Source organism: Haemaphysalis longicornis, unplaced genomic scaffold, assembly GCF_048455015.1.
Source record: "Haemaphysalis longicornis isolate Haplotype H1 unplaced genomic scaffold, Haemaphysalis longicornis Haplotype H1 scaffold_6, whole genome shotgun sequence".
In the NCBI taxonomy this organism is placed as follows: domain Eukaryota; kingdom Metazoa; phylum Arthropoda; class Arachnida; order Ixodida; family Ixodidae; genus Haemaphysalis; species Haemaphysalis longicornis.
The window spans coordinates 138414604-138702961 of NW_027526407.1; the positions used below are offsets into that span (position 1 = coordinate 138414604).

Genomic DNA, 288358 nt, shown 5'->3' on the forward strand with positions numbered 1-288358 from the left:
GCGACGGCAACTCGCCACTCATGACTGGTGAGCGGGGCTCACCGCGATCGGAACTCGCACTCGCGAGTGGTGAGTGGGGTTCACCGCGAGTGGAACTCGCACTCGCGAGTGGTGAGCGGGGCTCACCGTGAGTGGCGCTCGCCCTCACTCGCACTCGCACTCACCAGGTCAAAACGACGGTGAGTGCGAGTGCGTCAAAACGACCAGGTCAAAACGACCACTCACTCGTGAGTGGCGAGTGGGGGGGGGGGGGCGGTGTGAGTGCACTCACGAGTGAATTTGCCGACCTATGGGTAGGGACGACGTAAATGCAGAGATGATAGCGGCAGTAAGACGGTGGTAATGGTGGCCAGCACCCGCTGAATGTTTGTGGCTTCTGCCTGCCACAAATTCGTCAATCGACATCGAAGCATTACAAACCATCCCGCCGAAAATATCGCTTTGGCGCCCCTCATCAAAGCACGCCCCTTCTTTCACTCCGTGGCCTGAGAGTCAGCGCGTGTGCTCAGCCACAGCGCGTCTTCAACGAAGCTGATGACTGTCTCATTGGGCCCTTGAATTCTCGCATTAAGGAGCTCCTCAGCTTTCTGACGTCGGTGCTGGTTGGCGAAGGCTCGCAGGGGACCTTCCTTGAACAACTCCCAGGATGTGAGAGCAGCTTCATTGTTTAGAAACCAACTACGTGCGGTGTGCTCAAGCGAGAAGTACTGGTTTTTGCGGCGTTGTTCTTCTGTCCCCCCGTCGTAACGAGTGACTCGCTCGCACTGCTGCACCCAGTCCTCGACATCTTCGAAGGCTTCATCATGGAAGAGCGCAGGAAGACGGGGGGCAGTAGGCCAGTAAATGATACGCGACCCTAGGCCCTCAGTCTGCTGAGACTCGGACGACGTCATGGCGATTGACCCGATTCCCTGTGTCCTCTTCTGCTGCGGAGGCAGGAGCCCAAGCTCCGGTGAGTGGCCTTCTACTCGTCGGCTGGCATGCGCTTCGGATTCTTCGACAAAGACTCGCCTGCCCGGACTCGATTACAGTAGAATCTCGATAAACAGAAATCGCTTAAACGGAACAGTAGCCTGTAAGTTGGTTTGTTTTGTATTCAGATAACGTACAAAAATTAGCAGTGGCTTAGCTCGGCTATGCCAGGATATACGTAGCCTGAGATAAGGTTCAGCTGGTTATTCTCAGCTTTCCTGGTTGCCTAGGATTAGTGCGATTATCATGCTCACTGCTGCTTCAATGACACACACACAGTATTCGCATTCAGCGACACATGTATATTTATCGAGTGGCTCCGGCGCAGGGTCACCAATCGACCAAGAGCTCTGAGTTGGTTCCACAGGCGCGCGCTGGTGTTGCTGCGACGCACGAGCCATCGGTTCCACAGCCGGCCACCCCTCACATTATCATCAAGTGGACCGGGCCGCCACGTGCGGAACGGAGGTCGGCGAAGACGCTGGGCGCGTGGGGTGCGCGAAAGACGCCGGGCAGCGAGCAACGTTATGTGCGCCATGTGACGTCACTGCTCCTCGCGCATGCGCAACACGGCTCTCCAGGAGCCACGCGATACTGCTCAACCTCGGCCAGTGTAGCTGACGCTACAAAATTTCGGTAATCGTAACTAAAATGTTCGCGTCTCGGGTAAGCGGAACCGCAAATGGAACTTCTTGCCCGGCCCATTGCCAAAAGCATCAGCTTTTTCCGGTTCCGGCTGTGTCGTTTAAAGCAAAGCTAGCGTTTAAAGCAAAGCTTTCTAGCTATAGGCCTTATGCAAAATCTGCTGCCCTCTCGCGGCCACCGCGAGCGCGACCGCCATGTTCAAGGGCTCAACTGGAAAGCGGAGCATCGAACTGCAGCAAGTTCCCGGCGATCTATCGTTTCCTGTCGTCCAGGATGCCTACATACTGTTGTGTGCCATGCTGCACACAAAGTGGGAACAAGGATGCTCAAGGGGCAAAGGTAAGAATGCTAGAAGTCAAAGTATTAATGTTAATTGCGTGTCGCGCGCGCGTGCGTGTCGCGCGCGCAGCGAATCGTATCCGTGTAAAATTCGTTCATGTAACAATGACAACAACAAATTATGTCCGTGTGATATGAAAGGGGTTACCAAAGAACTGCCTGCTTGTCTCAATATGCCAGAATTACCTCGCGCTAACGCAGCGGCGATTGCGGACTACTACTTCGGTGATCGGCGCGAACGCGATCGAAGCTATAAAAAGAATTACAGCGAATGCTGAATGGAACGGCCAGCGCTCGTGCGTGTAATACTGATAAATAAGCGTTCGTGCTTGCTGGTCCGGTGTTTGAAATTATTTGATCCCTGGGAAGGCAGGAGTGTCAACTGGCTTGAACATAGAGGGTGCAACCGCTGTGCTTACATGCTTTGCGAATTCAAGGCAAACGTCGCTGCTACAGTTCATGTCCGGAAGTACTTTATGTACTGTTTGAAAGATTCCGTTTTTTTACATTCTCACAACGAAGAGAAGTTTGCACGCGATGTAAGCATTCTGCGTTCACACCAAATGCAGGGCAAATTGAGTTCGAGTGGTCGCGTGAACGAACTCCGTGCCGAACACGAACCATCGCTTGATCCGCGATTTTTCTTGCCATGAATGACGATTATCTGGCCAAAAGCACACGCAAAAAAAAAAACGCTGCGCAAAACAAGATGCCCTTCTAACAGAAAAAGATACATGGAAAAAGACGCAATTTAGGTACATTTATTGTATGCCTTAGTTCTACAATTAGCGCAATAAATAATTATTGAGCATTTTCAGTGCATAATTGAGGAGGTACAACGAAGGGGAGGAGGGGGTAGCTGCTTCGTAGACATTGTTCTCTGCGGTGTACCACCGTTGTACCCTCTCATTTTATCAAGTATTTCTTTGCTACCTTCCTTAGGTAAACCTGTCGTATCGTACTTGCGATTACAAGCTAGCACACACTTTCAGTACGGAAAACAAGCTAAAGAGGTTGTTTTTTCCCTCCATGGCAATCATCACATCATCTCATTTTTGCAGGTGTCATTCCACTGCATTCCTGGTGGTGAAGAAGCTCGCAAGGCATGGCTGATTGCCATGAAAAGGGACCCCTCATTCAATGCCAGGACTGCCAGAGTTTGTTCGCAGCACTTTACTCAAGATGATTTCTTGAAGAACATAGCAAGTGGTTCTGTTCTGTAGTTCTGTTGGAGCAAGCTCATCGGGTGGCTCCTTGTAGCCCAACTCTTGCAGAGCCACAACTGTCTTTAAGACTGCCATCAGGTGGTTACAATAAGCTGATACCCCAGCCGGACAACTGCACTTAGCTAGCTCCACTTCGCAGGCCATCGTGAAGGTTAGGTTGACAGTGTACGGGTCTGCATTCTTTTTCCGGCTCCGGTAGCAGGCACAACGCACAGCAACAGCAGGACCAGCGACACTGAAACCAAGCAACAGACCCGTGAAATTCAATACAGGCACAGAAACATTACCTGTTCAAAAACTAGACTAGTGCTTACAAATAAGAGAAGGGGAGAAAGCCGTCATTTAGACCTAAATTTGAATACGGTGTGACGTGGCCTTTAATGCAGACCCTTGGGAATAAATAGGACAGCTGGTAGTTGAAGCATTTATGACAATTATAAAAATAATGCAAGATGATTTACGTTGTGTGCAACTAGAGCACCATGGTCTTTGACCATGTTAGAGACTACAGTACCTGCTCTGCATAACAGGAGAGACCTTAAACACTCCATAAGTAGTATACGCGTAACAAGCGTGGGTAAAATAAATTAACAGAGTTCATGCTGAATTTTTCCGCAGCGTAAGACTAGGACAGATAGAACAAGGAACACGAAGACCAGCGCAGATCTATCTGCCCTAGTCTTACGCTGCGCAAAAATTCAGCATGAATTCTGAATACCAACTAGCCCGCCTGACGGTGTTATTACAATTAACAGAGTCTTCACACAGACAAAATAAATGAAACGAGCGCCACAAGCAAAGGTGACGAAAATATGACAGCCTTTTTAATGACCCTCGCACAAACAATGCGCTTGCGCATGATGCGTTCAGGTGTGCTTTCACGCCACAGAAAGCGCAACCCGCAGTCCATAGCGTTAGTCCTATAAAAATTAATCACCAACTGTGTTCGATCATTTGTAATCTGCACATTCATTATCGTGGCAAGAATTCCTTAGTATTTATTTTTCATTCAAAACGCTTCCATCAATCGAAAATTTACTCTGCACCGGGCTGCAGCATTGCAGTGCAATTTGATTTCTTAAAAACGGGATTTTCTTTTTTTGCGAGCGACCCAGGATTGCTGTTACAAAAAACAAGCGCAAAGTTGAATCGCGGAAGAGCGAGCATTCGTCAATGTTTTTTTCGCTTTCATCAGGACGATTTACCGCACTGTTTGTTGCAAAACACGATACCCCAGCGCTACTTGAACAAACAAGAGCCGTGAGCCAAATATTTATTGCATAAAATAAGAAACGCACAAGAAGTGGAACGGAACACGCGTGTTGCGGCTGCTCGAGCGACTGATTTTTCAAAACTTCGATTTGCGTGCGGCACCATTGATGGCTCGGTAAGCTTTAGAATGTAATTCATTCTAGGCACCATTAAAGAACGTCTGCGCAAACTTAAAATCACATACAAATAACAACAAACCAAGAGTACTTACCCGGCGCACCGTTTCGTCTTCATCGTCGGCAGGCAAACGTACGGTGGCGAACTTGTAACTGTGCTCCTGGTGCCGTTGCGATTGCGTTTTGGACCCGTAATCTGTCTGCGCGAAGCCGGACGGGAACTGGGGCAACGCAGACAAGTCCACACACCATTCATCAGTCATTACGTGCGACAACACAGCACGAGACGTGCAGCGAGTCACCAAGAAGCGATAACACGCACGCGCAGCACCTTGTAGCACACGTATTCCCGACCGGCGCTATCCTTAAAGGGACACTGAAGTGATATGTAAACATTGCGGGATTACTAGCGCAAATTGTAGTCCGGAGTCCCCAGGCCATGTTTCGACCACTCTAGGCGCGTTTACGCGATTTTATTTAGTAGAAAAACTAATTCGAAAACGCTGTTCTCCTCTCTTTACGCTCGCCCATTTTCTGTGGCGTTTTCGTGTGACGTCAGGAGGGGATGAGCTGGCAATTGGCTGCGCCACGGCTGCGCTACTGCACGGCTCCCCGGCCGACAGAGTCAGTCGGCCCAGCGTTTCGTCCGCCGGCCGCCGGCGGGTCGTCGCAATCAAGGAGGTTAAAAAGAAATTGCTTGGTCGCAATTCGTTCGCTTAGTTGAAACGAAGCAAGGACACGTTTGTGAATGGAAGAATGTGCCTTTTTTTACTTGGTTTGTTTGTACACTGTATTTAGCTCCAAGTCAAGGTCGCTTCACACAAGCGCTGCACATGCGACGCTTCGCTGACTGGTACGCCAGTAGGAAAATATAAGGCCTCTTGAAGGCGGGAAAAGAGTCAGCGAAGTCAATATAGGTACTAAGCAAATAAAATCAACTGATATTTTTACCGTACAGCGTAAAACTAGGGCGCGGGAAGCACTTTTTTGCGCTGGGCGAACAAGCACAGCGGTCAGCAGCACGACTACGCATCTGCGAACGCTTTTCCGTCTACGAAATGCAATTGCTAGACGTGAGCTACTGTGGAAACTCGGGCGACGCTTACTGCACGATCGCAGTACAACAAATAGTCACCTAAGCGGCTTGAAATGCCAAAACTAAATAAAAGTGTAAACCGGTTGTACAATATATACCCTATATTAGGAAGGCATCCCCGTCCCGCTCCGTGGCCTAGCAGTCTGGGGCGCTAGGAATTCACCTCTAATGTTTTGCGAGTCACGAGTTCGAATCCCCGCGGGTACGTGCTTTTTTTTTGTAAGTTAACTTTTTTGTTTTCCGCCGATGTTTTCTATATTGAGTTTACCTTTTTTGGGGCCGCAACGTTCATGGCTACACGAACTAGTTCACAAAACGCGCGCAGGCTGGCACTGGCGCGCTAGCAAGTTCTCGTTGGCGTGCTGTTGCCATAAGCACCGACTGCTTGCAGGCAGTGGGCACAGGTCAGAATGAACAGACCCTTGGCCTGGTGCGAACACGCTTTTTACGATACAGGCATGAGGGAGGCAAGCTCCAAATATGGGGGAAAAGCGCATGACATTTGGGCGTCTGCGGGTACGCGGAGGGCGTTCATGCACTGCGTAGGTCTCGGCTAGTGAATGCTACGACTACAAGCCGTCCTGGGAGGCTTATCTTGTGCATTTTACAGCCGACAACATGGCAGAAGCGCGGTACGATGATCACTGAGATATTGAGAATGCCCATCCAACAAAGCCATTGGTTATGTTTTACAGAACGGAAACCGAAACCGAAACTTGTGTGATTGCTAACCTTGGGCATCGTCCAATCACGGCGCCCCTCCTCTCAACGTCACAGCCTTAGTTGGTGCGGCCGCCGCAAACCGCGCATGGTAGTTTTTCTTCTTTCGCGCTTTGTAAAATAATTACCGATTTGTCAACCGGATAAACGATGAAAAGTGTGCTAATTTGAGCCAGTCTGCGCAGTGCAAGCAAAAACGGGAGCTTGACAAATTCACTTCAGTGTCCCTTTAAACATGGCGTCGAAGCGAGGGTTCGATTCGGCTGCGACAGAGGGCAGCACTTTTGCATAAGGCCTATATTAGCCAACGGTTCCTTTGTAGCGTGCGGGACAACAAACACCCAACGCGTCGGAGGCGGCGGCGGGGGGAGGGAGGGGGCACAAGGTTTTCACTCGCGGAGCACACTAGACATGGCGCTGCGAATTCACTTATGTTGAATTCCAATGGCAGATCCGGAGTGTCACCGTGCTCCACCGCGGAGCGCGCCGACTCTGCGAAGAGCGGGCACTCCGAAGCTGCCTTTGGAACGCAGCTACAGTTAACGCAGCCGCTCCCGCCGGAGCAAAGTGCCGAACCGTGACCGGAACAGGAAATCCCCAGCATTCTTTGCGTCGCGCAGACTGCGGGTGATCATGGCTGAAGCGAAACCTGCGGCTCGTTCCTCGACTCACCCGATCAACTACGACGATCGCTGAGCTGAATTTGTAGATTCCGCGCGTCGTTCGCAAGAAATGGATAAAGCAGGCAATCGTGAAGCGTTTTCTTCCTTCGGAAACAGTCCGCGCACACGCCGGCCGCGCCTGCCAGCTCGGAACACTCAGCTGCTCGAACCGGCGCTGACCACGGTAGCAACCGCTTGTCGCTGCTCTTCCGAATCAATCACACCGCTAAAAAGGAGTTCCACATGCGAGAAAGTAGATGTTAGTGTGATGAAAAACTGTGCTAGGGATTGTTGTCAGGGCTTATTTTAAAAGCGGCGATCAGATATCTGCCGCGATGCTAAGCCTACTCTGACCGGCCGCGGACGTCCGGCGATCCGACCGATCGCCGCGGCGTTGGCGGCGTGCCTCTCGCTGCGCGCCTAGGGTGCCTCCATGCGCGCCCGCTATGCGCGCCGGGACGCTCTGTCCGGCCATCAACAGATCGAGGTCGTGACGACACAGCCAAAAGTCACGTGATAAAGACATTTTCGTCACTTCCTGGGCCATGGACCTTTTTTTTTGTTGTTGTTTTTACTTTTATCACGAAGGCACTGCGCATCAACGTTACTGCGCACAGCACCGAGAAGGTATGCACTGCGGTAACGTGTTTTTTTATCACTATTGCGCAAGTGCGCCCTTCTGCAGCGGTGGGTTCGCTTTGGCGTTTTGTTTGATGCCCGAGTTCCTGTCAACATAGCCGCTGTGGACAGTGCTTACACGATTGTCAAGTGTTGCGTCGAGCTGGTGGTTGATGAATGCGTCGCGTATCTGCTGTAAGCGTGTTGCTCATGTTGCCTGTTCGGCAGTCACTGACTCCACCATAACATAACTCCGTTGTAGTACCAGCAGTACCAGTACCAGGCCCATAAAAAGTTTGGATGACCGATATCGTACTGCACCAAAACAAAAAAAAAGTGTCGCGGCAGCGCGGTGAACTCGAGCATAGATTCATCAGACCTTGGGTACAGTCTTTGCCAGTAACGTTGCGAGAGGGGGGTGGTTGTGGGTTCGAACCTCCTCCGAAAGTTTTCCGGGCAGCGCTTAAGCGAGAATTCGTGTTCCCTTGGGCAAAACTCCTGCCTTCCGATAGCCGCATAACCCCTTCTGAAAAAAAATTATGGCTACGGCCCTGGTCTTTGCTGATGCTTGCTTGCAACTGCGTGCTTTAATTTTGATTGGTCTAAACGAACAGGCACGTGCGGAAGCGAGCCAACCTTTACTTTCCACAGCACGAGGTCCTAGCTAGGCTAGGTGCAGTGAGGTGCCAAATACATTGTGGACACTGCGGACTAACGAAAAATGTTTTAATGTTGACTTCATGCTTTTCAGTACTTGGTTGAGGATTATGAGTGCTTCATTTTAAATCACTCTCTTCCGTTAAGATTGCTGTACTAGCATTCATGCCTAGCACTTGAACTGAATGTCTGCATTGGCGAGAAGGAGAGGGCATGAGCAAGCAATTTACTACACACGCGAGTGCTGAGTGGGTCACGTCTTACATATCTGTCATTGCAGCTATGTAGTTTTTTTCTGTTGTGTCCAACCAATGCACCCAAATAGCCAGTACATGGATTGTGTTTGGCGTCTGCATCCTACAAAACATTCCTCCATTCATGCATCGTATGTCATAAAATTCTTCCGTTAAATGCACACTCTACGGTGGCGGAGCTGCCCAAAAGCGGAGCAAACCGTTAGAAAGTTCACCTGGTGCCTTGCGAATTTCATCTGATTGATCGATTGTAGGGTTTAACGCGCCGACGCAACGCAGGCGATGAGGCGCGCTGTAGTGGAGGGCTCCGGATTATTTTGACCACCTGGGGATCTGTAACGTGGGCCGAAATCTCGTACCCACGGACGTTTTTGCTTTTCGCCTCCATCAGAAAAGCGGCCGCCGCGGTCGGGAATCGAACCCGTGACCTCGTGCTGAGCAGCGTAACTCCTTAGCCACTGAGCCACCGCGGCGGGTGCGAATTTCATCTGCGCCACTTGTGCGCATACTCATTCCTGAAAAGGGAGAATTATATCATAGCCATCAAGTTCTTTCCAAAGAGGATGTAGCTGCGAATTGCACCAGAACTTGCACTTTTCTTGAGCATGGTGTGGCATTGGACGAAGCTTATGCCTGAGGCCGTTCTCGCCTTTCACAAAGATTGAAATTGCTTCACGAATGTTCACACCTCTTAAGAGGAGGTTTGAACAAACAGGAGGAAGGAGCTGTAAAAATATGAGCTCTACAAGAACAACCGACGAGAAAGGCAAGCAGCTGGTGTATTTGTCGTCCGTTCTTTTCGTGCACTGTTCGTGTAGCGCTCATATTTTTTATTTATTTTGTCAATATCATAGACCAACTCAACCAAAAACGCGTTTTGAAGAGAATGGTGCTTTAGGAGGGTACTTTAACTTGAAAATATTTGTTTCTATAAAAGCTATTCCAATAAAACAGATTCAAAAGCAGAATTTCATATTCTCGCACCGCTGGTGTGGCTGGTCTCTACAAAAACTCCTATAAGAAATAAAACTAGGAGGGTTGTAGGCTTTTAGTTCAGGCATTTTGTTCCTACTTAAGACCGCATTTGTTTAGTGGTAGCAAATATGATTTCATTTCATACCGAGTGCCTATAGCATGGCAGAAAAAAAGGAAGCAGCAGCAGCAACTCGGACAAGCTGTTTTGATACCACAAAAGTGGCAGGCTTCATCCATCTTGCACAAGAACTGAACTGATGGCTGTTTAAAAAGTGGATGCCCTCCCCTGGTTTACTTGGCTTCCTTTGCATTCTGGCTGCCTGTTTGTGGAATTTATCTTTGCGTATTCTAATTCCTGTGTGGTGGTAGTGTTGTTCCTCACACAACAATATTAGTAATAATGTGCACTGTCTGACCTTTTGAATAAAGCGAAGGTGTAGGTTGCATACATAGTAGGGCTGGGCTTTGGTTAAAGTTTTAATCCGATTAACTGGCTAGCTTTAATCTTAATTAATCAATTAATTGGTAGCATTGGTTTTAAAAGAAAAATGACCAAAAATAATATTTTAATGATATCCATACAATAATAGTAGTAATAATAAAATGCTTCTCCGCCCTATCAGTTTTAATCGCTGTCATCTCTGAGCATACTTGCATTGTTTTCTGTTGTAACGTCAGGTGGGTTATTTTTAACACAAATATGGTCCTCAACATGCGGCACTCCTGTTTCGATTTGCTCACATGACTTCAACCGATTAAAAAATTAATCGCAACTGAAGCATATATCGGAAAGTTGGTCGATCAGTCGCCCACCCTTAATGCGTAGTCCATTCAAAAGCACCACATAACATTCAACGAGCCGCAATTTGTGCCTTTCGTAATTTGCACTGGGAACAAAAATTAAAATTTGCCACAATATGCTGCAAACACCTCAAACACAGGAATGTAAAAAAGATCACCAGCACTTTCCTTTCAGTGGGTGTTGATAATAGCTGAATTGTTTTTGAACCACCTTCACCAGTTATAAGGGGACAGTGCATTCCCATTAGGTGAAGCAAAAGTCACTGAATGAAGATATTTACTTCCTTTAAGGGCACTGCATGCAGTTTTTGTTTCTCTTCTAATAAAGCCTTTGCAATTTATTGAGTATAGAAGCCACACCTCTATGCATGATAGTTTTGATATAGATACAGTGCTGTTACCTAACTCTGTGCTTGTGATGTCGGCTCAGAAGAAACTTCACTGAAACAAACATTAAAGCCAATGTGTTCCGAGGCCCTGTTGCACCAAACACTGACTCCTTTCTTTTTCAGAATATTCGATTGCAATAAAAAGTTGTGCCCAAACAGCCTCGTATCTTTTCCAATTTCTTTTGTGCATTATACTACTCACTTTTTCTCTATAGATGTTAACTCTGGATGGCTAGTTGGTATCACTTGAAGCTTACAGCCTAATTATTAGGTGAAGCCATGCAGACTTTTAGTGCGTGGTGTTCTGGATCTCTCATGTAACTGACCGATGTGAACTTTTGGGCGACTTCACACGTGTAAAGTGCAAAATTTGGATGAGATTCAAAGAAGGATGACATGAACAAGTGCTATTTCCAACTAGGATTTATTGGTAAGATATATTCGCATATAGTCGAACACGGATATATCGAACACGGGTATATCGAATTATTGTCTATATCGAACTCATAAATTATCCCCTTGAAAATTCTGTGTAAAAGTATAGGAATTCGTACGTTTATATCGAACCGTATTTTTCCCGACATTGGGTATATCGAACGCCGCGCGAGCTGGAAGCTTGTGCTCTTCGGCGGTCGCTGCACCCCCGATTGAGGTTGAGGAGGATGTAGAGGAATTCGCGGGCATGGCGAAGACTAGAATTGTTACCTTCAAAGTTCTTGTGGTACGTGTGCGCTGTTCTTCTTTTGCGAGCGGGTTGTGAATGGTGTGCGAAGGCGCAGTGTACTGCTGGAATTTTCTAGTTGTGCAGCCTCGAGAAGATCGAGACCAGCGTCTTTAATTTCATTTCTAGGACGAAGAAGCAGGACAAGATCGGCGACTTTCTTTTCACGGAAATAAAGCGTCCTGTTGCGTCGTGAGTGCGGAATTAGTTGTCATTCTTGAATGCGACGATCGGTAAGTGATCGTCCGCCATAGGTGAAGTCTCAGAGCCCATATTTTTTATATCGAATTTTTTATATATCGAACTATTTCGCGATCCCCTTTGAGTTCTATATATCCGTGTTCGACGTATAGTAGAGCACTGCACGGGCCGGGCTCAGGCTCAACGCCACGGGCCAGGCTCGGGCTTGAATTCATAGGCCCGGCCGTTACATGAAGTGTAGAAAAGAGCATAAAATTGAATATTCTGAATATACTTTTACGCGCTTCTTGATGTTAGTTGTACACATTGTTTTAAAAACGTGTTTTGCTAGGGCTGATAGTCACTATACTCTAGCTTTAATGACATTTCATGTACTGCATCAAGATTTTATATTTTGGTGTATAGCATATCAAAGATACGGTTACAAGGAATGCCCTAGCGGGGAAGGAATTAATTAAGCCACCCTGTAGCTGTGCATCTATGTCTATGTACGTGTGTTTTAGATGTCGAACCAATCTAAATGCGGCTGCCGTGGCTGGAAATCAAACTCGCGTGCTAGAGAAGCGCCACCGCTTAACAACCACTCCAGGGAAAATATTTCAACGCACGCACATACTCATGGATTCAAATGGAGAGCAAGAAATTTCATTAATACCAACTTGTGACCGAAACAACCACATGAAGTTGCCAAGAGTCTGGTCATCAAAGGTGATGGTGTCTCTCGTGTAAGAATACGAGCTATTATTACGCCCATGTGGCGTGAACTGCAGGCGGTGTGAGCTAAACTACGTGTACTTTTAAAATCTTATTTTTTGCGTTACAATTCAGGGCGTGCTTGTACAGACTAGATGCTCTGTCTGATTTCCCGCTACGCAGACACTCGACCAAATATAATAAACCAATTTTCTTCAACGTCTAAGACCAGGCCTGGTCACACACACGCGGGCCCTCCCTAGGCACACACACACACACAAACACACAAAAAAGACCGTGCCCGGGCTGAGCAAGGGCTTGAGATGACGGGGCCAGGCCTGGGATTGAGACGACGGGCCCGGGCCGGGCCTGGGCTTGAAACGGGGCCCGGGCTAGCCTCACTTATGAATGCCCAGGCCCGGGCCCAGTGTTACGGTCCCAAGCTTCACAAAGCGGGCTTGGGCCTTAAAATCAGGCCCGTGCAGTGCTCTAATATACAGGCAAAATTTTGACACGAGGCAGAGGAGGATGACAGGAACAAGTGCAACAAAGTATTACTGCTAAAGTACAATCCTGTACATAGAAAAACCATGTGCACATCAGTAAAAAAAGCAAATTCCAGCACACAAAACAGTCATGCACAGGCACATAACATTTGTGACACAGCTCATGCCCTGATATACAAAATATAACTAGAGATCGAAACGTTAGGCAAAATGCCCATTTTTTTTCCTGGGGTTCCTGTAAAGTTTACTCAACAAATAAGCACAGACTACAGGAATTGAAATTTAATCAACTGTTTATTGTGCCTATAAGGGCTTATTTTTAGATTCGTGCCTATATTGGGTTTTTGTTGCCCTAAAAATGCTTTTTTAGGCTTGCCGAGTCCATTTTACGTAACGTGTTGCCCCAAAACATACCACTAGAGTCCACTCTTTAGAACCTATACCTGCTATCAATGTGCAAAGACATTATGAAAATTTATGACGTAGTGACTCATGTACGTGGATTTCAGTGGACAGAGTATTACATGTGTCCAGGTCAAAAAAGTGTGAGGGCCACTCCAACTAGATGCCTTTGGAGAGAGAGAGAGAACAACTTTATTTTGTGCCCAGTGGGAAAAGGAAGAGGGTGGAGATCCTCCACGGTCCTTGGTGAGAAACTTCTTCTCGGAAACAGTGCAAAGAAGGGAGCAGATGCATCGGCAACTTTAGGGGGAAAGATTTTTGAGTCTTAAGAAAGCAGAAGGACCTGAAGGCAGTAATTTGGCAAAGAGTCTGGTATGGCGAGGGGAAAATGTGGTTGGCAAAGTGGTTAGAAACATTCAGGCTGTGTCTTTGCAATCACCGGATGGAAATATTCAATAGTGACCATGAATATGCTGGAAGACTCGAAGCATCTTCCTGTCCAGTGCTTTACTGCGCTGATTGAGCTAGTGTACACATTTTCCTGCGTTGCGCATTTGCAGTTTTGACAGCACAACGCACAGTTGAGAGTTCAAAGGCAATTGGAGCGACGATAGCATGAGTGCAGGTGACTATTGACATATCGATGGGGAAGGCTCGCATAAATGACTCGTCCTTCTCTCAGTGGAATGGCTGCTTCTATGGGCAACCCAAAGTGGGTCTCAGAAATAGTATTCATGGGTGTAAAATGCCATTGGAAAAGGTGTTTTGGTCAGGGAAGGCTTGCCATAAAAATAAGAGTACAGCGCTATGACCACTCACAGCTGGATGAACTTAGCTTTGCTCTCATTTATAAAGTTTGTGACGATGCTGAGCTGGGTGTGTTCCTGCACTAAGGAAACAGAGAGACAATAAAATACCATGACACAACGCAAGGTACTAACCGCTATACGATCACGGCAGTCCTGGAGGACTTGAAGCCACTGGCCACAATACCTCGCAGCTGCCAGACATAGCCAACACATCAGAACCATGGACCACCCTATCATTAACGGATCCTAAACCCGATCCCCAACTACAAAACAGGCGGAAATCTGCAAAACAACACCAGACGCGGTCTTGCCACCCTAATACACTCAGCATCTACACTGACGCATCTAAAACAGAATCCAGCACAACTTCGGCGTGGCATATACCGGCATTTAACTTCAATAGCGGTCATTCCTTGCCACCAGATACCACCATTAAAGGGGCAGAACTAGAAAGTATCATCCTCTCACTTCGTCACATTGTTCATAACATATCATCTATTTCCATGTACAAACTCATACACATTCACATAGATAGTCGGGAAGCTTTCCTGGAATGTCGCCATCAACTATCATACAGCCTACGAGTTAAGAAGATCCAAGAACTCAAGAGCATCCTTCATCAACAGAACATCGACGTCACCATCACGTGGGTGCCCAGCCATGCCGGAATCCCCGGAAATGAGGTGGCCCATTTGGCGGCACGTGCATTGTTCACAACCGTACCCCAAGCCAGCTGGACGCCTTCGGACTGCGATTATGACCCTGGTGAGCACCGGACCGCCATCAAACAACAACGGAAAGACTTTCTCACCTCCCTGGTCAACCACACTCTCATTTGCAAGTCGTATTCTCGCTCTCAACAAGTCCGCCTCAGACAGCTAATGACAGTTACCAACCTTTCCCCTGCAAAACGACAACAGTTTTTTCATTCGTCACCTAATCAAGGCATGTGTATCCCCTGTGAAATTCCGGACACCACTGAACACATTATTCGGACATGCCCTCAATTTCAAACTGAAAGACAGGTTCTCCTAGACACCCTTCCCGCTAACTTCACCCGAATTCGTTAAATGATTTCCTGCGTCCATCCTACCTACCTAATTTAGCGAAGGCAGTGTGGGACACTCTCCTGCATTTCATATCCCGACCCACTATTTTTCTCTTGCTATTTCCCACCCATACCCGTCGTGAACCTTAACTTATCGCTACCCCTAAGGGGGTCTGATGCAGTAGCAAGAGACCCCTGGGTGTTTTTTCTACATTTCAATAAACGTTGGAAAAAAAACACGACACTGCAAATGGCTTATCTGTTAATATTCTCGTCCTGTACCGTCATTAGGTGCAATTAGGCCAGGTAGGGCAGTTACAGCTGCAGGAGGTGCATATAAGAAAGGCTGATCACCACTGGCTGCCTGCGAGGTGCAGTTATCAAACTTTACATGCCTTCAGCTTCCCACTGATTTACGATTTAAAGTTTGCTCTTTTCACCAGTTAGGCAATGTAAAATAATATGTGAGGCACTTGTATTTGGAAGCCCGCATCATACAGTTGCCTGCAAAAATTGCTGCCCGTGCAAGCATCGCACTCAGCCACCAAGAGCGCAGACATCAAGGGCGATAGCAAGCCAAGTGCAATGGCTTGGCTAATCTCACCTTTACCATAAAACAAATTGTCCGTTAGTGGGATTGACCTCTTCAGCTTCAGCTTTCATTAAAGGTTTTCTCTCTCTCTCTGTCACCGTGGAAATCGTAGATATACCAGAACACAGTGAACTCGACCACGTCTCATTTGCGCATTTACCTGTCCGCGAAATAACAAGCCGAATGTGGTACGTCCAGCTTGGCACCCCAATGCACACAATCATTTCCACATCACTGAATTCGCTGCATCACAGCACGGCATATCCTCGCTTGGTGCACTCTTTTGCTGCATGTTGTTGCTGACGGCAACGTGACTTGCATACTTGTAGGATATGGGCGCGCACAACTAGTGGTGTCACACTTCGTCCTAGATTCTTCAGGGAAAACATCGGTGTCGTCGTGTTGTCGCCGTTTCACCTGCGAGGGCTCAAGGTGACGGCTTCATTCGTGAGCTGGCTCAAAGAAGCAGAACACGACGCCGAGGGACATTTCGACGATACACTTCAACATATCACGCGGGTATCACATACGTTGAAAGAAACCAACTCGGGCACAGAACAAATTCCCAGGGGCAAAATGACGCAATAACAATAATAATAATAAAAAAAAAACGGCGAAGCGACCGTAGCGCACACACACAATGCCTTTGGCAATCGCCTTCGCATGCTTTGGCTGAAGCCTTGGGTGAAACTAAAGGAAGTGACGGCTACGTTGACAGAAACTCTATCATCAAACAAACGCCAAAACGAACCTACCGCTGCAGTTGGGCGTACTTGCGCAATAGTGATAAAAAACACCTTACCGCAGTGCATAGCTTTTTGATGCTACGCGATAAAAGTAAAAACAACAAAGAAGCCCACTGCTCAGGAAGTGACGAAAATGTCTTTATCACGTGACTTTTGGCTGTGACGTCACGACCTCAATCTGTTGATGGCCGGTCATAGCGTCCCATGCGCGCCTGGAGGAGGCAGAGGAGGCGAGCACTGGCCGGAAGCGCAGACGGCGGCGACGTTGGCGACGTCACGCGGCAAAAGTAAGCGCCCTAGTGAGTTCCGGCCGACTCCGCCGATTTCGGCGGAGCAAGTTTTCTTGCTCCGCGGAGTGATCTCGGCCGCGACGGCGCTCCCGATCTACCATTGGAACAGGATTTGGTTGCTCCCGATCTGCCATTGGAACGCGTCTGCTCCACACAGAGCAGAAAAGTTGCTCCGAAAGTGCTCCGGATCTGCCATTGGAATTCAACAATAACGTTCGCTGCGCGGAAGTGCCTGCTCGCTGGTGGGCGCGTCGGCGGTAGGGCTTTGTCGTCTGCTCTAGCGACGGTTGTTTTGGGCCGGTTTTGGTGCAGCTTCTCGTCTACTGCGCGGTGCCTCTGCAAGGCTTGATTAACTTGTTCGACAGCATCTCCAGGATAACCCGCACCCGACGTAAATATATGGTGGTACGGCAAACATACGTTAAGGATTGGTTTGCAGGGCGGGAAAACAAAATGTACAAACCACATGCAGACATCTGGCCGCTAGACAAACGCTACCTTTTGCGCACTGCTTGCCACGAATAGGACTTCGTTTTGTGAAGTTCTGATTACCAATTCGGTTGTGTTTTATGAGGTATTACAAAAAGCGAAAGTAGCAAGTCGTTCTAATAAATAGCGATTATAAAAGTTCCCTCAGCTTTCTCGCAATTCTCAAACTTACTAAACTAACTTGTTTAAATCGGTATAAATGGGAATCACCAAGCTCGCATGCCGAATTGTTTCGGTGTATGCGCTTGTGTCGGGCGGTGGTGTAGCCCCGAGCTCGCACATCAGGATGGCTATGTTCCGCTGTCTCACCCTTCTAAAGACGCTCCTCTCCGTTTTCTTTGTGCCGACGCACAACCGGGCTGCAGCGGCGGTGTCCGCCGCTCTAGCCTGGCCGTGGCCGACGCTGCAGCGTTCGGGATGCCGCCCCCGCGAATCGCCCCCGCCAGAATCTCTTGTTTCACTCTTTGTAGAGCCCCGTGTGTGAATTCATTTAACGCAGCATGGGCAATTGTTGTGGATGTCTTTTAAAGCTTTGCTTTCCAACGCCCTTCACAGCGTGGACTGGACCCATTTTTGTAACCTTGCTGGCCTCGTAAACCTCGTCTCGTTAGTAGTCAGCCGTGCTAGCGCGACGATCCAACATCGCAGTTCTTGTTCTCGTCGTTCGGTCTCGAATCAAGCCGCCGAGGTTACAGGGCTTCGCTGCTGCCGTCTGGTTTGTGTCATCGCGGTGCTATTCGCGCTCCATTACCACGTTGCCGTCTTCTAAGTTCCGTCGCTTGTCAGCACTCGTGAGTTGCGGCCTCTAGCCTCCGTTGTTTCAATGGCGGCACAGAAGCGTGCACACCATGCGCTTTCGTTAGAAAAAAAGATGGACATCATTCTTGACTTCGAAAGCAGCTCTTATACGAAGACGGCGCTGGCGACGAAGCGCGGTGTCCCCAAAAGTAGCTTAACGATGATCCCGCATGACACGGAGAAGCTACGGGATGCCTTCGAAACTACGCGATTCGGGACTCAAATAAAGCGTCTGCAAAGAGGAGGTGGACGAGGAAGATGAGCTGGAAGATGAATCCTAAGAGAGAGAGGTACCATGGAACATACTACACCTCAAGGAGCACAGTCAGCTGTGCAGTATCTAATATATTTTTTCTAGAATCTAGCACGGTTACTTCGAACTACGCTCCCCTGGTTTCCATCGCTCCTCGCAGAAGAAGACGGCCAAGAGGGACCAAAGAGTGTGTGGCAAATCCAAACCAAATCAAATTTACTAGAGATGCGAAACAACGAAACAGAAAAACAACCGCGTGGCGCGCGCGCTATGCTCCTGCAACAGCGCATTTCGCGTCTGTAACTTCGGCCGAATAAAGGTCTTTTCTCTCTCTCTCTCGCGTCTACAGAGGGCGCCGCGCCACCGGCGCTAGTGCTCCGAGGCATGCCATTCTTTTTTGCGAAACATTCTTTGCGAAACCACCTGCCGCAAACCTGTAGTAGCACCTAATTGACGATAACGAGTACAGAGGTGGCGTCTTTGTGTTCTGCCCGCGCAGTGTGGCGCGATTTCCATTCATTTTAGCGTCCGCCCGCTAATTCGAACTCCTTTCAATTCGAACAATTTTATGGTCCCCTTCGAGTTCGAATTAACGAGCTTTTACTGCATATACTTCGAACCAGTATCACCCGCAAGCCAATCAACAGCCGCATCACACCTTTCGGCGTGACCAAAGTCACATGTCAAACACAACCAACAGAACAAGTCGATAAAACGTGGTAAACAAAACAGCCCCAAATAACAGATTTAGCGGAGAGACTATCTAAAGTCAACACCTGTCATTCCTAATACCAGTGATTAAAAGCAGACCCGACAAGCCGTTACATCACCTAACTAAAATAATAACAAGGGGGGGGGGGGGACAATGAAGGCAGTTAACAAAAGCACAGGGTGTGTTTCCAAAAGGTTTACAAAAGCCTAGAATGACAAAAAAAAATATTTTTCTCCGAAAGTATAACGTATAACGTTCTTTTAAATGTAACCCTGTCAGAATGTTATTTATGTAGGTATCAGGCATACGGAAGCCGCGGTGACGCAACCTTCACCGTAGCCTCTATTATTGCAGGCTTCGATAATTTCTGTCTGTTTGATCTTTAGCACGTGCCAAGGATTAGGTATCTCCAAGCTTCGGAACATAGCTGCCTGTTTTGCAGTGCACATCCAGATGCTCCTCAGAGTCGTTTTTAACAGAAATATTATGCTCGCTATCAATAAAATATCTGTCGGTTTCACCAATGCATACCTTTACAGGTGAAATGAATCTTGCAAACTACACTGAAACGCACTTGCTGTTCTCGTGTCTTTTTTCGCGCGCATTTTTTTGTTGTTTAGATAGTAATGAGCGTGATTTTGATAAATTACACGGCGGTGAAAAAAACACCTTAATATTTCACCGGTTTGCTACATTTTAATGTTGTGCGAGACTCTGCGGATCTGCGGCATGACGTGCGGATCGCCAATTTTACTTTCCTGTAGTTCCTTTTTGTGAGATACTCGCTTGGGTTTCTGCAGCAACGATTCGCATACACCTCGTGCTTTGACCCTATCAACTTTCACGCAGTTTAATTCTCTCGTACGGCATAAGCGACTGGCGCTTCAGTACACGTTTCGCATGTCTTCCTCACCACGTCTTTCTGAAAAAAAAAATCACGCACCTCCCCGCAGGGAATTATGACGAATGGGCGAAGCACTGGGGATCGTTCTTACCGTAAATCACCCGGTTTAATTCCCCACTGCCGCATGTAAATGAGTGGCAACACGTGTGTACAGTATATACATTTCCAATCCAATCCAATTCGATACAAGTCAATTTAATCCAATCGAATCCAATCTAATCCACTCCCGCCCAATGCTCCTCGCGCATGCGCAACACTGTGCATCCGTACGCCAAGGGACAAGCCACGGACAAAGCGAGGTCCTGAGGTGCTTCGCCCCTTCAAAAATAAAAGAGAAGAAAGAGTGGAGGTGCGAGGTTGTTGGATGGGCTACGGACCAAGAGAGAGGGGCAATTGTATGATAGGACCAGACAACCTCTCAATGCCTGAACAGGCAGAAGCATTTTCTGTTGTTTTAGACATTCCGGAAAGGCGGAAAAACGAAATATTGCGCGTTTGTGTGGCGGCGGCCCAAGATGGGGTGCGCCAAGGCGGTAGGAAGTCGCAAACTTGTCCTTTGTAGACAAGGTCGCGGTACGTGAGCAAAGGTCGTGGGACTGGTGAGGAGGACCGGGGAGATGGAAAGGAAGAAGCATGGGAGGACTGCCTTTGAAATCTCCCCGAACGGAGCAGCTTAATAGGTAGAACCATGTTAAAGTATTGGCGTGTGTGTTGTATGTTCAGTTTATTTGGGTACGGTGATAATTTCAATGCGAAAAAACCAAGCAGCGCCAATATAAATACAGAGTAGCTGCAAGCAGGCGTTGTAATCCCCCATCGACAGCTTCGTTTCTTTGCGTTTTACTGATTCCCCCCTTCCTGCAACATTCTACTGCCGAGCTTTGGGAGAGCGATGCGAGCACCGGCCTGGACGACCAGCTTCGGCTGGCTCAAAGGGCTGTCGATTCTGTCCGCGCTCACTGCATCTTGGACTGAGGACGCCTACTTGAAGCTTCAGTGCAAGCCCCCCTGCTAATTTAAATAAACGTTTATTCTCTCTCTCTCTCTCTCTCTCTCTCTTTCTCTCTCTCTCTCTCTCTCTCTCTCTCTCTCTCTCTCTCTCTCTCTCTCTCTCTCTCTCTCTCTCTCTCTCCTCTCTCTCTCTGGCCGTGTTTTTAAGCATTGAAGGATTCTGGCAAATCATACAAATCATCCGTTCACTCAGTGTGGAACGCGGCTACTTCAAGACGAAGAGCACGCCGAGAGAGTGAGAAAGGCATTTTGCAGAGGGAGACACGACAGCTTCCAGTGGAGTGCCGTCATTTCCCTTCATACTTCCTCGTTCTTCAGCGCATTCCTCCCTTGAGCCTACCCCGGTCAAAGAAAAGAAAAATACGGCGGTGCCGGCGCCGCGCTGCAATTACTGCCCGCTGGCGTCGTGCTCACTCCGGCGACTTGGGCGGTATCGCAGAGCGACAGGCACATAACAGTCGGCGGCGGAGGCGCACATATCAAGCTGCCACTCACCCGGTTACGCAACTAGCGGCTAGTGGAGTTGCACGCCCCGTTTCCATCTGTCCTTCGTGGCTGACGCTCAGGTAAATCTTTGAGTTCTTTGGGGCCTTCGTTTCTTTCGTTCCACCAGGTTTCGATGTAATTGATGTCATTCTGGCTTCACGAAGTCGTAGCATGGTTTCTTGATGTTGACCGTCTTCCTGCGACTTCCTTCGCATATAGGCCTTGATTACATTCTCAAGAAGGCGCAATCCCTGTCGTTGAGGTGCAGATCAGAGTTACTCAATATAGTATATATGCAGCAACTCTGAATACAGATTACACCCACGCAGTTTCGATTCACTCCGCCTGTTTCAGCTGCTTCCAAGACAAGGCTAACAGAGTTGTCAGCGCTTTTGTAAAATAATTCACAGTAGGCATTGTTAACGTAGCTGTAGAAATTTTAGAGATCATTGTTTTTGAAGTCCGTCATCATGCGAGTAGCTCTTGCTCGAGCTGCTTCGTCTGTCTCATGTCGCCATCTTGGCATAGAACCACCGCCTTAACACCGGACGTCGCGCCCCTTGGTCCCTCCACTTATTTTGCAGTTGTATGTGCCGATTTGTCAATCATGCACCGAGAGGTTTGTATAACATAAACATCCCCACATGTCAGTGTAATGCGGCACAGGTCGCCTCCATGAAAATTCACAAAGTGTTGTCCGTGTTTTACGTGCGAGCACGTTTTTCGTGGACGAAGGGGGTAACTTTGTTGACAGACGATAGCCTTCATTTTATCCATTTATTTCGAGGCCAGGAAAAAAATACAGAGAAATGAAAAAAGAAAGCCAGAAACCGTGCCTACCCCTGTATAACTGGTAAACGTGATAGTCATTGCACATCGATTGATATAAAATATGTCTACAAAGCGTATGTGAATATAAAACTGAAAAAGCGAGTATAGTTTTACTTTCTTCGGTGTTCCCTGAATGCTAATTTTTTTGTATATCTGGATTTCTTTTTCTTTAGTGTTGTTTTTTGTTGTAACTTGGATGATGTCAACGAACTAATAAAAGTCCGCATTTTAGACCTGTTCACCGTTTATGCTCAGGACCTATTTAGACTTTATACCCATTTTTGTTTAGTGGCTTTATGGTTAGGCAACGTTATGTACTCTGTCTTGGGAACGTGATTCAGTAAAACCTGGATGTAACGAACCTCCATACAACGAATTCCTGGATTTAACGAAGGTTTTTAATTCCCCATTGCCATCCCCATTGAAGCCCATGTTTTTTTTACCTCTATTTAACGAAGGCATTGCGGTGGTTAGTCTTGATGTAACAAAGTCACTAAGCGGAGCACTCATTGTTGCTGCACTTTTACTGAAAAATTGACTGGAGAAATTCACAAATTTAGCGCATACCAGCCCTACTGCAAGGATCCAGCAGATACAAAAACGTCTAGAATCACCTAAAAACCAAATTTCTCATGATGATGATGATGATGATGATATACAGAATGGCTAGCACCACCCGTGGCTATTGTAGGAACGGTGTCTTGTTTTGCTTGTGTAACGTGAACACGACATCGGGTAGGAAGAGTAACTACACTTCACTTTTTTTTGTCACGCACATCACAAACTACCGTGTGTTTCTGTGTTTCCACGTGCGAGTGCGGTGCCGGTTCGAGACAAGTTTTGAAAAGCTAGGCCTGCCTGCCGCCATGTAGTCGCGCGTCTCTACTGCTATGTGTGGTATAAATTCGTGAGTGATGAGTTCTGCTGCCAGGAAACGAAATGTTCTGTCTTTCCAAGACAACCTCGCAATCTTGAATGCAATCTACACAGGGGAGAAAGAAGATTGTCGCCGCCCTGTACAGCATCACCCTCACAATTTTGAGTGCGAAAAAGAGCATGAAGTTCGCGAAAAGGCGTTTGGTTCTTAAATGAGCACGCTACCTTGGTTAGGACGACTGCTTCGGGCATACCAGGCTTTGCAAAAATTTACTTGAAGTCAGACAGTACTGCTTTTCCGGTCAGGCTCAGCCAACTCTTCATACCGCTTGTAGTAGTCGGTGGCGAATAGCCACCAAAGTCCTGAATGGAAAAAGAGGACCGTGCCGACTGGCTGCCAGGGCCTCCAAAAAAACTTAATCGACTGCAGTGGCATATTCCGGTGCTGGAAGAAAGTCCGGCAGCACGCACTTTATGAGGTTCTCAATGTCGCCATTAATCGTAGACCACCAGACGTCATTTTTGCTTAGCACGGCCTTGGTCGAAGTCAAAGTGGTCTATGCAACCCCGATTACATTGTGGCGATAATTTAAGCAAGCAGTGGTGCACTTATGCCTTTGAGAAGGGAGCTCCTTTCTTCGTTTTGTGTGTATACGCTAACGAAACAGTGTTTTGTTTCGCTCTTTTTCACTCCCCATTATGAGATTACCCACATTCCCAGCCGTAGCCCGTGTCGTAGTCAATGTGAGTACTACGTGCATTCAGTTTTTATTTTTTGTAGCGTGAGCTACACTGGCCGAGGTCGAGCAGTTTCGCGTGGCTCCGGGAGAGCCGTGCTGCGCATGCGCGAGGAGCAGTGACGTCGCACGGCGCACGGAACGTTGCTCGCTGCCCGGCGTCTCTCACACACCCCACACGCGCAGCGTCCTCGCCGACCTCCATTCCGCGCGTGGCGGCCAGGCAAACTTGATGATCATGTGAGGGGTGGTCGGGTGTGGAACCGATGGCTCGTGCGTAGCAGCAACACCAGCTCAGCTCTGGGGCGATTGGTGACCCTGCGCCGGATCCACTTGATAAATATACATGTGTCACATAATGCGAATACTGTGTGTGTGTGTCACTGAAGCAGCTGTAAGCATGATAATCAAGCTAATCCTATACAGCCAGGAAAGCTAAGAAATACCAACTGAACCTTATCTCACGCTACATATATCCTGGCATAGCCGAGCTAAGCCACTGCTAATATCTTTTGCGCGGCAAATGTCAACAGTAGGCAGCGCTGGGACACGCGTGCAGTGACCCGAGGACATCATATCTATCTTCGATTTGTCGCTCTCTCGGCCAGGTGTTCAGATAAGCCCCTCCTTTGCGAACTCCCATTCTCTCTACCGTCAGTGCCGTGTGAGGCGGTGTCCCACCAGTTTCCAGCACGTTCTGGCGAAGGATTGCCGTTTTGCGCCAACGAAAGTAAGCCTCATCTTTTCAACCACAGGTCGTACTTCACAGCTAAGGTGTATACCGCTACGGTTCTGTGTATTTTCTGGTCCCTCAACAAGAGCGGTGTGCGGCCTCCCTTCGAAGCAGAACTTGCGCCATAGACAGCCTTGGCTCCCTCGATTCTACTTTCTGACTGTAGAGATCTTCTGGGGTCGGCGTGATATTTAAAACGGCAAATGATTTCGATTGTGCCAGCGCAGTCCTAGCATGCTGGGATGTTCGTTTTCCTCGCGTAAAGACCTCGGGACTTGGGCCCCAGCAATGCACTCTCTCTGACCGCTAGTGGCAAGCAGTTCCTTGCACTAGCTTCAGTGGCAATCTCAAGAGCCTATCAGGAAAGCATTTTCATTCATGCTACTAAACTAACGTGATCAAGTCGTCTGTGCCCGCGACGAACTATGACCATAAATTCGGGTGCGGGTACAATACTGAACCAGTTTAATTAGCCCGTACACTGTTTTTTAGAGCGAAAGTTTCTATGGAACAGTTCCGTGCATTTTTTGTTCTACGTGTGCCAAAACGCTCCGCAGCAATCACAACATCCGTTAAGCAGAAAACAGCTGTAACTCTTGTTTTATCAAAACTTTCCGGAAGGATTTATGTGACAAATGGCCGCTAAGACGACGGTATTATTACGGTGTGCTTCATTTGCGTTGCATTATTTGGTCGTTCACACTAAAGCTGCAGAGTCTCTTACATTGGCTCCCACGGATTTTTAGAAAAGGGCAGCCCTATGTTTTCCTGGAAAATAAAGCTCTAGTGCTTGCAAGTTGCATTAATAATCGCAGGGCCACAATTAATATCCTTGCCAAAAAGTGTCAAAAATAGATAGGCGTGCATTTTTTAACCACGCATGTAATATGTATTTTGCACAGCTTCGCTGGTCAGCTAGTAATTGTTTCGTTAGGATACCATAACCCTGAAAGGCGGGCTAGTTGGTGACAATTCATAGCTGTAACTTGAACGCACAAAAAACCGACGACTGAACGAAGATAAGAAGACCAGCGCAGAATAACAACTGAAATTTTATTCACCACTCAAGACATATATACCCTCCTTGGCACACACCCGCGCATCATAACATGTGTACGTATCACGTCATACACACAAACACAAGAAAAAAAAAACACTTTACCTTTTGCATTATCTCATGTCGTCTAACAACTTAATTTCCTTATCGGACAGGGCTACTTAATTTCCTTATCGGAAAGGGAGCGTGCATAAGTAAACCGTCAGTAGCCCTGTCCGATAAGGAAATTAAGGTGTTAGACGACATGAGATAATGCAAAGGGTAAAGTGCTTTTTTGTTTTTTTTTCTTGTGTTTGTGTGTATGACGTGATACGTACACATGTGATCATGCGCGGGGGTTCGCAATGTGAATTTGGGGCATTTTCACGATGTAAGTTTTGGCACAGAAAATATGTTGGCGTTTGTCCTTTGGATTCGCTTTTTGTCGCTGAATTTCATTACTACGCGAAATTGTCAACAAAGCACTGGCTTTAAAGGGCCACGAAGAATGGTTTACGGTCAAATCACGTGAACCCTAAAAAAGAAACATCAGGGTATAAAAGCGCGTCATGTGATATAAGTTTGGTTACAATTATAATTTAATTAAGAGAATTGATGAGGTGTGAGGCTATATTAACCTAACTTCTTCCGCAGAAAATTCGAGCACATTTGCCCAGAGCCGTAGCCACTTTTTTTTTTGGGGGGGGGGGGGGGGTGGGGGTGTAATTGGAAGGGAGAAGATTTGCCGAAATAAGCCCTAAGTCTGGCTCCCATCGTCCCTGCACTCACCTATAGCTTTCTTTAAAAGACGACGCATATAAGGCGATAACATCACTTTGGCGTTCAAAATAAGTCCTTAATGCGGGTTTTCCGTGTGAAGAATATTCCGGCAATACGAGAATTCTTCGTACAAAATTCCCTATGACGAATTGGCATTCCTCACCAGTTTACGTGTGACGAGTGGACTTGTGACGAGTGGGCCTAGACCCCTTCCAGTGATGTCTTTGCAGCTCCAGCAAAGCTGTGCGGAACAAGTAAATGCATGTACGTTCCGACTACAAGCAGAAGCTTCGGGCCAGAATGTTCTGTAGCAGAACACATTTCACACGCCCCTTGAGTGGCTCCGCACCTAGTAGTAGGCAAGGAGGGTCGTTAAAAAAGAACCCAGGCATAGCTAATCCGTCGATGGACAAGCTAGGTCTCGAATTCGTTTAAAGAGCAAACTACGTTTTTCAGGGAAGATGCCAGGGATAGAATTTGAAGGGTAAAGGCTTCCAGGGGTGACTGACTTAGATCTTTCTTTGAGGTGTCCACGTGCGTTCGCGCTGAAGAAACCCCAACAGAATGACCCCCCGCTCCTTCTTGACGGCAAGGTTGCAATGGACATTCTGGAAAGTTTTGATGATCATGATTTTCAGAGAGAAAAATTAACCAAGCATGAATGATGCTACGGGGCGGAGGTAGGAAGAGCAGGAGGGGAGCAGGGGGAGGGGAGGGGGTAATGCTTGATGCTGCACCTTAGGAGGGGGGGGGGGGGTGCCCCTTTTGCACCCCCTGCCAACGCCCATGCAGTCGGAGGGGACGTTGGGCTAACAAAGCTTGCAGCCCTATTCCCGCAGCCCTTGAGGACTTTAATAGGGCCAAAGGCGTGAAAAAAGTAGAATATAGTTCTTCTAGATGAGAAAGATGATGCCAAGAGCTTAAACATCAGACAACCATCAGCTTGCTCTGGGTCACCTACAAATTATTTACAAAGGCAACTCTCAATCGCATAAGTGCGCCTTTAGATTTCCCACAGCCATGGGCTTTAGAAAAAGTTTTCCAACTTTACACCATATTCACGCTATCAACCTGGTAACCGAAAAATGTTCGGAATATAACACACCGTTGTACACGGCACTTAAAGATTATGAAAAAGCATTTGACTCAGTGCCCAATTCCGCAGTAATAAAGGCATTACGTGACCGACAGGCCATACATTCCGCTCTCTAGAGATATATACGACAGATGCACGGGAACGAAGCGGCTCCTTCAATGAACTTGCAATATTTCTATACAAAAGAGTGTCCGGCAAGGGACGCAATATCCCCGCAAATATTTACAGCATGTCTGGAAGGTGTGTACAGGAAGCTTAAGTGGAGAAAAACAAGGGTGCAAATCAATGGGGAATATTTTAGTCATATGAGGTTGGCAGACGACATTGTCTTGTTCAGTCAAAGCGGGCGGAAATTGCAGCGCATATGCTTTGCCAAAAGAACTTCTTGCTGGGGTAGCTGGTGAATAGTTGCCATGATTTGAAGCGCAACAAAAAACACGGACAAAAAAACAACGTAGACGAGGCAGGCCCTATTGCCTGTCTCGTCTACTTCGTCCGTGCTTTTTGTTGCGCTTGAAGTCATATTTTGCCAGTTCGTCCCAAAAATTATGACGTTACGCTTAAAATTAAACACGAAAAAATTGAAGGTCATCTTCAGTCCGCATGCCAAGAAACGTAACTTCAAGGTAGGTAACGAAGTCTTGAAAACAGAAAGCGGTTACGTCCATTTTGGGCAAGCCATAGCAGCTGATCCCAACCATAAAAAGGAAATTACAAGCAGAATAACCATAGGGCCGGATGATTTTGGTAAGAATTTTGATAATTTGACTAATAAGCTTCCTCTGTCACTCAAAAAGCTTGTATTAATTCAATGCATTCTTCCAGTAATGACGTATGGGCAGGTATTCGGGGTCTCACTAAGCGACGTGAAAGGAAACTGAGATCGGCCCAACGGGCTACGGAAAGGAGGATGCTGGGGGTGACGCTGAGGGATAGGAATACAGCCGCGTGGGGTAGGGAAGAGACTAGGGTGGGGGACATTCTAGCCCAAATTAGGCGAAGAAAATAGGCGTGGGCGGGTCACGCCATGCACATGAGAGACAGCAGGGGGACCATCCGTTTAACAGAGTAGCTGACCGTAAGCGCAATAGGGATCGGCCAAGGACTCGATGGAGAGATGAGCTTCGACAATTTGGGAGGAAACCATGGACTCAGCTGGCACTCCATAGTCGTGGCTGGAGATCTTTGGGAAAGGCTTTCGTCCTGCTATGGACACTACCAGACTAATGCTGACGACGACGGCGATTGTATATTATATATATAATCACTGCTATCAGTGCCTTCTCGCCCACTGCCTCTCCTTCACCAACTTCCCTTCTTGTTTTATTTCTCTACATGCTTTTCAGTTTTCTTTCCTTTAATTTTTTTTTATTTTATGTCGGTTTTAACACTTCCTGATCATACGTCTCATGTTTTTCAGTTTTTTTATTTATATTTCCCCCTAAACGCCTATTTTAATTCATTCCTTAAATGTGTTTCTTTAATTCATAATTTCTCTCTGTGAGCGCCTCTTTCCTGGCCAATTCCCCTGAGTGGGTATGAGCCACATCTTCTGGAACCACCACGACCATAATGACGTTAGTTGACGAGGTGGACGCAAGAAAACAACGTTGCCGGAACGTGTCTTTCCCACGCTCTAGGCTCGGTCAACCTTGCGTCGTCTTCTTCCGTCAAGCATCATTGGGGGTGCACTTACATGGCGATTTGCCCTATATATGCTGGATGCACATCGCCTGCATGTTTTATATGCACAAAATTTTCACTTCCCTTTCTCTCACGACGCTGCGTGAAAAACTATACAGTCGAGTCCACTTATAACGATACCGTTTATAACAATATATCGGATATAGCGATGAACCACTACGGCACCGTCCGCTTTTGTATGCCTTCTATGGGAAAATAAACCGCTTATTACAATGCTCCACTGCCGCGATATCGGATATAACGATTGAATCGGGTTACAGCAAGCATCGAAAATGCGAGCTGCCGCCGGCTCTCCACGCCAGCCACGCCGACACCATGCACGTCGATGTGCCTCGCATCCCGTCTACCCCTAGAGAGGAGGAGGGGAACACTTCTCCTTCCAAACACCCCTCCCGATGCCGCCGCTTTGGCTCCGTCCCCATGCCGGCTGCTTTGAATTTGACTGGGTGCGTCTTCAACTACCTCCGTGTTTCCGCGGATCAAACGCCAGGGCCGATGTTTTGGAAATGTCTGAGTGCCTCACTGAAGAGGTGATCGTTGCGCGGATACGTGCTGCGGACAGCGGTGGCAGGGACGACTCTGATCACGCGGTCGCACCGCCTACTCGGGTACCACCTTCGCAGGAGGCCCAACGCATGATAGTCTCTAAGGGACTAAGTGAAGCACCTATAGATGCTCTTGAAAAAGATGTGCGCCAGCTTCATGTGCAGCAAACAAAGCTGACCGAGTATGGCTTCTTTTCCACAAATAGGTAGCAGTACAACCTGGTTTGCCTGCAAATAAAATGTTTTGAGCTCTGCTCTGTCTTTTAATTTAGCAACCCGCATATAACAATCATCGGTTATAACGATGGGATTTTCTTGGCACTTGGATATTGTTATAAGTGGACTAGACTGTATCATAATTGACAAATCTTTTTTGTTGTTGCGCAGGAGCCCGCTATCAAGGACACTCTCAAGGATACAGAACAGACGAGCCCAAACAAAGACGTCCACGATGCCAGCGACCAACCAGTTTCAAAAGAAGTACTCGGAACGAGATGGCTCCTCCTGCTACATCGATCCTGATGCCTTGCAGCAAGCAAAGACGCCCGGATACCAACACAAGCTCGCTGCCCTAAGCCACGTCCACTTCAAAGTACCTGCGAGTGAGCGGAGCCAGTACCTAGACGTGGGCTGCGGTTCGGGCGGGTTCACAAAAGACGCCCTCCTCGACTACGTCCGTCCGTGCCGCCGAATCGTGGCCGTGGACAGATCGGAGACGCTAATCAAGTACGCTCAAGAGCACGCCAGTCATCCGGACATCAGCTACGAGCTCGCTGACATCGAGGTGGGCGATCCGCAGCCGCTGTTGGCCAAGTATGGAGCGTTCAGCCGCGTCTACTCTTTCCTCGCCCTACAATGCGTCCGTGACCTGAAGGCGGCTTACCGGAACATGTTCCACTTCCTGGAGGACGGCGGAGAGTGCGCCATCGTGTCCCTCACTGGATCCACGATCACGGACGTCATGTACCAGCTGGGCAATATGGAACAGTGGAGAGACTATGTCCCGGTGAGATTACTGCTTAATAACATCGTTCATCGCTATAGCACTGCAAAAAAAAAAAAAAACTATTTGAATGGTGGTCGGTAGGAGGAAAGAAAACTAACAAAAAATATGTTTCAATGTAGCAGTAATTAGTAGTAATAGAAAACTTTCACTGAGCCCTGGAGTAACAGTGATTCTAGTGCAGAAATACAAGCGATACCGCACGGCCCTATTCCTGGAGGCCAAAAGATCTGGACGTCTAAGTGGTCGCAGGTGACGACGCGTCCTCCCATAGCTTAGAAGAGGGATAGAATATTTTATGGTACGTTTGTATCGAGCGCAGTTACGTTTGTATCGTTTGTATCGATGGCGCTGGTTGAAAAAAAAAACTTCGTTTGAAGTTTCTGTTGTCATCAGGATCCTTAAAGGGACACTGCGACACTTTCGATGAACGCTTTCACTCTTTCCTTCGCGTCTGGAAGCACTGCGAAAGCTACAGTTATCGCCAGCACGGAGCGGCACTGCCTGATTCGCTCGCCGCACCAGATACGCCCTCCGTTCCTGCTTTGTTTTTGTTGCTTTATTTTTAAAGTTGCTATCGAAAAGTGTTCACTGCTGCAACTGAAGGAAAACCGGTCAACAGCCGCTACGTGGCCTCAGTGACGTCATTCGGGCCGTCAAGAATGTCAAAACCGGGAAAGAGAGAAAAATCTTTTGAGCGAGTTTACAAGTTATCTGATGGGCATAGAGCAGTAATTTATGGCTGTGGCATTTTGCGACCCCCCAATCTAAGTACCGGGTGTGTTGGGTGACTACGTTCTGCAAGCATTTAAGATTTCAAAAAAAGTTGAAAAAAGTGTTGCCGAGTCCCTCTAATCACTCTCGCAAAGCACACGGCCTCCCAGTCAATGATGCACAGGAGGTGCAGTGAACTATACTCATAATAAAACTACGAGTACAGTTGAGCGGTTATTATGACGTAGTGAACTCAAAAAGCTTGTGTGCAACTGCCGAAGAGATCTCTGGCACCGTCATGTTCCTGTACGCCAAGAGGCGCCCAAGCGGCTGCAGCGTCGGCAGTGAGTCGAAGGGTACACCGCACGGGGTGCCCTTGCTTGCTGGTATCTTTTATCATGTTCAAGCAAGCCACTACATGGCGGTGTTGCACACTTCTGGAACCTACCGTACCGCGAAATACCTTCCTCCCTGGTCGTAGGGTTTTGTTATAAGTCGTGTTACGGCCGCTTTAAAAGTAGTAGCGCCTTGGTTCATTTCCTAGTGGTCGACACTGGTATCGCCGAAGCTTAGGGGCCTTTGTCTATACGCCTCGTTGCACCAACCAATTCTGTACTAGAGTATAGTACCAGCATAAAAATATTGAAGCGCCCACCCGGAACCTCCCTCTCGGGTGGTTACGCTCAGCAAAGATGACAAATAAAGTTTTATCTCTCTCTCTCTCTCTCTCTCTCTCTCTCTCTCTCTCTCTCTCTCTGAAGCCTTACTTTGACAGCAGTCAAATCTTGATCCATGTATCAAGATTTGACTGGTGTCAAAGTAGGGCTTGACAAAAAACTGGGAGTGATACGAAATTCTCTCACGTGCTCAGTGCCGTCTCTCTTCGGCAGGCACGGTTCAGGATTGCTATTATCGAAAGATGTCTCTGAGCTAAAGTCTTTTTACGATTTCCAGCCTGCGCCACTTCGAAATCGGAATGCTCCCAAATAGCTAGATGACGCAAAAAGGTGTATGGCTAGGCCTTCAAAAGTTCGCAAGATTCATTTCGTCAGAAGCAAAACATTCAGGGATATAGTCCACGAGCCGGCAGTTGGCTGACGGAATTGATAAGCAGGGGTAGAAGCTACGCTCCGAGTGTTCAAATGACTGCCGATCTTGTTGTTGTTCCTTCGAGTGTGGCACATGCCCAATCAGAGGATCAGCCAATAATCAGTGGATAGAGAAAAATATCTTATCTAATTACAGAACACAAAAAAGAAAACTAAATTGAAGCCACAGTAATAAACACCACTTATAATGAGAATCTATTCGAATTTTCAATGAAGCGCCGGAGGGCAGAGCAACCATCCCTGCGACAGAACCTCGACACGGAAGCCCCGAATGATGGAGGAGCCGTCACTGATAAGGCTATCCCCAGACTGCGAAGCGGAACCTCAAGGAGCTGATGTTTCAGTCTTGAAAATCGTTGACGGGTTAAAAGGTAGTGCTGTTTTCACCAGACGAGACCTGCCGGGATACCTATCCATATAACTAGGGTTAAGCAGGTACAGCGAAGGCTCGTAATAACCTCTCAGTAATTACACTTGGGGGGCAAGCGTCACAGAAATGAAATCATCAATAGGCCTAGAACCTCTCAGGGAGCGACGTAGAAAGCATAGATTAAAACTCCTCTATTGCATATATAACAATTTAACAGGAATAATGAAGGAGAAATATTTGCAAACCCCCCACTATGTATCCCAAAGACGTGACCACATTAAAGGGACACTGAAGTGAATTTGTCAAGCTCCCGTTTTTGCTTGCACTGTGTAGACTGGCTCAAATTAACACACTATTCATCGTTTATCCGGTTGACAAATCGGTAATTATTTTACAAAGCGCGAAAGAAGAAAAACTACTATGCGCGGTTTGCGGCGGCCGCACCAACTAAAGGCTGTGACGTCAGGAGGGGGGGGGGCACAGTGATTGGACGATGCCCAAGGTTAGCAATCAAAAGTTTCGGTTTCGGTTTCGGTTCTATAAAACAACATGCTTGACATCTGATGGCGTTGTTGGATGGGCATTCTCGATTTCTCAATTATCGCCGTACCGCGCTTCTGCCATGTTGTCGGCTGTCAAATGTCTAAGATAAACCTCCCAGGGCGGCTTGGAATCGTAGAAATCACTAGACGAGGCCTACGCAGTGGATGAACGCCCTCCGCGTCACCGCAGACTCTCAAATGCCATGCGCTTTTCCCGCATATTCGAAGCTTGCCTCACTCATGCCTGTATCGTAAAAAGCGTGTTCGCACCAGGCCAAGGGTCTGTTCATTCGGGCCTGTGCCCACTGCCCGCAAGCAGTCGGTGCTTATGCCAACAGCACGCCAACGAGAACTCGCTAGCGCGTCATTGTCAGTATGCGCGCGTTCTGCGATCTCACTCGTGGAGCAGTGAACGTTACGGCCCAAAAATGGTGAACTCAGTTCAGAAAACATCGGCCGCATACGAAGAAATCAACTTACAAAAAAAAAATACATGTACCCGCGGGGATACGAACTTGCGACTTTTAAAACAAATTCCAGCGCCTCAGACCGCTAGGCCACGAGCCGGCGCTGGCCGGGTTAGGATATATAAGGTTTATAATGTATGTCCAGTTTACACTTTTATTTATTTTAAGCATTTTAAGTACTTTATGTGACTATTTGTTGTATATCACTCCTGCAGTAAGTGTCCCCCAAACTTCCACAATATCTCACGTCTAGAAATTGCATTTCTTTGACGGAAAAGCGTTCGCAGATGTGCGGTCGTGCTGCTGATCGCTGTGCTTGTTTACCCAGCGCAAAAAGTGCTTCGTGCTCCCTAGTTTTGCGCTATACGGTAAAAGTTTCAGGTGATTTTATTTTCTTAGTACCTATATTGACTTCGCTGACTCTTCTCCCGCCTTCAATTGGCCTTAGATTTTCCTACTAGCGTAAAGTCAGCGAAGCGTCGCATGTGCACTTGTGCAGCGCTTGTGTGGAGCGACCCGGACTCTGAGTTTGACACAGTGTACAAACTAACAAAGTAAGGAAAGGCACATTCTTTCATTCACAAAGGTGTTGTGGCTTAGTTTCAATTGAGCGAGCGAATAGCGACGACCCGTCGGCGGCCGGCGGACGAAACGCTGGGCCGACTGACTCGATCGGTAGGTCGGCTGGTCGGCGAATCGTGCAGTAGCGCAGCCATTTTCCAGCTCATCTCCTGCTGACGTCACACGAAAACGCCACAGAAAATGGGCGAGCGTAAAGAGAGGAGGACAGCATTTTCGAATTGATTTTTCTACTAAATAAATTCGCGTAAACGCGGCCAGAGTGGTCGAAACGATGCCTACGGACTCCGAACTACAATTTGCGCTAGTAATCCCGCAATGTTTACAAATCACTTCAGTGTCCCTTTAACAAAATACGAGAGATAAAATGCAGGACCAATTATAAAAAGTTTTCTTTTTTTCCTTTGACTATATCTCAGTGGAATGAATTGGCAGCCGACATCGCTTCGAATAGTGTTGAGACGTTCACTCGCGTGCTTAGTGAATTGTGATTCTTCAGTTGTATAAATATTATGCTGTTGTGTGCGCTCTTTTAGGTATTACACTGTTTACTCGCGTGCTTAGTTAAGTGCGATGCTGTCGTTGTATAAATAATATTTTGTTGTGTGTTCCATTTTAGTTATTATATATTGACAAACAGTGACTGTGCTAGTGACTTTATTGCCATTTGTACTATGAGACCCACTCCCCTGCTGTAATGCCTCGGCGCTGCAGGGTAATGTGTAAATAAATAAATAAATAGGCCACGTGAAGGGCGCCATTCAGAATTCAAAGAAAATTTTAGATGGTAGAAATCGCTAATTCGCGCCAAGCGCCTCCTGCCGCGCTTCTTCCGCTGTTACCAGCGTGCGCGCACGCCCATACACACAAAACACAAGTTAGCCTGAATGGGAGTTGCTTGGCTGGAATACGTCTTTTAAACTCCTCACGACAGACGGCCTGCTCCCACGTGTGGTAGTATGATGGTGGAAAAACTGCCAGTTTACACCGGGGGCCACAAGCCGTCGTAAATAAGCGCATTTACCACGGTTGTACCTCTTCACAAAACGCAGTATCGGGCTGTGATTACTGCGTTTGTCCTAATGGGAGTATTAAAAACTCCCACGCCACCTCCATTTCCTTCTCCTCCTCCTTCAACCCTTCCTCCTCTACGCGTCCTTACAAAATGGCTGCCAGTTGGTGTCGTGTGTCGTGTGAGCTCCAGCGTCCCCGAAAATTTATTGCCAGTGTGAACTTGCGGCCGGACGAACGGATGTGAAGTGCTTCCCAACAACCGAAGCTCGTTGCGAACATTGTGGAACCAGCCTGGACTGACGTGCGACGGACTGCAACGTCGCCTCCGTGTCACCGACCTTCGAGCCGACGGAATACGCCAGCGAGCCGACGCGAGGCCTAAATGCAGTGATCGCTGAGAGTGGCTCGTTAAAAACAACGCGGTTGTGCCTCTGCGAGGTGGTTGAAGGTAAGATTTTCACGTTTTTTATTGTACGCAACATTTTGGGAGACTTGTGCCCCTTCTAGCGTCAAATAAACTCAACGTGTTTCCCGCGCCACTGCACGGGCGATTCTCCGCCACTCGAGGTGAGCGTTGTGCTTGAAAGACGGCACCATGCCCGAAACGTCATTGGGGAGGCCGAACAGTGTGAAAGCAATGCGTATTTGCGCGGGTCTCGAGGAGAACACTCACTCATTCACACTCGCAAGCAGAATGAAAACTGCCCGAACTCTGGACGGCTGTTAGGTGTTTTTGTTAGGCTGTGTCTGTGGCTTACTGGCAAGCGAGGGTGAAGTTGGCCGGTCAAACGTCGCAGGGCTGCCGCTTTTCTTGAGAAATAGGTGTGGTGCCATCCGCGCCTGCTACGAGGAGGGTGACAGCCGCGTGCCGCCGGCGATTAATTGCTTTCACTGGAAAGGGAGAAGGTCGGGGCCCCGTAGGAGCTCTCCGTACGCTAGGAGCGTGTAACTATAACCAGCGAGCGCCATTCGAGGGAGCATTCTGTAGAGTCGACAGACGACTGCTTATTTTTTTTTTTTTTTTTGAAGGGGGGCACGCGCAGGCGTCACACCGACCGAAATTTTTCCGTAACTTTCGGTGAGGGGAGAGAGGGGCAGTGTGGGGGGGGGGTAAAACCTGAAGCTCGTTCCCAGAACACCACACGCAAGGAAAAGAGGGAAGGAAGCATTTTGAGAAGTTGGTCGCCACAAGGATCGCGCACCTTTTTGAACAGCAGAACACTTCGTTTTGACGAACTAGTGAGCGCAGGTGTCTCGGACAGAAGTGCAATTTTGCATAGCTTTAAACAAACATTCAGACATTACGGAAAGTTGGACACAAGAGTGACAAGTTCAGCGTCTTTACAGTGCTGTTTCTTTTCTTTTTTTCAGGTCAGATGCCCAATATGCTTATGTATTTGTTACCGCAGATTTAAAGCGTTTTGCTATTCCTCTAATGAATGTGCTTCTGTGGCTTCCAGGAAAACGTGCCAGGGGGTGCGGCAACGTTAGCGTTCGGGAGGCACGTGCAAGCAAACAGCGCACCGACGACATGCTGACTTCATTGTTTGCAAATATCTTAAGTTTTTTTTTGTTGAGGAGTGCTGTAGTAGATAAAGTTCTTACCAAGATACCTTGTGTTCTCGATGTAGGTGTTTTGTTGATTCAGTGTTTTTATTGGCTTATTAACGTGTTCACACGTATATCGTATTCCTGTAATTTTTATGCAATAAATTGACTGTGCAGAAAACAAATTTTTCACGTTTCGCCATTCAACGTTTGAAGCGGAAAAAGACTAGAAATTACGTGATCCCCAACAAAAAATAAAAATGCGGCCTGTGCCCTGATTAAGAACTCCCAAATGCAGTAATAAATTCCACTGCAGAGCATATATATGAAGCGCACAAAAACACACACACACAAAAAAAACCTCGAAAGCAGGTCAACACTGCTCCCAATGCGCCCCCTGAAAACTCCCAGTTGGAGGAAACAATACACTCCCAATGGTACCCCTGGAAACTCCCATTGTAGTGGCAGTAAAATGAAACTCCCATATGCTACTGAAAAAACTGCCGAGATAATGGGAGTAAGGTGAAACTCCCATTGGAAGGAGTTTTGAAAACTCCGAATTGGTACTGAGTTATGACACAAGCCATTTACTCCCATTCCGGCTTATTTGTGTTCTGTGTGTATATATGTCTGGATTGACATAATCATGTGGCACTGTTCCTGTGTGGCGCATACACCGATGGGATGGTGGCGCTATGGAAGCTGCTCATTAGTCTTGCTACAGTAGGTACGTTTTTACAGCAAAGCTGTATACCTATACACCCAACGGTTTCATTGCCGTGGGCAAAAGCGACCTTAGTGGGCAAAAGCGTCAAGGCATAAGACGCCGAGCGCGTGCGCCGGGAGAATCAGGCATACCGCATAGAGGTCAAAATTTTTTTAGGAAACCACAAAACAAGCATCGAAACCGCATTAAGGTGCCTGCGAACAATGGAACCCACCCCTACAGTGTTCCTGGTAAAGGTTATGTTTGCAGATTATCTTTCAAAGCTAGGCAGGACTAGTGTCACAAATTGAGTAGTCCTTGCCTAAGACGCCGAGCGCATGGGTCAGGCTAGGCAGGACGCAGCATTTGCCGCATCTTTGGACATACATGCTGAAATGCTGTTACATGCGTTATTTTCGATTCGCTTTCGGTACGACGTACAGGTGCCGTCAACAGTAATTGGAGCACGGGAGCTGTGGCCGGACCGCATAGGAGCGCCGTGTAGCTCCACCGACGGTAAACGAAAGGAGCAGAACACGCATGCGTGCCTGCAGACGCTGATAGCCCCTCTATACTTCACAATCCACTTCTTTAAACGTGGCTTCGAGAATTGTTCGCAGCATACTGGTATTGGCGATGGCGTTGATAGCGGACCCACCTAAAAATACTAGAAAAGAAAAATTGTCACTTCAGATCCCTTCGATTGCGACGCTTCTCCAGCAGCTCGCGTGCGCTGAAAGTGCGTGAGCGATGCTGCCAGATATCGGCTCTGCTATTAGCGCCATTGCTGAGATTAGTATGCAGCGAATAATGCTCGAAGCCGCGTTAAAAGAAGTGGGTTTAGAAGTATAGATGGGCTATCACCGTCGGCAGGCGCGCATGCGTGTTCTGCCCCTTTTGTTTACCGTCGGTGCAGCTACACGGCGCTCCTATGCGGTTCGGCCACAGCTCCCGTGCTCCAATTACTTTTGACGGCACCTGTACATCACGCGCAGCAGTAGAGCAGGGAGGACGAGCTAGGCCTACCAGAATGGACCGACTAAAACGCGTAAACAAAAAAATGGCGGCGCTTGTGAACCGTCGCAGTGTAAACGAATGTCCCGTAAGGCCAACTGACCACTGATCGGACCAATAGGAGAAAAGAGTGCCGATACTCTGTACCCTTATCTAGTAGCACTAGCCGAGCGCAACCGACACGCCCGCCGAGACGACGAGAAACGTTTCATACCCACTGAATAATTTGAGGCGCTAAACAACGGGGACCAGAATAAACACGTAGACACAGACAAGGCGCCACTTCCAACTAAACGTACGTGTTTCGTCTCGTCCCCGTTGTTTAGCGCCTCAAATTATTCAGTATGTTCAACCAACTAGGCTTTAGTTTCATACCCTCCTCCATCACCATTTGTATAGAGGTTTACAACAGCTTTGCTGGACATCCACTTTCGCAGGGCGGGATACGGCGACCAAAATTTTTTTTTTTGCCCTGTCATTAGAGACTATTTCAATACAAAAGAAGAAATGCGACACATTATCAGCCATAAGAAGGTCAACACTTTGTGCAGACTATGGTGAAAAAGTCGCCTCAAGGGTGCTTAAAGGCGCTATTTCTTGTAATAGACGATAGACATGGACTATTCACACTGACGCGCTATCGCCAAAGCGCGCGTCACCAAGCTATCACCGAAAAGCACCAAGTTATCAAAAATGTGTCTTATTTGCGTGTTAAATTAATGACGTTTTTCAGGATCCACGAGAGCTCTACTCGGAGCGCTTCCTCTTCTGCCAACCTGCCGTGCAAGAAAAGGTGATCAGCACTGAGAGAGATGCCGTTCTTGCTGCCGGACTTGAACTGGTGTCGTGCTCCGTGTACGACAGCATGTGGACGCTACCTAACATCGACGCCTGGATAGGTATACGTTCCCCAATTTTTTTGCCACTAGATTATTATCAGGTTCACGCACAAATATTTCAGCGTTTACCTTGTAAGTTAAGACACGAGTGACGGCTTTTATCACCAGGTAGCATGCCTTAAAGACCGATCGTTGCATATATCCTCATGCATCGGAAGTCTTGACTGGACGCGCTTTGTAAGTTGCTACCGATTTTGTCTAATATCTTTTTCGGTTGACGCATTTTTGGCCACAGAGACATGAAAACACCACCGCAACCAAAGAGCATCGGATGAGTGATTTGAACGTTTCTTAGGCCTCAAAGCAGCCCTACAGCAGATATTTGTGACCTTGGCCTCTTCGAAACTCAAAATACTCATTGCATGAAAAGTTTTTTATACTTCGCGAGTTCTCCGCAGGCGTCCTTTTTACCGATACAGAAATGAATGGCCCAGCCTTCTGTTTGCTTCCTCTCTGATCAGAAGTTCTCATTAAATGGATGACGAGCTCAAAACAACGACACACAAAGATAAGGTAACTGACACAGCGCTAATGCAGCGCTGTGTCTGTTGCCTTTTCATGTGTCGTCGTTTTGCGCTCGTCATCCCTTGAGTGATGTACCAACTCGCCCAATCTTCGTTAAAGAAGTTCTCAAACAAATTGCCCCAAATCTCTCGTTCAACTAGACATTAACATCAAGTTAATGTGGCTTAGCATCACGTGATGGGGCACAATAACATCGAGTTGTTAATGTGGCATTAGCATCCCATGATGTGGCACAGAACTGGCGATTATTTGGATATAATACGTGCTACGTGGAACGAATGGCTGACGTGAACTTCCCAGCTAGCTGCTGTGATGTCAACCGTCACGTGAGTTTTCATTTCACACGACGAAGGACTTAGTGAACTAAGCCTGTTGTAGCCGCCATTGTGATAGCGTTATTACCGGAACGAGACTGGGCTAACTTTACAAGACAGGAGATGTCAAAGAGCTAGGTAAATACCCATCAGTATGCTCTTTTTTGTATAAAAATTGTTTGCAAAGATACCGTTGTAGTGCAATTGGTGTCTTAGAGGTTGCTCATAAGAAGCATCCTCATTGCAAAGCGTGGGAATAATGAAGTTCCAAGCCGGACAAAGCAAATTGAAGTTGAATTAAGCATACGGGGTTAGCAACATTCGCACCAGCTACAACATGCCTGGTATAGACTCTGTGCCAAAAGGCGGGCGACACAGAACCCTCAGTGGTGGCAACACTGGCGGTTCGGTTAAACCGACGACGCCATGATAAAGGCCGGAAGCGTCGCGCAGGAACGCCGTTGCGGCTGCACGTTTTGGCCCATCGCTTCACCATTCGGCAGCCTCATAATGAAATTTTTAACACGACAGTGTTAACTTTACTGACTTCATATCCGTCACGGAACTGACATCACCAGAAGAAGCTTGATTGCCGCGGCGGCGCTAGGTTTCGAGCCCACGATCACTCTGGGCGCAACGGCAGGTGTGAAACGCTCTACCGACTGAGCCACGAAGTCATGCCCGTGTATATGAACGAACGCGCCTTATGTCCTTCCCTCTAACTTCTCCCATAGTATTTCTTCCTCTATGGCTGTGCCTATCCGTCCGCCGCCTATGTAGAACGCGCTCAGCTTGTGAAACACCGCCGCCGCGTTCCACAAGCTGAACTCGTCGCAACGCAAGCGTCTCGCGCAAACTCCATGGAGCAGGACCGTGCACGGTGCTCGCAATTTTGCCGAAGCAACCCGCCAGCAGCCGACCCGCCAATCATGCTCGTTTCGCTGTAGCGGACGGTGACTTCGCCAGACGATTCGCTGACAACCCGTTCGGTTTCGTTCGCACGGTTTGTGAGCGCCTGTGGTTTCAGACAGATTTACGCAATGCTCCGGCGCGTGTAATCCAGTGTCTAATGTTGATGCGTAAACGGTGCCATACCGACGAAATATAAATAGCGATGTGCAAGTTCATGTGGATGCGCAATAAACATTGAAATGCTCCTGCGAAGGCACATTTCACTTTCCTGTTTTCCCGATTCCCATGAAAGAAGAATCAACCACATTTTTTTGTTATTGCGTACACGCTGCTAGTGCTCTTGCACCATTATAAGGCACGATTCCCACGCACTGCTGCGCACCTCTTTGCAAGTCAGATACGTAAATGATGCCACGCAAAAAGTTCGTACGATGCACGTCTTTAGCGACCCCGATCTAGCAATACGTCATTTTTTATACGTTATCTAGAGAGCTGCGGTTCATGTGCCAGTCACGATTGACGCCGTTATTAGCGCCGATCCGATTCACTTTGGCAGCGGAGTTGTTTCGGTGAAGGCAAATTCGAGCTCGCATGCGTGCTTCGCTCTGCCCGCCCTGAGGGATGTTTGATGATTGTAGGGTTTAACGCGCCGACGCAACGCAGGCGATGAGGCGCGCCGTACGTAGTGGAGGGCTCCGGATTAATTTCGACCACCCGGGGATCTTAAAGGGACAGACAACCGATTTTTGTCGAGTATATATTCTCTATCCCAAATGAAAGGGCATCACTTAAAGCACCTTCACGAGAAGCGGTTTTGCTGATAACGCCCTAGAACTTTTTAAATCGAATTTTTTGATCTACGAGCCGTATGTGTCCCTCCCAAAAATGATGCTGGCAACCATGACATAGAGTAGCTCGGCAACATACTTTTGTCTGCATGGGAAATAAAAAACCATATTTCAAAACTTGTTACCAGCTAAAAAAGTTTGAATCGCAGGCTTTCCTGTTCCTTTATGTGTTTTTAATGCAACGGTCTATTTTGCACGAATGCGCCCTCTGTTGGGATAGACGATAGGTAGAATCTGGCTTCACGTTGTGGAGGCGGGAAGTTCGATTTTCCCCGGGGGCGACGTTTCTTTTTTTTTAAGCTGTCGTTGGCGTATTTGGAAACTGAAATCTAACATTTTGGCAGAACAAACGCCCCTGACTCAGGCAGAATCGTCAAAGCTCCTTCGCTGGGTCTGTTTACTGAACGCTGCCGTTGAATCTGGGCATGGAGGCTCAGTTAGCCACACTGAGAGGCATGCTGAGAGGCACCCAGCGACGGCGGGCGACGTGTCTCTAAAAATTTCAGAATAATGTTTAGAAATACATATGCAATTTAACCTTGTACAAATACTTGTGTTAAAAGGTTTTCAATACGTAAATAAACGTTTCAGCAGTTACAGTAGCTGCTAGGTTTGCAGGTCACGTGACAGGGACACATATTGTAGTGTCAAGTTTCGACACTACGAACCGCCACCCTTCCGATTTCAGGAAGTTTGCTGCCAAATTAAAATTATTTCCGCCAGTTTGTTTAGAAATTGCTTGTGGTTATCGGGCTATATAAAACGCTGGCTTTCATATGAGCTAGAGAACATATACGCGACAAAAATCTGTTGTCTGTCCCTTTAAAGGCCAAATGCACTCAAATTTTCGACAACGTAAAAATAATGTCAAGTAATAGTACACATAAAAAGGGTGCAAAATGCAAAATACTGTGCTTCAAACATGAACCCGCGCGACCCAAACGGCTCGCGACATTGGCGTTTTCGGAACCGAAACTGAATAGAAAAGGCGGCCATTGCCGGCGGCCGGACGTGACGTACTTGATGGAACGGAAGCGGCCGCGCTAGAACCGGCGGCCTGGCGGCCGCTCGGCGCCGCCTTCAAATGCGCGTGGTAGCTTCACGTTTCGCACTGTTATTTACACAGAATAACTTCCAGTAACGTTTGCCCAGGATACTGGAGTTAGCCGAATTGTAGTAGTAGTAGTAGAAACTTTATTATTAAGTCAGATTATTTAGCTCTCAGGGGGTGGTACCCTTAGTCCAGGGCCCCAGTTGCTGCTGCGATCCGTCTTGCCCGGTCGATCAGTCCGCGGTGGTTGTCCAAGGCTGAGCTAGGAAGAGAGGCTTCCCATTCGGACGGGGATGGGCTGGGTATAGGCAATTGGGTCTGGGGTTTGGGGCATTCCCATGTGGAGTGATACATGTTCGGGTGTCCTCCGCAGGATGGGCATCTGGATGGGTACATGGTAGGGTAGAATGTGTGCCAGAGCGAAAGGCTAGGAAATGTGTTAATTTGCAGCTGGCGCCATGCAGCGGCTTCCTCACGGGTGAGTTGCGCGTGTGGTGGAGGAAGTGTCCTACGGGAGAGTCTGTAGTGTTGTAGTATATATGTCTGTATGTGAGTGGGATGCTTTCTGTCTTGTCTGGTTTGGATTGGTCTTCCGCTGGCACCCGGAGAGTGAGGCCTAGGGCTATCGCATGAATGCGCTCATTGCCAGGGAGACAAGCATGCCCAGGTGTCCAGATTAGACGGACTGGTGTTATGTCTCACTTTCGCTGCAGGATGTGATGGGCGGCCGGGGAGATACGTCCTAGCGCATAATTTCATCATGCATGTGGCAAGTCGGATATAATATTTATTGGGTTCCCTGAAGGGCGAGTGGTGACAGCGAGTGCTATTGCACACTCTTCCGTTTCCGTGCTGTTCCCGGAGCGTATGGTGGCTGATGTTATCGCCTCACCCCTCCAGTCGGCTACCGCTGCTACCTCGGCATTTATGGCTGGATAGTCTGCTGCATCCGTATGGCGGGTGTCGGGGTTACTGCCGTATATCCAGTGCAAGGCCTGAGCTCGCGCGGCGTGCCTGCCGGCGTGATATTGTGGATGCATATTTCTGGGTATGGGTGATACTGTTATTCTCGCTCTAACTTCCGGGGGTATTGTTTTGAGCTCACGAGGGGCAAGTTCTGGCGTCGAGTACCCTAGTTGTCGGAGGACGTGTCTCCCTGTGGGGGTGCGTTTCAATCTTTCTAATTGACTGACTTTCGTGTTTCGATTATTTCCATCGTGGTATTGTATGTAGGCCCAATCGTAATAACAGGTTCGTTGAGGCGTATACAGGGATGCCTGTCGCCGCCTTTACGGCGGTGCGGATTAGGGTGTCCAGCTGCTTAGTCTCTGCCTGGGTAAGTCGGTGGTAAGGTACACGATAGGTTATGCGGCTTATGATTAGAGCCTTCACGATGCGTAATACGTCCTCTTCTTTACGGCCGTGGCGGCGGCTGTTTATCCTTCGAATCATGTGGATTGTTTGATTAATTTGTTTTTTCAGTAGTCCCAAGGTGTACGTGGCCTTCGCGTTCGTTTGCACATGCAGCCCTAGAATGCCTACTCTGTTGACTGGCTCGCCCTCGACAGTAACCTATATAATGTCGGGCGGTGGGTCGGTTTTCCGCCGGCCTTTCCTGACTATGAGCAGTTCTGATCTTTTGGGGGGTGCAGGTTAGTCCGTCTGCCCTTGCATTCTGATGGGTCGTTCACTGATTCCTGTAACGTGTCTTGTATTTTTCCATCAGAGCCGCTGGTGGCCCAGATGGCAATATCATCCGCGTACAGCGCGTGTCTGATTCCTGGTATGGCATCTAGAAAGGCGGGCAGTCAGCTCATTACTAAGTTAAACAGCATTGGAGAAAGAACCGACCCCTGTGGCGTGCTTTTCCTGCTAGAGAGATGGTGTCTGATCGAATGTCCCCCACCCCTATTGTTGCTGTGCGATCTTTGAGGAATGCTCGTACGTATATAGTTGTACTTTCTTCGGCAACACTAGGTTCCTGCGAGGTTGTCGAGTATAACATCGTGAGCAACATTGTTGAAAGCGAGTATGGCTTTCGTTTGTGTGTTGTTAATTCGATCAATAACTTCTTTAATATGTATTAGTACATCCTGTGTGGATAACCCCGGTCGAAACCCAATTGTGTGCGCCAGTGGCGCGTGTTCGTCTAGGTATGGTTGCAGTCTGGCTAGACGATATACTCAAGTATCTTTCCCACGTACGACGTGAGGGAGATGGGCCACAGATGTTTTAGGAACGGTGGCATGCCCGGTTTCGGTATCATCGGCGTACCGCCACTCTTGTGCAGCGTTCCCTCCTGCCAGTGGTATTGATAATAGGCGGTTAGTTCCTTTATGAACCTGACGTCGAGATTTTTTAGAAGACGGTATTGTATGCCATCTGCCCCCGGCGCAGTGTTTCTTGCTATCCGGTGGAGTGCCGCTCTGACTTCTTGCTCTGTTATGTCTTTGTCTAATTCCGTGGCCTCCGCGCGCGGATAGTCTTTGTAGGACGGTGTGGCGCCAGGGCCTAAAAAGGTGTTCCTTACAATTACAAAATAACCGCTTCATACAGGTTGGCTGTTACCCCATGGCTAGGCAGAAAAATGACTAAAGAATACAACATTCAAAGAACTTCTTAATATAGTTATTTTTGTCATTTTACGACGCAATGGACTTCACTCCCTCGCGCCCTGCCAGAAATAGCTCACAAGTGGTGTCAATTGAACACAATAACTTTCAAAAGCCTCAATTTGAAGATTTTGTTTCCTACATTGTATTCCCCACACAGTTAGGTATCAGAAGAAAAAAAAATACCGTTGTACGTGCTGACTGCTTTGGATGCCGTGATAACCGAGGGCAAAATGGTAACTTCGCAATGCAAGATAGTGCCGTTTCACCATCGAATTCTGTGCGAACTGAGCTGTAGAGTGTCTTTTGAAATATGGTGTCTTTTGATGAGGAGATTTGCCGACATGAAAAATGTCCGTGGATGCCAAAAATGCCATTTTTCAGGAAACGATTTTTTCACCGTTTTTTGGCCCAAAAGACAGGCCGCAAACCGTGCGATAAAAAAATCTGCTGGATATAAAACCTCTTCATGCGTACCTAACACCAGGAATTAAAGGCCGTTGGACATAATCAAAACGTGCCAGTAATTGAAATGTTTGCAAGACTGTAGAGTTGACGAGCCAATCACGGTATTTTCGAAAAACAAGTAGAACAAGTGCAGGTGAACAAATTAGACGTGACAGTAAACATTGGCCGCGTATCTATTTGATTTGCCTTAAATCAAAGGCAATACTGTCTCTGCGCGCCTGCTACATTACGCTTTCTTCTCTCCCCTCTCTTCCATCCCTCACTCTCTACTCTCTCCGTCACCTCCACCCTTCGCCGATTCCCCCTATTCCATTGTCCCTCGCCCCCTTTTCCTTCTTTTCTTCACCCTCTCCCCTGATCTTTCTCTTCCCTCGTGTCTTTCCACCATCCCTTCATCGCCGCTATCGGTCCCCTCCTCTCCCATCCCCAACTCTTATTCAACCTCCCTCCCTCCCCTCTTCTCGTTCCCCTACCACTCTTTCCCTCACCCAGAACCCTCCTTTTATCCAGATTTCTCATCCCCTCCCACCACCCCATCCTGCTCCACAGCTTGCCCCCTGCCCTCTCTCTCCTCTCATTCTTGGTCCTCACTCCTTTAATCCTTGTCCCCATCCTCAAACTCAAAGCATTTGCCCTCTCTCTACGTCAGCTCTCCTATCATCCCCCTCCCACTGCACTACTCTTCTCCTCCCTCTCATATCCACTTCACCTACCCCAAACCAGCTCCCTAGCCTCACTGTGAAGCGTGTTGCCTTGATGCAAGTCATAAGCCGGGGTGGCTAAATGGACTTACCAACGTCAACCTCCCCTCAAGCTCAAATCATCCTTCTCAACTTCAACCCGCCGTTGAGGCTGGGTTTCAAGTATGCAAACACACCTCAGGATGAGTTCAGAGCTATAGACCTTACCTCAACCCAACGGCACCTCTAATGTGTAATGTGTCCTTACCTCAACCTCAAGCACTTTATTTGAATTGAAGTCCTTTTTCATGGCCAAACAGACGCATACAGCTCGCCGATTTTTCGGACACCTAATTTTTCGGACATGCTTGATTATTCGGACTCTTTCCTGGTTCCAGGACATTGAGCTTTTTGGGGGAACATTTGCTTTTTCAGACCGCCTAATTTTCCGGACATTTCCGTGGTCCCGTGGGTTTGAATAATCGGTCGTCGACTGTATACACTTCTTTTAATATATTTACTGAGAGACCAACTACACGCGGAACATCTCCAACAGGGGTTAAAAAAGCTAGCAGTACGGCACTGACAATAGCTGCAGCAATTCATTTTCAGTAAATAATCATTCTAAGCAATTAAACTAGAAATTTAAAATGAAACTGTAATTGGGGTGCATTCCTCCTACCTTTGTGCAGATACCTACGTGCCCGCCTTCAAACTGGAAGCGAAGATCCCCGAGGAGAAACGAAGTACCTTCCGGCAGGACTGCAGGGCCCTGCTAGAGGCGAAAACGACCATGACTCCTGAAGGATGTGCTATGAGGCACGGCTTTGTAGTTGTGCACGCCCAAAAACCAGCTCGCAACTGACCCATGTTTCCACCTGTTAATGACCACATCAAGCGTGTACCATGCATTCAAGAAGAGTTCTGGTATAGGCCACGCCCACGTTTTTCAGTGTAACGCTTCAAGAAGCAATGACGTTGGAAAGTAAGGTCAGAGCTATCTTTACCTTGATCCAGTATAGAATGATTGTAACAGATAAATAGCTCAATGTGACTGCCTTTGTCCCCCTGACCCCTCCTGGCATGAAAGGGTTCCACCTTCCAATTGGGAATACTGCTGAGCATTATGAAATTTTAAGTGAGGTGTCTTCTCCAGGTGGTGCGGTAGCCCTTGGCCTTGTAGGAGGTACTTTACCTTTAAAGATTCCCCCCCATGAAGAAATCAGTGAACATAAGAGCAGCTGGAATCCCCCTGACCGGCACTGGTGACTCGTGTTTAAGTGAAAAAGAAAATAACCGAGGGACCCACACCCACAAACTCTTTTCACATCCATCACTATACGGTGGGGACGAAACATTAGGACACAGTGAAAGTGTGTAGCAGATTATTATTTGTAGTACAAAAAGGTAACGTGGCATGGACTACACAATGATGCGTAGTTAAAGTTAAGTGTAGTGTAACCAATTCATGTTTGAATCAACAGAATTTGAATTGGCCAAATTTTTTTGTCTCTCCAAAAATTAGAATCACTTAAGTTTGAATAAACGAGCTTTTGCTGTAGCTCCAACTTCACTTTGCATGAGACGTCCGAAGAGCCACAGCCAGACACAAAAACGACTGGTTATTAATCAAACAAAAATAAAGCTTTTGGTGCAGTTACTTGTACTGTTGTTGGTAACCAAGGAGTATGGTTTGAATCCACTGCAACACCTAAGCTGCATAAATAAACACTGGATATGGACATGCCATTTGCTCAAACTTCAGTTCTTGCCATCTCACCAGCACAGCCCCAGCAAAAAAGAAATGAAACAGAGCCAATTCTATTCAAAATGAACAACAGGTTTATTGTGAACATTGTCGCACTTAACATGCAGTGAGCACCCATCATTTCCAGGTGCACTGACAGCTCAAAACAGGGGAATGGCAAGTCGGGAATCAGGAACTTGCAGAGAGGATAGGCACCGTTACAGTCAGCACCTGGAAAAGCAAAGATCAAATGATAAAGAAGGCATCTGTAAGGACATTCATGAGGTTAGCCACAAGATTCCCAGACATTGCGTAAGAAAAGAGAGCACCTAATGCGCTGTCTGAATGCACTCTGCACTTAAAACTATGCAACATTGTGGTTCAATTATTTACCTTTGGGCAACAATGTGTCTAGGAGAAGGCATCCCCTCGCAACGCAAGCCGCTACTGCCGAGTATGGATAATAATAACTTTAGAACATTACTGCTGCTGCAACTTTTGCCGTGGTACTCCCCGAATAGGGCGGACGAACGGTAAACAGAGATGGGACATTTTTCTGTCAGTCATCTTTGTATTCACCGTTCGAATGATTGCTATGCACACTCCCGTCCCCCTCCAGAGTGGACGCATGCCGTTGCTGAGGCATGTAACATATATTCAGCCCACATGCAGTGGCGGTTAACTGACTGGCAGGTGACTGAGTGGTAAAACTGAAACGGTTTTTGCTTTGCTGATAGCACCCTAAAACGTTTAAAAGCGAAATTTTTAAATCTACCACCTTTAAGTGTGCTGCCAAAATGAATGCTGGCAACCAAGACAGTGAGCCGTGCAGCCACACTATTTTTCTACAGATTTGTCGCTACAGCATATGTAAACTGCTACTGCGAATGGACATCCAAACACTGCACAGTTATATTCTAGTCTAACAGTAAGTAAAAAAAAAAGGCCATTATGCAAACATGGAAAACACGAGGACAAATGCAGCAAACTAGGTGTGGCTGGCCCTTAAAAACTTTTGTATGGAAGTTAGCGCACAACTTCTGACTTCTGACCCACCTTTCAAATTCGTTGCTGTAATTGTCAAGCTATAAAATGTTAGAAAGGTTTTTGAAATACCCTGTGATGTTCTTTCTTTTGTAGCGCAGGCTACACTACGCTACTTCGGGCAGTAATCGTGGGGAGACAAGTTTTGTCCTTGAGGGCTAGAAGTCAAACCTCACCCCCTTACGCAAGCACCTGGCATGGAGCAGCCGCCAGATAATGGGAAGAGATAGGTGACAAGGCCACTGCCGCACCAATAAGGGCTCGCCACGAAGGAAGGCCACGAGGCCACATGTGGTGCAGAACCATGGGTGATAGAGGAAGGCGAACATCCAGTTGTGGTACCTCATACAGCGGCAAGGTTTAAACAATGCCGCGAGGCGAAAAGAGGAGAAACGCTACTGTTGCGTACAGATTCGCTGCCTTCACGTCCTACGCATTAGTGTGAGCTTCCTTCATTTTTTGCAATAAACTCTCAATTCAGATAAGTGGTTCCTTTCTTTTTAAACTGATGTACTAAAAGTTATATGCGCTTGTTTCCACACAATTGAAATGAAACAAGGATTTACAACACTTTGAAGTAAAACCCTGCTTCCTTCTTTTAGAACAATTCACGCAATTTTATGCATCGAAAACAATCTGCAAGTACTTAGGGTGCTTGGCACCAAAAATGACACTTTTAAGCACCAAAATTACACGCTGACAATGCATGAAATGCACGCGCATGGCTTTTGGCAAGGCAGGTGCCAAGTCAAATATTCTCGTGGTATCCAATTAACTATCCCAATATTGCATTGAGAGGTGCACAGCACTTCACGCTCGTCCTGGAGTGAGCATGCGCGACTCTTTGTCGACGCGACCCAATAGACGCACACAATTTCAATTAGAGCCTACTGCAAGACAGCTTTGTTGTAAACATATTCTGTGCAACTGATGGCTGCAGGGCTTCAGCAATGACCGACAAGACACAGCAACAAGCAATGGAAAAGCTTGAGTCCTTACGTGGTGTTTCCTGTTGAACTCGGCCACTGCAGCCTCCTCGTCGATGCTGAAGGGCAGGTAGAAGTCGAAGCTGTACTTGGGCTCCTTGCTTGTCAGCACCATGCGATCTTCACCCACGTCCAGTGTAAGGGCCGAGGAGCTCGACTCCTGCAACAGGGCAGTTGCGGGACGATGTGGTTATAATGGTTACAAAGGCAAAATTTGGTGTATAGTATCTACATTGAGTATATTTTTAAATTTTGTTAAGAACATGAATGTTATGCACCTATAGCTGCGTCCCCTATCTGCACAACAGGCCAGAGTGCCTGTCATGTATAGTAAATTTATTCATTCATTCAAACATTTGCTTTGTTCTGTATCCCACAGTCAAGAAATGTTTTACTTCGTCGTGACGTTTAACACAACCATGCATCATTCTGCCCAGTACCCTCTACCATGCCTTGGTGGCTGAGTGTTTGTGAAATAAACAGAAATAAATACCCTAGAGTTTGAGGGTTCTAAACTGTGAATGTGCTGGGGGACTCAAGATCGAAGTAGGAGGCAATGTGTGCGGCAACTTATTGTGACAATAATTAGCTTGTGGCTGCAGTAGGCTCATACACCGATTTTCTGCCCATTTACGGCATATCTGGCTCATAGATTTTCCCACTAATGTATACTAGAGAGACCATAATCGCTCAAGTGCCATGCACCACAGAGGCCGCCATTACAGCTGCCAGTGTTCTATGCTTTCTTGGCCTGACTGGAGGCATGGCTTCTGGCCACACCTGACTACAAAAATGAACCACACGGGCAACATTTCTTTTTGTTGTCATGCAAGAAGCTTTTAAAAAATTCCTTACCAATAAATTCTTTAAGAGCTATACTTTCATATTCATAAACTAACTGCATATAACTTTCCAAAACAACCTTGTGGATTTTTTGTTGCCACAGGCCACTTCTAAACTTCGCCATGAGCCATTCCCAATAACAATGGAAAGGTTCTTTATGGTAAAGTACGACGCTCTCGTTAAACAGTGGCTCGCGTAGACACACTAGCGCCGTAGCGCCTGATTTACCTATAAATGTACAAAGCTCAGTAAGCTATGTGGTATGGCTTTCCCGCACAGCTGTAGCGTTGAGCGAGGAAGCCGACCTACACAACGCTCTTTGCAGAGAAGAATGCACGTGACATGCAGGAAAGCCGACTTTCACAGCGTTGAGAAATTGGACATCAGAATGGAAAATTGCTACGATACTTCCAAGGGCAGTGCTTTGCTTTTTGAGGCTAGATAAGGTTGCTTGCGCACTAAGAGCTTTGTGGGGAAGTATCCACAAAATTATGGGGTATGCGTGGACTACGGAAAGGAAAAAACTATGCGGCACATGGTGTTAGGATGCGAGGGTATGCATCCAAATCTACACGAGGGAAATATTCGGCTTCCAGAAGCCCTAGGATTTAAGGGTAGCACAGAGGGAGTTAAATTCAAGGCTGTCGAGGCGACGAAAAGAAGATTAGGATGCTGGTGGACAAGTAGAGAGGGAAACATTGCCTGGGACAGCTACTACCGGTAACAGAAAAAATAAGTATTTTGTGCCTTCCCTAAGGGCAGCGCTAGTATTGAACGAAGAGTACAAAACAAAGGTATATTAGTTGTTTTTTTGTAAGATGACACGTCATTACCCCGCTACAAAAAGATACCACTAGCAATCATTATCGTCATCATCCAAAGTCGGCTTCACGGCTTCCTACTGAAAGCATCCCAGGGTCACCGTCACATACGGGATCACAAGCGGCACTCACCACGCCCGGGAGGGAGAAGCGAGCCACCACGGTGTCCTGCTGCCCTGGCAGACTGTGCCTGGTCAGGTCCAGCCTGGCCGACCCGCGCCACGTCGGGGACGAGGCCTTGTTGCTGACGCCTTCGACGGAGCCGCCGGTGTCGGGCTGGCCCTTGTCCCCACCGCCGCTGGTGCCCGCTGACGCCACCTGACTGCACGAACCACGGGTAGCACATTAAAAAACCAACAAATGTACTTCATTAAATCATTTCGCTCTTAAAACGTAGTTGTAAGGACGCAGTGCTCACAGAACGCTTTGTGCGAGTACCGCATAAGCGCTGTAATAATGAAGTGACTTGCCAACTCCCTTTTCAGTCTCACACGGCAGATGGATGGAGTCACCTTAGAGGAAGCCGGAATCTTACATGTTGCTGAAGCGTTTCTCTTCCGATTGTTAGCTAAGAGTCACCAATTCACATTACACTAACCCGCAGTTATAGTTCTTACCGGGGTAGGAAATGCAAAAAAGAAAAAAAAAATACCGGGTCATCTCCACTAATCTAAAACCTTGGAAGGGGCGAAGCATGCAGTGTATTCTTGGCGCCTTTGGCGTTTTTGCCAACGGAGCGAAACCGCTGGAGTGTAAGGTATACAGCTTTGCTGTAAAAGTCTCTTCTCTTAGAAGCACGAAGCTCTCTAGCGCGAGGCGTAAACGAGTGTACCGGTGTTTTAGTACCGTTACTATATGAGACGACGATTACGACGACGACAGGAGATGCCAACAGCCCCACCCACTAAGAAGCTTCGCCGTTAAAAAAAACGCACTGACAGCTCCCTCCTCGTGCATTACAAACACACCGGAAGAACGTACTCTCCTCCACGCCACAGTCTCTCGAGCCGCCAATCTCAGATATATCGGCGTTTACAAACGGAAACCTTTTACAACGATACTATCCTCTTTCACCTATCTGCACCCCTTTTCCCCCACAACTTCCCACATAAAACTAGGGAGCAGGGAGAACTTTTTTGCGCTGGGTGGACAAGCACAGTGGTCAGCAGCACGACCACACATCTGCGAATGCTTTTCCATCTAAGAAATGCAATTGCTAGACGTGAGATATTGTCGAAATTTGGGGGACGCTTACTGCACGAGCCGTAAACCACAAATAATCACCTAAGCCGCTTGAAATGCTAAAACCAAACAAAAAGTGTATACTGGTTATACATTATATACCTTATATTTCCAATAGTGGCAGCGCTGGCCCGTGGCCGAGTGGTGTGGAGCGCTAGGTATGTTACTTTCCAAGTTGGAATCCCCGAGCGTACATTCTTTTTGGAAGTTTTTTTTCAGGCCGATGTTTTCGATACTGAGTTCACCAGTTTTGGGCCGTAACGTTCACTGCTCCACGAGCGAGTTCGCAGAACGCGCGCAGACTGACACTGACGCTCTAGCGAGTTCTCGTTGCCGTGCTATTGCCAAAGCACCGACTGCTTGCGGGCAGTGGGCACAGGCCAGAATCAGCAGACCCTTGGTCTGGTGCGAACACGCTTTTTACGATACAGGCATGAGTGAGGCAAGCTCGAAATATGGGGGGAAAGCGCATGGCATTTGAGCGTCTGCGGTGACGTGGAGGGCGTTCATCCACTGCGCGTAGGCCTAGGCTAGTGATTGCTACGATACCAAGCCGTCCTGGGAGGCTTATCTTAGGCATTTTACAGCCGACATGGCAGGGGAGCGGTATGGCGATTATTGAGATATCGAGAATGCCCATCTAACGATAACGTCAGATGTCCAGCATGCTGTTTTACAGAACCGAAACCGAAACTTGTCTGAATGCTAACCTTGGACATCGTGCAATAACGATGCACCTCCTCCCGACGTCACAGCCTTTAGTTGGTGCGGCCGCCGCAGAACGCGCATGATATACTATTTCTTCTTTAGGGCTTTATAAAATAATTACCGACTCAGCAACCGAATAAACGATGAAAAGTGTGTTAATTTGAACCAGTCTACGCAGTGCAAGCAAAAACGGGAGCTTGAATAATTAATTTCATCTCTTTAAGTCCGCGATTGCAGCCGATTTGCTTCTTCTTCGCTGCCGCAATGACCTTTACTCCATCTTTGTTGCTAAAGTGCGAGCTTCTTCCGTTTTTTATTTTTTATTTTTCGAAGTGACAATCATTGGATATCGAGGGGCGCACGCTATGACGTGTTCTTCTCGTGCCGAGCAAGTGTTCCCACGATCACGGCGAACGCTGGAGTTTTTTTTTTTTTTTGCCAGTCTTTGCCAATTTCCCTAAGTGGGTATGCTTGGCTTGACAAACATGCGCCGGAGACGCCGGGCAGTCGCCGCGATCGAGGCACGCACACACGAGCACTCGGCATTTTTTTAGGCTTAACTGTCAGGCGGTAGCCGCGATGGGCGCGCTCATGTGCGCTCGGCATTTTCTTGGTGTTTTTAACTGCGGACACGAAAGTCGAATGGTTTGCTAAACAGCTCCGCTGTTACTAAAATATTCTTTAGGGCCCGCTCAGCGCAACCGGAGCCAATGGAGCTCCGCTCCGATGGCGCTCCCGCTTGCTATCGGAGCGGAGCGGACCGTGAAAACGGTCAGCTAAAACTCGCTTAGCTTTTAAAAATTTGTTAGCTGTAGGCGCTGAGCCGCGCGCCCGATATTGCATTACCACTTTTACCGGCGTGAATATACGTGAATTTTACAGCCAGTGACTGGGTCTTTCCTGTGACTGGGTCTTTCCTTTTTAACTACTGTTGTCTCGTGTGGAGCACAACTTCTGCAACTAATATAAATAGGTTATTTTTGCTACAGAAAAAAATTATTCGGCTTCCATGTAATGCACGTTACGATGCTCCTACTGCCCCTTTGTTTAGTAAACTTTGTCTACCTAAGATTCAGGACCTGCTTAAGTACCGATTAGCCTACACATATACTCTAGAACGCAAAAACAATACTAAGAACATTTCGTTGATAGCTAATCTTCAAATTAATCATACGCCCTATCCGACTAGACTGTCTGAACGTTGGAAAGTTCCTCGCCCACGTACAAACTACACTTTGCAGATGATTGGGTATACCCTTCCGAAGTTGTTGAATGGACTTGCATTTATTGACTTTGATATTGACTCATGTACAAAATCTATGCTGTTTAACTTGTTTGTTCGGGAATAGTTCCTTGCTGTGTTTGTGCGGTTTGTTGCGTATATTTTTTATCACTATTGCCTTCACGTCCTTATATCCACTTATTGATGCGCTATCTATTGTACTTTTGAACATATTGTATTTTCCGTGCTAGTTTTGTTTGTCACCCACAAGTGGTGTCTATGTATCGCTTTTTTCGTTTGTTTTTCCCGTCGCTGTTGTTTCTGTTGACCATGAAGGATGTAGGGCTCCGTCAAGTTGCTGAGTGCAGCTTTTTACCCTATTTTACGCCATAACGGTGTACGTTTATGGAAATAAACTTCAACTTCAACTTCAAGGTTATCATTTTGCACCGGGCCACCCTTGCAGCATAGCAGCCCGATGCCTTAGCCACGGATGTACCACAGAGGGTATTTCATAGATGTTACACAACTTAGCACACTCGCAACCCTAAGCAAATTTAATGCAGAACACTAATACATTACCAAGCATGTTCTATTAATTGAAAATACGCGTTTCTTTGCGACGAAAATACATGATAGGACTTAGGTATAGTAGAGAGGGTTGACGGTCGCGACGTCACACGTGGCGCTGCTGAGGGGGGGGGGGGAGGGGGCAAAACCACAGGAAATTCACAAGCAAAATCAGAAGTGTCTGACTGACCAATCCAGCGGCCATGCGCTAATTACTCAATAAAAAAAAAGAGGGAAAGATGCTGTCAGGATTAGACAGATTAGACGCAGAGGCAAAAGAAAATATCAGAAAAAAATATTCTTCCTTGCACCGTCGGGAGCAGGAACCGAACACACAATGCTACCTCTTCACTAATTCGCTAGCGCAGCCGAGACACGAACTTGAATGTCATTTCCGCAACCTACCACTTCAGGGCAGTGCGTGCATGCACACACCTTCACACCCACTGACCGCTAGCGGTCGTTTCCATGTCGATAATGAATTCTACTTTTGTTGATAAGGGCACCCACACTGCGCGAGCGGCTGCGCGGTACGGCGGGCCAACGCGGCATGCCGAGTCCATTATCGGTCCTCAACATAATGGGGCTTTTCCAAGTGCTTCATCTGCGCATGCGCTCGGAGGTATACGGTCATTACTTCTGGGACTCGCACATCTCAGTCACCGCTGATGACGGACACGATCAAAGCACCGGGCCCAACTTCAAACAGATTGTAGGTGGCATCCGGGGGCCGCTGCCAAATCGCTTCGCCATCGGACAGCTTGTCACCCGCATTGCGAAACGCGCAAAAATGGGTCAAGAGCGCGCACAAAAAGCGAGCTTCCCGCATTGTGTAAACAAGTCAAACGCCATGTACATAGGACAACAGAGCCAGGTAGGGTCATAGGGTTTCTTACAATATACACCAGAGAGGAATGTGGCGCTAGCGTCTATGCGGCTCACATTAGGGCCGTCTGTGTCGTCATGGGCCTCCATTATACAGTACGCTCGCCTTAGTTTCGTCGTTGGCTTGGATTTAAACGTTTTAGTCGCCGTAAATTCAAACGCCGTGCCATGAGAACACCAACAAGAGTGTTTTGTTACATGTTTAGAAAAAAGAAACACGCTGCTTTAAAGTTAAGTGAAAAGGAATTAAAGCGTATTCCCTTTAATGAGAGTCTGTCGGAACGGTTGTATTGGCAATCAATGCATAATGAAGAAAGCAAACCCAAAAACTCGTTGAATAATCCAAATGTTATGCCAAGCCCAAGCCAGCAGCACTGATGTTCCCATAACCATCCACGCCAACATAGATTCCCAGGCGCAGTTTCCTCTCTAGTATACACTTAATAGAAAACTCTATGGGTAAGGTATCGCCACGGGCGCGCTCTGTGATTTAACGGGGACTTGAGACAAAATACAGCCTCCTTCGATTTGAAAGAAACAGCCTTCCAAACAATTAACCTCTGAAAGAAATAGCTCACTCAGCGCCATCCCAGAAACCAGAGCCGTTTGTCTCGAATGTTGCAAACATTCCAATTTTCGCGCCCCGGTGACGTAACACGGGCGCGCGCGTTTCGAAAGGAGATTGCAACGAATGCGTGATATCACCTGCCTTTTCTCGCTTACTTTATTTGTCGTCGCTGCAGTAATTTATAAGCATATACAGTCCACAAGATCAGGGAAACGGCTCGTGCCATGTTCAAAATATTACTAGGAACGAACTACTTGCACCGTGAGGAGTAACATCCGGCTGTGGTGATGAGGCACAGCGGCAACTTTCGTTGCCGTTCTTAAACTTGTAACCGAGTACAGCGCTTTTCTTGGCGTGCAAAGGTCAACTGCGTGGACACAACATCGAGTGGGAAAGATCTAGTGACCAGTGAAACCTCCCAGGATGGAAAACGAGTAACCCGACACAAGAGTGAATACTCGGATCACAATGACCTGCATTACCTTAGTTGGCAAACACCCTAAAGCGACACCACGATGAGGTATTCAAACGCGCTGTTTATTTATTTTCCGTTCCCTTCAGGGCGCCTCCATCGTGGTCTCCTCCCCTTTCTGGCAACCCGCAACACGACACCCGAAGGCACTCACAGGGTCATCCTTTGTCGGGCGAAAAACAATGGACGACGCGTGTCACGCAGGGCGTGGTGTCCGCATAGTCAGAGCTTAGTCACGCCACCGGTACCGCGATGCCAAAGCGGCGACACGGGCAGGCGAGGTGCGAACCCAGTCTAAAATCAAAACAGGGAATACCGCAGAAACCTAACGAAAATTCCTGTCGTACGACAAGGAACTTCGCTGTGACAACAGAAGTCCCGTTGTTGCGGCAAAGCCATCTGTTGTTTCGAACCACATTTTTGTCGTAACGACAAAGTCAATTTTCTCAACCACAAACATTCCACAACAAAACTACCATTTACGGTATACTCTTCACCGTGGGCAATAACACTGAAACCATGTGCAACTACTCAGAGAACATCAGGATCTCGACAAGACAGGAATTCGGCACAACGGAACATCAAAATCAGGACAAGAATACGGCACGCGACAGAACATCAGAATCCCGACACAACAAAGATACAAGACGACAGTACGACACGCAAAAATACGACAAAATACAGAAACTTTTTCTTGTCGTCGTTTTCGACTGGGAAAAGTCGGGCAACAACCCTCACGTTGCATTAAATTACGTCTGACACGGGGAAATGAGCCAGACGAAGAGGACTGATCAAGGGGGCAGCGCTTTAATCGCATTTAAGCCTACCTTTCTGCTTCAGGTAGCTTGAATAGATGACGGATACTAATTAACGGGTAATTGGGGTTCTTATCATAGCAAACTTTACTTTGACGGCCTTTTTATTTCCAGCATTGAATTGGTATTTTGAAGTCCTAACGAATTTCAATGTGATTTAGCCCTGTCCAATCCCGCATTGTGCGAAAAACTTTGACGCATCATCATCATCATCATGGGTGGAGAGAAGAGGAGAAGGAAGACGAGGGCCTTCGGACGTAGTGTTCCCTGGAAGCAAAGAATTAAGTCTAATGAAAATAGGGTTAATCTTTCTTTATGGTGGCCTTGAGCTCCTCAACATTGCATGTGCCCCTACGCACGAAGCCTGATTAACCGAACATGCGCGCGCGCAAAGTTTTAAAGATATACCATTTTAAATTTATTAAGTGCTCTTATTGAAATTCGGCGATTTCTTTACTTCTGTGCAAACACAGGTGTACGGATGTATTCAGCAGTAATTCGAACATGGGAGCCGTGGCCGAACCGCATCCAAGCGCTGATAGAACGAGAATCAGTCGGGGAGTGGCTCGAAGTGCAAACACATTGCAGGGGCTTGCTAAGGATCGACGTGTCGTGGCGAATCCGCCACTAAGGATCTATGATAGGTCTTCTTCGATAGTGCGAAAGTCCTGTCCGCTTATTCTACGTCCCCATTTCTCACGCCTGCTTTCAAGTTCAGCCATTAACCGCTAGCCCAACTTACAATTCTGGTGCGCTAGGTTTTGGTAAATGTGGGCGTTAAAGTATGCGCAAGAACTTAGTATACGTGCGAGTTGTAATCACAAACAATGTACGTACAACTTGGAAGCTGCGGGATTTCCTTATGATTCCCTCCTTTACAGCCGGACTGGCTACAAGGCTACAGGCGGCATATTTCTTTTGAAGAAACAGTAGAAACCTGTCTTTTTTTTTTTTTTCGATCCAAGCGCGCGAGTTGGAGTTGAAAATGTCTCAGCAATTTCCACCCATTAAAAATTGTGAATCTTTTAAATGCACACAATTCTGAAGATTTCAAGTACCTTACAAATCATTCTTCTGCTTGTGCTTTCGCCTTGATCTAACCGGCCTGTGCTTTTACGTGGGGCCTATATAGGTGAATTTTGTGCAGGACGAATTCACGTCGTTCTATCTGTATCCGCTTTAAATGTTTGGAATGGCAAGACGTTCGCACCGGAAACTGGAGCGAAGTCTTTAGTACCTGTGGATCGGGAAACTGATGATGATGACGATTGTGGTGTCTTCACGCGCCGAAGCTATAGCTGGGCTATATATGACGCGCTCTGTGATGGAGGCCTTCGGACTACATTCGACCGCCTGGTGATCTTTAATGTGCGCCGAAACCTTACACACGGGGGGCGCTTTCGCTCTTTGCCACCATACCAGAAAAGCACGGCCACCACGGCCGAGATCGAACCAGCTTGAGCTCAGTGGCATAACGTCCTCGCCACTGAGCCACCGCGGCGGGTGGATCGGGAAAATTGACGGCTGGGAGCAAGGAATTGGTCTTGTGACCGTTTTGGTATGTTGATGACTATTCAGTGCATTCGAACGCTTCTGAAGCGCACGCCGCGCTAACCGGGATTTGGAAGCTTTCAGGGATACTTCAACTTCCCAATAATAATTGGATCAGATTAAGTCCACCCCTTGTATGTTTTTTGCGAAGGGACGACGTGAAGACACACTGTGGATGATGATTGCAGATGGAGTGCTTCTAAGATGTGCTACAGAGCAAAACTTCACGGCGCGAACAGAAAATAAACAAAAATGGTGATTATCAGCATTCCTTTTTCCTTTCCCACCTTCTCCATTCTTTTCTTTCATCGTGACCGGTGATTCTCTTTTTCCAATAAAGGTTCTCTACCACTACTGATTTATAAACAAAACAACACAGCCGGCAACCCCAAGGTGATACGGACAACGGCAGCAGCACTTAACGTGCACGTATGTGATTGCAGTGATTCTCTAAGGACAATACATCACGTGGTGCGGCCGCATGCGGTGATAAAACGAGAAAAAAGAATCCCGAAAGTAGACATCTGTCATTTTACATATACTATGCCTGGCACGAATCACCCTCGAGATATATGTATCTGGTAAAGTGTACAATGCGCTACCGTAGCATTCATGACAACGCGGCTATAGTCCATCTGTAGCTTCGGCGCGTGAAAACACCACAATCATCATCATCAGTTTACCGATTTTTGATCAGTACCCCATGCGGTACTGCAGTGAAATGTGTGTCCTGTGTGATGTGTGCGTAGTTCCGATTGTTAAAATTGCAGCCGAAAAAAAAATGCAAATGCACAAACGCATTTTTTCTTAGGCGATGGGTCTACGAAAATTACATTCACACTTGAAATCCCTGCAACACTCGAGGACGACGACGACAACAAAAACAAAAACAGGCTGAAAAAATGTGTGTAAGGCGCAAGTTACGGTGGTAATTGCGGTGGTAAACCGACATTATATAACAAATAAAAGGGAATGTGTGGATACGTGACCAAGAAGTACAACACAACAGGAGAAACAAGAGCTGTGGGAGGCAGTTCTCGCCAGCTGAAAACTGGAGCTTCAAAGTAAAACCGACTAACCATGCTCGAAAGGTGGCAATATCCAATAGCGCCTTGAAATGAGGAACCCAACCACCGCTCTGGAGTGAATTACATATTTGTACTTTTTTATCGATACCGTTATTGATGACGATGGCGATGATGGCGATACCGCGCTACCACCCGGTTTGCAACAGGCACGAAAATCTCGGTCAACATATACGCGCTTCGACGCAGACCTACCGAAGTTGCCGCTGTACTTCGCCGCGCCGCCCCCAACCCCCAGAAACCGTGGCTAAAATAAAACTTTCCTCTCTTTCCCCTTCTTTCTTTCTCTATCTCTCTCTTTCCAAATGGCGAATAACCGGCGACGAGAACACTACTGACTCACGACCGCCGTACCTTCTATTCCCCCTCTAAGCACGCCCTGTTTACGTCTTGAACGAACCAAGGTCTTCCTTGAACGGCACAACCGAGCCAGTGTTTCTCTAGACCAAAAATCCCCGGACGCCCTTAAACCGCATTTCTCACTCCACGCACGACGACCATGAACGAACAGGTGGCTTCCGCGCACCACTCCGAGCCCGCGAAGCAAGTTACGAGCGACGAAGGCCTCAGCCATTGTCGACGGAGCGCGCCTTGCAGAGCGAAAAACCCGTAAACAACAAGATGAGCTCTCCAGCGGGGGTCACACACACACTCCACACCTGCCAGCAGTCAAGCATTGCGTGTCGGCTGTCCGTCGCCATAAAGCAGGGTCTGTGCCGCCCAGCATGGCGTTACGCGCATCCAAGCGTGTAGGGTGAGTCAGAGCCGGGGCATTTCCTATGCCTCCGGGCCACTCCTCCCTCCCCTCCCGTCCCGGACAAGGTGGCGTGCGCAGCTTTCCTGTACGGAAGACGCGTCAGTGGGCTACCGTGTCGTTCGTTCACAGCGACACGATCATGTCCGCGCGGGAACTCTCTCTAGATCAACGACGCCGATGTGGACGTCATTGGCCTCCGGTTCCCATTGTGCCGCAGGCGACGAGGCGTCGGTTGGCGCTCGCGTGAGTACGCGCGCATGATCATCTGTGAGAAAAGTGGCGCCATTCCAGAAGACCTCCCGCGGGCCACTTGGAGGAAGGACAGCGTCGTCAGCCCGCTTCACCACGATTGCCAATGCCACGTCGATGCATGGCATCCGAGATCACCCCACGGAGACATATGTAAAAGACAAAAATGGCCGCGTATTTGCTTCTTTCGTTGCAAATGTCGCCGAAAGACGATAGTCCACTGGCGCCCCTGCCATGTAAACGCCTCCCTTCTCTTTCCCGCTCACCTCTGATGCTGTTGCTTCGCCGTCTCGTTCCTCCCAAGATAACACGCTAGAGGTTTGTTCAAGTCAATTTAAATTTACCGCGTTCCACTGCTCCAAGGCGGGTGTCGCGATGCCAGAGCTGCCGCACCGCGGAGACAGGTGTGAATCGAGGCACCCTACTACAACATTCATAGAACCACGATGCCCTACTGCACGAGCATTCCAAGCGGAACGTGGATCCCATCTAGTGGAACCTTTCGTTGCTATTGCCATTTGATTTCTAAAATGACGCCAGGAGGTAGCGCTGGCAACAACAGGCGACGGTTTTCTGCCGTTGATGTAGTATTTCATTTGCTATCGCAGAAACCAAGCATCTCGTCCTTAATAAAGTATTTCCCTCACTCACTCCAAGCATCCATGAATTTTTAAATATAGGAACACTGCAAATATCACGTATGTGTTGATTTAATGCCCCATATTTGTGTAATTTGTGTTGATTTCATGCCCTATATTCTTGTTCAAATGTAGAGAGTTATAGCAGAGCGGAGAAACGGTACCGATACGATACCCGATACGCCTGCGCATGCGCACCACCAGTTTTTTCGCCTCAGCGCACGCGCAGTGGCGCCGGTCACCTACCTGGTACCGTAACGGGACCGCTTCTCCGCTCTTCTATAACTCTCTATTGTTGACAAGTATGAACAATGACACTGGACTTAGACGTCTAGATCTGGCTGTGAGTATAAATACTACTGCACAGCTTTTATTTCCCTTTGGCCGGGTGACTGAACCGAGTCACAGACAGACAGACAAAAATTTCTGCGTTTAAGAAGCCTAAGAAAGGCCATCGTCTTTAATAATAATAATAAATTAGGGAAATGAGCTCGGTTTCAGTGGCCAACCGCAGCTTCCCAGTTCCCCCGTAGTGTATTCGAGTGTCTGTGTGTGGTTTGGCGAAAGCAAAGGCGTCCATCTGACGCGTTTAGAAACCCGGAACTAACTTTCGTCGAATTCCTTGTAACGCGACAGGTTGGAAACTTTCTTACCCTTGTCACTGTGTTATATTGGCACCGCGAAATACGAAACGAAGGAAGGAAGGTACACGAAATGTTTACTGACAAAAAATGGGTCAGGTTTAAATAACACTTGCAAACGTATTGTCGCGAAGCCGATGTCTCTTGATGTTGTTCGTTCATTTTTTGCGTTCTGTGCCCGCAGCCAGGGCTCTTCCTCCAAAGTGTTGTGTGTAAAAGCGCTTCGGACGCACGGCTCCGGCGCCTGTGTCTGCCCGTCGGCCGACCGGGAGACGACGGCTGTTGGGGGAAGCGAACCCTCGCCTCGGCTTGTGTTACACGCGCGCACTGGCGTCTCCGACCCCCCGTTGCGCGCCTACGCGGGCGGCTGTGTTCTTCCGAAGACCTTCCCTTTTCCCCTGTTTACTTTAGTGCGTTTTGTCTAACTACTTGCTCTACGCCCGTAATTCTCCAAGCGCGCGTTTTCGAGTCGAAACCTTGTGTCTGTGTTTTTGGTCTTTTCACTTTGGCGGGGACATGTCTGATTGGAGCTAAGAAGCGTCCTCCTGATTGGCTGCGGGTGGGCTTTAGCCTTTTCCCACCCGGTCCGCACACGCTAGGATGCGCTTTTTCCCCCAATGCGTCCCCCCAAAGCAAATATAACGAGGCCCCTCTGGCGATTGAAGAGAGTGCAGCACCAGGAGAGCCGCACTCTGCCGCTCGTCGTCGTGCCCTCCCGCCGGGAGCCATTCGCCCGCCAACTATGTCCCGCTAAGTACTCTGAATCTTTGACTGTCTTTCTAATCTATGTAACAAGTGTATTCATTCTAATTCATATGTGCTAAATGTCACCGATGTTACCAGTAAAGTAAACAAGTTAACTTTAAAACCTCTTCGACGTCTCGACTTTTTCCTTCCGATCTTCATGCTACAGTAGCGGCAGTATAGTGACCAAAATACTACGTTACAAAAGTGGTGATAGGTGCGGGGTAGCGAACACCCCCTCTGCCATCATGGGCTCCCCCCTCTCCTCGTTCATCTTCCTGCTGCTCAGCGTCAACCTCTTCATGCTGTCTACCGAGCAAGCTTCATCTGAGATCGCGTCCTTCATCCGGTCACCGTCATGGGCGCTCGTCAAGTGTGAGAATGACTTTCTCCTCATTTCGTGGGCGTCACCGTGCAATCATCCCGGCGCCCGCCAAGCTCGTCATGCCGGGCCCCGGCTCCGGCGAAGAGAAGCCACCGGCCAAGTCGTGAATCCAACGTCGCCACGGCCGCCCAACTCCATCGCGGCGGCGAACTTCCCGCGCATGCAGTAAGGTGAGAGATTTTTGCCTCTCGGCGCACCGCATGACTGCGGGTCTGTAGGCTTTTCTTCTCCGCGTGTCCGGGGCGCCCACTGATTGGTTGTCTTTGGTTCATTTTCTTTGCCAGCACCAGCCTGCTTATGTAACTAGCCGCTGTTGATGCTGAGGCAAAAAATTTATGAGCGTGCAGCCGTTTTTTCGTGGGGTATGTGGGCTCTTCGCGCGGGAGTTGGACAGCTTTGTAGTCAGAAGCTTAACGGCACAGGCGTTCGGCTCTCCCGGCGAAGGAGCCCCGAAGAAGAAGACCCCCACGCGCCTATGCAAAGGCTGATTTTTGCGCAGATCTCGCTATACTAGAGACTGCTATCCGTTTCCTCGGCTCCTTTCCACCGGAGTTAGGTTATGTCTTGAAGCAAATACGGCAGCCACTTCGGGGTTGGGGGCCTGAGGGAAACGAGGAGTTGAGAAGATGTTTCCGCTGCACGACGCTGCTCGAAGTACAAACAAAGACACCAGCAGGGGTGCCCGGGATGCCGCGGACGGGGAGAGCTCGCGGGTATGCAGCTTTGCGAATGCGTCGGGTTGGCGAGAGTTTCTCACCGCTGCTGAGATGTGACAATCTTTTCTTCATTTGTAAGCATGCACACTAACTGTAATGTAGCTTTAACGTCTTCTTTGTTATTTTATCATGTTCTACCTATATCGTTACCGCTCCTATTCATAAAAAAAGTGTGTATCAATGTTCTTTTTTTTGTTTGTTTGTTTGTTTTATTGTTTGTAAAGGAGTATTTAGCGGTTAGGAGCGTCTGAAAGGCTTCGTCAGGCGCCAACATCTCTTGTATCATGCGCCCGAATATCAAGTTTTGCATTTTGTAGCTTTTATGTTTGGATGGTCGGCAGTTTGTAGGATAACTCGTTTTTCTTGAGCTGTTCTTTCGTGTTGGTTTCTAGTAGTTTTCTTGCAACTCGTTTTCGTAGCCGTTCCTTTGTGTTCTTTGCCAATGTTTCAGAAAGCGTTTCGATTTACTTGGGGTACACTCTTGTCATAGTGGACGAGAAGGATGGTTTTAGAAAGAGCAGAGTCGAAGGCAGATGTGTTGTGTCAAGTGAAGTGCCCAACAGTGGCTGGTATGCGTAGATTTCCACTTGCCGGTGAGATACAACATCGATACAGTGAGCCCTAGTATATAATTTTATTTCAGTTTTCTAGTGCCTTCTTACGAACTGTTTGTACTCCTATCTTTAAGGCACTGAGTATTTGCTTGAGTGACGATGGCCGAGAATGCGCTGGTTTTTATTTTTTTTTATTTGCTGGTTACTTGAAGTTGGATAGCGGGTACTTTGCGTCATGTTTTATGCGATCTGTTGTTTAAGGACAGGTTATTTCTTTCGCGCCTTACTGCTTAGAACTCGGCAAATGGCCTGAGTGGTGGAGCTGTTTTTGAGATTTCTCCGAGATGTGACTTTTAGACCGCGCCTGCTATTCCTATGTTATTCCTGGTGTCCGTGTTGTTTTCTTGTTGTTACTTGTAAGTGAAATGTTTTCGCGGGTGCTGGACAAAAAGACTGCGCGCGTGAAGTGAAGAACGGAACTCCGTTAAGTGACCGCGTGTGCGTTGACTGATTCAGCGGAGACGGTTGTCGACTCGTGTCTCTGGTGTTAGAGTGTGTTTCATTTCCTCGAGTCCGCATTCCATGAATGTCAGTATCGCCGTCAGTTGGCGAAAATGTGTTCTTATGTTTTAGACTTTGTGCAAGAGTGAGGGCACTCTTTTTTCCGTCGGGGGAGGTGTCGCGAAGCCGATGTCTCTTGATGTTGTTCGTTCATTTTTTGCGTTCTGTGCCCGCAGCCAGGGCTCTTCCTCCAAAGTGTTGTGTGTAAAAGCGCTTCGGACGCACGGCTCCGGCGCCTGTGTCTGCCCGTCGGCCGACCGGGAGACGACGGCTGTTGGGGGAAGCGAACCCTCGCCTCGGCTTGTGTTACACGCGCGCACTGGCGTCTCCGACCCCCCGTTGCGCGCCTACGCGGGCGGCTGTGTTCTTCCGAAGACCTTCCCTTTTCCCCTGTTTACTTTAGTGCGTTTTGTCTAACTACTTGCTCTACGCCCGTAATTCTCCAAGCGCGCGTTTTCGAGTCGAAACCTTGTGTCTGTGTTTTTGGTCTTTTCACTTTGGCGGGGACATGTCTGATTGGAGCTAAGAAGCGTCCTCCTGATTGGCTGCGGGTGGGCTTTAGCCTTTTCCCACCCGGTCCGCACACGCTAGGATGCGCTTTTTCCCCCAATGCGTCCCCCCAAAGCAAATATAACGAGGCCCCTCTGGCGATTGAAGAGAGTGCAGCACCAGGAGAGCCGCACTCTGCCGCTCGTCGTCGTGCCCTCCCGCCGGGAGCCATTCGCCCGCCAACTATGTCCCGCTAAGTACTCTGAATCTTTGACTGTCTTTCTAATCTATGTAACAAGTGTATTCATTCTAATTCATATGTGCTAAATGTCACCGATGTTACCAGTAAAGTAAACAAGTTAACTTTAAAACCTCTTCGACGTCTCGACTTTTTCCTTCCGATCTTCATGCTACAGTAGCGGCAGTATAGTGACCAAAATACTACGTTACAGTATAGTCATCGCGATGGAAAGTTCCACGTGGCTTGGTTTTGCAAAGCCTATCCACACAGTTATTCACGGAAGTTAGGTCATATCTGCCACTCTTGCGCGCCGGTGGCGGCACGCCATGACCGACAAAGCGCCGGCCAAGCAGCCGTTAAGCTCTCGCCTAGTCACGTGGTACCGCTGCTGCGAGCATAGTTACAAGTCCTCTCCGCAGGGGATCACGCAGCGCTACGTCACACCTGGCAGACTTGCGCTACGGCGACTCAAGGCCATTGCGACGCGATGAATGACCTTGCGAGACAGCGTAGTAGAGCTCTGGCTCTAAATATTGCAGATACAGTACTCACCAGTCGGAACCATTGGTAAATGGGGAGCCCTCTCCCAAACTTCCACAGAACCACTTTAAAGTAGGATTCACTACTAAAAACGAATGCATTGCATTGGAGACGTTTTTTACCGTCACATAACAAGTGTATACACAAATAGGAAGGTCATATGGACTATTATAAGACCCAATGCATAATGCGCCCCTTAAAGGGTTGCTTCTCTAATACACACACAAACATTCCTGGGAAAAAACTGTTCCAACAGCAATATAAGGTTCTTGACAGCCCTAGCGCCTTGTATTAAATATCCCAAATATGTACCCATTTATCTCCAGGAGACCTGTACGACGATGCATTTTAAATAAGGTTTAAAAGCCGGTCTCGTTTTCCTTTCTCGTCCCTGCGCCAGTTTGCGCTTAAGTTTCGCCCATGGATGTTCACCACCTAGCTCGTCTCTCCATTTTGCTTAACAATGAACACGAGTGGATTGCAGGGAAGACATTCTGCAGGGGCATTGTACGCGGTCGCTGACGAAAATGTGAAGACCTGAGTGAGTTTTATTTATTTATGAAGTCACTGAGCTTGTGCTGTGTGACTCTGCATCCTTCGTCAAAACGTGCGCTGTTCCTACCTTTGTATCTCACCACCAACGCTTTTGGTTTATTTGTAACATTTTCTCACAGGGACAAAGTGTGACACGCCAAACGTTACAGACGGCTGACGGGTCATTTAAAATTTTTCTCAAGGTCACGACAGCGTGCCCGCCTGGCGAAACCTTCCCGCGATTGAAGGAAGTGAAACTTTTGGAGCTACCGGCGTCAGTCACGCCTAGAGGAGCAGAGAAACATAGCGGATACGCGCGTGCGTACGTAAAAAACGGTCCCACGGATAAACGGAACAAAAAGGAAGATAACCTTTCGCAAACGGAAATCGGCGTCGAGAGAGACACAGTGCCACCGACAAACAAAAGGCGATAAGTACTCCGGCGCATCTCACATCACCTCTCAGAGTCACGGTGACTGCCCTACGAGAACAGGATGGAGAGGAGGCAACCCCCTCCCTTTTCCACTCTCCCCCGCGTGAGTCACCACCGCAGAACTCGAGGAGCATCGAGGAGAAAGAAACCTGTTGCGGGCAGCGGTGCAGGAAGAGACGCATCCCGTGGCATGCGCACAGGATCTTTTCACGCCCGAGGTGAAATCGCGCAGGCCAGTGCCGCTTTAACAGCGATGATTTAATCGCCCTCGCCTGCGCATCTGCCGGAGCTGAGCAAACCAGACGGGCGCTATTGGCAGCAAAATTGCTACTAGCTCCCCACTAAGCAAAACGGCAGGGAGAGCTCAGTGGTTCGCGAACTGGATAGTTTAACGGACACCCGTCACTGAGCACGCTAGACAACACCGCGGCCTGTACAATAAAAAGAGCAAAAAAAAAAAAAAAGTTCCGGCCCCCGAACGGGTACCTTGTTAAAGGTGTTGTGCCACCAAATTTGTTGCTTGTGCATTCTTTGTTGCAAACGTTTTATATTTCTTCAGAAAGCATGATACATGCTCTCACATGCACATGTTCTGAATAAAAAAATTATTATCGCACGATTCATGTGAACACGATTCGGTTTCGGTTTTTGGGCGCCGATTCAAGCAGTGACGTCACAGTGTTGCGAGGACGCTCTGCCACGTGTGCCTACCATGCGGCGCTGCGGTACGCTGCGACTTAACTGCGGCGTCTGCTCCCGCACACACGTGCTTGGCCACGGAAGTAAACACGCCGACTCGTCATGTGAAGCCGCGACAGCTCCGACACGGACTCTTTGTCTGCATCCTCGGATGCAGACAAATGAAAACCCTGGGTGTGTAAACCATGGAAATGCAATTGGATATGCAAACCATGCCCCTTAAAAAAGCGTTCAATAAAAAGAAAGCTGTCCTTGCCGTGAATTGAACCCGCGTTGACCGAGCGGGCGCGACGCGCGAGACCACTGTGCCACCGCACAATCGGTGTACCGCCGCGAAATAGCCGGTGTACTAGACGGAGGCCCATCCTTCGAGTCGTGCGTCGGTGTTTACTAGCTAATTTACAGAATTCCTGGCTGGTAAACTGAAATTCCTTAAATAGCGCTTGCGCAGCAAGGTTCCGCGAAACCCCCACAATAGCTTATCGCCATCAACTCTGCTCCTTCGCGAAAGCGCTCGCAAAAATAAGTGTGCCCGGCTGCGACTGCGATTTTGCACTGTAGGGATAGTGCTTGCCGTACTTTGGTGTTACGTTTTACGTTAAAAACCTTGGCCGATATTGATCTTTTATTCCCCATATTGATTGATTGATTGTGAGGTTTAACGCGCCGACGCAACGCAGGCGATGAGGCGCGCCGTAGTGGAGGGCTCCGGATTAATTTTGACCACCTGGGGATCTTTAACGTGCGCCGAAATCTCGAACACACGGGCGTTTTTGCTTTTCGCCTCCATCAGAAAAGCGGCCGCCGCGGCCGAAAATCGAACCCGCGACCTCGTGCTCAACATTATTCCCCATATTACCCTTCGTAACACTTCTTCAGCACGAAACTGACCTTATATTTTCTACAGGCGAGCCGATCGCACACGCATATGCAGCTTGCAGCTCCGGGGTCGCACGGCCGAAGCGTCGAACGCCAAAATACGGATCGCATTAGCGCTAGTGTTGAGTTGTATGGGCTTCATGGACCTTACTGAGTTTATTACACTCCAGAAACTAACAAATATGAGCCGCATTCATAGCGGCACGCGTGTTGTAGGGGCGCAGTTTTCGCTTCTCGGTCGATTCCCGACGACGCGACGGGCGACCAGTCGGGCGACCGGTTTTGTTGGCGTCTTCGGTCGGGAGTCAGTCACACTACGGCGACTGTTAATCGGCCGACGTGTTTGCGTCGCCGTCGGCGTAGTGTGACAACGCGGTCTGGCAATTCGGCAGTTGGCCGATGGTTTGGCGACTCGTTGGCGTCGCTGTCGTGTCGGCCTAGTGTGTCTGATACGACCAAGCGACCAAACAAACTGTGGTAACTGGAGTTCACGTTGACGTCGCTCGAGTAGCTAACGTGGTATGACGTCACAAACTTTGCTGTGCTGGCAATTCACGTCATTTTTTATTTGTTTCATTCATTGGTCGGTGCTCTCTAGCTTGGTCAGTGTGGTAACCCATGATGAAAATAGATGGCGCAACAACAACTACGAAGGTGATGCAAACCCATACCTCCAGTTCATTCACTGGCGTAACGCCATATGACTACAAGGATAAGAAAACAGGAGAGACGGTGAGAGAGAGAGAGAGAGTATGAAAGGCTTTATTAAGAAGGAGGCCCTGGGTCCTGTTTGGAGATTCGGTCAAGGGGAGGAAAAAAAAAACAAAGTTATACATCCTAAATCTTCGTCCAACTTTCAAGTGATATTTTCAGCGCTCGCCTTAAATCTGCGTCCCCGCACACAGTCGGAGGACACACCACACTGCCTTAAACAGGCCATTCCCAATCGCGTAGTTCGCCACAAACTCGAGAGCGAAGGGGTCCGATTTGAGTCGGCCTATGTGGTCTTCCTCTGAAGATGGTCGTGTACGTTTACGTATTAGGGGGCCACGTCTTTTTGAAAAGGGCGGAGCATGTCCCGACTAGCTGACACAAATTTGCGACGGTGTCCGTTTTACAAAACGGGCAGAAGGTCGACGAGGCGACGTTAGGAGAGTCCCAATTTTTATGGACGTCTAGGGTGTAGGCTGCGTTCGCGTAGGCTTTGTTTGCGAAAATTGCAGCTGATCTTAACAGTACGCTTATGAGGGAGAGAGAGAGATGACCACAATAAATAACACGGCGTTTATTTTGTTTCCAGAAAACACTTGGGACTCAGCCCTCATCCCGAGGCTTTCGAAAATTTCAGACGGGAACGGGTAAAACAGCTTCCTTCCCGACGGCGTTAACAGGCGTCAGACCGTGTTGGCCACTAACTAGCCATCCAACGGCGTGATGATAAAGACTAGTAAAAAAAATGTGGCTCCAATCCGCGCAGTGAAGGTGGTAGGACTGCGAAGCTTTAAAGGAGCCATGAAGAGAAAACACAAGTTTGGTTCATTCAAAAGATTGTCTCGTTAGAATCATACTGACACCACTTTTAACGTAAACTTCGCTCAAATAAGCTACATAATTAGGAAAAACGGGAATGGTCATGCGACCCACCAGCTCATTTCCCGCAACAGAACCTGTGATGTCACATGGGCTAAGCTCTGCGATTGGCGGAGGCTGGCAGAAGCAGACGCAAATTAGGTAGAGCTTACAAACTAGACGAACGAGCGATTTGCGCTTAAATTTAGGGCACATTCTTTACAAAGCAATAGGAATGATGGGACAAACAGTGGAAGTTACGAAAGCACATGTAAACATAGAAGTACTGATGCGTTCTGCTGTTCGTACTGCGCACAGCATGCTTTGGTTTAGCTGCACAGCACTATGGGGCTTGGGGTTGTCTCAGAATCTCTATGGTCTCAGACTCCATGGTCTCAGACGACACTGGCCGATTGACGCAAGCAACGGTGTCTTACGTGACCCCATTTGTCGAGCGAGCACTGTTTCAGGGAACGAATATTTTCTCCCAGAACAAAAACAAGCCAGGTTTAAATGCGGGCAAAAACAAACCAAACGCTTGCCACGGTATGGTGGCGCCATCTAGGTTACGGAACGTAAAGAAACGCGGGAACAAACCAACACCGCTACAGGGTGGAGACAACCTTTGAACGGTCCCGTGCCGCCGCAATTGGGCCAACGGGCTCAACGCGTTATACTTTTCGTTTCCCACGAGACCTAGCAACGCGAAACAGACAATATGATTCAAACTTCTTCAGTAAACCGCGTTGCGGCGATAATTTTAGCGCGGTTTTGACACAATGACTTGCTTCGGCGGCGAGCGAGCAACCGAACATGGCGGCGCCAGCGTTACGTGTCTCTACCCTGTACGGCAGATGCGTGAATGAAGGTACTCTAGGCTGCAGAGCGGTCGGTTCCCGTGATGTCACTTGGGAACACGAAAACGCACGATTGAGCGGGAAAATCAAAATTTTTACCTAAATTGTTTAATTTCTATGTGAATAAAGCACCGTTTGTATCCGGACAAGCGCTGGGGGCACTATAAAACACGAAATCTTTCGAATAAAACCAACTTGCATTTTCTCTTCATGGCTCCTTTAAACGACACCCACAACAATTCCTCATGCGACGTCACACGTGGCTCTACAAAAAGCGAAACCAGAGACAAGTGAATTGTACTTAACCAAACTTTTTATTACTGCACAACTACATTCGCGACTGCTTTATGTTCTCCTTCTTTTTATGGCTGTTCTTGTGGCGTCTTTACTCTCCGTGGTCTACCCAAGGTCGTCTGGAACAAACTGAGGGAAGTGCTGTACGGGTCTCCCTTTTTATGTATGAAATCGCGGTGACGTCACTACGTGATTTCTATGCTGCTGGGCACCTTTGCACTCGGAGTGCTTACGCAGCGTGCCTGCGTACGCACTCCGAGTAATCTTTACCGATATGGCCAGTCCCCATAGTTTTCTGCCGACATCGCCACGAAAATTTGCTTCGATGAATGTCTTCGCCATAAAAAATGGTGCTCACGCGGTAATTTGTACAACCCTACGTTCTTTCAGCACCTCCTACACTCGAATTTCCCTGCATATCACTCACTGGGCACTTGGACTGTCACGCCCGGACTCAACCAAAAGCATTCGCTCCTTGCGCAAAACCACGGAGAAGGATATTCGGAGTACCACCAGTGAGTTCGGGACTGTAAATCGGAGAACCCCCAAACTTCAGTCAACATCAAAATTAACGGCATGTGTCGTTTTCCAGTCCACAGCAGTTTTGAGTAGTTGATGGGCAGTCATAAACTGCTCCCGCAATAACATTCCCCCGGGGCAAACAAAGACACAAAAATACGGAGCTGCTCCTGGGCTGTTCTGAGCGAGCAGTACGAAATGACGTAAACAAAAACACAAGTTTCTCGCCACGCCAGCACCTCTTTTACAATTCCAACTCCGCGGACGTCGAACAGACTGCTCCAACCGGCCTCACCTGCAACTCCGCACGTACCGACACGAGCGCCATCCCCCAAATGACTCACGAGACAACAACCTCCTCTTTCGCTATCACCACCACCATCCGGCTTCAAAACTATTCCGAAACTTCAAAGACACTGGAGATAAGCCGGAGGGGGCAAGGTCCGTCTCCAGCCAGAGAGAGCAGCTGCCGCGGAAGCGCGAGTACACTAATCTCGCCGCGCAAACAGACGCGCGCAGGTAAGTAAGAGGAGGCAGAGAGAGGGGAACAGCGCTCGCGAGGCAACGGAGAAAGGGCGGGGGTAGCCCGACACCGTGCACACCGGTTTGCCTTCTCCTCCCACGCCGGCTTCCCGACTTCATTACGGCCGCAGCGTCGCCACACAACGCCCACGTCACTCCGCCGTCGTCGCGAACGACCGACCGACCGGCCAGACGAGCCGCAGCGTTCTCCCTTTTCCGCTACGGGCGACCGACCAGCCGCCACTCCACGCGGTCGACCACGACGACGCTCGTCCCCGCACACATCTGGGCGGTCTACAAAGCGCTTCGAGGAGATTTTCCCCCAGTGCGCGATTGCGAGACAAAAACAAGGTACACGCGGAAAAAAGGTCGCCGCTGAAGCGACGCCGTCTGTGGTGCGGCTGGTGTGTTTGCGACGCTTGTGCAACGACGATTCCGTGTTTGGTCGGGGAGTGCGGTGCTTGTGAAGGCACGACCGACGAGGCTGCGTCTCGGTGCTGAGAAGGTGAGTGGCGATGTTTAGTTTCGATGACAGTGAAGCGTATGCGCCGTTGGCAGTCGTGCCTTCCACTTCCGCTGTGTCCGACGGTGAGCGCCCTTTCGTCGTCGGAGTTTCGTTTGCGCGGAAGGCGCGAACGTGGTTCCTGATGCAGGTTTGCTTCTGGTCGTAAGCGCGGGAACGCTAACGTAAACGAAGGAACAGCGAGCAACTCTGGGGAACGTTAAAACTTGCGCCAATTGGTGCTTCGTTTTGACGGGAAGCTACTGAATACGGCAATACAACTTGGGGAGGGACACGACACGTGTTTAGGAAACTTGACCCGTATTCAGTTCCCTCAAAACGCACCTGACGTATGCAAAGCGCGCACAGAAGTTGAATGGTCCTTACACGCAAATCTGTACTTGTGGGCTAATGTCGGAATGGTTATCCGATTCACTCGCTATGATCCATTCACCACTCATTTCCTGTGTGCTACCCTTCGTTGGGAAGTACAAACGAAACTCGGGCGATAACGGAGCGCGGGGGTGCACGTTGATGGCCTGCTGCCGCTGTGCAGTAGTGCAGGTGTTCCATATTACCGTTTTCTGCGTTTTTTTTCCCACTCCAATAGCGTGTGCATTGCTTAAACACTTGCCTCTTTTTTGCTCGCTCGTCAATATTTCTTTTTTGACAGCGAAGCTGCCGAGCAAATCGTAATTTTTCGTGTACGCAGTTGAAAATACCAAGAAATTGCAGAGCGTGAGCACGGGCCTTGCGGCGACCGCACAGCGTCCCGGAGCACGTTCGTCAAGTCAAGCGTACCCACTTAGGGTGGTTGGCCAATATTGGCAAAAAAAAAAAAAAAAGAACTAGCGTTCGCCGTAATTTGGCAACACTAGCTTGGAAAAAGAAAGGTAATCATGGAAACACTTGCTCGAACGACAGAGACATGTAGACTCATAACGTACCCCCCCCCCCCCCCCCTTTCCAAGGTGATGTGCAATGGTTATCACTTCAAAAAAATAAAATGAAGGAAGTTCACACTTATAGTAGCACTGATGGACCCAAGGTCGTCGCGGCAGCGAAGAAGAAGCAAATCGGCTCCGCCGATACCCAGCTTTCTCGCCCAAAATTCTGACCTCTCAGGAACCTAGCAAAACCACGTCAGGAAAGTGATATATGGCATAAAGCAAGAAGCAAACGTGAAGATAAAAACACGGAAAGAATTTTCCAGGAATCTGAATATGTTGTGTGTAATTCGCTGTCAAATCTTACTCCCCATGTATTTCTAAGGGATAGTTTCCATGGCTCAAGAACCTAGTCGCGCAACGTGCGAGACTTGAAACTGTGCACAAAGCAAGTTTTCGCCCCCCCCCCACCCCCCCCCCCCCAATATTAGCTGCGGAAAATAACTTTACATTTCGCTAAATAACTACAGAGTAATCACTGTTGAAAGGACTGCCATGAGCGAGAAAGCTGCACACCGTGAAGGTTGAGTACAGGTTCGCTACCTTCAAGTCTTACGCGTTAGTGTGAGCTTCCTACATTTTTTTTTCAACTCTACCTGAAGCTCTCATAGTTAAAAGTCTATACCACTAAGTGCCTCCAAGGAACACTCAGGTTAACCCAACGGGCCTTGCAAAAAATGGCAGGAGTAACGCTTAAGGACAGCAAACTATACGGGGTGTCCTAGCTATCATGCACCAAGATTTAAAAAAAGAGCAATGGCGTTACTCGAAGAAAACCTAGTGCGTAATGTTTGCAGTACTGTGGAGAAGCGGACAGTAATTTTTTCGTTAATGATACTTCGCTAATTAATGGTAATTAATTATCTAACTCGAGAAGTACTGTCCTAATCACTGAAGTGTCAATGAGGCACCTGTAGGTACCCACGAGGGGCATCTAACTTCGGTGTTTTCAGCGACGAACTAATTGCGTACTCATTTATTCTGACTGATGAAGAAAACCCGCGAAATATGAAAAATACCACGTGACGGCGCTTCCGCGCGCATTGTAAAGCAGCGTCCCCAAATAAGCGGATTGAAAGCAACTGCTTCGCCTGTCACCCGCCTGAAGAGACAGCGCATCACCTTGATAATGGCATGCATCGAAGGAGCAGCAACAGCAAGATTCGCGGGGCGCGTGTGCAGATAAGGCACAAATTCGGTCACGATTTCTTCTTTCTTTCTTTTGTCTATTTCATTCTGGTTAACTCGGAGGCCGCCTGTTTGAGGGCATTGCTTTACGATGCGCGCGGAGGCGCCGTCACGTGGTATTTTTCATATTTCGCGGGTTTTCTTTATCTGTTAGAATAAATAAGTACGCAATTAGTTCGTCGCTGAAAATACCGCAGTTAGATGCCCTTCGTGGGTACGTACAAATGCCTCATTGACACTTCAGTGATTATGACAGTACTTCTCGAGTTAGATAATTAATTACCATTAATTAGTGAAGTATCATTAACGAAAAAATTACTGTCTGCTTCTCCACAGTACTGCAAACATTACGCACTAGGTTTTTTTCGAGTAACGCCATTGCTCTTTTTTTAAAGCTTGGTGCATGATAGCTGGGACACCCTGTATAGCACCCCATGTTAAAGAGCAAACTCGGATGCATGGAAGAGATCCTATGGCTCAGCGTAAAACGAAGAAGTGGGCTCGGCGTGTAACACGGAAAACTGACAACACCGGTGCACCACCCACACAACACTGGTTAACCGAGAGACGGGGGTTGAATTTAGCAAACCTGGAGGCAAAGAATGGGCGTCGGTAGCCACTAAAGGAGCTCTGATCTAGTGGCTCTAGACGTCACAAGACAGGAAACTGACCATCTGTGCTTTTTATAGCGCTTCTCTCTCTCTTGCTTTCGCAATTATCTTTCGCTTGCTTTCCTGGTTTCTTTTCTCATCCTAGACCTTTCATATGCCGAATGGCAAAAACACGAAGTGAAAGAAAAAAGCTGCCGGAACTTGCAATGGGAGAGGCCTTCGTTTTCGTGCTGCATTTACGGTCCCACACAGTCGGAAAGAAAGCGAACACGCGGACGTAGGCGTCGGTGACAACCGTTCACACATAGTTTCATTCGCGAGCCAAGCTCGGCGTATCAAGGACCCACCCCCCCCAGTCAAGTCCTTCCGTTAGCCCAAACCACGCAATCCATCGGCCAATCAACACGCGACGACAAATAATGGGAACTGAGAAAACTAAGGACAAGTCGGTGCAATTAGCGTTGCCTTTCAATTCGTGATCTCCCTAACCGCGAGATGGCGGAGCTTTTGGAGACGCCAAGTGGCAAGTTTGGGTAATCACAAAAAGGAACGAAGGCGTCACCAGTTGCGGGAAATGTACGCGCCAAGGCGCATGGTGACGAATAACTGTCAATCGATCCCTGATCAGCACTAGAGGCGAACACGAGTACCTCGCAGGAAGCAATCGCCCCGCGCGCATCGGTAGGCATCGCCAGCCCTGGTCCGTCGCTTCCGCTGGCCCAGATGTGCAATTTCGAGGTCAGCGACAGAAGCTGTGGACACTCCCACACACGCCTTCTTCCGAGGAACACGTGCGCGTGCTAATACAAGGCTCCGGAGCTAGCGATACCGCTGAGTACGGGATACCGTACAGCGGTCACGGAAGTAAAATAAAATGAAAAAGCAAAGCTGCAACATGCCAACGGTGTAAATTTCATTCGTCAACGGACTTCTGACCACGCTTGTCGAGCCTTACGGCGATTGGATGATTAGCAAGCAGCCTGTCCCAGAAGAGTCCAACGTGACCGAATTACTCAAAATCGTTTAAACGTTACCACTTTTGCGTTCGGCGGAAATTTTCCATCTGTACGAAAAAAAAAAAATATCGACTATCTGTGACAACGGCCTGCGGAGCGTCGTCCCGCGAATTTCAAATATGCAATGAAGCAATCAATGAAATGTTGCAGGATTTTTTTTCTTGCCTAGCGTGTGTGCCCCCCCCCCCCTTTTTATTTTCTGTTTTTATCTCAAGGGCACCGCACCGTTCACGGTTACGTCATCCGATCACGCGAAACACGAAACCTCCGAAAAGGCGGAAAAGCATGCGTGACGAAGCCATGGCCAGGTGCACGCCCGGAAGCCCCGCTGCCATGGAGACCGACAAAACAACGGGGCCACGGGGCGAGACTTCAAACGAGCCGACGAAGAAAGAGAGCAGCCACTGTGCACACAACGTTAACCACCGCTGTCAGGCAGCAAAGCGAACCTTCCCGCATCACGCTGGGGCACGGAGAAAAAGATGGTAGTTGAAACTGGTGACTCGTTGCGGTGCTCTATTTGCGTTCGTTCTACTGCTCCGAACGCAAAACAAGTGGCCGTTAATGAAAGCGTTCAGGGGAGAAAAAAACAACTCCACACTTGACCCGATCCCATAGCTTCATCTCCCAAGCACATCCCGCCGTTACTTGATAAGTAGTGCTGTCCGACAATGTTATCATAATTCGTTAGTCTCCTTTCTTTTGCCATGCGCCCCGCCGATACTGCTTCAGGTTTCACCGATCGTCATCAGCTAGAGCACGGATAATTAACCAGTTCATTATGCGAGAAACTGCAATAATCCTTCAGTTGTGTCCTTTACATTTTCCTTCAGTGATCATGCACGCACGCAGATGTCTTCACGAAGAACGGATCGCAACTGCCGGTAGTCACAGGAATATAAGCACGTGGTCGCAGTTGCCGATCGCTATCGCTCACACCTTCAGCTCACAAGCTAACTTCACTTCTTGTATTTCTTAATTCCCGCGAACGCCCAGCAGGGCTTACGTCACCACAGTCGCCAGAACGAAACCTCTACACACCAACACATGTTTTTTTTTTTTTTTTTTTTCAAGCGAAAGCTTTTTTAGTGGAACCGATGGCGTTCTGTCAAGACCGGCTGGTCAACCGAAAAGCTCTGACCTCTGGACACAGCGCGTGAGTGACACCGAGCTTCCATTGTGCCAAAACGGTTACTCGAAATTCGCGAAAAAGGAGCGGTTCCCCATCTCGTGAACTACGTATCGGCGTACATTTAGATCATTCGCAAATGCATTTACTTAGCGCACGAGAAATCGCCACATGGGTAGTATTATTTGTTTTCTGACAGAACGCCATCGGTCCGCAAAGACAGCTTTCGCTTTAAAAAAAAAAAAAAGCAGCCGCGCAATGCCACCGTTATTCACATAGCGCAGTGAAACGGACTAATCGCGCTTACACATCACGAGAAGATCGTGATACCTGCATCATCGTCAGCTTAATGCAGGTAACCCTTGTGGCTCGTGGTAGGCCTCAACAGCTGACCGCGCATCAGCCGCTCGACAAGCATAGTCCCGCGACACATATGCAGTGGCCCAACCGAACCTTCAACTGTGCTTGCAGACGCTAAAGGAACGTGGTATTTTTCTTCGGCTCTGCACATATTCCGCAGGTTCAAATCGATCGTCGTTTTTCGCGGATACATCCTCGAACTGAGAGTCACGTGCGAAGAGGCGGAAACGAAGGGTCATTATTGGGGAGCATGATCGGAGCGCAAAACCACGACCTGCATACACTTAAGAGGCGATCGAAGTCACGTGTTCCGTTGCGCGTGCACGATCACGCAGAAGCGATGGGCACGCGCAGAGGGTAATTTAGACCGGCCTCCGTCCAAAGATGCGCAGCGAGCGCTTATTACGGGGTCGATAAAAACGTGCGCATGTCTCGCGTTGTATAGCTAGCTATCCGCGGTGAAAATAGTGGCGACCATACAGGAAAACCTCCGTCCGTACGCTGGCGACAACAGCCGCCGGCTGTACCACGTTGCCTACGCATTGCGTGTCTCCTTTCTCCAGGACACGCAAGGCGAGCGCTGGCTCCTGTGGTCGCGAAGGAAGCAGCTATTGCCGTTGTCACCTTCCATGCAACCGTTCCAATTCGTCCTCGCGTTACCGAAGGGTCACGACCGGTTACGTATACACCCCGGGGCAAGAGTTTCCAGGGTGTGATTTCGATGTTCAAAGTTCATTTCCTTGCTGTCTGACGGCTGAACAGTTTACTTGTACTCGTAAGCGAAGTAACGCGCGCTTCGGAGCATCATCACCACCAAACGCGTAGAAGGAGATTACCCTGCAAGCAGCGGAGAAATGAACTCCGACTGCTGAAATCACGCCCTGTAAACATTTGTCGCCGCGGCTGTACAGTGCACGAACTGGCTACGTCCTTTTACCACCGACGTTCTGCAAGCCGCAGACTGATTCGATTCTAGGGTATAACGCGCCAACGCAGCGCAGGCGATGAGGCGCGCCTTAGTGGAGGGCTCCGGATTAATGTCGGCCACCCGGGGATCTTTAACGTGCGCCGAAATCTCGTACACACGGGCGTTTTTGCTTTTCGCCTCCATCAGAAAACCGGCCGCCGCGGCCGGGAATCGAACCCGCGTCCCCGTGCTCAGCAGCGCAGCGCCCACTGAGCCACCGCGGCGGGTGGAGCCACAGACGGGCGATCTGCCTTCAGTCGATAAAGCTTGCCAGAAGATCGTGGGTGCAACCGAGTTCGCAGCACGCTCAAGGTTGTCAGTGCTCTTCACAAAACTGCGTAGTCCTTTCCTGAACGCCCAGCCCTTCAGGCGCTCTTTGCCCTGGCTGGCATAGCGCCATAAATATCCAACCATCATCTTTCTTCAGACCCAGAGGCAGCACTCGACGACACAAAGGCTTCGGAATGATTGCCTTTCCAGACCGCAGCCTGCTGCCGCCCGCTCAGTCTGTACCCACATCACTCACACGTCTTTCACGCGTGCGCGGTTGCACCGCCCCCACGAGCGCGCGCGAAGGTGTCAAGATGGTGGCCTTGCTCTGTCGCGAAGGCGTCGAAATATCGCGCAATGCTTTTGTTTCACGCGGATACCTGCACGGAAGCTACAGCAGGTGTCGACTTCCGGGGGTGAAGAGCGCGCGCGAGAACACACCGCGTTTTCCATACAAGCCGAACATCCTGTAAAGAGAACAGCGTAAAGCAAAATTTAAAACAAAAGTGACTTTTTTCCTCTTCCTCGCAATTAGGGAAGTTCACCTCCTTATGCACGTTTTCCATAATCACACTTACCTTAGAAAATTGTATTATTGGCTCAAAAACAGTTTTTCCGTAAGAAAGTAGTAAGTGACCACGACCCAATTTAGAATATGCTCGGTGTTTTTTGTAATTTTTTCCATCAAGAAACTCCCCGCTCCAGATCAAAACGCTAGTATGGAACCAGCTGCATTAAGAAATCGTTTGGTAGCCATTGCATAGCTGAATTTTCCGCCAAGGCAATCCAAAGACGCTGTGCACGTTTTTTCAACATTTGTGCTTCGGAGCCGCGCGGCAAAAAATGTCTTTGTTGGGCTTTACACTCTCAGGATTGCAACACTGGATGCTGTTCTTTCATTCAATGATGGTAGCATCCCACGAACCAGCATTTTGAAATAATTCGGATTGAACACTGGGCGGAACACCACCATCCAGTGGCTAAAAGAGGTTGACCACAAGCAAAAATACTTTGCGAACAGAGCTGCACGACAGCTCACTAAATATAGGCAAGGCAGGACAGACGACAGGCTGCAAAGCGAAAAAATTTTCCGCGTATCTGCTCCTTTCGTTGCAAATGTCGTCAAAAGACGATAGTCTTTGTAGACATTTTCCAAGGAAATGCCCCCCTTTGCTTTCCCGCTCACCTCTCATTCTGTTCCTGTACCGTTCGCGCTCATTCCAAGGTAAACACACTAAAGGTTTGCGCAAGGCGATTTGAATTTACCGCGTTCCACTGCTACAGGCCGGGTTCCTCGATGCCAGCGCTGCAGTACGGCGGAGACGCGCGTGAATGGAGGCGGCCGACTAGAAGGTTTATAGAGCCGCGTGGCCGTGCTTCACGTGCGTTCCAAGCAGAACGTGGAACCTAGCTAGTGGAACCTTTCGTTGTTGTTGCCGCGTGATGTTTTATATGCCGGCAGGAGGCGGCGGTTTTTTGCCCTAGATGTACAATATCATTTGCTATCGAAAAACCAAGCATCCATAAATGTTTTAATAGGGAAACACTGTAAATATCCCTTGTGTACTAATTTCCTGTCTTCTATTTGCGTAATGTCTTGTTCTTGTTAAACAAAGTTGACAAGTATGAACATATAAACCGGGCTTAGACGTTTACATGTGGCTGTTAGTATATAAGACTATTGCGTAATATCAATTTTACTTTGGCCGGGTGGCTCAATCGAGTCACAGACAGACAGACAGACAGACAGACAGACAGACCAAAATTTTTGGGTTTAAGTAGCCCAAGAAAGACTATCGCCTTTAAAAATGACTTCGAAGGTTATTACGAAGCTGCTGCTTACTAAATAAAGGACTCTAGTGCACTCTTAACAAAAAAAAAATCTCGTAAAAGGGTAGTATAGCGGCTGTATTTATTAACTCCTTACAAACTTTACTACCCTTCAGAGCGGTACGTAGGTCCTGCCACTAAGTGTGAAACCGTTACTAGTGTATAGACCATGCACTTAGTAACTGCTGCTTGTTTGATACTTACATTCACTGATAGTACAAACTTCTATGAATTATTGAACATTATAAATACAACCCTTTTCCCTATTCCAAAAACGATTACAAAGTTTTTGCATATCCACATGCTGACTTGTATCTGCTCACATTAAAATGCATATTTCTGAAGTTATCGCGAATAAATTGAGCAAGAAAACCAACGGAACGCACGAGGAGAGCGAGTATAACTTAGTTACCTTAAAAATATATCTCTTTTTGCTATTATACCCAGCAGCGGAAAATCCCCTGATTGCGTCGGTGGGCTTGTCGCAAAAATCAAGAGCGATATGTGCGTGTCGAGTATATCTATGTCGTGCTGTGCGCTCAGCAGATCCACATTGTCACGCGTAGCTTTTTACTGGGTTATGCATGACCAGTTAGTAAAGGCACTAAGTGCCTAGTTTACACTGAGCCACGTAACTCGTTAGTGTTCTGTTAGTAAGTACCACGTTTTTTTTTTCTTGAGTGTGGTGTTTGAGGCAAAGAAGTATGGTTTGTCACCTTTTTTTTTTTTAACTTTAAACTCAATTATCTCAAAACAGGGTTTTTAATTACGTCGCTACCATTATGTCCTATCTATATCTTCCAGGATAACCGGCTGATTCTTTTTCCCTGTTATCTGTCGTCGTAACTCGCCTTCGCTAACTGTCAGGATGACTTTTTTTACGTCTTTATTTCTGCATTTAACAGGTTAGAAACCTTCCGACAGAAATGGGGGATTTATGGTGGAGGGGGAGGGGTGCCGCTGTCCACGTGTTCGAGGTGGGGTGGTCCCGAGGTCGGCTCTGCAAAGAAACCACCGGGTCCTCTCTCGGCCTTAAAATATTGAAGAAAAGCTTAATGGGAGCTCCAACAAACACGCTATTCTAACAACCTCCCTGCCAAATCTCCAGTCCCCTCGGTGAAAACAAGGCAGTTAAAAAAAAAACGAAATTTTTAACGCCATTCTAAAGTTAGACTTTCGTTGGCCCGTTTAAATAAAGCGGGGGGCCTAAACGATGCACCGGGCGCCTGTATTCAAATTTATTAAGCAGATCTGGACCGTCCGCCTTAGATTGCACCGTGGACACGTTGCATATACAGTTTAACGCACCGACGCAACGCAGGTGACGAGGCGAACCGTAGTGGAGGGCTCCGGATTAATTTCGACCACCTGGGGATCTATAACGTGCGCCCAAATCTCCAACACACGGGCGTTTCCGCTTTCCGCTCCCACCAGAAAAGTGGCCCCCGTGGCCGGGAATCGAGCCCGTGTCTTTAAAGCTCAGCAGCACCACGCCTTGGCCGCTGAGCCACCGCGGCAGGTGGTTGCCTACAAGTGGTGCCTGCCTGCGTAAGAAATCGCCTCGAGATGCGCTAAGCTGTACGTTGCTGTTTTACTTGAAATATTCTGGTTGTAAAATAAGCCGGACCACTGAACTTTACCACTGCATGTCACTGAATATTTACCATCGAACATTTACCGCCTAACTTTTAGCACCGAACTTTACCTACCACGAAGCAGTGAACAAGTGCTGTATGGTACATTCTTACTTTTTCTATGGCGCAGGCATCCAAATACGTGAGCGATGACCGCACAGAAGACATCTAGGGCGCACCTTAAGCAGGCATCCAAATACTTGAGCGATGACCGCACACAAGACGACGCCGTCGCCTTTAGCGGACAGAACGCTGCATGCGCAAGTCGCGCAGCCACAGCCCGTGCGAACGCATGTTTATGCGCGCCAACGTTTACCAAACGTGCCGGGCGGTGGCAGCCGCTAGAAATCCCGCGGAAAACAGGAAAGCAGACATGCAAATCACGCAGCGTCTCGTCAGCCGGATATCCGCTTAAGTCACGAGCCAACTCACAGTTCCGGTATCGCGTGAGCACTCGGGACCACCTACCGACAACCCCGTCATAGAAAACGGAGCACGGGCGGAGGAGACAAACGCCCGTAAATAGGCTTTCCTTCGCTGGAGAAGCAGCAGCACATTTATTTGCTAAGTTGACGACGGCGGCCGCCCGGGCGACCAGGAAGCTTGGGGCTCTTGGTCTGTGCAGCGCAACGCCTCCTCCTACTGCCCACACGCGTGATTATTTTTGGACAGGGACTTGACTTGACTTTATTGACTTTATTTGGCATCAAGGATACATGATGCAGGAGAAAAAGCTGGCGTGATGCCAGCTTGACAAGGCCGGAGGCCCCTCCCCGCTCCCCGAACACACTGGGGCTGACCTCTCGGGTATCCCCGCATAAGGTGCTGAAGGAACTGGCAGGCAGTACAGTTAGGCGAAGGGTATACGGCTGGGTGAATAAGGTGCAACTTAGCGGGATTGGGAAATGTGTTCGTTTGCAAAACACGCCATGTGTGTTCTTGATAGAATGATGAGTTGTGTGTGTGCCGGGGGGTAGGTGCACGGCGAGAGAAGCGGCAACGGGTGGTAATTTCATTGTATGTGGTCATCCGGTCTCTTACGGATCTGGCGCCATTAGAGCAACGAGCCGGGTTGGACTCGGATGGTGAGTTCTCGAGCCATACTGTGGGCAACTTCATTCCCCTCCAGGCCAGCGTGCGCCCGAGCACAGATGATTTTTACGGAGGTCGTTGGGGGTGCTTCTTGCAGGCGAAATCTCGGCCGCTAACACGTTGAGGCGCGGCAAAGGTGTCCTCGACTCCTCGACCTCACATGGCCTCAAAACACACCGTCTTCCTTGATTTACCAGCTTTGGATAGTCCGAGGGTGGTCGGGACCACTCTAGGAACAAGAGTATCGAGTACTTTATAACTGAGCCCCTGCCGGTCCGCGTAGTTCCGGACTTCAAGCCAGCCCCACAGTCGCGGTGGACGGACCGAACGCGCCCTGACGCGGTGTGACCCAACTGAAAGAAGTCACGTCACATCTTCTTGAAAGATTGCGCTTTTCTTATCCTATATATTTTTCAGAAATGTGAAAAATATATGCCACAAGTACACACCCTAAACAAGATCCTGCTTAGCACAACGGAAATAGCATGTTTAAGCGGAAATACACCAAACGTAGAATCAGCGTGCGAAAAACCGTGCGCTTGCCAACAAATGAACACAGGATATGTGGACTATACCACCGCATGTCCCATGGGTGTTTATTTCTTGTTCAGCGCTCTCTTTTTTTGCGCTAGGAAATTATGCATTAATAAAGCACACTGTCACATACTAGCAATCGTAGATTTCAGGCGCCACAACGTTTGCGTTAGCGTTGCGTAGAGACTCCATAAAGCGGAGTGCTCTAGTTAAAATCACAATTAAGAACTTGGATGATGACAACGCGCTCGAAACGGTGCACAAATTATGCAAGCATGAAGCCGTCACGGTTTCCTCGCAGGTGACATCACTATTTCAGCAAGTCCTGCAACTTGACCAGTGCATAAACGGCACCTGGAGGAAGAGGCCTTTCTCGGGAACACGGATGTCGTCGGATGTATCAATATTACCCCGTTCAAAGAAGAATGCTGTCTGCATATGAATGAGAGACGACTTTTCAATGAGAGACGACATATCAATGAAATGAATTCCTTCTTGCGCAGGTTAAAATTCAAGCGGGCAGCTTTCCAAGAAAGCAGCCGCCGATACCTCGTTCGCATGCGACACGACGTACGTCGGCTTGTGTCGTAGGGAATATCACGTGACGTCAGCGATACACGGTGAGCGACTGCGTCACACAGGCGTGGGGACAAACCCTTTTCAGCAGGTAAAACTCAATGCGCACGCAACACAGTTGCCCCAGAGCGGACGGCCAACGGTGTTGACGCCGCGATCGGAACAGTCGCTTTGTGCGTAAATTTCTCTGAAGGTTGTGCCGCAAGGAGGCACTCTGGCTCCAGTATTGTTTACAGCTTGTTTCGACGACCTTCCCATGACGCTGGTTTGGGGAAGCTATAGGACAGGAATGAACGGAAATATCAAACCCGGGATTTATAAACGGAAGAGTTTCAGTGGTTGCATAGCGGAAAATGATTTAATACAACCACAGGCAAACTTCGGTGCTGGACGAGAAGTGCGGCATAAAAATTGCTCTTCCTCAGCAACTACAAAAACAATGACAATTACTCCTTTTCGTGCACGCAACAATGCATTTAAATACTCCTTCCTTCCAAGGACCATTACTGAATAGAACCAACCTGCTAACACCAAAGATCAACAGCTTTCACTTACCCTGTTCACATCGTGTCTTAGTGTTGGCATTATGCCTTGTATTTTTTCTTTACCTATGCATTTGTTGTTTGCTTTTTTGTGATGTTCTCATCATTTGTACCATCCTACCGAAATCCCAAAGTGGGATTGCAGTATAAATAAATAAAATGAAGAACGTGAAGACAGGTATCTATCTCTTCGTGAACGAGTGCGTCAAGGAGGACGACAATCATCAACGTTCGCTCCATGAATAAACACAACCCAGCGAATGAATTTAGTTTTTTTTTTTTTTTTCGCCACCGGCCGAGGAAAACTCGCCTCATATCGCGCGTTAACTCAAGGCAACGGACTTCGTCAGCTCTACAAAACGGCTCGCATGCGCTTTAGAAATACATAATGTAACTCTTGGGCACCGCCCATTATGCTTAGCGAAATTCATTCGCGAAAGAGTGGCAAAGTGCGAATCACCCGACGTGTGAACGTGACTCTCTTCGTTACTCCTTGCCCACAGCTTTACACGCCAAATGCACGGTAATCCGCAAGATTACCCACACTACACATGCGCGGCCGGTGGATATGTACTCTTGCATGGCAAGGCAAGGGCTTTTTCGTTGTAATAGACCGTTTAATAAGAGGTGATCACGGAGGGCCGGCCAGCTTTTCAAGACGATAGTCTTTCTTGGGCTACTCAAATCATTGTTGTTGATTGATTGATTGTTGGGTTTAACGCGCCGACGCCACGCAGGCGATGAGGCGCGCCGTAGTGGAGGGCTCCGGATTCACTTTGACCACCTGGGGATCTTCAACGTGCGCCTAAATCTCGTACACACGGGCGTTTCTGCTTTTCGCCTCCATCAAAAAAATAAAAAATAAAAAAAGAGAAAAAAACCGGCCGCTGCAGCCGGTAATCGAGAACGCCCGCGTGTTTTTATATTTCGGGGCGTCGTAAAGATACTGTAGTGGTCGAAATTAATAAGAGCCCTCCACTCTCTACGGTGCGACACATTGTATACGGTGTGTGTAGCTTTGGCGCGTGAAATTTAACATCTCGAATTTTAAAATTTAATGACGCATCCAGGCCTGCCTTTTTGCGTCTTGATCACGCTCACGAATCCTTTCCTATTCAGCACTGCTTTTAAATGGCGAGCTTTTCACAGCACTCAGATTAATTGATTGATTGTGGTGTTTAACGCGCCGACGCAACGTAGGCGATGAGGCGCGCCGTAGGGGAGGGCTCCGGATTAATTTTGACCGCCTGGGGATCTTTAACGTGTGCCGAAATCTCGCACACACGGGCGTTTTTGCTTTTCTCCTCCATCAGAAAAGCGGCCGCCGCGGCCGCGAATCGAACCCGCGACCTCGTGCACAGCACTCACATTAAACAAATTGCTCAGAACGCCCTGCTCGTATACGAGCTCACCTGGAACCGAGTAATGCAGATTACGCCGTCAGTTCACATTGACAACGTGCAACGCTGTACGAAATTTGTCGACGTTATAGCACAAGAAAAGTCATTGAAGGATTGTGCTATAGTAAGTTTCACCGCTGTCCATCAATCAAAGCACCATTTAATCAAGCTTTGTTCATTTTTCCCCCGTTTATTTTTGGTAAGAGAACACGTCCAATTCTATGCCGCTGATTGTGTTCCCGCTATCCAAACGCGCATAAATAGCCCAGGAAACTCGTCCCGATTTTCAGCGACGCGCGCTGAAGGCAACGACAAGACAGAGCGGGTCCAGGGCTGCCCGGTCGTGGCGTTGCTTACATTAGAGTGTTACAGCAGAGCGGAGAACCGATACCAGTACGGTACCCGGTACACCTACGCATGCGCGCAACCATGCAGTTGTTCCTCGTCTGCGCCTGCGCAGTACCGCCGGTCGCTTCCTGGGTACCGTACTGGGACCGCCTCTCCGCTGTGCTATGACTCTCTATTAAATGCGTTCAGCTTCTACCACTGTGAAGTTGATACAAGCTTATTTCCAAGTTGGCGTCGAAAGCGCGTGTTCACCATCCACGTCCTTGTCCTGGTGACCGGAGCGTTCTCAGGGAGGCCCTCGGGCGTGCGACTATACCGCCTGTCTGACGGTCACGCGAGCTATCGTGACCTGCATGTATACGCTGTGCTGGCAAAGGACTCGGGAAATCAAGCAGCTAAACACCGTGCGCGCTTTTTCAGTAGTACGCCTCGCTTACTGCTCGTTTATTTTTCGGAATTTCGCGTCATCGAAGTTCTTATGGTGCTCCGCTGTAGTACAACCGTACAGGGAGCGAGTAATATCCGCTTCTAACGATGGATCGCTCACAACGAAGCATTTCGCCAGGACTTCGTCTGCGCCACAACTATGAGATAAATAATTAAAGAGATGCGTTGCATCTAAAAAGGTCCCCCAGTCCCTAGCTGGAAATAAAACATCAGCCATAAGCAGCACGCTATCAGAGCCGGGAACCGGGCTTATAGATGCGGACTGCATGAATAGCGGTAGCAGATGTGTCGCATTGAACAACCAGGCGAATATATTATAGTCTAACCAGTTAACAGCAAACGTTGGAATTTCGAATTATTTGTTTTTATTCGAATTGTGATTTTGTACATATTGTATATTCAATGCTACGCATCTGCATTAACTGTAACAGTTGGACTATGACGGTGGTGAATAGAAGGAAAAAGATCGTGTACCGATGGACGAGTAGAAATTCATCAACATCGTCAGCCTGTCTACGCCCACTGTAGGGCAAAGGCCTCTCCCATAGATCTCCGATCCTCCCGGTCCTGTGCTAACTGCGACCAATTTATCCCCGCAAACTCCTTGATCTCATCTGCCCATCTAACTTTCTGCCGCCCCCTACAACGCTTGCCTTCTCTATAGGGATCCACTCTGTTACCTTGAATGACCAACAGTTACCTTGCCTTCGCATTACATTCCCTGCCCACACCCATTTCCTCTTCTTAATTTCTACTAATATGTCCTTAACACGCGCGTGTTCCCTGACCCATTCCGCTCTGTTTTCGTCCCTTCATGTTACACCTATCTATCATTCGATGGCGAACATTATTAGGCACATAACGGATAAGCGTTCGGTCGGACCGATGGCGTCACTGAACGACGTCCTCATCTATACAGCGATGTAACAGATGGATCATAGTGACCATTGGGGCGTCCGCTATATACAGTTCGCGCATAGCAAAATGAAAACATATTCCACATCCCTCCTACGTCTTTCGAACAATAAGTCCGCACTGCAAGTGGTCGCTGGATGCTGATCTCAGCTGACCTTTTCCTCTAACTACAGCGCTTTAGCTCCTAACAGGAGAAAACAGCTCTAACATACGGCTGGGTGTTAGAGCCCCAGAAAACAGCACTAACACGAGTTTGCGTTATCGTCCGAACATTCAAGCCGGTATGATCCGGTCGGGTGCAAAAACGACGCTTATCGGTCAGTCCACGTGTGTTGTGCGTCTTTTCGTCATAATAACTTATTACCCACGCCGTTTTTGCTATTTTTAAATTCCCTGATCGCTTTTAAGTACGCGGTGTAGCAGTTACCGAACAGACGGCACTACTTTCTAACAACATGTATGCAGCCGCAAATTCCCTGATCGCTTTTAAGTACGCGGTGTAGCAGTCACCGAACAGACGGCACTACTTTCTAACAACATGTATGCAGCCGCAAATTCGCTGCTAACAGCCCCCTTGGTCCAGTCGCTTTCTACGAGTGTCGTTATTTCCGCTCGAAAACATCAAGGTCGTCGCCTTTTTATACAACCCCGAAGGTGTCGTTGCAGACAATGCAGCAAGAACCAGTGTCCTCCTCTGCTTGGAATGAAATGCCTGAGGCATAGGGATGCGAACAACGCGCACTCATTGATCGGAGGTGTGCAATGGGAAGCAAGGAAAACAGGCATGCCCGCACGCGTAAGGATTTCGAATGGCGACACCGAATAGAACGCGGTCTACGGGGAATAAGGTGAAATACGAACGGCAGCTGCAGTGGCGGCACGTTAGTCTCATGCATAAATGCAGGGTGACGCTTCTCGAATCCTCCCTTCCTTGACACAGTGCTATCGCAACCGCGCATGCATAGCGCAGTGGCTAGGTCACCCTGTCGCGACATGTAAGCGTGCCGAATTCCAAACCAGGGGCCCTATTCTCGACTGCACAAATTGCCGGCAATTCGCCCATGTTGTTTTGCGTAAGCACGACGTTAGCAATCAGTGACGTGCTGCACCGATAGTTATGACGACATGCAGTGTAATTTGACGGGTCACTCATAAAGATCGCTACCAAGGTATCAAATATTGTGCAAGAAAGATATAAAAACATTTGGCATGTACTATAAAAATAAAGACGGTAGCTGAGGCTGACGAGAAAAACACATTTGTGGTGGTCAAATTTGGCGTCAACACCACAAGGCGATCGAGTAACGTTGATCCAAGAGCGAGTGAAATGCGGATGTCGAGCTAAAAAAAAACATCACACAATTTTTTTACCGCGTGCATTTATTTCTTTCAATCGCTTTTATGACATAGCTGGGCACTCTGCTTCAATGCAAGCTTTGTTGCGTTATCACCTTCCCTGCCGCCACCGCCCCCACGCTATCGCCTGCTGCTATGTTACAAGTTTATGGCGTGATACCAGAAAAAGACGGCCGCGACCATCGCTTCTATCACACATAAGAGCAGCAAAGCGCTACGCCTGATAACCACGGAGCGCACCGATGTCGCCGATTCACTCATTTGTCAAGCTCGACTTCAATCAGCGCTGTAATGAACCAAATAGTCACTTTTCTTTGTTATTTTTCTCTTGAGTTCGATCATGTGACCCAACAGCGTACTAGGACAAGTATGGATAAATGCCATGCATTGGGTTCTCTTTGTCATGGAGCTCTGTCATGGAGAGGCTTGTACTGCCCTCTTATGTTGCGGCTACACCAAACAAATAATTTTTATTTTATTTCCAAACATAAAAGCAAAATACTGCACGTTATTTGTATGCTCCATGATCGCTGACTTGGAAGCAGTTGAAACTATAATTTGTTTCGGTAGGAAACATGCTTTAAACAGCGCGCATGCGAAACTGCGCCTGCTGCAAATGGCCGCACATTTCGCGGCGCCGTAAGCCGGGGCAATTTTTTGCCCTATTTTGCTTGTATTTTGCGACAAAAACAGCCGCCATTTTCAAGCTGTTACGTAGCCTTACGTCACTTTTACGCAGGCTGAAGTTGCCAATGCATGACGTAATCGTTCCCGCCAACTGTTTAAATTACGTCATGCCTTCTCAGCCAATCACAGATAGGGCGTGTATTACAGGCATTATTGTTGTTGCATAGCAAAGACAGGCCTACGTTGTCATGTCTAGCACTTTTAGTCTGGTTTTTCATTACCGGACAAGAATTATGTGCTTTCAGCAAGTAGAAATAAGGTAAACTTTAGAACTGGTGCCCGTTCACGTCATAAAACGTCAAAATGACGACAACACACACAACCGCTTTGTCAACCGGAAGCGCGTGACCATAATTGAAAGCCAATCAGAAAAGACTTCCGGCAAATTGCCTGAATTGCCGGCAATTTGTGCAGTCGAGAATAGGGCCCCAGGCGAGTTCGGATTTTTTTTTTTTTTCGAAATGATGACCGCCATTTCGATGGACGGAACCAACGCCGCCAACGTCACACGTCAGAAATACCATTGACATGGCGCGAATTTCCATTCGAATTCGGGACAGCAGCGCCACTCGTGCGGCAAAACAATCTATTACCGCCGCTGCCGAAACTACGATCGTTTTGCCGCACCGCAGCTGCGAATTCGCAGAGAAATTCGCGCCATGTAAAACAGGCTTTAGTAAGCATATACTAGAGACGAAACTGCGCCTGTGAATCCATGTCGGTGTGGAGGGGGCGTATGGCGTTATGAGAAGACTACAGCTGCTGGCTTGCTACATCTATCAAATTCTCAAGCGTCTTCTTCGGTTTGTTTTCTTCACTATGTCAACGAGAAATCGTCGAAACTCGCTTCGCTTCTCTTGATTTGCTTGGAAACTCGAAATTCGCTCCACTGGTTCATGCAAAGACAGCTGTTCTTCAAAGCAAGGTGGAGGACTACAGTGCCGGCGAGCGACCACCGGTACATATTTAGATAATTGTACAAACCCACAATGCAGGAACGCTAGTTTGTGGTAAGGAGAGCTCGCTTCCAGGTTTTTTGCAGTAGCAGTGCATATGTTAACAGCGCTCTGGCATCTTCACTGAGCGAGTAGTCGGCGCGAAAGTTGTAGCGATGGTCTGTTCACCGGTTCTCCGCGAAAGCGGTGTTTTCATAGGTACGCGCATAAAACCTTTCTGAGCTTTTCAAAGAATTTATGAATAAAATATTGGCAAAATAAGTTTTTAATGATCCTTCTCCCAAAATTTTACATTATTGAGTTACCAGCTTGGGTTACAGAATTGTAGGCACCGTTCCGGCAGACTCTCAGTAAAAGGATGACGCTTTCGTATCAATTTCCTTAGCTTTAAAACAGCGTGTTTTATTTTACATTCATACGATTACACACTCTTCTTTTGCGTTTTTTGTGGCACTGTACATAAATTTACGGCCACTAAACCTTTTCAATACAAGCCAATGATGAAACTAAGGCGAGCGTATGGTTGGATGGCGGCCCATGACGACACAGACGGGCTTGAATGTGAGCCGCACAGACGCTATACTCGGCTACAACTCAAGAACGGCACCACCTCATGTAGTGTATCACTCCGCCAAAGCGCCGGACCCGTGACGTCAGTGCGCGCGCGTTTTGAAAGGGGTTTGCTATGAATGCGTGATATCGTCTGCCTTGCCTCACGAGTTTGTTTGTCGTCACTGGAGTCGTTTATAAGCATATTAAGTCCAAAAAATCACGGGAACGGCTCACGCCATGTTCGAAATATTTCCAGTAACGCCCTACTTGCGCCGCGCGGAGAAACATCCGGCTACGGTGATAAGGCACAGCGGCAACTTCCGGTGCCGTTCTTAAGTTGTCACCGAGTATTGCGCCAGGTTCCTCTCTAGTGTATATCGTAACAAACTCTACGAGAACCACCGTTTTAACTTAGTCGTTTCCGGGAGCACTAATTTTATCAGTGGGCCGTGCTGTAGCCCCGCTTTCTTAGGCGCCATCGACAGGGTCATTCACCCGCGCATGCGCAGCACAGTCCAAAACATGCCGAGATATGAAAACGTAATTTGAACGCGTACGTTAACCCATACGTGACTGCTTACGCAAAACTTGGCACTGCGCGAAGATTGCGCACACGACGAGAGGGCGACGACTGAAACAATACATGACGTCCCTCGACGACGATCCTGCCGCGAGATTAAAAGCGACTCGGTACTTTCCCGATCTTTCCATTATACTGACCTTCGGTTGTTCCGATTCTACTGATTACGCGGAAGGCGCTCGCGGGCGGCATGTAGAGCAGACAACAGGCGCTTACGTCAGCGCGAACCTCGTCAAGTGCTTCCAGAACGCCTACCGCTGTGAATCAGCCGCGCATTCATAACGCGCGAAAGGAAGGCGTCAAACTCGCGTTTCGCGTATAGCGCGTCATAATTCTGAGTTTCGTTCGAAAATAGGTGATGCGAACACAATAAAATAACTGGGGGTTATAAAAATGCTTCCAGTGCACAGTGTCCCGTTTTCCTTACCGCGCAGTGAAGCCATAGACCACAAACATAGCGCACGCACGCACGCACGCACGCACGCACGCACGCACGCGCGCGCGCGCGCGCGCGCGCACACACACACACACACACACACACACACACACACACACACACACACACACACACACACACACACACAGAATGGGGCGGATAAAAGAAATGCGCGCCAAACCACCCTGTGAAGGTGGTTGGAAAACGAAGCTGCAAACGACACTTGCATTCACACACGTAGCTCTACAAAGAGTGAAGTCAGAGACAAGTTTTTTTTTAATTGCGATAGATTGCCCTACGGCATAACAGGGAGGTTTAAAGGTAAATCATTGCACCAGTTCCACGCAGAAAGCCAAGAAGAGACCGGTACCGGGGTCCCCATATCCAACGCTTAAGATCGGGGGGTCTCCCAGGATGGAGGCCTGTGCCTCGGAGGTGTTGAATTCTGGCGTTTCTAATGCCTGAACAAGTCCACAACAGGTGTTCAACGTCAGCTTCTGGCGCAGGAGTCACACAGAAGGGGCAGGTGTCCGCAAACGGGGCGTGGTATCGGGCAGGCCAAGCGTGAGTAACTGCTGGGGATAACGCCACCCCAACTCGAAGCCTCCGCAGCATTACCTACTCCCAGCGAGCGAGCCCACTGGGGAGGTCAGTTCCACGCGGTGGAAGTAAAGCAGGCGTGGCGCGGAGGAGGCTCTCTTTTTCCACCAACAGTTCCTCTAGGGTAGATACTAGAAGTAGTGGTAGTGGCCGTGGGAGGTCTCTTAGGTGGTTACTTCAGAGATATTCTTCGCTAAGGTTAAATCAATGCATGATCCATGGACGGTGGTTGGTTGAGTTGTTTTGGGTAAGCACATTAGTGGAAACTCTTTTTTAATAAAATTAAAAATAGCTTAAACCTGGTGTTAGACGATCTCACTTCTCCTCCGTCTCTGCCGCTGCCGACGAAGGCGACGAGATCGGCGGCAGAGACGGAGAAGGGAGATGCGACGCGTTGGTGTGACCTTCCTTTAATTTTTACGAACTCCTAGCGCATGCGCAAGGCGCACACACGGCCGCTACACGTGCCGTACGCGGGCACGCACAGAGGCGCGAGAGGTCGCGTGACGCTATCACATGGCTTTCCGCGAAAATGCGGAGGGTCAACCCGCAGATGTGCTGGTGAGTGCACCGTCTGTCGCCCCCGTCTCGGCGTGGGCTCATAGCTCAATCAGTACGACAACGGGTTTCTCTATTCGTTCCAGGTTCAATTCCTGGCGGTGCCGGTACCTTCTGTTATTTGTTCGCGGGAGTTTTCTGTTGACACCAACGGTTGCGACAGAACTATTTAGACAGAACAGGTAAAGAGCTTCGCTTTAAAAAAGGCGAAACAGAGAGAAGACACCACACAGCACACTGGTGGTGTTTCTTTCTGTCCATCCCGTCCTCTCTCTCTCTCTCTCTCTCTCTCTCTCTCTCTCTCTCTCTGAGCATTTTATCCTGTCATGTGGAACATGGCCCAAGTCTGTAGGGTCGCCTTTGGTTTTTAAAGATTACAGTATTTCTTGGTATTTGAGCGCAAAAAAATTCTGTGTCTGTCAGTCCGTACGTCCGTCGAGATAACCTCCCGGCCAAAAGGTAAAGGAATTGCTGAAGAGGACGTTTACATAGGCTAAATCTTTCTATTCTACTAAATCTGGTGCCATACTTCAAATTTGCAGCATTATTGAGCAATGAGAAAACATTAAGCACATTTAAGGCAAAACATGAGCACGTAATTTACACTTGCACTGTTCTTTCAATTAAACGTAACGTGGCGTGATTTTTGTGAGAGCAAACGAAAAAAAAAAACGCGCTAAAAACAATATTTTAACCACATAATACGAAAAAGGCTCAGGCCCGAGCCTAATAACTTGAGAGCCCAACCAACAATCGACGTCACAACCATAATGTCCCCTTAGAAAATCCCACGGCTCTGGTTCGAGTCTGTTCATTGGCATCACCAAATTATCAGGCGTTCACCCAACAGCGGAAAAGCATCTTCAAGGCTATTTCTATCAAGCTTGCCGAAAAAAAAAAAAGTAAAAACAGGAATTTTCTGACAGAAGGCAATGTGGGTGCAATCGGTGTTCTGGCATTTATTAGCCGAGCACAGACAATAGCTCTATTTATCTCGTCCCCTGGTAGCGCCGCACGAAGCGGCGCGTCGTTGCTGCGTCACCTCACCTGCCCTCTACGTCACGGCGCGTTATCTATCACGCAATTATTGCACGCAGCAACCGCTGGGCAGCGATCGCGGTACAGGAAACGCCTCACACGTGCGCGCGTTCCGAGCGGGGCATTGGAAAAACGGGCATCGAAGTCGCGAACGGCCGCACATCGACGACGCGTCTGCTGCAAGAGACGACGCGAATCGGATTACGGCGGAAACTTCGCCCTTTCGTCAACGTAAGTTCGTGCGCACGATTTATATATAGCATGGGCTGAGTTGACTAGAAACGCAGTTTTCAGCCTCCGACGGGTCGCTTCTTTCAGAGAGCTGACAGCTGCGTTCTTTGCGCGTCACCTTATCGTTGTCAGACTTTTCACGATGTCCGGTAACGCACTTTCGCTACTTTTGACGTTATAATGCAAAGCCCCAATTGGGAAATTTGCGCGCCGATGATGTAAAACGAACTGGAACTTATAGCAGCGGCGGTGCACGGAATAATTCACACCACCTGAGTACCGAACGACAAAAAAATATTCCTGAGGTTCACACCAGCTGCCAGTAGGCGTGTTCTTTTTTACACAAGGCTATCGCAGTTCGGTTAGTCCTGCCGCAGGAATCAGCAAGCACACTCTCAAGCGGGTCCACCCACCGATTCCTGCTTCGAGTACGGAGGAAAATAAGCGGCGAACATTAGCGACGGCCAGAGCTTCGTTCCCGACTTGCGGCTGCTTTCTAAAAACACGCCAGCCGTCTCGTCGTGTATACTCTACACGACAGCTTGAGCCTGGCTACAGCCAGCTACATCGACACATCGCGGTGTCCTCGAAACTCATTCGAGTTACCTGTTTCAGGTAGTGGGCGGAGCGCTGCGCTCGGCCGGGAAGTGCCGATGGCAGTGGTCGAGGGGCACGGACGCCAGATTGCGCGCGGAGGGGAAATGCGCTATGTCCGCGAAAGAGGGCCGTTCGCAACATTCCAGGCAAGATGTCAACGCTAGTGTCACTAGATAAGTAACCTTATCTAGTTACACTAGTCAACGCCTTGCGTGACAAATGCGGCGTCACGCAAGGTTCAGTCTTGGGCCCTCTGTTTTTTTTTTTTTATTGAGACAACTAACACTACCACTATAAGCCTTTTTGCTGATGATTGCGTTTTCTATCGAGGTAACTAATCCAGACGACGTGGATAATCTTCAGGACGACTTAATTGAGCTAATTGAGCAGTGCAATATATGGTAAACGCAAATAAATACAGAAACTTCATACCTGGCATTTTTCCTTCTTTTGAGACCCCCCCTTCAACTGTTGCACAATAGATAGTACTGTTTCTGAAAGTGTTACCAAATCCAAATAGGCGGGTATTTTACTGACCGATCTACTACGATACCTGCTGATATGGCAAGCTTGCACAGAATACATTACTACTGAAGCTTTAAAAAAATGATTTTTTTTTAACACAGCCTATTCTTAGGCACAATTAGACTTGATGCTTATGCTAACTTCCGATTCGATCTTCCCTAGAACATGCATAAATTATTTGAAATCCACATCTCACGTGATTCTACTTAACTAGGGTTCCCGATATAGTTTCCCTTGATCTGCTGAATTTTATCATGTATAAAATTATTTTGCCTCGTTTTTTTTGTATTCAGTCTATAATTCAGTTTTCCTTGGAACACATTTTTACAGCGTATCACACCTCGATAAGACCTCATCATGCACAACATACCTCCAGTTTTCGCATGCCCACGACAACTCTCCCCTCGTCCTATCAATAAATGACTAAACCCAACTTCCGGCTATCTGAATCAGATCCCTCCTTTATCGAAGTTTCGTTAGTCCCGTCCAAGTGGAAAGTGCTCCATAATTATTTTCTTTTCGAGCTCATTCTTGTGCACTCCAAATGTGCCCGTACTGTGTTCAGTTTCTTGTTGTTGCCTTTTTAAAGCGGAGCTTTCATACTCTCACCGATGTCGCCTGCAGTCCACCTAAAATGCACCGCAAGAAAGCCAACTTTCTCTGATGATGATGATCGTGATTGAAGTGAAAAAAGAATTTAAACACTTCCTGCGGTCGGAATCGAACCCACGTCCCTCGTGATATGAAGTTGATGTCCATCCGGTTGCACCATTCAAGTATGGTCGAAGCAGTTTGAATTTGGAGGGGGGGGGGGAGCGGGGGGGGTGCATGGACATGCAAAGTAGGACAGAAAATACCTCTCCGTCTAACGATGATGATGGTTGAACGCTAGGGAGAGCCATGGAATAACCGTATCGCGAAAGCACTACAGCGCAATCGCAGTGCAGTAAATAAGAAACAGGTGTTTGTATCAGGAGCACACAGATCTTGCGAAAGCTTCGCGTTCCCTTATCGTTGTCGTGTCGGCAGAGGGTAGTTGATATTACCATTATTTTTGCACGCTTTTACGTGTTTCCATTTGTCCTTTTTCATTTATCGGCATAGTTTTGGTCTTTCTTGTCATGTTGTATTTATTGCGTGATCAAATTCCCCCCTATGTAATGCACTGGCAAGTGTTAACGGTACTGAAAAAAGGTATTCCCACTTTACCTGCCTGCCCACCAGACATACGGCAACTAATTCTCACTATTTTATCACACAAAAGCAGGAAAATCTTTGCCATGCCTTTCTAACGAAAGTAGAGAGAAGCCTTCAAAGCCCAAATTGCAAGTAATGAACGAACCCATGCGACAATTTTTTGCGGGTTAAGTAGAGGCATCTACGATATAAATACTATATACTATTGTACTACTCCTTTGCGATCGATGCGTATATTGTCTCGTCTAGAATTGTTCCTTTTTCGCGATTTTTCACGTAGCCATTTTGACCCAATGGAAGCCAGGTTTACCGCACGTGCCACGTGTCCAGAGAGCTTGTCAGTCGGATGGGGAAACGCATTAGTTTTTTTGACAGGAAGCCTCGAGCCCCACTAATACCCCTGTCATACGGCAGATCTAATGACATTTAGAGCCAATGTCATTCGCTATAAATGTCATTAGCTTGGCGCTACACGACATTACTGAAGGACATTTGCGGTGACTGACATTCAGCGGCTAACTGAGGTTTAGGAGCTCATTCAGCAGCCAAATGAGTAGCCTCGACAGCAGTGGCGTGTCACTAGACAAGAAAGTTCAGTAATAGGCCAAAGAAAACTGTTTCTAAAAGCTGTTAGCAAACTTATATTTTCCCCTTTGTGTTGTTTTTCAAATAAAAAGACAAACAAGCACTAACAAAAAAAATTCTCATTCCCAATAGGCTACCCTAATAGGGATTTTTTTGCGGATTTGTCTCGGCTTGTGATGTCTACTGATGTTACCGAAACTGGTGATTTTCTTAGCTTTATTTTTAAAAAATAATCCTTTGTTTCAAAAAAAAAAAAAAAATGTGCGACAACATTCGAGATGCACTTGAGATGTAATTTTGTGTTTTTGCGAGCTCGCTAATCGTCACCACTATCAAATGACGTTTGTTTCGCCGAGTAGACCCACTCAGCCAAACCGAATGTCATTAACAGCTAATGTCATCCACTTTGAATGAAATTACATTTGCTGTGTGACAGGAGTATAAAAAAACTTTCCCATTGGAAAAAAAAAACATGACAAGGGCAGCATGACATAATTGGGTGTGCATCCTAGAAGACGTGCCGATATATCTCGTGCTGCAATACACTAATTTCAAATGGCCAGCAAGCATTTCCGTGCTTATGTAATTTGTGAACAAATTGCGTCGCATGCCAAAGTACGTTACAGCTGGCCGAACTAAGTGCTTGTTGTCACACCTTTTGAGCACCTTTATTGAGTACTGGTGAAAAGCCAAGAACGCACAGAATTTTCTCTCAACATTCGCAAATAAAATGTGACAGTGCCTACAGCATCTAGATCCTGGATTACAGATGTCCGAGTTAAAGTAGCACAAGTGGCATGGTTCCTGTGCTGACAATGTATAGTTGCCTGGGTTCTCTTGCATTTATTTTATTTTTTCCGTGAAGTATACGAATTAAACACACAAATCCAAGTCAGAGGTCACAACCCATTTAAGAGGTTCGCCTTTACTCAGCTGGATTGATTGAAATGTGGTGGTCCAGAGGTCCCTTGTTTAAATCTGACAATGTGCAAAATTCGCTTAATTTTATTTTCAACTAAATTTGTTGGTTTCCCATCCACGGCGGCCGCTTTTCTGGTGAAGGCGAAAACCAAGAACGCCTGTGTGTACAAGATTTCGGCACACGTTAAAGATCCCCAGGTGTTCAAAATTCATCCGGAGCCCTCCACCGCGGCGCACCTCATTGCCTGCATTCCAACGGCGCATTAAACCCTGCAATCAAATGAATCAATTGAATTAGTTGTTTCATTTGTACGAGCTTCACCAAAAAATGTGGTGTCATTCCAAGCATTCATTGATCCATTTTGTACCCTCCGAGCAGTTGACCACATTTTGTGTACCATCCGTCGGCAAAACTTAGTGTGCCATAGATGCCGGGTTTTTGGCCAACTTTTGCATTAACAGTACTGATTCCTTTTTACGAGAAACTAACCTGGAATTCCTCCTCCTGCTTCTTGTTCCTCTCCCACCCAGGCATCCAGCGCATTCCAGCCCACCCATAAAGGTTCGCGTCCACCATGGCACCGTCCCGCCACCTCCCCCTCTTCCTCCTCCTGGCCGTTCTTCTTTTGGTGGGCACCCAGTCCACCGTGGCCAGATCCACCATCCACCATGTCACCTCGTACGAGGTGCAAAATCCACCCCAGGCAGGAGCACGACATGCGACGGTGGTTGTTGCTGACCGGGAGCTTCCCCTGGCTACGACCACAGAGCTGACGGCGGAGGAGTTTGACGAGGAAGATGACAGCGGCAGGGATGAGGAGCCCGTGTCCACGGAGGACGAGACGTCGACGTCGCTCGAGACGCCCGCTCCCCCACAACCGAGGTCAGTTGATGGGCGACTGATGACGCACAACTCCATTTCTTCCCTTAAGAATGCATGGATACGAGCTAGTTGTTACTCCATGTCAAATCATCATTGAGCACAGTGATTTAACTTCAAACTTCATCTGGTTTTTGCTGCGTTTAACAGTGATTTATCATTCCTTTGTCTTAGAACGAGGACATTTCAGTTCCGATATCCCATAGCAGTAATTGATTGATTCATTGATTGTAGGGTTTAACGTGCTGTAGTGGAGGGCTCAGGATTAATTTGGACCACCTGGGGATCTTTAACGTGCGCCTAAACGGGCGTTTTTGCTTTTCACCTCTATCAGAAGAGCGGCTGCCGCGGCCGAGAATTGAATGCGCGACCTCGTGCTCAGCAGCACCCCATAGCAGTAGTACACTCAAATTCAATATAAGACGCTGTTTTTCCTTTTAACTTAGGCCCACACAGCAGTAAAGTTGGAGCACTCGTCATTTTATTCAGGGCCTGTTTAGAAGAGCTGACATACTTAACTGACCATAGCACTAGTTGACTGCCATATGAAGGACTAGGTGGAGGAACTGTGGAGAAGCCTTCATACAGCAGGAGGAACAAAAAGGAGGCTGATGATGAGGATAGTAAAGAGACCATCCATCACTTTCAGCCTGTTAGTATCCTCAACAGGACGAAGGCCCCTCCCACAGACTTCTGGGCCACTTTTATTTTGAGTTTTCCAAGAGCATTCCTTGTCTTTAGACTGTCTCAGTTCACTCCTCAATTGAGTCCTTTGCCTTCTCCTGTGTGCTTCACTCGTGCTCATAAAATGGCATTCCTTGCCTGTTTACAGAAAGTGTTGGAGATTGTGTGTAAACCGAGCAATGCGGTTGGCAAGCATTCACTAGCCCGGACATTGAGACGCTGAACTAATCGTAGCACAGCACTTGCAACGCCTGTCCTTTAACCGTTCTTCCCGCCATGCTGTGCAGCATTTCCAACGCGGCCCCGCCACAGCGCGTGACCAGCAAGCCTGAAAGAAAATTCCCGAGCACTACGTCCACAACAACCACCACCACCACTACGACGACCACAGCGGCACCCACTACAACGACAACAACTCGGCGATCTCGGCCAACTAGCCCCCGGGCAACCGTGCCACCGGCGGTGTACGGAGCCCCGACTGAGGATCGTTCCGACGTCCGCGAGGACTCGGCCTGTCCGCGCCGGGAGGACATCCACCCGTGCCAGTGCCTCGAGATACCCAGCAAGATCCCCGGCGACGTCGAGACGGTCGCCACGTGCAAGAACATTCGGAACCAGCAGGTACGCTGCAATAACGTCTTGGGCACCCTGTTGCGAAGGTGGATGAAGCAGTCTGAAGCTGGCGGTATCCACCACATTGCATGCAACTTCTCTCCCATCACGACAATACATGTTTGTTTCATCGAAATGTCTCTCATGGCTGGAATGGGGTTGAGTGAGCTACCAAAGCCAGGTTCCTCCAAATTAAACAACGCAGTATTTTGTCTTCACGCCCCTTTTACCGTTTCCCATTGCACCGGAAGTGCTGAGCTTGTACCTACCGTATTTTCCCAATTCTAACGCACACCTTCTTTTGTAAAAATAGGCGTTCAAAAATACCCGCGCGTTGCAATCGGATGCAAGACCCAAAAACTGAACCAAAACTGCCACCTCAAAACCAAAATGAACTGAGCCAACGAATGACGAACATTTCGTTTAAACACACAGTAATAATCTCGGCGGAAACTGAAGCACCATTCCATGCATAAGGCTCCCCGGAGCCATGTGTTTGCGATTGGGGAAAACAAAGGGATCCCATTTTCAAGTGCAAAGCTTCACAGAAGGACTTTAGCAGGCCACAGCGCATGCCTACTGATGTTCAATTAAGGGGAGACGCGGGTCTTGGAATCCCGAAATTTGGCCAAAAAATCGATTTTTAGAAATCGCCATTTTCGGAAAGTAGAGCTATTTTTCTACCGGTTAGCAAAATATCCAGACCCAGGAGTACGTATTTGAGCCATAATATCAATTTATAGCACCGACGCCCGCTAAAATCGGCCAAGATTCGACGCGAAAATAGCATTCTTTCGACGACTCGCCTCTCGGGTTCTACACGCGCCACGGCGTCCATCTTGGTCTCATTCGAAAACGCGTCTTTTCGTTTTCAATTCCCCGCCAGAACCACTCCGTTTCGTCCCCTGGTTGCGAGTAAAACCGGGGTAGAAAAGAGACGGATCGCGCCGCCTAATTGGTTACTGACTGCACGTGACCGCAGGGCGCAACCTCATTGGCTGGGCGCTGTGGGTCGTCTGCTCGGCACTCTCATCACAGGGCAACGGCTCATGTATTCGTCTATGCGAGGACCGGCAAAAGCCCCGCATGGCGTAAAAATAAAGTAAATATGTCTATCGATAACCGAAAGGAAGAACAGGCATTATTAAAAGCGCCTGAAATACGATTTTCTGCTCCTGTGACGACGACTTATCGCGAGAACGGCGCCGAGACGGAGGTAGGCTTAGCGCCCGCGCGGGCTGCCGAGACGATAGCGTAGCGATATGATTACGCCTGCGGGGGCACTAAGGTGCGTCTATCTTTCGATCAGCAGCAAATAGAAAGAAAAGAAATGATAAAGTGGAGGATGCCGCATGCCGACGTCGCAAGGGAAGTGTGTTCATTCTGTTATCAACGATGCTGCGGCGGTTCGGCCCGCACACCGGCGCGCGCTTCCTCGTCGGCAGGTTACCATATAGATGAGCGATTTGAGAATTATAAATGTTCGCACTGTGCACAATGTGCGTTGGTAACGTGATATACGAGTAGATTAAACCGAAAACGTGGTTATCCCACCTAGCCAAGCGCATGCACGTTACAGAACAGTGGCGGGCATTCCGTTACCAGCCCCTTCGCTGCAAATCCGATTTGATTGCTACAAATGAAGCAGTAACATAACAAAATAGCGTTTACAACTGTGGTCCACGCTCGGCACCTCAGCCCTAGTCGCCAAAGAGAGACGGCACGATGCCAACAGCATAAAAATTGAAGCAATGTTCTGGCTTTGCTTTTGTTCAGTTTTTCTGCCAGGTGCCATCTGTAGACAGAGGATTTCATAATTTTCCCACCAACTGATTTCAGCAAACTTGGTATACTCGTGTTGAGCGAAAAGCGAGCTACATTCTAGAACCTTTCTTTTTTTCATATGCTCAATAGATAAAACTGTCACTTGTAGTAAAACTGCGATTTTCTCAGCTTCCCTTTTTTTGCATGTGTGCCTAGCCTTACAGGGGTTTTGAGGTAGTTTTTTTCAAAGGATTTCTACAAGTGTTATACCGTTGAATTCGGGATAAAATGAACTGCATGCTGAAGCTATTTTAATTGGCTCATTTTGCCTCAAATTAGAGGTCATAATTAGAGGTTATAATTAGAGGTTATAATTAGAGGTCATTAAGTTTTCAGAAAACTGCACTTGGCATAATTAGATTAATTCTATCCAATAAACTATCTTTACAGGAATATAAATAGCTTCAGCATGCATGGCAGGTCTTAAGCTACACACCCATACCATTTATTTTTTTAAAAATTGAATAAAAAGTTCCTTAAAGGCCCGTAAGAAATTACTTAATTAGGCTCCAGTGTTTTCTTTATAACTCAAAAAATAATTATACCACTTGAAAACTAATTACATATTTGAAATGAGGAACACAAAACACATATGCACAGTGATTTTCATTATCGCAGACCAATTAATAAAAAAGTTCATTTCAAGACCCACGTCTCCCCTTAAATTGTTCGTACAATTTTGAGGCATCTGTTGATGGCACTATTTCGTGTGCACAGTAGAATTGGCGACAAGTTATTGTTGTGATTTCCAGGTGTTGAATTCTCCTCTGTATTGCAATCAGGGGTGCGTTAGAATCGTGCAAATACAGTATATTGGAAGTGACAATCGTGCTGTGCTAATACTTTTGTCCCTCAGCTATTACAAGCAGATTTGCCTGTACGGCCTGAATTCTGAAGCAAAGTTCCATAACTGGTGTACAGTCGATCCCGGATGTATCGAACCTGGATATATCAAATTATTGCATACATCAAACAGCCTAAACAGCCCCTTGGAAATCCTATGCAAAAGAAAATATTTTATATATTGAATTTTCAATATATCCAACTATTTTGTGATCCCCTTGGAGTTTGATATATTTGGGATCGACTGTATACCTATTGAAGAGCACTGTGTATGAATAGGAGAAGCCCCACACATCTGCGAACTTTTGCACCCGTCTCTAATCTCTTCCTTCTTCCCACCTATTCCCCCCCTTTCGCAGGTGCTGAGCGATGCTCTGAAGGGCTTCCAGCGCCACAAGATCAACTTCTTTGTGCTGGACAGCTGCAAGCTGCCTCCCTTCCCCAACGGCCTGTTCCACAACGTCGACATCGAGTGGATGGAGGTGCTCAACTCCACCGTCCAGTTCCAGAAGGAGTTCTTTGGCTGCTCCAAGGGCTGCCTCTGAGTCTCGATGTCCACAACAATCTCCCAAAACAGCTCTCCGTTGGCGAGACAAGAAGAACCGATGTGCGACGGAAAGTTCACAGGCCCAGACGAGATGGTAACGTGGAATGCAGAAGCTCACATTTCTCTCGAACGCAGACATTACAAGTGCAAGCTTCGACGGCAAACAGCCCAGCAGTGTGTGCACTGCAAGATCTGAGTGAGGTTGATGCGTGAAAGCGATTGTGTAAACAACAGGCCTCAATCAACGTGATTGTAATGCCTTGCTTTTTCTACATCCCTGAGGATAGTTTTGCAGAAATATTGTTTGCTTTTTCTGTGTGTTTATTTACTAGGTCACAAGCAATCTCCTGTGTTGATGTCTCAAAACAATGCACTGTTTGTACTGAGCTATTGCCTGACCTTTGGTGATTTGTGCAGTCTATGGATCACCAATGCGTATGATTCAGCTACAGAATGCATGCCTCCAAAGCCACTGCTTCCAAATGAGCGACAACAGACCAGTCTACTAGCTCAACGTACTGTTTCTCGCAACCCGTCAACTCTGTCCAACATGTTAGGTTGACCTTATTGACCCTTGTAGAAATTCCATCGCAATGCATGTGGGCGGAGCCAAAAAACAGCCCCCTACATTAGTCGCACATAAATCAGTGTGCTAAGAAAGGTGTTCGTTTCTGAGAAGTGCCATGGACAGACAAAAGACAAATGACAGGTCCTTAGACTTTCCAGGATGGACCAAACCCACACTCTAGACTGGCTGTGGTTTCGAAACTAAAACAAAATTACTTTCTTTCAAGTTTGTATGTCGTGTGGTGCCAGATAAGCCATAGAAAATGCCCCGTCTCCTGAAAAGTTGGTTCGAGATTGTGTTTTGTACGAGAACGTAATCCTTCCCAAACTGTACAGTTCAAGCGATCATCAATAGACGACCCCGTAAAGAGGGCAACCATTTCACCGCTTGTGACGTAATTTGGTGTCGTTTTCAGTTAACAGATGTACTTGCATGCACCTACTTATCATTTTTTAATGTCTAAGTTGTTTCATTGCCACACACATCACAGCCACAGCCAGGTGCTATGGAGTGGCGAAAGCTTCACATAGAAATAACAGCCCCGTCATCTCACTAATATCATTCACCACCACATGTCCAAAATGTCCAAATGTACATTTTTCTTCTATGTCAGCTATGAAAAACGTCACCTGGGTACCAAGCATGTATTCATTAGCAATAATCACTTCGAAACACTCGCAGGACCGTTGCCGTTGAATTCAAAGAACTGACACTGCGCCGGATGTGTGAAACGAATCGTTATGAACAGTCCATAACAAATGATGTCAACCCAAGTAGACAAAAAAAGATGTTCTTGGAAGCACAGTAATGGTATCGTTAGAACCCTAAAAAATGCTCATTACAGTTACACGGAATAAAAAGTGTTCGACGTGTAAGAAAAAAGTTGCAGAACTTGTGCGTACACATTCCTATTCTTCTGTTCATTTCTTTCATAACTTATGGTATTTGAACGCCTGCTTTGTTGCATAAGTTTCTCAATGGAAAGCCCAATACGTCCTCAATGTTGCTACTCAGAAGCTTGTAATGGCTGATCCCTAAGGGGCTAAGAAGACACAATATAAACTTTGAAGACATTAAAGAACCAACCTTTGGTAACTTGCTCTACTCGATACCAGCCGACAAAAAGTTTTTGAGTCAAAAGGAAAATGAAGATTGTTGAGGAATTTTCAAATTTTGCACAACACAATGTCCGTAGTGATGTGATTGGGGGAATACCAAAAAAGCGTTACCACTGTGATAATTGCACGTCAGCCTTGTAGTGGCGCGATCAAACAGAACTGGAATTACCGAAGTCTTTCGAAAGAGCCAAACTTGTATACTGTCTTCATGGACTCTACAAATCCACTATATCTAGGTCTATGTGCCTGTAGTATAGCTGCATTTCCCAGGTCGAGTCTTTTTGCTGGTAACATCTTTCTGCCCACCAATTGAGAAGTCTGCCAGCTTAAAGGGTGTTTCGCAGGCAGCTAGTTGCGCAAAGCTGATTCGAGTTCCTCTGTACAAATCTCCTCGAGTAATGGGAACTCGCAGAACTCTACTCAACACATTCATGCTCAAAGTATGGCAGACTGCGACTGCACTTGTACGAATGAATTCTCTCTCAGATTTTCGCGTTTCCGGCAGTGATTCACATGGACGTGTACACATCTCTCCTGCTCAAGGAAGCAGCATTGTCAAGTCATGAAATAAAGTTTTGTTTGTTCACAAAGACAGGCCTCAGCTTTTCATTTTTCTTTTGTCACTGATTACATTTGCTTGAAAGCTTCTTCTTTTTCTTTTCCACAGAGGAAAGGAAACTGCCAAATAATCTCTAGCAGTGAATGATGTGCTACCCGTACTGCATACCACCAGCCAAGCTGCGCATTTTCAACACATACACGAAAATAAATCGATGCTCAAGAAAGCAGCACCGCAAATCAAAGTCTTCACTGAAAATTTCGGACAGGTAGCACAATTATCCAGTTCACCGATACGCCTTTAAGCAGCAACAAGTGCTAAAAGTCTTTCATCCACACATCTTCGCAACTGTGGCATGAAAGATCAAAGACTGTGCACAACGATTCAAATTTTACATGGCAAGAAGAGTTGGCAATAAACAGTACTCTCAGTTTCTGGCAATACTGTCCGTCAAGGGTCGTGCCTTTTGAAAAGATGGCGATTTTAAATTTAACACAAAACAGTGGCATATCATTGTGCGGTCTGGCACCTCTGACCAGGCCGATCAGTATAAAACGGAGCACACGACACCAAACCTCAGTCTAGCCATGTCAGCGTCTTGCTGCGTTACAAAATATAACGTGCCCACTACACAAAATTATTTCGCACGCATTTAAAATATTTAAGAAAATTGGTTTATGGCACTACTGTACTGTAACATGTCACTCTGGCAGCAAGAATTGGTATGAGGCTGTGCTTTTCTGTGCTATCTCCTTCAGAACTTGAGCCAATCTTCAGTGGCTAATTGTTTGGCAACAATGACCTCCGGGAGTTAATTTTAACCCCACTGCAAAAGGCTGGGCTTGCAATTTTTCAAACTATAATTTAAAGACTCCCTGTGCTATGAAGATTATTATTGAACTTGTCACGGAATGAGTAAGAACCACACCAGCAACAGAAAGCCTAGGAAGCTACTGACAGACTCAGCAATGATGACTGAATATTTCGAAATGAGCATGTGACTGCAGTTGAAGCATGCAACTGATACAGACTCAAAATGAGCTTGCATACCACTCTCCAACTTTAGAAAAAAGATCAGAAAATTTGAAGAACGACCACCCTTTTGTTTTGGAACACTGATACTTCGGGTGCAAGTTGTCCAATTCTAGCTACGCATGAATTTAAACTTGAGGTTCAGTGATTGGGGTAACCATGAAGCCTATGGCTACGCCACTGTTACGTTGTGGCAGGACTCAGGACAAGAACTGTGGAAGATGCAAGCGATGTTTTTACGTTATTTAGAAGTTGGCCATGAGAAACCCCTTCACTGGATTACGTATTTCATCTTGCTTCATTTTTCTTGGACAAGGGAAAGCATGACGCTATTCGCCACTGTCGTCTCATGATGCCGTTATAATGGTGAAACGCTTGACTTAGTTAAACAAAGATGGTGAGAGTACGGCAAGCTTTTGCTTTACAAAACATTAGTAAAATATAAACGTGAGTATGTGTCATCCATCTGGGATTCTCATACTAACTGCCTTAGTCACATTATTGAGGTGATACATGATCATTCTGCTCGTTTCATCTGGTTGAACTCCTTGTGCAACCAGCTTTGCCTCAATGAAAGCTAATCCTCACTTACCCGCTCTTTCAGTGCGCTGTAAAATTTCTCGCCTTTGCCTTTCCCGTAAGACTTTTCACAGTAACCCCACTCTCAGCAACATTCTCTCATAGCGCCCATCAAACGTATCATATCGCAACGACCATCAGTTCAAGGTGGGCATTCCCACTGGCCTCCCCCAATCTGTATATCGGCTCATTCACTCCCAAGACTGCAAACAACAAGTGGAACCACCTTCCAGCCTTTGCCGCTGCTACAACAAGCGTCACTCTGTCTGTATCTTCAATCTGCAACCATTTGGTGTTGCTTCACCATTCCAACCACCACTGATACGTATTCTGCACTGAAATTTATTCTGCACCCGGAAATTTAAACTTTTCCCGGCCCCCCTCTCGTAACATCTGTGCATAAAGATTGATACAAAAGAGGCAACCGCTCCTAAAAGGACACAAATATAACGTCAGTTTAAGGCGGGCAGGCAGTCAGGCAGGCAGGCAGTCGGTGATCACAGACGCCTCAACTGACCACCCATCACTGCAAGGGCTGTCCTTTGGGCCACAACGCAAAACCCAAGATGGCAACCACATGTCCTGCTGGTATAGAAGACAAATTGGGGCCACTGAAACACTCCCGTGACAGTACGAGCGCAGAATGGCGACACTGCGAGACTCACGTGGGGAGCTCCGCTATGAGTGGTCCCTTGCGGTCCTGGATGCAGTGGTCCGGCATGGTGCCCATGTAGGGACGGTTCTTCAGCACCACATAGTTCTCTGCACGGAGGAGGATGAGAAAAAAGAGAGGGAAGGCAGGTTACATCTACAGCCACGTGAATCCACAGCCACATCCGTAGTCGAAGCCACTGGAAGGCATCAGTGCTATCTAAAGAAAACAAGGCCAGATTGCCTTCCATAACTTACTGACTTTGTGTATTGAACATGCACACATGACCATCACCATCAGCATAATATATGTTCACTGCAGGACACCCCTCTCATTGACTTCCACCTGCTCCTATCTGCATTTCTCAACACCAAATTTCCTTATCTTATCCCTCCATTGGTGGGATATCACATGAGCGTGTGCGAGTGTGCTATAGCACTTGCATACATATACACACAATATTGCAAGTTATGAACAGAACTCCAACACAGTTGTAAAGTGCCACATTAAACTAAACAGTTTCAGTATTCACACAGTTTCCGTGCACATCACCTTTTTCCTGCGTGCCACAAGTTGGGCAAAAAAAAACAGTAACCAAATCGTCCCAACGGGTTCCTGCTTTGTTGAAAGAGGTTCGCACTAGGGCCTCAATTTATTTTGATTTTTTTTTTTTGCAGCATGGTAGACCAGGACAGCCTGCAGAGCAATTTTTTATACGTGGCATGCGACGAGATAAGTTTCCACCACATTGTTCACAACCGAAAACACAAGTGAGTTAATGGAACACCTGCCCACTGTGAAATGTCAGGACCGGGCTTACAGTAAAGTTCCAGGAGAAGGCCCTCCCCCAAAACATCGCCCACCCGACTTTAAAGGAGCCATGAGGACAAAACACAAGTTCGGTTCATTCGAAAGATGGCCTCTATAGAATCATACTGACACCACCGTTAACGCACACTTCGCTCAAACAAGCTAAATAACTATGAAAAAACGGAATGGCCATGCGACCCACTAGCTCATTTCTTGCAACAGAACCTATGATGTCACATGAGCTCAGCTGTGCGATTGGCTGAGGACGGAAAAAGCAAACGCAAAATAGGCATGGCTTATAGGCCTTCCGAACATACTATTTGCGCTATTTGCATATCCATTTAACAGCAGTAAGAATGGTGCAGTAAACAATGAATGTTACAAAAACGCACGTAAGCACAGAAGTACCGATGCGCACTGCTGTTGGTACTGGGTGCACTACGCTTGCTTTAGCTGCACAGCACTCCGCCGCTTTGAAGTTGCTTTACAGGACACTGGCCGATGGCATAAGCGGCATTGTCTTACGTGACCCTGTTTGTCGAGGATACCCCAGGTTTCATGAGACGATCACTTTTTACAGTAACAAAAACAAGCCAGGTGCACATACGCACAAAAACAAAGCAACAGCGGACAACGGTTCGTGGATGACTATAGCAGCGCCATCTGGGAGGGCTGACGGACAGCAAGGCCGCAAACCCGAATGACGCAGTGGAAGTTCGCCTGAATACACGCGCTTCTGACGTCATTGCTGACATTACGAAAACCTACGATATGGCGGGAGAATCAAAATTTTAACCTAAATTGATCAATTTCTCAGTGAATACGGCATCATTTGCTGCCGGACAAGTGTTGGGGGCACTATAAAATGCAAAATCTTTCAAATAAAACAAACTTGTATTCTATCTTCATGGCTCCTTTAAGGGGAGGCTCCTTTAAGGGAATTCATAGGTCTTTAAACAACTTTCTTTTATATATGAAGTAAACTGTGTAAAACTTGCCAATGTTGCTGCTTTTTTACCACTGATATCAAGTATGCCGTTATTTTTTTAGTCAGTCAATCAGTGCCTCAGATAACTAGAGATAATTAAAGATAATTGGCCATTCTTGGAGGAACAATAGACAAAACAGTGTTGATCATAAACTGCAATCTTCATATTTTCCAATACCATAAACCCTGGTGAATTCAATAAGAGAATCAATTTCTTGACGCACCATTTCGAATTAATTTTATGGCTCATTAAACTTTGGTAGCCCTAATGGGAAAAAACCATTTCGAACACCCACTTCAAACACCGAAGTTTAATGACCTGTAAAATTATTTCCAAGCACTGCACCAAAAAGCCACTTCCTATAGTGCATTCATCAGTGTTTATAGCATTAGAAAATATGACAATGACAGTTTTATGACCAACACTGTTTTGTCTATTGTTCCTCCAAGAATGGCTAATCATCTCTAATTATCTTGGGCACTAGTTGACCAACTAAAAAAATAATGGCATATTTTAACCAGCAGAAAAAAAGCAGCGAGACTGGCAAGTTTCATAGAGTTTACTTAAAAATCAAACAAAATTGTTTTAAGACCCCTGTACCCCCTTAAAGGGAAAATATTCAATTTACTAAAAGATTGAAAAGATCGCTTACCCCTAAAACTGCGCTAGCTTCGATGCCTTCAAAAGCCCGATGAGCTTCATTCACAAGAACATCCCGCAGCCGCGAACACCGCTGATGTTTCAATTTAGAACAAAATAAACACAACCTGTACGGATTTTTTTACTTGATATCTTCGCAGTTTTGTTTGGTGGCGCGGCCACTTTTTTGTAGTTTTTCGCATCTGACCAGAAAGTACGCCCACCCCGCATTTTCCACTCGAAATCTCTGTACTTTGGGTGGGCGTTCTTCCGGAGGAACTTTACGGTTATTAATGCTTTTGAAGCTGTTTTACTAGACTGTCTGAAGTTTTGGAATTTCGAATACTCTACAAACACTGTTTGGTATTCGAATCGATTCACAGGACAGTTTTGCTCTCCTTCAAAATATCGAAAGTTTTTCAAACATTCGAAATTTACGAATAGAGCCACCTTTATAGCCACAGAACCAGCTTCGGATTCTGAGGTTATAAAAGTTTGCGCTGCCACGTGACATGTGCACCTTCAGCGGGGACACTGCTCTTAAAACAGCTCCTTTCAGTTTTTAAGCAAACTCTGCTTTTTTTACACTGCCATTTCAAATATGCCATTATTTTTTCAGTCAGTCAATTAGTTCCCAAGATAATTAGAGATGATTCATCATTTGTGGACGAACAGTGGACAAAACAGTGCTAGTCATAGAACTCTAATCTTCATATTTTCCAATACTATTAACCCTGGCGAATGCAGTAAGTAAATCAGTGGTTTGATGCACCGGTTAGAACTACTTTTACACCTCACTAAACTTTGGTGGCACCAGTGGCAAGGAACCATTCTTACATCCCATTTCAAACACCAAAGTTTAATGAGCTGCAAAAGTAGTTCTATGACTAGCACTGTTTTATCCACTGTTCCTCCACAAATGATGAATCAACTCTAATTATCTTGGGAACTAATTCACTGGCTAAAAAAATAATGGCATATTTCAAATGGCAGAGCAAAAAAAAAAGGCAGCAAGGCTGACACATTTCACAGAGTTTGCTTAAAAACTTCGAGGAGCTGTTTTAAGAGCAGTGTCCCCCATTAAGGCTTCACTGCACAGCACGCCCTTTTGGGTTGGCTTGCTTGCACGACGCGAACGCCATGCAAAAAAGCCCAACACATGCAAACCTCGCGTGAAACAAGTGTATGCCAACTCCGGCATTCTGTAAGCTGAAGCGGAATGCTAGTAGTGTAAAGTGTATAGGACGAAAACAAGCTTCCTGTCAATACAATGGCATCATTGAGGAATCACTGGTAATTATTTGTTCGCTTGTGGTAAGGTCACACCAGTGATGAACATGCCTGGCCCCTTTCCAAGAACTTTTGGAACCTGTCAAATACGCTGCCTGTATTCACAGCGTGATGAGAAACTCATATTTCTTCACGGCAATGCATGCCAATTGTTCTGTTCCACCGCTTCCCCACTGTATCTTACTTAACCTTTCATGTTCAATTTCTGCACGACGTTGTTATCAAGCACTAGTACATGGCCACTAAGGTGTGTTAACTTGTCCTGACTGCCGAAGCCACCTTTTTTCTGTAGCTGCATTTTACAAGCTGTACGCGCGCTAAAAAAATTACTCGTATTCGAAAATAATTCACACAATTTGCACGTCTGATTTTATCTCTGCAAAACATCGTTTTCTGCCCATGAATCTCTCAACATTGTACATACACAATCTCCTTAGTGAGAGCAGGATTCAACTCCGCTTTATGGACTAGTATGTACTAATGTACAGTCATAGACAAATGACATGTGAACACGTAAATATGAACCAGAATGCACAAAATTACAAAATACTGTTCGTAAAGATCAAATAAAGGTGTACTATTGGCATGTTTGCAAAGCCACTTTTCCCAACTTTGATACTGTAACTAAGCCATATGTGAATTTGATTTGCATGGAAAGAAATGGCGCTATTTGCGTGTTCTGGTTCCTATTTTGTCGTTTGACATACACCCCCCTTACAGCAAAGAGGAAGAAGTGAGAGGGAAGTGCGTACGTCGGTCGGGGTTGGCGCCGTACTTGTCCTCGATGCCGTCGAGTGCCACCGTGATGAGGAAGGTCTTGAAGAGCTCGTTGGTGCTGATCTTGCGGAAGAAGGCATCGTTGATGATCACATCGTACGCCTTGCACGAAGCCCCACCTGTTGATAGGAAAGGGCAGCATTTTTATATTAGAGCAGAAACTTGGGCAAGATCTTACTAGGATCATATTGACACAAACCATGCCTTTTGTTTTGCTTACTTATGTGTTTTGTTGCCAGTGACTGACTCCCCCCCCTCCCCCCCTGTTTTCTCTACATTCGATGCGAATTGACTGCTTTCCGTCTCTTTTTTTTGTATGCAGCAGAGGCTATCTTAGTTGATAAGGACAGCATTCCATCCTGTCGTCACTAGGTTAAGATGTTCTTTTTTGATCGCCAGCGCTCTTGATCTAATTCGATGGTTCCAAAAAGATTAACGTGGAGAGACAAATGCTCGCAGGGAAGATGCTGCGGCATTCACTTTCACCAACAATCGTCTCCACAAATTGCTCTTTGATGGCTGTGTTTTCTTGAAGTTTATTCTGGAGCACAAGTTCGCTCCTAAGATGTCCATTTTTCATTCCTACAAGAACATCGCTTCCACCTTCAGTGCGTGACAATATTTCCTAGCACACACACAAAAAAAGAACACCAGAGCTAAATGTGGACAGAAGAGGCACTTGACGCCAGCTAAATATTACAAAACAAAAAAAATTTATTACTTCAAAAAGAGTTGCGCATATTAATGTGAAGATGGCAGATGCATGTGTTTTTGAAATGCGGTGATTTTACTGTTGTATGTTTTGTATCACCTTCCTGTATCAGGGAACAAACTAGAGTTCACAAAAACACATCTCCAAATTTTCCTGACAATGGCTCAAATATTAAACAAATTTTGCCAAGCACCAATGAGGTCCTTCAAAGGTCCACTAAAGGCTGAATGAAATTTTGTTTTAACTGAAAGGTCATACATTTCCCAGCTCTCTCGGCTCTTGTTTGACGAGCAATGATGCATTATTTCCTGAGAAATCCGCAAAGAAAGGCGGCGTTTCTCTGTCCCGCTTCCGTCACCTTTCACTTTTATTATTTGTCACCAATAAAACCAAAAATGCTTTTCACCGCTCCAGCGGCCAGTGTGCCTGCCTGCACCGGACACCCAGACCCCATCATGCTCGTCACCAGCGAAGCAGCGACAAGCGCCGTTTCGAAAATCGTGCAAGCGCCGCTGGCTGCCAGGATAGGTGTCGCTCAAGAGGGACCCTTCATATCACCATGTCTGGCGATCATGTCCACCTCCTATTCTCTTCTCTCACAGAGCGTGCCAAGCTGGCGTGAAATACACACTCGCTTCCCGCACCCGTCTCAAGTACTAGACCTCGTGGCTGAGGCTCAAAACTGGCCCAAACATAACAAGAGTAGAGCTACGCGCGCATGATTTGCAGATTATTTATCAACAGCGGCTCGCAGCGAACAGAAAAGCACAAGTTCAGATCAGTTGGATAACCCCCTTCAGTATGTACCCTAACCTTTCAGAGGCGATAACGTTCGAATTCGGTGCACACTTTACAAATAGCAATACCCACGCCTGGAGAACAAATTAGAAGCTCCGGCGAGTCGCTTAACCACCTGCAGTGCGTCTTGTTCCTTTTGACGCTTCCTGCTTGGGATATAACTTGCAGAAAGGCCGGGCATTCCCCGTGGTAGTTTATTGAATTCGCTAATTGCACACCAATGCTCTTTAAAAACGGAACTGAAAGCATGATGGCTGACCATGAAACGTGAGGGAAGCAGCCCGTCTTGCAGTGTGTAAGAGCTGCAGTCTGTGTTTTTAATAAAATCCGCTCATGGAAAGTTTTGATTTTCATTTATTTCTTGCTCTCAACTACTTCAGAACTGTTTATTTCGGGAAAAAAATCTACGAATGCTTCTTCAGTGAGCTCTTGCTGTTCACATTTGTGACGTCACAAACCGTAGTACCCAAAAGCGTACGGGGCGTCGTCGCCTGTTTTCACGTTTCTGGTGTTTTCTGCCTTAATAAGCAACTGCTAGTTTCGATAATGGTGTAGAGTCAAACCCGGTTACATATATCAAACTCACAAAAAAAAAAAAAAAAACAGCTATCAGTTTGATACAGGAGATAATTCGATATAAGCAAGTTGAGGAATTTAAATGTCATAAAAGCAGATGCCATCTTTAAAAATATTTTATAGATGAAGCTGCCTTACTTTCACACGAAATAGTCCAGTATCTCCTGCTTGAACAACATTCCCTGCCTGAGACAGTATGCACTTCTCCACATTGTGTGAAGAGTAAAGCAGCTGAGGCCACTACCTTTCACATTCGCAAAGCAGCACCGGACTAGTGCAAGTGCACCAATCACTTCGGGAGTTGTGAGCAAAGCACTGCGTTGCTTTCCTCGTTGCACCTGCTTTCACTTGCGCTTGGTACGATGTTGGCAATGTAGTCTTACAAACTCTCCCATGGTTGTGACACCATCATCCACAAACTTGCCGAGCGATACGGCAACAACGTCTGGGATTTTCGACAGCTCGTTCCACACTTTGGCAACACCTGCGATGGCTTTCTTGCACTTCTCAGCATTTTCGAAGTCAACACTGGCACCTCACAAGCAGCAGATTTGAAACAGTTTTGGGCGGTTTCTTCAGTAACGTCCTCCCAGAACTTATTTCGAGAAGGTTAATCAAAGTTTGCTGAGGGTGCTCTTGGGAATCTTGTGCGCCGCAGGAACGTCCTACCTCTCCCCACGTTCGACTCGATTTACGATTGCCAGCTTCACGGCGAAAGGCAAAGTCGGCTGCTTCACATTAGCTAGAGCCGTCAAATAAGCATTTGTAGCGCTAGCCACCAAAGATACACTTCGGGGGAAAAGCCCACAAAGCGCTAATGGCACAAGCACAACGAACGACAAAAAAAAAAGAAAGCATGGTGGATGGGCCAGGATCACTTTTTTGCATGGGGGGTGCAACAGCTTGCCTTAGACGGCACAAGGCAACACCACCTAGACTTGCGGGGCATCACGATAGGGAGGAAGGGACAGAGCCGCCCACTGCCCATGAGCAGCCGGGCTAAACCACTTTTAGGGATGTGCCGGCAGAATTTCTTCTCTGCCTTGAGGAAAAGCCAACTTGGGGGTGCCCTCCTGTAGCATTCACTGCTCGATATATCGGGTGTTGCCGGTATTTTTTGTTCAATACAGGCATAATCTTTGCTTTAGATTCTCACTGCAAATATGCCATGACCAGAAATAGTTCGATTTACAGGATGATTTGATGTAACTGGGTTCGATATATAGTCGGGTTGAACTGCATTTAGGTTCTCGGCACCGTAATCTACCAATACAGGCCACCTGGTTTCAACCCTTTAGTGTCCCTTCGCCCGAACGATACATCACGGACCAGTGTGCGGTGTGCGGGGCCGCGAGGGCGACCATGACCCACATGATGTGGGAGTGCAATGACGCGGAAGCGGGAACGAATATACTACCGCCCCATCTCGCGCGTGCGGTGCGCGAGACGGACAAGGACGCACAGAAAGCCGCCGCGCAGTTTGCGCTGGCGGCGATCACACGCCAGCAGTCGCGGCCGGCACCCCCCTCCTAGCGAGGGAGTGAGAGCCACCGTGACCTTTTAGCCGGCGAGTAAAGATGTTGTTTCCCCCCCCCCCCTTCAACAGAAGCCAGGCTGCGATTATGAGTGAAATTTTTTAATTCTCCCCAACAAGTCTGCTACAATGTAAGACAGCCGATCGTTATTGAAACCTGCAGTCCAGACTCTGAACAGCTAGAAACGTAAACAAAAAAAATGACAAGTTTAGTGAAGTGAACTGCAATGCTGCAACCGTAAGTGACTAGGTATTGTTCAGTGCCCATTGTATTATTTTGAATGCAGGTCAGTTATAAACTCGAGACAATGGTAAAAACAACATACAACATGCATCCCCAAGTCAGGTGAGTCTTTTTTTTTTTTTTTAGACTTTAAGGCAGAAGATGTGTCGGGCCTTTCTGCAATTTTCAATGCATAAAAGGTGAGCCAGAAAGGAGATGTGAGGCATGACGCAAGAATAGGAAAAAGATTCCTCCTGACGGTGGAAAAAAAATGTGCAAACTTTACAGTAAGATTCCTTCACCACGTGTGCATGCCAAACAAGCTAACAAATGAATAAGCAAAAATGATGCACCCCTCCGGCTAACAACAACGATGATGGTTGAACACGAAGCTCCCTCGTGAAGGAATCTTTAGTTGGCCAATCCCACACTGCAAGCATGTTCTCTTCTGGAGGTACACACCACTTTTCTACAATGCCCACCGCAACTTTTGGGCCTAGTGTTGGGGTTTGGGGTGCATGGTGACAATCGGTACAAGCTGCTTGGCGTTCAGAGAGCACTTTTTTGAGTAGGTGCCAGTTTGAGGTGTTAAACTCCCAGATGTGACACTCGGCCTGACGTCCTAAAGCTCAAAATGGGAAGTTAGGCGTAACATCTTGCAGCTAACAGCCTTACGGTACGCAGAGCAACGCCATTCTTCTCGGGATGGATTCTTGGGTTGTTTGCCTGGTTGTCTGTCTTTGTTGTGCGTCTGGGCTGTCATCTGAGTTTTCCAAACTGCTTTGACCATATCGAAATGGAGCAATAAAGTAGATGCTGGCTTTATAACATGAGAGAGCCAGGTACTATTCCGACTACGGAAAGCGTTTTTTCTTTCATCAGGAAAAGGGCTTTCCTGCGAGGCGTATTGGCGTACAACATACAACGGCATCAATGAGGCCAGTAAAGCTTCACCTTAAAAAAACTCGGCAATCAACCTGCCAAGTGGATGGAGCATGCCAGTTTGGAAAGACAAGATATGTGGATGTGGACCCTCTGACTGTTTCGTGTTGCCTTTTCTTGCTAAACTCATTGATGTTTGTGTTTTACCCTGACTTGGAATCACAAACAACTCCTGTTTATGAGTGACTTTCGTAAGGAAGATAGATGTTTATGCTAACAAGACCAGACCTCCGCGGTATATTTTATAGCAGTAACAACCAGATTGCACAAGCAAGGATACAATGACAGGGAGAAACAAAAAAAAAAAAAGGAAGAAAAAAAATTAAATCCGTTCCACTCAATGTGCAAATTGTCGGAAGTGCGGAGCAGTGATTCGCCTTAATGGGCTGTAGCTCACTGTTGCCACCCCATGCAGTTCAAATTTCCCGCCTTCGCAGTGCTCGTGCGCCCCCTGCCTGAAACTGCGCCAGTGGGAGTCCTGTTCTTTCTGTGCTTGCTTTTCCTCCCGCACGTGCCGGCGTTGCACTGCCACTTTTTTCACTTACTATTGTAACAACCAGCCCAACGAGCGCTCCTAACTAAATGAACGCGGGCGCTACCAGTTAATTAGGCATATTTTGCCTCAAATGTACCTGCACTTTTCTTTGCACTAAACAACGGGAAGATATATGACAAGAGCAAACGGTGCATGAGTTTCGAATGCTAATGACTATATAAACCGGTTGGCCTTTGAAGCCTCTGTGGGACGCTGCGACGACAGCCGCTGGGACGGAACGCCGTGTGGCTCTACTTGGGTCCAGCGAGCGAGCTACGACGACAAGGCGAGCCCCTAAAGTGCTCTGCACTCAAAAGGCATGCGTGCAATGATTCGTACCCTTGTCCACCTCGTCGTGTGGGAGGCCCAAGCTGAGGGGAACCCGGTACGACGTGGGGTCCTCGGACTCCAGAATGTGGATCAGCTCAGCATCGTCGATATCCCGCGGCTCGGGAAGCTGCAACAACGAAGGCACGAGGGAACAGATTAGTTTGATTAAAGTTATGATATTGCAGCTTGCAATGGCAGCAGAGGAATTTGTCTTTATTCATGTACAGCAACTGCCCAGACCATACACAGAGTGCGATATTCCGTTCTCAGACAGGTACAACCCCGGCCCTTCTGGTGCGATACAGAACGGTAATTAAATGTGCTGAAACGCCTCACCCCACCTCTAAGCCGACCTAGATGACACCAAGCCACTTTCATTTATGCAAAGAATGTGCAGAATTGAGCCACGAGAACATTTTACAATAAAAAAATGATGAATCTTAAAAAAAAAAAAATGAAGACAGCTCACACTAACGAGCAAGACTTGAAGGTAGAGAAGCTGCACACAACCTTCCCAACCATCACGAAGGTTAAAGTCCACGATTGCAACCAATTTGCTTCTTCTTCACTGCCACAGTGACCTCTATTCCTTACTCAACCACTCTTGCTATCAGTGTAAGCTTCCTTCGTTTTTTTTTTGGAAGTGGTAATCATTGGACATCAACTTGAAGGAGGCGTACGCTATGACGTGTCTTTCTCATTCTAAGCAAGTGTTACCACAATTACGACGAATGGTGGATTTTTTTTTGCCAATCTTTGCCAATCTCCCCATGCTTGACTCGACAAGCGTGCGCAGGGGACGCTGGGCGGTTGTCGTGGGGCACGCATGCACAAGCACTGGACATTTTCTTGGTTTTGTTAACTGCTGGGCAGTTGCCACAAGGTCCGCGCTCACTCCGCAATTTCTTGGTATTTTTAACTGCAGACACGAAAAATTACAATTTGCTAAACAGGTTCACAGTTAAAATATTGTCACTGCTGAAGTTTGACCTTGCAGCATTCATTAAGAAAGCCACAATTCTACCCCTAGGAGGCCAGTGGAGCTTTGTTAGCAATTGCATAAAAGAATAGCAGGAGCATTTTAAGCAAAGTATGTAGTAGAGGCGCTGGGTGCGCGCATAGAATGCCGGGTTCGTACCCACAAAGGCACGGCCTTTGTGTCAGAACTGTTCAAAAGGCAAACTGTAAGCTGAGAACACTGGAAGCAGCTATTCAGTGCAACTTGATGGCAAGCGCTCCCCTACCCCGAACCCTTTACTTGGCATGCACTCCATTCCCACTTTTGTTTTGTCTCCACAGAGTGATGATAATGATGATGAACGTCGAAGACAACGAGCTTGTACAGTACGCTATCACCATCATTAGCTAGTAGAAGAGAAGGGGGATAAAAGGTGTTCTGAGCACTGCCACGGCCCTAAGTGGAGTTCCTCAACAAAAGAGACGAGAACCAACCCCAGGAAATGAGAAGAGAGACAATAAAATGATAGAAAATCAACCAAAGAAATTGCAAGAGACACTGCCCACAAGAGAGGGATTTCCTAACCAAGGGCGTCTTTCCAGGCTGATGCATGCACTGATGTAAGGGATTTATTTTCGCCAACAAGACTAGTGTAAAACATGAACAGGTGTCCACTTTCTTAAGAAATGCCTGAAAATAAATGGGTTCTTCAACTGCCCTTTATGCGTTAAATCTTTAAAGAAAACTAGTTGCTAACCCCCCCTTGCTGAATACCCTGGAAGCTATTGCGTTGTGGGTTTTCTTTCCACTACTGACCACCCACCGGCATTATGTGCTACTCAGCACCATGGACATAATCTCTGGCCCAACCAATGCCATCATGCTGAATGAGCTTTGCATTCTATTTTTGAAAGTTCCTTGGTTGTGAACATTGCAAGCACCATCGCTCCATTCTTTGAAACTCCACGAACCACAAGTACTCCGATGTGTATGACCTCACTAACACCTAAAAGAACTTTCTATAAGGCAGGCCACCAGTCTCCAAAGCTACTAGTACAACCAACTAGGACACATCATTGAATGAGTTGCACAAAAAATAAAATGACAGAAAGATACAGCACAGTACAGGCCAAAGAATACTCATGCAAAGTTGTTTATGCAGATCTTAGGCCACTGGATATCCAACTCAAGACACTTCCGACATTGCTGTGGCCGGTAGCGATCGCCTTCTTGTTGTGGCAAATAGTACCACAAAGAGCAGCACTCTCTGACAATAAAAAGAAAAATTTTGCAAGAAATTAGTTTTTTTTCGGGGCAAGATTCACAAAGCAAGTCATAATTCATACCCTTTACGCAAAATCGGACAGTTTGCCCGTATGGTTCAACCTGAATTTTTATCCAACTCAACTTCTAAAATGTGTAATTCTGGAATACTTATGCCTGTCAAAACAACACCGAATAAAGTACAAGTAAAAACTTAATAAGTTCACCAGATAGTAAATGCCTACAACGTGCTGGCCATGTTCCCAGTTCTTTTGGCCAATCCACAGATGTTTTTTAACAACAACAACAAGACTGCTTTTGAAAGTGTCGTTTCCCTAGGACTAACCTCCCTACTAATCTGTTGCTGTCAGTTATGAAAGCACACCGGCAAGTTCAGGCAGCTAGTCTCTTAATGAATTGCTAGTCCCTTCAACCTACAAGTGGACAAACAAAAACGTGATATTAACCACGAAATTAGTAAAAATATCAATATTTTGAAGGCTTATATCGCACGATAAATTGAAAACGTATACAAAACCAGTTTGACATCATAAACGCACTCTGGCGTAATATCGTTAATTCATGAGAGATCTTTAATCAATGTAGGATTCAAGACTGTTTCCCTACTGTCAGTTGCAGTTGTTTAATAAACCTTGAACTGTGGTACTAATCACCCGCTCCTTGACTCTCCCTTTTCACCTCTGGTGTGTGGCAGACGTTGACAAACAGCTTGGCACCCGAAGAGGTGTCCCTGAGCTTGACGCAGAAGCCCGGCGTCGGCTTGATGGACTTGGTCTTGCGCTCGGGCTTGGACTCATCCGACAGGGACTGCACCAGGCTCCTGAACTCTTCGTTTGCCTGCAGAAAAACAATTATACGAGCCGTCATTGATTAGAGAACAACAGAGCGAGTGCCTGAGTCACAGTGCAAAAGCCTCAGTTCTTGCAAAACAGACTCATTCCGCAAGCACTTCAGAGTTGACTACATAAGAAGCCCCTTTCAAGGCTATTAGAGCCCTTTCAGGCATAGCTCTCCATTTGGTAAGTGGTCCTAAAATGACACTGAAGTGAGCTGTAAAGCATGGCCTTACTCGATTAACAAAGGCTGAAATGTACAAGCGACACTCTCCAAGTTTTTCCAGCCGATGAAGGTAGACCTCCAATATATCATCCTCCATGCCAACTTGCAATGCTGCCTAGGAAGACATTGTGGCAAGTGTGACCCACACAACATGTGCATCTACGAACATGAACTCAATATAAACCATATGTGTGGAAAAAGAACTTTTGAGGGAATGAATTGAAATAAATGTTTTAATTGTCAACTGTAACAAACGGAGGGTAGTTCACAGTGCGAGAAATCATCAACGGGAAAAAAGTTGAGACGAGGATCTTCTTCCACCTGTTGGGCTGAGGTCACTAACATAAGAATCATGAAACGAAGGCAGCCACTTCTTGCCATTACCAGGCATGCCGGATAACTGTGCCATATTTTTCGCTCTCTAAGGGTGATGTAAATGTTACACCATGCCTTTCAGAGCAGTTTCTTTTGGTACACCCAGATTGCTTTATATTTATATTTGTGACCTCATCATGCCGTAGCATGACGAGGTAACAAATACTGCCTGTCTAGCCATGATATTTACCGGAGATAAATTAGTATTTAGATTGCCAACTAGCAAAGCACCTGTAAATATTCAGGCTATGTTCAGAACATCTTAAATGGTCAGTGGACACCTAGATGGCAAAGCTAGTAGCGTCGTTGAAAACGTCCAGTTCATTGGTGTGTTGGCAAAGTTTAACAGAACCTTGAGAAAGAGATGCCAGAGTCAGAGGCACCTGCACTACCTTCATCCAGCTCCAATTTTCCCCCTTTAAGAGTGATAATAAAAGTCATGGGACAATTATCACTTTTTCACTTCATGTTTGACCGCTTCCAACTGGTCACCGCTCCAGTAGAGCCAAAAAAAAAAAAAAAATAACCTTCATGCGTGGAGTCCCTCTGAGAGAAACGAGCAACAACTCTACCGGTGAAAGCGGCTTCTGTCGGGAGGAAATTGTTAACACTATGTGAGTGCGTGAGTTCATTTGACTCCATAAGAGTTGGTATGTATCGGTAACTCTAGATATACATTTGTCTTCCCACACACCGGCAATGTATGCAAGAAGCTGCTCCACCAAATGTCCTCGCAGAGAACCACAAAATAAGAAACCCTACGAAAAATCGTGCAAGTAATAACTCCTCTTTTTGTACAGCACTGAAAGGCAGTATTTCAATACTTGCACTTGTATTCACCCATAGTTTCATTACCGCTGTGTTAAACGAACAAGACAAATGTATTCCACTCTCTGAATTTGAGACGTTTACCATAGCATGTTTCGATACATGTAACCCGAAATGTTTTTTTTGGGACCTCTGCAGAGCCCTGTAGCGAATACGTTCCAAAAAAGCTAATGGAGAGCAAGGTACAAGGATATCGCCCGTCGCACGCTTGTGTGTGTATGCGAGGAGCTCAGCTCGTAGACGAGCAACCAATCCTCCTGGGCCATCGGCGTCACGCGCTTGAGAAGCAAACAAAATTGACTGTTGGCGACATATTTGACTTCGGTGAGAACAGGGCCCAAGTTGTCACAACGGGCAGACTACGCGCTACGACGGATTTTGTTCAGCGAACTCCACTACGAGAGTTTCTCACCTGGAGAAACAGGGACTCGAAAGGCGTATCGCTGTCATCGGGTACATCCAAGAAGTTTTCACGGCTCATTTTCGTGCTGTACCCGCAAGCATTACAACCAGTGTCGTTGTCTGGAAGTTATTCCGCGCACACGTAGTACCACTGAGCGGTTGTCAGCACTCCGGAAAATTCGCCGCAACTGCTTTCATGGGCGCCGCCATGAAATGCCGTCTGCGGTCGTACACTTGTTGCATTAAAACAACATTTTTTATAAAAAAAACTAAATTATTAATTATTTTTCTGCTTAAAATATTAAGTTAATTTTATTAATTTTACTCAAACACAACGTTATTTTACTTTTTAGTTTATTTAAAGCAAGGGGCGCAGAATCGCCGGGAGCAAAATTTAAAAATGGCCGCCACGTTCAAGCCGGCTGTCTACCCAAAAGTACACACCGTAAAAGAAGTTTTCGAGCGCCCTTGCTACGGGGATGTCATGGACACTTACACGAACTGCTCGGTGAGAAAGCATGACGCGTGTCGTTGAACTGTGATTGAATACCTGGCGATGTCACTAAGCTGCAAACACGGTGTCCCTGAGCTGAGGCCGTGTACTGTCTTATCTCTGCTGCCTCGTTGATAATCCGCCGAGAAAGTTCTCTGCTCGCGATTTTGTCTTAGCTGGAGCTGGTCTTAATGTGGACTCTTTTAAAAGATTTTATTTGAAGGTTTGCGTAAAATGCGCGACTTTCTTGAGTTCACGTACTTCGAGCGAAGTTGATCATCTGAGCATTATAGGTCTGTTACTAAGCTTTAAACAGTAAAGTTTTGTGTGGTGAAACTTGGCGTGAGGTCTACGGTTAATCTGACATTTTGTATTCACTGAAGTTTTTGTTCAATCAACATGCGTTGTGGGAGTGTTTTGTATGTCCATTTTGTGTGATTCTGTTTTTTTTTTCGGCTGCTTTGCGTTTACGATCCTCTGCATTATTTCTCCCGTTTAATTTTATACTCTCGCTGCATTATTGGACCATGACGAAGGCGTTAAGATATAAATGCCGCCCTAATGTTGAAAAAGCGCGCGAAAGCGATTTTGTTTTAATTTGGTAGAAAATGAAGGTCACCTGTTCTTCGGGCATGTTGCGACCCCTTCCCCGCCGTGCCTCGCGATTTCGACGCTTCGATGCGGCGAAAGAATAAAAGCTTGGCAGGGGATGCGCCTAGTTTGCATGTCGCCTTCTGATCAGTAGCGAGAGACTTCTGGCTAAAAATATCCCCCCCCTCTCCCCTCATTAAATTCGTGGTCTTGAGAAAAGACCAAGTGTTCAGGTCCCTTTGGATGGTGTTTATTGACACATAGCCGAAGTAAAAAAGAAGAGGTTTGTGCATTCAGTGAGCCTAACGTGGTAGAAAGCTTCTTGGCCAATCATCCGCATGGTTGTGTGCCCTGGTCTGACAGCCAGCCAACCAGCCGCTGCTTTTTCCAACACCGGAAACAGTTATAGCAAACTCTCACCGAGCGGCTCCAAGAAAGTTCAATTTCTGTGGTTGCTGAAATTGTATAGCGTTTTACTAGAGATTTCTTCACTGCTGGTACTTGGTTCAGATTGGTTTTGGGTGCGCCACAGCTTCATTTGGGCGATGAGGCACTTTGTAGTGAAGGTTTTACAATAGCTGCTGCGTGAACAGATACAAGGACACAGAAAAACGACGTAACGAACGCTGCTTTCAAACTGGATTTATCGTGGGTAAACTCTAACCTTTTATTCGCACTCGTCATTTTAACAACAGTAAAAGACAAACAGACCTAAGCATAGACAAAGACTCGTATATCCAGCCTCCTATCAGGCCTTTTGTTCCTCGTAGTAACACATTCAAATTTTCCCATTTTCCACTAACCATAGAAACATGGAATAATTTACCTAGTGAAGTTGTTGAAGCGCGTTCTGTGGACATGTTTGTTGCTAAAGTTTAAATATTGTATAACTCTCAATATTAATGGAAGTGTGTTAACCTGTGAAATATAAACATACATCGCCATTATTAGCCCTTGTGTGCTAACACCTTTGAAGAGATTTGTTAAAGTGTCGTATCTTTTGCACTGCACCACTCCTGTATGAGCCTTTAATTAGGCTTACAGTATGAATAAATAAATAAATAAAAAAGACCCCTCGTAGCACACCAGGACATCAACGTGCGTTTAGGCACTTGGCACAATCTATGCAGATACCAAGTTATGTCATACCCGATTCACAGCACATGCTAGAAAGGAAATCTATCTCTTTTTAAGACAACGTGATTGATGCCCTGCTCACACATTTACTACCGTTCACCATTTAATACCACTCGGCACATTTACATGCTGTGCACCGTGTATGACATAACTTCATGTCTGTGTAGATTGTGTTCAGTGCCTAAACGCACGTTGATGTGGGGTTGTGCTATCAGGGGTTTTAAGTCTTTTTTTTTTTTTTTTGCAGCTGTTGACATGAAGAGAGCTAACAAAAGGTGCAAGTTTACTTTTACTCACAGTAAATTCAGTGTGAAGGCAGGGCTCGTCCCGTTGTTTTTCTGTGCCCTTGTTTCTGTCTGCGCTGCAGCTATATTAAAATGAACTACCAGCTCTTCCAACAGTACACCTTGTAGTGGAGGGCTGAATATTAATGTGAACAACCCGAGAAAATTTGCCGCGCAGCGAAGTGCCATTCACGCGGGCATTTTCACTGCTGCTGGGGAAAAAAATGGCAGTCGAAAACGCCATCCTCAAGCGCCACAAAATCCGCAGCCACTGCACAACACCATAGGTTGTCTGCTGGTAGCGAAAACGCAAAGAAATGCTTGACTCTAAAAGATGTGGTGTTGTATGCAGTGAAACAGAGCAAGACATGGCTTGGGAGAAGGTCAGAAAAGTTGTATAGATCATATTCTTTGTAAACACCCGCCACAATGTTGAACCCACGCCAGTGGCTTTGTGATGAAGGCACTGATTGTGCGAATCAATTAGCACAGAGTCATGGGTTGCACTTTACAGCCCAGCTGCAACTTTGCTGCTTGAAGCTACAATTCAACATGATCCAAACTACTAATATTGTAATGCTCTTGTATTCCACCTGCCTAAAAGTGCAGGAACCGTTCCTACAAATGGGGCCCCACATTTTATGCAGAAGTGCTGTGCATGTCGACCCTTGTACAATTAAGCAGTCCAGAGTTCGCACAGGTCCTTGAAAACCTTGAAAACCCTTGAATTTGAAAGTGTAAATTTCAAGGCCTGGAAATTCCTGGAATTTTTAAAGGGTCCTTGAAAACCCTTGATTTTTCTGGATAGAACCAATGGCCCTATCTTTTCACAAGAATTTAAAGTGTTTGTCATGAATTTTAGGTGTTAAAAATGTAAAGAAACACTGTAATAATCAAGTTTCAGTGTATTGCGAGTTGTGGATTCTCATTATTACGAGGCAACATTGGGAGCAGCAGTCCTCAGTAGAATTCATGTCACGGTACAATCCCGTGAAAGCCGGCTTCTGTTCTCTATCTTGTATGTTCCATCTAGTCTGTGGACGGCCTTGTGTTGCATGTTTGCTGTGCCTCATACGCTCCATCTGCGTTTGCTTTTACGCTCCATCTGCGTTTGCTAATCAAACAGCCTCAGCAAAACACCAAGAAAAAAAAAACCTCTAAATACAAACTATGAAATAAAAAATAGAGCTGGGGGAGCATTCATGAACCCATAGCGCCTATCTAAATGGGCATTAATGTTATTAGGTATTGGGCAATAACAAAATTTTGCATTGTGTTGAAAAAGTTATAAATAATCCCAGATAAAACATAAGATGGGGGCCTTGAAAATGTGTTTTCTGGTCCTTGAAAACCCTTGAATTTTTGCTTTTGAAGCCCGTACGAACCCTGGCAGTCGTGCCGTTCAGTTGAGTATTCTTCTGCCTGGGTGGTAATTCCATGCAGAAGTCATTCAGCCCCTGTTTGAGCAACAAATACACACCTTGTGTTGACCCAAAAACACTTCTGTACAGCTGTGCTCGTGGAAATCGCTTTGGGGACTCGGATGAGAGTAGGACAGTGTGAGAACCGAGTTGTGGATTGGCTTTTCTCGAGAAAGCATGCTGGAATGCATTGGTGTGGTAGCGTCTCATGAAATCACCTGATCTATTCGTTACCATCCAGTCACTCTGTTTTTTCCACTGAGATGTGCAAACGCTTTCAGGAACAGGAAGTCATTGGACAATGTTGTTGGTGCAGGGGAATGCAGTGCAGTGAATTCAATTCGGGGTGCAACTCACTTTGCTGATATTGCTTGGACGTGCGAATTGTGTCACTGTGCTGGCCTTTTCGTGCACTTTGTGGGCTATTCATAATAAGGGCAGAACAGCCCACATGCTAGCGATTGTGGCTTTTTCCTCGACTGCGGACAAACATCTAGCGAGTCCAAATTTCTGCACTCTAATGAAAACAAATGAGTCAGTGTCTCCTCACCTTTCCGTTAAAAGAACACCTGTTCATTTGACTCGTTACTTGCGGGGGTCAAACTTAAAACGTTTAAAATCCACGGTGGCGCCTTGTGACAGTGCTTGGAGAAAATTGAGCCCTTTCATTTCGTTGCTCAAGGCTGCTAACTTTGAACTCTATCTCAATGGCAGAACAGATACTGCAGGAGGTGAGTGGGGGAAAAAATTTGAAGGAAAAAGGAACCCCCTTAGAGGGGCAGTAAATGCCAGTGTCTGCAGTCTGATGTCACAAATGATTTCAGAGTTTTGCGCAATATTCTCGCTTGTATTGTGTTGGAGGATGTGTAGGAGGGGAGATGGTGATGAGGATGCCATTCCTTTTCCCGTGATGACAGGGTCATTTTCTAGCCAATAATGGTACCTTTGCGGAAGGTTGATTCCATTATAAATGAACTATTTCTAACATCTCGTGGTCAATGCCAGGACACGTGCCATCTTTTAGTGGACAGGAGTAACTTTTGACAGCTTCAAGTTTGACTCATGACCTGACACAATGGCTCACTGGCTAAGGCGTAGTGCGGCTGAGCCCAAGGACGCGGGTTCGATTCCCGGCCGCTTTTCTGATGGAGGTGAACAGCGAAAATGCCCGTGTGTACAAGATTTCGGAGCACGTTAAAGATCCCCAGGTGGTCAAAATTAATCCGGAGCCCTCCACTACGGCACGCCTCATCGCCTGCATCGGCGCGTTAAACACCACAATCAACAAATCAAGTTGAGCTGATTCTCTCAGGGATGTTAACAGCTTCGATATAAACCACATCGCCATGGAAGCCTTGGTGTAAGTAAAGCCACGGTATGCTCCACTGTGCTACGAAAACCTCCTCTCCCAATTGGGTGCTTTTTCTTGTGCATCTGTTGACTTCTCTTTGAACGATTGCGACGTTTAAATGTGACGTGTGCTTGGTGCACTGGGTACAGCCACATATCTCAGTTTACAGTGCAGATGCCATCACAGCATAGCATTGCATCTTAACACACAGAGCTGTGTGCTCAAATTGTACCAGTAAAACAGTAAAATTACTTTTCGCTGGGTACATTATTTCTAACGTGCATTTTAGATTGTTGAAAATAAAAGATGTTTTATTTACTTCATGATTGTATTAAAAGTAGCAGCACTGGTCCACAAACTTTTGAAGGAGCGAAAGGAAAAGAGGCACTCGCAATTGAGAGGTTCAAATGTGGAAGGAGCTGCAGAAAGTTGATGCGAATGAAATGTGAGTGCCAAAGAGATGAAAATTGGGCGGGAAGTTTGTTTTTTAAGCCTAAGGATCGTTGTTCAAACTTTCATTTGTTGGTGGGAATACTTCGTGTGTTGCTTTGGTCATGGTGGCAGTACTGCGTGTTGAGTGGAGGTTTGCTGAATGTAGGCACTGCAGTTGACATCGTCTGAATGCTGACATCTGTGCTCTCATCTGATTTCCCATTTTCTTGGAATCTACTTTTCTGTCCTAAAATGGGGTGCCCACCTCTCCTCAAGCAAAACTTGGTTCACATGTGCGTTCACATGTTGAGGCACATCGTGACGGTCGTGGCCTGTCCCCGCGCTGGCCGGCAATGCCTAACTGTTCCTGGTTAAGGTAACAGAAGTGGAGAGTGCAGAGAGTAGGTTTGTTATCCCTGATGCTGACGCATGTGGGCAGGTAAACTGTAGCGTAGAATAACAGCGTTGTTCCCCTCGAGGAGCAAGATGACGACACAGCGTCTTTTTTGTGGAACCGTGATCTGCCTTGTCCTGTCTTTGTGTTCTACCTTCTTATACCTTTGCCTTTGAGAGCGGAACAAACACCCCGAATGCTGTCGTCTGTGCTGCCGCTGCGTTGGGTATTTAAATTGTCGATGCTAGTGACTGCTGTAGTTTTCAAGCAGGAATGGGGTCTCTCTCTCTCTCTCTCTCTCTCTCTCTCTCTCTCTCTCTCTCTCTCTCTCTCTCTCTCTCTCTCTCTCTCTCTCTCTCTCTCTCTCTCTCTCTCTCTCTCTCTCTTTTTCATCTCTCTCCTCACTCTGTTGCTCTTTTTTTCACTTCTTTTTTCTTTCCGTGTCTTTCTCTGTGCCTTCCCGCTTTCTTTTTCTCTCTCGCACACATTTTTCTCCCTTTCTCTCATCGGCCTCTCCCTCTCTCCATCATTTTTTTTCTCTCTGTCTCTCCTCTCACTATCTCTCCTCCTCTCCATCTCTCTCTCCCCTCTTTTTTGCTTTTCATCTCTCTCTTTTTCTGTCTCACACACACTGTTGCCTCGCTTGTCTCACTTTCTCTGTTACCTCTCTCTCTCCCCCTTTCTCTCACACACTCCTCTCCCCCTCCCTCTCTCTCTCCCCCATTGTTGACTGCTGTACAGCTCTGGATCCATGCGGAGAGCTTTGAGCTGCGGGGCTTTGTGGACGGCCAGATGGACATGGACAACAAGCGCAGCGGGGACATGGTCTCGGTGAAAAGCCCCGTCGACCAACACCACGTCGCCAAGGCGCTGCCCACCGTCCCCGAGGACTTCCGCAACGCCCTCAAGTCCTCCCAGGCAGCACAGGCCGCCTGGGCGGGCCTGGAGCCACAGGCGCGATGCCTGCACCTCTACAAGTGGGTGGTGGCCCCTTTCCCCGGGGTGTCTCTCTGGGAGGAGGAGGAGGTGATGTGAGACAAAACTAAAATTGATGCTCAATAACCTTCGGAGAGCACAGCGGTTTGGGATAGGGGGCGAGGCAGTGGAAGCAGTAAGCGAATATATATACTTAGGCTAAGTTGTGACCCCGGATCCCAACCATGAGGCAGAGATAATTAGAAGGATCAGAATGGGGTGGGGTGCATATGGCAGACATTCTCAGATAATGAGTAGCAGCCTACCATTGTCGCTGAAGAAGAAAGTGTATGACAGCTGCATCTTACCGGTACTCACCTACGGGCAGAAACTTGGAGGCCCACTAAAAGGGTGCAACTTAAATTGAGAACGACTCAGCGGGCAATGGAGCGGAAAATGATAGGTGTAACATTAAGGGCCAAGAAGAGAGCGGAGTGGGTCAGGGAGCAAACTGGTGTTAAAGACATATTAGTAGAAATTAAGAAGAAGAAATGGACGTGGGCAGGGCATGTAATGCGAAGGCAAGATAACCGCTGGTCATTAAGGGTAACAGAGTGGATCCCTAGAGAAGGCAAGCGCTGCAGGGGGCGGCAGAAAGTTAGATGGGCACAGATGAGATGAAGAAGTTTGCGGGGATAAATTGGTTGAAGACAGCACAGGACTGGGATAATTGGAGATCCATGGGAGAGGCCTTTGCCGTGCAGCAGTCTTTGGCAGGCTGATGATGACGACAATGATGATGTGAGAGAGGAAAAACCAGTTGTGTACTTGAGATCTTCAGTCTTGCCCTGACCAGAGTGGGAACTATGCGGTGGCTGTTTTACCCTCTGCGACATCCACCCTCACACATTGTAATTAATGGCTGTGATTTTTGTTCCTGGGCGGACTGCTGTTCCATTTGCGCTCGGACTTCACACGAACAAGACTTGCAAATGAAACGGGGATGTTCAGGACAAAACACTTAATGCAGGGCGTCACGTGTTTTGGTTTTTTTTTTCGAAAAACACCACGAAGCAGACAGGACACAAGAAGGAGGAATGATGACACAACGCTGAACTCACAAGTGAAGTTTATTTGAAAGCAAAACTCATATATATATAACATCCTGAACAACTGCCTTGGCAACTGACATCGTGACTTTTTATATCCGTTGAACGATTACACTTCCTGAGGACTACAGTATACAACCTATTGCGAACCGCTTCCAGACGAGAAATCAAATTCCCTGTCTGCAGGGTAAGATGGCTGCCCATATTATGTACACAGTTTTGGTACGAATTCATTTTACTGGGCGAAGCTGATCCACAACAACGAGAATTTTGAAAGTTGCGCCAAACTGCTCCGAAACATCCTAAAAAGTAGGGATTCTGACGTTCACATCAGTTTCAGTGGAGAAAAATTCCGTCTTCACAACATGATTATCCAAGCATCCCCAAGGTGACGATGTCTGTAGCAGTTTGATCAATCGATAAATCAATCAATCAGTCAATCAAGAAACGTGAGGATCAAATAAAGCGAAAACTGTCCCGAAGGTCATTTTTTTTTAGAAAGTTGCATTTTCCAAAGTTTTCATAGTTTTCCCCGCTGAAAACCATTGCAAAGTGCCGTTGAAAAATGCTTATATCAGTGGAGGTGGCAAGGTATTTGCGTAAGGTCACGAAAAAGAGCTGCAGTTTTTGGTGTGCTGTATATCTGAAACAACACCACCGGGCGCCGCCATCTTGGTATGGTTGGATTGGCCGATCCTTCGCCTTCTGCTTTCTGCTTGCCTTTTTTATCGTCTCAAAAAATCGCACGAATGGACGAAAAAGAAACACGGTGTAACAAAGAAAACAGGTTCTAAAGTAAGACTGGCTGTATGAATGATTGGCCTACTTGGTATTCCGTGGCTCTGAACTGTTGAGCGCAAAGTATAGACAGTGCCTTTGCGTCATGTCCCTTTTTTCAATCCCTGTCTATTTAATCTTCGCACTCAATTGTTCAGAGCCAAGATTGGCTCTGAATGGTCTTCCAAATCGTCGAGTGGAGTGCCTACTGCATTGTTCACAAATTTTTGTTATTTTTATTTATTTGGTCAATACTGGCAGCAGCCTTTTAGCTGCCAAGGCAGGAGTGTACAAAACAGTGAAATGGATTTCGCAAACTGCGAGCACAGAAGAATAACAAGAGATAACTTAGACATATAACACAAATATGCTGAATATTGAATGAACAATAAAAACAAAGAAACAAAAACAAATATTCTGTAATTCTGTAATTGGCAGTTGGGTCTCATTTAGTCGTTTTATCTGGTGCATTACTGAAAAGCGACGTTACCGCAGCGATTATGCTTTAGAGCATGCGCCAGATTACGCGGCTGGAAACGCGGAATCCATCGAACACAACTTGCGGCTCGCTGAGTGTGAAATGCGGCGCGTGTGTCCCGCAGTTTGTGAAACATATTTTTGATTCGTTGCGATGTTATACAACGCTGACTTGTTGCTGTTTGACCCTAAAATTTGAATTTGCACTTTTGTTTTCAGTTAACAAGGTATCGGTTTTAATGAGGCCAGTTTTCTCTCCTGAGAATTTTGTTACAGCAGCAGCTCAGTGCAGCTGCGTATCTCCTCTGTTTAATTAGGAAAGTGCACTACATCTCAGTTCATTCTACTCCCTAGGAGGACCATTCCGCGTTCTTTCCTACGTTGCGGTTGACTTGAACTCGCTCTGACACAGCAGCCGGAAAAAAGTTTACTATCCCCTCCCAAAGAAAGTTGAGAAAAGCATGAAAGCTTTCCTCACATCAAAACTGCGTCACCAGTGCACCAAAACCTTCGCTGAAAGTGCATCCAATCAATGTCAAACCTTCACAAAGGCAACCCAAATCGCACATGGACATGCAACGATTTTTCACACACCAAGTAAACGCATCTACAAATGATCAAAGCGTGCACCGATACGTGGTTTGTGAGAGGAAGGTATATGATCGTATTCCTTCTTTATGATCGATGCATGTATACTGTCCTATCTGGTAAAACCGTTCCTTTTTCGCTATTTCCGAGTAACCGTTTCGACACATTGACAGCAGTTTGGTTTCACTCACGTGCCGTGGGACCAGAGATCTTATCAGAGCTTTTCGTCCAACCAACCGGTCTATGGCGGATGCATTAGTTTTTTGACAGAACGCCATCGGTCCCAGCAAGAAAGCTTTCTCTTTGAAAGGCCGATTGCAACCTTACTGCTGCGTTATTGTTACGCTACAAGCACTGCCTTGTAACAATGATCCCCTCCCCCCTTCACTTGCAGCATGGTGCGTAGCCTGCAGAAGCACCAGACGTCCTTTGCCGAGATGGAGAGCATGCAGTCGGGCAAGACCCTTCCCCAGGCCACCGAGGAGACCCAGCAGATGGTGCGCTACCTCTACCACTGCGCGGGACAGGCCATGACCCTGGCTGAACGCTTCCCGGCCTCTCGGCCAAAGGGTGAGTTGCGTCAGTCTATACCATGCCTACCTCAAGCATCGAGTGGAGCTCGGGGTGTGAATGAGACGTTGCTTGCTCCACGGCGCGGACTCAGTCGTGCGTCTCGAGCATCTTGAAGTAGCGCAGACTGAACACAAAGGCAAGAAGAAGAAGAAGAAGGTAGAGAGACTTCGTTTGTTTCAGGGTCTGGAAAAACATGCGTGGAGAAAAAGCCCCCACCCATGTCTGCTACTGTATAAAGGGTGAATGTGAGACAGTATTTACATATAGACTGCTATAAAATATCTATAAAACAGGTATAAACAGAAAACTGCAGTGATGGTTCAGAGGTACAGCACTTGCCGGGTTTGAATCCTGTATTTATCCTGTATAATACTGTATTTATTGCGTAATGAACCTGCCCACTTTTCTTTTTGAGAATTTACTTTCTGGTCACCTTGCATAAACAGTGCACTGGGAATATGTTTTTATCTCGGCATGGTTGCTGATGCTGCCAAAAATCGCAGTAACTCGACATCATGCCGCAGTACGCACAGAAACACTAAGAACGCATTCCAACAACAAGCAAAAAAATCTCAACAATTAACCGGAGACCTGAGCACGAATGCTGTGGCCCACAATTTAAAAATTGCGCGCTTAGTGGAGCATCACCTGCTGAACACAAAACAAACCTTCTTGTGTGTAGTGCCATGAAAGTGGGGCAGCATGTGAGCAAAGCACCAAATGTACTTCGCACTACTTCTCTGCTGTGTGCTGTTCCGCGATTTTTCCATTACGCTTCATGGTTTTGTTCAGCGATGATTGGCACTTGTCAATCCAATTCATGTCACGATACAATCCAGTGAAAGCCAGCTTCTGTTCTCTATTTTGCATCTTCCATCTAGTCTGTGTTTCATACGCTCCATCTACATTTGCGTTTACGTGCAAATGCTGGACGTGCACATACTTCATCCTGCCTTGAAGCAACACTTGCTCGACTTAATTCCAGCTGATGCTGTTGCTGACAAAGCAGGAGATGCAGGCAACATGAACTAAGTTTTGAAATCAAGCAGCCTCAGCAAAACACCAAGAAAAAAGAAAAACCTGTAAATACCAGCCATGAAATAAAAAAAGTAAAGCTGGGGGAGCATTTACGAACCCATTAGCACCTATCTAAATGGGCACTAATGTGATTAGGTATTGTGCAACAAAAAACTTTTGCATTGTGTTGGAAAGGTTATCCCAGAAATAAACATTAGATGGTGACCTTGAAAATGTCTTCTGGTCCTTGAAAGTCCTTGAAAACCCTTGAATTTTTGCTTTTGAAGCCTGTACGAACCCTGGGTGGAGCACACGAAGCATGTGAAAACCGCACAGTTGGGCGGCACTTCAGTGTGGAGCCAGTGCATGTTCACTACTGGAGAAAACGACAGGTTTGGGCAATGAACAGGGATCGCCATGTGTTTCGTGGGTCCAAAGAAGGCATGTTTCCAGGAGTGGGAAATGAAGTTTTGAAGTGCCTCGACAGCACGGAAGATGATGCGCTGTAGGATGACAATGAATGTGAAGCCGCAAGCGACTTTAGTGAAAAGGACAGCTCCATTGGCAAGTTGGGGAACGATGGTGAGTAGGGGGCCACTAGCATGTTGTGAATAAAAAAGAAGTCAGGTTACTTAATTGCCTAAGTGTTCTTACTAGAAAAGTAAGGTTTTGACAGCACTTCTCCTAACATCTTTATTGCGTGAAATTTCAACTTTAATAAAAAATTTGTTGCAACTTTTTCCCACGTAATGAACCCACCCCCTTAAAGTCATCCCGAATTTTCAAAAAAAAAAAAAGTTGGTTCATTAATCGAGTAAATATGGTAGGCAAACTTTTGAACATGCACCACTATGGAGGACATGCTACGATCATGCGACGCCATGGACCGGAGGAGACATTGAGGGCACATGCAAAGCAGTGGCCGTTTCCCGTGTACCGTCACAGTATCTTGTTTGTGCGACTGGCAGCTGCCAACCTAAACCACCACCGAAAAACGTGACTTGGCGATAGGAGTGGGGCCTCTAGTTCCATTTTATCATGTCACTTAATGCTAACGGCCAGTCAACTCGCACTTTGCTAACTATGCCTTTCGGGCAGAAGCATAATACGTCCCTCCTGCCTATGTTCCATTGCTATGACGTGAAACTTAAAACTTCTTCAATATTTCTTGTGTCCTTAGACCACCTTGGAGCTGAGTGAGCTGCCGAAGGCTAGTCTTTTATAATTGAGCAAAGTTGTATTTTTGTCTTCATGGCCCATTTAACTCTGGTTCCGTATGCCAAACACCTTCACCATCTTAAACTTAGTTGCTGCCATTGTGTGTAATGATAAAGTTGATACGCATGAGAAAACAGAACAAAAGGCTACTCAAACAATCATCCAGATAACGCAAAGTCTAGTGGAGTAATCAGCGGGTGGAGGAGGCCTGATAAGGCGGTCAGTGGAAGCAGAAGTGGGTGATCCCAGAAGCCAACAGGGACAATAACCATAAGCAAGCAATAGCCATTGTCAGAGCCAGCAGCAATCATGCACTCCTTTGCGTGCAACGAACAATGCGCTTCGACCGGTTATAGCTTGAGCTGCTACGTGAAGGATTTCGAAAGCCAGAAAGCATAAGAAAAAGAATTCGCGTTCAAATCTTGACTGAGATAGTGGCTGCTGGCCTCATGGGGCTTCTGGAAATGCTGATGGTGCCAAGTTCGGCTTTATTTTTTATACTCTTAGAGTGTCAGTTTGAAGGTGTGCAGGTGTTTTTTTTTTTTTTTTTTTAATTTTTAATATCTCTTTTGGGTTCCTTGTGGTGGGTGGATTCAGTGCAGAATTACCGAGAGCAGAGTCCATAAGATGGAAAACTGAAAAATGTTTTTTTATTTGCCTCTCAGACAGATTTCTTCACAATTGTTTTTGTTTTTCAAGGTTGGTGTACTCTTTACACGGCCGCTTGAGTCGTACCGCTTCAATTCACCACCTCACACCAGCAGTGCGAGCTGCAGCTTGTCTCTGCAATGGCTTCATGATGTGGCTACGGCTACGGCTAGAGACTCACTGATGCTGCCTTGTGCCTCACAGCTGTGCTACACTTGCAGACTCTGAGCTGGCACTCCCTCGGTAGTTTCTCTTGCAAGCCTCTGCCATTCTCGCAGCTTAGCTGTCCATTGGTATGAAGGTTTTAGTTGTAGAGTTTCACACTAACATACCTTCGAGAGAAATCTGTTGCCACGCTTCAGCGGGCGTGCTGTGACGTATTGCAGAGAAGCGTTCCATTGCCACTTGGCATGGCTCGCAAAGAAGCTCAAAACTTGGCTGTGCTTTCGAAATACTCATAATAATAATATCGGAAGAGATTATTTGAAGTCGTTTTATCAAGGAAATAATGGTGCGCCAAAAGATTTATATGTCAGGGAATTTTTTTTTTTTTTTTTAAGCTTCGTAATAGCCGAATGAGAAGTACAAGAATGTCACTTTTTTCTGTTGATTTCGGCTTCAAGAGCAAAAAACCATGAGGCTAGCCAAGCCAAGCCAAGCCGGAGACAAACGCTTCTAGCTGCTGTGGCGGGGCTCATGATGGCACGTGATTGCAGCCACAGTGAACGTTAGTACGATTCTAATGTATGCCCGATTGTAACATGCGGGTAAGTTTGCTTATGAAAACTCGAAAATTAATTTGACGTCCATCTTACTACGCTGATGTAATAAAGGACATGACACCACGCACCTGGCAGAGACATTTTATTTCACGTACGCAACTGTAGCACTAGAAATCCCTTGTGCGTCATAAATTTGCTTACCACATCCTGCGAGCATTACAACTGAAATTAAAAATTGAAAGCTGAAATTAAAAATTGAAACATTGAAATTAAAATTGAAAGCTGATTGTGGTTTTGAGCCCAATTGTAACACGCACACAAATTTTATGGCTACTTTTGGCGAAAGAAGGTGCACGTTAGAATCGTACAAATGTGGTATAGATCGGTACGAAAACTCTATGGTTCGAGTAAGCAGTTGTTCCTGTCGGCTGCCCATGACATAGCAAGTGCATGCCTCTCAGTGAGGCCGCCGTAGAGTTCCATTCTCGCTGGGCGTTTGTGTGATCCCTCTGCCTTCACTTCTGATTCTGCCATTCCTTCTCCCAGGTGTGGTCCTCGTGTATGTGGAGGATGCGAGTGCCACGTGCCCCGTGTCTGCCTGGCGTGTGGGTGAGGTGCTGGCCACGGGCAACGCCATCCTGATCCTGGCCAAGTCCCCCTTCTGCCTGGTGCCTCTGCACCTGGCCGAGATCGCCAGCTCGGGAGGGTGAGATGGAGTTCAGATGGCTTGTGTAATGGACCTCGAGGTCCACCGGCTGCCAAGCCGTCGAGAGAGAGCGGAGGGCGCACGTCTGATGAGAATGAGGGCTTTAATGGAACTGGAGCGCGTGAAGCACGAGCGTGTGCCACCGCTTCTTTGTCACATGAAACTGATGATGATGCAGCGTCGTCTGCTATCGCGTTGAAGAGGAAGAAGTTCCAACAGCTTGATTTGTAACGAGGCGCTTTGATTTGCTCTCAGAGTTGCTCAGTATAGTAGTAGTTGGAAAACTCCCTGTTGGCCCCATGTATCAAAAACTGGTCCGTGGGCCTCGTGTATGAAAAACAAGTTCATGTTTGGTCCCCTGTGCTGGGACTCAAGCACTGGCCAAAGGACTAGCCTTACATCCGTCGATTTGCAGTTGAAATAGTAGTACCCAAGTGCTAGTGGCTACTGCCGTAAGTGAAAAAAAAAACTGTGGAAACATGAGGAAATTTCACCTGAAGTTCACAGAGAACACCCTCCCCCGAAGCATCGCCCCTCTTCCTTTAGGGGTGAAATATTCAATTTACTAAAGACCCCAAGGATTGCCCACCTCCTAAAATTGATGGTTGTAGCGCCACTGAGTGAACAAAAAAAAAGTGAAACATCTTTTCATGTTTTGATGCAGTCAATTATTGGTCCTTTCAGCGATTGTTCCGAAAGTCTCTGTACTTTGGCTGGGTGTTCTTTCAGAATTTACGGTAGGTTAGTGTTCTCTAATCTGCAAAGCAGGGTTCAAGTGGTCTTGTTAAATACATGTTTAGCAAAGCTAGGCTTTTGTCCGCCTGGCACCTCACGAATGCACTTGCTCCTCAGCTTTCTGGGTATGTCTGACTTGAAACGATCCTCCACACACGGCTGCCGTGTGTGAAGGATCGAGGCAGGCAAGAGACAAAGGCAACCGATGCCAGCCTCCAAGGGGGTTTATTTCCAAAACCAACCCAGCACTCCCGTCTTCTGGGTCATCGACAGGTCCCACATTGCTCGAGTGGGCGGAGTCGTCGGACTCCGCCACTACCAGTGGATGGTGGTCGGTCCAAGCTGGTAGGGAAGTCCCGGGTTGGTCCGCCGCCGCACGCCATCGTGTACTCACTCGGAGCGGCTGACCGCAGCCGCCTCGCCACCGAAGCAGCTCTTGAGCTCCCCGCTTCGAAGTGCGCTGGTGGCGCCCTCTCACGAGACGCAAACGAACCCCCTTATGTTGCCATCATATTGTGCAGTCCAGCGCAAGCCACGTCGTCCTCGAAGGGTCGCGCGTGTCTCGGAACACTGCCACGTACCGAGTCAGGATCGTGGGTTTCCACAATTCCCACAGCTTCAATGAGGCAGCAGTGCTCGCATGGCCTGCATTCTGAAGCATTGTTTTGCAACTGGTGTACGTTGAAGAACTGTGGCCATGAATAGTCCGAGCACTCCTGACGCCGTTAAGGGGGGACACTGCTCTTAAAACAGCTTCGTTTAACTTTCAAGGAAACTGTGTGAAATTTGTGAGTCTTGCTGCTTTTTTCCCACTAGTTTCAAATATGCCACTATTTTTTGCGTCGGTCAATTAGTTCCCAAGATAATTAGAGATGATTCTTCATTAGTGGAGGAACAATATACAGAACAGTGTTACCCATAAAAGTGTAATCTATATATTTTCCAATGCTACGAACCCTGGTGAGTGCAGTAAGAGAAACAGTTTTTTGATGTACTGCTTGGAACTAATTTTACAGCTCATTAAAATTTTGGTGGCACCAGCAGCAAGGAACAATCTTGAGTGCCTATTTCAAACACCAAAGTTTTAATGAGCTGTAAAATTAGTTCCAAGCAGTACATCAAAAAACTGTTTCTCATATTGCACTCACCAGGGTTCATAGCATTGGAAAATATAAGGACTATACTGGGTTACAACTTAATCATGTAGTGTATCACTCCGCCAAAGCGCCGGACCCGTGACGTAAGTGCGCACGCGTTTTGAAAGGGGTTTGCTATGAATGCTTGATATCGTCTGCCTTGTCTCACGCACTTTGCTTGTCGTCACTGGAGTCGTTTGTAAGCATATTAAGTCCAAAAAATCACGGGAACGGCTCACGCCATGTTCAAAATATTCCCAGTAACGCCCTACTTGCACCGCGCGGAGAAACATCCGGCTACGGTGGTAAGGCACAGCGGCAACTCCCGGTGCCGTTCTTAAGTTGTCACCGAGTATACACTTTTATGGCTAACACTGTTCTGTCTATTGTTCCTCAAAAAATGACTTATTATCTCTACTATACCTGGTAACTAATTGAGTTACTCAAAAAAGAGCGGCATATTTGAAATGAGTGGGAGAAAAGGTGCCAGTCTGACGAGTTTCACAGAGTTTACTTGAAAATTAAACGAAGCTGCTTTAATTTTTAAGAGCAGTGTCCCCCCTTAAAGGGGCCATAAAGACAAAATACAAGTTTGTTTTATTCAAAAGATTTCATGTTTTCCAGGGCCCCCAGCACTTGTCCAACAGCAGACGATGCTTTGTTCACTGACAAATTAAAAATTTTCTGTCAAAATTTCAATTCTCCAACGAAACCGTCTGTTTTTGGGGCGTCGACAATGACGTATCCGGAGCAGGACCTTAAAACTAAATATAGCCTGCCGTCCAGGGCTGCTACCTTCTCACACACGGCCATTTGACTATCTTGTTTATCACCCGCTTTCATAGATGCCGCTGTACTACTGCTGAAGTGCTAGTGTTTGCACTGTGCTTCTGGCCGGACTTCTACAACTGCAGTATTTTTATTACAGTCATAGTAATCATGTCCTGAAACTTAAGCTATGACTGGGCAAGCATGGTCACGTAATCGACAGTGCTGCTTGTGTCAGTTGGTCGGTGTTGTTTCAGACAAGTCCAGTGCGTCCAACGTCTGTGGTAGCGGTGTCAGCCGGCAAAGTGCCGCGCAAAGTGCTTTGGTGTTTAAGTGTTCGTTTGTAACTTCAATTGTTCACGAAGCAATTCTTACTGCTATAAAAAGAATGTGCCCTACCTTTCAGCGCAAATAGCTCATTAGGCAAGCTTATAAGCCGGGCCTAATTGGCGTTTGCTTTTGTGGGCTTTTTGTGGGCTTCAGCTGATCGCACAGCAGGGCTTATTACATCATAGGTTGTGTTGTGGGAAATGAGCTAGTGGGTCGCATGGCCATTTCCTTTTTTTCTAATTACGTAGCTTATTTGAGTGAAGTTTACTTTAATAGGTGGGTCAGCGTGGTTCTAACGAGGCAATCTTTCGAATGAACCAAATTTGTGTTTTGTCTGCATGGCCCCTTTAATAAAACATATGTGCACATGAATGCTGGCTGCCTCCTCAGGGAGGCCATGGTGATTGTGAGGCTGGTAATTGAAATGTCCCGTTTGAGGCTGACGGAACCAGAAAAACCGGTTTTTCTGGTTCCCACCTTCCGGGCCCAAACTTCAAACGGTCGTAACTTCTGCTACAGAGCTGATGGAATGATGATGTTAGTCTTATTGCACTCGTTGATTTTGGCACAGTTCACTGGTACCTTGCTCAGCTGCCTCCCTTCAGCAGTTCTTTTGCAAAGGCTGTCAAAAAATCAAATCTAAAAATTCAAATAAATTTGATTATATTCGTTTTACACAAAAACAACTTTTATATCTACGATTCAGAATGAAAAGCTGCATACGCCCCGCAATAATTATCATTGCAACTGTAAAAACAAAGTTTTTGGTCAAAGACTCGTGTGCCCCCTTCATGTATCTCTGTTGTTCCTTTGAAGTTTGTGGTGTCCTTGTTATAAAAATAAAATGCAGTCTTTTAAAGCAGAGCTTTATAACCTAAGGGGCAATTCATTTGTCCTGTGTTCGAGTAAGAGTGCCTTGTGGCAAAGCCACGTTTATTGCGATTGCTCTGCACAAAATGGTTGTGTAACTCTGGTTCCATCAAAGCTGCCCCCCAACAAATATGTGATGATTGGTCTCTAAGACAACCCTATCATTATGCCGAGTTTCGCTTGCCTTCCACTAATAGGTAGTGCACAGTGGAGTTGTAAATGTTGCAGTACATAGGCTTTCTAAGGGAGGGCGAGGGAGAACCCGATGTCTGTCTTCTAGGGTAGAACTCTAGACCTGCCAAGTTTGATTTTAGTAATCCGACAGCTGTCATCATTGCCTTTACCAGATGATGAGAAAAACTAATGCCCGTCCATTCCTCTAACCACGCCTGCGAACTGTGTTTCAAACAGCTTCGCTGGTCGTCCAGCTTCTTCACGGAGGGGAACGGCTCCCGATTTCCAACGAACCAAGCTTGTGTTTTGTCTTTGTGGCCCCCTTTAACAGAACGCGAGCCTTGGCCACTTTGCCAGAATCCAGGCTCTAGGAAAAGGCTATGCAGGAAATCTGGTTGCAAGGGAAGTGGAAAACAAACTGATCTTAAACCTCCCTGCAGAGAAAAGTGACTGTGGAGATCGCGAGCTCTAGTGGTGACCATGCAGAAAGATGAAGCAGCTCGAGTGAGCAGCCCGCATGATGAGGTCTCTCGCTTACTTGCCTGTCCAGAGCATAATGGGGGTGTGGTATGGGCGAGTTCGTGTTCCATGCTGTATGCACGTTTGTACAAAAAGACGAAGACACAGCAAAGGAGAGCACATGGTGCAAAGACCGCAACTTGTGTCGTGTGCTCTCCCCTGTGCCTTTCTCTCTTTGTGCAAACGTGCATACAGCATGTCCAGAACAGTTGTGAGTAGCTCTGAAGCACCTCCATGTTTTGTTACCCCTGTAGAAGTTCTGGGGCGGTATTCCCGTGTTTTGTCCCTTTTGTGTCCCTTTCAAAAGTGTCCCTTTTGAGCGAGCCCTGATTGGCTAAAAGCAAACACCCGGATGTGACGCCATGCAAGCACGGCGGAGCTATGAGCCGTGGCTACTCGGAGCACACGATTTTTCATCGCAGTTCGCTCACGGAACAATAAACACATAGAAGGTACTCTGATACGGTTTCACTTCTTTAAAATGCGTTTGCAAGAACAGTTGCGTTATTTGAATAAAAGGTCCACTGCTTAACCGGAAGTACGTCACGGTGAAAGGGACGCAAAAGGGACGTTTTCGAAAGGGACAGTTACGAGAATACCACCCCTGGTGCGGGAGGAGTTTTAGATGGGCCTTAATGATGACGATGATGTCATCATTGGTGCAGCAGGGATGATGGCACCATAGTTCCCACACCCTCCCCTCCTCACAGGTTGCCCAATGGGCTGATCAACGTCCTCGTGGCCCCCACCAAGGGCACGGAGAATCTGCTGCGGGCGGAAGGCATCGCGCACGTGCACGTGGTGGCCAAGAGGGAGCGGTGCCGGGAGCTCCGTCGCGCCCTGGCGGACACCCTGGTGCCCTTCTCCGGCTACTGGGGCGTCGGCCGGCCGCTGGCCGTCGTCCTGGAGGGGGCCGACCTGCACGGTGCCGCGGCCTCCATCGCCCAGTGCTTCGCCCTCAGCAACGGAAAGGTGTGGATGGGGAACGGGAAGGTGGGAAGGCTGTTCATTGTGTAAACAAAGTGGCGCTAAAAGGACAGGACCAACAGAAGAGGACACACCACACAGCGTAGAGATTCAGCAATTCTGTGGTGTGCCTTCTTCTGTTCGGCCTGTCCTTTTAGCGCAATTTTATTTCCACCATGTCGGACCAGCTAGTCTGTCAGAGTGCTTTGGTGTTCATTAACCAAGTGAACTTCGCACGAGAATGCTCAAGGTAAGCTGCGCGTTTGCTCAGTGCTGCTCAATGAACTGCGCGTTTGAACAAGCAGATTGTCTAAGGACGTGCGGCCTACGCTAACACCAACACCGAGATGAAGGAAATAATTGCTGAACCTCCCCGATTGGGAATCGTCGGGTACATCGGTAAACTGCTCTGCTATACACTGAGTGCCGTTAAAGGGACCCTGCAACACTCTTTGTGCAGTGCAAGTAAACCTGCGCGACGTTTAGCTTACACTGCCAGGAATACCTCAGCCATTACACGTGCACGGGAAGCGGTAAGCACACAAATCGCCATGAAACACGTGGAAAAACCAACCGCGCTATATTTAATTCTCCTCATTATGCGCTCCTGGCATGGCCTAAACGACGTCATTTGGGCCATGGCTGTTCGATCGGCTGTCACTGCTCAACTGCGCGGCTTATTTCTCGCATTTCCTGTGACGATCCGCCGTCGTCCGTGCTGTGTACCAACCTCTTCTATGCCTGAACCTGCACGCACAGTTTTGACGTTTCTTTTGTGTTTTGAGTGCGTGTGGAGTTTATGACGAACTCAGTACTCCCCTTTCAATGAGACAACTAGACAACATACATTTATTGCTTCAAAAACGTCCTACCAGCCTGAGTGCGCGCTTGCGAGCAGGCAGCCTTGCCTGCTTTTTTGTGGCACTAGACCGGAAAAAGGAGAAAACTCCTTGGCCTGTGATTATTTAAAGGCAGCCGAAGAGAACGCCGCGAGGCGCCCCCCTCTCCGGGAGAGAGCGTGCAGCTTTCGTCGCGTTGTCCGCGGTCAAGTTGAGAGGAAACAATTATGCGCGATTTCTCATCGCGCGTAGTTTCGGTGGTAGTGAACAGATTTTCATAATTGATGCAGGAGGAGATTGCTGGGACAATAGTCTTTACCGCAAAATACATTCCAAGTAGTCGATGGCAAGTGCTGCAGGATTCTTTTAAAGCTGGCTTCACAACAACATGCGAATGCACTGCTGAGAAAGCAACACATTCTTTTTCAGGACAATATAAGAGGTCTTCTGTGAAAGTGTGAAGGCTGCAGAGCCTTTTGTTACATCTTTTCATGAGACCGCATGTAGAGTAAAACCCTTGGATACAATCCCGGCTGATACGAATTTCGGTGTGATACGAATTCGTAATATTCCCTGGCTGAAATGCATTGCTTACAATACTAAAAACTCCGGCTGTTATGAACATGTTGCCACGCCGCTGCATCGCCAAGAGCCACCGGTTGCGAACCGTCCAAAGTGACCTAAGCGCGCGAGCTGCGCGAGGAGCCGGTGGAGAAAGCGTATCGGGGCGGGATCCATGTTTGCTGAGTCCAACCGGCTACGTCACGCGGCTGAGCGATTTCTCACTGGTCCCTTCGTCAAGAGGACCAGGCCATGCTCGGTGCGCCGAGAAGAGGAAGGTAGAGAGCGTCCTTGAGTCCGTGCGCTGACTTGTCCTGCGTGGGCTGAGGGCACCTCTGTGTCTATCCGTTGTCAAACTGTATTTGCTTCAGCTTTGTGCAACGATCAGACGCTTGTGCGCCATTTTGATTCATTGCAAAACATGTCGCGAAAGCGAAAGCCCCTATCATTTAATTAAGGAGAAGGTGAACATTCTTGACAAGGCGGATCGAAACCCAAAAAAGATGTGCACCGACCTCACCAAGGAGTTAGGTTTAGCTCCTTAGCTTTAGGTTTAGCTTAGGTTTAACTCCTTAGATTTAGGAGTTAGTTTAAGTTAGGTTTAGGCGAGGCATGGACTCGTCTACAAGTCTGTGAGTGGTGAAGGAAAAAAATGTGGACGAGGCCGTCGTGAACGACTGGACGGGGACCACGCTGCCTTCACTCATCGCTGGATACCAGCCACGTGACGTCATCCGTGCGGATGAAGCCGGGCTGTTCTACAATTTGCAGCCTGAGAAGAGCGTTTGTTTTAAGGGCAAAGCATGCCAAGATGGCCAAAAAAGTAAGCAGCGCACTACTGTTTTGTTTTGCCGCAATTCTGGCAGTTCACGAAAGATTCAGCTGACAGTTATTGGCTGGTACCTCTAGCCTCACGTCTTTAAAATGGCGGCCATTTTTTGCCTCGCATTTACAAGGCCAACCCCAAGGCCTGGATTGGACATCCGCCTTGCTCGCACAGTTCTTGACCTACCTTGACCAAAAAATTGGCTGCCAAAACAAAAATGTTTAATTGGGGATCAGCGCACCACCCACTTGAAACATGCCACCCTCTAAAACATTAAGCTCATCTTCTCGTCCCCGAATACGACGAGCCACCGACAACTGCTGGATGCAGGCGTCATCCGGAACGCGAAGCATCACTTCAAACCCGCCGCGGTGGCTCAGTGGCTAAGGCGTTGCGCTGCTGAGCACGAGGTCTCGGGTTCGATCCCCGGCCGCAGCGGCCGCTTTTCTGATGGATGCGAAAAGCAAAAACGCCCGTGTGTACGAGATTTCGGCGCACGATAAGATCCCCAGGTGGTCAAAATTAATCCGGAGCCCTCCACTACGGCGCCCCTCATCGCCTGCGTTGCGTCGGCGCGTTAAACCCCAGAATCAATGAATCGAAGTATCACTTCAAGAGCCTCTTGGTGTGTCATCTCCTAGCAAAGCTGGAGCGTAAAGATTTGGAGCTCAACATCACCATCCGAGTTGCGATCCACTTCATCGCAGTGAGCTGGGATCGCGTCTTGCCGAGCACGATCGCTCACTGCTTTGTGAAGTGCGGGTTTGGCGGCCCACCTGAAGAGCAGACGCAAGAGCCAGCTCTTGAGATTGACGACTGTTGGAGCGCGCGGTTACTGCGTGCACAGAGCAAGACTTTGTCAGTGCCGACGACGGCCTCGCAACATGGGGTATGCGCACCGTGGAGGACATTGCGAAAGAGATGTCCGCACAGCCCAACACGAGCAGCTATGATGAAGACGACAGCGACTGTTGCACCAGTCACGGCGGGCGGCCCACGACAATTGAAACGCACCTGGCGCTCGACGTGCTAAGGCGTGTAGTGGCGGGTGAAAACGTTCACGAAGTCACTGGCCAACAATTTTAAGCCTTCCAGAAGTCGATCATCGACGATCTTGGTGAAAAGAAAATGCAATCTGATATCGGTAGTTTTTTTCTCTCGCAAGTAAATCTGCTTACCCTGATATGAGAAATTTTTTCTCCCCCAAGTAAAATTGCTTATCTCCCATTTTGTGTATGTTTTGATGATACGCATTTCAGATGATACGAATAGTTCGCACAGCCCCGTGAAATTCGTATGACCGAGATTTTACTGTACTCGGTGCGGAGGACCAGGGAGAAAACCGTGCAGAGAAGGCGAACTCGTGGAGTGTGTTGGATGCGTTTGACACAATTCAGCCGTTCTTAGCTGCGCACCACTAGCAACGAAGCACTTCTTGTAGTGTAATAACTGAGCTCTGAACGTACTGCAAGGTAAGGCTCGCAAAGTGTTGCAACCCACTTTCGGAAATAAATTTTCAGTTTGCGAGCGATTTTTCAGCCGTTCACATTTCATTCTCGTGGCAGCGAAATTCCCTCAAAAGCAAATGTTTTGGCTTTCCCCGGCGGATTCGTTATTGCGGGGTTCGGCTGTAGCACTCTTGCGTGTCGTCTTTTTGTTGTCGCGGTGTGCTTTGGGGCTCAGCTGTGCCAGGTAAGAACAAAGCCCGGGGCATCGAAGTGACCACTCTGAACCATTTGGGCTGCCCTCTACCAGGAACACAGGGGGGGGAAGAGAGAGAGAGAGAGAGAGTCCCTGTCAGCCATTCCCTCACCCAACCCCTCCTCACTTTTCGGAACGCAGGGCGAGTCGTGCGGTGTGCAGGTCTTCGTGCAGGAGTGCGTCTACACGAAGTTCCTCCCGCTGCTGAGGAAGGAGGTCCACCGTCTCCGCATTGGACAGGCCAACGACCGCACCCAGGACATGGCCATCGTGTTCTCACACGACCTTGAGGAACAGCCGCGCCCGCACAAGATGCCCTACACCGAGCTACCCGACGCTGAGGTAAAGGCATAGCTGCGGGCTGATGGGGGAGCTTTGTACCTTTCGCGACGGTAACCTTGCCCGCGCTAAATGGGGCACAGTAAGGAAGATACACGAAGGCCCCGTGCTGACTGAAACCGATTTTAATTCTTGAAAGGGCACTGACAAAAATTTTGCATCTTGGTTTTTTTGTTGCGATGAGTAGCTAATTACCTCCTTATCATGTGTGCAAGCCTCATTTGCTTGAGCACGCAACGTTTGTTTAATTAAAGATGTTTTTAATGTGGCCAGTCGCAGTTTCGGTTTCAGCAGGTGCCGCGAAAGGCTGGATTTGGTTATAAGCAAAGTTGCCCCTGCGACTGTCGGACGGATATCACAGGGCAGAACTGCTGTAGCACTGTCGATTTTGTGTTGACCACAGTTTCTGCTAATGCGCCTACGTACTGATCTCGTCAGCCACTTAATTTAAAGGTGACCGTGGGCGTGATGCTGGCACCACGAGTGCAAATTGCTGTCGTGACTAGAGAACGACGCGTGACGCTCGAGACAGTGAGTTGAGACGTGCGCTGGGAGCTGCCGGCCGGTCTACCTACAGGTCTGCCTACAGATGTGTTAGGCTTGACACTGCGGCGGATATTCGATTGCCACTCTCGTAAGCGGTGCAGATGACGATTTTTAATGCAATTTGACATCGCATCATGAATTCCTTTCTCGTATGCGGTGCCTTGTTTAAGGGGGGACGTGGCTTTCAAAATCAACTTTTTTATTTCTTAGTGGATTTTGATGAAAATTGGCACAGCAACTGGAAATGCTTCTGTGATAACACCATAAAAATTTCAAGATAATATTTTGATAACTTTTTTATTTATTAAATTTTCTTTCTGTTCCGCTTGTACCGAGCTTGAGCGACTTATAAAACACGATAGAAAACTTGTTCGAAGTGCTTTGCATTCCCAAATGAATGGGCGAGGTCGTGACAGTTTTAGAATTTTTTTTTTACAAAACAATATTTTTTAGTTTTCATTTTTTTAGAGGTTAATGTGCAACAGGCATGTCGACTGTGAACGACTATTTGAATAAAAAAGTCACAAAAAACAAATCTGGAAAACCAAAAGTGTCACGACCTGAACTGTTCATCAAGGAATGTAATGCAAGAAACGGAATCAAAATAGACCCAGTGGTCACGAAGAAATCCCTGGTACAAGCGACATAGGTGGCAAAAAAAACTGTTTTGAGAAAACGGCTTCCGAAGTTGCAACATAGGTTTCACTTATCAAAAGTCGCCACGGTTGCAGCCTTTCATGTCCTTTTGAACATGGGGCTTCTGGAAGGCCTTGCCTTGAAATTGGAGTGCCTTTTACAGCCTTTCTCTTTCCAGAAAACATCATTTTCAGCTCCTCCGTGAAGAGTACATACCCCCTTTGCAAACCAAACGGAGGGGAAGATGGGTTTCAATGGGCTTTCAATGCAAAGTAGGTTAGCGGGTTGGCTGTATCGCAGTGGACAACCTCCTTTTGCAGTGTTGTCACCATGGCAACAAGTTAAGCATTTTTTTTACTTAAATTTGAACATTTTTGGCTTTTTTTATGCTTTATCTTACCTGGCACAGCAACTTAGTACTCATACGTGCAGGTGTTCATTGCCAAAAGTTTGCATACCACAAGGATGAAAATGAGCTACTTTGAAGCTTGGTAGAGTATTCTGCATAACTCCCAACTTCAATGCAAGAGCATATTTTTTTACTACTTTTGACATTCAAGGCATCCAATATTTCTCGCAGCACAGCCAGTATGCCCTAAGCAATGGTATCAATAATTTCCCTAAAAAAATCGCTGTTAAATGCTGCCACAGTAACGTACATTTTTAACGCAGAGAGCATATTTTTATTCCTATATTACTAACTCAAACCTGTTTGCATGAAAATTACAAGTGCACAGGAATAAAAAACGTAGCGCAAGAAAGGCGATATGACTCGCGCGCATCGCAGCGCACGCTTACCGCGACATATCGTACTTTGATTATCCCTGATATGGCTTGTCAGGTCACTTTTAATATTAAATCTAACGTCGCAGGCATTAATTACAACTACTGGCATTCAATCGTAACCGGTTGCCCAGTCATGTGATGCTCCAATGCGCGTCGGCTATGCCGTGCGCGCCGCAGCGTTTGACGCGTCGACCGTTTCTTTCTCAAGGCTAGCGAGCCCACAGTCAAAACACAGCAATAACTAAGCGTGTAAACATCGCAAATCCGACTAAAAGTTCACTTCACGAACCGCTATCGCAAGCGCGCACACCGCGTCACCCTCCAAGGTCTGGCGACGGTAGAGTCACGCGCACCACGAAGCGTTCAATGACCTCCGCCTTTCGAGCCACACAACTTCCCGTAATCTGGCTCGTTATCTCTGGCATTCCCATCGCGATAACGTGCGTGTTGAATACCACAGATTGAACAGAAACTCGGCCGAGCGAAGCGGCGAAAATGAACTCCATCCGCTCGCTACGCAGCTCAGGCGGCCGCCATCTTGCGTTGCGCCCGCGACATCCAATCAGGAGACCGGAGGACCAATAGCGCTTCAGCATCTATTTCTAGTTTCGTTTGTGCGTCGTTTCTTTTCTGCCGTTTGTGCGTTTGTGAATGAACGAAGATACAAGAGACGAGCGGAACCGGAAAGACGATCGCTCGGCCGATCTAACCATATCAAAATGGCCGCGCCCGGTGGCACCGTTGCGGAGATAGAGCGCTCCGAAAATTGCCGTTTTTTCGCCCTTTTGCGCTGATAGTTTGTCACCGCGCCTGACAAAAGTATTTTTTTATGCCACTTTGCGACGCTTTTCAGCGTAAAAACTTTGCAGGCGCACAGAATAGGAAACATAGAAGCCAAATATGTGGGTTTCAAAAAAACGATGATTTGGTCATTTTTCCGAAGTTGAAAGCCGCGTCCCCCCTTAAGACTTCAGTCCCATTTTGTGGAGCGGTAACAAGTTATTGCTCGAGCTAACAGCGCTTCGCTGCCATGGTCGCCACCGGCACAGCGACCGTGTGGCTCACTCAGTGTGCTTTTCATGTCCCTGGCCCGTTTTTGCACCCAGTGTGGCGAGAAACGGCGGCAGTGCGGAAGTGGCCAGCACAAAGTTGTCACGTGTTTGGATGTTTATTTACTCAACATCCAGGGAATGTCGATTGTCCGAGGTCCTCCACTAGCTGCTCAGTTGCATTTCGCGCACTTTAAAATTGATTTCAAAATATGTTCTAGGCTGTATTTGCCGGTGATATTTTGCAGAGGATGTATGTGTGTTCACACCAATCTATCTCCGAAGCTATGTCGCCTACAAAATTTTCTGTCAGTACCCCTTTAACGAGCCACATGTATACGCTTACTAGCAATCCCTTGATTGTCGCGCATGAACCGATGCGTACACATTCCACATTCCAGCGTAACACACAATATGCAAGAACACTTCTATCGCAACAAACTGTCTCGTATTCGCTGCAGAAAAAGCGGGACAGCGCTTGCTACACTGTTTGGGGTCTGCATCATTGACCCTAGAAAATGGGCATAGTGTAAACAACAAAGGCTTTGGGCCCATAATTGTGGCTCTTTTTTTTTATTTTTATTTTCCAGATTTTCCCACATGTAAAATTTCTTAGCCGGTAACCAACTCGCCCAACTTAGTTAGCGCTTTAGTGAAATTCTTGTAGATCTCCCCCCCACCACCCTTTTGTGTCGTTCTGCTGCCAGACTCTACTTCAGTGACTCCGTAGTGTCTTTCTAATGTCCTTTCAAATTTATTGAATCTCTGCGTCACAGCTCCTCGATGTCGGCGGCCAGGAAGACGAGGCCCCGTACCCGCCGCAGCCAGCGATGTTTGCGGACGTCACGCCTTCGTCGCCGGTGGTGACCAACAATGTACGCCGGCATTCCTTTTACCTTTCCTCTCTGTATATCCCTTCCTTCTTTCAAAACATGGGTGTAGTCGCTGTAATTCCTAATTAAGAGGGCACATGGGTCTCTGAAAGCGAAGAATTGCCCCAAAAAAGCATTTCTTTGGCTACCAATTCTTATTTCGCTTGTGCAGTTTTTCCCTCTGAAAAGTTGGTGCCCGAACAAGAGCAGGTGCAGTCTACGCCCGTTACAATCAACCCTCTTGATCCAGAAAAACAAAAATCTCCCAAAGTATGCAGTATCTGAACAGGGAAGGTATATGAGTGTGAAGTGGGAACTTTGATCATTATTGCATAGAAGTGCTGCAGACATTTCATGCTTTCTACACGCCTGCAGCGTCTCTGCACAGCGTTCATGTGGGGTGAAAAGAATCACCTAACGCTGTTTTCAACGCTTAGCACTGGCACTTGGAAAAGGCCTAGCGCGTGCAGCCGACCAGCAAAGAAGCACACGCTAAGCTGAGCAGATACAGCGAGAACATAACTAGGCACAATTATTAACCAGCTATAAAACATCAGTCATGGCCATCAGAGTTTGCCTGGCCCTTTTCAAACCCTTAGTGAGGAGGCAGGTTTTCCCGAAACCATTCGTCAAACAAATCGGATCGCTGCCTGACGTTCCCCAAGGCAGCCTCCACATTTTTAATGATATTAGTCGGGTTGGTTCCTCCTTTTTCATTGAATGGAATGGGAACGATGCATGCGTGGGAATAATGAATGCCAAACTTCACTCAACCTAGTTCTTTATTACGGAAAAGAAAACTGTGTCTAAGGCATACCTGACCTGCAGGTGCACCACTGCGCATACTCGAAAGCGCTGTTCTTCAATCTCACCAGAGTCGCATTTTTTGGCAGCGGCCTTGTTCTTGGCGGTAGAGCGGACGGTCGGCTTAGACCGGCTTGTACTTCTGGCAATTTAGGCCTGTTTTTCTCCATGTTCGACAGCCTTAATTAGGCTTAATTTATCCGAGAGAGAAATCGGCTATCCTGCCGCTCATGCCACTGGCAATACAAAAAAAAAAAAAAAAAGAATGGCCACTGGCATTGGCTTGGCTTGGCTAGGGTGGCTAGAATGGGGAGGTGTGAAGACCGGCCTCCAGAGGCTGGCGCCAAATCGCGTTCCTGGCGCACGGTGGCGCTGCCGGCAGGGGCGCCGTCGCGTTTTGCGGCGTCTGCATTCCGCCGGGCGGGAAAATGATTCGTCGCACTTAGTTCTTCCCCTTGAATTCCAGTGCTGACGAGTGTTTTTTTTAGCATTGCAGATTCTTACATAATTTACTGGAGTGAATCACTGGCCTCATTCCACGAACAACGTGTAGAACCGGCCACACGCAAGCTAGCCCGTGGGGACAACCTTGAATGTGTCGCGCACATTAGCCGCATATTTCCGATTGATTGATTGATTGTAGGGGGTTTAACCTACCGACGCAAGGCAGACGACGAGGCGCGCCGTAGTGGAGGGCTCTGGATTAATTTTGACCACCTGGGGATCTTTAGCGTGCGCCGAGATCTCGTACACACGGGCGTTTTTGCTTTTCGCCTCCATCAGAAAAGCGGCCACCACGCCCGGGAATCGAACCCGCGTCCTTGTGCTCAGCAGCTCCACGGCTTAGCCACTGAACCACCGCGGCGAGTACATATTTGCGATTGTAACAGTACTTTAAGTGGGGAAGAAGTTAATTCAACGTATTAGAAATGCAGAGAAATTTTTTAAGAGTTCGAAACGGTGTCAGCTTGATACAAATTTATTGAAACAGCACACTGATTTCAAAGCATCACATTTTGTTTTTTTTTTTTTTTTACGAAACACAGGGTTTCACCCTCTTGACTTTAATTTGTCGAGAGTAACTTCCTTTCCGTCCACGATGTGCACGAAGTGTTTCATGATGAACCTGCAGAAGTATTAAAAAAGTCAACATAGCCTCTGTTATAAGAAAACTTCCTAGATTTAAAGCAATGACTTAACAATGCAACTGCTACAACTTACGAAGCAAACACGCGTCCAGCTTCCAGGTGAGCACACGCGTCAACTTATCCGGAAAGCTTAAACACGTCCGAACCTACCTTGCATCGAAATGTATCTCGCAAACCGCAGAATTCTCTTGTAGCGCTTGTCAGCCCTTGGTATGGCATGTGCCCACTTCTCGAATTCATCTTCGCTTGCGCTGCTGAGCACGAGGTCGCGGGTTCGATTCCCGGCCGCGGCGGCCGCTTTTCTGATGGAGGCGAAAAGCAAAAACGCCCGTGTGTGAGAGATTTCGGTGCACGTTAAAGACACCCAGGTGGTCAAAACTAATCGAGCCCTCCACTACAGTGCGCGAAGATGAATCAATCAATTCATCTTCGCAGGCAGCCGTGCGGAAGAGTGAGTTTTTGTCCACACGACTCGCAGCTGCCGTCGCAACCTGGCACGAAACACCGCCTTTGCGTTTTCTTCTTCGCCGTTGACGGCATTGTTCAGAGCATGTCAAGGGCTAGCTAGCAACAGTCGCTCACACCACCTACTTTAAGCTATTAAGAAAACACAGCAAAAACTGAACTGTACTACACCAAAACGAGCTACCTAACACGGCGCCGCTGTGGCCTACGAGGCAGAAAGACTGACAGCCAGACGGAAGCGCCGAATTTGCCCCCAGTGGCAGGAACGCGCACCGGGGCCTTGTCGAGCAATGCTGGCGGCGTCATGCTCTTCACACCTCCCCAATCTAGCCACCCTAGCTTGGCTGCGCCAACAACCCGTTCTACACCGGCAATGTTCCCAGACATTTTAGTTTGCTCACCAAAATAAAAAAAAAAGCGTACCAGGGGCCGGCACTGCAGAATTCCGCTATTAAAATTCAGTCGAACAATTTTCAGCTAAAATTTAGTCTGTTGTAGCGGATAGTCCGCTATAGCCGGGGCCATTATGTGCGGAGCGGACTCCACTTATGGTACAGTGCCTAGAATATACCGGCTAGTGTGCTGACCGCGGACTTCCCGGACGCACCGCGAGCGATGAATGCCGCCGGCCGCCGCTTGGAGCGCTGTCAGGCGGGTGGGTGCCGTTGGGTGGGTGCGGGCCGCGCTGTGCAGCCTTCGCAACACCTGCAAGAGGGCTGGTGCGTTTTTGCTTTTGTTCAGCCATAATCTCTTTTATTGAGAAGTTTAGTGAGGAGGGTATGGTTCATCTATTCCGGACAGCAGCTATTATGACGGTAGCTGACTGCAAGTTTCATGGCTTGCTTTGAGCCCTCGGCTAGGGGTGGCATATTCAGCCGTTGTTGCTGGCCAGAAAACGTTTATAAAGTTGAGCACAACTTCAAGTTTCGAACACACATGTTCATTTATTCATACATTCATGTGAACAACGCAGAAAATAGATCGCACAACACTTGTTACCTTTTTTTAGCAAACGCAGGCACATGACTAGAATTACACAAACAGCAGCGCACGCAGTCGATCAAGATTTACTGGCAGCGGCACATTTTAAGAAACTTTTGCCATCGCCTTTTACCCTCGCGCTCATTGTTGAGGCCCTTGACAAAAAACCGAAATCTCAACAGAACAAAAAACCTTACAACAGTAGATAAAACTTCCTTTTCATGCTTTGGGCAGCCAAGTTGAGGGAACAACAGTGTCTGCAGCTCACTGGAAAATTCAAGCAAACTCGTCTCATGGAGCTTGTTCTTGCTAAAAAACGTGGTAAATGCATCTTCCATGGCCTATACAGCAGATGACAAGTTCTGGCTAGGAAACACGCTCCTTGTTCGAGCGGTAACCGCTTTTACACAGCGGGACAGAGCAAGTTTTCTCTTTGCACTGTCGCTTTGGCTTTGACATTTTTCTGCACGGTTACACGTAGGTGACAGGTGTCGGAAGACCACAATCAGGAACTCAATCCATGAGTTGACCAGGCGGTGAAATCGCGCACCCCGGATACACGCGCGCACAGATAACTTGTAGAAGCGCACACCATGGCTTGCATGAGCAGATACTTACACAATACGGTAAATGCTGCATCTCGGTGCATAAAAACACGCGCACAAGCAGCTTGACCACGCACACACATTGCGAACTTGAAGCATTGAAGCCGGCTTCTGTTCTCTATCTTGCATGTTCCATCTAGTCTGTGGACGGCCTTTCATTGCATGTATGCTGTGCCTCATACGCTCCATCTGCGTTTGCTTTTACGTGCAAATGGTGGACGTGTATATAGTTCATCCGGCCTTGCAGCAATACTTGCTGCCCAGTCTGACCCAACCTGGGGGGAATCAGCCAGTCGCCTTTTCCTGTCCTCTTCTTCATTCTTTTGCTTTCCTATCGTCTTTCCTAACCCTGTCCTGTCATCTTCTCTTCCTTATTTCTCCGTTTTTTCTCCAGGCGGCGAGGGTTAACCCTGTGCGAAGGCTTCACCCTAGACCCCGAGCATAGGGTTATAGTGGCGAGGTACAGTTAACGTGCGCTTCAAAGCCACGTTCCCTTGTTGGGCTCGGTGGTGGGCGACTGGCTTTGCCACCGAATTGACTCCATTTTCTATGGCTATCTTCTCAGCTCCCGCAAAACACCCTGATCGACCTCCTAAAAGGGGTCGCACCGAAGCACTCCGCACCCAACCACCTCAGGCAGCTTTCAGCAAATACCTTGTTGTACACTCGACCGACGAAAAACCTATCACCGACCTGTCAGTCTTCTTGATTGCCAAGTGTATTGAAAACATTGTTGGAAAAGACTACAATGCCAAAAAGATGCCCTCTGGAGACCTTCTTGTTGAAGTTATGCGAAAAAACCAAAGTGAGAACCTCCTGAAGCAAGAAAAAATTGCCAACTTGACTGTCACAGTTACGCCACACCGCACGCTAAACACTGTCCAAGGTGTTATCTCTGACAAAGAACTCCTCCATGAGACAGATGATGATCTCCTTGAGGGACTGCATGACCAAGGTGTTGTTGATGTCCGTAGAATTATTATGAGAAGAGATGGAGCAGAGATCAAGACCCGACACATCATCCTAACCTTTGCTAGCTCTACCCTGCCAGAGACAGTGAAGGCAGCTTTCCTTAGCTGTCGTGTACGCGCCTACATTCCAAACCCGAGGCGATGCTTTAAATGTCAACACTACGGTCATGGAACTCTAGCTTGCCGTGGCAAGCTCACCTGTGCGAAATGTGGCGAGAATGATCACTCTTCTGATGACTGCAAAAACACAATCATGAAATGTTCGAACTGCAGTGGCTCACACGCTGCATACTCACGATCTTGCCCATCTTTCAAGAAAGAAAAAGAGATCATTCAGATCAAAGTAACCGAAAATATCAGTTTCCCTGAAGCACGCCAAAAGCACAAGATGTTTTCGGCTGCATCCTATGCAGACGCCGCCCGCCGGGGGTTGGGGCGACGTTTGGTTAGTACTGCGACACAATGCAGCTTAGCTGATGTGTCGCTGTCGTTAACCCCCTCCGAGCAACCACCAGCTCCTGCCTCTACAGCAGAAGCCCTGGTGGCTCCTCCTCCTGCTGGGCTGCCGTCCACAGCCGAGCACCCCGCCACTACGTCTGCGGAGCCCGTGGAGAATGTGGTGACGGGTGCTGTTGGGACTGGTCCGGCCTCTTCCAGTCCAGCTCCATTGGCCCGCACGACACCCGAGGGCATTGAGAGCATGAACTCAGGGGGCCCCGCACCGCAGGTTCCAACCAAGAAGCCTGCGGCCACCTCAGGAACCAATCCGCGAGGTGGATGTCGGATGGACACCATGTCGGTGCCGCCTGATTTGTCAGACGAGGACATGGACACCTCGGCATCTAAACCTGCCAGGCAGGCGCAAAATGAGCGCCGCAGCACTTTTGGCCGTGGGGAAAAACCACCTCATCGTACAACAGGCCCTAAACAAGACTCACTGACATGAACCAAAATAGGCAACTTCTCAACTACATCTTTATTATCTTTAATCCATAATAGCTGTTGAAAACATAGTTCAATGGAACTGTAGGGGTCTCATAAAAAGCTTGGATGATGTATATGAACTCCTTTATAAACATCAATCCAGTATTGTTTGCCTTCAAGAGACACACCTGAATCCCAAGCAAAGTAGCTTTCTTAAACAATACACTGTCTTCAGGAAAGATAGAGATGCCTTTGCACATTCATCTGGTGGGGTTGCCATTGTGACGTGAAAATACATTCCATCCCAGTCCATTAGACTACTCACTAGCCTTGAGGCAGTTGCTGTCCGCGTGATCATTTTTGGTCGGCTGATTACAATAGGTTCCTTATACATTCCCCCAGATCATCAATTGTCTACTTCAGAATTTGAGTCATTGGTAAAAGAGCTTCCTGAACCATTTATCTTAGTTGGAGACCTAAATGCACACAACAAACTCTGGGGTTCTGGGCGAACTGACGCTCGCGGCCGCTTGATGGAACATTTCCTAGTATCATCTGGTGCATGTTTGTTCAACAAAAAACAGCCGACATATTATAACATTACGCACAACACGTACTCACACATAGACTTGGCAATCGGTTCTGCTGTTCTTTTTCCACTCGTTGAGTGGCAGGTGGAGAAAAACACGCTTGGAAGTTACCAGTTCCCAGTATTCCTGAGATGCCTAGACAGAGACCCTTACACTCCCACCTCAACTAAAAGGTTTAAAGAAACCGCTGCAGACTGGGAGAAATTTAAGCAGAAATCTCAACTCACATACAGTTCCATAGAATGGGTATTGATGAAGCTTGTAGCCTTGTCACGGCACATATCCTTGACGCTGCAGAGAACTTCATTCCCCAGACTTCTGGTAACACAAGTAACCTAAGGCGGCCCTGGTGGAATGAAGAGTGTCGACAAGCACGCCAGGCACAGAACAAGGCGTGGGGCATTCTTCGCAGGTACCCCACTGCGGACAACCTTGTAGCGTTCAAGCGCACGAAAGCCATGGGAAGGCGCATTCGCCATCAGGCCAAAAACAATAGCTGGAGGTCCTTCTTAACTTCAATAAATTCTTTCACCGATACAAGAAAGGTTTGGAACAGGATAAGAAAACTAAATGGACAAAGCACACATGGCTTACCCCTTGTTGACATCACTGGTGGCACCCTAGAGGACCAGGCAAACGCGTTGGCACAATACTTCGAACACGTCTCAAGCTCTTCACATTACACAAGCACATTTATACACTACAAAAAGTCAGCTGAGCGGAAGTCCATACGTGACCACAAGCAATCAAACGACTCCTATAACTCTCCATTCTCCCTTCACGAGCTCATGACTGCGTTGGCTGGTTGCAAGCCTTCTGCGCCAGGTGCAGATAACATTACGTACGGCATGATCAAACACCTTCATACAGACACAATCAATACTCTCCTGTTTTTATTTAACAGAATATGGTGTGCTGGGCACTTTCCTAAGGCATGGAAACAGGCTATTGTTGTGCCACTGCTGAAAGGGGGAAAGGATGCATCCTGTGTTTCAAGTTATCGTCCAATTGCCCTGACCAGCTGCTTGTGCAAGCTGTTCGAAAAAATGATCAACAGAAGGTTACTATACTTCCTGGAATATAATGGTATTCTGGACAGCTGCCAGGCAGGTTTTCGGTCGGGCAGATCAACAACAGACCAACTTGTCGCTTTTGAATCCTATGTGAAAAATGCCTTTGTTAACAAACAGTTTTGCATGTCCATATTCTTTGATCTAGAAAAAGCATATGACACTGCCTGGCGCTACGGCATCCTGCGAGACCTGAAATCTTCTGGAATTTGTGGGAATATGCTTAATGCCCTTGAAAGCTATTTGTCTGAACGAACATTCAGAGTGAGGGTCCGGGGATGCAGTATCCGCGCTGTATATGCAAGAAAATGGCGTTCCTCAGGGTGGAGTACTTAGTTGCACACTTTTTATAGCTAAGATGAACACACTTGGAAAAGCTCTGCCCCGTACCATTTTTTACTCCATTTACGTGGATGATGTTCATATCAGTTTCCGGTCCTGTAACCTGTCTGTCTGTGAACGGCAGTTACAACTTGCCACAAACAGGCTTGTAAAATGGGCCGACGAAAATGGCTTTAAGCTAAATTCTCAAAAGAGCACATGTGTCTTATTTTCCAAGAGGCGTGGTATTCACCCTGAGCCCACCGTCCAGCTCAGTGGAGTGGCTGTGCCTGTGAAGAAGGAACACAAGTTTTTAGGGATTGTGCTAGATGAAAAGCTGTCATTTATTCCACATATAAAGCTACTCAAAATAAAATGTATAAAGGCAATGAATATCCTAAAAGTCCTATCCCACCACTCCTACGGCGCAGATAAGATGTGCCTGCTGCGTCTCTACAACAGTTTAGTGAAGTCGCGGTTGGACTATGGGAGCGTAGTATACGGGTCAGCTTCAAAAACCGCTTTAAAAATGCTTGACCCTGTTCTGCACCTTGGGCTTCGCCTTTCGTCAGGAGCCTTCCGAACGAGTCCTGCACAAAGCCTATATGTGGAATGTAACCAGTGGTGCCTGGAAGACCAGCGCTTGTACACAGATCTACTGTAAGCCATGAAGGCAACATCCATAAAAAATCACCCTTCTTCGTTTATTGTCAATGACACCTCTGCCATGCACTCGTTTCTCAGTCGGCCCTCTATATCTATGCCTTTTTCGTTGAGAGTGAAAGTGCACGCTGAAGAGCTTGGGCTTTCTTTTAGCGAGACTTACAAAACTTCAATCACAGACCTTGTTGCTCCCTGGGAAATGTCCCCGATTTCTTGTGATTTATCTTTTAGAGCCATTAACAAAAGAACTGCACCAAGAGAACTCATCTTGCAGCACTTCCTACATCTTGTGGTCTCTCTACCTCGCAATATGCATAACGCTAGCTTTGCACAAGGCAGGCATTCATGCACACCGCGAGGAACCACCGTGGGTTCGAGCTAGTTGAGCACGCTCACGATACTGAGACGCCGTCGCGCCAAATCAACACCGCCTCTGTTGGGCAGGTGGAGAAAGGGGCGACAAAGGAATATGCCCAGGGTACGGAGGGAAGACGTTTATTTTATACTAACATTCTAGTCACATATTTTACAGTCCCAATTACATAATTTGCAGTACAGGTACGTACTTCCCGTTAGGTGAAAGGGGCGATGGGGCGCCACGCGCAAGTGCGCACGTTTCGTCGGCGCAGAGCCAGTGGGCTCTTCTGTCAGGGCAAATTCCGGGGTGCTCGCACGTTGTGCGCGCGCGCATCGCCGTGCTGGCCGGATCGGCTCGCAGCAGCGAGGGAGACGGGGCCCATTCGCTCACAGGCGCGTACCGCACGGCGTGTTCGTCGAGTAATAGGTACGGCCTTACTATATGCAAGCGTAGGGACCACAGGAGCAGCCTTAGGCACGGGCCGCAGCCGGAAGGGCTGGTGGGCTTTCGCCGGCGCCACAGAGTGGCAGCCGGCTGGTAAAGAAAGCGTCACATACCTTCGGCCAACGCCTTCGGCGTCCTGGAAGCGTCTCCCCGAACGGACCCCCGCGCAGGGCGCGCGTTCGCGTCCTCGGCGAGAGTCGGGTTCGGACATCGTTCAAACGGACCAATGAGGTGAGGTTAGCTCCGCTACCAGGGCGGAGCGCCCGCTGCGTGACAGTGTTTTATCGCCGCAACGGTCTCTGCAGGCTTCACCTCACGCAAGAGTTTGAGAGACGGCTCGGCTCTACACAGAGGCGCCAAGACGAGCCGGAATTTCGGAGGAGAGAGGGGAAAAGCGCCGCGTGATGGCACAAACCCAGTGATCGCGCAATGGCCTGGGCGTCAGGATCCCCACACTCCCCTCTCCTTAAATGCCCTCGCCGGTCTGAGAGGAGTTGACCGGCCATCGCCCAGGCATGCAAAAGACGGCGAAGAGTAGAAAAGAATGCGTGCACACGGAGGTCTCAGTCCCCAGCCCATTCAAAAGGTTTACAAGCTCTACCAACACTACCCCATCCAGCACGAATGATACATACAGCAAAACTACACGCGACGCTGAGATACATAATACATGGTAACCGGTTCCACATGCATACACAAAATGAAGCTATTGATATATACAATGATTACAGGGATCGCGACACTATAGTAAGAACAATAATGGTAATAATATATACATGCAGTGCGATACTATGCTACATAGGGTTACAAAAAGAGCACACACTACGACTATAAAGAATCAGGGCTAAAGAAAAGACACAGGCATGCTAGAAACTACGCTGAGCTACGAAAATATTTTTACAAATTCAGGAGACGCGGTTCCGCGGGGCTTGTGCAAAGTTCTGCGGTTGGGAGCACGAAAGTTTTTTTAGGGGAAACGTCCGTTGGGGTCAATCAAGAAAGGAAGATGGTGGGCGCCAGTGCCGGAACGACCTCACCGTAGCGTCGAGACAGCAGCTCCGTGAGGGGGGCACCATCCAGGAGGAAATGCGGCTTGAGCAGCCAGCCGGCAGGTATGATGACCGCGATGGCGCCGCTCAGGTGTAGACCCCGCGTGGCACCCGATGGGTGCCCCGCCAAAGAGCGATGGCCCGTCGCTGGTGGTGGCTGCCGCCCAGCGCGAGCGAGGCATGCAGCTGCCGGACGACAGCCGTGGTGCCGATGACGCATGGTGCGGTTCCGATATGGCACCACATTGTCCACATCTGGAGAGGGCACCTCTTCCGCAGCTCGCAACCGGCCGCCAGTCCCGCTCTCGTCGGTACCGGGCAGCCCGGCTGCATTCGCCAGCCGTACATGCCGTTGAACCCCCATAGTCAGCGTAACTGTTCCGGGCTCGGTCAAGTTCCAGAAACGGGCACCTGCGGACCCTCCACCACACCGACGAGACACCACGTGACGGCGGCCCGCACCGGACGAAGCCGAAGCCACTCGCGGAATGCACCGTTGGGTTCGCTGAAGCCGGCAGAGGCACACACCACACGCACTCGCGAATACCCGCACAACATGCGTGTCACAGTGTTCGTGCCACCGGGGCCAAGTTCCTTCACCACAACGCGGTGCGCCCCACTCGTAGCATACGCCCGGCCCGCGTTTTCCAGGAAAACACAACCTCCCGTTGGCATTGAGTATATGGTCCCCCAAGGTCTGGCTCGCTCTCCCAACTTCGCACAGTTCACGCAACGGCCTCCAAGACACGCTGCTCGCCTGCTCGCCTCAACACTGGGGCCGTGGACGGCCGAAATCCGACACTTTCAAAACAAGCCCATAACTCTCGACCCTGGCTGCGCGCGAAAGCCAATGAGAGCCTTCGAAGGGCGCTCCCGCGACCGACCTAGCCACCGCTTTTCGGCATTCGCTCTTTCTTCAAGACTGCGCCCGAGTAAAAAAACAGAAGAGAAGTAAACTAGCCCTGCTCACTGCTAAACTGGATAAAAAAAAGAAAAGAAACGTACACAGCACTTCGTCCCGCGTGCGCAGACTAAGGGGGTTCCTGTACCAAATAAATAAAGTTAAAGCACTGGAAAAAGAAAACACTACATCGTGCACCGACAACACACACATAAAAAAGAAAAAAAAACAACCCTAACGCCTTCAACGAGGCTAACACACGAACCGTACCGAACCCAGAAACTAAGCAAACAAAATAGGTTCATGCTACATCACGCGGTACAACGCTCAAAATACTAAGCGGAACACTTCCTCACCCTGTGCAATTAAACTAGTGCTCTAAACAATAACAAAACAAATTAGGACAAGATACATTACGTGCAGTCATCAACGCCCAAATGGGGACACACTAATACAGACAGTGCCACGTTACATGCACACTCTTACAAACCGAGTAAAAAGAGAAAACATGCGCTTACAGCTTTGCTGGAGGGGAGTGACAACTGACCACACAGATTGGGCTGGGGCGGCCGGGGCGGCCGCGCTGACTGAGACTGAGAGAAGTGAAGTCAGCACGGGGGCGAAAGCGCCTGCCGTTTAGTGTGCTATGATCACTGAGGTGACCTCTTCCTGAGATTGTACCGATGAGCCGGCCGAGAGCAGCCTGGATCAGCGGGGATGCCTCGTTATTACCGCGCAGAGCCACTGTGCTCAAGCGCCAAATGGTCAGCCCGTGACACCATATAAGTAAAGCTCTGCTTGCTTCTCGGCAAAGGTCCCTTCAAGTCGCAAGCGACTACCTGCCAAGGACGCATACTGTCAAATGGCTTCACAATTCCAGGCGGCTTCCCACCGTGCGCCCTCGCCGTTTGACAGACATGGCAGGATCGGCAACAGCGAAAATGTCTTGCCTCGTCCCGGGCCACGTCACGGAGCGACTAAGTTTACCAAAACTTTGGAGCCGCCTAAATGCCCGGCGAATGGTTCGTCATGAGCTTAGCGCAGCAGTGCGCAACTCAGACTTAGGGGGTTACCACATTGAATGGTTCAATTGCCTCATCATCGATGGCTACGTAGTTAAGCACGAGTCCTTCACCGTCCAGCAGAAATGAGTCCCCCGGGGCGTCGGCGACACACGCTGACTTCAGCCCCCTCCCGCGCCTGCTACAAGACAAGTAGCATCTCGGCGCACGCCCGCAGCAGGACAAGCTACGTCTCGGCGTCTAAAAAAAAATCAAATAAAAAAAAAAGTGTCTCCCAGAGACCGTCGCAAATCCGGCGACAAAACGGGTCATTCTGCTAGCCGGCTACTAGCTCTTTTCGGCTCAATACAACCGCCTTGCAACGGGCATCGCTTCCCCCTCCTGATTTACAGCCGAGGCCCGTCCGCTTTCCGGCGGCATGGAGTTCGCGAAAAGCGCCTGCCCCTCTCTGCGGGGTGTCCGCGCGCTCTTTCTCAACTCTGGGCCCTCTTCCTCCACTGAACGGCTGTCAATTTTGCCTCCTTTACTGGCACACGCTTTTGCGCCGCCGGCTAAAGTCACACTTGGACAATGAATCTCGATATATTACGAAGCACGAGATAGCGCGTCAACTACCACGTTCGTGCTCTACTCTCAGGGGACGGCAACAAGCATATATCTCGCGTGCACTACTCCGAGTGGCGGCTGTGGCCTTTCTCCCGGAATACGTATACCGCCGCTCCAGTGGGGTGCGGTTGAACCGTCGCACTGCCCCGTGGGGCTGCGTTAACGAGGGGTGCACGCACACTCGCGTACGGAGGGGCAGTCGCCTCGTCCCCGTAGCAGCTACCGCTAGCGGATAAGCATTAAGACTGATTCCGGTTGCGTACTCAGCTTAATTAGCGGCCGAAGGCTAATGAGCCAACGGCCCCACGTTGGGCGCCAGTTTGTGGTCTCTCTACCTCGAAATATGCATAACGCTAGCTTTGCACAAGGCAGGCATTCATGCACACCGCGAGGAACCACCGTGGGTTCGAGCTAGTTGAGCACGCTCACGATACTGAGACGCCGTCGCGCCAAATCAACACCGCCTCTGTTGGGCAGGTGGAGAAAGGGGCGACAAAGGAATATGCCCAGGGTACGGAGGGAAGACGTTTATTTTATACTAACATTCTAGTCACATATTTTACAGTCCCAATTACATAATTTGCAGTACAGGTACGTACTTCCCGTTAGGTGAAAGGGGCGATGGGGCGCCACGCGCAAGTGCGCACGTTTCGTCGGCGCAGAGCCAGTGGGCTCTTCTGTCAGGGCAAATTCCGGGGTGCTCGCACGTTGTGCGCGCGCGCATCGCCGTGCTGGCCGGATCGGCTCGCAGCAGCGAGGGAGACGGGGCCCATTCGCTCACAGGCGCGTACCGCACGGCGTGTTCGTCGAGTAATAGGTACGGCCTTACTATATGCAAGCGTAGGGACCACAGGAGCAGCCTTAGGCACGGGCCGCAGCCGGAAGGGCTGGTGGGCTTTCGCCGGCGCCACAGAGTGGCAGCCGGCTGGTAAAGAAAGCGTCACATACCTTCGGCCAACGCCTTCGGCGTCCTGGAAGCGTCTCCCCGAACGGACCCCCGCGCAGCGCGCGCGTTCGCGTCCTCGGCGAGAGTCGGGTTCGGACATCGTTCAAACGGACCAATGAGGTGAGGTTAGCTCCGCTACCAGGGCGGAGCGCCCGCTGCGTGACAGTGTTTTATCGCCGCAACGGTCTCTGCAGGCTTCATCTCACGCAAGAGTTTGAGAGACGGCTCGGCTCTACACAGAGGCGCCAAGACGAGCCGGAATTTCGGAGGAGAGAGGGGAAAAGCGCCGCGTGATGGCACAAACCCAGTGATCGCGCAATGGCCTGGGCGTCAGGATCCCCACAATCTACGACACAAATATCCCTACACAACGTTTTACACAGATGCCTCCAAGTCCACCCATTCTGTGTCATGCGCTGCACATGGCCCAAACTTTGCTATCACAAAGACAATGAACAAAAATACCAGTATTTTTACAGCTGAGGCACAGGGCATTTTAACCACTGTGGAACATATTACAGATACCAGAATACACAGTTCCATTATTTTTGTAGACTCCCTGAGTGTAGTATTAGCTCTCCATTCAGGAAAACCAACAAGAAACATTATTTTAAACCGTCTTATCAAATCCATAATGTCTGCTTACGCTCTAAAATTGACTGTAGTAGTGTGCTGGGTACCTGGGCACAGCGGAATTTCGGGCAATGAAATTGCTGACCAGAATGCTGCTGTGGCGGCTCTCTGCAGTGTTGTAGATATCCCACATGTGCCCTACCTAGACATGAAACCACTAGTTCGGAGTATGCTTCGGAGGCGCTGGCAGGTACAGTGGGACACACAAATCAAAAGCAAACTACACATTATAAAACCACACATAGGGAAATACAACACAGAGAAACGGAACAGGTTCACAGAAATATCAATATGCAGATTAAGAATAGGTCACACACACGCTACACACTCATACCTTTTAAACGGAACCCCACCACCATCTTGTGAGAAATGCGGACGAAGACTTACAGTCCTCCATATATTGATTGAATGCTTGGCATACCATGACGCAAGGAAACGACACTTCCCAGAACTATACACCTTCACGATACCCTTACACCCATCCTTGTTTTTATCTGATCAACCCCCGATTAGAAGTGAACGCCTTTTAGCCTATCTCGCTGACATTGCATTTTTAGCACTCATCTCATACCATGTGTGACATCAGGGCCACCCAATGCAAATAGTGAGGGTGGTTCTCGGCGTTTTCATAACGTGCCAGGGACGTCACCGCCATCCCTGTTATGTTATGGCGCTCCCAGCACACATAAACATCGTCGCTGTTACCTCTCATCTTATTCATCTTCGCTTCTTAGAGTAAGGGCCCTTTACACCCATATATACACTCTTTTTATCAAGTACATCACAATCATCGCCACGGCATTTTAACAAATGTGGCAAAACAAACATTGTCTTGGCGCTCTTTGGCCTCAGACGCCCTTGCGCCAATAAAATATACATAGTAGTAGTAACATTCCGTCGGTTCACCTTCTCTGCACGTTTTCCGCCCTGGCCCTCGGCACCGAGTACGTCCGATCATGCAAGTGGAGCCCAGCTTCTTCTGTTTACGAACTTTGCCAGACAGAGTGGCACCTCGTTGCACCAATACTGTTTACAAAACTTAGTGAGCACCGCTTTCTAGACGTCCAGAAAGGTCACAGCTGTCACTGTTTTGTTTTGCGCACGTGCGCCATAAACTGGTGGGATCCTTGCTTTTCAAAATGGTTGAGTTAGTTGCAGGCGTTTCCAAACTCGTCGGCGCTATCTATCCTCCCTTGGGCCACTGACTTGGGAGATGATGGCTGCCTTACCTCGTAGCGATAAAAACCTCCACATTTTGGCTGGCGAAGGCATTTTACTGAGAGCAAACATGCTAATCGCCACACACAAACAACAAACGCACGCGCTCTGTTCAGCGGTAGTGGGCTAGCGTAGCCCAAGCCAAAGCCGCGACTTGAGTCACCATGTGTCGCCCCCTGGTGGTGCCGCTGCGAGGCTGCCTCCACGGCCGCCGGCTGCACGGTCTTTTGTAAACAAATATGGCGGCGGTCATGCAAACGTGCTGTGGCTGAAGTTTATGCACTTTGAGTCCAAAAAAAATGCACTTGAGCACTTTTTGGATACAGTTACCCTCCAATGGGTAGGTAAAATTCCGACCAAACTTGCATCGAATTTCGTTAACGCGGGATCAGTTTCCAAAAACGTTTCGTTGCCGCGAGATATAAAATACATGGGCATCTATGGACGTTCACCGGGGATGCGAAAATATTTCGTTGCCGCGGGAATTTTGTACCAGCGGGATTTCGTTATTGCGGGTTTTGACTGTATTGCGTGAAATTACGAGTTGTGGATTCTCATTATTGCGAGGCAACATTGGGAGCAGCACTCCTCAATAGAATTCATGTCACGATACAATCCCGTGAAAGCCGGCTTCTGTTGTCTGTCTGGCATGTTCCATCTAGTCTGTAGACAGCCTTTCATTGCATGTTTGCTGTGTCTCATACGCTCCATCTGCGTTTGCTTTTACGTGCAAATGGTGGACGTGTACATAGTTCATCCTGCCTTGCAGCAACACTTGCTAAGATAATTTCAGCTGATACTCTTGCTGACAAAGCAGGAGATGAACAGCCTCAGCAAAAGACCAAGAAAAAAGAAAAACCTCTAAATGCAAACTATGAAATAAAAAATAAAGCTGGGGGAGCATTCATGAACCCATAGCGCCTATCTAAATGTGCATTAATGTTCTTGGGTATTGGGCAATAACAAATTTTTGCATTTTGTTGAAAAAGTTATAAATAATCCCAGTAGGGTATTGGGCAATAACAAATTTTTGCATTTTGTTGAAAAAGTTATAAATAATCCCAGATAAAACACAAGATGGGGCCCTTAAAAATGTGTTTTCTGGTCCTTGAAAGTCCTTGAAAACCCTTGAATTTTTGCTTTTGAAGCGTATACGAACCCTGCTTGATGTACCCAGAAGTATTGCAACAGGCTTTGAAGCCAAAGCTGGTCTTTGTGGGCTAACCATGTGGTGTTGATGGGACAGGGGAAAAAAATTACCATCGCTTCCTAAAGAAAGTGCGGAGAAGTGCAAAAGCTAGACGTGTGTCCAAGCTTTGCTGAGAGCGCATCCAATCGATTGTCAAGTATTGAAAGACACAAACGGCAAACGGAGGAAGAACCCGTGGAACCATTTTTCGCGCACTAATTAAACGTGTCTGCGAACAGTCTAGATGTATCCCGGTAGGTGGTTTATGAGATAAAGGTGTATTATTGTACTCCTTCATGATCGGTGCGTGTATTGTCTTATCTGGAACCATTTTCTTTTTGCAATGTTTAAAGGAGCCATGAAGAGAAAACAAAAGTTTGTTTTATTCGAAAGTATAGGTGTTTCATAGTACCCCAAGCGCTTTCCCGGAAGCAAATGATGCTTTATTCACTGAGAAATAAGGCAATTTAAGCCAAAATTTTAAATCTCCCGCTAAATTGCACATTTCACGACGTGAACAATGGCGTCATACGAGCCGGTCCATGAAACAGATACTTCGTATGTCGACTCCATATAGCACCCACACGCGGGAGTCAGACAGGAACCGGAACTCGTGCCGAAACCGAGACGGCGGCCATTTTAAAAATAATAGTAAAACCTAGTCCACCCGCAGCCCTAGTCATGGAATCGCCTGATCCGGAGAACAAAACTCTCGCCGAGGAGCTCGGGCTTGCATTTAACAACCTTACACCACTTGAACGCTCAATGCTTCTAAGTGCACGAGCGGCAAGAGTTGTGGGATACGCGGTGGACGGGAAAGCGACCATTCCGCGATAGCCACAACAGACGAACGCCCTGCCGTCGGCACCACTGCCTCGTCAGCCCCGTCGCGACGGACGAATACGGACTGGTACGTATGTGCCGTATTTTTGTTAAGGTTAATAATAGTTCAATTTCAGTAGCAGTATCGCTTATGCCAGTTGGCCGGTATCGTGTATGGAAAGCTGTTCGCGCGAGCTCTCTGCTTCGACCAGAAAGATACGAGCGTCAATGCGCGGTGTTTACGGCATTTTTCCCCCCCAAGGTCAGAGCGCCTCGAACCCGAAAATTCGTCTGCGCGACGGCGAGTTGTCGAGCTCGACCGGGGGTAGTTTCATATGCATTGGCGCACACGCTTGCGTGTTCGTTAGGAACTTCAACCGTTTACTCCACCGTTCTTTGTCATAAAAAGAATGTGCAGTATGTTTCACGGGCATTTAGCTCACTATGCAAACTGTAAGCCCTGCCTAACATGCGTTTGTTTTTGCCGGCCTCCGCCAATCGCCGAGCATTCTCGAGTGACATCATAGGTTCTGTTGCGGAAAATGAGCTGGTGGGTCGCATGGTCATTTCCTTTTTTCCCAATTATGTAGCTTATTTGAGCGAAGTTTGCATTATAAGTGGTGTCGTTATGGGTCTAACGAGGCAATCTTTCGAATGAACCAAACTTGTGTTTTCTCTTCATGGCTCCTTTAAGCAATTGCTTTGGCACACTGGAAGCCCGTTCTCTCCCACATGCGCTGTGTGTCCAGCGATCTTATCAGAGCTTTTCACCCGACCAACACCTCTTTGGGGCAATACATTAGTTTTTGGTAGCGAAGCCCCTTTGGGGCTGGGGCTGTTGGCGTCTGCTGTCGTCGTAATTGTCGTTCGTCTCACGTAGTCGCGCTACTAAAACACTGGGAAACTCGGTCACACCTCACGCTAGAGCGTAACGCGTGCTAAAAAACACCGGGACACTCGTTTATGTCTCACTAGAGGGCTTCGTGCTTCAAAGACAAGAGACTTTCACAGCAATGCTGTATACCTCTACCACCCAGTGGTTTCATCTCCGTTGGCAAAAGCGCCAAGGCGCCAAGAATACGCTTAGTGCTTTCAGTGTACGGAAAATTTCCAAAACATTATTGTGCTATTTGGGTGTTTGCAAGAAAATGTCTTCTCCAAGTAGTGTGCCCCCCCCCCCCTCCTTCTTTATTGGACACAGGTGGGCCTTCCCTTGCTGCTGGTGACGCAGTTCCGCACGGCCAAGGAGTCGGTGTCTCTGGTGAACAGTGCTGTGCACCACTGCGAAGTGAGCCTGTGGACGGAGCGCACGGCCGCCGCCCTGGAGCTGGCCGCGGCTTACAAGGCCACCACGGTGTTCATCAACAGCCAGGGGCTGCGAGACGCCTCCGTCGAGTTCGGGTCACCCTCCGGCATCGTGGGAGGGGAGAGGGTGAGGGCCTCTCTCTACTGTCCAGGCCCTCTGCTCCGTCTGCTTTTTAAGTGCAGAGCACTTTAGGGGCTCGCCTTGTCGCCGTACCTCACTCGCTGGACCCAAGTAGAGCCACACGGCGTTCCGTCGTCGTGGTGTACACCAGAAGCTTCGAAAAGCAAGCGGTTTATTTAGTCATAAGCATTCGACACTCGTGAGCTGCTGCCGCTTGTCCTACATCTCCCCGTTGTTTAGTGCAAAGATAACTGTAGGCACATTTGAGGCAAAATGTGCGTAGTTGACCGGCAGCGCCCGCGTTCATTTAGTTGGGAACGCTCGTTGGGTTGGTTTTTACGATAGCAAGTGAAAAAAAGTGGAAGTGCAACCCCGGGACTTGTGGGAGGAAAAGCAAGCACAGAAAGAACAGGACTCCCGCGGGCGCATTTTCAGTCAGGGGGGCGTGCGAGCACTGCGAAGGCGGGAAAATTTGAATGGCATGGGGTGGTAGCAGTGAGCAGATAATGGCACTACAGCCCATTATGGCGAATCACTGCTCTGCACTTCCGACAGCTTTCACATGGAGTGGAACGGCTTTCTTTTTTTTTTTTTTTGCAGTTAACCGTCTCCCTAATCCTAAGTGTCAATTTTCACTGTCTATAACTGCACTGTAAAATAACGTACGCTTTTATTATCTGTAACTAGCACCCAAACACTAACCCTAACGTCCTAACACCTAAGCCTAACACCAATGGCAGTGTTAGCTGAGCCATTGCGCTGGTTTAGTGCGACAGATGATGGGGAAAACAAAAAAATATCACAAAAATGATAAGACGCCCGTCGATGTCCACAAAATTCTCAGTCATATACAGAAAGAAGTTATTCATAAAACTGTGTCCCGTTCTGTGCTCCAAAGAAAGAAACATCAAAAGAGCCTTGGTTGCATGCGGAGCCTGGAACCTGCCCAAGTCCCCAGAACAGCCCAAAACTCAAGTGCCACACCAAGCGGCCTGCACAAAGATAGCACAAGTTACTGCCTCTGCACAATGCACTTTGAATGCACACGTATGAAATGATGGAAGTCTTCTTGTGTGCAGCAAAGTGGCGAAGATACCTTTCTGTGTAATCCACATGCAAATGCAGTCAATGGACAGTGTCTACCTCACGTTTGCTTTTGAGCGGTGGCAGGCCACGTTGTAGTCTTCGACGCTCCAATCACATAGATGTGCGACTGCAGTCACTGAAACATTGCTATATCGATAGTCAATCAGTGGTACAGCTTCAGTTTCTAGATCCTAGCTTCCATACGATTGTCAGAGGTTGGCTATCCGTGGTCTCGACTAATGTGCTGCGCTCTCCCCATCGTCCCCCATATCCAGGGCCTGGCGGCGTTCATCAAGCCGGCCGAAGGACCAGCCCCAATCCAGCGCAGCTCATCCGACCTGAAACTGGAGGCGTTTGGGACCAAGACGGAAACGGTGACCCTGGGACCCTCTGGCATCAGCCCCGCATCAGAAGGGTGCGTGTGAATTGATTGATTGATTGATTGGTTGATTAGTTTGTGTGGTTTAAAGATAGATTGACTGATTGATTCGTTGGTTGGTTGCTTGCTTGGGAGATCAATTGACTGATTCATTCATTCATTGAATGATTGATTGATGGTTGTTGGTTGAGAGGTCAACTGACTAAAATGATCGATTGATTGATTAATTGGTTGGTTGAGAGATCAATTGATTGATTGATTGATTTATTGGTTGATTAGTTTGTTTGGTTTAAAGATAGATTGACTGATTGATTCGTTGGTTGCTTGGGAGATCAATTGACTGATTCATTCATTCATTGAATGATTGATTGATGGTTGTTGGTTGAGAGATCAACTGACTAAAATGATTGATTGATTAATTGGTTGGTTGAGAGATCAATTGACTGATTGATTGATTGATTGATTGATTGATTGATTGATTGATTGATTGATTGATTGATTGATTTATTTATTGGTTGATTAGTTTGTTTGGTTTAAAGATAGATTGACTGATTGATTCGTTGTTTGGTTGCTTGCTTGGGAGATCAATTGACTGATTCATTCATTCATTGAATGATTGATTGATGGTTGTTGGTTGAGAGATCAACTGACTAAAATGATCGATTGATTGATTAATTGGTTGGTTGAGAGATCAATTGACTGATACTGTGGATTGATTAACTGATTGATTGCTTGGTTGGTCGGTTGGTAAAGAGATCCGTTGACTCATTGATTAATTGGTCAATTGACTGGTGGATTGGTTGGTTGATTTATTTATAGTTGATCAATCAAATTGAATGATTAATTATTGTTGAATGACTGGTTGATCAATTGATTGAAGCGTCATTTACAACTTTAGCTACCACAGAGGCGAGGGCTTCAATTTAACGCCACTCTTTTTTTTAAGTGTTAAAAACATTTGCTGCAGTCAGGTGGAGGAAAATCTTTGTACTAGTATGTTGAACCACTTCAGCGTACAAAATGAATGAAAATGAATGGTTTCTGAATGCCTATCGCGGAATCTTGTGCATTGGCATTACTGTATGGACGTTGCTTGTTGAACATTAATAAAAATCCAAATTAACCTGATATCCTGCTTCCTCCCCCGTAAATTTACATCCCAGGAAATGTACTCAAATAAGCACTGCAACGGGCGTTGTGCTGAAATTTGGTTTTTTCAAGCTGTGGCTGGCTGTAGTGGCAGAACATAAAAGTGGTGTTTCATTTTGTTGTTTAAGGCTTCTTCTAATGTCCACACGCAAATTCCCCGCCCCTTTTTTTTTCTTAAAAAATAAAAACGAGAAAAAATGTCACGTGTTTTTCCTTCTTTCTTTCTCACTTCTTAGAATTATGCAGACTAGAGGCAGTGCGGAAGTGGAATCATAGAAATGCAGTGGATGCTAAAGCATCGAAACAGACGTGTAGCTCTGTATACAAAAAAAAAAAAGGGAAGTCATGAAGGTGGTGGGTGGCCTTTTCTGACTCCAGAAAGCCACTGTGGCAGCTCACACATTTCTCGACTGAACACAAGGCTGCACATGTTTCTGTTTTATTTTTTCAATTTATTTTTGCTCAGCTCCTCTGCACATGGTTTTAACTCTTTGTGCCTCTCTCTCCCTCTCTCTCTATCTCTCTGTTTCTTCAGCGGCGAGACATGCACGTACAAGCTGTTCTACGGCGGCCAGCAGAAGCGGCCCCTGAGCGGCGTCTCCAACGCGTCCAACTCCATCGACAGACGCAAGATCGGCTACGTTCCGGAAGCCGGCCGCAAGGACGTCAGGGAAGCCGTGCAGGCGGCACTGGCGGGCTTCAAGACGTGAGTGGGGGAGACAGGGAGGAAGGGCTTTTTAGGGCGCAGCTCTTATTGAGCGCTCGTTGGTGCGTCTGCCGTTGACGCAACCGAATGAGCGATGTATTAACAGGGGGGAGGATGAAAGAGCGAACGTAGAGTGCAGAGGAGATTGATTGAAGGTGTATTGAAGAGAGCACATAGAGGAAACCAAAGGAAAACACAGTAGAACCTCGTTGATACGTTCCCTATTCATACTATTTCCTGGTTACTGCGCTCTCAATTGTGAACGCTAAAGACGCCCCATAGTAGGTTTCTTCCCAGATACAGCTGAACCTCGTTATAAGAGACACTGATGTAAGAGACAAATGGGTATAAGAGACACTATTGACCCACATGGTTGGCTGCCCTATCTTTCCCATTAAATTGATCTCTTTTATAACAGACATCGGATGTAGAAGATTGGTTATAAGGGACAAGTCATCCTTGAACTTTAATCAATAATCTCGCTTGTAATAGACATTTTAACTTCAGACGCAGTGCCACCAGTCACTAATTGCAGTTGCTTCCATCCTGGAAGCACAGGGGGACGACAGACGCCTGCAGTCGCTATTTATTATAACTTCAGCAAACACACAGTGGTTCAGTCAGCTATGAAATGACGATGAGAAACCCTGCCAATGGAAATGCAACTTACAGAAGTGGTTGAAGCTTACTGCCATCCATTGGATGGAGTGCGATCGCCCATGCGGGTTCTCCCACTGGCATAGCTCCCAATCAAAAAGCATTGCAGATGTTGAGTCCTGCAAGCATAATGGATAGCCTGAGCACACAGCGGAAGAAGCTGTGCGCTCCGCCTATTCATCAGGCTTGTGAACTCAACATGTACGATTCATCTTCCACAAACGAGGAAAGAAAAAAAAGCTTGCAGAATCGGTTGTAAAATATACAGTGTAAATACAGTCATGAAGCAAACAAAGATTCAGAACTGTTTCATAAATTCTGGGGGCCAAACATATATTAGAATGAATCTTTTGAAACATGCTGTAGCATTCTTTTGAGCTTGTTTTAGTCATAGGGTGCCCACATTGAAGTAGGGTCTGATTAGTAAGTGAAAACATGGTACCCTGCTTATAAGAGACATCTCGTATAAGAGACAGAAACTGCTCCCCGGTACGTGTCTCTTATAAAGGGGTTCAACTGTAGTACGATTCTGCCTCGCGTATTTTTTTTTTTTTTTATCGTATCATCGCGGTTTTACTGTACAGCGAGAAAAGTGTAGAAGGAGGGTATGGCAAAAGGGTGAGGGGGAAGAGGAGGAGGACCGTAGAGTTGTTGATGCCCTTCTTCACTAATTGACAGCAAAGCCCGTGGCTATGCTGTTCAAGGGACCCTGCAACACTCTCTCTTTTCGAGACCATAAATGCTTGCAGCACGTAGTCAGCCAAGATATCCAGTACTTTGGCTAGGGGGTCACAAAGTACCAAAGCCCGAAATTTGGACTCTATGATAACTTTGAAACTTGCCCAAAAGAATTTTCTCTCTTGCCCGGTCTTGGCGTTCTTCGAGCGCTCGAATTACGTCATGACAGCAGTGTAGCAGCTATTGGCTGGCATTCCATAGCCACTAATAGAAGACAGGGGTCGAAAAATCGCGTTGATAAATAATCACTCGTTGTTTTGCGCTGCATTTTCATTCTTGGGCTATAAATTTTTATTTCTCAAAAGACCAGAAGTCTACCTTACATGGGAGCACGACGCTATCCATGCATGCGGGGACGGCCGTGTTCTTCATTTTCCACCTGCTGTAGTTTCACATTCCTGAAAAAAAAAAAAGAAAGAAAAGAACACGGAAAAGAAAAAGTTTGGCGTTTTGAATCCCGCGGCCGCTATTGGACGGCACCTGGCATTGGTTCAATCCAATGGCCGCGCATGTCCACAAGTAGTACTGATCAACCATTTTATAAAGCTTTCTGCGCATTTATGTGTTACGGCCAGCCCGAAAAAGCGTATTTTCGACGCCTGGAAGTGTGGAACTGTACGTAAGTACCGAGGAAGGCGTCGAAAGACGCTTCAAAAAGAAACCAGGGCGGTCACCGTTCTTGACGCTCTGATGGCCACTAGGCCTACCACCGTCGCCGATCATTGCTATCGTGGTTGTGATATCAACTCTGATGCAAACTTTGTGCCGTGAACGGCCAAATTACAGTGGTAGAGGGTTCTAATGGCTTGCTGGGCTTTGTACCAAATGTTATCTTCACTGTGACCAGGTTTCATGCAGTGACAATTGCATTTTTGTGAATAAAAGTGTGTCAAACTTTTAAACTTGATTTTCTCATTTTCGAATTTCTGGTCACTTTCACGTTGTGTGGAAAGTCTTGTGGAAACTTAGAAATAACTTACGAAATTGATATTTGGCACACACTTGCTTGAAGATATGTAGAATGTAGTTATCTAGTTGAAATTTCGATACCGTATTTACACGATTGTAAGTCGACTCGAATGTAGGTCGACCCCCAGAAATTGCATCTCTCAAAAAAAGTAAAATGCGAGTGCCGCCTATAAAATCGTATCACAAAGAGAAGCTCTTCCGTCAACCCACATGGCGGCTCTACCACCAATGATCGATGCTCCCACAAGAGCCGTGCGCTTGCGGTGTGCGCGGTAGATGTTAAAAATGAAAAGCTTTTGTATAAGCACATGGAACAACCATGCGCTTTGGGTTGAGCGGGAAGAACACATTCGCTGCGTGATGACAACCATCGAAGCAACTGGCAGCAGCCACTGGCGCGCCATACCAAAATAAACAAAATGGCGGCTGACGGAAGCGGCCGCGCGCAATTTACTTTTGAGCGACTAACCTCCCACCATCGCGTTCGGAAGTGTACTGAACAATGTGATACGATCTGGGCTACGTTAGCGCCGCGCATTGAACCAAAGGATTCACTAATACTCATTTTATTTATTAGAGACGAATAAAAAGCTTCTTGATGCATTTTTTCACGCGATTCATGCGCGTCAGTGTTGCGCGGGCGACTTTTTCACGCCCGCGTCAACGATTCCGCGCACGCGGCAGCTTCTACTGCTTTTAAGTAGGGGTGTGCGAATATCAATTTTTTAATTTCGAAGCGAATTCGAATAATAAAAACAAAGTTCGAATCGAATCGAATATTTTTCGAATACGAATACTTATTGTTTTTTGTAAAATTAAAGTTTTGACCATCTAGAGACACAAAAACTGCAACTTTATTGCACAACAAATCATACAAAGTAAAATTAGAAATTACCCAATACCATTGCACTCAACAGGTTAAGGTCTGCACTCACTTAAATGTTAACATGGAGAAAGGTTAACTGCTTGACATGTTCGGAGAGCAGTGACAACCTCCTGCTCGTCACGACTCCACCAGATACCGAAAGCAGCCGCTCACTTGAGACACTAGTGGCTGGCATGCCCGAGCCCGTGCACATTGCCGCGCGCTGATACAGTAAAATCTCGATGATACTAATCTTGCGGAACCGCGAAAAATATTCGTATCATCCAAAATTTGTATGAACCAACACAGACCAAAAAATTGAGCGCTGAAAAAAGTTTCCGTTTATTTCTTCTCTTACTTTCGGGTGAAGAAATTCGTGATTTCTTATGCTTTTTTTAACCCCCATGTCGCAAAGCAGTCCTTTCTGGAGCACTTAAAGCTTCGCTCTCGTCTCCTCTTTCGCTCGTCTCCTCTTTCGCGCTCGTCTCCTCTTTCGCCCGCATGGATGATTTCGCGCCCGGGGTAGCGCCTACCTCGGTCAGAAAATGACGCACGACGCGCGCGGCAGAATGGAGGAGCCTGACTACTTGCGATGAGATTGAGGCAGCTGGCTTGGCTCCGCCGGAGATGGTTAGGCTTAGCACCCCGCCAAATATTTTACGGGCGCTTTCTAGCGGCGCGGAGGATTTTTTATAGTGCCATTTTCGCATGCATTATCAGCTCTTTTACCGCTCAAGCAACTTCGTGTCTCCCTTGAGCCGCATTTTAAAGAGCGGTTAGAAACGGTCGCTCGAGCGCCCGCGCCACTTCGCGGCTGGAGCCGACGCCATGTTGACGCCACCGGCCGCGCCGCGCGCAGCGTGGGGGTGGTTTCCCGGCGGTGTCAGCGCGCGTTTGGCGTGCGCAGAGCGTTTTCACGAGCAGAAAACAACACCGATACAGTCTGCGAAAGCACGTACCATTCGCCGTGTATATGCTTCGCCACTTTGCTGCTGAGACACGCTCTGAATTTACTTATTTTTTTTAGTTTTGGGTGGTTCGAATAGTTCGAACCATAAAAGTGTCATTCGAATCGAATCAAATACCAAAAAATTCGAATCGAATATTCGAAGTTTCGAATATTCGCACACCCCTACTTTTAAGTTAAACCAGTTCTACCGCTCTACCTCCGTATGACGCGCGACGAGCGCGGCAATGGGGAGGCGCGCTCTTTGATCAATTTGATAGCGCCCGGGACTAGCCGGCTGGCGCCGCCGGAAATGTTTAGGCTTGCCACGGTGGCGGATATTTGATTGGCGCTTTCCCTAGCGGCGCGGATAATGCTTTATAGTGTCGTTTTCGACCACATTATCAGCTCCTTTCCTCCACAAACGTCTTCGTTTGTGCCTTCAGTGACATCTTAAAGAGCGGTTTAAAGCGGCCGCTAGAGCTACGCTTACCTCTTCGCGGCTGGTGACGCCGCCATGCTGCCGCCGCTGATTGCATAGCACGCAGCATGCGGGTGGTATTCGCGGCAGCGTCAGCGCGGCGCATTTTCGCGAGCAGAAAACGCCCCATGCGGTTATAACCATAGGAACGAGCGTGCAAAGCTGTCCCCACCTCATAGCACCCCCGATTTCTCGTTTTTCTTGTTGTTACTAGCGGTAGATGGTTCGACTTCGATTCTAAGTCGACCCCCCATCATTGGATGGTCAAATTTGAAAAAAAAGGGTTGACCTACAATCGTGTAAATACGGTATTTCACAAAAGGAAATATGAAATCCTTAGGGTATTGTTCCAGGCTATTGCGAAAAAAATTAGCTTGACTTTTGTTTTTTTTTGGGGGGGGGGGGGGCGTATTTCCAGTTCTTGCTCGCAGTTTTTACCTAGATAAGTGTGCTCAGCGATATTCAAAGGATTAAATGAGCCACAGCAAGATGCCTTTCATGAACATTTGCTATGTGTAAAAGTTTCCTCAAAAATTACTACAATTTGCTGTTGTGTATAACATAACTCAAAAACTATTACAGCCACACAGACAGTAATGGCTTATTTGAAATCTGCACGCAAGGATCTATTGCTGTATGAATTTTCAAACCTGTAGTGCAAGAATAATAATAATAATAATAATAATAATAAAAAGTTGTTTTGAGGCGCATGTTCCCTTAAAAAGAAAGCCACAAAAGCAAAGCAGAAAGGGAACGCGTGGAACGTGTATCTGCTGAGACGAGCAAATCACACGTGCCTCTATGCTGACGGTAATTATAGCTTTCGGAGTGCTTCCAGGCGCGAAGGAAAGAGTGAAAGCATTTATCAGAAGTGTTGCAGAGTCCCTTTAAGATGCACCCACCCTGTGAACGCATGTAGTTTTGATCGGCCTTTAACAACCTGGAAGAGGAAAAAGTGTATGACAGCTGAATCTTATTGGTACTCACCTACGGGGCAGAAACTTGGAGGCTCACCAAGAGGGTTCAACGTAAATTGAGGACAACTCAGCGAGCAATGGAACAGAAGATGGTAGGTGTAACATTAAAGAGACCCTGCAACACTCTTTGAGCAGTGCAAGTAAACCTGCACAACGTTTAGATTACACTGCCAGGAATACCTGTGCCAAATATTACGTGTGCACGTGAAGCGGTAAGCGCGAAAATCGTTGTGAAAGATGCGGAAAAAGCAACCGCGCTTTCTTCAGTTCTCATTATGGACCCCTGGCATGGCCTAAACGACGTCATTGCTGCCATGGCTGTCCTATTGGCTGTCGCGGCTTATTTCTCGCATTTCCTGTGACAATCCGCCGTCGCCAGCGCTGTGTACTAACCTCTTCTATGCCTGTACCTGCACGCACAGTTCTGACGTTTCTTTTGTGTTTTGATTGCGTGCAGAGTTTGAGTGATGAACTCAATACTCCCCTTTCAACCAGACCACTCGACAACAATCGTTTACTGCTTCAAAAACGCCCTACCAGCCGGAGCGCACGTTTGCAAGCAGGCAGCGATGCCTGCTTTTTTATGGCCCCAGACCGGAAACACACCCCTCCACACTGCGGAGAAAAAGAAAACTTCCCGGCTGTGATATATCGAAGGGCGCCAAAGAAAATGCCGCGAGTCGCCCCCTTCTCCGGTAGAGAGTGCGCAGCTTTCGTCGCGTTACCCGTGGTAGATTTGAGAGGGAACAATTATGTGCAATTTCTCATCACGCGTAGCTTCGGTGATAGGGAACAGATTTTCATAATTCTTGCGGGAGGAGATTGCTGGGACAATAGACTTTTACCCGAAAATACATTTCGATCAGTCGATGGTAAGTACTGCAGGGTCCTTTTAAGGGACAAGAAGAGAGCGGAGAGGGTCAGTGTCGGGCACTTCGACACACTAACCGGCACAGGCCCTGGGAAGAGCAGTGCGGAAATGGAAAGAACACGTTGCACGGCGCTTTCAAGTGCCGCACATTCCGAGAAAGGCCGCGCCTGCTCGCACCGGATGTCCTAACGGCCACCACATGGGTATGGACCCCGACGAAGACGACTCGCTTTTCCCCCTTCCCTTGGTCCTCGCGGCAGGCGGAGGGGGAGATCAAGACAGACAGACGCGGTCCAGGGGCTGGAGCTCCGCTCGAGCAGTGTTTCTTAGCCGCACGCTGGGCTGTAAATAAATGTACAGTTTTGTATCGGAGGCTGAGTTTGTCAGGATACCCAGGGTCAGATGCTCAGCGCTGCTGCAGCTTGGAGGAAAAGCCCCCGAGAAAAGAACATCGCGAAGATAACTGTCAGGGAACAAACGCATGTTAAGGACAACAAAGAATAAGAAATGGACGTGGGCAGGGCATGTGATGCGAAGGCGAGATAACCGTTGGTCATTAAGGGTAACAGAGTGGATCCCTAGAGAAGGCAAGCGTGGCAGGGGGCAGCAGAAAATTAGATGGGCAGATGAGATCAAGAAGTTTGCGGGGATAAATTGGTCGCAGTTAGTACAGGACTGGGATAGTTGGATATTCGTGGGCGAGGCCTTTGCCCTGCAGTAGGCGTAGACAGGCTGATGTTGATGATGATTATAACAACCCAGCCTGTAACAGCGCCACTCTAATATGCATCTGGCATCACGCCTGACTTTTCCCTCTCTCGACTCCCGTGTTTCCCTCGGCAGCTGGTCGTCGCGGTCGGCCCACAGTCGAGCCCAGGTGCTGTACTACTTGGCGGAGAACCTCTCGATGCGGTCCGGAGAGATGGCCCACCTGATCCACAACACCAACAACCGCTCCGAGGACGCCTGCGAGGCCGAGGTCGGAGCGTGCATCCGGCGGCTCTTCTACTGGGCTGCAGCCTGCGACAAGGACGCCGGATCGGTCCGGGTGAGAGCTCTGGGAGAAACCGTGAAGTGTCGGGGTTTTTGCAAATAGGAATTTGTGGGCTCCCTGTACCAGTACCAGAGTTCCTGAATACCGTATTTTAATACACATAAGCCACCCCTGCATGTAATCCGCACGCCGGCTTTCAGCCCGCTGGAAAACAAAACAAAAAAAGAATCCTCGCATATTGCCCACATATTTGAGACAGGAAAGGCTGCATAAAAGCTACTGCTGAAGCAACACATCGCATATATGTAGACAGAAAAAGCATATACAGTAGAATCTCGATGATACGATTCTGGGTGATACGAATTTCGGGATGATACGAATTTCTGAAAAGTCCCGGCAAAATTGCATTGTTTGCAATGGGAAAAATTTCGGCTGTTACGAACGGACCTGCGCGGCCCGGCGGATGATACGAACGAGCAGGCGAGGCGCCCGACTGCCGAACAAGCAAGTGACGGCTCTCTCTCCCCATTTGTCACTCTTCTTTCTCCAGAAACGGCCGGGCTGTTGTTTTCTGCTCGCGAAAACGCGCCCCGCACGCCCCATGCGCGCCGCGAAACCTCTCGCACGCTGCGCGCGCCGCGGCCGGCGGCGGCAACATGGCGGCGGCTTCGGCCGCGAAGTGGCATGGCCGCTTGAGCGACTGCTTCTAGCCGCTCTTTAAAATGCCGCTCAAGGCAGACACGAAGTTTCTTGTGCAGTGAAAGAGCTGATAACGTTGGCTAAACCGGTATTATAAAACGCCATCCGCGCCGCTAGTGAAAGCGCCCATAAAATATCTGCCGGAGTGCTAAGCCTAAACATCTCGGGCGGAGCCAGCGGGCTGTCTCGAGCGTTTCGCAAGTCGTCAGCGTCTTTTTCTGACCGAGGTAGGAGATACCGCGGGCGCGAAATCGTCAATGCGGCCGTGAAAATACAGCGCGCGCAAAGCCAAAGCGTGCGAATCGCGTGCAAAAACGCAACATGCGGTTCACGCTTGACTGTTGCGGCGTGTAGCGAGCTTGGACACCGGGAGTGAGGAGACAAGCGCGAAGCTAGGCGAAGCGTTACGCGCTCCAGAAAGGACTGCTTTGTGACGTGGGGGTTAAAAAAAAGCAGAAAAAAGCATGGATTTGTTCACGCGAAAGTAAGAAAAGAAATAAACGAAAACTTTTTTCAGCGCTCAATTTTTTTGTCTGCGTTGGTTCATACGAATTTCGGATGATACGAATATTTTTCGCGGTCCCGCGAGATTCGTATCATCGAGATTCTACTTATTTGGCAAGTAGAATACACTGAGTGCGAGGTGAAAGTCACAATTCACTCAGTGTCCCTGCTCTCGCTACAGCTATCACTTGAGCCGCAGTCCTCACTGTTGTACACAAGGTCAGCTTCGGGTCCATCCATGTGGTTTGTGTTTGTTTTTTTTTTTTTTCTTGTTTTCGTCCTTGTTTTCTCTTTTTTGTCCTTGTATGTTTTGCGCAATCGCTGCCATGGAAGACTTGGCCAGTGTTACTGCCTAGGAACTTTATGTCTCAACGCGCATCGCCGTGAAGATGCACTAAAGGAAAAACCCCGCGTATTATCCGCGCGCCTGCTGTTGTGGAAGTAGAGGAGGAAGAAGGGGGCGTGCACACTATCATCATTAGTAAAGAAAGGAGGTGGAAGTGCGTTACCAGTTCTGCCCTAGCCTGGCCTCCTGCTTTCTTGCGGTTCAGAACAACTTTGCTGCCGAAACCCGGGAACGAACCAGGGACCTTTAGGGAACCAGGGACCTTTGCCACTGAAGTATTAGCATTTTTGGTGCGGGTTATGAGAGCAGAAATACGGTACGCACCAGTTGCGAAGCTTGGCTTCGGAATCCGGGTGGCACTAGTGCATCTTCTCCATTGTAAACACTCAGGAGCACCTAGGGGACAAAGAACTCAACTTTGCTAAACATTTACTTCTAATAACACAACACAATAAAACACAGCTTGCTTTTTAAGTTACGACACATCAAATTAGGCAATGTTTGCTAATGCTTTTACGCTTTTTACTTTGACGTACAGCAGCAGCCACGAGTGCCTGTGTACTATCCCCTGAACGTTCTGTTGATGGATCGCATGCTGATCCACTTGCCCCTCGCTTGCCCATTTGCCCCCACCACAGGGGGGCCAACCATGGACCGGTTTTCGTGGCGAAAACTTTTATAGTGGGACTGACGGCGTCCTGTCAAAAAACTAACGCATTTCCCCTGAGATCGGTTAGTCGACCGTAAAGCTCTGATAAGATCTCTGGACGCATAGCACGTGTGTTGAAGACAGCAGAAACAGCGCAGTGGACGAGTCAAGGAAGGGAAAAAAATGCAGATGTACAGCTTCGTTCAAGCAGTGCTAAATATCAAAACGTATAGGGGCCAACGAACTCACCAACTTTGTGAGGCGCACCGCATTCATGAATGCAGCGACACGCGTGACCACTCCATCAGTGGCCCTACGATCAATAAGATACCCATCGGACTCCCTCACCTCGTAATGTTTGCAAGCCTTTTGTTTGTTTGTGTCACCCCCTTCATAAACCGTTCACAGAAATAAAGCATTTAGTTGTTAGTCAGTGCAGCGTCCTGTTGTCTGTCCTTGTCCTGTCCATTGCGTTGTTTCGGCTGTCTTTGAACTTGTACAGGATATCGAAGGTCCCATTTGCCTTGCATTTGCCGTCTGTATTGTGTTTTAAACGTCTACCCCTCACGGGTCCTGTCGCGGCCGTTGGTGTCAACCGTTGGATTCACCAATAAAAGAAGTGACTGGCACCACTAGCAGTCGAACCTGGAACGAAAAAAGAAATGGAGCGAGAGCCCGTTGTTTTACTGATTGAGCTACGAGGCCACGCGGAGACGGGAGAGACAGACAGTGCACTCACCGATCACATCTGTGGGTTTACCCCCTGTGTCCTCGCTGAATGCCACGTGATGGCGTCACGTGACCTGTCACACCGCTGTGCGCTCTGCCCCCGGCACATGTAGCGGCCATGTGCACACCTTGCGCATGCACTGGGATTTATATAAATTGAAGGAAGCTCACATCAACGCACGGCATCGCATGTCACCTCCATCTGTGCTGCCGTTCTCGTCACCTGCGTCGGCATCGGCAGAGACGGAGAAGTGAGATCGTCTAACACTGGGTTTGATCTTCCTTCAATTTTATAAAAATAGACTTTCGAAACCTATACAACTCAACCAACCACTGTTCAGGAACCATGCATTGATTCAACCTTAGCAAAGAATACCGCTTTGAAGAAATAAAGGGCGTGGTTGAGTGCATTTCCCTTGTCTCTGGTTTCACTCCTTGTAGAAGCCAAATGTGTGAATTGAAGTAACATCGCATGGGTACCGTATTTACCCGTTTCTAACGCGCCCCCGATTCTAACGCGCACCCACTTTTCCTGGTAAAAAAAACGAAAAAGCTTGCACCTCCGATTGTAACGCGCACGGGACTTCGTGACCCAGACAAACGAATGCGAGAGAAACGGGCGATTTATTTCCCGAAGTAATCTCACTCATCTCACTCCTCGTCGCTCTCCGCTGACAACAGCTCGGCCTCGGTGCCCTCAACGCGTTCGCGATGCCACACTTCTGAACTAACGTTCAACCATGGTCTATGGGATCGTGGCCCACGCATCGCACGCCCATCCCGAGAGCTTTTCCAGAGGTGCACGCTTCAGCCGACCGCTCGTTTTGAACGCGTCGGAGCCGCTGCTGCCATTGCTGTTATCAAGCGCGCAAGTGAAACGATTTGACGATTTGTGGGAACTCCGATAGAAAAGCCTAGGCGCCTAGGCTTGCTGCGGCCGAAAAATCGTTGCGAAAAGCTTTGGCGCCATCCTGAGATGGCGATGGCGATGAGTGGGACGAAATCCCCGCTGCTACGGCAGTTTCGGTTTTGTATCCGATTCTAACGCGCATGCGATTTTTCGGCCTATTTTTTCGGGAAAAAAGTGCGCGTTAGAATCGGGTAAATACGGTAATCGTTGTGGGGGTCGTTTGCAGCTTTGCTTTCCAACCGTTACCTTCACAGGGTGGATTGGTGCGCGTTTCTTTTTTGTTGTTCTGCCTCAAACCACGGGAGCTGTTTCGAATGTGGCTTATACCTGCCCTCCACGCATTGTGGTCTGTGTTCCAGAGCACGACCATGAAGGGCACGGTGGTGCGCCTGAACGAGCCCCTGGGGGTGATCGGAGTCGTCTGCTCCGACCGCCAGTGCCTCCTGAGCAACTTCGTGTCCGCCATGGCCGCGGCCCTGGCTGCGGGGAACACGGTTGTCGTCCTCCCTTGCCCAGAATGGCCCCAGGCCGCCCTGCGATTCTGCCAGGTGGGTGGGACGGGCCTCTTCTGTAGGTGCGGTCAAGACCGGCCATTTCATGGTTTGACTACTTCCTAGTGAACTCGAGGGAAGTATCACTACTAATTGTGGTGTGGATGCGTGGTGGCGTGTGAAAGCCGTCATGGTTTGATAAGGTCGTTCAAAATAAGCACTTTGAATTATGAAGTTTAAATTTCGGTAGACCTTCGTACTAATATATACTGGAGTGAAATCTGGCACCAGTGTCCGGCAAAATGCGCTTAAAGGAGCCATGAAGAGAAAACACAAGTTTGGTTCATTTGAAAATTTGAAAGATTGCCTCGTTAGAACCATAACGACACCACTTATAACGCAAACTTCGCTCAAATAAGCTACATAATTAGGAAAAAAGGAAATGACCATGCGACCCACCAGCTCATTTTCCGCAGCAGAACCTATGATGTCACTTGGGAATGCTCTGCGATTGGCGGAGGCCGGCAAAAGCAAACGCATGTTAGGCAGGGCTTACAGTTTGCATAGTGAGCTATATGCCCGTGAAACATGCTGCACATTCTTTTTATGACAAAGAACGGTGGAGTAAGCGGTTGAAGTACCGAACGAACACGCAAGCGTGTGCGCCAATGCGTACGAAACTACCGCCGGCCGATCTCGCCGTCACGCAGACGAATTTTCGGGTTCGAGGCTCTTAGGGGCCAACGAACCGTTCCAGCACGTACAGCCACGACCTTGCTTGGTATCTTAATCCCTTGACAGGAGGTTGGCCGTCATATCGCCAACCAGCAAAGGTAAAAATAGAAACGAGGGGAGTAAGGAACAGCAAGAAGCGACGAGATAGTGCCAGTCGTCGCAGAAGTTTCGAATGGTGTTGGCTTGCTGCTGTCGTTACGAGCTCGTTTCCAGTTTACAACCACTGAAAACTTCAGTTTGTTCGAGTACTTTACAATGAAATTTCGTTGCTGCGTTTTGAAATGCCCATGTAGTACGGGCAAATCGTCGAGGGAGTGCGACATCCCCGCCGGTGAGGAGATCTTTCATGTGCTGCCCAACGACGAACCTCGGCGAAGCAAGTGGCTACGTTTTGTGAACTTTGCAAACGGAGGAGAAAGGGAGCTAAAGGAAGTACGAGTGTGCTCGCTTCATTTCCGAGGAAGTGATTACGGCAGGGACCCTTACGTTAGCTCACTCCTGGGACATGCTGGCGCTCGTCGCCGACTTCGTCAAATCGCCGCCAAAGCGCTCTGACCTTGGGGGAAAAGATGCCGTACACACCGCGCATTGGCGCTCATATCTTTCTGGTCGGAGCAGAGAGCTCGCGCGAACGGCTTTCCATGCACGACACGGGCCAACTGGCATAAGCGATACTGCTACTGAAATTGAACTATTATTAACCGTAATAAAAATATGGCACATACGTACCAGTCTGTATTCATCAGTCGCGACGGGGCTGACGAGGCAGCGGTGCCGACGGCTGGGCGTTCGTATGTTGTGGCTATCGCGGAATGGTCGCTTTCCGGTCCATCCGCGTATCCCACAACTCCTGCCGCTCGTGCACTTAGAAGCATTGAGCGTTCGAGTGGTGTGAGGTTGTTAAATGCAAGCCCGAGCTTCTCGGCACCCGCCGCGGTGGCTCAGTGGCTAGGGCGTTGCGCTGCTGAGCACGAGGTCGCGGGTTCGATTCCCGGCCGCGGCGGCCGCTTTTCTGATGGAGGCGAAAAGCAAAAACGTCCGTGTGTACGAGATTTCGGCGCACGTTAAAGATCCCCAGGTGATCAAAATTAATCCGGAGCCCTCCACTACGGCGCGCCTCATCGCCTGCGTTGCGTCGGCGCGTTAAACCCTGCAATCCTTCCGAGCTTCTCGGCGAGAGTTTTGTTCTCCCGATCAGGCGATTCCATGACTAGGGCTGCGGGTACACTAGGTTTTACTAGTATTTTTAAAATGGCCGCCGTCTCGGTTTCGGCACGATTTCCGGTTCCTGTCTTACTCCCGCGTGTGGATGCGATATGGAGTCGACATACTAAGTATCTGTTTCATGGACCGCCTCGTATGACGCCATTGTTCACATCACGAAATCTGCAATTTTAGCGGGAGATTTAAAATTTTGGCTTAAATTGCCTTATTTCTCAGTGAATAAAGCATCATTTGCTTCCGGGAAAGCGCTTGGGGTACTATGAAACACCTAATCTTTCGAATAAAACAAACTTTTGTTTTCTCTTCATGGCTCCTTTAAGGAAGCATGCAGTCGTGTACCACGGCTAAACATTTCATCGTCGCTTGGCGGGGCTCACAAAGAAGACCGAAAGTTGCCCGTGGCTGCAAAAAGAAAAAGATATTGTGAAAATGTTTTTGAAGTTGTTTTACCAATAGAAAAATGGGGCTCATAAATGTTTATTTTTTCAGAGATTACTTTGAAGCTTCATGCGAGACAAACAAGGAAGAAATGTTGCTCCTTCATGTTGATTTTGGCTTCAGCAGCGAAAAGAAGCCACATGGGTAGCTAAGCCAAGTAGGAGAGGAACGTTGGTAGCTGCTACAGCAGGGCCGACGATGCCGTGTGATCGTACCGCAAGATTTCCCTATAGTTTATGTTGGTGTGAAGCTGGAAATATCATTGAATCAAAAATATATACCTGGCATGCCTGAATGCTATCGGTTCACTTGGCAGTTGTGAGCACTCATTCGCGTGGAAGTAATGTGTAAGTAATCTCTTCAAAGATCGTACTTTTTCTTGGGTTACCTAAATGTGAAAGATTTTGCCTGTGTGTCGATCCCTTGGATGAGCCAGAAATGTCGCATGTCGATGCACGGTTTGCAGCGCCAGTACAGGGCCGAAATTTCATAGGTACAAAGATCAGGACTGCCATCGTCTTTGTAATAGCAGTGACTATGTGGGGTTGTCCTGTTACTCGTCGCACGAATGTGGGCAGACTTGCACAATTAAAGGAGTTCTGCTCAGCATGGAAGCTGTGAAGTTTTGAGCAGTGATTCGCCAGAAGAGCTGTGGCGTCCTGCCTTGACTAGTTTCAATATCAGTCCGATGTTGATACCGAAAGCGGTCAAGAGAGGCACTGCAGCCCCTGAAAACACCTTGAAAGAGACACTGGGTTGAGTTCTCATTCATTTGGGGTAATAAATGCGTTAATTCATGATGTTTTCCCTATTTCGTATTATTGTGTACTTGTATGGAGCCTGGCAATGGCAGCCTCCGTGGCCACGGCGCAACGCGATGATTTTCCCCGACAATTTGCATATGAGGAACGTGTGCCTTTGGGGTGCAACGGGGTAAACATCGGCTCCGTAATGTGAGGAACCCAGGTTTTATCCCAACTGGGGGAATTGGTGATCTTTTTGAACTGCCTGTTTGGGTGCGTTACCCTGGACAAGTGACTACGACAAGCTGGGCCCCTATACGCCTCGAGCGCGGCCTGTAGGGGCGCCACTGAAATCCCCCTAGCGGCCCGTTTCGAAAGCAGGCGCGGGAGTCCCCGGCCCGCTCCCCCCCTGTCGCCGTTGCTTTTGGGGCTCGTTCAAGACAGCAATTTACCGCTTGTCCGCGTTCGAAATACCGAATAACGCGGAGCAGGCACTCTGTTTGCAAGCGTGGTGTGTTCACGAGAGTATAAACGTTTATGACGCGATCTTAGTGAGATCTATATGAGCGCCAAGCGTGTGTCACAGGCCGGCGTCCCGAAGCCAGCATTTGCATGCAGCTGATTGCAATTCCGCTGCCCTGAAATTTAGTGGCAGTGTCTCCGTATGCGGCCGTATACACACTATGATGTAAATCGACTTTGTGCACTTACAAAATCCAGCGGAGCACTCATACCTGACAGCACGTAAGTTACGCCTGCCAATATCACATATCAGATATTGATCAGTACCATGAACAAGCCAATGCGGCATACATTTCACAAACACTGTACCAAAGAAGTACGATGGATAAAGCAAAATTACACCCCGGAGTCAGCACACGACGACAAATTTAATGATGGGTCGTCTTGCCCGGTGTGAGCGCTCGCAAAGATTCATCTGTTACATTTATACTCCATGAGAAGCGCGAAGATGGGCTTATAGAGTAATCCGCGTCCGTGACCAAACTCTTCTTCGAAACATCGTCATATGACACAGGGAGACTGCAGAATCTAGCATAAACCGAAATCAGAGACCCTTATCAGATACGACACTCTTCCAACGAGCCCGTGTGTAAGGGGTTTGTTCGCACGTTAACGATCTCCAGGTGGTCAAAATTAATCCGGAGCCCTCCACTACGGCGTGCCTCATCGTCTCCGTTGCGTCAGCGCGTTAAACCCTGCAATCAATCAATCAACTCTTCCAACGACACCTCGTATCGCTTGTGAACTGCTTACCCTGTATTCTTCAAAAAATGCGTTCGCCGAGTGATCAGCCGTTCGTTGAAGGCAAAAAACAAACTAAAAGTGAACACGCAGCTTGTGTGTGTGATTACTAAAACGTTCAGTCGTTGATTTCGCTCCGCATTTGTAAACAAGGATAGTTGAGCGTCCTCCTCCTCACCTCCCCCCCATGTCTAGCGAAATATCAGTGCATTTCGCATCTAGTTGGTCTGGTGAATACTACCTTGCTCAAACAAACGTCTTTAGCATTTCAGAAGCTGCACTCGGTTTTTTTTTTCATTCCCGTACGACTATTATATTTATTCCTGACTTGCCGACCATTCATTTTCCCGTGGTTTCATTAATACCTTGGTTCTTACTATAAGGCATGAGTGGGCACATATCTGACAATGCACAGCCTTTGAGTGTACTTAACATTTTCGCGTGGCTTATATTCCCATAAAAGGCACAAGTTTTTGTCAGCTGTTGGGTTATCACATCCTCGAAACATATTTTTCTACGACGTACATATTCGAAGCAAAGCCGCATTTGTTGTCTGCGCTGCAAAACGAACCAACCTCTTACAGTGCCAATATCAGGACTAAACGAGGCGACAATAGAATTCACTTGTGCTGACGTGTTCGAAGGTGACAGCGGTGATATGCTGCTGCCGTCGCCGACGCCCGCAAGAGCGGCCAAGACGCGCGCAGAACCGCCTCCCCGGGTAGCTCTTGTTGGCGTTAGAGCGCTCTACCAAGACGCAGCTGTTTTTTTTAGGTGCCCTAAACGTGCAGTTAGCTTACAGAGGTCACCATAACAAGTTGTGTAGTGCGCGGAAAGGCAAAGAGAAGCGAAAGAGAACCAAAACACTGCATGACCACCTATCAGCCACGCAGCGCTAATCCCGCTAACGCCGCGGAGAAGCGGCGGCAGGCGGCGCAGCGATCGCGAATCTCGAGGCGTATATATATATATATATATATATTTATATATATATATATATATATACAGTCGAACACGGATATATCGAACTCCAAGGGGATCGCGAATTAGTTCGATATATGAAAAATTCGATATAAAAAATATGGGCTCTGAGACATCACCTATGGCGGACGATCACTTACCGATCGTCGCATTCAAGAATGACAACTAATTCCGCACTCACGACGCAACAGGACACTTTATTTCCGTGAAAAAAAATCGCTCATCTTGGCCGGCTTCTTCGTCCTGGAAATGAAATTAAAGACGCTGGTCTCGATCTTCTCGAGGCTGCACAACTAGAAAATTCCAGCAGCACGCTGCGCCTTCGCACACCATGCACAACACGCACGCAAAAGAAGAACAGCGCGCACGTACCACAAGAACTTTGAAGGTAACAATTTCAAGGCTCTCTGAACGGACTCCAACAAAGCGCTCGCGATGGTCATCTCCGAGAGAAACAGTGATCTCCGAAACGTGCGGGACAACTCGCCAAACAGCAGCAACAGCAGCAAAATGCAAAAGAAGGAGGAGGCCGCCAGCGCCTTCGTTCCCTCTTCCCTTTCCCGAGACGACATCGGGGGAAAACAGACCCAGAGAGAGAGAAAGAAAAACTCTTTTTCGGCAAGCCGGGGAACGTACGCAGCCGAAAAAAAAAAGGACGTGCGCAGTCGGGGCAGATGCCTACCTCGCACTGTCATATTTTCCGAGTGTTTGGGCTTGTGTGCCTAGAGAGATTTAGCATACCTGGCTCCGTCCGCTAACGCTACGGCGGCCGGTAGCGGGGCCCGACTGGGCAAGCGCCAATTCGTTACGGTAGGGGGGATTACTTACGTGAGCGCAGTCTTCGCCATGCCCGCGCATTCCTCCACATACTCCTCAACCTCAATCGGGAGTGCAGCGACCGCCGAAGAGAACCTTCCAACTCGCGCGGCGTTCGATATACCCAATGTCGGGAAAAATACGGTTCGATATAAACGTACGAATTCCTATACTTTTACACAGAATTTTCAAGGGGATAATTTATGAGTTCGATATAGACAATAATTCGATATACCCGTGTTCGATATATCCGTGTTCGACTGTATATATATATATATATATATATATATATATATAGAGTGGTCCGCACTTAAAAACGTAAGAAAAAAATGGCCACTTTTGTAATTTTTTTTTTTATGGGAAATGTTTTCGAAGGGTAACGGTTCTCTGCCGCCGATGTGACATAACAACGTGTGGAACCTTTAGTTACTGTTCGGCTTGGGGTGCTGGCTTGAGCTCAGGTGTAATACCCTTAAGTATTTTTTGGGTTAAGAGTCAGTCCTATTTTTGCGGTTTTTCCTTATTTGCTATTGCAAAAGCCAAGCTGATGTCTCTTATCATATAATAGAGCACCACTGCAAGTACCTTCTCTGCATTGATGTCTGGGCTCAAATATGTTCAGTGCTTTCTTTTTGCTTATTAATGGTGGCAGGTATGAAGTACGTTTGCAGACTTCGTAGTTTGGAAAGGCCTTGCCTACATGTAGTTCGTTGTCAAGCTTTCATTCATCTTTTGCCGTGTCAGCTGAACCGATAGACAGACATACAGACAGACCACAATTATCGCATTTGAGTAGCCCAAAAAACACACTTCGAAAGCCATCTCTGAGGCATCGACAATGTCCCACAACCATTGCTCGCAGATTTTGGAGACGTCGGACGTTCCAGCGGGCGTGGTGAACGTCCTGTCGGCCGGGGACCGCCCGATACTCATTCGGGCACTAGCGGAGCACCACGAGGTGGCGTCGGTGTGGTACCACGGCCAGTGGGCTGACCACGCGGCCTTCCTGGAGTACGCGGGGGCCCACAGCGACAAGCTCAGCTGGACCTTCCCCATGAACGACAGCAACGACCAGGACCGCCACTGGATGGGCTGGCAGGTGGCCCAGCACGTCACGCGACCAAAGAGCCTCTGGATGCCCGCAGGGGACACCTTTGCCAACTGATTGGTCACCATGGTGCTGATGATGGTGGATGATGGTGGATGATGGGTCCAAAAGCGTCGATGTCCTAAGGGGGGAGAGCCTGTTTGCAGGTCATTCCCGAGCACCGCGAACCCAAAAAGTCTGTTTCAACGTAACGTAACATAATCTGAGAAAACATAGTTTACCCGACAACATAACCTGCACCCGATCCAAAACAAGTGCGGTCTAGTCCACTTATAACAGTGTCGAAGTGCCAAGGGAATTGTGTCGTTATAACAAATAATTGTTATAAGCGGGTTGAGAAAAAAAAATATGAAACTGAGATCAAAACATGAATCATGCAAGCAAGGCTGCTACTACTATTATTACTACTGCTACAGTCGAACCCCGCAATAACGAAACCGCCGGGAAAAGCCAGAAAATTCGCTTTTGCAGGAATTTCGTTGCCGCGAGAATGAAACATAAACGACCGGAAAATCGGTAGCATTTCGGCTGGCGTACCCGCAAATTTTCCCGCCATTTTTTCGCGGGGCTGCCATGGTTGCCAGACCAGGACTGCCCTCTGTTGATTAGCTCGCATCATCCGTAAAGGCCGCGGATCTATCAGCCCGCTCTGGTTACAAACCCCTGCGCGCTCGCGCCCCTTTACGGACTGCCTTAACGGGCCCCATACGTTTGTAGTACCTCCCGTGGCGACGAAGCGAAAAAAAAAAAAAACCCCAGACTCGAGCCCGAGCCCGCGGCGCGAGCGCGCAGGGGTTTGTAACCAGAGCGGGCTGACAGATCCGCGGCCTTTACGGATGATGCGAGCTAATCAACAGAGGGCAGTCCTGGTCTGGCAACCATGGTAGCCCCGCGAAAAAATGGCGGGAAAATTTGCGGGTACGCCAGCCGAAATGCTACCGGAAAATCAGCCACAAACGAAAAATTTATTTCCTTACGTCGGTTACATTGCTTCGTGAGCCTTACCTTGCAGCCAGCGTCACAGTTCAGCTCTCACTGTACAAGCGGTTCATTGCTAGTCGTCGCGCGCGCCTAAGAACGACGAGATCGTGTCAAACGCATTCAAAACATTCCATGGGTTCACCTTCCCTGCACGTTTTTCGCCCTGGCCCTCGGCACCGAGTATGTCCAATCATGCAAGCGAAGCCCAGCTTCTTCTGTTTACGAACTTTGCCAGACAGAGTGGCACCTCGTTGCACCAATACACCGCTTTGTTGACGTCCAGAAAGGCCACAGCCGTCACTGTTTTGTTTTGCGCACGTGCGCCATTAAGAACTGGTGGGGTCCTTACTTTTCAGAATGGTTGAGCAAGCTGCAGGCATTTCCAAACTCGTCGGCGCTATCCTCCCTTCCTCCACTTGGGCCACTGACTTCGCAATGATGGCTGCTTTATCTCGTAGCGATAAAAACCTCCACTTTTGGGCTGGCGAAGCCATCTTACCGAGAGCACACATGCTGGTCGCCGCACACAAACACACAAACAAGAAACGCACGCGCGCTGTTTAGCAGTAGCGGGCTACGTAGCCCAAGCCAAAGCCGCGACTTCAGTCACCATGTGTCGCCCCTGGTGGTGCCACTGCGAGGCTGCCTCCTCCACGGCCGCCGGCTGCGCAGTCTTTTGTAAACAAATATGGCAGCGGCCATGCAAAAGTGCTGTGGCAGAAGTTTAGGCACTTTGAGTCCAAAAAAAAATGTACAGTCTAATCCTGCTACAACGAAGTCCGCTTCAAAGAAATTTCCGCTGCAACGAAATATTTCCAATTCCCCGTCAGCTAGCCATAGAAGTCAATGCAACAAAGTCCTCGCCACAACGAACAATGTGTTTGGCTTGCTTTCGCTTCAACGAAATTTTCACTTATTGAGGCTGGGTTTGAACATTTGTTTCACAATAAAATAAGCATAACGCTAGCTATCTGCAACTTTTTATACATTTAAGGCGCTTAGTTTCTCCGAAAACGTGCGCCGCGCGCCCACACCACCACCCAAAACAAAAACAAACTCATAGGCGGACGCCATTGTTTGCTGCTGATAACGATGTGGCTGGCCGTCTTTACACGAGGCGCAGGCCCAGCGGGCCTGGTTCGCCAGGCTGGAGCCACAGCCAATCCGTATCCAGTCGAAATCGCGCGACTGTGCTCTGCTGCTGGCGTGGCGCCGTCATGTATGCGTTGTGAGCAGCTGTCATTGCAGTTTTCCTTCTACAATTCTTCAAAGTCAAATGCAAAAATAATGTTTTCTTGTTTAGTCTTGAACCCGCGTCAGCCTATCTTAGACACGAGCGTGCGCTGGTGATAAAATGCAAGTGCAGGTGGCTTGCCTGCCAAGGTCAGTTGCCGCCGTGCCTAGTGGGAGGATAACTGCATGGAGGATGAGATAACGGCGCCTCTCCTGCCTGCCATAAGCGAGAGGGGGGGCTTCCGACGGCCGAGCAGTGCTAGTAATAAGCTCGGTAGATATGCCTTGTTGTGCAGTAATATGCTTTGAGACTGCATTTCTTCAACCCCCCCCTCTCCTGTAACGCGCTCTTTACGTACAGGCAAAAACAGATAACCATTCGTACGTTTCTTATCCAAATAAGAACGGCGCAACTGCGCATCAATCCTTTTTCTAAACATTGCATTATGCTGTCAATCATGCGGATAATATACGGGGCTATTTTTTTGGCTTTTCCGTTGAGGCAGATTTCGCCTCAACGAATTTCCACTTCAACGAAATTTTTCGTGCGTCCCGTCAATTTCGTTGTAGCGGGATTCGACTGTATTTGAGCAGTTTTTAGACACAGTTAACCTCCAATGGGTAAGTAAAATGCCGAACAAACTTGCAGAGAATTTCGTTAACGCGGGATCAGTTTCCAAAAACGTTTCGTTGCCGCGAGATATAAAAATTACATGGGCGTCTATGGACGTTCGCCGGGGATGCGAAAATATTTCGTTGCCGCGGGAATTTCGTACCCGCGAGATTTCGTTTTTGGGGGGTTTGACTGTACTACTACTATTGCTACTACCACCACTGCTACCACCACCACCACCACCACCACCACCACCACCACCACCACCACCGCCGCCACCACCAGGAGGCGGACTCTTAGCCTTCAACCCAGCGTCTGGGCTAATTGTGACTCATGCGGCATATTCTCCCCTGGTGAGCCTGGGGAAACATTACCGTATTTACTCGAATCTAACGCGCCCTCGATTGTAACGCGCACCCGTTTTCCGTGACCTCCCCCCCGAAAAAAAAAAAATCTTGATTGTAACGCGCACCCGTTTTCCGTGACCAAAAAAAAAAAAAAAGTACCGCGCACCTCACGCTTTCATACAGCAATGCAACTTTGTCTCGTTTGGAAAAACAAAGATTTAATCTCGATGCACTGAAGTTGTGATAAAAAAAACACACACACACAAAAGGAAACGGCCCATCTTGTCAAGAATGTTCTACGCCGGCACAAGGTTCACTCGTCGTCGCTGTCGGACAACTCCTTATCGCTGTCGACCGACCAAAGCATTTCATCCTCGGTGCCGTCCATGGAATTCGATATCCCACATTTTTTAAAGGCCTAGCTGACCATGGCGGACGGTATCGTGGACCACGCATCTTTCGCCCATCCAGTAAAGTCTTGCAGCGTGGCACGTTTCATTCTATTGCTAGGAGTGAATTCATGGCAGCCACTCACAAGCCATTCGGTGTAGAGCGCCCGAATCCTATCTTTAACCGGCTTGTTTAAACAAACATCGAGCGGCTGGAGCTGCGATGTCATGCCGCCTGGTTAACGACAAGGTCAGTGTTGCACGCAGCGAGCTTGTCTTTGATGCGTTGGTCGAGATGGCACCTGAACGCGTCGAGCACAAGCATCGCACGCAGGCCCAAACTGCCGCCGGGCCTCTTGCGCCAGACGTGATCAATCCAGTCGGCGACCAAGTCCGTCGTCATCCAACCTTTTTCATTTGCGCGCACAATCACGCCACTCGGAAACACGATTCCCTTCGGGAGCGTCTTGCGTCTGAATATAAGATACGGGGGCAGCTTGTGTCCATCCGCGGTGCAACAAAGCATTGCGGTGATGCGTGTTTTTTCGTGGCCGGAAGACAACACGCGCACTTGCTTCGCCCCCTTCTTTTCAACGGTTGTGGTGGCAGGCATGTCGAAGTAGAGCGGTGTCTGGTCGGCATTTCCAATTTGGCCGAGGTGGTAGCCGTGCCTGCGGCGCAAGCTCAAAACGAACCGCTGAAAACTGTGCAGCTTTTCTTCGTATTCTTCAGGCAACTTCTGGCATATCCCCGTCTGCCTTCGAAGAGAAAAGCCTTTTCTCTTCATAAAATTTGTCAGCCAGCATTTGCTCGCTTTGAAATCGCTCCGCGTTAGCCCTGTTTGTAGGGCTAACTGCATCGCCCGGACTTTGAGCAGCTCGGTCGTCACGGGCCGCTGCGCCGCTCGCTGCTCTTGAACGTATTCTGCGAGCCGCTCTTCTATTTCGGCGAACCGGCCCTGCTTCGGTCCACTGAAGCCCTTTCGTGTAGCCTTGCTGGCGAAAATAGTCTCCTGCTGCTTGCGCCAGTCCCGCACGCATGTTTCCGGAACTCCAAATGCGCGTGATGCGGCCCGATTTCCGTCCGTCTCCGCACACATTATGACTTTCCTTTTAAAAGCGGCATCATGATGAACTCGGCGTATCTTCGCTGTCGGCACGTCCATGCTGGTAGATCAAACGCAGAAAACGGGTAGACTAACCTAAGCACATGTACTACCACAGCACAAGGAGGACGCTACCACGCTACTGCAGCTAGGCATAGACAGCTAGGCTCGAAGTGCGTACGAGGCGGCCATTTTGAAATGCCGATGGCGATATGATATCGGAGATTTAGGGTCGTACTCGATTCTAATGCGCACCCAATTTTTGGACCCGATATATCGGAAAAAAGGTGCGCGTTAGATTCGAGTAAATACGGTACTGCGTTGTTGTTGCCCTACCAACGCCACCGCCATGTTGGGCTTGAAGGCGTTATAATTGCCATGGGAACAATGCGAGGGCGCGCAGCTTGCGTGGGGGAGAGGTAACGCTCTCCCCTCATGCCGGTTGGATTCCTTCCCCCCTCCCCGTGTCCCCCCCATTCCCAACCAGCAACCGCCGCCGCCACCCCGCTGCCTCCAACGGGCAAGCCTCGCCGGCTTCGCTCCGCCGGCACGAAGCTACGCCGCTTGAGCAGTAACGACGCCAGCTCGAATATCACTTGAACACTTCATTCGCGTTACGTGCGCGAACGCGACGTCGAGAAACACCGATGACCAATACAACACAGACAAGGTTGTCTGTCTTCAAGCAGAGAGAGAGAGAGAGAGAAAGACTTTATTTATGGCCAGCAGGGAGTGGGAGGTCGGGATGCGCAGGGCCTCCACATCCCCAGCACACGCACAACACAAGTCCTATCCTTCAGCTCAGCTTCACGTACGGCATACGAACGACGTTCTCACCTTTTGCTAACAGCACTCGGAGTCTTCGCGTTACGATTCATCCTGGTGTTCTTGGCGTCCCTTTTGTAGCACCGTAATGTCCGAGGGAGCACATACGAGAAATCGCCCACTACATGAGAGGTGCATCGGCCTCGCTGCTCGCCGTGCGGAAGCAGCAACTGCGGTGACCGTTATCGTGCATGCGCCGGAGAGAAGCGGAAAGAAAAAAAAAAATTAGAGGAGGAGTGTTTCCCCAGCGCCACTGCCTCTAGGTGCGCAATAATAGAACCGAAATTAGAAAAAGTAGCATTGGCCTGCTACTACCACTACCACCACCACCACCACCACGTATTTGCAGGAAAGATGCTGTAGTTGGTAAGCTCTGTTTGCTTCACGCAAAGCTGGCGCACATCTTTTTCAAGACTCTATAAGTGCTTCACATAGCTGAGCGAAAGGTCCTTGGTAGAAACAAAGTCCCCTGACGGACAGTATCATGCGTTGCGCGTCCTGCAAAGACACTACCTGTGTAGGCTGCACCGCGTCGTCAGAGCTGTCACTGCCCTCGCTGTCCGCAGCACGCAACCGCGAAATGATCGCCTCTTCACTGAGGCGCTCGGGTGTGTCCACATCGGCCCTCACATCCCTTTTGTGGCAAAACGGAGGCAGTTGAAGAGCCACCCAGTCGGATTCACAGTGTTGCGCACGTGACAACCGGCAAGCGTGCGAGCGAGTGAGCACGGAGGTGAAGCCAAAGCGCTGGGGCCGGGAGGAGGGTTCAGAAGAAAAAGTGCCCTCCTCCTCCTGTCGCTTCCTCGTAATTGGCTCCAAAGACTCATTTTCTGAGGGGTAACGGGGATGTGTAGTTCACGCTGTCAGTGTGGAGAGCTGGCGGCAGCTCACATTTTCGGTGCACGCTGTGATTCAATCGTTATATCCAATAACTTGAAGCTGGAGCATTGTAATAAGCAGTGTATTTTACCATGGAATGCACACAAAAGTGGATGGTGCCTGAGTTGTTCATCATTATATTCGATATATCGTTATAAGTGGTGTCGTTGTAAGTGGGCTTGACTGTATAAACCTAACCTGACCTAATCTGACTGTACTTGACCAGGGTTTTTTCAATTCCATTTCTTTCGAAACCGTGTGCTGCAACACGGCAACCTGCAAAAAGGCTCGTAATCATTAGGCCGTTGATGTAGTCGTTAGTGCTGCCCTGTTTTTTTACACTGCCGGGAGTTATTCCATCATTCGGCCATGCCTCCAGCATTTCCATCAACTGGCTAAGTGGTGGTGCTGTCGCTTAGTGAGGTCATTAGTGGGACAAACACTTTTGATGGCCACTGCAGTACTTTGTGCGTGCATAGATGCTGTAGGGGCTGTGTCATTTGATCGTAACGGTGGCTGTAGCTCTTCCACCTCTCGGCCGTCACCAATGGGCTGTTTCCCATCATCGTTCCCATCATTCCCATCATTGGTGAGACAGGCACTCCCGACGGCAACTTGTGTGGATGCTAACATAGTGTGCCTGCCTTGCACGGTGCAACACGTGGCTAGTTCACCTGTGACTAGGCTATTTGCTCAGTGCTGGCGGTTTTTGACAGAGTTCTTTTGCCAAAACGTTAGGTGAAATCTTTGGATGATGGGCGTACTTTTTAGAGAATTTTGAATTTAGAAAACGGTGACCCGAGTTCAAACGTAAAAGCCGCTTGTTTTGATTACCGTTCTGAATCGCGCGGAACAAAAGGCAGTATTATTTTCTCAACACTTCGTGCAGGTACTACAGTGAGGAGTTTGTGGTGCACTTTAGATCTTAATCCCAAGTGGGAGTGCGGCTACTAACCGCTTTTGGAATCTTTTAGCAGTGGTTGTCACTTACCGTAGTGCGTACTACCTTCTATCTGTTCTTTCCTTGCTTTTTTTTAGTTGCTGGGCCGCATGACAGAGTTTTTATGTTGACAAGTCTGGCCGCACTCCGACAGGAAGAAAAGCGTTCAGATATGGGTAGGAGGGCTTTTCCTGATAATGCCATATTTAGCATGTTTACATAACTACTGACACATTCCGAGAGCAGAACTCCAAATTTAAGAAAAGCTGAGGAGATAAATGCTAGCCTGTTGCTGTTGCACGATCTGCATAGTTCACTTTTTATCTTTTTCGCTTGCGAGTGTTCTTAAGTGCTATGTGAGCTTTAGTAGAAGAGCGCCGTCAGTGACATGTTGGCTTGTGCAAGAATGCGGTTGTACCGTTTGCCCAGAAACAATTGACAGTGCGGGGATTAGGTTCTAGCCAGTATTCTAATACTGGCCTTTCATCATGTTTAATGTCTGGTTGCTTGGAACCACCATCTTTAGTGCTAGTTGCTATGGCTACGTAGTTCTTGTTAATTGTATTCGTTATGCTTTGTATAGACTGTGCGGGTTTACCAAAAATTCCAGCGTTATTGTCCTTGTTGGTGCTAGCACATTGCTAACCACACGAGCATTGTTGTAGTTTTGTCATACACTTTTGTTTAGTGTTTTGTTTAATGCAAGCCTTTGTGTTCAATCATTCCTTTTGATGGATTTGTGGGATAATAAGGGACAAGGTGTAATTAAAACAGAACTGTGTCTCTAATAGCTGGCCTCACTTAATGGCTTTGCACAAAACTACATAACAGACCCTGGGTTAATATATTAAATGTGCTGATTTATCAAGAAAAAAATGCACGTTGAAAAATTGTGGGTGGAAATTTACTGGCGAAATCAGGCAAGGATGGGCAAAAAACGTTCATTACCTCCATTATATGCAGGCCTTCTCTTTTCCTTTGTAGGAAATGTTATTGTGTGATCGGTTTCTACCCAAACTGCTTTCACTTGCACGGGTTTATACGACTTTGTTCCACTCAAACGGAGCAGAAGAAGCGTGCATCAAAGTTGCAAGACGTGCCATTGAACAAACGTTTCTTTTGACTTTTCTTTTGCTTGTTTACTGTTTTTCTTTCTTTTTTTTCCCCTGCGAGTTGAAACACTCACTGAGAAACGAGGTACCTCAATTGCTTACCCGCCTCCCCCTACCACCAAAAGTAGCAAAACATGACATGAAATGTCACTGAAACTTAGTACGGCAAAAGTCAGGGTTTCCAAACAAGTGCTTCTTAACCAAATCTGTGGCTTAAGTGGAGATGTCCCTAAAGAAGGTTTAGTGCATGTGCAATTGCAAGAAAAATTGGATTAGAAGGCATGTTGCGGAGAGCAACTTCTGTGGCTCATTTTTACCTTGTCTGTTTGTATGCCAGTTTGTCATTTGATAGTGGCTTTTTGTTTTATCATACATTACCACCTCTTACATACTTTTAGTTAGATGTAGTGAAACGTAGTTATTTGCTGCGGCCTTTTAGGCAATTTTTTGTATCCTTGTTCCGGCAGCTTTGTCTAGCTGACTTTATGGCTTGTGTTTTGTTGGTCCTGTTATATGTATGAAGTTGTTAAAATGTTTGATCTTTGTAGTTTTCCCATGTCAACTGTCTGGAAGGTTGGTTTGTAATCGAAGCTGTTATTTCAGTATTACTTGTAGAGTGTACACATGCTTTTTCCCGTGATGTATTTAAATTTCTGAAGGAGCTTGCATCTTGTACCAATACAACCTTTGTAACAAAACTGCCGCTTGTTTTGCCTCGTAGTTTACTATTAGCATGTATGACAAATGTGACGCTGATGTATCCGTAAGCAACAGTGCCGCATTTTCACTGGGACCTGACTTCCTGAACAAACGCTTTGTTTCTGTATGAACTTTAATGTTTTCAAGAACTGATTGATGCTATGATTGCTGTTGTGCTTCATGGTAACTGCATTGTGCCGCACTGACTGAAAATAAACACATTGTGCATATAACTCTTTTTTGGTGTGCATTGCCTCCTTTTTCATTTGTGTTTCCAGCTGCTGCAGCCTTCTTTTAAAGGTGCCGTGAAGACAAAATAGAAGCTTGGTTCATTAAGTTTATCAAAAAGTTTATTTTTGTCATTACGGTGAAAATTGAGGGACGTAAGTGTTTTTTCATTCTCATTGTAGATATAAAATTTGTGTTTGCGTAAAATGACTACATTCAAATTTATTTTAATTTTTGTATTTGATATGTTGACAGCTTTTGTGGAAAAACTGCTGGAGGGATGCAGCTGAACAAGGTACCCAATGATACTTTCAGTATTGCGCTCCGTGATTTGTGCGCAGTTCACTGGTACAGTCAAACCCGTCTATAGCGAATTGCAATATGTACCGCGATTAGTTCTATATATCCAATAGTTCGATATAGCCGAACCCGCCTATAACGAACTTATCGTTACTAGTTCGCAATCTGCAGAAATCCCCCTCCCCCTCCTGAACTCCACCATCCCCGCATGCAGACACGAACACAGTTGAGTAGCCGTTACCATACCCAAAAAATCCGTTTATTGCAAGTAATAAAGCTACTTTTCGCCTGACCTGCCTCCTTTGCAAAGAAAAAAGTGGTGGGTTTTGTTTTCACTTTCGTTTTGGCGGCTTCAACTAGCATAGCATTCTCTACACGAAACATTATTTGCACCAGTTCGAGTCCGCGTCCTCCAAAATCTATAAAGCATTGGCGCAGCACATTGGCTGTCGAAAGCGCTTCAATATAAGCGTCGGACGGCTTTCACTGGCGACATCATCGGGAATGTGGGGGAACTCTTCCCACAGTTCACCGATGTTGCTGTCTTGGTCCGGACTCGCCGACTGCGCGGGTTCCGTCGAGAGCGCCGCGCGCCGGAAACAGTTACGGAAAGTGTCGGGCGTCATGTCGCCCGTGCGAGGCGCAATGTCTAAGTCGCAACTCTTGCTGCGTGGTCACGGCCAATCCATATCTCAATCGCTGCTCCGAGACCATGCATTTCAGCGGCCATTCTAAGCGCGCAGAGTTTGATATATCGGATGTGAACTTCGTAATAAGGAATATGTTTCCCATGTATTTCCGTAACTGAATTATTTTTGTTCGATATATAGCGTAATTCGCTCTATCCGGGTTCGTTATAGCCGGGTTTGGCTGTACCTTGTTTAGCTGCATCCCTCCAGCAGTTTTTTCACAAAAGCTGTCAAAATATCAAATATAAAAAAAATTGAATAGTGTGTGTGCGCGCGCGTGCGTGTGTGTGTGAGAGAGAGACTGAGAACGTGGGTACGGATTCCCCGCGAGCTGTTGAAAAATTGGGGATAAAAAGGTTCGGCACAAGAAGGCAGTAGGCTGCACCAGCAGCAAGCTGAGGGAAGCGCGCGCATGCGCCGGCGGCAGACCGCTAGTGAAAAAAAGGTCCATTCGGAACTTCCCAACTGCCGAAGAAGAAGCGCTAGTTGAGGCACCGGGGTTTCACCGGATTTAATTTGGAGGACACTTGACTCTTTTTTTTTTTTTTTGCCTCTAACGGGATCATGTCACACAAGCAACATTAAAACAGCCCTGTCTTTCAGAATCCTCGACAGGTACTCACCCTAGCTGCACCTAGCTATGCACGTAATATCCGTCACCGCAACTTTGCAGTCACTTCGAAAGCAAGCGGCCTGCTACCCCTCCCCCCATTCCGTGGTTTGACGAGCGCGGACACCCTTCCGTAGCTTAGACCTACCAGCTCGAAGGTTGATCTCTGAAATGTTCTTCGCGGCGACGATCAGCAGCACACTTTGGCCGAACGACGCTCGCGAAGGAAACAAGCGAACCCCGCGAAAAAATAGAGAGCCCCGTACAAATGACAGCGTGGCGAAGACGATCACTGCGACGAAGGTTGCAGCGAAAGTCTTTCGCACGTTTAGTCGATTACAAAAGCGATATCCCTTTCAGCGACCTGAATTCACCGTTGCCTGAAGCAGTGCGAAACCCGTGCATCTAAAACCTGCTTAAGAAGCGTTCGGCACTTCTTAAGAAGCTTACGAAGCGTTCGCACAATCAAAGGTGATGTAAAAACCGCATGTGGTAACTTGCGTATTGTTTAATTTCCATTGTAAGGGAACCTTCGCCAGCTGGCCCGCTAGCTCAGTCGGTTAGAGCGTCGTGCTAATAACGCGAAGGTCGTAGGTTCGATCCCTGCGCGGGCCACTTCTTTTTTTTGAGTTGATAGCTGAATTGGTCTGTGGAGTGGGCAATGCAAACGCTGAATTAGATCACGCATTCAAATCTTTTGTGCGGAGGCAAAGAAATACGCAATCCCCGTCCCGTCATCCATGCTGCCGAGGGATTTATGCAACCCGCCAGAACGATTTGGACACCTCGCAAAGAGATGGATTTGGACACCCCGCACTACCACGGGCCAGGGATTTATACAACCCCCCCCCCCAAAGGCCCCCAACACCCCCAGTTAGATTTCGCCTCTCCACCTCCTTGATGAACGAAGACGAAATAATGAGGTTCATTTGATGCTCGAGCCGAGAGGACGATCTCGAGTCCTCGACTCGCTCCGATGACCGACGTCCGATGCTTGAAGCAGGTGAGGGATGAGGACTGCCTTTCTTGCTAGATATTAGGTTTATTTACACTATTTACATTACTCCAAGTATTTCCATCAGGACCGAATGACGGTTACTTTGTCACTCTGCCCGCAACATCCTGTTCGGCCAAGATCTATACTGAACTGGGTCAACTGGGTCCCCTCGACCGACCGACGGACCGCAACCCGACACTCTAGTTTTGATCTCAAAAACCACGCGTCCAAAGGGCGTTCAAGAAAGATCGAAAACCCTTTTCAACATGATTTCTATGGAGCACAGAATGTCACAAGAACCAGGGACGCTCTGTCCGGCCAACAACAAATCGAGGTCGTGACGTCACAGCCAAAAGTCACGTAATAAAGACAATTTCGTCACTTCCTGGACCGTGAGCTTTTTTTTTTTTTTACTTTTATCGGGAAGGCACTGCGTATAGCATCAAGAAGCTATGCACTGTGGTAAGGTGTTTTTTTATCACTATTGCGCAGGTACATACGCCCTTCCGCAGCGGTAGGTTCGCTTTGGCGTTTATTTGATACCCGAGTTTGTGTCAACGTAGCCGCGGGTCAACGTCGTGGACGGTTGCTTACAGGATTGTCAAGTGTAGCGTCGAGCTGTTGGTTGAACGCGCCGTGTATCTGCTTTAAGCGTGTTGCTCATGTTGCCTGTTCAACAGTCACTGACTGACTCCACCATAACTCCGCTGTAGTACAAGTACTACGCCCATAAAAAGTTTGGATGACCGATCGACCACCGCTAACTACAGCGCCGCTTTCTCCGCTAGCGCCGACAGGCTTTGCCGCAATGCACTTGTGACGTGCGGTTAAAGGACAGGAGGAAGGAGTTTTTTTTTTTTTTAATTTTATTTGTCAAATCATACAATACAAAGGATCATCAGACTGCTTGGACCTATAGCCAATGGCTAGTTCTGGATCCAAAAAGAAAATGTATGCGATGCAGGCTTTCTTCTACAGAAAAAAAAGAAACTAACACTCCAACACACAGGCTGTTGTACAGTACTAGTACAAGCATTTTTAAACATGCAATCTTCGTGCCCAAAAACAATAAAATTTATAATCGCGATAGTGTCAAAAGGTGCACCAATGCAGGGAAATCTCTAAAGTGTACATAATAACATAAAAAAAACAAGAAACATTTAAGTCGCCAACAATACCAGTACCGGTATTCCCAAATACAAAACAAATACAACATTCATTGCTAGGCCACAACAAGATTCACAATCAAGAATAGCGGCACAGATTTTGAAGAATGCACAAACCAAATAACCATCCAGCACGTATGATATTTCTGTGACTGCAACACGACATGCCAGGAAACAAAAAATCGCGAAGTTAGCTCGCATCATTCAAGCTTAGATAAAAAATTTTTATAGAAGTGTTAAAATTTTGGGCTTTCTTTATTTCAGATGGCAAGCTGTTCCATATTTTTGCTCCAATAAACGGCAACTGACGTTCTCCATACGCGTTGTTTGTGGGGGGCAGATTGAAATTACCAGACGCAGCATTTCTAGTGGGCCGAGAAGTAGTGTAGAACAAGGATGCATCGAAAGGGTTGTTGTGCCGTATGATATTATTTACACAGCTGGCTGTCTTTGCTTGGCGCAATGCATCAAAAGGTAAAATTTGCATATCATTAAACAGTGGTTTACTCGGATGATCATGCTTAGAGTATGTTATTGTTTTTAGAGATCGTTTCTGTAATTTTCGAATAGGTTCTAGGTAAGTCTTATACGTCCATCCCCAAGATTCAATGCAATATGTAATGTGAGAATGAATGAATGCGTAGTATAATGTTCGTAAAATGTCTCTATCGAAGTAGTTACGGGCCTGCAGTAAAGCATAACATCCGGACGCCAACCTAGTACAAACTTCCGTTACGTGGTTTTGCCAGTTTAAGTGGTTATCGAAATAAACGCCAAGGTACTTGTAAGAGGTTGCGTGAAGAAGAGAGTGGTTGTCGATAGCTATATTGATGGAGTTAATGCTTACGGTCTTGTTACGAGAATGAAAAATTGTATATTTAGTTTTCTGGGTATTAATTGTTAGTTTGTTGGCACAAAACCATTTGGAAATTCTTGATAACTCTGAGTTTGTTTTAGATTCAATTTCCTCGATATTGTTACCTGTAATAATTATAGCCGTGTCATCAGCGTACATCAAAATGTCAGAGCAATGTAAGGATAATGGCAGATCGTTTATATACAAAGAGAAGGATAAGGGCCCAAGGACTGATCCCTGTGGAACTCCAGTTTCTATAGGCTGCGGCAAAGAACATGCATTGTTAATGCGAACTATTTGGTACCGGTCATGAAAATAACTTGAGAATAGGTCGAAAGATGTACCTCTAAAACCGTAGTGCTTCAATTTGCCTACGAGGATGGAGTGATCTACGGTGTCGAATGCTTTTTTTTAAGTCTAAGTACACGACAGCCACCAGTTTGTTATTGTTTAGGGCCGAGTTAATTGCTTGTGTTAAAGACAGCACCGCGGTTGATGTTGAGCGCTCGGAACGACAACCGTGCTGTTGTGGGCAAATTATGTGGTATTTATCTAGGAATTTATGTATTCGGGTTGCAAGAATTTTCTCATATAGATTGTTAAGGATGCTTAGCACGGATATTGGCCGATAACTAGATGGGTCAGTGGGGTCTCCGTCTTTATAGATCGGTGCGACCCTAGCTTTTTTTAGAGGACATGGGTACGTAGAAGCATGCAGAGAATGATTGAAAATATTACACAAGATAGGGCACAGGATATCTATGTTTTCCTTAAAGGGGCACTGACACAAAAATTTTGCATCTTGTTTTTTTTTTTGCAATAAGTAGCTAGTGACCTACTTATAACCTGTAGAAACCTCATTTGCTTCAGCGTGTGACGGTTGTTTATTTAGAGGCATTTTCAATGCGGCCAGTCGCAGTTTCGGTTTCAGCGAGTGCCGCGAAACGATGGATTTTGTGGATTTTGTGTGCACAAAGCTGACCACGTGACCGTCGGAGGGATATCACAGAGCAGAGCCACCGTAGCACTGTCGAATCCGCATCGACGGCAGTTTCTGCGAATGCCCCCACGTACTGATCTCGTGAGGCGCTTAATTAAAAAGCGACCGTGGATGTGACACAGGCGCTGCGAGTGCAAATGCTACCGCGGCTAAAGAACGACGCGCGACGCTCGAGACGGTGGGTGGCAAGACGCGCGCTGGGAGCAGCCGCCCGGTCTGCCTACAGGTCCGCCTACAGATGTGTTCGGCTTAGCACTGCGGCGGATATTCGAGTGCCGCTCTCGTAAGCGGTGCAGATGACAATTTTTAATGCAACCCGCCATCGCATCATCAGCTTCTTTCTCATGTAAGCCACCATGGTCGGGACTTTGGGACAATTTCGTGCAGCGGTAACAATTCTATCACTCGAGCTACCTGCGCCGGCCTGGGCCACTTCGCGGCTGTGGCCGCCGCCTGCACAGCGACCGTGCGGCTAGCTCAGTGTGCTTTTCGTGCCTCCGGCGCGTTTTCGCATCCAATGGTAATAAACAGTTATAGAAACAGAGTGCCTGGAATCGCTGTAGAACTTTGGTCGCAGCCACACCTCCGCCGCCAACGATCGGGTCGTTCGTTCTCGAGAGCAGAAGCTCCGCCCTCCGGCCACTCCGGCCCTCCGATTGGAGCGGCGAGCCGAAAAACGCCGGCAATGCGGAAGCGGCAAACACAAACTCGTGACGTGTTTGGATGTTGTTTATTTACACTCGGATGTCGATTGCGCGTGGTCCTCTGCTGGCTGCTCGGTTGCGTTTCGCACACTTTAAAATTGATTTTAAATATGTTCTAGGCTGTATTCGCCGCTGATATTTTGCAGATGATGTATATGTGTTCTCACCAATCTATCTCCGAAGTTATCTCGCCTTCGAAATTTTGTGTCAGTGCCCCTTTAAGAAACCGCACCGTGATGCCGTCTGGTCCGGCAGCCTTATTCGTAGACATGTGTAATACAACAGCTTCAATATCCTTGGATTCAATGTCATACATATAGAAAGTGTTGGTTAAACGGTGTCCTTGAAAGGGGTACTCAGTCGAATTGTCAAATTTTGCTGCCAAGGCACGGCCGACGCTCGTGAAATATAGATTAAAGCTGTCAACAATACTTCCGTCTATGAAGTCGGGCAGAACCTGCTGTTTTGGGCTGTTGCCAGTAACTTCTTTAACTATTTCCCATATTTTTTTAGTATTACCATTTGCGTGCTGTATAAGACGGCTATAATATTCTTTTTTGCGTATTCTAATAACCGACACTGATTTATTACGCAACATTTTATAATTGCGCAGGTAATACCCATTGTGTTTATTCTTCTTCCATTTATGATACCAGTAGTCTTTTTGTTTTAGGGTGGAGAGGATGTAATCAGTCATCCATGGGCACAGTGGTTCCTGGTAAGACCTAGTAGATATAGTTTTGCTGCTGTTGACAATGATGCTAGTGAGATTGTCAATCAAGTTACATAATTCGACGTTAACGTCGTCGTTGTATATTAAATTAGTGTCTAATGACAAAAGCTTGTTCCGTGCTAAAGCATAGTCGACTTTAGTTGACGGTGCTGTTTTCTGTGGTTTTGGTTGGATCAGGTCTTTGATAGTCACGGAGATAGGGAGGTGATCAGAAATTGGCACATCATACACGTCAGCCTTGGCATGTGATGGTACATTTGTTAAAACATGGTCTATTAAGGTTCCAGATTTAGTCGTTTGTCTCGTAGGAATGGTAATTAGGTTCAAGTAATTATAGGACTCTAGCAGATATGTGTATTCATTATGAGTTGTAATAAGGGTGTTAATGTTGACATCACCAACGATAACTACTTGGTCATTGTGATTCGCAAAGTAAAGAAAGATAGCTTCAAGTTTATCTAAGAAGGCAGCTATGGGTGAGTTGGGAGGCCGATAAAGTACGCCAACAACAAGAGAACAGCCGAGTCTGATAAATAAAGATTCAATTTCTGGGAAACTGAATGTGATCGGCGATAGCTGTAAGTACGTGTGGCGATTTTGAACAAAGAGGGCTACACCCCCTCCCCTTGATCTGGAAAGCCGTGGATTTGACACGGCAGCGTATCCGGGGATCGTAATGTTCTCGCCTTTTTTTAACCAGGTTTCAGATGTAGCAATAATATCAAAAGAAGTAGTGTGCTGCGACAGATAGGCGATAAGCAAGTTGGCGTTTTTATTTAAGCTACGAATGTTGCTGTGAAAGATGGATATACTATCGTTTGGCTTGTGGTTGTCATGCGCAGTTTGTCGAACCGCCATATGGCCGAAGTACTTTTTTAGGGGTTGTTAAGTGCCGACGATCACACAATTTTGGACAGGTCATCTTCACATGTAATCTGCACGACTTTCGAGTTTTCTGATTTCCGCATTAATACTTTGTCGTCTGCAAACCAGGCGAACTTCCAGTTCTTTTCTTTTTTGGCCTGAATGCTCTTGCCGAGCAGGACCTTATTTTCGGGGCATAGGTGGGCATTCACATAGACTGGCTCACTTCCTTGGAACCCAAGGGATCCTACGTTCAGCCTGTTTTTCTTGGCCGCAGTCAGAATGCTGTCTCGTACCTGCTTCGCAACAAACTTCACTACTATGTTGGGCGGCCCGGATCCCTTGGTCGGCACACTATGTGCGGCATCAACGTCTTGCCCGGAAAGTTCCACCTTGAGAAAAGTGGCAACTTTCAGAACTATATCGGCTACGTTCTCTTCCTCGGTCAATGAAAAAATATGAGCGCTACAAGAACAACGGACGAGAAAGGCAAGCAGCTGGCGTATTTGTCGTGCGTTCTTTTCATACGCTGTTATTGTAGCGCTCATAATTTTTTTAAATTTTATTTTGTCAATATCATACACCAACTCAACCAAAACACGTTTCGAAGAGAAAGGTACTTTAGGAGAACACTTTAATTTAAAAATATTTGTTCCTATAAAAGCTATTCTAATAAAACAGCTTTAAAAGCAGAATTTCATATCCTCGCAGCCCTGGTCTCTACAGAAGCAAATAAGAAATACAACTAGGAGGGTCGCGGGCTTTTAGTTCAGACATTTTGTAGTGGTAGCAAATATTTCATTTCGTACCGAGTGCCTATAGCATGGCAGAAAAAAAATTCACAGCATATCCACGGGGTGAATGATGATGAGTGGGCGAAGCTCCTGAGGGGAAATCATCGGTAAAACCGTGACTCTTCAGTGAAAGTTCGCCCACTACATCTGTGTCCGAACGTAACGTCTAGAAAGTCTCGCTTAAACCGCGCGTCGGCACCTTGGGGCTGAGCTCGCCTGATGCGTTTTGCAGACGCCTCACGAGCTCTCACTGCATCGGGGTCTGCCTGCCGATACGCGCGCTTTCTCGCCGCTTCCCGTTCTCTGACGTTTTGGAGATCCTCTTCGCGCCGCAGCCGTGCCGCTTCGCGTACGGCAGGGTCCTCGCGCCGTTGCCGTGACGCTTGGGCCTCTCGTTCTCGAACGCTGGGATCTTGGCGGCGTCGTCGCGCAGCCAGACGACACGCTTCGGCCTCCCGCTCTCGTACGGCAGGATCTTGACGGCGGCGTCGCGCAGCTTCACGGAGCGCTTCTGCCTCGCGGGCTCGCACATCTGCAGCCTTATCCATCGGGCGACTCCGAGCGCGCGCCAACAGCGAACGGATTTTATTACAACGCTCCCCGCCATCTAGTAAACAATCCAAGAACTAAACTAGAGGTAGCCACGCCTCTAGTAAACAATCCAAGCGCATCTTTTCATCATATACAAGTACCGCCATCTAGTAAACAATCCAAGAACTAAACTAGAGGTAGCCACGCCATCTAGTAAACAATCCAAGAACTAAACTAGAGGTGGCTACATACATACGTCGAGGATGGACAGACCCACGCCCTAATGAACTTCGCCCCTAAAAAAGGAAGCAGCAGCAGTAACTCGGACAAGGTGTTTTGATACCACAGTTGAAGTAATGGTCAAGTGGCAGGCTTTATCCATCGGGCACAAGAACGGAACCGATGGCTGTTTATTAATAAGTGGATGGCCTCCCCTGGTTTACTTGGCTGCCTTTGCATTCTGGCAGCCTGTTTGTGAAATCTACCCGTGGGTATTCTAATTCCTGTGTGGTGGTAGTGTTGCTCCTCATACAACAATATTGTAGTAATGATGTACACTGTCTGACCTTTTGAATAAAGCCAAGATGTAGGTTGCATACATAGTAGGGCTGGGCGTCGGTTAAAAGCTTTAATCCGATTAACTGGCTAGCTTTAATCTGTTAATTAACCAATTAATCGGTAGTGTTGGTTTCGAAAGAAAATGACCGAAAATAATATTTCAAAGGAACCAATACAACAACAATAATAATCAAATGCTTCTCCGTCCCAACAGTTTTAATTGCTATCATCTCTGAGCATACTTGCATTGTTTTTTGTTGTAACGTCAGGCAGGTTATTTGAATGCAAATACGGTCCTCGGCATGCCCACACTTTAAACGCGGTACTCCTGTTTCAGTTTGCTCACATGACTTCGACCGACTGAAAAATTAATCGCAACTAAATAATTAATCGGAAAGTTGATCGATCAATTCGCCCACCCCTAATACATAGTCCATTCAAAAGCACCACATAACATTCAACGAGGCGCAATTTGTGCCTTTTGTAATTTGCACTAGGGACAAAAATTAAAATTTGCCACAATGTGCTGCAAACACCTCAAACATGTCAGACACAGGAATGTAAAAGAGATCACCAGCACTTTCTTTTCAGTGGGTGTGTTGGCAACAGCTTAATTGTTTTTGTACCACCTTCAGCAGTTATAAGGGGACAGTGCATTCCCATTAGGTGAAACAGAAGCCACTGAATGAAGATATTTACTTTCTCTAAGGGCACTAGGGCAGTTTTTCTCTTCTAATAAAGCATTTGCACTCTATTGAGTATAGGAGCCACACCACCATGCATGATAGTTTTGATATACAGTGCCCGTACCTAACTCTGTGCTTGTGATGTCGGCTCAGAAAAAACTTCACTGAAACAAACATTGAAACCAACTTGTCTTTTAAGGCCCTGTTGCACCCAACACTGACTTTTTTTTTTCAGGAAATTCAATTGCAATAAAAAGTTGTGCCCAAAGAGCCTTGTATCTTTTCCAATTTATTTTGTGCATTATACTACTCGCTTTTTCTCCATAAATGTTAACTCTGGATGGCTAGTGTTAGTCTCACTTGTAGCTTACGGCCTAATTATTAGGTGAAGCCATGCAGACTTTTAGTGGGAGATGTACTGGATCTCTCATGTAGCTGACCGGCGTGAACTTTTGGGCGACTTCACACGTGTAAAGTGCAAAATTTGGATGAGACAAAGAAGGATGATATGACCAAGTGCTACTTCCAACTAGGATTTATTGGTAAGATGCACTCGCATATATACAGGCAAAATTTTGACAAGAGACAAAGGATGACAGGAACAACTTGCAGGGCCGTACCCAGAGGGGGGGGTTTGGGGGTTCGAACCCCTCCCGAAATCTTTTCCAGGCAGCACGTAAACAATACTTACTGTTGCTTGCAGCAAAACTACCCCGTTCCAAAAATTCATAACCCCCCCCGAAAAAAATTTCTGGGTACGGCCCTGGGAACAAGTGCAACTAAGTATTACTGGTAAACTACAATCGTGTATATACAGAAAACATGCGAACATCAGTAGAAAATCAAATTCCAGCACACAAAACAGTTATGCACAGGCACATGATAATATTTGTGGCGCAGCTCATGCCCTGATGTACAAAGTATAACTAGAGATCGGAACTTTCTGCAAAATTCCCATTTTTTTTCCTGGAGTCCCTGTAAATTTTGTTAGGCATATAAGCATGAACTACATGAATTAAATTAATCAACTGTTAATTACGCCTATAAGGGCCTATTTTTAGATTTGTGTCTATATTGGCTTTTTGTTGCCCTAAAAATGCCTTTTTAGGCTTGCTGGGTCCATTTTACGTAACGTGTTGCCCCAAAACATACCATATCAGAGTCAACTCTTCAGAACCTATACCTGCTATCAATGTGCAAAGACATTATGAAAAATCAGAACTTAGTGACTCGCATATGGATTTCAGTGGACAGGGTATTACATGTGTCCAGATTGAAAAAGTGTTAGGGCCACTCCAACTAGAAGCCTTTGGAGAGAAACTTCCTCCTCTCGAAAACAGTGCAAGGAAGGGAGCAGATGCCTCGGAAACTTTGAGGGCAGAGATTTTTTTAGTCTTAAGAAAGCAGAAGGACCGAAGGCAGTAATATGGCAAGGAGTCTGGTATGGCGAGGGGAAAATGTGGTCGGCAAAGTGGTTCAGGCTGTGTCTTTGCAATCACGGGGTGCAAATATTGAATCGTGACCATGAAAATGCTGGAAAACTCGAAGCATCTTCCCGTCCCAGTGCTTTACTGCGCTGATTGAGCTAGTGTACACGTGTGTTCCTGCGTTGAGCATTTCCAGTTTTGACAGCACAATGCACAGATGAAAGTTCCAAAGGCGATTGGAGTGACAATAGCATGAGTACAGCTGACTATTGGCATCTTGATGGGGAAGGCTTGCATATGCATAGGTGACTCTGTCTCCTCTCAGCGGAATGGCTGCTTCTATGGGCAACCCAAAGTGGGTCTCGGAAATAGTAGTAATGGGTGTATAACGCCATGGGAAAAGATATTTTGGTCAGGGAAGACTCGCCATAAAAATAAAAATACAGCGCTATGACCACTCACAGCTGGATGAACTTCGCTTTGCTCTGATTTATTAAGTTTGTGATGATACTGAGCTGGGTACATGTGTTCTTGCCCTAAAAAAACAGAGGGACAAGAAAATACCACGACACTGCAAATGGCTTATCTGTTAATATTCGCGTCCTGTACCATCACTGGGTGCAATTAGGCCAGGTAGGGCAGTTACAACTGCAGGAGGTGCATATAAGACAGGCTCACCACTTGCTATAGCTATAAGGCCTGCGACGGGCACTTATCAAACTTTACATGCCTTCAGCTTCCCGCTGATTTACGATTTAAAGTTTGCTCTTTTCACCAGTTAAGCAATGTAAAATAGCATGTATGCAATAAGTAATAGTATGTAGGTAAGACACTTGTATTTGGAATCACACAGCTGCCTGTAAAAAATTGCTGCCCGTGCAAGCATCGCACTCAGCCATGCCATCAAGAGCGCAGACATCAAGGGCGATAGCAAGCTAAGTGCAATGGCTAATCTCGCCTTTACCATAAAACAAATTCTCCGTTAGTGGGACTGACCTCTTCAGCTTTCATTAAAGGTTTTATCTCTCTCTCTCTCTCTCTCTCTCTCTCTCTCTCTCTCTCTCTCTCTCTCTCTCTCTCTCTCTCTCTCTCTCTCTCTCTCTCTCTCTGTCACCGTGGAATTCGTAGATGTACCGAAACACATTGAGCTCGACCACGCCTCGTTTGCGCATTTACCTGTCACCGCAATAGCAAGCCGAATGCGGTACGTCCAGCGTGGCACCCCAATGCACACAATCATTTCCACATCACTGAATTCGCTTCATCACAGCACGGCATGTCCTCGCTTGTTGAATTCTTTTGCTGCCGGCAACGTGACTTGTTTTCTTGTAGGATAGGGGGGCGCACAACTAGTGGTGTCAAACTTCGTCCTCGATTGTTAGGGAAAAGATTGGTGTCGTCGTGTTGTCGCCGTTTCACCGGAGAGGGCTCAAGGTGACGGCTTCATTCGTGAGCTGGCTCAGAGAAACAGACGCGACGCCGAGGGACACTTCGACGATACACTTACTTGAGTTAAGTAACTGGCCACGACAACGTATCACGCGGGTATCATCTACGTGGAAAGAAACCAACTCGGGCACAGAACAAATTCCCAGGGGCAAAATGATGCAATAACAACAATAAAAAAAACGGCGAAGCGATCGCGCTCACACACAATGCCTTTGGCAATCGCCTCCACATGCTTTGGCTGAAGCCTTGGGTGAAACTCCTTACCGCAGTGCATGGGTTCTTGATGCTATGCGCAGTGCCTTTGTGATAAAAGTAGAAACAAAAAAGCCCATGGCCCAGGAAATGACGAAAACGTCTTTGCCACGTTACTTTTGACTGTAACGTCACGACCTCGATCTGTTGTTGGCCGGACAGAGCGTCCCCAAGAACCAACCAATCCTTAACATGGCCTCACCTGCGGTCACATCACCTAACGCTCTCTCTCATGGAACTACGTTATTACAACCGACATGCAAAGACGAGACATCTGCTACCCAAAGTCACTGACCGCGCGGAGTGGTCACACGTACCATCCCCTGTGAAAATGGAAGGAGCATTTCTAGCAAAAAATCGTAATTTCCGGCTTTATTTCTGGCTAGATTATTAGATTATAGCTGGAATCGAGTTTCTAACTTGAAGAATTCTTAGTTTAGCAAGAGACGATTATTTCCAGCTTGCGTGGTTTTTTCTTCTAGCTGGACAGACAAATGTTAACTGGAAGTAAATCTAAATCCAGCTAGAAATGCACTAGAAACTGAGTTTCTAGCTAGAAATTCTGCCTATTTCTAGCTAGAATAGAGGAAATTTTCGGTTCAATAATCGAGGAGGAGGAGGAGGAATAAACATTTAATTGAGCAGTCAATGTTGTTGGGTTGATCCGCCAGGTGGGGGACCTCCTTAGTCCAGGAAGCCCTGGGTCTTAGCGGCCTGTCTCGCCCGGTCTACCAGATGTTGTTGGTGATCCGGGTTGGAGCTGGCCAACCGACCCTCCCACTGCTCAAGTGAGGGATTTGGGTTTGGGGCAAGGGATGGTGTGTGGCGGCACTCCCATACCATGTGGTAGAGAGTGCATGGCTCCACGCAGAATTTACAAGTGTATGTGTGCAGTGTCGGATGCATTGAGTGTAGTAATGTACCATGTGGAAATGTGTTAGTCTGTAGCTGTCTGTAGATGACCGTGTCTTCGCGAGACATTTTGAGATGTGGAGGCGGAAAGGTTCTTCGTCCCAAGCGGTAGTGGGCCAGGATGTCACTGTACCTTCTGGGGATTATTTCTCTCGTTGGGCTAATGGAAGGACTGGCTGACATCCCAGAAGGAGGCGCCCGGTGAGTGTGGGCTCGGGCTGCGGCATGAGCCGCCTCATTCCCTTCCAGTGATGAATGAGCCGGTGTCCATATGATGAAAATTTCGGGTAAATCAGGGTGGGCCGATAAAATTTTTGCTGCTCTTGATGAAATGCGTCCAATTTGAAAGTTTCGACACGCCGTCTGGGAGTCTGATAGGATGATGACATGTTCTTTGCCAGTGGTAGCTGCAAGGGCAATGGCTGCTTCTTCGGCGGTGTCGATGTCCTTGGTAGGTATAGAAGCTGAAGCTAGCTCCAGTCCCTGGTTATTTACTCTGCTGATGGCGTGGGCTGATCTACTGGGGTATAGTGATGCGTCCGCGTACCTAACGTCAGGCCGTTTCCCGTATGCAGTTCGAAGAGCTTGAACTTTTGCCTTGCGTCGTGCTTTGTTGTGGATCGGATGCAATCCAGATAGAAAAAAAAAAGGCTAAGCGGGCGGCACCAGCACAAATCCAGATCCGAACACTTAGAGCGGTCTTCGCGCGGCTAACGTCCTACAGTGTGCTCGCAAGCTTCCCACCCTGCCTTTGTCGCCGCGCGCGCCGGCGCAATGAGAGAGTCGTAAGCTAACCCCTTCCCCAGACTAAGGGACGCCGCTGCCCGCCGCCAGACTAGCGGGAAGAGCTCCTTCAAACCCCGGCGAGTATTCCCGAGGCGAATGACCCATAAACGAACAGCCCGTACTAGGGTTCCACTCTCATATTTGAGCTCATTAAAATGTTTTCTCTCTCTCTATAGGCCGGCTTCGTAAAATCCTCAAAGACCCCGCCGCGCGCCGTTCCTTTCGCTTCCCGTGCTGTCAACCTTGACGAACGACCGAGCCACCTCCCAACGTCGGCAAGCCATAATATAGAGATTTAGCATAGCGGGCTCCGTCCGCCAACGCTACGACGGCAGGTAGAAGGGCCCAACTGGGCAGGCGCAAATTCGTTCCGGGAGGGGGGATTAGTTCCGCGAGCCAGCCTTCGCAATGCCCGCGCATTCCTCCTCATCCTCCCCACGCGCGCATGCGCAGTAGGGTCCCGCTATCCCGCCGCCGTAGCGTGAGCCACCGCTAGCCGCTATGCTAAAACTATCTTATAGTGGCGTGCGCGCTGTCCGAGAGGTAACCCCGCGCCGAAGCTGTTTTCACTGCTGCGCACTCATCCGCCGTTCACTGAGACCTCCCGGCCGAGCTGACCGCATACCAACGCAACGAAGGTACTCTGGCTAAGCACCCCCGTCTTTTGCCACACAAACGGAAGGAACACAAAGCATGCACTCGGCGGCCCCTAACTTGGCGCCCCTGCGGTTGCATGAAAGGAACGCAGTAGGACAGCTACAAGCGGAGGCAACGCCGATACATGAGCCCCAGGCGGCTTTCATTAATTAAATGGGGAGTCCGAACTTCACCCCCCGCCACCCTTAAATCGAAACCCCTGATGCTGCCTCAATTGGAGACAGCGTGCCGCAACAATATAATGTCACGATTTAGCCTCGCATTCGTGAACGTAGGAGGGTCGGGGTACCCTCCAGCCGAGTGGCGACACGCAGCGTGCTGGTGGTGATGGTGACTGACCAAGAGCAGCTGTGCTCGTCGGTGTTTATTTGCCAGCCGTGCACAACGTTTCCCACTGAGCCTGGTGGGACCACCGAACTTAGCGGCTAACGAAGATTAGGGTCTGGGGCGCCACACACTACTTGTCACACCCCTCACCCCCAAGTTTGTTCGTCTCACGCAAACACAAAACTACACCTGTCACCCCGGCGAGTAGCGGTCTGGCGGTCTCCGTAGTCTAGCACTCCACCTGAGTACAGGTGTCGATGCAGGTGTGGCAGCATCGGGTGCCGCCTGTGCCACTCTCGCACCGTCCGTCAGCCTTGCAGGTGGCACCGGACTTGCAGGTGGCGCCGCAGAGGCGCGAGTAGCACCAGCCCCTGGTGCTGTGCTGGCAGCGGTCGGTGTAGTTGGCTAACTTATAAAACAGCGCTAGAAACAGGACTACAGAAAGGGCACACAGACAGGGCGCTGACTAACAACTGAGTTTATTGTCACTGAACGGGCAATAAATACGGAAAGAAAGTGACACGTGAGGAAAGAAATAACAACTGAAGGTACAGTGATCTTCAATTCTAACACAATCGTAGCAACTAGCACGCCTTATCTACAGTATCACCAAGAAAGTGAAATTCTTTCACCGAAAGAGCAACAGACGGAGCGCTGACGCAATCATGTTTCCGGGTATGGATTTCCCAGGCCTCTCTAATCTCCCGTCGCATCCGGTCGCGGTATCGCGCCAGCACGTGGCTTTTCTCAAACAGAGGCGAACAGCCTGGGCATTTGGCAACGTGAGTAGCGAGTGTGCTACCAGTGGCGTTTCTTACGTCGCACGCGTGCTCCCGAAGACGATCGTTGAGGCATCGCCCCGTTTGTCCCACGTACGACCGCTTGCAAAACAGTGGTATCTCGTAGATAACCTCCCCCTGGCACTGGACGTAGGGCTTCGTATGATTCTTCGCGCATTTTTTCTTCGCTGGTCTCTCACTGTTTACCTTGCGGCAAAGGCGACTTAACTTGTCAGGAGCAGAAAACACGAGATCAACACCGGACCGCCCTACTATTTTCTTAAGCCTGTGGCTCACCCCGTGGATGTAAGGGATCACGGCTACCTTCCTTCGCTCTCTGGATGGAGGTTCCTGTTCCTGGGGTGGTTTTCTCAGTCCTTTCAAGATTTTGTAGCCCACGCCGCAAAGCAGAGAATCAGGAAAGCCAGCCCTCCGTAGACGACTTGTTTGGGCGTCAAGGCTGCTCTGGATCCGATGATGACAGGACCTTGACAGCGAGTTTTGTAATGCTGAAGTAGCAACTCCTCGCTTTACAAGCTTCGAGTGCGCCGACGAGAATGGCATGAAACCCTTTTGACTTCGCGGTGAATAACTCCAACAGAGGTGCTTCGCATTCAGGAACAACCTCATGTCTAAAAACTGTAGTTCGTCATCAGTGGGCACCTCCTTTGTTAGCACGAAGTCACTAAGGTTCTGGGCAAACAATCTCATGATGCCATCGACATCGCTGGCCTGTTCTTTCGCAGACACCTTGTACAGGACGAGGAAGTCGTCGACGAAGCGAAACACCTTCAGCACCGCGCTGTCCTTCAAATCCGCATCCAAAGCCCTGCTATGGCGGGCGAGCACAAGGTCACTCAGTATAGGAGCGATAACAGAGCCGATGCAAACACCCTTTTTCTGAATGTAGAGGCGGTCCTCGAACTCCACGAACGTGGATTTTAGGTAAAAAGAAAGCAACTCAATGAACCTGCCAACACTAATGCCGCATTCATTTTGGAAACGAATGGCACCTATGCAGTCTATGCCTTCTTCAACGGCTTGACAAATAGACGTGTGCGGCAGCGAGTAGTACAGATCCTTGAGATCAACTGAAAAGGCGCTCACCGCTCTTGGTTGCTCCATTTCCAGGAATGTTGAAACATCCTGTGCCTTCCTAACTCGAAAAGGGTCATCGATCGGCAGCATGCCCAGAAACCGTTGCAAAAACAGCCCAACGGAGTGCTGCCAAGTGCCACGCTCAGAGACTATCACCCTGAATGGGCATTCAGGCTTGTGTGTCTTGGCGGAAAAAAATACTGTCAGACTAGCTTGCTGACTCTTCTTGACTGACGCAGCAACCCTGTCTAAGCCCATGTCCTCGCACCGCTTGAGTGCTGTCTTCCTTACTTTCAGTGGATCCACATCAGAAACATGGCGAAAATTGGCAGCAATCGCTTCTCTTGCCTTCTGTGCGTAGGTTTCTGATGACATAACCGCAAATCCACCCTCCTTGTCAGATAACAACAGCTTCATGTCTGCATCACGTAGCGAGGACACAACTTCTTTGGTGTGAACGGCACGTTTCGTTTTTGGCATGGCCCTCAAGACATCCACGCCCTCACTCACGCATCTGTCGACCTCCTCGGCGTTGACTCTGGCGGCGGCTGTCCTAACCACTGAAAGTAAGGATCCACTGAAAGTAAGGAAGACAGCACTCAAGCGGTGCGAGGACATGGGCTTAGACAGGGTTGCTGCGTCAGTCAAGAAGAGTCAGCAAGCTAGTCTGACAGTATTTTTTTCCGCCAAGACACACAAGCCTGAATGCCCATTCAGGGTGATAGTCTCTGAGCGTGGCACTTGGCAGCACTCCGTTGGGCTGTTTTTGCAACGGTTTCTGGGCATGCTGCCGATCGATGACCCTTTTCGAGTTAGGAAGGCACAGGATGTTTCAACATTCCTGGAAATGGAGCAACCAAGAGCGGTGAGCGCCTTTTCAGTTGATCTCAAGGATCTGTACTACTCGCTGCCGCACACGTCTATTTGTCAAGCCGTTGAAGAAGGCATAGACTGCATAGGTGCCATTCGTTTCCAAAATGAATGCGGCATTAGTGTTGGCAGGTTCATTGAGTTGCTTTCTTTTTACCTAAAATCCACGTTCGTGGAGTTCGAGGACCGCCTCTACATTCAGAAAAAGGGTGTTTGCATCGGCTCTGTTATCGCTCCTATACTGAGTGACCTTGTGCTCGCCCGCCATAGCAGGGCTTTGGATGCGGATTTGAAGGACAGCGCGGTGCTGAAGGTGTTTCGCTTCGTCGACGACTTCCTCGTCCTGTACAAGGTGTCTGCGAAAGAACAGGCCAGCGATGTCGATGGCATCATGAGATTGTTTGCCCAGAACCTTAGTGACTTCGTGCTAACAAAGGAGGTGCCCACTGATGACGAACTACAGTTTTTAGACATGAGGTTGTTCCTGAATGCGAAGCACCTCTGTTGGAGTTATTCACCGCGAAGTCAAAAGGGTTTCATGCCATTCTCGTCGGCGCACTCGAAGCTTGTAAAGCGAGGAGTTGCTACTTCAGCATTACAAAACTCGCTGTCAAGGTCCTGTCATCATCGGATCCAGAGCAGCCTTGACGCCCAAACAAGTCGTCTACGGAGGGCTGGCTTTCCTGATTCTCTGCTTTGCGGCGTGGGCTACAAAATCTTGAAAGGACTGAGAAAACCACCCCAGGAACAGGAACCTCCATCCAGAGAGCGAAGGAAGGTAGCCGTGATCCCTTACATCCACGGGGTGAGCCACAGGCTTAAGAAAATAGTAGGGCGGTCCGGTGTTGATCTCGTGTTTTCTGCTCCTGACAAGTTAAGTCGCCTTTGCCGCAAGGTAAACAGTGAGAGACCAGCGAAGAAAAAATGCGCGAAGAATCATACGAAGCCCTACGTCCAGTGCCAGGGGGAGGTTATCTACGAGATACCACTGTTTTGCAAGCGGTCGTACGTGGGACAAACGGGGCGATGCCTCAACGATCGTCTTCGGGAGCACGCGTGCGACGTAAGAAACGCCACTGGTAGCACACTCGCTACTCACGTTGCCAAATGCCCAGGCTGTTCGCCTCTGTTTGAGAAAAGCCACGTGCTGGCGCGATACCGCGACCGGATGCGACGGGAGATTAGAGAGGCCTGGGAAATCCATACCCGGAAACATGATTGCGTCAGCGCTCCGTCTGTTGCTCTTTCGGTGAAAGAATTTCACTTTCTTGGTGATACTGTAGATAAGGCGTGCTAGTTGCTACGATTGTGTTAGAATTGAAGATCACTGTACCTTCAGTTGTTATTTCTTTCCTCACGTGTCACTTTCTTTCCGTATTTATTGCCCGTTCAGTGACAATAAACTCAGTTGTTAGTCAGCGCCCTGTCTGTGTGCCCTTTCTGTAGTCCTGTTTCTAGCGCTGTTTTATAAGTTAGTTATGTACCAACTGGCCCGCCTTCAATCTGTGGTGTAGTTGGCTCCCCTGCCTGCTGGCTTCCTGAAGGGGCGGCTGAGGTTGCCAGACGAGGCCTCACATGGTCAGCATGCCGGTGCCACGTGGACCCGTCCGACATGCGGACGAGCAGCGACGACGCACTGGCAGGAGAGACCACGTGCCCGGAAGGCCAGGGTGGACCAGGCCGGAAGTTTCTGGCGTAGACCGGAGCCCCAGACTCCGACAAGGGCCCAGGACGGCAACCTCGGTCAGCCGCCAGCTTCTGCTTCAGCTGCTTCAGGAGCGCTGTGGACCGGAGGTCTGGGTGCAACACGTCCAATGGTGTCTTCACCATCCGGCCCAACAGGAGCTCGCAGGGGGCTCGGCCCGTGACGTCGTGGGGTGTGTCCGGTACTGGAACAGTACTCGGGCAACCTGTGTGCGGAAATCCCAAGCCTTTCTTCTTGAGCTTGTTTTTCACCTTTTGCACCATCCGCTCGGCAGCACCGTTTGACGCAGTGTGGTACGGCGGAACCATCATGCAACGGATTACGTTCCTCGTCAGCCACGCCAGGTACTCCTCGCTGGCGAAAGCGGGGCTGTTGTCGGACACGATCACGTCCGGCAACCCCTGGGCTGCGAAGACTTGCCGCAACGCCGCAATGGTTGCTCCTGCCGAGGGAGTGGTGACTGGCAGTACCTCCACCCACTTGGAGAAGGCGTCCACCACCAGGTTTAGCTTGTGCCCCGCAACAGTCACAACTTATCATAGCACAAAAACGCCGCCGGGACCCTTCAAATAACATCAATATATATGACCTGATGGTATTCTCACCAAACCGACATCCTGAGTCGACGACGCCCCAACGAAGCTGCAAAAACACCCTGCTCCTCAACAGGCTTCAAGAAACCACAGCTCAAATTGTTGCGTAGGATAGGGAACATGATCCATGGGTTCAAAGAAAACGACATGGTCCGTCTTGTGCAGGCATTCGTCGTCTCCAGAATCGTTTACGTGGCTCCTTATGCGGTTCTGGGTGCATCGGAGGGCGAAAAGCTAGACGCCCTTCTTAGAAAGAGATACAAGCAAGCCCTGGCACTTCCTGCGAGCACCTCTACGGTTAGCCTGACGGCTTTGGGACTGCACAACAGCATCGAATAGCTCATAGAGGCCTCTTTAACGGCGCAACAAGTAAGACTCGGAGCAAGCCCAAAGGGTACGGAAAGGTAGCTAAGCTTGGGTACACGGCGCCGCACATCACGAAAACCGCACTATACATTCCGCCTGACACAAGGACGAGAATTCTTGTCCATCCAATACCCCGATTTATGTACCCTCAACATCATGAGGGAAGACGCATAGCAAGAGCTACTCGCTAGAAAATACAGTATGGAGGATAAACCCACGGCGTCGTCTATTCGCAACTTTCAGCGGCTATGTAAGCACTATGTAAGCGGCTATGTTGCACATGTAAGCGACGTAGTAAGGAAAGTTGCCAGGGCGCTGAATTTCATGCAACGCAACCTTAAGACGTCAGAGCAAAACCTAAAGAATATGGCTTATTTGACATGTATACGACCTATACTAGATTATGCCTGCGCCGTATGGGATCCCTCCCAAGTAACACTGTCTGATGGACTTGAGAAAATACAAAACCGAGCGGCTAGGTTCGTCTTGGGATGGTACAAGAGGGGAGATAGTTGTACTCAGATGAAAAATGAACTTAGGTGGGAGCTGCTTTCCTCGCGACGACGAAAATTGCGGTTAAACTTTTTTTTTTTGAAATATTTCACAATAAAACAGGAATTAACACAGAAAACTACTTCAAAGAACCTAATTACCGTTCACATAGAACTGACCATGTTTTCAAAATAAGGGAATGGCGTACCAGGACGGACCTGCTCGCCAAGTCATTTTTTGTAAAAACCATTAAAGAGTGGAATAGGTGGTCTGAAGCGCAAGTGTGCTGTAAAAATGAAGATTTTTACAGCACAGAACCCCCCTGCTGTAGCGCCTTTGGGCAATGCGGGGTAATCTCTGAATAAAGAATAAAGAATAAGTGGCGCCACAAGAAATCCAATATGGCCGTTCGAGAGATTATAAGGCTGAACGGAGTGTATGCGCTGTATGCTAGGTGTGCACAGAGTGGTGTGGCACCGATTCACAGTAGCGACGCATGACTAACGCCCTAATGACGGATGAAAGGAAACTCTGCCCTGCAGAAGGCGAACAGTTTGTGACGCGGGGTGCTACATATGTTGCGGACTGAAAGTCGGCAGTGGCCTGGCTTGCGTCGTGATTTTTCCCCTTTACCGCAACTGAGTGCTGCTGTCTGCTTTTTTTCGCACACTCCGCAAAATGTCGCTGCTTCTGTGCGTTGTAATTTATTGTTTGGAGGCCCACTTTTTCTGGTTGCGGCTACGTTAACCTATTTGTTGGTGCAGTGGTTTGGCGCTAAGAAATTCCGTGCAGTGTGCCGCCCGGACTGCCTGTCTTGCCTGCGGGCTGACAGCGTGTCGCATCGTGTCTTTATACCTCGCGTCGACCCCGCCACTAAGGCAGGCGGCGCAAAATTGTGGTGCTTTTCTCGGCGCCTGCCTTCGTTGCAGAATCGGCGCGACTACGGCAGTTCGCGACGACTATACGCCTCGAGATTCGCGATCGCTGCGCCACCTGCCGCCGCTTCTCCGCGGCGTTTGCGGGATTAGCGCTGCGTGGCTGGTAGGTGGTCATGCAGTGTTTTGGTTCTCTTTCGCTTCTCTTTGCCTTTCCGCGCACTAAATAACTTGTTATGGTGACGTCTGTAAGCTAACTGAACGTTTAGGGCGCTTAAAAAAACAGCTGCGTCTTGGTAGAGCGCTCGAACGCCAACAAGAGCTACCCGGGGAGGCGGTTCTGCGCGCTTCTTGGCCGCTCTTGCCGTCGTCGGCGAAGGCGGCAGCATATCACCGCTGTCGCCTTCGAACACGTCAGCACAAGTGAATTCTATTTATTGTCACCTCGTTTAGACCTGACATTGGCACTGTAAGAGGTTGGTTCGTTTTGCAGCGCAAACAACAAATGCGGCTTTGCTTCGAATATGTACGTCGTAGAAAAATATATTTCGGGGATGTGATAACCCAATAGCTGACAAAAACTTGTGCCTTTTATGGGAGTATAAGCCACGCGAAAATGTTAAGTACACTCAAAGGCTGTGCATTGTCAGATATGTGCCCACTCATGCCGTATAGTAAGAACCAAGGTATATGTTAATGAAACCACGGGAAAATGAATGGTCTGCGAGTCAGGAATAAATAGAATAGTCGTACGGGAATGAAAAAAAAAAAAACCGAGAGCAGCTTCTGAAATGCTAAAGACGTTTGTTTGAGCAAGGTAGAATTTACCAGACCAACTAGATGCGAAATGCACTGATATTTCGCTAGACATGGGGGGGGGGGGGGGGGGGGGAGGAGCTGCGCTCAACTATTGTTTGTTTACAAATGCGGAGCGAAATCAACGAATGAACGTTTTAGTTATCACACACACAAGCTGCGTGTTCACTTTTCGTTTGTTTTTCGCCTTCAACGATCGGCTGATCACTCGGCGGACGCATTTTTCGAAGAATACAGGGTAGGCAGTTCACAAGAAATACGAGGTGTCGTTGAAAGAGTTGATTGATTGATTGCAGGGTTTAACACGTCGACGTACGCAACGGAGACGATGAGGCACGCCGTAGTGGAGGGCTCCGGATTAATTTTGACCACCTGAAGATCCTTAACGTGCGCCGAAATCTCGTACACACGGGCTCGTTTGAAGAGTGTCGTATATGATAAGGGTCTCTGATTTCGGTTTATGCTAGATTCTGCAGTCTCCCTGTGTCATACGACGATGTTTCGAAGAAGCGTTTGGTCGCGGTCGCGGATTACTCTATAAGCCCATCTTCGCGCTTCTCGTGGAGGATAAATGTAACAGATGAATCTTTGCGAGCGCTCACCTCGGGACAAGACGACCCAGCATTAAATTTGTCGTCGTGTGCTGACTCCGGAGTGTAATTTTGCATTATCCATCGTACTTCTTTGGTACAATGTTTGCGAAATTTATGCCGCATTGGCTTGTTCAGGGTACTGAGCAATATCTGATATGTGATATTGGCAGGCGTAACTTGCGTGCCGTCAGGTATGAGTGCTCCGCTAGATTTTGTAGTGCACAAAGTCGATTTACATCATAGTGTGTATGGCCGCAACATGACCATCGGAGGAAACACTGCTTACAGAGACACTGCCACTAAATTTCAGGGCAGCGGAATTGCAATCAGCTGCATGCAAATGCTCGCTTCGGGACGCTGGCCTGTGACACACGCCCGGCGCTCATATAGATCTTTCTAAGATCGCGTCATAAACGTTTATACTCTCGTGAACCCACCAGGCTTGCAAACAGAGTGCCTGCTCCACGTTATTCGGTATTTCGAACGGGGACAAACGGTAAATCGCTGTCTTGAACGAGCCCCAAAAGCAACGGCGACAGGGGGGAGCGGGCCGGGGACTCCCGCTCCTGCTTTCGAAACGGGCCGCTAGGGGGATTTCAGTGGCGCCCCTACAGGCCGCGCTCGAGGCGTATAGTCACTATATTGAACTAAGCTTTCACTGCGCGAGCACGACGCCTGCCCTCGTGAAGAGTTCGACGTTACGACTGCAGCTTGCGACTAAGTTACGACTACTACGGTAACTTTGCGATGTCCTTAGAACGCGTGACGACCATACGGTGCCTTCTCATGACGCCTGCCTTTGCGACGTGGCCAACGCGACAATGGATGTGCGCGGCCACTGCAGCAACATTTCACGGTGCCTACCTTCGTGGTGGGATCGACGAGACGACCGCAGCTTGCGACGAGACGACAACTAGCGATTCGCTTTCAAAGCACGACAATTATAATTGTAACAGTACGATTCACTTTCATCACACAAATACGGCCCTCTCACAGCGCCTCCCTTCGTGGCGGGGTCGATGCGATGCAGCGCGCGACGACTACGGCAAGCTTTTTCGACGCGTGCCAATGTAGAGGCCTTTTTTATGTGTGCGTGATAGGCTTCCCAATTTTAATCTTAGAAGAATCCATCCCTTCTTGAGGCGGACATCAATCAGAAACGAGCGGGGGCTTGCCTTGCCGCGGCACTGCGGTACGCAGCACTTTTGCTATCATGGACTGTCCGCACGCGCAACGTCTGTGCTTCTTGTGTTCCTGCGTCTCGCCCGTTTTAAATGCAGAGCATTTCAGTAACTCACGATGTCACCCGCGTTGACGTCCGTAGTCGTAGTCCGCACCCCTCCCCCTACACTATATATAAAAAAATACTATCCGGCGCCTGGTTTCGATCCCTCGACCCTGCGGGCGGAACGCAATGTACATGGTGCTCTACCCACTGCGCCACAAAGCCGACACAGAATGGGAGGCTACGAACGCGCCTTATATCATTGACTCATTGAAACTACGTCAAGAAGCTGCTGATACAACGCGTTCACTACCACCAACTCCCCAAACACTAAACGTTAACGCAATACACCCACCCCCTATGCGACGCATTTACTCGAGTCCCCCTCGCAGGGAGATGTGCCCAATTTTTTTAATGCTTTTTTCGCTAAACAAGACCGTGGACCACCGACAACTAGCCCGATGCCACACTCAACTAAACGTAAACGCATAGAGAGAAGAACCGATGCTTGGGTGCAGCGTTTGCAGCCGATGCAGCGGTGTATAATCTTTCAACTGGTTTCGGCTGCCACCGCGCGGCGCCGCCACTGTTAGCGAAAGTTGCGCCGCCTGCCGCCGCTTCTCCGCGGCATCTAGGGGGGGAGCGCTGCGCGGATGATAGGGGCTCATGCGGTGTTTTGGCTTTCTTTCGCTTCATTTTGCCTTTCCGCACCATAAACAACTGGTTCTCGTCCTGTCTGCAAGGAAATAGTACGTTTTGGGCACTTCAAAAAAGCAGCTGCGTCTTGGTAGAGTGCTAGAACGCCAACAAAATCTATTCGGGAGTTCGGTTCTGGGGCGGCATTCTCGTAGCTGTCCCTTTTGAAAACGTCCCTTTTGTGTCCCTTTCATCGTGACGTACTTCCGGTTAAGCAGTGGGCTTTGGCAGTAGGTTTGCCGCACTTGCGTTACGTCACTTCCTGTTGTTTGCTTTTAGCCAATCAGGGCTCGCCAAAAGGGACACTTCTGAAAGGGACGCAAAAGGGACAAAACTCGAGAATACCGCCCCTGAACTCTTTGTGAGCGCTCTTACGGGCATCCGCGACAGCAGCAGCTTATCACCACTGCCCCTCCGGTCAGGCACAAGTGAACTGCATTGTCGCCTCGTTTAGACCTGACAGTGACGCAGTGAGAGGTTGGTTTCGTTTCTCAGCGCGTACAATCAATGCGGCTTCGTTTCGAATATACAAGTCGCAGCAAATTAGGTTTTGGGGTTGTGATTACCCGATACCTGACTTGTGCCTTGTGCCTTTTATGGACATATAAGCCACGCGCAATTGTTAAGCATAATGCAAGGCTTTACTTGTTAAATATCTGCACACTCACGCCTCATAGCAAGAACCAAGGAAAGTTAATGAAATCACAGAATAAGAAATGTTCTGGAAGTTGAAAAAAAAAGGTCGTATGGGAATAAAAAAAAAACCCAGTGCACCTTCGGAAAGGATAAAAACGTTCGACCAAACTTCAGCCAGGTATGACTCGCCAGGTTGAGCCAGATGCGAAAAGCACTGCTACTACGCAGAAGATAGGAGGGGGGAGAGAGGGGGACGTTCAACTATCGTTGCATCCCAATACGGAAAGAAATAAACAAAGGAACGTTTTGTAATCACACACCCAAGCTACGCGTTGGGTGTGTGATAATTTTGCATTATCCATCGTACTTCTGTTGTAGAGTGTTCGCAAAATTTATGTGACATTGTCTTGTCCAGGGTAGTAATCAATATCTGAGGTATGATATTGGCAAGCGTAACTGGCGTGCTGTCAGGTATGAGTGCTCCGCTATAATACGTAAGCACACACACACAAAACGTATTTACATCGTGGTAAATAGCCGTAGCATGACTGTTTGAGGAAACGCTGCTTACGGAGACACTCTTAGTAAATTTCAGGGAAGTGGAATTACAACAAGCTTCATTCATATGCCGGTTTTGCGACGCCGGCCCGTGAACAGCACCTGGCGCTTACACAGACCGAATGTACCATAGTAAGATCGCACCAGAAACATTTACATTCTCGTAAATACACCACCCTTGCAACCAGAGTGACTGTTCCACATCAATGTGTGTTTCCAACGCACAGAAACGGTAAATCATAGTCGTGAACGTGCCGCAGAAGCAGCGGCGACAATGGAGAGTGGGCCGGAGCCTCCTTCTGCTGCTTTCAAAACGGGCCGCTAGGGGGATTTCAGTGGCGCCCTTACTAAGGTCCCGGGCCTTAGCCCCTACAGGCAGCGTTCGAGGCGTATAGACCAGAATTTTGCCGCGTCGGCCGTTTTCTAACGATCGAGGCGCCATCGGGCGGGCATTTCTGCGGGACTGCGGGGCAAGCAGACGACGCCGCAGTCCCACGCTGTTGATCCGTGCCGTGCGTGAATATCAGACGCCCAAACGGCATCAAAAATCGGTAAGTGCAATTCATTAGGTATGTCAGCAGCGACAAGTTTAGCAGTCCTTTAAGAACGTTTAAAGCGTCCGAGAGCTGTCACGTTTGCCTATAAATTCCGTTGTATTTTGCCTCAATGGCCGCTTTAATAACTGCAAAATGAAATCATTGCATTATTATCTGCGCAAAAAGAAAGGACAAAATGGTAACAAAAAGTCTGGCACTGAATGGTAACAAGAAACTCTCCTAAAATGTAACGTAAAACCGTGCAATAAAAAAAAAATTAGGAGGGGGACGCTTAGAACCGTTCATAAATATGTGAATGTGAAAGCCTACTTCAACCTTCTATTGATCTGCTGCTGAACTAGGGCATGGTGCGTCGCCAGCAATAATGATGCGGAAGGACGTTGTAAGTCCACTCAGCGAAGCATACGAGGTGCGTCTACGTAACCGTTCTAAGGTCGCTGGCCCTTTCTCAGCACGATCCTCCTGCAATGCTGTTCCCTTTTCCAGCCTACGCTCCTCGAAAAGCGCTCCGATTTTCTGTGCCATCGATTTTGTGCAGGCGTCTCTGTACTAACACTCTCCACGAAGCATTGACACCTGAGGCTTCGGCCTTAAACATTTAACAGACAGATATCTTGAGGGAAGAACAGCGCCGTATCTACGTCTGGTAAAACAAAATCGCGGTTTTTACCCCATACTCATTCAAGACTTTTACTAACTGATTAGAAGGGAGTAAATGTACAGAATTACTTCTTTGTTGATTTTGTTTTAGCCCCAATGCCGCCAAGTGATCGACGCTGAATAAAGACGACGAGGAGGAAGAAGAAGAATAGCGACGCCATGGATGAGCGCCGTCAGTAAATTGCTCCGGCGTCTTGGAAGCGGAAAAGCTGACAGCAGTGGCATCCAGATGGCCGGTTCCGGTCCTCAAAGCGGCGACACAAGTAGTGAAGTTACTCACAGACCAATGGCAATGCCTGGAGCCACCGAAACAGGACTTGCCATATCAACTGCCGACCGCCGTAAGTCCAGATGCCTTGGCGCTAACGTAATGGCATGTTCGGAAAGGATGTTTTGCTGGTCGAAGAGGAACTACACAAGATACGTACGTCCGAAAGCACGTTCGCTGACTTTTTGTAATCCCATTTGGTGAGATGTGGGCCTGTGACACAACCTCCTCGGCCTCCGCCACAGTTACGGTACTGCGTAAATGTGCGTTGCGCCGTTAAAACTAGATGTGCTAACAGCAACATGCCCGGTCGAGGACGGCGATGTTTGTTTTTCCTCTGGTCTTTATAAAGATAAGAGCTTTGGCAACGGGATGGGAGACGCAACCGTTTGGAGGGGTACTCAATGCATACCCATGCCGCGGTTGTGGTAGTTGAAACCCTTCGTCGTTTTAGCCGATCTGGCCTGATTGCAGTACGAGTGCACTGTTCGTTTAAAAGTGTCTGCTAACGAAAACATATTGCTGTCTAAACGCAAACAACATTACTGTCAAATTAACGAGCCACAATAAATGGTTGTTTTTCAACATTTTCAAACCTTATTATTGACATGAAGCAACAAAATCGAGCACATAGTAATCTTAGCCAGCTGAGTTTTGTACGCAGTGGGAGTGTAGCATTCCCTCAGCCGATTTCTTCTACATCGGGCGCCACAATTCCTTGTTTCTTTTTTTTTCAAAGTTATTCTGTGCGTACTGTATAGGCTCTTGGTCTAATCCTAACCGCTGTTTTGTTTACGAGAGCTTCGTAAGTTTCCCTGCTGAAAACGCTGGCTTAATTAACGTCAGCACACATTTCCGTGCAGCGCAGTTCCCGTCCGGCCCGGGCCATGCAAACACGTTGTCCCCCGAATACACGCGGACTCTACGAGAGAGGACATTGAAAGCAGCGACCACCGGATGCCAGCTTCTGGGCGCCGTGGCACTCGCCTTGCTGGGGATCTACCTGTTTATGCGCTCGTCAGGTGAACGTCTAAGGAGGAAAGGCAACAGCAGCGCCCTTGCCATCAGCGGAAACGATAGCAGCAGCATGGATGCCAGTCGCAGCTCGAGCTTCTTCTTACGCGAACTTGACGATGAACTTGTTTAAATATAGTGATGATTAAAAAAGCCCTTCACAACGTGAGCAGTTCGAACAGTTTGCCTTGGGTTTTGCACCACACGACAGAGTTGCGTATTTAGTCGAATAATTGTACATGCAAAGGTTGTCTTGTTATCCGAATGTACCTTTTCAGTTAACCCAGAAAAATGACGTATCCGACGCAGAGGTAGGAATCGATGTAACATGAATGAATGAATGAATGAATAAAGCTTTATTGTAAAACTACCAGCCGGATTAGGTACCCTCACTGCAGGGCACCTCTAACAAATTTTCTTTACGAAATCTGCAAGTCGGCGTTGGTCGTTTAGGGCTGGCGTTTGGAGTGCTGCTCTTCCTTCGGGCAACGGGCCGCATCCATCGATGATGTGGTCCTGGTTGAGGGCCTTGGAGCACTTCGGGCAGGTGGGGGTTGGCGTTCCGTTGTAGAGGGCCACTCTGGCTGGGGTTAAGAGAGTACCCTTTTGCGCTTGCCTAGAAAGTACTCATTCGTGTTTCGATAGTTGCGGATGTGGGCGAACCTATGGGTTAGGGAGATCGCGGAGGTCTTGGAGAGTAATGGGTTTCGGGGGCGTAGGTTCCTGGGGCTGGCTGCGGTTGCAGGGAGCCCGGAGAGCGGTGTCACGGGCGAGCTGGTTGGCCCCTTTATTGCCCTGCAGCCCGACATGACCAGGCACCCAGTAAATCCTTACGTTTCCTTTTATGTTTTGAAAAAGGCTGGGTGCGCTAAGTGGGATGTTATTGTGTAATATGCAGGTGCATGCTTCTTGTGAATCAGTATAGATTTTAAGGGGACTGTATGCGGATGCATGGTGGACAATGGCTTTTCCAATAGCGTATGTTTCTGCTTCTGTGCTATTAAGGCAGGGGCATATGTCGGTGGAGGAGAAGCAAGCCTCGGACATACTTACTGCCCAAGCCAAGATGTTCTAGTAGGCTGGCATGCCGCGTCCGTGAAAATATGTTTTTCAGTAAGGGTTCTACGGATCTTTGTAGAAAAATATTTGGCTCGGATTTGGCGTCTTTCGTCGTTTTTTCGTATGGGTGCTACAGTGATGCGGGCATGGTCTCCACGGGGAATGTCTAGGTTTGCCGTGGTAGCCTCAAACAATTTAATCTAAAAAATCTCAAACAATTTAATAAATCTCTACCTGGTTGGGTGTTGCGAAGCCGTATTAGTTGACTGTGGCGATGGGCCGCGATGATTTCCTTGCACGTAACATAGAGCCCCGTGTTCTCTATGTGGGTGTTTGCCGTGCAGATAGGAAAGAGAGAGAGAGAACCACTTTATTTTACAACTGGGATTTAGGGGGAACACCTAAAGCAAACTTAGTAGTCTTTCGAATGAGGGCGTTAATCCTCTCGTAATGTTGATTTGTGAGAGTGCAGTACGGTCATCATCACTATCTACATCCACTGCAGGGAAAAGGCCTCTCCCATCAATCTCCACTTACCCCGGTCCTGTGCTGACTGCGACCAATTTATCCCCGCAAACTTCCTGATCTCATCTGCCCATCTATTTTTCTGCCGCCCCCTGCAACGCTTGCATTCTCTAGGGATCTACTCTGTTACCCTTAATGAACGACGGTTACTTTGCCTTCGAATTAGATGCCCTGCCCACGTCCATTTCTTCTTCTTAATTTCTACTAATATGTCCTATACACGCGTCTGTTCCCTGGCCCACTGCACTCTCTTCTTTCCCTTAATGTTACACCTATCATATTCCGTTCCATTGCCCGCTGAGTCATTCTCAATTTAAGTTGAACCCTCTTAGTGAGCCTCCAAGTTTCTGCCCCGTAGGTGAGTACTGGTAAGATGCAGCTGTCATACACTTTCTTCTTCAGCGACAATGGTAGGCTGCTATTCATTATCTGAGAATGTCTGCCGTATGCATCCACCCTAGTATTATCCCTCTAATTATTTCTGCCTCATGCTTGGGTTGCGGGGCCACAACTTGGCCTAAGTGAACATATTCGCTTACCACTTCCACTGCCTCGCCACCTATCTCAAACTGCTGTGCTGTCCCGAGGTTATTCATCATTACTTTAGTTTTCTGCATATTAATTTTCAGGCCCACGGATCTACTCTGTTCGCCCAGTGCAGAAAGCATGCTTTGCAATTCGTCCCCCGAGTTACTTAGCAAGGCAACGTCATCAGCAAATGTGAGGTTACTCAGGTATTCTAAATTAACCCTTACACCAACCTGTTCCCAATCTAATGTTACGAATACTTCTTGTAAGCATGCTGTGAATAACATTGGGGAGATTGTGTCTCCTTGTCTGACGCCCTTCCTAATAGGTATTTTACTGCTCTCCTAATGGAGATGATGGTAGCTGTGGACCCATTGTAGATATCGTCTAGTATTCTTACGTAATGCTCATCTACACCGTGCTTCCGTAATGCCTGAATGGCTACTGAGGTTTTGACCGAGTCAAATGCTTTCTCATAATCTATGAAGGCTATATATAGGGGTTCTGAATACTCAGCGCACTTCTCTATCACCTGATTGATCGTGTAAATATGGTCTATTGTTGAATAACCTTTACGGAACCCTGCTTGTTCTTTAGGTTGACTGAAATCTAAGGTTGCAGAAATTCTGTTAGCGATTACCTTGGTAAGTACCTTGTAGACGACTGACAGTAAGCAGATCGGCCTGTAATTTTTCAAGTCCTTCATGACTTTCTTATGAATTTGGATGATGTTCGCGTTCTTCCAAGATTCCGGTACACGTGTGGTCATTAGGCATTGCGTATGCATGTTTGCCAGTTTTTCAAGTACAATTTCTCCGCAATCCTTCAAGAGGTCTGCTGTTACCTGATCCTCACCAGGTGCTTTGCCCCCTTTCATTTCTTTCAAAGCCATCCTACTTCTTCTGTCTTTACTGCATGGTGGGATGTCTATCTCCTCTGAGCTACTTTCTCGTTCGGCATTATCCTGGATGTCCCGACTACGGTACATATCCCTGTAGAACTCCTCGGCTACTGTAACTATTTATCCCTATTTGTGAAGACATTGCCTTGCTTGTCTTTAAGTGCATACATCTGATTTTCCCCACACCAAAACGCCTCTTCACTGATTTCAGGCTACACCCCTTCTTTGCAGCGTATTTGATCCTCTCCATATTATACTTCTATATGTCAGCTGTCTCACGCTTATTCGTTAACTTCGAAAGCTCCGCTAGTTCTATTTTGTCAGCTGGGGTGGAGATTATCATGGTTTTTCGTTCCCTAATTAGATCTTTCGTCTCCTGGGAAAGTTTACCAGTATGCTGTCTAGCCATCGTGCCCCCGACTTCTACTGCACACTCCGTGATAATGCGTGTAAGGTTGCCGCTGGCTTCATGTGTCGTAAACTGCTTCATCGGTAAGAGCTGAATATCGGTTCTGCAACGCGATCCTGAATTCTTCTACTTTACGTCTTACAGTTAGCTCATTAATCGGGTTCTTTCGTACTAGCTTGTTACGGTACCTCCTCAAATGCAGCCTAATTCGAGATCTTAAAATACGGTGGGCACTACACATTACCATTCCGAGCACTTCCACATCCTGCACGACGCCTGGGTTATCGCATAATATGAGGTCTATGTCATTTTTATGCTCCCCATTCGCGCTCCTCCACGTCCACTTCCGGCTTTCCCGTTTGCAGAAGAAGGTATTCATGATGCATAGGTTATTCCGTTCTGCGAACTGGACTAGTAAGTCCCCCCTGCTATTTCTACAGCCCAGACCACAGTTCTCAACTGCCTTGTCTCCAGCCTGATTATTGCCTACTTTAGCATGCAAGTCCCCCACTATTACGGTATAATGTGTTTTTACTTTAGCCATTGCCGATTCCACATCTTCATAGAAGCGTCCACTACCTGGTCGTCGTAGCTAGATGTGGGCGTGTAAACCTATACCACCTTGAGTTTGTACCTCTTATTGAGCCTAATTACAAGACTTGCTGCTCCTTCGTTAATGCTATAGTATTCTTCTATGTTACCAGCTATGCTTTTATTGACGAGAAATCCCACTCCCAGTTCTCTTCTGTCCATTAGACCATGGTAACATAGGACGTGTCCATTTATCAGCACCGGAAAGGCTTCACCTGTCCTCCTAGCCTCACTAAGCTATATGACATCCCATTTAATGCCCTTTAATTCATCGAGCAACACCTCTAGACTCGCTTCACTAGATAAGGTTCTCGTGTTAAACGTTGCCAGGTTCAGATTCCAATGGTGGCCTGTCCGGTTCCAGGTATTCTTATGACCCTCTGCTGCGTCACAGGTCTGACCGCCGCCGTGGTCAGTTGCTTCGCAGCCACTGGTGACTGAGGGCCGAGGGTTAATTGGCGTATTCATGGGAGGTAATGGCCGTTACTACACCAGGGTGGCCAATCCTGCTCTTGAGGGAGTGCGTTACCGGCAATGGTCGCCGGGGTCAGGCCGCACCCCAAGCCCCATTCTTCAATTTCATCAATACGTGGATTTTTTTAATCCGGTAGGAATTCTCCGGCACCGTGATTCGAACCATGGTCCTTCTGCACGTGAGGGGATGCTCTAACTCTACGCCACCACTGCACCCGGTAGCGGTACGGTAGCGCGTATCTAATTCGGGAGATAATAAGAGCGTCCTTTAGTTTTAGTAGATAGCTTTCTTCAGGCCGTGGTTTCGATTTGCAGTTCTTGTGGAGATATTTAGTAATTGCGCTCCTTGTCTTATTATATGCGCTACCGCCGAATCTGCTTTGCCATTTCTTTAGATGTGGAGTCCCAGTATCTTAATCTCCTTGCTGATTTCTATTGGTTGTTTGTATAAGTGCAGTTGAATACTTGGGGGATTCTATCGTGGGTAGTGAACTGTGGGGAGTTGGGACTATTCAGGGCCGCATCGGAGACCGATTTCTTTGGCGGCTGAGCTGATGGCGAGAAGGGCTGTTTGTAGAGTGTCTTGAATTTGTCCTGCGGAGCCTTTCGAGGTCCTAATCATGATATCGTCCTCGTATAAGAGGTGTTGGAGGTCGGGTATATTCTTCAAGGCCCTGTGTACTGATAGCGTGGCCAACGTGAACAGTGTCAGGGAGATCACTACTCCTTGGGGAATTCGTCGTTGGGGGGGTTGGATAGTAGGCGTTTGGTGTCTCCTACCCGTAGGGTCAGTTTCGAAGAACGGAATAATCTACGCATCATGAATACCTTCTTCCGCAAACGGGAGAGCCGGAAGTGGACGTGGAGGAGCGCGAATGCTGAGCATAAAAATTACTACGAAAGTACGAAAGAAGCAGATAAATGAGCTAAAAGTAAGGCGCAAAGTAGAAGAATTCAGGATCGCGCTGCAGAACCGATATTCAGCTCTTACCGAGGAATCAGAGCTTGCTACACAGGAAGCCAGCGACAACCTTAAACACATTATAACGGAGTGTGCAGTAGAAGTCGGGGGCACGATGGTTAGAAAGGATACTGGTAAACCTTCTCAGGGGCCGGAAGATGTAATTAGGAAACGGCAAACCATGACAATCTCTACCCCAGCTGACAGATTAGAACTAGTGGAGCTTTCAAAGTTAACCAATAAGACTAAGACAGCTGACATACGAAAGTATAATATGAAGATGATCGAATACGCTGTAAAGAATGGAGGTAGCCTGAAAGCAGTAAAGAGGCGTCTTGGCGTGGGGAAAATCAGATGTATTAACGTAAAGACAAGCGAGTCAATGTCATCACAAATAGGGATAAAATAATCACAGTAGCCGAGGAGTTCTATAGGGATCTGTACAGTAGTCAGGACATCCAGGATAATGCCGAACGAGAAAGTAGTTCAGAGGAGATAGACATCCCACCAGTAACGACAAAAGAAGTAAGAAAGGCTTTGAAAGAAATGAAAGGGGGCAAAGCACCTGGTGATGATCAAATAACAGCAGACCTCTTGAAGGATGGCGGAGAAATTGTACTTGAAAAACTGACAAACCTGTATACGCAATGCCTAATGACGGCACGTGTACCGGAATCGTGGAAGAACGCGAACATCATCCTAATTCATAAGATAGGTGACATAAAAGACTTGAAAAATTACAGGCCGATCTGCTTACTGTCAGTTGTCTACAAGGTACTTACCAAGGTAATCGCTAACAGAATTTCTGCAACCTTAAATTTCAGTCAACCAAATGAACAACCAGGGTTTCGTAAAGGGTATTCAACAATGGGCCATATTCACACGATCAATCAGGTGATAGAGAAGTGCGCTGAGTATACTGGACCCCTATATATAGCCTTCATAGATTATGAGAAAGCATCTAACTCGGTTTAAACCTCAGCAGCCATTCAGGCTTTGCAGAACCAGGCTGTAGACGAGCATCGCGTAAGAATACTAAAGGATAGTTACATACGGCCACAGCTACCATCATCCTCCATAAGGAGAGCAGTAAAATACCTATAAGGAAGGGTGTCAGACAAGGGGAGACAAGCTCTTCAATGTTATTCACATCATGTTTACAAGAAGTATTCAGAACATTGGACTGGGAACAGGTGGGAGTAAGGGCTAATGGACCGTACCTCAGTAACCCCAGATTTGCTCATGACGTTGCCTTGCTAAGTAATTTGTGGGACGAACTTCAAAACATGCTTACCGCACTGGACAAACAGAGTAGAACCGTGGGCCTGAAAATTAATATGCAGAAAACCAAAGTAATCATCAATAATGCCGGGACAGCACAGCGGTTTGAGATAGGTGGCGAGGCCTTGGAAGTGGTTAGCGAGTATATCTACTTAGGCCAAGTTGTCAACCCTGATCCCAACAACGAGGCAGATGTAATTAGAAGGATAAGAATGGGGTTGAGTGCATTCGGCAGGCATTCTAAGATAATGAATGGCAGCCTACCCCTGTCCCTGAAAAAGAAGGTGTGTGGCAGCGGCATATTACCGGTACTCACCCACCGGGCAGAAACTTGGAGGCGCACTGAAAGGGTTAAACCCTAATTGAGGGTGACTCAGTGAACAATGGAACGGAAGATTTTAGGTGTAACATTAAGGGACAAGACGAGAGCGGAGTGGGTCCGGGAGCAAACGCGTGTTAAGGAAACATTAGTATAAATTGAGGAGACGAAATGGGTGTGGGCCGGGAGCTAATGCGAAGGCAAAATTACCGTTGGTGTTTAAGAGTGGATCCCTAGATAAGGCACGCGTGGCAGGGGCGGGAGGGAGTTAGATGGGCAGATGATATCAAGAATTTTGGGAGGTAAAATGGTCGCTGTTAGGACAGTACCGAGATATTTGGAGACCTCTGTGAGAGGCCTTTGCCTTGCAGTGGACGTAGACAGACTGATACTGATGAGGAGGATGGTGATGATGATGATGAATATTTTGTTAAATAAATCGTTAACTAACAAGTAGTAACTGGTTATTGACTTGGTGGCTTCGTAGTGAATGTGGTGCTCTCCTGTGATGGCTCTCTACAAATTACGTTTCACGTCTCAGGTCTTCATATTACATGTCTAACTAGTAGGCAATTGAAATTAAAAAATAAAAACAGTGGTCATGTATGTTTTTTACCTTTTCGTTGTTTGGCGTTCTTGTTGTTTCCTTGTTGTTTGGCGGCCCCTTTTTCTTAACTTCCTACTCAACTTTATTTAGAGTTTTGTTTCTTGGATCTCATTGGGCGTCTTTTTCTAATTTCGTTTTTGGTTCCTCTCTAATTGGGGTCTTCCCAATATCTCAAATTCATTGAACTGCTTCCTAATGACCCCCTCTTACGTAGCAAGCACTGCGGGTAGCAGAGCTGACCTACATTAAAGAGCAAACATGGGCCATCTTGTTCTGCACTGCTCCGCTTTTGATATTCATAGACTGAACCATAATGTTTTACAAAATTCAGATATAGAAGCATTACACAGGGACATTCTCGAACATCCTCAACACCTGGTGACTTTAGCCCAGTTTGGCATTGCCAGTGGCCTGGCGAGCGTGATTTAGTGGGCGTCTACCTCCCTTCCAATCCCCCTCTTCCCTCACCAGCGACCTTAGGTCCTCCCCTTCCTAATAAAAAAATTATCGTCATCATCATCTCTCTCTCTCTCCCCTCTCTGACGACACGTAACGACTGTTGGGGTTGAATGCGAAAGCAGAAATGTCCATTTGATGTTCTGAGACGCCTTGCTTCCGCCTCAAATTGCCGAGGGGCTTTGTAATCTTGCCCGCTTGAGAAGCTTTGCTTATCAATCCACCAGAGTGATTTCGACTGGATCCGGTGTGTCATCTGCGCGTGGCGCCGCTGCTCATTTCTGCCGCCGCGTAATAAAAGGGCGGCTGAAGTTTCCGAATTTTTTCTACTTGTTCTTTGCTTTCTATCATCTCGGCATGATGGCGTGAATGACTACGCGTGTAACAACGCTGTATGTGTCTAACCGCTTTCATCGTCCTTTCCAGAGCGCTATTTCGTTATGAAAGTTGCCACGCTGCCAATTCTTGCTAACTGCGTGCACAAATATCTGTGCAGCGCAGTTCCGGTCCGATCCGGGCCGCGCAAACACGTCGGCCCCGCGTACTGTAAAGGGCAAATCAAACGCGAACAGGAAAATATGAACCGAACACCCAAATAGCGCGATGTCTTCCCATGTACGTCAAAATTACGCGTGGCTTAGTAATGAAAACAAGGTTGGGAATTGCGGATGTTGAATTATATCAACAGTGCGCCGTTTTTGTACTTCAACGAAGAGTATTTTTCAATATTGCGTGTTCTGCTTTATGTTTTAGTGTTCGCCATTCATTTGTGCGTGGCTTTCCAAGCGAACTCTACGGGAGTGGGTCTTAAAAGCGGCGATCACCGCCTTACGATTGTTTTGCGCTCTGGCGATTGTATTGCTCGGGATCTATCTGTTCTACAGAGTTTTATACTAATATATACCTACCAGAGAAAAATTTGCCGAAAGTTTTCGGGGACCCCGCTTCAGCGAGCGTGCCGTCGTGTACCGGGAAATGAAGAGGGTAGAAAGTTGCTTTTGGTTGCAAACAAGCAATAATAATATATAAAAAATGATGCAAAGGTGTCTATTTTTTAGAAAGTGTACTTCACGAGAGATTTATTTGTTCGCAAATATTTAGAATCTCTATACAAGACTAACAACAGAAACGTTGCGATTTTTGGGTTGGGTTTTGTTTTGAAGCCATGTGACTAGCCAAGCTAAGTAGGCGAAGAACGTCCCTTGCTGCTATGGCCGCCCCCACGGCGGCGCGCGATTGCAGCTATAGATGTGCCTCTAGTATATAGTAATAAGAAACTCTGAAATAGGTTCATGCACCCATCATGTGGTCGTTTAATAAGACGCAACTACAGCGCCATTTCCGTCATCCGCAACGATAGCAGCAGCACGGATGTCAGTCGGAACCCGAGCTCCTTCTGATGTGAACTCGACGATGTACGCATCCAGTGATGATTCGAAAAGCGCTTCAGAGGTTCTAACAGTTCGACAAGTTTGCCATAGGTTTTGCTCCATACAAGACAGTTGCATCTTTGCGTGAATGATATTGCAAATGTAAAAGTTACATTTTTATCCGAATGTACTTCTTGAGTAATTAGAAGTCGTACAGTGTGCGCACACCGTTTTATGCACACAATATAATTTGCGGATCGCACGCAAAAGTGGGAATCAATTCAACGCGAATTGTTCTTCGTGAACGGGCGGGTGTGTTGCATTTGTTTTGAATGTTGTATTGTGCTTGACGTAGTTTCGGAATCTTCACACTGAAGAGTTGTGGCGAGTGCTTCAGGAAATATAAGACCCAAGAAGAAATGTTGAAAGTTTCTACCTTCCAGACGCCTACACAACAGCTTCGATCGCAGACGATGTGATATATTTGCAGAAACAGGTCTCCATAGGCGACGCCCTCCCCCCAATATAGTCTCTTACCGGGCCACGTGGCAAGGATGAATGGAGGCTAGCTAGAATTATCCGCTGTAAGGTGCTTCCCGTTGGCGCACGATACCATAAATCTGCAACCACAGCCACCTACAAGCGTTCCTTTCACTAGCAGTTTTACTATATCTCCCCTCGAATCGGGGTTGTCAAGGCAGCCAAGCACTGCTTGGCTTTAAAATTTCGAGAGCATCTACATACTGGGCAATGCCACGAGCGAAATGTATTGCGAGCAAAATGTATGTTCGCGCAATGAGTCTGCGGTGCATTTCATCGGCCGCACAAAAAGCAATATTACTCAGAATGCTGCTAGAGGTCGAGAGAAACAAGGAAGAGGTTGAAGTTCGTTTTGACTAGTGTAGTAGTCGCGACGGCGGCGGCCCCGAAGGGGACGCCAGGTGGTTTATTCAGACTACTGGGTGACTTCAATGCGAAACAGAGAGTATGGGGAGGAGATATAACCAATACAAGGGGTGACTATCTACTTGAACTTTCCCTTAGGCACGACCTTTCTGTTATAAATATTCCTAACTCACCTCCGACATTCTAAAACAGTATAGGTAGGAGTTGGATCGACGTAACCATTTGAGGGCAAGCGTTATTACCAGAAGTTATTCACTGGGAAATACTCGAAGATTACAACAGCAGCGACTACAAATTTATTAGTTTACTAATACACGATATCGTTAACAAATCCAAGTACCGTCTCACCCTGAAAGGTGATAAAAATGTCCTACAAGATTTAAAAAAGGACGCGTGGTTCGAAACCGCTAGAAACTGGATTAAAACAACAGAAAAAATAGAAAATGCTGTAAACACATTGTATAATAAAATAGAAAAATTAGTAAAAAAACATTGAAAAAAAGTTAAACCATCCCACAAACAACCAAAACCGTGGTGGACAGTTGAACTTGAAATCGAGAGAAAGCGAGTAAGAGCACTAAGAAGAAGGTTTCAAAAATCGCTAGGAAAAATCAGGGAACAATTTAAGCGCGAGTACTATAATGAACACAAAGCTTACAATGATAACTTAGCCACAGCAAAAAGAAAAAGTTGGGAACAACTTTGTTCACAAGTTCATAAAAATCCATTCACATTACCGTATAAATGAGCCAGAGGAACAGTAAACGAACCAATCATCATTTCTAGTTTGGGAAAAGAAAGTGGAGGAAAAACAAAATAAACCGAAGAAACAGTTGAACATATATTAACAGAGTTATACGAGGTCGACAAGGTTTGTAGCGAATGTTATTGCGAAAATGAAATTAACGCAGTCATTTCTGAATTACGCAGAAATTTAGCTCCTGGACCAGATGGCCTACGAGCCACGTTTGTGCAATGTCTATATATAACCAAAAATTCTTCTTTCTTGATCTTTACAATGCATGTATCAAAACAGGATACATTCCATCACGGTGGAAGGAATGAAATGTAATCCTAATAACAAAATCAGGTGATAACCAAGGAGCCCACAAATATAGACCCATAGCAGTCAACTCTATACTAGGAAAAATACTTGAAAAAATAATTAAAGACAGAATATATTCCTTCTTAACCAAGAAAAAAACTCCACAGTACAAAACAATTCGGATTTACCCATAACTGGTCGGCAACCATCGCCTTAAACGAGTTAAAAAGAAAATTGATCAAGCGAGATTAGATAAAGCGGTATGCGTTGTCATTTCTTTAAACATAAACAACGCATTTAGCTGTATCAACTCATCGGTCATTGTAAACTTTCTAAAAAAATCAGGGTGTCCGAGAAATCTGATCATTTCGACTCATAACTTTTTTTAAAATAAACAATTTGCTATAACATAAAGAAATCAAGAATGAAACTTTATCTTATGTCAGGCTCTCCTCAGAGGTCACTTTTAAGTCCATTAGTCTAGAACATAACAATTTTAGATCTCCCAAACGGCAAATTTTCTAGCGATGTATATATTCAGGCTCTTGCCGAGGACATAGCCTTAGTAATAAGAGGCAATTCAAGAGATAATATCCAACAAAAGGCAACCGAAGAGCTCAAAATAGTAGAAAACTGGGGAATAGACAAAAAACTTACATTTAACACAACAAAATCAAAATTCACTGTAATAGGTGATACGTACAATAAAACAGCTCCCATTATCAAACTAGGAAAGAAAAATCTTAAATTTGGTAAAGAAATTAAATATTAGTCGCCTATATAGACAAGCTCAGTTTTATCCCTCATATTAACTATGTAAAGACAGAAGTAAACTGTATAATAAACAGCCTAGGAAAATTTACAGCATACAACTGGGGGCTTACCAGCAAACACCTACAAGAAATTTATATCAGAGCTATAGGAGGAATCATAGTTTATGCCACTCCAATTTGGTATAAAAAACAGGTACTAATGAGAAAAAACTAAGACGTATTCAAAGAACAAGCCTCATTAAATTTACCAAAGCATTTAAAACAGTATCCAATCCGACCTTAAACATCATAGCTAATGTCCCACCGATTCATCTGACGATCGAAAAAGAAATCGAAACATTTAACGTACTTTTCGCCGGAAAAATGTTCACCTGGAAAAACCGCGCTTTTACGGGGGACCAAATAAGTAACAAAGTAGACATATGACAGCTGCATCCAGCAGATGAGATACCTTCTACCTATCTTACCCAACCAATTTCGCAGACAGATTTTGTAGTATTTAGAGACGTCTCGCAAAATAAAACCGACACAGGAGCAGCTTTTAAAATTCTAGACAAATACGGCAAAATAGTAGAAACCAAACAATACAAACTTCCGGAGTACAGCAATAACTTTGAGGAAGAAGGAATCGCGATTTTAAAAGCACGTGAATGCCTCCAAACTAGCTTCAAAGAAGGGAACGTACAGTTTTATACTGATAGCCTATAAACCCTAAAAGCAATTAGCAATCCAAATAATCGGAACCCAAATATATTTAGAATTAAAGAAATGCTAAACAACACAGCAAAACAGGTCAAAATAACGTTAACTTATATTAAAGGTCACAGTGGCAATGTCGGTAACGAAATAGCGGACGAAATGGCTAAAAAAGCAGCAAAATATTGCGAAAAAATTGACTGGCCTATTTCAGTACAATTTATCAAAAAAACAGCTCAATATTAACCTAAGAAAACACTGGAATGCTGAGTGGCAACAAGAAGGAAATGAAAGCTACGCATTCCAATAGATAAAGAATATGCACAAAATTCCGGACCACTTTCCCACCAACTATTACACGTCACAGTTTATCACTGGATATGGTGGATTTCCGTTTTATTTTCATAGGTTCGCCATTACAAATAATACATATGTAAATGTAACCTACCAGCAGACAGTTTTGACCACTATTTACAGGACTGCCCAATAACAGAAAAACACAGAGAACAACTTTTTGATATCCATATAAATATCTCGTAAGAATGAAACCAGAGCTAATAAAACATACAAAAAGATTAAAAGTCTTAGAAGAAATGACAATACTCATTAACGCTAATATTCAACAATACTAACCCCTCAAATATTCTCTCACAATTTCACACACACGCAGAAACAAAGTCAGCGGCAAATAACGTGATAATAGCTTTTAGATCTTCTGTATTTACCATTGTTCTGTAGTGAGTCATTATCTGCGTAATTATATTGTTAATTATCTTTTTACATTTTCTTAATTTTAAATCGAAACATGCATTTTCAATGTATTTAATTTACCCGTTATACCTCGGTGGAACGGGAAGGGTTTTAGTTCATGGGCCCATTTAATAAAGTAGGTACGGCCGCGCAGAGCGGTTTGGCTCGCTGCTGTTTAGAGTTAGCCAATACACCCATGTCTGTATGGGCTGCTCAGCATATATGCTACACTGTGTGAGCTTTCGGACTCGCATGAAAGCGAATATATTCTGAGGGTAATCCTTTGCCAAGGCACATGTGCGGGTGTGTGTTATTGCGTTTGTTTGGGGTATCGTCAGGTCGCTTTAATCGCGAGCCTAACGGCTTGTCCAGCAGCGTCAAAGGCATACGTTAGGCTGCAAGTCCCGTTCACGTTGTTATAATGAGAAGCGCAAGTTCTGGCCGAATGAAAGGAAAATCCGCAAAAATGCGTTAGTATTTACCCCTTTGTAGGTATATGCTATCTATCCTCTTCGTTTCCCCGAAGTACGGTAGCATTAACAGTGAGGCCAACGACGTGCAAAGCAACGTCGAAGTGAATATAATGGAATCTCTAACTGTAACCGTTATTAGACATCAAAGGAGTGTGTTCCCCGTAAAGCGAGAAAAATCACAGAAAAAGCGTTGGTTAATACACACCTGCGGCTATGACAGGCAGGGACAATCGACGCTTGGAGCGCTGAAGCTGTAACGGAAGTCCCGCTTGCAACATCCTTGAAAAGGAGGTGTGGAGCAGCAAAACCGACAGAGATAATTCCTCGCGCATTTTACTGCTCGAAGGGCCGAAGCGTGGGGCCGTTGATTTCCAGCAGCCGCGCATGAAGACTGCGAGTTTTCTTTCGGTTAGAAGTCAGGGAGAAGTAAGAATAAGACACGTGACATGTTCATCGTGAACGAAGCTTCTAAATAGTCACTAATGAATCTTTTTGGAGCTTCAATTTTATAACAAAAGAAACTTTAATAATCTTTTATAGCAACAGAGTTGCTTTTTTGCAGCCAGAGCCAACTTTTCAGCCTGTTCTTGATCCATGCCAAGGACAAGTCAAACGTGCCTGCCATGACGGAACGCTCCTAGAAGAGAGGCTTCCCGAGACGGTGGCGGCAGATTTCCCTCTAGTATATATTATTATGAACCTCTATGGCTAAAAACACTTATGACCCATACGGGGCCACCCTTTCTCAAAGGAGTGCGGGTCAGCTTCGCGAACCGTGCCCATTGGGGACAAGCGGGAGATGTGCAAGAATTATGTTTTGTGGAGAGGGTGTTATGCACAGAACATTTTTGTGTCGCACCCAGCTGGACCTCTGTCAGCCATTTCTGTGTCCTCCATGGACACTCCGCGTTATTAGCATGGCTCAATATACTAAAAGCGCACGGATCAGGTAAAGAAGGGGCGAAAAGCTATGGAAATAAAAAAAAAACTTTGAAAATTTTTCAAGTGCCTTTGATGTAGGCACGGGGTCACGGTAAATAAAATTAGAACTGTTATAATGGTACGTAAAAATATTTTTGAAATACTTGGGCACTAAAAATAATTTCAATACGTCCATATGAAGCGGTGTGCACTCATCACTTGGCAGTAACGTATGCTCTTTCAGTTACGCATACTGTTCCGCATGCCAATTGATTGTTCAACTGCCAGACAGGAGGACAAGTATTAAGCGTTGGATAACATAACATTTTAAAATGCAAACAAACCAAGTTTATCGATGCAGTTACCAAGAATCCTTTAAGTTGCCCTCCCAACACTGGTGCATTTTTTTAGCGGGAATGGTACAGAAACTCCACTCAAATACGCGATAATTCTTCACTGTTTAAGAGCAAAGATATAAGATAGCAGGAAATAAAAATGCAATGGAAATCGGGAAAACATATCTGTGGGAAACATGAGCTGAATGTATTGTGACTTAAAAGCGATGTATATCTTTGCGCTCATTTCGAGGTAGTAAAACTGACGAGTGATTTCAACAAATCGGCGGCAGCAAAGGAAGAAGACGGGTCCCAGTAACAGCGCGTGCCTGAGCACCTCCAAGAGCCCACCTCTTTTTCTCCTTGGCCAACCATGCTACAAGAAGAAAAAGAAGTGTCAAGTGTCGCATAGCTCTACGCTCATCATTACCGGCGACGACGACACGCCGCAAGCAGCACGCCGGCTGGCTTGGGCCACCATGGCCCTTCATACATCATTCGCATCTCTTGTATATACATCTATACCGTTCGCCCTTGCCTCCACGTAACATTTTGCCTCCACGTAACAATACCGAGAAAAAGGCCCACCTGCGTTGCCGATAGACCTAGTTTTGTAGTTAGAAGAACATGCCGGCTGTCTCATTGGCCCAGATATTCGAAGAACATGCCGGCTGTCTCATTGGCCCAGATATTCGCCAAGATTTATGTGCCGTAAAACGAATAAAACAACTTTACCACGTTCGAAAAACATTTATTGTCAAGAAAATTTGCCTTGTAATGTAGCTTTTTTAGAAAACAAGCAGAAGTCACTCTCAGCACAAGTGAATGCGCTTAAACTTTATAATACAAGATAAATAGTAGTTTATTACGACGACAGCTAACAGCAAATGCTAGAGATGAGCGTAGGGTATATCATTTTATTGGTGTTAAACTCAAAGTCTTTCAAAATTCAGCATTAGTCGTAACACTGCATTGCTGCATCGCCTATTCTTTATGGTGAGTCCCCAATCGCTGCCTTGATAGAGCTTCCTTTAATTGAACAAAATCCTTACGAAAGTTTAACGAACTAACAAATCTTTTTCTACCACCAGGAGCAATAACGGAAACGAATGACGGGCGCAGGTATCACTTGCTAGATGGAATTATACCTTTTAAACAGTCATCAAATAGTTCCGGTAGTTCGTTGCCCATTGCTTCTAGTAGGGGTCCCTGCAATAAAATGCATGCACAACGGTATAAGCTGAATGAAGCATTTAAAAACATTACATCAAAATTTTCACAAAATGAAGCCTTACAAAAAAAAAAAAAACAAGTAGTCCTCATAACGCAAACATGGCAGATACATTGCGCTTCTGCCTCAAAAATAAAAGTTGGTTTGTTGCAATCGAGTACACAATAAATTGGAGAAGGATTTCGGTTTGATTTTACTTGAGGTTGATATCCCGCATTATGCATATTAAAGACCCAGGGGAAAAATCGGAACAAACCTCGAGAAAACATCGCCTTCTTGACACTCAAATTGAGTAGAAAAGCTGGTATAAAATATGTTGTGCTATATATATTGAAATGGAAATCATGCAGAACTGACGCAAGAAAAGGTTGAAACAAAACGGACGCATTTGAGGTGCATCAGTTGGGGTAGGCTCAACAATGTATAACCGGTGTGCGGTGAAACATGAATTAAAATTTTTAAGGCTGAACATTATCATTACTGGCACTGATTTGTTTTGAAAACTATAAATAACGATCTCTTAATGCAGAAAAATCGGCACAAATAAAGATGTGGTCTATATAGTTATTGAAAAGGTGCAAAGAGCTCGACGTGAAGTGTTTGAGAACACATGCATATCAACGTTTGGACTTCAACTTATTGTGGCTCAGAAAAAAACTTGCACCTCAACATCTAGTTGAATTCTTATTAGGGCATGAAGAAGATCACAATCTGCGCAACGACAAGACACGTATTCAATATGGATACGCTCCCAGGACGGCCTAATTGTGCCTAATAACATAGAGTAAGATGAATAAGCGCGGGATTTAGTGTATTGATTAAGGTGGTGGGAACGCCTTTGAAGGGAGGATATCCGTAGTTGCGTGGTTTTCAGGCTGGAGGGGAGACGGTCATCTTCTTCTTAAAGTATTTGGTTGGTTCGTTGGACCCTTAAATCATGGCGCATACCCACGGGGGGGGGGGGTCAAGAAGCTGCCTATAATGATTAGGCTGCTATCAATCGAGCCAAAATATGCTTGCCACGTCTTCATCTTTGAATGTGAGACCCAGTAACTCCTGAACAGACCGTGATATAACCTCCAACTATGACGATGCGGAGTCCCGGCACTCTGGCCAAAGCTGGAAGGTATGGGCACGACAGTTGTGAGGATATACACGGCTCACATTTGAAGAGATCAGTGTGGGGTAGTGGAAGGCTAGACGGCGTCGATGAGTGGAAATCTTCAAAGGTCACAAGGGTGGCTTTACAGAATTTGCAGTTGTGAGGAAAAGACCCAAGTTTCGTTTTTTTCCCTTGTGTTTTGTATTTTTTTTTAATTATTACACTGTGACATGGGCCGTGAGTGAACTCGAGCTACCAGTGCAACACGGAAGCGAAGACGACGGGCTGTGGGCAGGTGGCGCGACAGCTGGGCAAAAATCGAGGGAAGAAGAGAACGAAGCCAGCAGAGCTACGCGAGGAACGTTGGTGTGGGGCAGAATAGACAGTAGCTCGAGCAGTGCCGAACTGTATTTCGTGTTCAATTGTCATGTGAGACTGACGCGAAATGCCGATGTATTTTGTTTTGTCCCTCCCGTAACTCAGGACTAGTGGGACAGATAAACGTATTTTCTTTTTTTTCCCGTTCACAATGTCTCTGTCGCCTCCTTTCTCGTCCGGCAGCACATGAAAGCGTGACGATCGTCCATTCCCCATCACAGCAGTTAATGCAGGTGTTGAAAGACAACCGTTTTTTATAGGCCAACACAAAATAAAACAGGCGAATTCTTAGAAATACCGTAAAAAGAGCATCTAGCACTGGTTCGGGCCACAGCAGAGTTTCTGTGACACGCGTGATGCAGATTGCCTGCCCCGAGAAAAGTGGCGGGTGAGGTCGGCTTTTGCTCAGGCATTACGCGCACAGTGAGACGTCGGCATACTAATGGTAGGTAAAATAGTCCCCAACTGCCAGTGGGCTCTCGGGCCACTAGAATAAAAACCAAAGCCCCTTAAAAGGACCCTGAAAGGCGTTATGAGCACACTAACTGAATCGTTAGGTTGCGTGGTAAATGTCATCTCAGCCCAGTACATCTTTACGTGCAGCGGAAAACTCACACTTTCGTTGCAAAGTTTGTTGCCATCTTCCCAACCTTTCCTGTGTGTTTTTGGGCTCAGCTATCTTCCTGCATGTACGTCATCAATTTTTCCATGTGCGTCACGAAGTGGCAATGCTGGAATTCGCCAGCTTTTTTCTAACTCCGGCGAAGAGAATCACCGTATGGTCAGAGTCGACGCGTTGCGGAGGGGCCTTTGGTTAATTAGCGATTCATCCACAACGCTATCGTGTTCGTCCGGATTTATCTTTTTACTCTATTACCAGGTTGCTTGTTAAGGCGCTTTGGCTAGGCCGACACGACGATGACACGGCGGTGACGCCGACTTCTGAGTTATCCACCGCCTTGTCACACGGCGCAAACGGCGACACGAACACTTCGCCCGATCGAAAGTCCGCGTTCTGTCACTGGTTCGCTGACCGAAGACGCGGACAATGCCGTTCTGCCAAACGGTCGTCGGGAATAGATCGAGCAGTGAAAACTGCGCCCCAACAACATTCAGGCCGCAATTAATGTGGCTCTGTTTATTAGTTTCTAGAGTGTAATAACCATAGTAAGGTACATGAAGTTCATACAGCTCAGCACATGTGCTCCGTATTTCGGGTTACGAGCTCCGACCGTTCGCTTTGGCGCCAATTCGTTTCCCGACATTCGTGTGCCACCAGCAACGATTGTAGCAAATATCAGTTCAGTTAAGAGCAGGAAAGGAGTTACGGAAGGCTCGACCAAAGTTTTTTGCGTAAAGCGTAAAACGAAAGTATGGCGAGTGCTATTCCCGCAGGGCGAAATCGCAGTCGCAGCCAAAACAGTGAGTTGCTGGAGGTCAGCTATGATACGGGCTGGGTCAACACTGTACTGATTGAAGGTGAGACCTGCAACGAAGACTTTTTTTTTTCACACAACACAGCTAAAACATTCCCGTAAATACGTGGTTAGCAGAAAGACGCATTTTTGTGCCGTGGACCACAGACTGGAGTCTGTGCAAAAAGCCGAAAAGTAATGTCTTCGTCGACTGTTGGGACTCAGTGCTCTACTGGGATATCGTCCAACGTACATACAAGAGCTAAACATTACGGACCACGAAAGCAGCAATTCTGGGCCGCGTGTCGCGTGTCATCCCGGGGTACTATGTGGCGTATTTTTCATTACTTTAGTAACTATACGACATCTCACATGCACACGGCAGTTTGTCGGGCTGCTACCGCAAGAGAAATAACCTAAATTGTCATTTTTCTGGTCCGTAAACATTTGATCGTGGATGTACGTTAAAGAAGTACTTACCCATATTACCGCGCGGAATTCGGTTCCTACCGGTCAAAAATGAGGGTGGTGTGCCGTAAGATTTGGTCATGGTCCCCAGTCTTCATAGTATAAGGAGGGCGAGAGTGGCAGTGAGGAAGGCGGACGTAACTGCCCGGCCTATCAGGAAAAACGTCATTGAAAGCGTACAGTATATACGGGAAGCGATTTGTATAGGCAATGAACCCCTTGAGTGGTTGCCTGTGCTTGACTATTTAGCGTGTCTTAGAAAGATCTAAACCCACTGAGTCAGCAAAGTAGGGTTAACGGATTTTAACAATTTGAGATGATGTGTGATGTACTGTAAAATTTCTAAGGTAGCCAGTAAACAAAAAAAAAAAGTTTGTGGCGCATTGGACTAAAGCCTTGCTCCCGCTCAATCGAAGTCGCCAGTTCAACTAACGGCAGGCCGTTGCTTTTTCTTTTTTTTATGCCTTTTAAACGGCATGGTTAGCGAATCGTATTCGCGAATTCAAAACCAATCTTCTTGGTTGCAGTGTGTTACTGTCACATCAAGCGTCAGTGCATCGTCGTCATAGGCAGGATCTGTTCAGTTTTGTACTGGTGCTTTGTATATATAAAAATTGCCTCCATCTCCCCGCGAGGGAACCCTGGTGTGATGCGGCGCATCTGGGGGTTCAATTGGCGTTTCCGTTGGGTCGATTCTATACATCGCGTGAAACGTGTTGTGAACGCGTATGATGCATTTCCATCACATGCGGGTGTTCCTATACGCGAAACGATGGGCGTAATTGTTGTTTCACACCACTCACTGAAGGGACCGTCACTCCCATCACGTCTTCATCGGAAGAATCAAGTCAAGCACGAAGTAGTCAACCAAGGTCATGTCAAGTGCGAGAGCGAGCGCTTGACTGAACCGCCGCAGCGCGATACCCGCTTTATATTCACAGCGCTTGAAGGAGAGGAGACAATGGAGGAGAGTCGTGCATGCGCGCACTTGCGCGCGCCGGAGCAGTTGTTAATGCAGCGTTACGCGGCGAAACGCGCGCCAACCAAGCGCGCCAGCTGTCGTTATGCTAATGCGCCGGAGTGAGAGTGTTGCACACAGCTGTGGGAGAGGCGAACGGAGGAGGGCTGCGGACGGACGCCGCCGCCGCCGCCGACGACGACGCAGGAGGGACATGCCTCAGAGCAAGAGATGCGCCGCAACTAAAAGGAAATTGAACTCTCAAAGGACGCAATAATGATTTGAGTATTTTGCCAAAATTGGTATGTCTTTGTACAGAGTCGACGGAGTTTCCTCCTACCCACTTAAACAAGACACGCTTGGGGGGGTGGGCGGCGGAAAGACGGTGGAGAATATAGGGTCGCGACCGGCAAACAAACCCTCCACATATCGCAACTGGCAGCCCTGTGCCCGTAAAAAATGAACGAACAGCCATTATATAGGAAGAAGGGGCGCCAGGCCATCACGAGAAAAAGCGAGGGTGGAATATTTCTTTTGTGCAATCATATGCACAGTTGAACAAAGAGGCGGGTGCATCGGCCCCATAACTCACACCACAGTTCTGAGACCACTCGTAACGCCTGTTAGGGTGTACTTGTCGACTAGTTGATATACACAGAGTCACGTAGGAGTTTTTCGGAAAGTTGGGGGGACGTAGGTGGAAATGGAATGCACGACGCACACTGAAAAAGTCGCTGTTCCGTACCGTGCAACGCTTTGGCTGCTTTTTGTTGCAGTTATAAATATTAGGACCGATCGAAATAACGGAATAGCACTTCTTGTGTACGCACGTGCATGGCGTAACCACAATACTACTAAGCTCGGCATTGGTGCGAGCGAGCGGTAAGTTAAGCAATATATCAACCGCCGTCGGTTCCGAACGCATGTACTTGCTCCCTATAACAAATCTTGAGGCGATTTTTTAGTCATTCGTGCAGATATTTCAGACATCCATAGGTACCAAGACATTGCATCGCCGTGAACGCACGGTGACAAGGTCGCTCTCTTTTCGCGGCATCTATCGGCGTGGTGTGGCAGAATAAAAGTGTAACGAAAGTATAAACTTTCTATAAAACGAAAGTATAAGCGTTCTGCTGCACATAAAAATGTTATACTTGGCACAGACGACGTTGACCACCCAACCTAACGATTGCGCTAGTTCATTTAGTGTGCTAAAAGCCACTTTCAGCGACCCTTTAAGAGAAAGATGGTTAAACGCGAAACTTCCTCGGTGCGTACTCCGCAAATTGAAGTCCAAATTGCACGCTCCCGATGCAAAACCCAAATTGCCGAAGTCCAAAGCCAAAGTCCATTTCAACCCAGCCAGTCCAAAGCCAACGCCCGTTCAGCAAACCCGAAAGGAAAGCTCAGCGAACCGTATGCCAGGATAAAACGTTCATCATCATCATTAATTCAATTATATTTAGAATATGTCTTTGAGTGCTATATCATTTCATGTTTTGTGCGCAAAAGACCTGCCATTGACTACGCGTGTAGTATGATTGATGTACCTTCGTCGAAACGTATTGCGTAAAAGTGGCTTTCCTACAGTGATTTTTTGGCATAACTTCACCATTAGTACTTGAAGTGCTGCTTGTGTTCAGTTCACCATGTCACTGTGAAACAACGGAGCTATTGGACTGTGTGCATGGGGCTCTAGATTTATAGAGTCTGATGTTTAGGTCGTCCGGCGGAGCGGGTGTGTGTTCGTAACTGTAGGTCCCTGTAGAACACCTTATGCTGGCAGCATTTCGCGCAAAATCTGTGCTGTGATACCCTCAGGAGGCTGAAGTGGCACGAACGAGTCGATGCCGGATTTGCAGAGATTCTGTTTGTGGAAGTTTATAACTTGTTTGAACAAACCTTGATGCAAGCCTAGAAAGAAAGATAGAGGTATGCGGCTCGCTACCGCAGGTTCAACGTGCAGTAAGTTATATCGTTTCGGACATGGCAACAATCAGCTTGAAGGTAACTGAACGTCCATGCTAAAGATATCATGTTCAGCTTAGCCGTACGCTTTGTTTTAACTTCTTCAATCAATGCCACTTAGAAATATTACACATTCGAGTTCAAGATGCACGTAATGGGTAACGCTGTAAGTTCTTACGGCAAAACATTTGGCTTTGCCTCCGGCACTGCGAGCGTACCCGAAAGCTTCTGCTGTTACTGAATCGAAGCGCGGTAAATATTGTAGAGCGCTCTTTATACATGGGTGCATGCCGATGCAGCGCGCGGTGCTGCATATGCTTCTTCAGCATTCGCAAAAAATCAAGAAATCAATGGACAACGTACAGCACCAGCCCTGGGAAGGTTGAGCACAAGACAGTAGTGCTGGGTACTTCGAGAGTAGTAACGCGGAGGTGATGCGTTACGAGATAACGCCAAGTGCCGCTCTCAAATGTGCGTTTCCCATTGACGCGATTACTTCTAGAAACCAAGGAAGTGCTGCCCCCGAGCGTAGAAACAGCGCCGTTGACGCCAGAATCCAAAGGTGCGCGTCTGTGAAGCAGCAGTTATGGGCTGCCTCTTAGAAGTCTCTGTACTTAGCTGCACTTTAATTTCGCAATAGGGATTGTCGGAATCGGCAGCGAATTTTCAAAGCGAAAAGTTTCTCATTGGGAACGATGGCTTCCTGTAAAAAAAATTGGCCGCGTATCTGCTAATTTCTTTGCAAATGTCGTCAAAAGACGATAGTCTTTATCGGCTTTTGCGAAGTAAATGCCTCCCTTCGCTTTCCCGCTCACCTCTAATGTTGTTCCTCTTGCGTCGCGCTCCTCCCAAGGTAAAGACGCCAAAGGTTTGCTTAAATCATTTTAAATTTCCCACGTTTCACTGCTCCAAACCGGGTGTCTGGATGCGAACGCTGCCGTACGGCGAAGACGCGCGTTAAGCGAGGCGCCCTACTTCAACGTTTGTAGAACCGCGTTTCCCTTACTCCACGTGCGTAGCAAGCAGAACGTGGAACCTATCTAGTGGAACCTTGCGAAACTGTTGCCGGTTGATTTCTTAAAATGGCGCCAGAAGCTATAGTGGCGCGGGCGACAGCAGGCGACGGCGGAGTGAATTCTTTTTCTGCAGTTGATGAAGTATTTAATTTCGCAAAAGTCAAGCATGTCTGACTTTTTTTATAAAGGAACACTGCAAATATCACTTCTGTATTGATTTGTTGTCTCATATTTGCGTAATGTCTTGTTCTTCAACAATGTTGACAAGTATCAACCTTGCACCGGACATAGACGGGTAGATTTAGCTGTGACTATATAAGACTATTGCGCAGTCATTTTTTTGCTTTGGCCGGTTGGCTGAATCGAGTCACAGACAGACAGACGGACAGACAGACAGACCAAAATTTCTCGGTTTAAGTAGCCCAAGAAAGACTATCATCTTTAAAAAAATGCATTTTATTTTCCGGTTACTCGTCCCAAAAGCTCTGCTGAGATCTTTAGAGACACCGCCCCTGTGAAAACGGGCTTTCATTGTGTGAAAGCAGTGTGAAAGCATAGTGAAACAGAAGCGGTTCTAGATTAAAAAAATTCACGCATCGATCATGAAGAAAGAGTACAACAGTTCACCATCTTTTCGCAAACCACGTATTGATATACATTGGAATTGTTCGTAGATGCGTTTAATTAGTGCGAGAAAAACAATGGCATGAGTTTGTAGTTCGTTTTCGATTTCGGTCTGTGAAGGATTGACGATATATTGAACGCACGCTCAATTTTCTGAAATGGCGAGGTTATTTTTCGTCATATAGCAGCGTGCAGCCAGTGTACTTCGGGTAGCACTCGGTGTAAGTGCACCCGAATATGCACGTTTGAAAGGAGTATTAGTTTAACTCAAAACATTTCGGTTCGGCATTTGTTTTCGCTGCTTTTTTGGTTTTGTGGTACAGATAACAAACATGCGTTGTTTCAACAGCACACATTTCTCTCGCCGCGTCAATTTATAATCAGCTTGTGCGGAGTTCCGGAGGTTCAGTACGTTCCAATGATACAAGTGAATATATTTTCTCTTCGGTGGGTCGAGAATATTGTCCTAGGTTGGAATTCCACATCAATAGAAACAGGAAGCTTCAGGAGCTTTCGAATAAGCTTATCTGTCATTTGGCTACCACATGCCTCCGTACTCTTCGTCTCCTCTTGAGAAAAACTGCCCTTATGGAGGGGCCCTTTTTCTACAGAAACCGCCGATGCCTGCAAATGATAACCTATACTTCCTATTTGAACAATCACGAGAAAATGGCACTCACTATAAAGATCAGTTTTTCAACTTGTATGTGGTCTGCAGTGAATACTTTGGGAGGGACTGCCGAAATAAGTTTTTGCATACCTTCAAGACATAGGTGTTACGTATTTCGGAAAACGGTAGCATTGACATCGGCGGCTTCTGAATATGATGTATGGTTTCAAATCTGCTGTTATACAAGAGTGCAACGACATGCAAGTGTTATATTTTTGCCCAGCCTTTGTATTAAAGTAAAGCAGTGAAAGGAGTAAGACAACTGCTTTTTGTGCATGACAATAGCCCCTACTGCATGCTAGGTAACGTCTATCTGGCTGAATTTTGTTTCACGACGCAAGTACAAGTGCTTGTGCAACCTCTCCTAAGACACTTAAAGCATTTCTGGTGGAACTACGTTAAGACACTGATTTTGCTTTTAGCAGACTTTGTTCATGCATTCTGGAGTGCTCCCTAATACGTCAGAGTCATAGTTTAGAACTCCGTATAAATGCAACAGTGTCGACGTTTTATTTAGCTTAATATAAGCCTTATATTGGAAGAAGCTTAAAATGGGAATAAATATACTCAGTAGTTAGTCCTATCTTCAACTATGTACTAATCGCGAAACCTTTACAAACCTCTTGCTTTTCAGTAACATTTTGGGCTAATTTCGGTACCGGAGATTGAGAGTCTATAGGTTATAATAGAATTTTAATGATGTATGAAGGTGCACAATATTGTGATGTCTACAATATCTTCGATATGGGCTTAAGAAATCCGCGGAAGAAGCGAATTTCGCGCCCTTAAAATTAGTCGATCAAACTTGTGAGCTCTTGGTATTCGTGGTAAAGGCTTTTTTGGTAAAATGCTAAGAGAATGGTCCAAAACCACAAAGAAATAATTCTTACCGCTTTCTCGCCTGTCTGCTAGTTGCTGCTCGCTCTGAAATACAGGTAGAAGCAATGGTGTGGTGATTTTCCTGACATCAAAATTACTATCATCATTCCAAAATAATTGCGTTCATGGCAAATTTAAAAGTGTTTATTTTGAAATATATATTGTTGGCATCTGCGACAGTCATGTCTGGATTTTGATAACCTGATAAAACTATAACGAGCAAATACTTCAGTATTATGGAGCTTCGGACAAAGGTCTGTTTCCCAATAATCAGTGAATTCCCTGCTTAATATGCATTATTACTTTTTACAGACCCTTTTTCGGGTTTCAGAGTGATTTTAAAAGACGTCTAGGATCATAACCGAGTTTTAATAAATATTTGCGGGATGTTCTTTCTTATTACTTTCTTATTCAGTTGTTACCACTGATGTTGCCTTATAATTTCACACCCAAGGTCGCAATATCAAAAAGGTCTCCCTTCAAATGGTTGATAAATATAAAAAAAGCATATTATTGGGTATTCTGCTCAGTATACCCTATATTATCAGGCTCCATATAAGAGGCCGATTCATATGCTTTTTCACTGTTGTGTTCACTGCTGGATTTTAAGGTTTTATAATTTGAGCTTAGAGCCACGTCTCTGTGGTTTTATCTTACGGATAGAGAGAACTCATCGTGCGCTGATATTCACGTCCGCACCTATAAACTTTACGTCCATAGGTCACCGATCTCGCTGGCCGTCCGCTGCTGGATGCCCTCAGTCCTTTGACTGAGGTACATGGACTGACAGTGCCGAGTGTTGGACAGCTGTCAGTCTATTAGAAAGCTGAGTCCATGGATTTTTGAGCCTGCTTGCATAGATTCAATAGTCGATGGGCTGAATGGCGAAACCCGTAGGTTCTTGGATTCCGATATGAAGAACTTGAGCCTTTAAGTTCCGACTGGGATACCCCGTTTGTCCAGCAACGCCCAGAAATGTTTTGAGTTCTTCTACCTGACCACCTCAGCACTACGTTGCTTGAAGGTGGCGACGAACGGCTTTAGCTGTAACTCCGTGAACAAGTAAAAGCAATCAATGGGAGTGGTTAATATCGGACAGCCGGGGGTTCCCTTGAACGGAACGGCAAAACATGCCCAGAAAAGAAAAATGTGCTCCAAAATAATGGTTAGTCGGCCTGGCATGTCTGCTTGAAATCGCAGCTGTTCTGTTCACGCTGGTTTTATTCAATGCAGGAGCGGTCTGGAGCGTGAATGATGACATCAACTCGTCTAATGGTGCTCCAGTAACGCCAGTGTGGAGGTCACTAGTCGTCGTTTAGATGACGATCTTCCGCTGCTTGCTCCTCGGTAGGGTGAGGTTCTAGCTTGGGATTAATTTGGGGCACTGCTGAAATAATCAGTCTCAGAATTCGGTGAATGTCACAAATGTCCGCAGTGTTGAAAAGGGAAGAGCTGGTCTGCCTCGCAGACCATTAACCGCGACGCTTTTTAGCAGTTAGTTGATAAGCAGTTCAAACTATCACCAGCAGGATTCGAACAGGCGTCTGATAGATCGATGGAGTTAGAGTCAGTCATTTTACCCATTTGTGAGGTAGAACCCACTACTCAAACAGCTTGCTCACACAAGGCAACCCCCGCAACCCTCACTGCAACCCACACCACGGCAAGCCACACAAAATCACCTGGTTGATAGTCGGCGTTTTGACGTCGGAGGGCCCATACGTACTGACCGATGCCGCTGAGTAGTACGTATGGGAGCAAGATGGCGCGCCGCCTCTGCACGCTGTACGCATCCTTGGACGTCCACGTTAATATGGTCCTCTACTACGTGTGGAGAATGGTTTATAACAGGGGCCGCAATCCTGCGGCCCACGGGTATGTTGTGCGAGGCGACAGAGGTGTGTTTTGTGGGGTGGTCGGGGCGGGGGTCCATTTTGCGATGAAGATTTCTGCTAGGGAGCTCCTGTTGTAAGCAGCGCCCGTGACGGTCACTGCTTACCAGTTGGAATGAAAAGTTTTGTTGGTTGACTTGATAGTTATTTATTGATTTCCAAAGCATTATTTCTCCATGGTATAGCATAATGTTTTATAAAAAATACTCCAAATAATTGTTGTTCGGTAAAAAAAACTTCCGAGGGGCTTGCCACAATAGGAGTTTTCTGGACAGCGCCTGCGCGCCATTACATTTTTTTTTTTCATACCAAAAAGGACCAGTGCCCTTCATTGTTTCGTCGCCCGAATGACACACCTCAATCTTCCAGTACACTGTACCACGGGCCGAATGCCATCCGCGGGGGAGTATTATCCGGCGATCCGTACGACATCTGATCCCCCTCCTCTTGCCACTTTGTATCTATCTAAAGCCCGAGATGAATATTTTAACCTCAGATGGGATTATGCAGCAACAAAGTACGATCGCAATCAGTTGTCATTGTCCCCCATCTTCACAACTCGAGATATAACGTCGCCCCTTTATTTCTCTGCAACGATCAAAAAAGAATTCCGCCTCTATTTGCCGCCCACCTCTTGCCCTTTCAGGTCGGCAACCTTTCAGTCGGCAACCTGGCATTACAGAATCATCGTATGCTCTCAACCGTAGATAAGCTCGAACTGTGTGGCCTGCGTAGATTCCTGGATATCGGTGTTGTACGGAAACGTGGTATAAGGGACGACTTCGTCCCATGTCTTACGTACAAAGTCGACGGACACAGACGGCATATCCACCATCGTCTTGTTTGGTCGTTCCATTAGTCCCTTTGTTTGGAGGACTAAGAGACCGCGCGAAAAATTCGCCTTTGTTCTTCGGTGATGTGTATTGTTGTAGCGCAAGCCGCCTTGCAATAGCTCTGTAGTGAAAGCATGTCCACGGTCTGGGATTACAGCTTCAGGGGTGCCGTTTCGCAGTACAAATTAGTAGATGAAGAATTTGACGAGCTCATGTGCCCTTTCCTTACAAGAGCGGCCGTCTGTGTGTTTCGCGTCTGTGGTCTGTGGCTACGACATTGCAGTTGTTTCCGGCGCGGTGCGGCGAAAACTGGCTGAGGAGGCCCGTTCTGACCTGTTGGAGGAGCTCGATGGTATGGCGATGAATTGCAATTTTCCAGCGGGTATTGTTAGCGGAGTTTTACGGCACAAGAAATTTCCACAGTTCCACAGTTCCACATGTTGTCGGATAAGTAGCACATTCATTTTCTAAATATCCACTCTGTGCCGCGGTGTCCCTGAAGCCGCTTGTCAAGGCACACTTCCAAAATCTCGTCGTGTACGTCTGCACGAATCACGAGAACATAAGTTGTTCTTGTTGTGTGGCTAAGGTTTTTGTGCACAAGTGCGGTGTTATATGAAGGCTCGTGTCATGGCGACGTTGCGTTTAAGGTCGGAGCCACGTGGCCGGCGAATTGCTAGGAGGCTAGGTCGCATTTTGTCAGGATTCAAAAACGTTCTTCGTCACCAGAGAACTGTGGCTGGGGTCTACATGTGCCGGCGATACGAGTCGGTGTCGCAATGTTTCTTGCGGGATTTTTCCATTTTGGTAATGTCCTGAAGGCGCCGTGTCCATCGCTCGATACGTCCGGAGTTTTCTTAAAATTGGCGGGCTAACACTGCGCATGAAAGTAGGTGACCGCCTTGAATGGTGTGTGATACACGTACGAAAAGTATTTAAAAATAGCCCTTTTAATAGCGAGGCACCCTTTCACAGAGGCTGCGTGGTTTTTTCTTCTTTTTATAGACCGGGGCTGGAAAAGGCGAAATAAAGCATTTGGTTGTTTGCGCACCGTCCTGTTGTCCTTCCTTGTCCCATCCGTTGCGGTGTCTCCGCTCTCTTCGAATTTAAACAGGACAGCGATGCTCCCATCTGCTTTGTTTTTGCCATGTGTGTGTTCCTTTTTTGCTTTATACCACGAGAACCGTTTCAAATGCGGCTTATACCTGCCCTCCACGCATTGTGGTCTCTGTTCCAGAGCACAACCATCAAGGGCACGGTGGTGCGCCTGAACGAGCTCCTGGGGGTGATCGGAGTCGTGTGCTCCGACCGTCAGTGCCTGCTCAGGAACTTCGTGTCTGCCATGGCCGCGGCCCTGGCTGCGGGGAACACGGTCGTCGTCCTCCCTTGCCAAGAATGGCCCCAGGCTGCCCTGCGATTCTGCCAGGTGGGTGAGACGGGCCTCTCCTGTAGGTGCGGTTGAGACCGGCCTTTTCACGGTCTGAGCGCTCCCTAATGAGCTTCTGGGAGGTCTGACAGTAATTGTGTCGTGGATGCGTGGTGGCCTGTGGAATCCTGTATGGTTTGTTGAGGTCATTAAAAATAAGCTATTTGAATTATTAAGTTTAAATTTCTGTAGACTTTCGTACTAATATATACTGGAGTGAAATCTGGCCCCAGTGTCCGGCAAGACGCGCTTTAGGAAGCATGCAGTCGTGTACCGTGGCTAAACGTTTCATCGTCGCTTGGCGGGGCTCACAAAGAAGACCGAAAGTTGCCTGTGGCTGCAAGAAGAAAAATATATTGTAAAAATGTTTTTTTACTTTGTTTTACCAATAGCAAATGGGGCTCATAAATGTTTATTTTTCAGGGATTACTTTGAAGCTTCATGCGATACAAACGAGGAAGAAATGTTGCCTCCTCTTCATGTTGATTTTGGCTTCAGCAGCGAAAAGAAGCCACATGGGTAGCTAAGCCAAGTAGGAGAGGAACGCTGGTAGCTGCTACAGCAGGGCTGACGATGCCATGTGATCGTACCTTAAGATTTCCCTATAGTTTATGTTAGTATGAAACTGGAAATATCATTGAATCAAAAATTTATACCTGGCATGCCTGAAAGCAATCTGTTGACTCATTAACGTAGGAGTAATGTGTGAGTAATCTCTTCAACCTGGCATGCCTGAACGCTATCGCTCCACTTCGCAGTTGTGAGCACTCATTCACGTGGAAGTAATGTGTAAGTAATGTCTTCAAAGATGGTTCTTTTTCTTGCGTTACCTAAATGTGAAAGATTTTGACCGTGTGTCGATCCCTTGGATGAGCCAGAAATGTTGCATGTCGATTCAGTGTTTGCAGCACCAGTACAGGACTGCAATTTCATTGGCACACAGATCAGGACTGCCATCGTCTTTGTAACAGCAGTGACCAAGCGGGGTTGTCCTGTTACACGCTGCACAAATGTGGGCAGACTGGAAAAATTAAAGGAGTGCTGCTCAACGTGGAAGCTGTCAGGTTTTGAGCAGTGATTCACCAGAAGAGCTGTGGCGTCCTGCCTGGACTAGTTTCAGTGTTAGCCTGGTGTTGATACCGAAAGTGGTCAAGAGAGGGCAGTGCAGCAACCTGAAAAGGCCTTTAAAGATACACTTGATTGAGTTTTAATTAATTTGGGGTAATAAATCTGTTAATTCATGATGTTTTCCCTATTTCGTATTATTGTGTACTTGTATGGAGCCTTGCAATGACAGCCTCCGTGGCAACGGCGCAACGCGATGATCTTCCCCAACAATTTGCATATGAGGAACGTGTGCCTTTGGGGCGCAACGGGGTAAACATCAGCTTCGTAACGTGAGGCACCCAGGTTCAGTCGCAACTGGGGTGGAATAGGTGATCTTTTTGAACGGCCTGTTTGGGTGTGTGATGTCGTGCTCTGTTTGGGTGCGTTACCCTGGACGAGTGACTGCGACAAGCTGGGCCCCTAGAGTGCTCCGCATTTAAAAACGTAAGAAAATAATGGCCACTTTTGTATTTTTTTTACGGGAAATGTTTTCGAAGGGTAATGGTTCTCTGCCGCCGATGTAACAGAACAAGGTGTGGAACCTTTAGTTACTGTTCGGCTTGGGGTGCTGGCTTGAGCTCAGGTGGGATGCCATCAAGTATTTTTGGGTTAAGAGAGTCAGTCCTTACTATGCGGTTTTTCCTTATTTGCTATTGCAAAAGCCAAGCTTATGTCTCTTATCATATAAAAGAGCACTGCAAGTACCTGTTCTGCATTGATGTCTTGCCTCAAATATCTTCAATGCTTTCTTTTTGCTCATGAATCAATGATGGCATGTGTGAAGTACATTTGCAGACTTCGTAGTTTGGAAAGGCCTTGCCTACGCGTAGTTCGTGGTCAAGCTTTCGTTCATCTTTTGCCGTGCCAGCTGAAACGAGGGACAGACATACAGATAGACCACAATTTTCGGATTTGAGTAGCCCAAAAAACACTCTTCCACTCTTCAACGCCATCTCTGAGGCATCAACTATGTCACACAACCATCACTCGCAGATTTTGGAGACGTCGGACGTTCTGGCGGGCGTGGTGAACGTCCTGTCGGCCGGGGACCACCCGGTACTCATCCGGGCCCTGGCGGAGCACCACGAGGTGGCGTCGGTGTGGTACCACGGCCAGTCGGTAGACCACGCGGCCTTCCTGGGGTACGCGGGCGCCCACAGCGACAAGCTCAGCTGGACCTCCCCCATGAACGACAGCAGCGACCAGGACCGCCAGTGGATGGGCTGGCAGGTGGCCCAGCACGCGACGCGGCCCAAGAGCCTCTGGATGCCCGGGAGGGACACCTTCGCCAACTGATGGTCACCAAGGTGCAGATGATGGTGAATGATGGCAGATGATGGTGGATGATGCAGATGATGGCCGACCAGCCGTCGCCACTGCCGACGGCTGGTCGACGGATCGCCTAATCTTCTTCGATATCTCGCCGCAGGTTTGTCTCGCCATTTCTGTTGCGAAAACCGTTTTTCATTGTATAGCTGTCACTGCTGCCGAGTACAGAGTCTTTGCTGTGTTTCTCTTGCCTTGCATTGTTGTATAAGTGAACAGTAAAAAAACAAGTCTGACAGCGATAGGGAAACGCGTAGTGAACTTCGGGATCTACGAGCTGAGATCAAGGAAATGATGAAAGGAGTAGAGTTCATGGAAAAAGAGTTCGAAGCCATGAAGAAGCAACTAGCGGAAGAACGAAACGAGCGGCTAAGCTTAAAACATGAAAACGAAAAGCCGAGGGCAAAGTGCAAGCAAAATGAATCCAAAATCGAAGAGCTTCACAGGAGGCTCGTTCAGTGTGAGCAGTACTCACGCCAATCGAACGTAGAGATAAAAGGTCTTGTGGAGGCGGAAAACGAGGACGCCACTGATCTAGTCAGTAAACTGGGCGCGGCGATTGGCGAGCCTATTAGTGCTGACGACATTGAAGTGAGCCACCGAGTGCCGACTCGGGAGGAGGGCAAGTCAAACGTTGTAGTGCAGTTTAAGAGCAGGCCGAAACGGGATGTCGTCCTCGAGAAAGCGCGAAAAAACCGCATCAAAAACAGCAATGTTGCAATCTCGAATGAAGGTGCCATATTTGTGAACGATCACTTGTGCCCTTTCCTGAAAAAGCTTCTTGCACATGCAATGGCAAAGAAACGGGAGCACCAGTGGCCCTTTGTGTGGACTAGAAATGGAAGAATCTATGCGCGCAAGTCGGAAGCGAGTGACTCAGTGCGCATTCAGTCGGAGCGTGATCTTGAAAAGATCGCCTAAAGCGGCTGTTCGTGCTTTTTCTGTTAAAACCTTTTTTTTTTCATGCACTATCAAGAACACTGCCTGCCGGCAGCTATCTGTGTACCGCCACGGTCTAAAAACATGCTGTCTGCAATTCACGTAAACGCATGATCGGTCGCCCCTAAGCAGGATGAACTCAGCGTGTTTTTCTCGGAATTCAACTTTCTGTTCGATGTAATTATGTTTTCCGAAACATGGTATCATGCGGAAAGTTCTGTGTTCGTTATGGAAGGATACAATCACTATTTTGTCAGTCGAAGTGGGAAACGCGGCGGGGGTGTCGCAATGCATGTAAAACAAAACATGTCTTGTGAATTGTTGCAGAAATACACGTGTATAACTGCAGATTATGAAATTCTGTGCGTGAAAATCGAAAACAACTTGTACGCTGTGCTTTACGGCCCCCTTCTAGCAATTTCACGGCTTTTTCCGAATTCTTGGACCAACTTTTTGACTATTCTTCAATTCAGGGTTATAACATGTTAGTTGGTGGTGACTTTAATGTCAACATGCTGGATGGCAATATTCATTCTAGGGAGCTCAGTTCCAAAATAGCTGCTTCTGGTTTTAAGAATATAATTAAAACACCCACGCGTGTGACACCGACTGGCCAGACCACTCTTGATGTCTTCATAATTAATCAAGGCATTGAAATACATTCCGCCGGCACACAATGAGTTGTGATATAAGTGACCATTGCCCTATTTTTATTGCGTACATGAATGCCATTACACGCAACGATTGTCCGCTTCGCACAAAGTACAGACTGTTTTCGAGTATAAATATGGACTCCTTCCGAGGGCGTATACTGAACCAAGACTGGTCGGCAGTTTACGCTAACAATGACGTTAATGAGAGCTATTCACAATTTCTGTCAATTTTTTCCCGTCATTATGACGACTGCTTTCCATAGGTCCATGGGAAAGAAAAAAAGAAAATACGGAAGCCCTGGAATGGCCCTGAGCATGTAAAAATGATTAACAAGAAAAATCAGCTGTTCAAAAAATTTATAAAAACGCGGGATCCTTGCAAGTTAGCGGTATTGAGTACAGAAATAAGCTAAATGCTGAATTAAAAAAAGCAATGTCATCCTATTTTGATTACCGTCTCTCAGATGCCTCCAGACAGAATCCTCATCAGGTATGGAAAGTAATAAATGATACCTTAAGCCGTAATTGTGCGAAACCTACAGTATCTGAAATAACTGTGCAAAATAGGAAAATTTCAGGGGTAGCTCTGGCAGAGCATTTTAATGATAACTTTATTAATATTGTGCAGCCAACGGAACACCGGCAGGGGCCACAATAGAATATCAAAACTCTGATACTATATTTCTGGCGCCAACAGATGAAAGCGAAATTTGTCGAACGTTCATTAGTTTAAGAAACAGTAAAGCAAAAGATATTCACGGCATTCAACTTTAACCAATCAAGTACGTGATAGACATCATAGCACCGTGTCTAGCCTACATATATAATCTTGTTCTAGAATCTGGTCAGTTTCCGCATTCTATGAAGATAGCCAGAGTGTCTGTTATATTCAAGAACGGTGATAAGAATGACGTAAACAACTACAGGCCCATATCCATACTCCCAATATTCTCAAGTTATATTTTCCCGCATTACCACTTTTTTCCTGAAGCACGATATAATTACAAACTGCCAGCATGGTTTTCAACGAGGCAAATCAACAGAAACGGCACTACTGGCACAAAAAGAACTCATAATTAATAATATTGAGGATAGGAAGCTTACACTCTGTATATTCATAGACTATAGCAAAGCTTTCGACTACCTGAACCATGGTATTCTGCTGACAAAGTTACAACGCTGTGGCATCCGCGGTATAGCGCATTCTCTTCTACAGTCTTACCTTTCAGAACGGAAACAGTGCGTTGATGTTGGAGGCTTTATTTCATCCCATAAAACTATACATCATGGAGTACCTCAAGGCAGCGTATTAGGGCCGCTGCTGTTTAATATCTACGTTAATGATATCGTTACAACCAAAAACGACGTCGCGTTCTTTCTTTATGCAGACGACACCAGTTTGTTTATTTCAGGCCAAAACACAAACGAAATTGCGGAAAAGGCTCAGGAGGCCCTGTCGATCATTTACCACTGGTCACATTCCAACAGCTTAAAAATCAACGCCAGCAAAACAAAAGCCATCTTATTTGGAGCTAAAAACAAGGACACATCGATGCATCAAATGATAACTTTAGGCAGCATACCTATAGAGATAGTGAACAAGCACAAAATCCTGGGAGTAACATTTTCTTCTGATTTGACATGGACGGGTCACATAGAAGCCTTGACTAGATCATTGTCGTCAGCGGCGGGTGCACTAGCGCGATGTAGACATTATTTTCCGGTGAAAGCTAAAATTAAGATTTACCATGCCCTGTTCGCTGCACATTTACATTACTGCACTCTTATATGGGGCACCACTACCATTGGAAATATTGAAAGACTCTTTCGTTTACAAAAAAGGTCCCTGTGCTACATTGCCAATGTACCCTACTCGCACTCAACTCAGTCTTTCTTCTCTCAATATAAAATCATGTCTGTCAAGAACATTTATGAATTCCGTCTATTGTATTCGCTTTTCTTTTCAAATGAAAGGTACCGAGTTTTTTTGGAACGCATGGGCGATTTAAAAATGCAACAGAGTGATTCGCGCACTCGAGGTTGTGACAGGTGGCTAGTTCCGCTTCGACGAACTGACTATCTTCTGCACTCCTTAACATGTACTGTCCCTTCCCTGCTAAACAAATGGGATATTGTTAACACAAATTTAAGTGGCTACACCCGAAAAGAAATGAGGGAATTGTTTTTATAAAGTTGTTAACACACACCGTTCTTTATATATGTTGATCAAAACTGTCGTTTGTTTTCTCTTTTTCTTTTCTTTCTTTTTTTTTGCTTTTTGCCTTTTCGTGTCTATGGAGTCTTTGTATAGAAATATTGCGATTTTTACGACTGTTTTTCTTTTTTTTTGCTCCTGTGTCACTGCAATCGCTATGCTCCATTGTTCATCTGCGCATGACAGTGTATATATTGTTCCTAGCCTACTCTTGAAGTCGAACAACTCTGTATAATGGAGACAAAAAGGGAAACAGAACACTAACTGTCTAGGTTGCGAGTGCGGGCCCTCAGGCCCCTTTCAAGTGGTCTTTACGGCCACTTCTCGCCTTGGGGACCCTCAACTTCTTGTTGGAAATAAAGTTGAATTGAATTGAATGGAATTGATGGGTGATGATGGGCCCAAAAGCGTCGATGTTCTGAGGGGGGAGAGCCTGTTTGCAGGTCATTCCACAGCATTGCGAACCCAAAAAGGCTGTTTTAACGTAACGCAACATAATCTGAGAAAACATAATCCCGACAACATAACCTGCACCCGATCCAAAACAAGTGCGGTCTAGTCCACTCATAACAGTGTCCAAGTGCCAAGGGAATTGTGTCATTATAACCAATAGTTCTATTAAGCGGGTTGAGAAAAAAATTATGAAACTGAGATCAAAACATTTTATTCACATGCAAGCAAGGCTGCTGCTACTATTACTACTACTACTACTACTACTTACTACTACTACTGCTACTACTACGGCTACTACTGGGGGGTTTGACTGTACTACTACTACGGCTACTACTACTACTACTACTACTACTACTACTACTACTACTACTACTACTACTAGTACTACTACTACTGCTACTACTACTACCACCACCACGTATTTGCAGGAAAGATGCTGTAGTCGGTAAGCTCTGTTTGCTTCACGCAAAGCTGGCGCACATCTTTTTCAAGACTCTATAGGTGCTTCACCTAGCTGAGCGAAAGGTCCTTGGTAGAAACAGAGTATCACGCGTTGGGCTTCCTGCAGAGACACTACCTGTGTAGGCTGCACCGCGTCGTCACTGCCCTTGCTGTCCGCAGCACGCAACCGCGAAATGATCGCCTCTTCAGTGAGGCACTCGGATGTTTCCACATCGGCCCTCCCATCCCTTCTGTGGTAAAACGGAGGCAGTTGAAGAGCCACCCAGTTGGGTGAGTGATGCGCACGTGACAACCGGCAAACGAGTGAGCGGGCAGCGCAAGGAAGTAAGCACGAAGATGAAGCCAAAGCTCTGGGGCCGGGAGGAGGGTTCAGAAGGAAAAGGGCCCTCCTCCTCCTGTCGCTTCCTCGTAATCGGCTTCAAAGTCTCATTTTCTGAGGGCTGAAGGGGATGCACGGTTCACGCTGTCGGTGTGGAGAGCTGGCGGCAGCTCACATTTTCGGTGCACGCTGTGATTCAATCGTTATATCCAATAACTTGACGCTGGAGCATTGTAATATAAGCGGGTTATTTTACCATAGAATGCACACAATAGTGGATGGTTGTTCATCATTGTATCAGATATATCGTTATAAGTGGTATCGTTGTAAGTGGGCTTGACTGTATAAACCTAACCTGACCTAATCTGACCGTGCTTGACCAGGGTTTTCTCAATTCCATTTTTTTCGAAACTGTGCTGCAACACGGAAACCTGCAAAAATACTCTTAAAGGGACACTGAAGTGATATGTAAACATTGCGGGATTACTAGCGCAAATTGTAGTCCGGAGTCCCCAGGCCATGTTTCGACCACTCTAGGCGCGTTTACGCGATTATATTTAGTAGAAAAACTAATTCGAAAATGCTGTCCTCCTCTCTTTGCGCTCGCCCATTTTCTGTGGCGCTTTCGTGTGACGTCAGGAGGGGATGAGCTGGCAATTGGCTGCGCCACGGCTGCGCTACTGCACGGCTCCCCGGCCGACAGAGTCAGTCGGGCCAGCGTTTCGTCCGCCGGCCGCCGGCGGGTCGTCGCAATCAAGGAGGTTAAAAAAAATTGCTTGGTCGCAATTCGTTCGCTTAGTTGAAACGAAGCCAGGACACGTTTGTGAATGGAAGAATGTGCCTTTCTTTACTTGGTTTGTTTGTACACTGTATCTAGCTCCAAGTCAAGGTCGCTTCACACAAGCGCTGCACAAGCGCACATGCGACGCTTCGCTGACTGGTACGCCAGTAGGAAAATATAAGGCCTCTTGAAGGCGGGAGAAGAGTCAGCGAAGTCAATATAGGTACTAAGGAAATAAAATCAACTGATATTTTTACCGTACAGCGTAAAACTAGGGCGCGGGAAGCACTTTTTTGCGCTGGGCGAACAAGCACAGCGGTCAGCAGCACGACTACGCATCTGCGAACGCTTTTCCGTCTACGAAATGTAATTGCTAGACGTGAGCTACTGTGGAAACTCGGGCGACGCTTACTGCACGATGCAGTACAACAAATAGTCACCTAAGCTGCTTGAAATGCCAAAACTAAATAAAAGTGTAAACCGGTTGTACAAAATATACCCTATATTAGCAATACCTCTGCGACCCGCTCCGTGGCTCAGTGGTCTGAGGCTTAGGTATGTCGCCGCGAATGTTTTGCAAGTTACGAGGTCGAATCCCCGCAGGTACCTGCTTTTTTTTTTTTTGTAAGTTAACTTTTTTGTTTTCCGCCGATGTTTTCTATATTGAGTTCACCTTTTTTTGGGCCGCAACGTGCATGGCTACACGAACTAGTTCACAAAACGCGCGCAGGCTGGCACTGGCGCGCTAGCGAGTTCTCGTTGGCGTGCTGTTGCCATAAGCACCGACTGCTTGCAGGCAGTGGGCACAGGCCAGAATGAACAGACCCTTGGCCTGGTGCGAACACGCTTTTTACGATACAGGCATGAGGGAGGCAAGCTCCAAATATGGGGGAAAAGCGCATGACATTTGGGCGTCTGCGGGTACGCGGAGGGCGTTCATGCACTGCGTAGGTCTCCGCTAGTGAATGCTACGACTACAAGCCGTCCTGGGAGGCTTATCTTGTGCATTTTACAGCCGACAACATGGCAGAAGCGCGGTACGATGATTACTGAGATATTGAGAATGCCCATCCAACAACGCCATTGGTTATGTTTTACAGAACCGAAACCGAAACCGAAACTTGTGTGATTGCTAACCTTGGGCATCGTCCAATCACGGCGCCCCTCCTCTCAACGTCACAGCCTTAGTTGGTGCGGCCGCCGCAAACCGCGCATGGTAGTTTTTCTTCTTTCGCGCTTTGTAAAATAATTACCGATTTGTCAACCGGATAAACGATGAAAAGTGAGCTAATTTGAGCCAGTCTACGCAGTGCAAGCAAAAACGGGAGCTTGACAAATTCACTTCAGTGTCCCTTTAATAGGCCGTTTATGTAGCCGTTAGTGCTGCCCTGTTTTTTCCACACTGCGGGGAGTTATTCGACCACTAGGCCATGCCTCCAGCGTTTCCATCAACTAGCTAACTGGTGGTGCTGTCGCTTAGTAAGGTCATTAGTGGGACAAACTTTTGATGGCCACTGTAGTACTTTGTGTGTGCATAGATGCTGATTTTAGGGGCTGCGTTGTTTGGGCGCAACGGTGGCTGTAGCTCTTCCACCTCTCGGCCGTCACCAATACGCTGTTTTCCATCATCGCTCCCATCATTCCCATCATTGGTGAGACAGGCACTCCCGACGGCAACCTTGGTACGTCTTGTGTTGATGCTAACATAGTGTGCCTGCCTTGCATCATTATAATTATCATCGTCATCGCATTCATCTGGCGTAGCAAGCCAGGCATCTTAGCTGGGCTGACATCGCCAGTTTTCATTAAAGACTGTTCTCTCTCACGGTGCAACATGTGGTTAGTTCGCATGTGACTAGGCTGTTTGCTCAGTGCTGGCGGTTTCTGACAGAGTTCTTTTGCCAGAAGCGTCAGGTAATATCTTAGGATGATGGGCGTACTTTTTAGAGAATTTTGAATTTAGAAAATGGTGACCTGAGTTCAAACGTAAAGGCCGCTTGTTTTTATTACCGTTCTGAATCGCGCGGAACAAATGGCAGTATTATTTTCTCAACACTTCGTGCTGGTACTACAGGGAGGAGTTTGTGGTGCAGTTTAGATCTTAATCCCAAGTGGGAGTGGGGCTACTAACCGCTTTGGAATCTTTTAGCAGTGGTTGTCACTTACCTTATTGCATACTGCCTTCTATCTGTTCTTTTCTTGCTTTTTTTTTAGTTGCTGGGCAGCATGACAGAGTTTATGTTGACAAGTCTGGCCGCACTCTAACAGGAAGAAAAGCATTCAGATATGGGTAGGAGGGCTTGCCCTGTTAATGCCATATTTAGCACGTTTACGTAACCACTGACACATTCCTAGAGCAGAACTCCAAATTTAGGAGAAGTTGTGGATATAAATGTTAACTACTGCTGTTGCAGAATCTGCGTAGTTCACATTTTATCTTTTTCGCTTGCGAGTGTTCTTAAGTGCCATGCGAGCTTTAATAGAAGAGCGCCGTCAGTGACATGTTGGCTTGTGCAAGAATGCGGTTGTACCATTTGCCCAGAAACGATTGACAGTGGAGGGATTAGGTTCTAGCCAGTAGTTCTAATACTGGCCTTTGATCATGTTATATGCCTGGTTGCTTGGAACCACCATCTTCAGTGTTAGTTGCTATGGCTACGTAGTTCTTGTTAATTGTATTCGTTATGCTTTGTATAGACTGTGCGGGTTTACCCAACATTCCAGCGTTATTGTCCGTGTTGGGGCTAGCACATTGCCAACCACACAAGCATTGTTGTAGTTTTGTCCTACACTTTTGTTTAATGTTTTGTTTAATGCAAGCCTTTGTGTTCAATCCTTCCTTTTAATGGATTTGTTGAATAATAAGGGACAAGGTGTAATTTAGAACAAAACTGTGTCTCTAACAGCTGTCCTCACGTGAAGGCTTTGCACAAAACTACATAACAGACCCTAGGTTAATAATGTGCTGAGTGATAAAGAAAAGAACGCACGTTGAAAAATTGTGGGTGGAAATTTACTGGCGAAATCAGTCAAGGAAGGGCAAAAAACGTTCATTGCCGCCGTTATATGCAGGCCTTGTCTTTTCCCCTGTAAGAAAAGTTACTGCGTAACCTATTTCTACCCAAACTGCTTTCACTTGCACGGGTTTACATGACTTTGTTCCACTCAAACGGATCAGAAAAACTTGCATCAAAGTTGCAAGACGTGCCATTGAACAAATGTTTCTTTTTACTTTTCTTTTGTATGTTCACTGTTTTTCTTTCTTTTTTTTCCTGCGAGTTGGAACACTCACTGAGAAACGAGGTACCTCAATTGCTTTCCCCCCACCACCAAAAGTAGCAAAACTTTGCCCCATTTGATACAGCATAAGCCAGTAAAGGGGGACGAGGGGGACGCAAAAACACGACATGAAATGGCACTGAAACTTAGTACGGCAAAGGTCAGGGTTTCCAAACAAGTGCTTCATAACCAAAACTGTGGCTTAGGCGGATGTGTCCCTAAAGAAGATTCAGTGCATGTGCAATTGCAAGAAAAATTGCATTAGAAGGCATGTTGCGGAGAGCAACTTCCGTGGCTCATTTTTACCTTGTCTATTTGTATGGCAGTTTGTCATTTTATAGTGGCTTTTTGTTTTATCATGCATTACTACCTCTTACATACTTTTAGTTTGATGTAGTTAAACATAGTTGCTTCTGCGGCTTTTTAGGCAATTTTTTTGTATCCTTGTTCCGGCAGCTTTGTCTAGCTGACTGATGGTTTGTGTTTTGTTGGTCCTGTTATACGTATGAAGTTGTTAAAATGTTTTATTTTTGTAGTTTTCCCATGTGAACTGTCTGGAAGGTCTGGTTTGTAATTGAAGCTGTTATTTCAGTATTATTTATAGAGTGTATACATGCTTTTTCCCATGATGTATTTAAATTTCTGAAGGAGCTTGCATCTTGTCCCAATACAACCTTTGTAACAAAACTGCCGCTTATTTTGCCTCGTAGTTTAATAGTATTAGCATGTATGACAGATGTGACTATGATGTATCCTTAGGCAACAGTGCCGCATTTTCACTGGGACCTGACTTCCTGAACAAGCGCTTTGTTTCCGTATGAACTTTAACAGTTTCAAGAACTGATTGATGCTATGATTGCTGTTGTGCTTTATGGTAACTGCATTGTGCTGTACTGACTGAAAATAAACACGTTTTGCATATAACTTTTTTCTGGTGTGCATTGCTTCCTTTTTCATTTGTTTCTAGCTGCCGCAGCTTTTTTGTAAAGGAGCCATGAAGACAAAATACAAGCTTGGTTCATTAAGGGGGCACATGGGTCTTTGATCAAAAAGTTTATTTTTACCGTCATTATGGTGAAAATTGAGGTACATAAGTTGTTTTTCATTCTGATTGTAGATATAAAATGTTTTTTGCATAAATTGACTACAGTCAAATTTATTCCAATTTTTATATTTAATATTTTGGCAGCTTTTGTGAACAAACTGCAGGAGGGATGCAGCTGAACAAGGTACCCAATGATACTGTCAGTATTGCGCTCCGTGATTTGTGCGCAGTTCACTGGTACCTTGTTCAGCTGCATCCGTCCAGCAGTTTTTCACAAAAGCTGTCAAAATATCAAATATAAAAAAAATTGAATAGTGTGTGCGCGCGCGCGTGCGTGCGTGTGTGTGTGTGAAAGAGAGAGTGAGAACGTGGGTACGGATTCCCCGCGAGCTGTTGAAAAATCGGCGATAAAAATTTCGGCACTAGAAGGCAGTCGGCTGCACTAGCAGCAAGCTGAGGGAAGCGCGCGCATGCGCAGGCGGCAGACCGCTAGTGAAAAAAAAGGTCCATTCGGAACTTCCCAACTGCCGACGAAGACAGAAGCGCTAGTTGAGGCCCCGGGGTTTAACCGGATTTTATTTGGAGGAAACGACTTTTTTTTTTTTTGCCTCTAACGGGATCATGTCACACAAGCAACATTAAAACAACCCTGTCTTTCAGAATGCTCGACAGGTACTCGCCCTAGCTGCACCTAGCTATGCACGTAATATCCTTCACCGCAACTTTGCAGTCACTTCGAAAGCAAGCGGCCTGCTACCCCTCCCCCCCATTCCGTGGTTTGACGAGCGCGGACACCCTTCCGTAGCTTAGACCTACCAGCTCGTAGGTTGAGCTCTGAAATGTTCTTCGCGGCGACGATCAGCAGCACGCTCTGGCAGAACGACGCTCGCGAAGGAAACAAGCGAACCCCGCGAAAAAATAGAGAGCCCCGTACAAATGACAGCGTGGCGAAGACGATCACTGCGACGAAGGTTGCAGCGAAAGTCTTTCGCACGTTTAGTCGATTACAAAAGCGATATCCCTTTCAGCGACCTGAATTCACCGTTGCCTGAAGCAGTGCGAAACCCGTGCATCTAAACATCGCCTCCTTTAACTAAACCGCATGTGAAAATGCGTATTGTTTAATTCCAATCGTAAGAGAGCCGTAACCGGCTGGCCCGCTAGCTCAGTCGGTTAGAGCGTCGTGCTAATAACGCGAAGGTCGTAGGTTCGATCCCTGCGCGGGCCACTTTTTTTTTTTTTTTTTTTTTTTTTTTTGAGTTGATAGCTGAATTGGTTTGTGGGGTGGGCAATGCAAACGCTAAGTTAGATCACACATTCAAATCTTTTGTGCGGAGGCATAGAAATGCGCAATCCCCGTCCCGTCATCCATGCTGCCGAGGGATTTATACAACCCGCCAGAACGATTTGGACACCCCGCAAAAAGATTTCACTACCACGGGCCAGGGATTTATACAGACCCCCCCCAAAGGCCCCCAACACCCCCAGTTAGATTTCGCCTCTCCACCTACTTGGTGAATGAAGACGAAATAATGAGGTTCATTTGATGCTCGAGCCGAGAGGACGATCTCGAGTCCTCGACTCGCTCCGATGACCGACGTCCGATGCTTGAAGCAGGTGAGGGATGAGGACTGCCTTTCTTGCTAGATATTAGGTTTATTTACACTATTTACATTACTCCAAGTATTTACATCAGGACCGAATGACGGTTACGTTGTCACTGATCTGCCCGCAACATCCTGTTCGGCCAAGATCTATACTGAACTGGATCCCCTCGACCGACCGACGGACCGCAACCCGACACTCTAATTTTGATCTCAAAAACCACGCGTTCAAGGGGCGTTCAAGAAAGATCGAAAACCCTTTTCAACATGATTTCTATGGAGCACAGAGTGGCCACAAGAACCAGGGACGCTCTGTCCGGCCAACAACAAATCGAGGTCGTGACGTCACAGCCAAAAGTCACGTGATAAAGACAATTTCGTCACTTCCTGGACCGTGAGCTTTTTTTTTTTTTTTTACTTTTATCGCGAAGGCACTGCGCATAGCATCAAGAAGCTATGCACTGTGGTAAGGTGTTTTTTTGTCACTATTGCGCTGGTACATACGCCCTGCCGCAGCGGTAGGTTCGCTTTGATGTTTGTTTGATACCCGAGTTTGTGTCAACGTAGCCGCGGGTCAACGTCGTGGACGGTTGCTTACATGTAGCGTCGAGCTGTTGCGTCGAGCTGTTGGTTGAACGCGCCGCGTATCTGCTTTAAGCGTGTTGCTCATGTTGCCTGTTAGACAGTCACTGACTGTCCAGTAATATAATAGTAATGGGCCTATCCAGTACCAGTAATAGGCCCATAAAAAGTTTGGATGACCGATCGACCACCGCTAACTATAGCGCCGCTTTCTCCGCTAGCGCCGACAGGCTTTGCCGCAATGCACCTGTGACGTGCGGCTAAAGGACAGGAGGAAGGAGTTGAAAAAATATGAGCGCTACAAGAACAACGGACGAGAAAGGCAAGCAGCTGGCGTATTTGTCGTGCGTTCTTTTCATACGCTGTTATTGTAGCGCTCATAATTTTTTTAAATTTAATTTTGTCAATATCATAGACCAACTCAACCAAAACACGTTTCGAAGAGAAAGGTACTTTAGGAGAGCACTTTAATTTAAAAATATTTGTTCCTATTAAAAGCTATTCTAATAAAACAGCTTTAAAATTAGCCGAATTTCATATCCTCGCAGCCCTGGTCTCTACAGAAGCTCCTATAAGAAATACAACTAGGAGGGTCGCGGGCTTTTAGTTCAGACATTTTGTAGTGGTAGCAAATATTTCATTTCGTACCGAGTGCCTATAGCATGGCAGAAAAAAAAAGGAAGCAGCAGCAGTAACTCGGACAAGCTTTTTTGATACCACAGTTGAAGTGAGGTCAAGTGGCAGGCTTTATCCATCGTGCACAAGAACGAAACCGATGGCTGTTTATTAATAAGTGGATGGCCTCCCCTGGTTTACTTGGCTTCCTTCGCATTCTGGCAGCCTGTTTGTGAAATGTACCCGTGGGTATTCTAATTCCTGTGTGGTGGTAGTGTTGCTCCTCATACAACAATATTGTAGTAATGATGTACACTGTCTGACCTTTTGAATAAAGCCAAGATGTAGGTTGCATACATAGCAGGGTTGGGCGTCGGTTAAAAGCTTTAATCCGATTAACTGGCTAGCTTTAATCTGTTCATTAATAAATTAATCGGTAGTGTTGGTTTCGAAAGAAAATGACCAAAAATAATATTTCAATGGAACCAATACAACAACAATAATAATAAAATGCTTCTCCGTCCCAACAGTTTTAATTGCTATCATCTCTGAGCATACTTGCATTGTTTTTTGTTGTAACGTCAGGCAGGTTATTTGAACGCAAATATGGTCCTTGGCATGCACACACTTTCAACGCGGTACTCCTGTTTTGGTTTGCTCACCTGACTTCGACCGACTGAAAAATTAATCGCAACTAAAGCATTAAACGGAAAGTTGATCGATCAATCGCCCACCCCTAATACATAGTCCATTCAAAAGCCCCACATAACATTCAACGAGCCGTAATTTGTGCCTTTTGTAATTTGCACTGGGGACAAAAATTAAAATTTGCCACAATGTGCTGCAAACACCTCAAACATGTCAGACACAGGAATGTAAAAGGAATCACCAGCAGTTTCTTTTCAGTGGGTGTGTTGGCAACAGCTTAATTGTTTTTGTACCACCTTCAGCAGTTATAAGGGGACAGTGCATTCCCATTAGGTGAAGCAGAAGCCACTGAATGAAGATATTTACTTTCTCTAAGGGCACTAGGGCAGATTTTCTCTTCTAATAAAGCATTTGCACTTTATTGAGCATAGGAGCCACACCACCATGCATGATAGTTTTGATATACAGTGCCGTTACCTAACTCTGTGCGTGTGATGTCGGCTCAGAAAAAAACTTCACTGAAACAAACATTGAAGCCAACTTGTCTTCTGAGGCCCTGTTGCACCCAACACTGACTTTTTTTTTTTTCAGGAAATTCAATTGCAATAAAAAGTTGTGCCCAAACAGCCTTGTATCTTTTCCAATTTATTTTGTGCATTATACTACTCGCTTTTTCTCCATAAATGTTAACTCTGGATGGCTAGTGTTAGCCTCAGTTGTAGCTTACGGCCTAATTATTAGGTGAAGCCATGCAGACTTTTAGTGGGAGATGTACTGGATCTCTCATGTAGCTAACCGGCGTGAACTTTTGGGCGGCTTCACACGTGTAAAGTGCAAAATTTGGATGAGACAAAGAAGGATGATATGACAAAGTGCTACTTCCAACTAGGATTTATTGGTAAGATACACTCGCATATATACCGGCAAAATTTTGACAAGAGACAAAGGATGACAGGAACAAGTGCAACTAAGTATTACTGGTAAACTACAATCGTGTATATACAGAAAACATGCGAACATCAGTAAAAAAGCAAATTCCAGCACACAAAACAGTTATGCACAGGCACATGATAATATTTGTGGCGCAGCTCATGCCCTGATGTACAAAGTATAACTAGAGATCGGAACTTTCTGCAAAATTCCCATTTTTTTCCCCTGGAGTCCCTGTAAATTTTGTTCGACATATAAGCATGAACTACATGAATTAAATTAATCAACTGTTAATTACGTCTATAAGGGCCTATTTTTAGATTTGTGTCTATATTGGCTTTTTGTTGCCCTAAAAATGCTTTTTTAGGCTTGCTGAGTCCATTTTACGTAACGTGTTGCCTCAAAACATACCATATCAGAGTCAACTCTTCAGAACCTATACCTGCTATCAATGTGCAAAGACATTATGAAAAATCAGAACTTAATGACTCATGCATATGGATTTCAGTGGACAGGGGATTACATGTGTCCAGATTGAAAAAGTGTTAGGGCCACTCCAACTAGACGCCTTTGGAGAGAAACTTGCTCCTCTCGAAAACAGTGCAAGGAAAGGAGCACATGCGTCGGAAACTTTGAGGGCAGAGATTTTTTAGTCTTAAGAAAACAGAAATACCGAAGGCAGTAATATGGCAAGGAGTCTGGTATGGCGAGGGGAAAATGTGGTCGGCAAAGTGGTTCAGGCTGTGTCTTTGCAATCACCGGATGGAAATATTGAATAGTGACCATGAATATGCTGGAACACTCGAAGCATCTTCCTGTCCCAGTGCTTTACTGCGCTGATTGAGCTAGTGTACACGTGTGTTCCTGCGTTGAGCATTTCCAGTTTTGACAGCACAATGCACAGCTGAAAGTTCCAAAGGCGATTGGAGTGACAATAGCATGAGTACAGCTGACTATTAGCATCTTGATGGGGAAGGCTTGCATATGCATAGGTGACTCTGTCTTCTCTCAGCGGAATGGCTGCTTCTATGGGCAACCCAAAGTGGGTCTCGGAAATAGTAGTAATGGGTGTATAACGCCATGGGAAAAGGTGTTTTGGTCAGGGAAGACTCGCCATAAAAATAAAAATACAGCGCTATGACCACTCACAGCTGGATGAACTTCGCTTTGCTCTGATTTATTAAGTTTGTGATGATACTGAGCTGGGTATACATGTGTTCCTGCACTAGAAAAACAGAGGGACAAGAAAATACCACGACACTGCAAATGGCTTATCTGTTAATATTCGCGTCCTGTACCATCACTGGGTGCAATTAGGCCAGGTAGGGCAGTTATAACTGCAGGAGGTGCATATAAGAGAGGCTCACCACTTGATGTGGTGACCCTGCGACGGGCACTTATCAAACTTTACATGCCTTCAGCTTCCCGCTGATTTACGATTTAAAGTTTGCTCTTTTCACCAGTTAAGGAATGTAAAATAGCATGTATGCAATAAGTAATAGTATGTAGGTAAGGCCCTTGTATTTGGAATCATACAGCTGCCTGCAAAAAATTGCTGCCCGTGCAAGCATCACACTCAGCCATCAAGAGCGCATACATCAAGGGCGATAGCAAGCTAAGTGCAATGGCTAACCTCTCTCTCTCTCTCTCTCTCTCTCTCTCTCTCTCTCTCTCTCTCTCTCTCTCTCTCTCTCTCTCTCTCTCTCTCTCTCTCTCTCTCTCTCTCTCTCTCTCTCTCTCTTTCTCTCTCTCTCTGTCACCGTGGAATTCGTAGATGTACCGAAACACATTGAGCTCGACCACGTCTCGTTTGCGCATTTACCTGTCACCGCAATAACAATCCGAATGCGGTACGTCCAGCGTGGCACCCCAATGCACACAATCATTTCCACATCACTGAATTCGCTTCATCACAGCACGGCATGTCCTCGCTTGTTGAACTCTTTTGCTGACGGCAACGTGACTTGTTTTCTTGTAGGATAGGGGGGCGCACAACTAGTGGTGTCACACTTCGTCCTCGATCGTTAGGGAAAAGATTGGTGTCGTCGTGTTGTCGCCGTTTCACCGGCGAGGGCTCAAGGTGACGGCTTCATTCGTGAGCTGGCTCACAGAAACAGACGCGACGCCGAGGGACACTTCGACGATACACTTACTCGAGTTAAGTAACTGGCCACGACAACGTATCACGCGGGTATCATCTACGTGGAAAGAAACCAACTGGGGCACAGAACAAATTCCCAGGGGCAAAATGATGCAATAAGAACAATAATAAAAAAAAAACGGCGAAGCGATCGCGCTCACACACAATGCCTTTGGCAATCGCCTCCACATGCTTTGGCTGAAGCCTTGGGTGAAACTCCTTACCGCAGTGCATGGCTTCTTGATGCTATGCGCAGTGCCTTTGTGATAAAAGTAAAAACAAAGAAGCCCATGGCCCAGGAAATGACGAAAACGTCTTTGCCACGTGACTTTTGACTGTAACGTCACGACCTCGATCTGTTGTTGGCCGGACAGAGCGTCCCCAAGAACCAACCAATTCTTAGCATATCCTCACCTGCGGTCACATGACCTAACGCTCTCTCTCATGGAACTACGTTATTGCAACCGACATGCAAAGACGAGACATCTGCTACCCAAAGTCACTGACCGCGCGGAGTGGTCACACGTACCATCCCCAGTGAAAATGGAAGGAGCATTTCTAGCAAAAAAATCGTAATTTCCGGCTTTATTTCTGGCTAGATTATTAGATTATAGCTGGAATCGAGTTTCTAACTAGAAAAATTCTTAGTTTATCAAGAGACGATTATTTCCAGCTTGCGTGATTTTTTCTTCTAGCTGGACAGACAAATGTTAACTGGAAGTAAATCTAAATCCAGCTAGAAATGCACTAGAAACTGAGTTTCTAGCTAGAAATTCTGCCTATTTCTAGCTAGAATAGAGGAAATTTTCGGTTAAATAATCGAGGTAGAAAAAAAAACGTTAAGCGGGCGGCACCAGCACAAATCCAGATCCGAACACTTAGAGCGGTCTTCGCGCGGCTAACATCCTACAGTGTGCTCGCAAGCTTCCCGCCCTGCCTTTGTCGCCGCGCGCGCCGGCACAATGAGAGAGTCGTCAGCTAACCCCTTCCCCAGACTAAGGGACGCCGCTGCCCGCCGCCAGACTAGCGGGAAGAGCTCCTTCAAACCCCGGCGAGTATTCCCGAGGCGAATGACCCATAAACGAACAGCACGTACTAGGCTTCCACTCTCATATTTGAGCTCATTAAAATGTTTTCTCTCTCTCTATAGGCCGGCTTCGTAAAATCCTCGAAGACCCCGCCGCGCGCCGTTCCTTTCGTTTCCCGTGCTGTCAACCTTGACGAACGACCGAGCCACCTCCCAACGTCGGCAAGAGATTTAGCATAGCGTGCTCCGTCCGCCAACGCTACGGCGGCAGGTAGAAGGGCCCAACTGGGCAGGCGCAAATTCGTTCCGGGAGGGGGGATTAGTTCCGCGAGCCAGCCTTCGCAATGCCCGCGCATTCCTCCTCATCCTCCCCACGCGCGCATGCGCAGTAGGGTCCCGCTATCCCGCCGCCGTAGCGTGAGCCACCGCTAGCCGCTATGCTAAAACTATCTTATATACTCGGTTACAACTACAGTGAACTAGAATGTCTTGATCCAGTGGCGCGAACGGGAGCGCTCTGCCGCGTTCGGCTGAAGCAAAGCGCGTCTACCGCCGCCAGGGGCGCCACTGCGCCTTCTCCGAAAACGGTACCGCGGTTGAACGGGCCGTTGCTTGATGCGCTCGCCAGCTATTGCCGCTGCCGTTTTTTAGTGTGGTACAGTAATTAACCTTTATGGAAGAAAGATGTTCACTTTTGTTGTCCCTGTACCTTTCTAGGAACGTTTTGCTGCTTATCAGACCCGTTTGAGCCATCGGGCAACGGCTACAAACAAAGTAGCGCTGTGTCGTCTGCAGCGGCGCAGACGACACGAGGGGATGTGCGATGCGTTGGCGGCGCTCGGTCGGGCAGACTCTCCGTCTGTTTATGGTCGAGGCCGGCCTTTCATTTTCTGCGTGTTTTACGTTTCCGTGATGTTCCCCTACAGAAGCAAGGGGTATCTAATCGTCAGAAAAATAGTTATTGCGAGTGCTGTCGAATAGAGGTTGGACAGGCGCCGGGTAGCCGCGATGTCTTGGGAGCACCCAGGTGCTCCCAAGGCGTCTTTGTTTGCCGCTCCAATGGACGATGAACTGCGCAAAAAGTGGGAACAAAATTGGGGAAGACTGGACAAACTCTTGACCATATCTTTAGCCGTCGGTGAGCGCCACTTTGGGCCCGAGTGCATATATATTGCGGGATTAAATCCACGTAATAAACGGCTGTGAAGTGCGACTTGCACGCGGGAAGCTGTCACTGGCTCCAGGTGCTGTACCTACCATCCTGCCTACTGTGCGTCGAATTCTGTACGGAGCATGCAGGCGGAAGCCGCAAAAAAAAAAAAAAAGGCGGGCAAACAAAAAAAAAGAGTTCCAGTTTCGGCAGTCAGCAAGAAGCGACAAAGCTGAAGAGCCGAAAAAGATGAGGTGCGCCAGGCACACCACGAGGCTTCTCTCTCTCTCCGCAGGGCTCATCAAATGAAGGCGCAAGTTCTGTGGAATGGGATGCTTTCACAATTAGCCATCTTCAAGAAGTCAAGCTTCCTTAATTCAAAGCTCTGGTGCCGGCTAAATTTTGCCGGCGATCAAGACGTTCTTTTCGCTACCACATCGATACGAAGAGAAGAAAAGCTAGAAGTTTTTCACGAGAAATCCGTGCTCTTCTATCCACATGACGACAAAGTGTCGGCGCAAACATTTTTTCGTAGTGTGTTATGCGGAAGCGGTGAAATAGATTCCCCAGCTGTTGCAAACAGTGTGCTGCAAGAAGCTGACAGCAGTTCCGCCGGCAAAGGGGCCATGACGGCTACGGCGTTTAGTGATGTATTGCACGTGCTAACGCCGCATTCAGCCCTAAGTGCCTGGGGA

General features: G+C 47.3%; 4 protein-coding genes and 2 non-coding genes across 7 annotated transcripts; 5 read left to right on the top strand and 1 right to left on the bottom strand.

Annotated features, from left to right (window-relative positions):
- Positions 1 to 21348: 21348 nt before the first annotated feature.
- LOC144141156 (uncharacterized) lies at positions 21349 to 50494 on the top strand. The gene is made up of 4 exons (XM_077672702.1): positions 21349 to 21483; positions 30129 to 30747; positions 39541 to 39706; positions 47809 to 50494. The coding sequence occupies exons 2-4, from the start codon at positions 30193 to 30195 to the stop codon at positions 47979 to 47981; spliced, it is 894 nt and encodes a 297-aa protein (XP_077528828.1). The 5' UTR covers positions 21349 to 21483; positions 30129 to 30192; the 3' UTR covers positions 47982 to 50494.
- Positions 48942 to 126800, bottom strand: LOC144141155 (PIH1 domain-containing protein 1-like). Its single transcript, XM_077672701.1, has 8 exons — positions 126593 to 126800; positions 124597 to 124755; positions 121686 to 121803; positions 116002 to 116145; positions 111535 to 111631; positions 52690 to 52879; positions 50907 to 51053; positions 48942 to 49094 (listed from the first exon to the last, which is right to left on the bottom strand). Exons 1-8 carry the CDS (start codon positions 126659 to 126661, stop codon positions 49053 to 49055), a joined length of 966 nt encoding a protein of 321 aa, XP_077528827.1. The 5' UTR covers positions 126662 to 126800; the 3' UTR covers positions 48942 to 49052.
- On the top strand, positions 74521 to 109289 carry LOC144141157 (uncharacterized). Of its 2 annotated transcripts, none has more exons than XM_077672704.1 (4): positions 74521 to 75001; positions 102155 to 102506; positions 103475 to 103808; positions 106826 to 109289. In XM_077672704.1, exons 2-4 carry the CDS (start codon positions 102199 to 102201, stop codon positions 107009 to 107011), a joined length of 828 nt encoding a protein of 275 aa, XP_077528830.1. In that variant the 5' UTR covers positions 74521 to 75001; positions 102155 to 102198; the 3' UTR covers positions 107012 to 109289. The 2 variants fall into 2 exon arrangements, with proteins under 2 accessions (XP_077528830.1, XP_077528829.1); XM_077672703.1 differs by lacking the exon at positions 74521 to 75001 and adding an exon at positions 97570 to 97798.
- A 167-nt stretch (positions 126801 to 126967) lies between the features above and the next one.
- Positions 126968 to 197210, top strand: LOC144141154 (aldehyde dehydrogenase family 16 member A1-like). The gene is made up of 13 exons (XM_077672700.1): positions 126968 to 127090; positions 133427 to 133662; positions 136946 to 137121; positions 141276 to 141435; positions 146678 to 146939; positions 151002 to 151202; positions 154993 to 155091; positions 174020 to 174250; positions 175606 to 175745; positions 177394 to 177564; positions 184912 to 185116; positions 189259 to 189447; positions 196453 to 197210. The coding sequence occupies exons 1-13, from the start codon at positions 126983 to 126985 to the stop codon at positions 196753 to 196755; spliced, it is 2481 nt and encodes an 826-aa protein (XP_077528826.1). The 5' UTR covers positions 126968 to 126982; the 3' UTR covers positions 196756 to 197210.
- A 10979-nt stretch (positions 197211 to 208189) lies between these two features.
- On the top strand, positions 208190 to 208263 carry Trnai-aau (transfer RNA isoleucine (anticodon AAU)). Its single transcript has one exon. It is a non-coding gene; the product is annotated as a tRNA-Ile (tRNA).
- Positions 208264 to 280121: 71858 nt separating this feature from the next.
- On the top strand, positions 280122 to 280195 carry Trnai-aau (transfer RNA isoleucine (anticodon AAU)). Its single transcript has one exon. It is a non-coding gene; the product is annotated as a tRNA-Ile (tRNA).
- The last annotated feature ends 8163 nt before the right edge of the window (positions 280196 to 288358 follow it).

Excerpts from the sequence above, each read along its gene's own strand:
- LOC144141156 (XM_077672702.1), top strand. The coding sequence starts at position 30,193 with ATGCCAGCGACCAACCAGTTTCAAAAGAAGTACTCGGAACGAGATGGC. Across the intron at positions 30,748-39,540 it reads AGTGGAGAGACTATGTCCCG|GATCCACGAGAGCTCTACTC; the intron begins GTGAGATTACTG and ends GACGTTTTTCAG. Across the intron at positions 39,707-47,808 it reads TAACATCGACGCCTGGATAG|ATACCTACGTGCCCGCCTTC; the intron begins GTATACGTTCCC and ends ACCTTTGTGCAG.
- LOC144141154 (XM_077672700.1), top strand. The coding sequence starts at position 126,983 with ATGGCCGCCACGTTCAAGCCGGCTGTCTACCCAAAAGTACACACCGTA. Across the intron at positions 146,940-151,001 it reads TCGCCCTCAGCAACGGAAAG|GGCGAGTCGTGCGGTGTGCA; the intron begins GTGTGGATGGGG and ends TTCGGAACGCAG. Across the intron at positions 175,746-177,393 it reads ATCAGCCCCGCATCAGAAGG|CGGCGAGACATGCACGTACA; the intron begins GTGCGTGTGAAT and ends CTGTTTCTTCAG.
- LOC144141157 (XM_077672704.1), top strand. The coding sequence starts at position 102,199 with ATGGCACCGTCCCGCCACCTCCCCCTCTTCCTCCTCCTGGCCGTTCTT. Across the intron at positions 102,507-103,474 it reads CCCGCTCCCCCACAACCGAG|CATTTCCAACGCGGCCCCGC; the intron begins GTCAGTTGATGG and ends CATGCTGTGCAG. Across the intron at positions 103,809-106,825 it reads AGAACATTCGGAACCAGCAG|GTGCTGAGCGATGCTCTGAA; the intron begins GTACGCTGCAAT and ends CCCCTTTCGCAG.
- LOC144141155 (XM_077672701.1), bottom strand. The coding sequence starts at position 126,661 with ATGAGCCGTGAAAACTTCTTGGATGTACCCGATGACAGCGATACGCCT. Across the intron at positions 116,146-121,685 it reads ACACGACGAGGTGGACAAGG|GTGGGGCTTCGTGCAAGGCG; the intron begins GTACGAATCATT and ends TCCTATCAACAG. Across the intron at positions 52,880-111,534 it reads CTCATAGCGGAGCTCCCCAC|TCAGGTGGCGTCAGCGGGCA; the intron begins GTGAGTCTCGCA and ends TGGTTCGTGCAG.